Source organism: Rhinolophus hipposideros, assembly GCF_964194185.1.
Source record: "Rhinolophus hipposideros genome assembly, chromosome: 10".
NCBI classification, from domain to species: Eukaryota; Metazoa; Chordata; class Mammalia; order Chiroptera; family Rhinolophidae; genus Rhinolophus; species Rhinolophus hipposideros.
The window spans coordinates 42,806,140-43,093,674 of record NC_138056.1 but is presented as its reverse complement, the minus strand read 5'-3'; the positions used below and the strand labels follow the sequence as shown (position 1 = coordinate 43,093,674).

The window sequence follows — 287,535 nt, the reverse complement described above, 5'->3', positions numbered from 1 at the left end:
CAGTTCTCTGGTCCTAAGCCTAACAGAAAGATATACCTACACCTCTTAAGAACATGGAACTTACCACTGCATTTGCCATCTGCCCAAATATGTTTTGCCCAGAGCTGAGGTGATTGATTGATTCTGTTAGGCACGGCTGGAGGACTGAGTCATGGGAGACCAAAATTGGTCTATTAGAATGTATTTCGCGTGTTTGAGCTGCCGGAGGTCAGGCTAGAAAAGACCATAACCTCTCCGAGTAAGAGGGGTGTGGAGTTTGTTAGGGGAGGTAAACGAGGCTGTTCCTCTTCAATGCTTCAGGGGGTTCTTGTTGCATTGTTTTTTATTTTTTAATTTTTTTATTAGTTTCAGTTGTACAAAACAATGTAATCGTTAGACATTTATCATTTATATCCCTCACACAGTGATAACCCCCTCCCCCATCCACTACCCCTCTGACATCGCACACAGACATTACAATTCCACTGTCTCTCTTCCTAATGCTGTACTCCGCTTCTATTAACTATATGTGTATATATAAAATTGTAGTTGACATTCATTGTTGTTCAGCTTCAGCTTCAGGTGTACAGTGCAGTGATCAGGCATCTACATCATCCCTGAGGTGGTCTCCCTGATGAGACAAATGTCCATCGTTGCATTGTTTATTGTAATGGAGGGTTTCGAGGTGTGGCCATGTCCTCTTGCTACATATCCTGGGTCCCATGCCATCGTCCAGGAATGTTCAGGTCTGTTGATCACAGGCTTCTGTGAGAAAAATACCAGCCAGCAGGTAGAAGCAAGCTGGGAGCAAGGCGAGATAGCTTCTAAGATAAGATGGTTTCTATTCAATACAGTTTCTATTCAATACATTCCAGGCAGAGGTTTCTCCAGGCCTAAGACAGTTTCTACTCCTAGCCTAACAATTTCCCCCTCTGGGTTTGGCAACTACTCTTAGGAAAAAGGGCGGTGGTCATTCTTAAGAAAAAGGGCGGTGGTCAGTCTTCTGTAACTGCTTCCTGTTGAGCGGAGGCGTCGATCAGGGTCCCTAATTAGACCTTTGGATGAGGGGGCTGTAGTGGTGCTCTTGTAAGAGCATGATGAGAGCTATTTGCCTACTGCTAACTTCGGCTATGGTTTTTTTGTACAAAGTTTATGAGCAGGCCGAGCAAGAAGGGGCCAAAAAGTAAGAGGAAGCAACAAAGTGATTAAGGGGCCTATGGGTGGGAGTAACCAAGAGAGGCTCGGGAGCCAGGAGGTCAAGGAACTAGTCGCTCCTTGACTGTTGTATTTGTGCAGCCTCTCCCTGTTCATAAATATTTTTCATGTTGCTTACAGCTTGTCCTGAATTATTAGTATAAGTACAGCAGGTCTAGTTAATGGCCGCACAAACACCCCCTTGGTCTGTCTGCTAGGAGGTATCCTAGAGCAAGGTGGTTGTTGAAGACAGCTTTGGCTAATGAATCTAACGACTTGGAGAGTCCTGCCAGGGCATCTGCTGTTTCTCGGGAAGTGTCTTCTGTGGACTTCGTGAGCTTCCTTTGAGTGTGTTCATGAGAAGCAAAACCTCCCCAAGGGGCGACGGCTGCAGCAGTAGCAATTGCTCCTGCTATCCTGAATCCGAAGCCCTTCTTCTGTGGGTGACGGAATAGGCTCTGGGTAAGGTTCAGAATGAGAAGGCCCTGTGGGGCCAAGGTGGCCAGGGTGCAGCCTCCCCCATGAATGTGTGATGGCCTCAAGGGGGTCACGTTGGTCAGTTGTTAGGAGCCAGTAGTTAGGAGTTGTGCAGCCACATGAGGCCCAATGGGGAAGAGAGTGGCATTGGTTGGAGGAGTTATAGTTGTTAAGCAGGATATAAGATGGAGGGGAGATACAAGATTTGAAAGGACCTAGCTTGGCAAGTTTGGATGAGTAGGGGAAAGCCAGAGGTGAATTCTGGGGATGATTCAGCTAGTAAATAGAGAAAAATGGTAGCTCAAGAAAGAGTATATAGAGCAACAGTGGAATGAAATTTGGAGAGGACATCCCTCCCTAAAACAGGAGTGGCACAGCAGGGTAGGACTAGGAAGGACTGCCTGCTGGTGCTGTGGCAGTGTTGCCACGCAGCAGCCTACCCGTCCGTCTCCTTGTACCTGCCCCGAAAGAAAGGAGAGTCTGTAAGACGGATCCTTTCAGGGACATTGCTTCACCTTTGTGCCATCTCTGTTTGGCCCCAAAGATGACTGGACTGTCAAAGACGGGTACAACTTTCCACGTGGAAAGCAACCTAAGGCAGCGGCAGTCGAGTGGGGACCCACTGGAGAACTTGCGGGATCGACAGGCGGGCACAGCCCCCCACCTTCCCCAGGCTAAGGAGAGCCTCTGCCTCCGTGGCTGCATTCCTTCCCACAACCTGCAGGGGAAGAGATACAATGATGTGCTCTCCATCTATCCATATGCATAAAGGTTTTGTCCCTTAGGGAGGTACAGACATCCTGACACTTGTGGTTCTGCTGCCTGCAGGCCAGGGTGATTGTCTTGAATCAGTTTCCTATTATAATGTATGGGATTCACAGATCTTGAGATTGACAAGCTTTATCTACTTTACTTCCTCACCTAACGAATAAAAGTTTATGCATAGGCCCGATTCGGGGCTCAGTCCTTGAAGCTGGAGTCCCCTTGGCCCCGCTGGCACACTCTTCTTGGCTACTGTCTTTTCTTAACCCTGCGCTGCCCTCCTTGCTCCCCATAACCCTCGTCACATGGGACGCGACATGGCAGGCGTGGTGTTTGGCTGGGGCCAGGAAGTGGATGCTCCTGAACCTTGAGGGGCTCAAGGACAATCCAATTTCCAGTGGCCACCACAGCCACATAGGTGGCAAGGCTTAGTAGGGGCCTTGTGTTAGGGCAAGCGTGGCTCCAGTGTCCCGGGAGACCACATATGAAGCAGGCACCTGGTTGATGTGGCTTGCAGAGGACTGGGGTCCTGGGCCTTTCTTTTGGGGCTGGCCTGGCTTAACGGCCTGGGAAACTTCTGTGGCTACCAGATGTAAGGCCTGAGTATGAGCCTGTCGTTCTCCTCATTTCGATTGCTGAAGACCTTAAAGACCAGTTCTAAAAGATCCGCTTGCAGGGTGTGAGGACCTTTTGCTAGTTTTTGAAGCTTCCTGCGAGTATCAGAGGCCAACTGGGAGATGAAATGCATAGCTAAGACAGCTCTGCCATCCGGGGACTCAGGGTTAATGTTAGTGTAGGTTTGTAGGGCCTCTGAAAGGTGAGAGAGAAAAACAACTGGGTTCTCATGGTGGTCCTGGTAGATTTCCCTAATTTTTTCATAATTGACAGCCTTTTGAATGGCTGCCTTCATGCCCTGAAAGAGACAATTAATCATATGGTCTTTCTTTAGGTGGTCAAATGGGGTTGGGGGTGAGTCTGTTAATTCCAGTTAGGATTCTGGGTAGGGATGGCCATCTCCCAGGGGAAGGAGGGAGAATTATTTTGGTGATGCGTGGAGTCTGCTATTTCCCTAGCCTTCTGAATGATGCGACCCTTTTCATCAGAGTTAATACATGTGGAGTAAATGATATAGATGTCCCACTAAGTAAGGTCATAGCTAAGAGTGAGGTATTAAAATTCCTTAGTAAAGTGGGAGGGATCAGAAGAAAAGCATCCTGGCTTAGATTCAATCTGACGCAGGTCCGTCATGGAGAAAGGGACCTGGACCCTAACAGGGCCTGCAGTGCCCGCCACTTCCCTGAGAGGCATCTGAGTGGCTGGGGGCGCTTAAGGCTGTCTGGGTCAGGTATGAGCAGGGGAGGAAAGGTCGGGGGCAGGCGGGGCAGCAGAAGAGGAAGAGGGAGTATGGGGTGTTGAGGAGGAAGGAGTAGCTTGTGGAGACATGGAGGCAGCGGGCTGATATGACGAGGGGGTTTGAACTAGCGGAGGTTGGGCAGGACAAGAACAATCAGGGGGGTCAAAAGGATCCAGATCACGATTAGGGGGTGAGGACTCTGGAGCAGAGGGAGCAGAAGAGGCGGAAGCTAAATCCAAGAGGCGTGATTCGCCCTTAGGTGGGAAATGGGACAAGTCCCCACCAGCTCATAGAAAGCCAGGAGGTAGGGAACCTCGCTCCATTTACCCTGCTGGCAGAGGAGGTTGTCGAAATCCTGAAGAGTATCAAGGTCAAGAGTTCTGGGGGACGGCCAGGATTCGCCATTATAAAGCTTATATTGTGGCCAGGCCACACTTGAAAAGGAAATAAAGATTTAGCCTTTAAATTGGGGTAAAGTCCACTCAAAAGGATCCCCAAAGGGGAGTGCTTGGGGTAAGAGGAGGAGCCGGAGCCCATAGTAATGAAGGAGGGGAATGGGGGCAGAAAGGAGGTAAAGTCTAGACCCCCTTAATCACCCGGAGGACAAGGGAAAGTGGCAGGTGTCCCCCTGTCTGTTTCCTCAGGTCCGTGGGGGAGAAGGCTGCAGACCGGAGCAGGCATCCCTGCCCCAAGGCTGACCCAGGGGCCTGGCCCCGGGACACAGTCAGACCTAGCACTGGGTCTTGTGTTGGATGACAAATCTGACTGAGTCAGAGGGTGGGAGAGGGAAGACTTACCTAAGTTGTCCGCTGAAGAGTAGATGAAGGCAGCTCCCCATACAGGCCACCAAATTGTTAGGCACGGCTGGAGGAATGAGTCACGGGAGACCAAAATTGGTCTATTAGAATTTATTTGGTGTGTTTGAGCTGCGGGAGGTCAGGTTAGAAAAGACCATAACCTCTTCAAGTAAAAGAGGTATGGAGTTTGTTATGGGGAGGTAAACAAGGAGCTGTTCCTTTTCGATGCTTCAGGGGCTTTTCTTTGCAATGTTTATGGTAATGGAAGGTTTCAGGGTGTGGCCATGTCCTCTGGCTACATATCCTGGGTCCCATGCCATCGTCCAGGAATGTTTAAGTCCGTTGATCACTAGCTCCTGTGAGAAAAATACCAGCCAGCAAGTACAAGCAAGCTGGGAGCAAGGCGAGATGGCTTCTAAGATAAGATGGTTTCTATTCAATACAGTTTCTATTTAATAGATTCCGGGCAGCGATGTCTCTAGGCCTAAGACGGTTTCTGCTCTTGGCCTAACAGATTCTATTACTTAATGTGAATTGATCAGAAATGGTATTGGTGAACCCATGAACAAGTTTAGCTCCCTGGACTTTATAGCAATTACATGCTTCAGCTGCTAGATGGCAGTGAGGATTTAGCCCAGCTTTTGGTGTAGTTAACCAGATTCCTCCTGGAGCTTTCATTCATTTAGTGCCTAGAGCCTTCTTTCCAGATCCACTTCCACCATCTAAGGTACGCTGTCCCTCTAGCCTCCTCCCGGGAATCCCTGTAACTTCCCAACTCTCTTCTCTATTCATGTAGCACTTTATCCATTCGTGTCTATCTTTTTGTCATATAGAAACACATCAGCACATGGCCTGAACCACACTGATTCAATATGTGTCCTCCTCTTTTGAATTTATTCCTTGGAACTTCAAAACTTCTGCAGTCTCTTCATCTTAATGCGGATCCTGGATCCTGCAGCTTTCTTTAGCTATTGCCCTGTAGCTCTGTTCCCCTAATTCAGACCTCCCTTCTGCGCCTGACCTATATAACCAGCTACCTACTTGGCTGATGCCACACAGGCATCTCAAACTTTCCTCATCCCAAACTGGATTTCACCCAAAAAGTCTTCCCTTCCAGTGTTCCACATCTCAGCAAATGGAACCCCCATCCACTCTCCACTCCAACCAGAAATATGGGTTCACCCTTGACACCTCTCTCTCCTCTGCCCCCTCCCACATACAATTCATTACCAAATCCTGTCGATTTGATTTCTGAAGTATGGGTAGAATCATTCACGCTGCTCCATTTCCACTGCTGCCGCCTAGCCCACGCCACGTCATTCTCGCCAGGCCTATAGCAGTTGCCTCCTCCTTGCCTATTTCTACTCTTGAACCCCTCCCTCCAATTATTCAGCACTCAGAAGGACATTTTAAAAGTACAAATATGTCCATGTCACTATTTTGCTCTATACCTCACTGGCCACCTCTATCGCTAGCTAGTAAGTGAAGTTCAGAGTTCTTATCGTACCTGTAAGACTTTGCATGGTCTGGCTTCTGCCTACCTCGTCTTCTCACTCCTCCCTTTCCCTCTCCAGAATTCTCTCTTTCCTGGACTAACATCAAATTCCTTCATCTTCAGACCTTTAAACGCTCCATTCCTTGTCCTGGACCACTCCAACCTCCACAGTTGGGCCTGGCTAACCTCCTATCAGCCTTTAAGGCTCAGTTTAAATGTCACTTTCCCCGGGAGGCTTTCCCAGTCCTTCCCTGTCCCATTCCTCCCCCTCCAGGTTAGATAAGGCCTTTCTGCTATAAACCCAAGGTATCTTGTGCTTTCCCTTTGTAACAGTTAATACAATTTTAATAATATTTTTATTATGTGTTTGTTTAGTAGTTGTCACTCTCATTAGACTATCTCGCTTATCTTTGTGTTCCTGGGGCCTAGCACTTTAATAATAGTCTCTCTCATTAGACTATCTTGCTGATCGTTGTGTTTCTAGCACCTGACACAATGTCTGTTACACAGAAGTCATTCAATAAATGTTGAATAAAGATTAAATGGCTTTCTTTCTCTTTCTCGAACTAGTCCTTCTCCTTCCCACCAGTGTCTTTGCATAAGCCCTTAGAAAGTCACACCCAGCATACACACACACACACACACACACACACACACACATAATTACATAAGATAACACTCATTCTTCAGTTCTTAATTCCAATATCACACCATTAATACAACCATAATAAAACTAAACTCTGACATTGGCTCTAGAATGGGACCAAAGGGAAGAATCAGGAAGTGTCTTGAGGATAATGCTAACGAAAGTTTGAAGGGCTTCAAGGAGATTATTGATGTCAGGCAAGCAGATAGTGAGGAAATTGATATTGGATGCTGGATGAAAAGGCACCCAGTTGATGTACTAGTTATACATCAAAACTCTCACTTTCTTGGAACAATGTGGAAAATAGAAACATACCAATAAAATGGCAAATCAGAATAAGGAGATTTCCAGGCAGAATATCAGAAGTGCTAACTGGTTTCTTTTAGCTCCATATAATAAAACACCAGGAGTGAAAAATGAACTAGAGACCAAACTGTTTGGCTTTTCAGCAGAATTTAGGGAAAATATAAAGGAGCCAGGACTTGCTAGATTCAAAAATAAAACTTTCTCATTTCCAGACTCTCCCAGCAAACAATTTTAAAGGACAGGAATGATTTTTGGACAAAGATCAAATCTAGGGAGTGGTTGTAAAACCCTTTGTTCACACTTCAGAAAAATTTTAAATGATTTTTAAAAAACTCTGTCTCTGCTTGATCAACAGAATGCTGGAACTGACACTGAACCAGTTTATGGGATCAGGCTTTGAATGACTGGCACCTTCCGAATTATTCTCTCACTCTGGGATGTCTCAGTTTGTGGAGGAAGAGTTGGAAAGGTCTTGTGTATCATGTACCCATTGATGCTTCTTATTACGGATTACTAGGATTTAGGGGAAGTTATTGTAATGAACAAATTATTTACCTGATGCCCCATCAGGAGTCTCCTGGAATAGTAAAGTTATGCCAAATGAAGACAATGAAACAGTGAAACCATGTTCATGTAGACAGTAAGCTGCATGAGGGGTTGATAGTTGGGGTTCTTTCAGTACTCACTCTATGTGGAATTAATATTAAAAGAGCTGTTAAAGTAAGAATTGCACTGGGCAAAGTTAAGCAGGCAAAAGAGACTTTATTCAAGACCTTTGTAATGTGGGAGAGAGATTGACTCAAATTCTGCTGAAACAAAGGGATGGAGAGGTTATCAGAGCTGGAGTGAGGGGGCTGGGCATCATGAGGCACCTGTGTTTGCTAACTGACCCAGAGGAAAAATAAACCTTCTCATATCAATGGCAGGAGGTAGTTTCAAATGAGGCAGAGAAAGAATTTGTACTTACAAATTTTCTAAAGTGCTCTACGAAAAGTGAGGTCAAGGTCAGGGGCCTATAATCAGGAAAAACACCTGTCTGGAGTTTACTCGGGCTGAGGGGAACGTTGAAGGCCTTGTTGGTTAGAGCATTTATGTAATTTAACTTATAGGCATTTTTCTATTTCTGCATCATTTGGGTTATTCTGTGCTGTTGTCCTTATTGCACAAGCTTTTAGTGAACTACGTGGTGTCAGTTTCAGTTGGGAAATAGATGTGAATTTTCAGCCCAATGAAGAAATGTCCTAAGTAATGCCTTCTCTTAATTCTGACCTGTTCCAGAGGTTCTTGGTCTCAAAAAGATATAAAAGTGCAATAATAGATACTGGGAGCATGGCCTCTGGAAAGTAGGGATTACCCAGATACTCTTTAGTTTGTTTATTTGTTTGTTAGTTTAATTAAAGTTTATTGGGGTGAAAGTTGTTACTCAAGTTACATGGATGTCAGGTGTACACTTCTGTAATACATCAGTGGTGATGGACCCAGATACTCTTTTGATATCTTCCCTTCATAGGGACAAGCACACCCTGTTTTACCATAGACTCATCTGTTAAGCCCTCTGAGTTCATGTTGAATAAAAAGCAGGGAAATTTAGAGAAGGACCTTTATTGGTAAGAGTTTATGGGTGTACTTTCCAGGGCACAGCCAAGAGTCTGATTGCAACAGCTGTCTCCTTCTGGATCAGTCAGCTATGAGGGATAGTGGAGGTGAGTAGAGGTTATATAGGTAGCAAAACTCCCTCATGTATGTGTTGGGGCTCTCCCAAAGCAGGGGCAGTGGTAAGACGGGGGGCTATTTCAGTCTTTCTAGAGCAGCAGTGAAGCTACAACTTACGAATTATAGGCACTTCATAACATCAGCATGTATTTGAAGAAACTCTTTCTGTAGGAGAAAAAGAATTGAATTTTCCGATTGAAAGAGCTCACATTGTAAGCAAATTCAGTGAATAGAGATCAAAACCTAGATATATCCTCAAGAGGGAAAGGTAAATAATAAAAATGAAGAAAAGTTACCCTACACTGTGCAAATACATTATTTTAAATTCACAACAAACAGACACCACATCATGTAGTGTACAAGTTAGGGTCATTTAGCTGCAAATAGCATTAAACTCACCCACATTGACTTACACAAAAATAATATAAAATCACATACATGAAACGCTCGAGGTTGATGTACGGGTTCAAATCAGTGCTGATTTTTTAAAAATAAGCAAAGACTGCCCAAATGCCAACAGAGATTGTTTATTCAAAGCTCATTATAGAAAGGGAGTCAGCCGCCCTCACTTGGATTTAGCAGACAGGAGAGTTGGAAAACTTTATAGTGGAAAAAAAGGGGAGACTTCAAGTATGGTCTGTTTGGAGGTTGATGACATGAGAAAGCTGGAGGTGAAGTGGGCGTCGTATGTAATTAGTTTGGGGCTTGTATTTGGCTTTCTCTGGTGTTCCTGAGTTGGAGGGGGAAGTGATAATAAATAGGGAAATGACAGTCACTGACTGAGTTCTGCCTGTTCTGGGCTGATGGTTATAGAGGTTGTGGGTCAGAGCTGTGTTGTCATATCGTTGCGGAACATGGCAAGGACCGAGAAACTCAAGCAGCGCACAGAGATCAGGGAGAACACAGGTTTATTTCGCCGGCAGGCTCCGCGGGATCGTTCCCAAAGACCGAGCACTCCCTGGGGTCGGGCGTTTTGTTACATAGCGTTAGGCCTCCGGGTTTGGGAGGGTTCGCGCCATTGCTATTGCGGCGCTAAGGGATGGGTTACAGCTGGCCGGGGTGCCGGGGAGGTCCGTCCCTAACAGCTGGGATCGCCAGGTACTGCTCCGACGGAAAAGCCCCTGATGGCTGTGCCCGCAGGAAAACTGCTCTAACGAGGTATCAGAGGAGGGAAGGGGACGGGAAAGCCCCTACTGGCTGATACCGCAGGTGACTACTCTAACGTGCTGGGAAACTTCCTAGAGACTATGGTCGCCGGAAACTGCTCTAACAATATGTGGTCTGACCGTTACGTACTCAGTTTCACTGTTTATGTGTCATTAGCAGTCCTAAATCCTGGCGTGCTACCTTCATTCCGCATGTTTTATCCTGGTGGTTAAAAAATGTCTCCAGCAACATTAGGCTTTAGATCCCTTCTCAGCTGAGTTCATCAGAGAACAGAATCTCTTTTCTAGACTTTCTAAGGGGAAAAATTGGCCCTGTGTATTTCATTGGATTTGACTACATTGTGTTCCACACTGGACCTAACCGCCTTGGAGGGCAAGTAGATATCATGAGCTGCAAGCATTTGAGCTGAGTGTGTGTGTGTATTTGGGGGGAAGAGGGGGTATAAATTTCCAAACAAAATTTGTGGCTATTTTTGTTTGAATGTTAGAGTCTTATCTAATAAATATCTATTGTAGAAATAAATGAATGACAGTGAGGCTGGCCTCAGCCTTTTTAACACTCAATATTAGAACAAAATTCCAATATTATTAGACTTTTAAAGAAAACTGATTGTGATTGAAAGCAGTCTCACCAAGACATTGTCATTATGTGTGAATTCTGTTGTGCAATTACTTATAAAAATATTCCTCACGTTTATTCTTCTTAAAAATAATCACTCTGGTCAGCCACTAAAATTGAAAGTGGTGATATTTAATTTTTTAAAAATTCTAGATTCTTCAACAGGACTATCAGTGCTTGTGCTGACCCAGCTCCCAACTCATGGTAAGTATCCGCAGTGGAAATGGTTACTTTAGCAAACCAAACGTCCTTAAAATCCTAAAGTAATGAACCTTCAAGAATGTAAATAGAGTGTTTTAATGTTCATAATGGAATTTATATGAAGCTTAAGACAAATTACTTATTTGCTGATTGTTACCCCTCATTATAAAAATAATCCTATAATTACATAGAAGACATTCCTTTCTTATGTAGAGTTACGAATGATTACAATCATTACGTACGAATGATTACATAGAATCATTCTGGCAGGTACAACCTGGATTGTACAATTCTGATTGTACTCTTTAAATATATGCTTATAGATACCAGTGTATTGTTTGGTTGACTTCGAGGCATGAGGCTTCTACAGATTTTCTTTAATGAACAAGTATTACATCTCAATGAAAGATAAACTTAAATGTCCCTCCAAAATACTCATGTATTAGTTTGCTAGGGCTGCCATAACACGGCACCACGCACTGGGTAACTTACACAACAGAAATCTGTCATTTCACATTTCTGGAGGCTAGAGGTCCAAAATCAAGTTGTCAGCAGGGTTGGTTCCCTCTGAAGACTGTGAGGGAAGGATCAGTTAGTCCCAGGCCTCCTTGGCTTGTAGACGGCCATCTTTTCCCTATGTCTCTTCACATTGTCTTCCCTCACTGCACATATCTTTATCCAAATTTCCACTTTTTATAAGGACACCAGTCATAATGGATGAGGACTCACCCTAATGATCTCACTTTAACTTGGTTATCTCTGTAAAGACCCTATCTCCAAATAAGGTCACACTCTGAGGTCCTGGGGGTTAGACCTTCAACTTGTGAATTGAGGAGGAACACAATTCAACCCAAAGCTGTCCTATTTCACAATAATTGTAGAACTACACAAGACTTTCATGTAATTCAGACTCTAAGATATTAAACAGCCCTAATCAATGACACAGAATTAAGAAACAACAGTCTTGCTATTCCCTCAGGCCTCTGGCATCACAGGGCAGCCTCTGGCACTGGCTCATGCAGGACTTCTGGGAACCGGGCTCTCGCTGTCTCTAGTACTTCACAGCTATTGTGGTTCTCTGCTGCAGGGGAACTTCAGTAGGCTTTGCTGACATCTGTTGATTGGATATATAATGCAGCCTGTCCCCAGAACTCCATCTGGTCTTGTTCTTAGTTGTTTTAGTATTTGTTTGGCAGAATTACGAACACTTGCCATAACCCCATTCACTGACTGAGGGCACAACAGTAATGACCTTATTAGCATATGGAGTCCCTCTGGAGGTCATAAAAAGGAGCCTTGCAGAACCTGCCTCCTTTGGGCTGGCTACTGTGCTTTCCCAAATGGCATGTTAGAGTGGTTGTTTTCCTTTCCTTTCTGTGGAACTAGACACATACTTGTGAAAAAGCTATGGGTGAGCCCTGCACTACCTTAATTAAACAGTGCTGTGCAGTCTTGACATTTCATACACTGAAAAACTGGTCCTGTTTACACCTCAAGGAACTGAAAGGGCCATCCTTATAAGTCAGTCAAGGGATTCCCCCAAGAGAGTCCTTGGAAATCGGCTGAGCTTGGCACAGCCTCAATCTGGATGACATACTAAGTAATGTGACATCTTTGTCTCAGCAGGCTGCTCGTGTGCGTGGTATAGTCAGATAAAGCTGGGCTGCCACAACCATTAGAGACAAAAGAAATTAGCCCAGCAGTTATGTCTCCTTACGTCCTCAGCCTCCACAGTCAGTGTGCATCTTTCTCCCCTTAGGCCTGCGCAAGGTATCTCCAAGAGCCTGTGTAACTCAGCAGAGGAAAGGACAAGCCTGTGACCTGTTGGCAGGGAGCAAATCGAGGGACTTCAGAAACCCCAAATGCTCCTTACATTAAAAAGCTGACTGCAGCATTTGACTCCAGATTTCATGTGTCACAAGCTGTATTAGTTTGCTAAGGGCTGTGTGCAGGTATCCCCCACTTTCCGAAAGTTCACTTTATACCACTTCCCTTTTACAACAGACCTATATTAGTGCTGTCATGGCTTTTTTTCATAAAAGTGAAAATCCTCTTTGGATTTATTTTGATTAGTAAAAACTAGTACAAGTATAGGTCTTTTGTAAAAGCAAAGTGGCATAAAGTGAACTTTCAGGAAGTGGGGGGTACCTGTACCTGTTTCTGCTAGCCAAAAGAAATCTGAAGAGTATTTTTGCTTTTTCACAAAAAGGCAAAAGCAAAAATAGCATTCAGTTCAGCATTTGTTTTGCAACAAACCTCTAAAGCGGAGAGTGGCACCACCAAGCTGCCTTCCTGGGAACCACACTTAGTATCTCAGCATCAAGCTGCCATAGCTTTGCACTATGTCCAAGCGTCTGTGCTTCGTCTCTGTTTATTTTGTGCGTCCATTAGCAAGGTGTGTCCTAAGGTATCAGAAAAGCCTACGAGCTCTTAAGGGTGTTACATTAGGGTAAAACTGGACATAATCAAGCATTTCAGTCCTGGTGAAAGAATTAAAGATAGTTTGCTTGCATCAAATTTTGGATCTGGAAATGCTGAAATTTTTTTTATATAAATTAATGGTAATTGCGTCTTCACCATTTTGGAATACGAAAGGTTTCATAGGAACACTCTACTTTCAGATAGTGGAGGAAACCTGTATTAGTGAAAAACCATAGTTTTCCACCTGTTATTGTTCTTTACTCTCACACTACTACCACATTCACAACACTTCTCTTCTGACACTTCTGGTCACCAATTGTATACCCACACCATGTATGGTCAAAATAACATTTGACAAGAGAGCCAAGAAGACTCAGTCGGGAAAGGACAATCTCTTCAATAAATGGTGTTGGGCAAACTGGATAACCACATGCAGAAAAATAAAATTTATATCCTTGTCTTACACCACTCACAAAAATTAACTCAAAATGGATTAAAGACTTAAACCTACGATTTAATACCATAAAACTCCTAGAAGAAAACATAGGGGAAAATCTCCTTAACATTGGTCTTGGCAGTGATTTTTTTGGACCTGACACCAAAAGCACAGGCTACAAAACAGAAATCAACAACATGAGACTGCATCAAAATAAAATGCTTCTGCACAGTAAAAAAAATAATTTTAAAAATGAAAAGGTACCTTACTGAAGGGGAGAAGATACTTGCAAATGATATATTGGGTAAGAGATTAATATTAAAATATACAAGGAACTCATACAACTTACCACCACAAAAAAACAAACATCTCAATTAAAAAATGGGCAGAAGACCTGAATAGACATTTCTCCAAAGAGGACATACAGATGGCCAACAGATATATGAAAAGATACTCAACATCACTGATCATCAGAGAAATGCAAATCAAAACTATAATGAGATAACAAACCTCACACCTGTTAGAAGGGATATCATCAAGAAGACAAGAGATAACAATTGTTGGCAAGGATATGGGGACAATGGAACTCTTGTGCATTGTTGGTGTAAATATAAAGTGATGCAGCCACTATGGGAAACAGTAAGGAGATTCCCCCAAAAACTAAAAATAGAACTATCATATGATCCAGCAATCCCACTTCTGGGTATATATCCAAAGGAAATGAAAACAGGATTTTGAAGAGCTATCCGCTTTCCCATATTTATTGCAGCATTAGTCACAGTAGCCAAGATATGGAAACAATGTATGAGGTGTGATAAAAAAAAATATGGTGAATATTTAAATAAAAAAAATTATTACAGTAAAAGACATATTGTCATTAATCCCCGTCAGAATACTCCCCCTCGCTTTGAACACACTTATCCCATTTTTCCTGACTCTTACTGAAGAAGTTCTCGAAGTCCTCTTTCATGAGTGTCTTCAGTTGCATTGTCGTGGCTGCCTCAATGTCCTGGATTGACTCAAAATGTTTTTTTTTCATGTTCATTTTGACTTTGGGGAAGAGCCAGAAGTCACATGGTACCAGATCCAGTGAATAAGGTGGATGAGGATGCACTGTACTGTTTTTATTTGACAGAAATTACCTTACCACAAGCAATGTGTGACATGGAGCGTTGTCATGATGTTGGATGAAAATAAAGACACTCACAAAACAGGGCTTCCAGAACTGTTTCAGAAAGTGGCAAGAATGATGAAATAAGCATATTCGAAGTGAAGAGGAGTATTTTGAGGGGGGTTAATGACAATGTGTCTTTTACTGTAATACATTTTTTTTATTTAAACATTCACCTTATCTTTTGACACCTCGTAGATGTCCATCAACAGGAATGGATAAAGAAAATTATATATATATATATATATATATATATATATATATATATATATATATATATATATATGTCGCGTCCAGCACAACACCAGCAGTGAGAATGAGAGAAGGGGTGGCTTTGGGTTAAGTTTTTAAGAAAGAAACATACAGAGACTTAATGCAGTTAAATCTCAGAAGGCCAGGGGTCTCACAGTTCTGGAAGTCTGGAGCCCAGATTTGAGCCGACTGGAGGTTTTTATTGATAAGTATACAAGGGAGTAGCAGTGTTTTTGGCACGGTCTGTGGGACTCACGTATCACGCTATAGAAACAACCCAAACCAATGATGTTGATCTTCAAACGGACGAAGCAGAAAGTCCTTGAGGTGAGATATGCAACTCCTTTAAGGGACATGCATCACATGTCGAAATTGTTTCACAGAGCTGAGCAAGAGAGTTTAATCTTACCACTCTCAAGACTTTTCTCCCAATTAGGTGAGAAGGAAAAGTCAGAGCCAGCAGCAGCTTTTCCTAGGCAGGGGGGAGTGGGGGCAAGGCCCCTTCCCAGATCTTTCTAAGGTAGCTCATCTGGGTCTCCATGGTGTCCGCCTGGCTTGAGTTGTCCACCCTGCCCCCCCTGTGGGGAATCTTACTCGTCATTGGCCGCAAACCCTCTTTTGGAGACTGGATAGAAATATAGAGTCCCAGGGATGCACAGTCTCACAGACTCTTCTTTCCTAAGGAAAGACCTGGGGGTTGGGGACGGTCCGTTAGGCTGCTCTGTGACGACACCTCCCCCTTTCTGTTTTTGAAGCATGAGAAACACAGACCGTGTGGACTCTTCATTTACGGCTCGCCGGAGGGCGGCTTGTCCAGATTTGAGGACTAAATAGAATAAACAAAGAGCAATAAACAGAATAACAATGACACCAGCAAACCCACCACCCAATGTCTTTATCCATTTGACAGGGTTTAAAGCAGAAAGTCCTTCTGTAGCCACGGAAAGTGTCTCTTCTCCAGGGAGGAGCCGAAGCTTGTCTCTGGACATCTGATCAACTTCTTGTTGTAACTGTGTAATGTCCACAGTGAGATTAGGCAGATGTCCCCGAAGATGAGCTCGTACTTCAGACCAAGGGATACAAGTTTGATTATAAGAAAATGGGGTTACACAAAAGGTGGATACATTCCGATCACATTTGGGAGTAATCATCGTACGAAGATTTTCTATTTGATCACCAAGAAACACAACAGTGGTTTCTAAATCAGTTAATCTAACATTAATCTCTTGATCTATCTTAACCTGTTGATTCCAGTTTTTACTAGCATTTTCATGTCATTTTTGTAAAAATTCAGTGTTTTGAACCGTCTGGTGTAAAGCAATACCTGAAACAGCAGCTACAATGGTTATAGCAATTATTCCCATACAGCAGCAATTAGCAAGCCAATCAATCTTTTAGACCTATGTAAAATCTTATGAAGCAGTTGAAGAACAATATGAACAGTGGGAGAGCCCTCCCACACTTGAGGGGCTTGGACAGGAACCCATAGACCCCGACTTTTTCGCAAAATCATGATCTTATCTTGGGTGGAAAATATATATGGAAGGATTTAAGCAAGTGAATAAGTGACACTGAGAACATTCAACTATCTTTAAAGTTGAATCAGTCGTAAATTTGCCAACGAGAAAAACAAAAGGAGTTGTAAGATACACTTGTAAATTGAACATTTGTGTTTTTTCAAACTTAAAAGTATATATTTTTTTTATTATCTTTAGTATAATTTCCATTCCAAAGTTTATTTGGACCTAGACCTAAAGCTATTTTCCATAAGGTCTTTTGCACTGGACCCCGGATAGGAATAATCATTCTTAATTGAGGCGGGGCCAAAGCTTTGTCTATCCAAAAAATAGAAATATTATCTGGGGATTTGATAACTTTAGGGAAATTTTCTTCTAACATTTGTTCTTTTAAGGATTGAGGCTCAGAGCATTTTTTCTGAGAACATGCATGTATAGCCATTCCATAAGGTCCCCAATCAACTGTAGTACCAAGAGAAGTATGGATTAACACTCGATCTAAACTTCCCCTGCGTTCTTCCCAATGAATGCAGGAGGGAGTGTTAACCCATTTATCTTGAGGACACTGTTGGAGAGAAGGAGGAAAAAGATGAGTACTTAACTCTTGGGGCTGGAATCCTTTACTTGAGAGCATAAACAATTTTTTGTGTCATTTCCTTCTCCCTTGGGAATCACCCAAACTTGATCAGAGAGAGTAATATACAGAGGGATAGGACCAAAGCAAAGAGGAGGATACACATAACCTAAGGTTGTATGGCTAGAAAGTATAAATTCTCGGCCTTCTTCATCAGGAAATTCTGGACCTCTCTGATCCTCAGGTCCTGAAAACCAGGAGCTGTCATTTATATAGACTAAAGGAGGATCATCACTCCAAGTCACAGGTGTCAGCAATGGGGGATTGGGAATATAAACCCAATAAGTGAAATTATCAGCATGGACACTCAAAGGAAGACAACTTACAACAGAGAGTATAGCCATCATGGACACCAACATGTTAGTATCCATTTTGGGGAGCTTTTGTTTCATTAAATTTTTCTCAGCCTCGCGGGACAACTTTCTAAGTTGTCTCCAAGTAGGAAGTGCAGTAGCACTTGATTCAGGAGTCTTGGCTGAGGATGACACAGAAGACGCAGGAGCAGGTCGGCCAGAGGCACCACGTCATTCCTCATCAGGTGATGGCAGTGGAAGCGCCACAGGTGGCGGCCGGCAGGGCTCATGTGACATCTGAGGAGGGAGTGGCCAGTAATGAGGCCCCATGAAGCGGTGCAGCCAGTGATATTGATCCCTCGGTGGAGTCATCCAGCGTGTGACGTACACACTGGTGATTGGGGCTGATTTTGTCTGGCGAGTGATTATCACACTGGACTGGGATGCGGGGTCCCTGGTATGGCTTGATGCACTGACTGGGCACCCACAAAGGACGTTCTTTTGGTTCTGGAGAAACACAGGCAAAACCTCATCCCCATGTTAGCAAAGTACCTAACTGCCATTGATTACTCTGAATATTTTTCCACCAATTGGGCACATTCTCCAAGGCCTTAGAGTTATGGAGATGGTTAAAATTTGTCTTTCTGCAGCTGTGCGTGCAAGGTGTGGCTCTATATTACTGCTACAGCCAGAAGAATTTTAAAAATTTAAAGTAAACATAGTTTTGGCTACTTGTACTTATGGAGGATCCTTATTGTCTCCCCCCTTCTGTTTTGGAAGTCGTTTTTTTAAGGGTACAATTAGCACGTTTTACAATATCTTGTCCTTGGGGATTATAAGGAAACCCTGTGGTATGATTGATTTTTCACTGTTCACAACATTTTGTGAACTTATTACTGGTATAAGCAGGGCCATTATCTGTTTTAATGGCTTGAGGAAGGCCCATAATGGAGAAACAGATAAGCAAATGTCTGCGGAATGTCCAGCTGTTTTGTCGCTTTGAACGGTGGCCAAGATGAAACCAGAGGAGGTATCGACAGTGACATGAACAAAAGATCGACAATGACATGAACAAAAGATAAACATCCAAACGGATGGACATGAGTTACATCCATTTGTCAGACAGCATTAGGAACTAGTCCTCAGGGATTAACCCCCTTAGTGCACTCTTGAGAAGCATTGAGAATTTGGCAGGTTGGGCAAGTTTGAACTATATGTCTGGCCTGTTTGTAAATAATAGGAAAACAAGCTCGAAGGCCAGCAGCATTTGTATGGATTAAAGAATGAAACTCAGTTGCCTCAGTAACCATAACATTAGCAATTAATGAATCAGCGACAGCATTGCCGCGTGTCAGTGGTCCCGGTAGGGAGGTGTGAGAACATATATGAGTAATGAAAAATGGATGTTGTTGGTTTCTGACAACCTGTTGGAGTTGATTAAAAAGAAACTGGAGAGATGGGTTTGAGTTGTTAGACAGTAACGCCGTCTCAGTATTTTGTATTGTATGTACAACATAAGCCGAATCAGAAACAATATTTAAAGATTCAGTATAATCTTGTAAGGCAGTAAAACTTCAACTAACTCTGTTCTTTGTGTAGAGGTGTAATCAGTTCGAATGACCTGTTGATTTATTTCACTCACAATCGCTGCTCTGTCGTTACTAGATCTATCAGTAAAAACTGTTACAGCTTTTGAAATTGGAGCTGGACTTAACCTCTCAGGGAGAATCCCACTGTATTTTGAGGGATTGGTCCAGTTATGCCTGTGGGTACACGAAGGGGGGCTTCCCCTGGAAGCAGCAGTATATCTTGAGCTGTATAAACATCAACTGCAGCACTCCCTTCAGTGGCAGGAGTTAATTGTTGAATAGATAGTTTTGAGGAGGAGGCACCGTCTGGTAATTTTGAGGTGCTGCCTGACTCACAGTACGCCCCGGTTATTGTCTTGGCCTGGGGCTGGCCCCGTTTCCCATTTCCCTGAAGCAGGGTTTCATCTTTATGATATTTTGATTTCTATTTTGATTCCCAATGGTGTTTTGTTTTGTTTTTTTACACCGAGGACAAACCCCAGGTTGTTTAGGACCCTGGGGGGGAGAAGGACTTTGTGGCTGGGAACCACTTTTTTTCTTAACTCTACAATTCTTTCAGTATGTCCTGACTTGTCACAATTATAGCAAGTGCCAGAAAACTTGTCTTTTTCCTGAATTGCCCCTGTAATGGCATTAGCTAACATAGCAGCTTTATAGTCTTCTGTCCCTATCTCTTGACACAGCCTAAGATATCCCATATCTTATTACTGGTATAAGCAGGGCCATTATCTGTTTTAATGGCTTGAGGAAGGCTCATAATGGAGAAACAGATAAGCAAATGTATGTGGAATGTCCAGCTGTTTTGTCGCTTTGAACGGTGGCTAAGATGAAACCAGAGGAGGTATCGACAGTGACATGAACAAAAGATAAACATCCAAACAGAGGGACATGAGTTACATCCGTTTGTCAGACAGCATTAGGAACTAGTCCTCAGGGTTTAACCCCTTCAGGGCACTCTTGAGAAGCATTGAGAATTTGGCAGGTTGGGCAAGTTTGAACTATATGTCTTGGCCTGTTTGTAAGTAATAGGAAAACAAGCTCAAAGGCCAGCAGTTTTTCCTTTTTGTGTGCCAATGTCATGTTTAAAATCTTTGTTTGCGTTCTCAAAAGCAATATTTTGTAAAATGATATCTGCAGCAGCAGGATTGGTGATCTGTTATGAATTGCCTCTTGCAAACGGGCAAGAAAATCTGAATAAGGTTCTTGTAGACCTTGTAAGATTTTTTGAAAAGAGGAGGGAGTTTTATCCTCTATCTCAATCTTTTCCCATGCTGTTAGAGAAATTTGTTTTAATTGTCCGACAGCCACTTCTTCCATATCTAGCTGATCACGTGTTTCAGTCAAAGTCTCTTCCCTAATAGCTGGTCAGCAGAAATATCTACATTACAAGTCTGATTTTGTCTCTTCTGTGTTTCTGCACCATCAATCCACCAAGTTTTAAATTGGAGGAACTGAGAAGGAGTCAGATAGGTCTTAGCTAAAGCATGCCAAGCGGGAATCATCCGATTGCCATCAGCAATGCCTTTAACAAGGCCGACGGTATATGGAGAAGTGACTCCAAACTGCAAAACTGCTTGTTTTAATTCTTTCAGCAATTTAAAAGGGAAAGGCTCATAAATCGCCTCATGGACCCCTTCAGGATGATCTGTACTAGGGGTATCAGTCTGTCTAAAGATAACTGAAAAATTGAGTGCATCTATGTCTCCCTCGAGTTTAGCTTGATGTATGCCACGCTCTATAGCTGACAATGAAGAGCGCATATCATTTTTAATTGTTTGAGGAACATTTTCACTGAGAAAGGAATTATTATTTTGTTTAGGATATTCGGAAGGCTCCCACTTTTGTTCTAAGCTAGGGGGCGGTGGAGGTGGCCAATGAGCTGGAGGAGAGGGGCAATCGTCCCTAAAACATTCCTTCAAATCTGAATACAAACTTTTAGGAATGATAGTGGACGCTGTCCCGGAATCTTGACCCTCCTTTGTCTTTTTAAACTGATCTTGATCCTCTTTGTCTCTCTGTTCTTTTGAATCTGTTTGGAGAGGTTCCAAAACGGAAGGAACCAGCTTTAAGTTTTCCCAAATTGAAAAGGAAAGCACGTTCCATTAGCATGTAAATCACGGAGGTCCTGGCCAACTGTCTCCCATTTATCTAAGTCAAGTGTCCCTAGGCTTGGAAACCAGGAACAATGAATCTCAATTACTTTAAGGAGTTTTTCTAATTTCTTTTCTGAGGTTTTATGTTTCCCTTTTTTTAATAAGCTACTTAAGCAGGCAAATATAAGGTCTGTACTTGCTCTCTGTATTACCCATGTTAGTAAAGGAACAGGAAAGGAAAGAGAAGGACTTTCACTCAATCCCCACTCTGATGCTCAGCCAGCCGTGTCTCTCACAAGACCTTAGAACACGTCTTGGCTAAGGTGTAGTCGTATAACCCCCGACCCAGGCTGGAGAGACCCCAGATCACTGTTATGCCGTTTGATGCATTACAGAACCACGGTTACTAGCCCAAGCAAACTCTGTAGCCAAAAAGACTGTGGAGTTGTAAGCATTCACTCACACAATCACACTCTTTCACACGAAAATGTTAGTTGTTTCTTTTAAATTCCTTCGTTACCCTGGTTAAATTCTCCAAGTCCATAAACTACCTCCTTACCCCAGGTAGCTGCTGCAGTGGATGCTTGGAGTCCCTTAGCTGTGTCTGCAGAACCCTAAGACTAAGTCCTCCTTCCCTTCTCGAGCAGCTCCACGATGGGTGCCAGATGTCGCGTCCAGCACAACACGAGCAGTGAGGGTGAGGGCGGCTTTGGGTTAAGTTTTTAAGAAAGAAACATACAGAGAATTAACGCAGTTAAATCTCAGAAGGCCAGGGGTCTCACAGTTCTGAAAGACTGGAGCCCTGAATAAAGCCCACTGAAGGATTTTATGGATAAGTATACAAAGGAGTAGCAATGTTTTTGGCACAGTTTGTGAGACTCACTTATCACGTTATAGAAACAACCCAAACCAATTATGTTGATCTTCAAATGGCCGAAGCAGAAAGTCGAGGTGAGGTATGCAACTCTTAAGGGACATATATCACATGTTGAAATTGTTTCACAGAGCTGAGCAGAGAGAGTTTAATCTTATCACTCTCAAGACTTTTCTCCCAATTAGGTGAGAGGGAAAAGTCAGAGCCAGCAACCGCTTTTCCCAGGCAGGAGGAATGGGAGACAAGGCCCCTCCCCAGATCTGTTTAAGACAGCTCATCAGGGGTCTCCATGGGGTTCCTCCTGGCTTGAGTTGTCCACCACCCCCTGTGGGGAATCTTACTCGTCATTGGCCGCAAACTCTCTTTTGGAGACTGGATAGAGAGAAATATACAGTCCCAGAGATGCACAGTCTCACAGACTATTCTTTCCTTAAGGAAAGACATGGGGGGACAGTCTGCTAGGCTGCTCTGTGACAACATATATATATATATAAAATGTATATATATAATATGTACTATATATATATATACTTGAATATTGTACAGCCATAAAAAAAGAAGGAAATCGAGTGGAGACGAAAAAAAATGGCGGCGTGAGGTGAGCCTCTGTAACGCTCCGCTGGAATTTACAACGAATCGGACAACAATAACTCCACAAAGGACTCCTTGCACAGCAGACAGGCAAGACGAAGAGGCCGACTACTGAATTCACCTCCAGGTGGGTGAATCGCGCGAGCGGGGGAGGAGGGAGAGGAGAAGTGCGGAGACGGAGCCGCGCGGGCGCAGGACACAGACCTAGCTCAGTGCTCGGAGCCCGCTGCGCCCGGATCTCCCGCAGCTGCAGGAGAGGGAAGGACTCGGACTGCTAGGGCTCCGCTTACGGCCCACAGGCTGAGGGGGCAGCATACAAAACCGCTGAACCCAACGCTCGCTCACGGCAGACCTCGGAGCAAAGACTGAGGGAAGAGGGCTGAAATCGGTGGTTTAAGCCCTCACTGCCGAGCGGAGAACGGAAGCCCTAGGCACGGAGACTAGCCGCCCCCTCCCTACCCTCCCAGAGCTCGCCCCGCCCCCACCTGCTCGGTGCTAGAAGCGATAAAGTAGCAGTGTCGGATCAAAGGACAGAATATTTGCTGCTCTGAGAACTGTGGACCGCAGACACAGATTTGCAGCTCAACTAGTTCCGGCAAAGGGGAGGGAGCTGTGGAAGCAGGACTGGCTGTGGTGGTGGTCGCCGCCATTGCTCTGGGCCACCTCTCACAACTCACCCCGCCCCTGGCCCCACCTATCTGGGCGGATCCCTGCAGGAGTAAACAGAACTGCTGAAACAAACGGGCTCTGAATCTGGTGCAGAAAGAGCTTTGGAACTCCAAAAGCTCTTCGCATATCTATCAACCTGTTGCAGAAGACACTCCTGTAGATGTCTAGGAAGAGAAATAGTAAATCAGTGATTGCCATGAATAACCAAGGCAACAAGATAGCTCAGAAAGAAAGTGAAAAGTCTCCAGAAAAGGAACTTAGAGATATGGACCTTTGTGATTTAAATGACAGAGAATTCAAGATCGCAATTCTGAAAAAACTGAACGAGATGCAAGAAAACACAGAAAGGCAGTTTAATGAACTCAGAAACACAATCAAAGAACACCATGAGCATTTTACAAAAGAGATTGAAATCTTGAAAAAGAACCAAATAGAATTTCTGGAGATTAAGAACTCAATAGAAGAAATTAACAATAAAATATCCAGCTTAGGTAGTAGAGTTGACCAGATGGAGGAAAGAATCAGTGACATCGAAGATAGGAACCTGGAATTTACACAGAGGGAAGAAGAAAGAGACTTGAGACTTAAAAGAAATGAAAGAACTCTACAAGAACTTTCTGACTCCATCAGAAAGAGCAATATAAGAATAATGGGCATACCAGAAGGAGAAGAAAGAGGGAAGGGAACAGAGAATATATTCAAACAAATCATTGATGAGAACTTCCCAAACTTGTGGACAGAACTGGATCCTCGAATCCAAGAAGCAAATAGAACACCTAATTACCTCAATCCCAACAGGCCTTCACCAAGGCACATTGTATTGAAGCTGTCTAAAATCAATGATAAAGAAAGAATCCTCAAGGCAGCCAGGGAAAAGAAGACGGTAACTTACAAAGGAAAGCCCATTAGATTATCATCAGATTTTTCAGCAGAAACTCTACAAGCTAGGAGGGAATGGAACCAAATATTCAAACTATTGAAAGAGAGAAATCATGAGCCAAGAATAATATATCCAGCAAAGATCTCCTTTAGATATGAAGGAGGAATAAAGATCTTTCCAGACATCCAGAAGCTGAGGGAATTTTCTAATACACGACCTGCACTACAAGAAATACTAAAGGAGGCTATTAGACCACCATCAACAGGGACAACTTGTGGCAACCGAAACATAAAAAGGGGGAGCGTAAAGGCCTGAACTGGAATATGGGAATAGAGAAAGTAAGCGTACTGAAGAAACTGGAATACTCTAAATATCAAACTTTCTTTTACATAAACTCAAGGGTAACCACTCAAAAAACATCCAAATCTGAAATATATACTGTAATAAAAGAAGAAACAGAGGGAAACATCATAGAATACTACCACACAGAAATAACAGACAACAACAAAAAGGCAAAGAAACAATGGAGACACAGCCTTACCAGAAAACTAAAGACAGAATGACAGGAAATCCTCACATATCAATAATCACCCTAAATGTAAATGGACTGAACTCACCAATAAAGAGAAACAGAGTAGCAGATTGGATCAAAAAACTAAACCCAACCATATGCTGCCTACAAGAGACACATCTCAGCTACAAGGACAAGCATAGACTCAAAGTGAAAGGGTGGAAATTGACACTTCAAGCAAATGGTACCCAGAAGAAATCAGGTGTAGCCATAATGATTTCCGATGAAACAGACTTCAGGGTGAAAAAGATAACAAGAGACAAAGATGGACACTTCATAATGGTAAAGGGGACTATACAACAAGAAGACATAACAGTCATCAATATTTATGCCCCCAATCAGGGAGCACCGAAATATACCAAGCAACTACTAACAGAACTAAAGGGAGAAATTGACCAAAACACAATTATACTAGGGGACTTAAATACATCATTGACAGCTATGGATAGATCATCCAAACAGAAGATAAATAACGAAATCGCAGCCCTAAATGACACATTAGATGAATTGGACATAATTGACATATATAGAGCACTTCATCCTAAAACATCAGACTATACATTCTTTTCTAGTGTACATGGAACATTCTCAAGGATAGACCATATATTGGGACACAAAATCAGCCTCAGCAAATTTAAGAAGATTGAAATCATACCAAGCATATTCTCTGATCACAAAGCTTTGAAATTGGATATCAACTGCAAAAAGAAAGCAGGAAAAAACACAAATACATGGAGATTAAACAACATACTTTTAAAGAACGACTGGGTCAAAGAAGAAATTAGAGGAGAGCTCAAAAGATACATAGAAACAAATGACAATGAAAATACATCCTACCAAAATTTTTGGGATGCCGCGAAAGCAGTTTTAAGAGGGAAATTTATATCATTACAGGCCTATCTCAAGAAACAAGAAAAATCCCAAATAAATAACCTCATGTTACACCTTAAAAAACTAGAAAAAGAAGAACAAGCGAAACCCAAGGTCAGCAGAAGAAAGGAAATAACAAAAATCAGAGCAGAACTAAATGAAATAGAGAACAAAAAGACAATAGAAAAAATTAATGTGACAAAAAGCTGGTTCTTTGAAAAGATTAACAAAATCGACAAACCCTTGGCTAGACTCACTAAGATAAAAAGAGAGAAGACACTAATTAACAAAATCAGAAATGAAAAAGGGGAAGTTATCACGGACACCACAGAAATACAAAGGATTATCCAAGAATACTATGAAGGACTATATGCCACCAAATTTAATAACTTAGAAGAAATGGACAAGTTCTTAGAAACATATAGCCTTCCAAGGCTGAATCATGAAGAACTGGAAAATCTTAACAGGCCGATCACCAGTAAGGAAATTGAATCAGTCATCAAAAACCTTCCCAAAATCAAAAGTCCTGGACCAGATGGCTTCACCAGTGAATTCTACCAAACCTTCAAAGAGGATCTAATACCAATCCTGCTCAAACTCTTCCAAAAAATTGAAGAACAGTCAGTACTCCCTAACTCATTTTATGAGGCCAACATTACCCTGATACCAAAACCTGGTAAGGACAACACAAAAAAAGAAAACTACAGACCTATATCTCTGATGAATACAGATGCTAAAATCCTAAACAAAATTCTAGCAAATCGAATACAACAATGCATTAAAAAGATTATTCATCACGACCAAGTGGGGTTCATCCCCGGGGCACAAGGATGGTTCAACATTCGCAAATCCATCAATGTGATACATCACATAAACAAAATAAAGGACAAAAATCATATGATTCTATCAATTGATGCAGAAAAAGCATTTGATAAGATACAACATCCATTTATGATTAAAACACTTACTAAAATTGGTATAGAAGGAAAATACCTCAACATAATAAAGGCCATATACGACAAGCCCTCAGCTAACCTCATAATTAATGGTGAAAAGCTGAAGCCCTTTGCTCTACGTTCAGGAACACGACAAGGTTGTCCCCTATCACCTCTGCTTTTCAACATAGTGTTGGAAGTCCTCGCCAGAGCTATCAAGCAAGAGAAAGAAATAAAAGGCATCCAAATTGGGAATGAAGAAGTTAAATTGTCACTCTTTGCAGATGACATGATGCTATACATAGAAAACCCTAAAGACTCCACCAAAAAGCTATTAGAAACAATCAATGAATATAGTAAAGTTGCTGGCTACAAAATCAATGTACAAAAGTCCATTGCTTTCCTATATACCAACAATGAAATCTCAGAAAAAGAGATAGAAAAAACAATTCCTTTTGCAATTGCAGCAAAAAGAATAAAATACCTAGGAATAAACTTAACCAAGGATGTGAAGGATTTATATGCTGAAAACTATAAGACATTTTTGAAAGAAATTGAAGAAGACACAAAGAAATGGAAAGACATTCCATGCTCATGGATTGGAAGAATCAACATAGTTAAAATGGCCATATTACCCAAAGCCATATACAGATTTAATGCAATCCCCATTAAAATCCCAATGGCATTTTTTAAAGAAATAGAACAAAAAATCATCAGATTTGTTTGGAACCACAAAAGACCCCGAATAGCCAAAGCAATATTAAAAAAAAAGAACAATACTGGAGGTATCACACTCCCTGATTTTTCCTTGTACTACAGGGCTACAATAATCAAAACAGCTTGGTATTGGCGGAAAAACAGACACATAGACCAATGGAATAGAATTGAGAACCCAGAAATAAAACCACATAAATATGGACAGATAATTTTTGACAAAGAAGCTAAAAACATACAATGGAGGAAAGACAGCCTCTTCAATAAATGGTGCTGGCAGAATTGGATAGCTACATGCAAAAGAATGAAACTGGACTGCTATCTGTCACCATGTACCAAAATTAATTCAAAATGGATCAAAGACTTAAGCATAAGACCTGACACAATAAACTGCATTGAAGAAAACATAGGTACTAAACTTATGGACCTTGGGTTCAAAGAGCATTTTATGAATTTGACTCCAAAGGCAATGGAAGTAAAAACTAAAATAAACAAATGGGATTATATGAAACTGAAAAGCTTCTGCACAGCAAAAGAAACTATTGACAAAATAATGAGGCAACCAACTGAATGGGAGAAGATTTTCGCAAACAGTTCCTCTGATAAGGGGCTAATATCCAAAATATACAAGGAACTCATGAAACTCAACAACAAAAAAACAAACAACCCAATTGAAAAATGGACAGAGGACCTGAAGAGACATTTCTCCAAAGAGGACATACAAATGGCAAATAGACATATGAAAAAATGCTCCACATCGCTAATCATCAGAGAAATGCAAATGAAAACCACAATGAGATATCACCTCACCCCAGTCAGAATGGCTTTCATCAACAAAACAAATAGTAACAAGTGTTGGAGAGGCTGTGGAGAAAAAGGAACTCTCATACACTGTTGGTGGGAATGCAGACTGGTGCAGCCGCTATGGAAGGCAGTGTGGAGGTTCCTCAAGAAATTACGAATAGAATTACCATATGACCCAGCAATCGCTCTCCTGGGTATCTACCCCAAAAATATAAAAGCATTTCTCTATAGAGATACGTGTACGCCAATGTTCATTGCAGCTTTGTTTACGGTGGCCAAGACATGGAAACAACCAAAATGTCCTTCGATAGATGAATGGATAAAGAAGTTGTGGTACATATACACAATGGAATACTATTCGGCGTTAAGGAAAGATGATATAGGAACATTTGTGACAACATGGATGGATCTCGAGAGAATAATGCTAAGTGAAACAAGTCAGACAGAAAAAGCAGAGAACCCTATGATTTCACTGATATGTGGTATATAAACCAAAAAGAACAAGACAAACAAATGAGAAAGAAAAACTCATAGACACAGACAATAATTTAGTGGTTACCAGAGGGTAAGGGGGCGGGGGGTGGGTGATGAGGGTAAAGGGGATCAAATATATGGTGATGGAAGGAGAACTGACTCTGGGTGGTGAACACACAATGGGATTTATAGACGATGTAATACAGAATTGTACACCTGAAATCTATGTAAATTTACTAACAATTGTCACCCCAATAAAATTAATTAAAAAAAAAAAAAAAAAAAAAAAAAAAGAAGGAAATCCTGCCATTTATGACAACATGAATTAACCTGAGGGGCATTATGCTAAGTGAAATGAGCCAGGCAGAGAGACAAATACTCTACGGTATCACTTATATGTGTAATTTTAAATAAATAATTTTAAAAATCTAACTCATAGAAACAACAGTACAATGGTGGTTGCCAGAGGCTGGTGGGTAGGGGAAATAAGGAGATGTTGGTCAAATGGTACAAACTTTCAGTTACAAGGTGAATAAGTTCTGAAGATTTAATGTATAGCATGATGATGATAGTTAAAAATAACGTATGATATATTTGAAATTTGCTGATCTCAAGTGTTTTCAACCAAAAAATCAAAACAGTAACTGTGAGGTAAAGGATATGTGCATTAACTTGATTGTGGTAATTATTTCACAATTATTATGTATATCAAATCATCACATTGTAATTTAAATGTACACAATTTTAATTATCAATTATATCTCAATAAAGCTGGGGGAAAACAAAAATTAAGGTATTAAAAAAGGAAAAATTGGTTTATACAATTAATGAATGAACAAATGAACTAAAGAACAAGCAAGACGAAACTATTTAGCTTCCTTTGCTCGTTTTAGATAATCCTTACTTTATTGGTTCTTTTAAGAGCTAAGAGAAGGAAATTTCAGCATATCAAGGGATGGGATTCAATCAAACTTTTTGCTGATGCTTCTTTGATGACTAACTGAAAATTGTATTATACAACATTTAGATATTACCCACAAAGTTTCAGCAGTCTGTTGATGAAATTTTAAAAAGTAATTTGAGGTCTGGCCCGGTGGCTCAGGTGGTTAGAGCGCCATGCTCCTAACTTTGAAGGCTGCCGGTTTGATTCCCACATGGGCCAGTGGGCTCTCAACCGCAAGGTTGCCAGTTCAATTCCTTGAGTCCCGCAAGGGATGGTGGGCTCCGCCCCCTGCAACTAAGATTGAACATGGCACCTTGAGCTGAGCTGCCTCCCGGATGGCCCAGTTGGTTGGAGCGCGGGCTCTCAACCACAAGGTTGCCAGTTCGATTCTTCGAGTCCCGCAAGGGATGGTGGTGCCTGCCACTAGCAATGGCAACTGGACCTGGAGCTGAGCTGCGCCCTCCACAACTAAGACTGAAAGGACAACAACTTGAAGCTGAATGGCACCCTCCACAACTAAGATTGAAAGGACAACAACTTGACTTGGAAAAAAGGGCTGGAAGTACACACTCTTCCCCAATAAAGTCCTGTTCCCCTTTCCCAATAAAAATCTTTAAAAAAATAAAGTAATTTGATAATATTTATGAAAGTTTGCAAACTCTCAGTTGCTTTAACTCATCAAACTCACATTGGAAAACCTATTCTGCAGAAATTAAAGCATCAATATTTATGAACGTGTAAAACTAGGTTTTTTATTTAGCATTCTCTAAAGGAACAAAAAACTAACAAACACCTGTATGGCCACCAATAAACATTTTTTTGAAGAAACTGTTGTACCCAATATCAAGGAATATAATGAATACATCTTTGAAAAAAATAAAAACACATATTAAATACCCCTAATATATTAGCAAACTGAAAAAGTTAAGCATACTCATATCAAAAAAATGCCAGCTGTTTCCACCACTTAGTGACCAAATGTCACATGGCTTCCCAGCATAGTCAGAATGTCTGTAAATCTACTTTTCTTCGCCATATTTTCATCAAAGCTCTTTTCATCTCACTGTTTCGCAAGCTGTAGATCAGAGGATTCAGCAGAGGTGTAAGAAGTGAGTAAGCCAATGACATCAGTTTCTTGGTTTCAGGGGAGTAGCCAGATTTGGGCTGTAAATAAGTCATGCTGGCTGTGCCATAGAAGAGGGTAACAGACGTGAGATGGGAGGCACAAGTAGAAAAGGCCTTTTGCCTCCCAGTGGTTGATGGCATCGTCAAGATGGCAAAGAGAATTCGAACGTAAGACAAGAGTATCAACAAGAAAGGAACCATGATAATCAAAATGGTACCAGTGACTGCATAGATTTCAAACAAAAAGGTATCGGCACATACAAGCTCTAACACTGCTGGTGTTTCACAAGAGATATGATTAATTTCATCAGGGCCACAAAATGGAAAACTAGACACCCATGATGTTTGCAGAGTACCTACCATGAAACCTAAGGCCCATGAGGACATAACTAATTTCATGAAAACCCTTTTGTTCATGATCATTGGGTAGCTCAGAGGATGGCAGATTGCAGCAAATCGGTCATAAGCCATTGCCCCTAGGAGAAAACATTCAGTCCCACCAAAAAAAAGAATGAAATACATCTGTGCAAAACAACTCACAAAAGTAATTGATGTTTTCTCAGTGGAGAGGACCACCAGCATTTCAGGCATAATGACTGCACTGAAACTCACATCCACCACAGACAAGTTCAAGAGAAACAGGTACATGGGAACATGGAGGCTCTGTTCCAGGGAGATGATGGCTATAATAATGGCATTTCCTATCAGAGTCACCACGTAAATAACCAAGAAAACCCCAAAGAGCTGCTCTTGAAGTTCAGGAAAATCAGAAAAACCCAAGAGGATGAATTCAACCACAGAGCTTTGGTTTTGTCTTTTCATTTTGGTAGTGGAGCATGTTTTGTTTCTATGGATATCGTCGGTTACTTATGAAGTCACCATCCAATAGCTGAGAGTCCGTGTGTGCATTCACCCCAGATATTCTTGGTAGATGATAAATTCACTGTAGCAGTTTTGGAGAATGGCCAATTACTTGGATTAAAGAAACTTTCAAATAAAAAGAGGAAGTGAAGAACGTGTCTCAGAAATCTTATCTGTAAAGTACAAAATATATCAAAATTCTTTTGCAACTTTTACATTATGTAGTTTGAAAATAGTTTTAAAACAAATATAAATGTTTTATAATTTAGGTTCCATTCCCATGACATTGCTACCAGAAGCATTTATTTTTCTCAATTTTAAATAATAGGAAATGTAAGAGTACAACAAGTAAAGTATTAAAAAGTAGACTACACCTGAAACTAATAAAAAAAAGTAGTCAAATGGAAAGATACCCACAAAGTTTTGATAGCAACCTAATAAGTTACAACACAGTTGTTTTATATTTAGTATAAATATTTATTATGTTCAAAATACCTTTATATGACCTGGTTAAATATGAAAACTCTACAGGAACACACAAAGGTGGTTGTATTTTAGATATACCTATCTTAGGTGATCTATAAATAATGTGAATTGACTTCAGGCTTATAGATTTATGCATAGACTGGTTATGGCCAATTATATTAAGATTGGGCTTCATGGGAAGTTTTAAGAGCCAGTTCTCCATGGCTTACACTTGTGACCATGATGGATTTAAGAAAAGTCCAATTTTGGTCATCCTGGAACTGTGATTTAAGTGTTTCTACTCTCTCCCTCTGTATCTTTTTTCTCTCCTCCTATTCACCTTCTCATCAAGAAGTTCATTTAATCATTAATTATTCAACAAATACTAAGTAACTAATATTTTCCAGGCTTAGTAATTTTAGGACACATTTGATCCTACAAGTCAACAGAAAGCTGAAAACACGGCACAGACTAGCATTGCACCCTTACCTCAGTACTCTCTAACTCCTTTCACTATGCCTTGCTCTGTTTTTTTCCATTATCACCAACTGACATTATGTGTATATTATATATATTTACTATGATATAATATTATATATATATATATATACACACACACATATATATATATATATATGTATATATATAAAACTTCCTCACTAAAATATAAACTTCAGGAATCAAAATTTTTTTTGGTCCTTTGCTATATTCACAGTGTCTGCGACAGTCCCTGGTCCATAATAGATGCTAAGCCAAGATTTGATGAATAAGGAATAAAAAAGGAGGAAAATCCACTATACCTTTAAGGAATAGAGTGTTTTTTAAAAAGTGAAACCAGTACACATCACTTCTGAGAAGCAGAAGTAATAACAAGTGCTTTAGACATTTCAATGAGGGAAAGATTACTTCTGAATGAGGGGGAGAGTGAACAGCCACAAATATATGGTGTCATCAGAGGAAGTTCTATAGGTGGAAGGAAAAAGGTGCAATGAGGGATGACTTGCTCAGGCCAAAGGTATTTGATGACACCTTAGCATTACAATGGAGGCCTACTGTCCTTTGTGTGATGTTTAGAGAACCAGCAAATACACTGTGGGAGATGAGATACCCAGGAGACCACAGTAAGGACAGGTGAGCAGAAGACATTTAATACTGTCTGGAGTGGAGATCAGTAGGACATTAGCAGAGAGAAGGCAAGTTGATATATTTATGAGTTTGACCATAAACATTCATTAAAATTTAATGTGTGTATTAACCATAGTAGTTATATTTTGAATTTCAAAAAATCACCTAAAATTAGTAAAATGTAGTCACAGGATCAAACATTTAAAACCCATTTCTAATGGAAAAGAAAGAATCATGTATATTTGTTCAGTTGCAAATATTTAAAAGTCGGTTTTGAAAATTAGAAAATTGAGACTATCATATAAATAAAATAGAAAACTTTTTAGGACTGTAAGCATGTTATGGAACAGAACATCTGTGAGTGGTAAAGAGCAACGGACCACAGATGGTCCACAGTATCTCTGTAACTTAGAGACCCTAATGCTCTCTTGGATAATTCACTGATATAGAATATTTAGGCAAATCACTCCCTTCTCTAGGTTTCATCCTTGCAAATAAAAAAGATAGGAATTAGGCTTATTTACCAAGTTCCCTTCCAGTTGCAAACTTCTAAGATTTGATGATTAGTGAGTGTATGCCAAGTACTTTTACCTCGGTTATTGCCTGAGCTCTTCTCTGAGAAACAAAACAAACAGAAAAACAAATTGACTAGCATCAGAACCACGAGTCTATTGATTCAAATGTTTCGGCTGTGTCTGGTAATTCCTATCGCTTCAACAGCACCTCCAACTCTCAGGGAGGAGAACTGTAAATGGAAATCCCACCAACAGGCCCACCAGCAGATTCTTCACTTTCTTACCTATTGACTCTGTCTCTTTAAATTTCACTTGACTTTATCAGAAGTGTTACCTCTAGTCAAAAGCCACTTTCTCATAAATATAACTCATTGATTCAATGCGCTGTGTCTAGAACATTATATGACATTGACTTATATGCCCTGGAGAATTCCTCCTTGGAGAACGTGGAATCACTTCATAAACACTTTTCCATGTTTTCATATGATAATTGAAGAGGCTTGAACTTGGTCCCTCAGGTGAGAAAGCTCAAGAGCACAAGCCTGGAGCTTCCACTCCTTCATATTCCTGTAGGGAAAAAGCCTTTTCACACACGTGACTCAATTTCACCATGACATCTCCCAGTAGGAGGCAAAGGCAGAAGCTGAAGTAAAGGTTGTAACTGGAGAAAGACAAGAATGGTGGGGTGAGGCTGTGAGCGATGGCAGGTGAGCTACAGGTAGAGGATCTGATTAGATGGGGTGCAGAGCTTCCAACAGTGGTTGGAATCAGGTTACGGCAGCGATTGAAGCCTCTTTGTAAAAAGCCCAGATGCCCTCCCCCATGCAAGAACTTTTGATTATTTCTAGTGGAAATCTAGAATCTCTGAAAATTTTTTGAGGGGAAAAAAAGCCATTACAATTGTTTTCATAGATAGAAATTCTAAACTAGGAGCCAAAAAATCTGGACTAGTTCGTATGATTGGAGCAAATCATTAACTTCTCTAGTTCTAGTCTTTGTAAAATAAGTAAAACATTATGAATCTCATAGACTATCTATGAGAATCAGGGACTCAGGGATCAGTCCAAACTGGCTTGAAGAGTTTATAAGCCATGGGCTCAGTCTCAACAGACTGAAGAGATGAATGATTCTGCTTGGCTTTGTCTAGAACCATGTGATGTGGCCAGAATGCAGGTCACCTGTGTCTACTCGTCACTGTGTTCCTGGAATAGGTTTCATTGTCAAGGAAGTTCACCTCTCTTGGCAGCAATAGGGCCTCCAACAACATGTAGGGATTCGTTCTATCTCGTGTGTGTGCAGCAGAAAATGTACAATTATCCTGAGGAAAAGGGATTTTCATTCACAGACTCCATGCACCGTGGTGGGATTATGCCCCATGCATGAACCAGTCACGTGTGCCGGGTGAGAAATGCTGTCTAGTAAGTACTTTCCGTGATTCCTACCCCATAAAATCCCATGTGGGCATCTACCATCCTGATACATTCTATTTCTTGATGTCAGTGATGATAATGCAGATGATGTGTGTTTTGTGGGAAGGCATCAAGATGGAGAGTCATGATTTTTACACTTTCCTATGTGTATATCAGACTTCAAATGTAAACTGTATAGAACATATCATACACATGCTAAAAGGGAGAAAAAGGAGGCAGTAATATTAATACCAAACTGGAATTCATAGCAGATAGTACTAAACAGATAAAACAAAAATCAAAATGTGGAAACATTAGCACACCTTCCTCAATGATTGACAGACAAAATAGACAACAAAGACATATAAGTAGGAAGATTTCAATAATAAAATTTTGATTTAACAGATAATAATGAGAGCATAAGTATAAGATAGAAACAACACTTCTTAGTCTGCTAACTCTATCTTTTCTTCCCAAAATACTTATGGAATATTTATAAAAATTATGTGTCAGAAAGAAAATATTAATACATCCAAATACTTGGCAGCCATACACATAACATACTTTGCAATAAAACTGCCAAACAACAACCAAATAGAGGAAACGAAAACTGAAGTCTTGAAATTTTTTTAAAGATTCTGAATCTGAAAATAACTTTTATGATAACAGGAAGTCAGAAATGAAATATAGACTTCTAATAAATACATTTCTAAATTAAGCTAAAAATTTTTCATTTATTAATGTGTCCAACTTGAACTCCTGGTCTTCTCCGAAATCCTGCTCCACTCTGCATTCCTTATCAGGTGATAGCAACCTAAAGCTTCAGTTCCACAGTCCAAAACCTAGGAGTCATCCTTGAATCCTTTTTTCCTCCCAAACCATATCAAATCCATAAGCTATGTGTGTCTCTCTCTTCGAAACACAGTGTGTCAAACCTAAACATTCTCACCTCTCCTGAAGCTCACACTGGTCCAAGTGATTTTCTTCTCTCAAATTGATCATTACGATACTCTCTGAACTTCTTTCTTTCTCCCTTTCCTCTGCTCAAAATACTTCAATAGCACCCCATCTCATTCAGTGTGAAAGCCAAACTCATAAATACAGATTAAAGATCTGTGTGTTCCCCTGCTACTTTCTGGGCTCATCTTTAGTACATCCCCTTGTTCACTCCTATCCAGCCATGCAGCTTCCTTGCTATTTCTCATATCCACCAGCTATGTTCCCATCCCACAGCTACTGCCTTCGCTTTTCCCTGAACATGGACTACTGCTCTCAAAAATGCTAACCCCCTTACGTCCCTTTGCCCAAGTGACATCTTCTCCATGAAATCTTGCCAAATCAATTTATTTAAAATTGAACCCCAACTGCAACACTATTAACCTGATTTATTTTTCTCCACGGCACTTCTAGGCATAGATACATCAAAATCATAAGGATATGGAAAGGTTAAAAATAAAAAGATGGAAAACAATATTCCAAAATACTAATAAAAGGAAATTTGTATAATTATATTATGTCTCGTCCAGCACAACACAGGCAGTGAGGGTACGAGAAGGGGCAGCTTTCGGTTTAGTTTTAAGAAAGAAACATACAGAGACTTAATGCAGTTTAAATCTCAGAAGGCCAGCGGTCTCACAGTTCTGAAAGACTGGAGCCCAGATTTGAGCCGACTGGAGGTTTTTATTAATAAATATACAAGGGAGTAGCAGTGTTTTTGGCACAGTCTGTGGGACTCACGTATCACGTTATAGAAACAACCCAAACCAATGATGTTGATCTTCAAACAGCCGAAGCAGAAAGTCCTTGAGGTGAGGTATGCAACTCCTTTAAGGGACATGCATCACATGTCGAAATTGTTCCACAGAGCTGAGCAGAGAGAGTTTAATCTTACCACTCTCAAGACTTTTCTCCCAATTAGGTGAGAGGGAAAAGTCAGAGCCAAGAGCCGCTTTCCCAAGTAGGGGAGAGTGGGGGCAAGGCCCCTTCCCACATCTTTCTAAGGCAGCTCATCTGGGTCTCCATGGGGTTCCTCCTGGCTTGAGTTGTTCCCTCCCCACCCCCGTCATTGGCCGCAAACCCTCTTTTGGAGACTAGATAGAGAGAAATATACAGTCCCAGAGATGCACAGTCTCATAGACTATTCTTTCCTCAAGGAAAAACACGGGGGGTGGGGCAGTCTGCTAGGCTGTTGTGTGACAACAATATTATTATCAGAAAAAGCAGACTTCAGAGCAACAAACATTACTAGAGATAAAGAGAGTCACTTCAGAGGAAGAAAAGGTTCAATTCTCCCAGAAGACAACAATTCTAAATCTGTTCATGGCCAATAGTATGGCTGCAAAATATACCCAGCAATTATTCACAGAATCATAAGGAAATTTAAGAGTGTCATTTGTAGTGAGAGACTGTACTGTAACATGCCTTTTTAATTGATAAAAGAAAGAAATAGATCAATAAGGAGAAAGAAAGTATTCACAACACAACTAGTCTAGTACACATATAGAGAACACTATCAAAAACTGGGAAGAAAGCACATCCTTTTCAATTAGACAGAACATTTTCAAAAATCTGACAATATACGAGGCCACAAAGTTCAGTGATAAAAGGTTTTCAGGAATGGTGACTCGTAATTACATAACTGTGGCAGGAAATATACTGGCCAGTGCAATGATTGAGGCATCAAAATGGAGGGGCTGAGGGTTGATAAATCAAAGGATAATAGAGTTACATAGTTACTGTATTGTGTCGACCGTTGCAGATACATAACCAAAAGCTGACTGCAGTCGAGCCAGAGAGTCCTTCAGTACTTCACAAATATCCTCATCTCTTACAATGTCCAAGCAGAAAAAGCTGAAGATCAAATCCAGGGTTTAATAGCCAGAATGACTGAACTTCAAAGATAGATAATGCCTAATCAAGGAAGGTCTATTATGCCAAATTGAAGCCAGAGTTGGTAAATCTAAGGACTTGACACATATCCAGGATGGGAAATCTGGACAGATGTCTCCAGTGATTTTTACTCCCAAGACATCTCTGAACCTTCCGAAACTGCAGAAGTGGCCAATCCCCCCAGCCCCACCACCACCATTAAGAGAAGGAAAACTATATAAAAGGCATCACATCAAAAACCACTTTCACCTCCACTCCTGGACCCCAGGCCTGTACATAAGGTTAAGTCACAATAAAGCCCAGCTAGGGACACACTGGGCCTGATGAGGAAAAAAGGTGCTATGTCACAAAGCAGCCCAGAGCTCTCAAATATCAACCAGGAAACTGCTGCAAGAAATAAAATTTAAGTAAAGGGCTATGAAGAAAAGACAGGGTGTTCAGAGGGAGAACAATTGGGGAAGGGAAGATGAGGTGTGAGTGGCCAAGAATGGTTGGTAGCCTGAAGGATATGACACTTGAAGGAGGCCTAAGGAAAGAGTAAGTATTAGTCAGGTGAGAAATGGAGTGAAAACCATCTCAGATGGAGAGAAAGGCATGTTTTGACAGCTCCAGGCAAGAATGGAATAGTGATTTCGTAAAACTGAAAGCAGAAATGAGTAGTAGGTGAGTGTATAAATGAATAAGTGGGCAGAAGTGTAGCATAAAATAGTAGGACATACAAGCAGGACCAAATCCAGCAGGGCTCCTTCATAGGCCATGTCAAGGATTTTTTTTATCCTAAATACAGTAAAAACCCATTGAAATATTTTAAGCAAGGTGATACATCACAATATTTACATTTTCAAAGTTCACTTTTTTCCTATCCATGATGATTATAGTTGGAAATCTTGGTGTCAACTTCAAAGACAAGAAAGCACAATTTCAGTGATCAGCCCTACTAGCTGCGAGGATATTAAACCTAACATTGCCAGAATTGCTGCTATTTAGAGGAGACTCATAACAGGGTCCTTTTGGAGTGGCAGTTTTGTCAAAGTTCTTATGTAATATAACTGTGGAGGATCATTGTGACTCTGAACTCATTGCATCTGCAACCAAGCTTTGAACCTTGCCATTCAACTTCTGTTCCTCACCCGGGGTAGAGACATAGGTGTGGCATAATACAGTGTGGCTTCCATGACCTCCCACAGTCAGTGACCTTCCAATAACTTTGAATCCTTCAGGGACAGACACTGTATTTCCCCAGGGACAGTCACATTAACAGTTATCCCTAACAAAAACTTGTTTAGTCGATGAATGAATAAACAAATGAGATAAAGAACAAAAATCGAAAGGAAGCTGTATATTTGGTTTGAGATTTAGGCTTTGGGAAATTCTTTTCCCCTAAATGGCCCTATTTAACTGATCGCCTTGAGAAGGACATTTCAGGACACCAAGAGACAGAATCTGGTGAAGGGATTTCCAAATACCTGTTTAATGCCCCCACTGAAAAGATTATGCAACTTTCAAATATTAATCAAACTGGTTTCAACCATTTGATGACAAAATTTCCTTTTGTGAAAATCCAGTCAGTTTTTCATCTCCACTTCTCATTTTTTGGCAGAGGCAGTAGTGACAATTGAAAGATTGTTTTTCCCACAGTGGAATGACAATGGGAATAGTGTTTTTCCCCTTTATTACCATCCCTGGAACAGAAACTAAGAGCAGTAGGAGCTCACGTGTTCTAGATTCAATGAAGGGGCCCCTCTCGATTTATGAATAGCAACATTAAAATAGGAGGTAAGCATTAAATGTTTGAAATGTTGTAGTAAGATGAGAAATTATTCTGGGGAAGATCACACAGTTAATGATATGACTTGAGAACCATTTAAGATACGCACAAATAGTTAATAGTTTCCCACAATTAAAAAAAATGAATCGTCCTGTGTTTATAAACAAAATGTTGGGGGCATTGGGGAACTACAAAGAGAAATTTAACAGGAGTATCTACAAACAATGGTCTATAAGTGAAAAAGATACTAAAACTTCAGGGATGTTCTCTGGTCACCAACATTCTGATGAATATCTGGAAAAATACCAAGAGAAATCCTGAATAATAATAATCTGTGTGAGTCCAACAAATTGAACTAGTTTGGTCTCCCAAAAAATAACTGTACTTTGTGTAGTCATTCATGGAACAGATTTTAATTGCAGAAATAAAAATCTCATTTATTTGTGGGACTCTTGAAGATTTATCCTGTTAGTACAGCAGAATGGACCTTCAGGTCCATCTGAAAGAGATACAATCATTTTGGAAAATAATTCGACAATATCTATTAAAATTTATAAGCACTTATACTCTTTGTCCCATCTGGCCAACTTTGACGAATCTATTATACAAAAATAAAATATTGGTTTTATATGAACATATGAACATATGAAACTAGGTGTTTATTGAAGCTTCACTTTAATGACAACAATCCAGTATTGACCTGGATGATCATAATAGAGGAACTGATAAATAAATCATGGTATTATATGAAAACTTACATATCTATGAAAATGAATGACAACAGTATACTATCAAAAGGGAGGGAAACCTAATGTATTATTGAACTTGGAAAACTCAAAAAATTAAACATGTTTATACCAAGAAATGCAGAATGTTTGACAATTTATTAAATTTAAATAGAGTTCAGTCGGGCAGTGACCAAATATCACATGGCTTCCCAGCATAGTCAGAATGTGTGTAAATCTACTTTTCTTCGCCATATTTTCATCAAAGCTCTTTTCATCTCACTGTTTCGCAAGCTGTATATCAGAGGATTCAGCAGAGGTGTTAGCAGCGTGTAAGCCAGTGACATCAGTTTCTTGGTTTCAGGGGAGTAGCCAGATTTGGGCTGCAAATAAGTCATGCTGGCTGTGCCATAGAAGAGGGTAACAGACGTGAGATGGGAGGCACAAGTGGAAAAGGCTTTTTGCCTCCCAGTGGTTGATGGCATCGTCAGGATGGCAAAGAGAATTCGAACGTAGGACAAGAGTATCAACAAGAAAGGAACCATGATAATCAAAATGGTGCCAGTGACTGCATAGATTTCAAACAAAAAGGTGTCTGCACATACAAGCTCTAAGACTGGGGGAGTCTCACAGAAGAGGTGATTAATTTCGCCAGGGCCACAAAAGGGAAAACTAAAAACCCACGTGGCCTGCAGCGTAGCTACCATAATCCCTGAGATCCAAGAGAATATTACTAATTTTACAAAAACCCTTTTGTTCATAATCATTGGGTAGCTCAGAGGATGGCAGATTGCAGCAAATCGGTCATAAGCCATTGCCCCCAGGAGAAAACATTCAGTCCCACCAAAAAGAAGTAGGAAATACATCTGTGCAAAACAGCCTGTAAAAGTAATCGACGTTTTCTCAGTGGAGAGGACCACCAGCGTTTCAGGCATAACGACTGCACTGAAACTCACATCCACCACAGACAAGTTCAAGAGAAACAGGTACATGGGAACATGGAGGCTCTGTTCCAGGGAGATGATGGCTATAATAATGGCATTTCCTATCAGAGTCACCACGTAAATAACCAAGAAAACCCCAAAGAGCTGCTCTTGAAGTTCAGGAAAATTAGAAAAACCCAAGAGGATGAATTCAACCACAGAGCTTTGGTTTTGCTTTTTCATTTCAGTAGTGGAGCATGTGTTATTTTTATGGACATTGTATGTTAATTATGAAGTCACCATCCAATAGCTGAGAGTTCGAGTCTGAAATTCTTGGTGGAAGATGAAATGATTAGCTCATTTTGACAGATCTTCGAGTTGGCAGTTTAGAGAATGGTATGGTAAATCTTTGGTATAGTAAATCTTTCAATTACAGATGAAGAAGTGAAGAATTTTGGCCCAGATCTTGTTTTAAAAGTATAAAATAACAGCAGATGTTTTCTGTCAACGTTTTTGCTAGGTTGAAAATTAATCCTATTCTTAAGACATACACAGATATTATATTAGTTAGAATCCATTGTCCATTACATTGATATGTACATTTTTTAAAAATTATATGTTCATATATGAATTTTCAAATAAAAAAATAGCAAAAAAGTCCAGAAAAAATTATAATTTATAATTCAGAATTAAAACAATTTTTGATGAATATTTATTATAAATGCCAAAGTTCAAAATGCATTTATAGTACTTTGTTAAAAATGAAATACGTGACTAGTGTACCCAGAAAAATACAGGAACACTCAAAAGCAGTTGAATTTTAGATGCACTTATCTCAATCAACGTAAGTAAATTGCTTCAAGCATACTGATTTCTGGTTAGAGTGCATCTGACTAATTATTTGAAATTTACCTGAATGAGAAACTTTAGAGGTCAGTTCTCTGTAGTCCATCTTTGTGACCATAAGTGGCTTTCAAGTCTACAGAAAATACCATTTTTGGTTATCCTGACCCTGTGGTTTAAACAGTCTCCCTCTTCTTCCCCCAACCCCTCTCACACACTAGGAAGTTTATTTAACCATTAACCATTCAAGAACACTGGTTGAGCACCTACCAAGTGTGTCCCTGAGGGGACACATGGGAGCCATAAACTCAGCAAAGAGGTCTTCCTTCCCTGGCCACACAGTGTAAAATAGCAACCCTTACTCCCTACCTCTGACTCCCATCTCCCTGGTTTATTTTTGCCATTACACTCATCACCAACTGAAATAATGCTTGTTTATTTGGGTTTTATGCTTATTGTCTAACTCCCCCTTCAGGAATGTAAGCTCCAGGAGGACAGGAACTTTGTTCAGTTCTTTGCTGTAGTCTCAGTGCTTAAAACAGACAAATGACATAACAGATGCCAAACCAACATTTATTGAATAGACAGAGAAATATTAAAATTAGGAAAACTAGACTCTGCCCTTAAGGAATATAGTGTCTGAAGAAAAAAATAAAGCACAAGAGAATCGAGGGCCCCACAATTAATCCATGGCTTTTGTAGAATTTTGAGGCCCCTATGGGATTGGGAATATCATTAGATTGAGGAACCGGGCTCTTCTCCTGACTGCCACTACCTTGAAGAGGAGTGTCTGCCTCTCCCGGCACTTAGGTTCCCCTGCATGGTTGGTAGCAGGAAAATAACCCTGGACGTCTCTTCTGGCTCTTACGTGGGTGCTTCTCTGAGTTGTTCATAGAAAACTGCAAGCTGCCGGGCTTCCCCTCCACTCATGACAGCCAGGCTGAAGGGGGCCTGGGATAGTGGTGGGCAGCCACGTAGGAGGTACACATGCTGTCTGAGTCCTTGGGGCCAGCCAGTCCCAAGCAGAGCTAACCAGCTTCCTCCCAGTCCAGACGCTCGTCCAAAGCCCCTCTCTGGGCAGAACACTTCATTTCTCTCCTCTTTTTCTCCCTAGTCACCCAGACCTACTCTCCCCTGTCCCCAGCATCCTATTCACTGTCAGGCCCATGGATCTTTAAAATCTGGAGTCCCTTTGGCCTCAGAAAGTTCATCTCAACTGACACTGCTCTAGCTCACTACTTCTTTTCCTCCCCTTTAGCCTCCCTCCATCGTTAAATGGTCTCCTGACTGACTTCTCCAATGTATCCCTCATACCTCTGCCCAAATAATATCATCCTCTCTCCCAGAATCTTCAGGGTCTCCTCTTATCTGTGCAATAAAATGCCCACTTCTCAGGCTGGCATTTAGGGAAAACCAGAGTGGGAACAAGTGCTCTAGAAATTTACAGAGGGAAAAATTACTTCTGAATGGAGACGGAGAGTGAACAGCCATAATCACAAGATGTCATGGACAGAAAGGAGGAAGGCTGACTTGCTCAAATTAAAGGTATTCAATGACATCTGAGCACCAGAATGGAGGCCTACTGGTCTTTCTATGATGCTTGAAAACCAGCAGAATTTCCCAGTGGGACATGAAGCCAACATTAGCAGAGAGTAAAAGGCAAGTTGATTTACTGAGTTTGGCCATAGTGATATATTAAAATCAAATGTCTGTATTAACTTTAATAATTATATTTTAGATGTCAAAAAATCTTCTAAAATTAGTAAAGTATAGACTCTGCAGGGAAAAAACATTTAAGTTTCATTTCTAATAGACAAAGTATATATATTAAGTTTCAAGTATATAAAAAATAACTTTTAAAAATACGATAATTTAGAGTATCCTATTAAAAATAGGCTTCAGGGGGCTGATAAAATTATGGAACAAATCTAAATTGCTGACTTCATGAGAAATTTAAAAACAACCACCACTGAACCTGAATGTTCCATCTTTTCCCTTTAACATGCACTACACTGATGCTGACCTAACTCATTGACATGTGCTTCTGGCTAACTCTCTGTGTGATTTCGGGCAAATCACTCCCTCTCTGGGTTTCATCCTTCTACATGATTGGCCTTATTTCTGAACACCTCCCAGCCCCGCTACAAACCTCTAGGAATTGTTGATTAGTGCAAGCAAACTACTTCTAGTTCTAACCGTTACCCAAATGATTGAATATGTGAACATGAAACAGGTAGTTGGCATTCTTACCTGAGCACTGAGCTGTCACTTGATAGGCATCTCCAGTTATCAATAAGAACTATAAATGGAAACCCACTAACAGGTACATAAGCAGAACCTGACCTATTTATTGACTGCCTTTAATTTTCATCCTATTTAATCAGATATTTCACTTCTTCAGTTAAAAAAAATCTCTCCCATAAACCCAATTCAGTGAGTCAATGGACTGATTTTATAACACTATATGGCATTGAATTGTTTGCCTTGGGGGAATCCATCTCTGGAGAACTTACACTTAATTTATGTAGACTTTCCCATGTGGACATAAGAAAGCTCAACTGCACAAACTTGGAGCAACACTTTTTCAGGTTTCTACAGGGAATAAACACTTCTTGTCAAGAGACTCAATTCCACCATGGCCTCCCCCATTAAGAAATGAAAGCAGAGGCTGAGTGAAAGTTAGTAAATAGGCAGAATGAAGAAGGGAGAAAGGGATGAGGGTGTGAGCAAAGGTAGGCTGATCTAGTCTTATTGCATGGGGTAAATAGTCTCTGCAATGATAGGAAACACGTCGAAGCAAGTTGATTGACGTTACTTTGTGGAAAGCCTAGATGTCATTACTAAAATGTTTTATGTTTTCTAGTAGAAATATGGAAACACTGAAAATTTGGTGTGGGGAGGAGTCATTTCATACAGATGATTTTATAGTTGGAGCTTTTTAACTTGAAGTCAAAAACATCTGGACTAGCTCTACGACTAAGCAAATATGTAACTTCTCTGGCTAAAATAAAGATAATGTTATTAATCTCACAGGGATTGTGTAAGAACCAGGCGACTCAGAGTTCCATGTGTACTGAACAATCAATGAGACCACGGGCTCAGCCCCAGCAGAATGCAGGGATGCGTGAGTCTGCAGGCTTGGCTTTATCCAGAACTCAGATGATGTAACCAGGACCTGGGTTCCCTTTCTCTATTTCTCGTTTCTGCTTTCCTACTGCAGGTTCCATTCTCAAGGAAGCTTTCCCCTCCTAAAGGCACCACGGCTGCCAACAACACTTAGGGATACATTCTCTCTAATCTGTGTCTTGTGGAAGCATACCAGTTATCCTGTGGGAAAAAAGGTTCTCATTCACCAAAACCAATCAAAGGACTCCTCCCATATTGTTCACTATAGTAAGATCACATACAAAACCATACACCAGATCCTATGACTGTGACTAGAATGGGAAATGCTGCCTAACGTGCACTTGTCATGGTCCCCACCTCATAATTTGGACTAGCATCTATCTCAGCTATGCATACCTAAAAAGATTTAATCAAAAATATTACTCAGGAACAATGAAGGTATTGTTGGCAGGGGCAGGAGGCATTGAATGAAGGTGAGTCAACACTCAAACATCCCTATACATACGAGAAAACACATTGTCTACATTAAATTATTGTATGAATACAAGGAGAAAGATGAAAGCTTTCAACTAATCAAATTAATTGTTGTGGCAAGACAGGCTGGAAGGACATATAGGGAGCCACTATCCCATTCCTTACATTTCTGGAGGTGTTGATCCTTTCTTACTCAACCTTAGGGGCATGGCAGTGTGACCTAGAAAGTCTGGGCAGGTGGCCTAGGCCGTGAAACTCAGGCCTGGCCAATCAGAGAAGTTCATCTTCCAGACCACAGAGATTATTCAAGACTTGGCACGTACCCAGGATCAGGTCAGAACCCTCCCCCAACTTCCCTGATACAGCTATCAGTAAAGACTCTTTTCTTCCTTTGGAATTATTGACTGTAAGAATGGTTTAAGTTGAAGCCCCTTATGGCCATTTCTCTGATACATAAAGTTCACTTTCTGAAAAAAAGAGCAAAAGGTAACTATAAAAAGAATGCCAGGAACGAGAGTGGAACCCCTGACGACATTGTTAGAAAGAGCCAGACGTACCTAAAACTACAAGTCATTTTTTTTCTTTAAATGAACACAGTAAGTCATTTAATTTTTGCTTAAGTTAGTTTGTATTGAATGTGAATCCTAAGTAAAATGATGTCTAAACCTCCACTGGATGGTAGATCCACTTTTTTTAATAGACCTCCTTGGTCCCATGAAAATCCAGCAATTTGGCTGGACACCTGTTTCATTGTTCCCAAATTCTCTATGATATTCAGGAGTTGGTCTGCTGAAGACATCCAACCTCTTTAGGGGGCAATGCAGCCTAGCTCAGTGGGTACCAACCAGCTTCTTCAGTAATTCAGTACAAATTGCTCTTTAAATAAGTACATGCACACACATACTGTTTCTTACATATTCTATATGTACACGCAATCTTTGTATTCAACATGCTATATATATAATTACCAAATGTACAGCTGCCAAACTTCCTATGAGAAGAAGAGTTACCGATAATTGGTGTAGTGATGTACCAAATTGACCACCCAGGTCTGAATTCCCTTGGATTCAGGTGTCTGGGCACATCCAGCAGATTGCTGGGATTGGTATACATGGAATCAACTTGTGAGGAGCATGACAACAATAAAAATGCATGAGAAGCAAAAAGAGAAGCATCTGTTAACTTTCTGTGGGGCACTGAGGGTCCAAGGCACCACCAGCACCCTCGGCGCCCCGGAGCCAGCAGTAACTGTCGGGGTTGGGCAGGTTTGCGGTGCCTGCACCGAGCCTGAGGGCAGCTACAACTGTGGGCTGAGGGGTGGGAACCCAGCAATGAATGGGGCTCCTGACTGAACTTCAGTTTCTTCATCTATGAAATGAGGGTTGGGCACTGACCACACTTAGGTCTATAATTACTTTTCTTCTTCTTTTTTATACAGAGGGAACCGAGGCAGAAAATGAGACTATGAGTTAGCACTTGGAACTTACTGATCTTTCCAAAAACAAAAGTCAGTTAATGGTACAGCTGGGACAACAGTGGCATGTTATTAGCAAAGAGGTAAGTCAAGTCACAGGAGAGCTTCTAAGACCAAAGGTCTGTGACAAGCCATGGCTCATTTCCAACATGGAAATTCTAGAAGTTTCTAGAAAGATGGTAAGCTACTGTTTATTTAAGCAGCAATTGATCACAAATGTAGAGTCAAAGGGACATTCCATTATACCACAGTACAGTATTTCCTTTAAAAGTTGACATTGATATGGTTCACATTTGCCAATCTTACAGAATGAGCATAATCCACATTTTATTATATTAAGTTTATTTTATAGAAAACAATCAAATGTCAGACATTCACGCCAAATGTGAGGCATTCATGCTTGGTTACTGATACTAACATATAAGAGGAGCTGCTGAAATCAGACTACACTACCGAAAGTTACAAACAGCCTAGGGGTGCTAAATTACTGTACTTGAGCCATTGTCTTCTGATCCTCTATCTGTGTTGCGTCCTGCACAACACAAGCCATGGGAAGGCAAGGGAGGCAGCGAGGGTTAAACTCTCATAAAGAGACAGAGACTCAAATATAGTGAAATCACAGAGGACCAAGGGACTCACAGCCTCAAGGGACTGGAGCCCCGAATCGGTCACCGTGGGTATTTATTGATTTTTCACAATAGAAATCACATGATTAGGGGCAGGGTCTGCGAAACTTTTACACCATACAATAATCCTTCATTCCAAATCCCATAATCGTCCCAAAGCAACCGATGCATACCATCCCCAAATGACCAAGGTGTGGTGCATACAATCCCTGGGGGAACAAGTCTCACAAGATAAGATTATCCCATGAGCCAAACAGGAGGGGCGAGATGCCATTGTTCTAATGGGTCCATTACACCTGAGGGTAAAGGACAACAGTTGAGGCATGCGTCAGCAGCTTCTCAGAAGAGGAGGGGCACAGCTACCTCCTAACTTTACATTAGCTCATGGGGGTCCTAGGGGGGTCCCGTCTGGCTTAGGTTGTTTCTCCCGTGAGAAATCTTACCCGTCTTTGACTGCAGACCCTGCTTACAAGGACCAAACATGGAGACTTAGAGTAGCATAAACTCAACCCCAATAAGGGACAATCCCGCAGGGTCACCTTTCCCTAAGGAAAGATTGGAGGGGACAGACTGCTAGGTTGCTGTGTGACTATACCTCCCCCATTTTGTTTTTGTAGTGTGAGATACACAGACCGTGCCGTTTTTTCATTTAATGCCCTTCGGAGGGAGGCTTGTCCGCATCCGAGGACTAAACAAGATAAACAAAATACAGCAATCAGTGTTACAATAACATCAACAAACCCACCACCCAAATTTTTTATCCATTTAACAGGGTTTAAGGTGGAGAGTCCCTCTGCAGCAGCAGACAGGATATCTTCTTCTGGTAAAAGCTGAAGCTTAGCACTAGACATTTGATCAACTTTCTGTTGTAACTAAACAATATCTATAGAGAGATTAAGCATATGTCCTAAAAGTTGAGCGCGAACTTTATTCCAAGGGGTGTATGTGTAATTATAAGCAAATGGGGTTACACAATAAGTGGAAACATTTCAATCACATTTAAGAGTAATCATAGTACGCAAATCTTCCAATTGATTACCAGTGTCTCTAGTTTGATTTCCATTTTAAATTTGATTTTGACCTAAACCTCGTCGGGAAGGACCAGGAAACTCAGGTGACGGCATCACCAGGCTGGGTGGAGGCGCCGGCACCGGGTACGGGTCGCTCGGCCGCACGCAGCGATGAGTGTCATACACCTGGGCCATCGGTGGTGATCCGGTCCGGCGAGTGATGGTCACATTGGGCGGGGGGCCGGACTCCATGGTATGGCTTGATCCACCGGCTGGGTACCCACAAAGGACGTTCTTTTGGTCCTGGAGAAATACAAGCAAATCCTCGTCCCCATGTTAACAGAGTTCCTAACTGCCATTGATTGGTCTGAATATCCTTCCACCAAATGGGCACATCCTCCAAAGCTTTAGGGCTGTGGAGATTATTAAAATGTCTTTCTGCAGCTGTATGCCCAAGGTGTGGCTCTGTGTTATTACTAGAGCCGGAAAAATTCAAAAAATTTAAAATAAACATAGCTTTGGCTAATTGCACCTGTGGAGGATCCTTGTCTCCTCCCCCTTTTTGTTTTTGTAATTGTTTTTTAAGAGTACAATTAGCACGTTCTACAATGGCTTGTCCTTGGGGATTATAAGGAATCTGGGTGGTATGGCTAATATTCCACTGTTCACAAAACTTTGTGAACTTGTTACTAGTATAAGCAGGGCCATTATCTGTCTTAATGGCCTTAGGAAGTCCCATAATTGAAAAGCAGATAAGCAAATGTCTACAAGAATGTCCAGCCGTTTCGCCTCTCTGAGCGGTGGCTGTGATGAAACCCGAAGATGTGTCAATTGTAACATGAACAAATGACAATCGTCCAAATGAAGGAACTTGGGTTACATCCATCTGCCAAATATGATTTGGAACTAAGCCTCGGGGATTAACCCCTTCTGGGTGTTATCTGAGGAGGTTTCTTTAACTCCTTTCTTATTCTTATTGGTGAATCTCCATTGTCTTCTCTATCTTCCCTCTCTTCTGAATCTGTTTGGAGCAGTTCCAGAACTGATCGGACCTGCTTAAATGTCTCCCAGATTGAGCCAGGGAAAGACGTCCCGTTGGCATGTAGATCACAGAGATCTTGGCCAACTGCATCCCACTTATCTAAATCCAAAGTTCCTAGGCTGGGAAACCAGGAACAATGAGTCTCAATGACTTTAAAAAGTTCTTCTAATTTTTTCTCTGAGGTTTTATTCTTTCCCTTTTTGAGTAACTGCTTAAGCAAACTAATGCAAGGTCTATACTTGCTTTCTGAATTACCCATGTTAGTTTAAGGAACAGGAAAGAAAAGAAAGGACTTTCACTCAATGTCCACTCAGATGAACGGCCGGCCGTTCCACTTGTGGAGGCCGTTCCCCGAGTCGCCGTTATGTCTTATGACGGTGTGACGGAACCGCGGTGACGAGCCCACTCAAGCCCCGTAATGACGAAGATCATGGGACTAGAAGCATTCACACACACACTCACACTCTTTCACACGAATATGTTAGTAATGTCTCTGTTGATTCCTCTGACTTACCTTGGTTTAATTTCTCTAAGTCCATCAAACCACCTCCTTACCAGGTAGTTGCTGTGCAGCAGATACTCAGAGACCCTTCAACCGTATCTGCAGACCCTACAACTCTTAGTCCTTCTTCTCTCCTCGGGCCCCACGTTGGGCGCCAGATGTTGCCTCCTGCACAACACAAGCCATGGGAAGGCGAGGGAGGCGGCGAGGGAGGCGGCGAGGCTTAAACTATCATAAAGAGACAGAGACTCAAATATAGTTAAATCACAGAGGACCAAGGGACTCACAGCCTCAAGGGACTGGAGCCCTGAATCGGTCACCGTGGGTATTTATTGATTTTTCACAATAGAAATCACATGATTAGGGGCAGGGTCTGCGAAACTCTTACACCATACAATAATCCTTCATTCCAAATCCCATAATCGTCCCAAAGCAACCGATGCATACCATCCCCAAATGACCAAGGTGTGGTGCATACAATCCCTGGGGGAACAAGTCTCACAAGATAAGATTATCCCATGAGCCAAACAGGAGGGGCGAGATGCCATTGTTCTAATGGGTCCATTACACCTGAGGGTAAAGGACAACAGTTGAGGCATGCGTCAGCAGCTTCTCAGAAGAGGAGGGGCACAGCTACCTCCTAACTTTACATTAGTTCATGGGGGTCCTAGGGGGGTCCCGTCTGGCGTAGGTTGTTTCTCCCGTGAGAAATCTTACCCGTCTTTGACTGCAGACCCTGCTTACAAGGACCAAACATGGAGACTTAGAATAGCATAAACTCAACCCCAATAAGGGACAATCCCGCAGGGTCACCTTTCCCTAAGGAAAGATTGGAGGGGACAGACTGCTAGGTTGCTGTGTGACTACAATCCACATTTTATTAAGTTTATTTTATAGAAAACAATCAAATGTCAGACATTCACGCCAAATGTGAGGCATTCATGCTTGGTTACTGATACTAACATATAAGAGGAGCTGCTGAAATCAGACTACACTACCGAAAGTTACAAACAGCCTAGGGGTGCTAAATAACTGGACTGGAGCCATTGTCTTCTGATCCTCTATCTGCTTCGTTCCACTCCTAGTGCCCGTTAGTCTAATCTCATATCTCTGCATTCCTTTCTACTCTCTGTCTTCCCCAGTCTCCTGTCCCCCCACCCCACCATCCTCCTTCAGCTCTAGTATCTCCATTTCCATTTGTCTCCCTGCTCTATTACCTTTGTCCGCAATTGGACCTTTTTGCTCCTCTTTCTGACTATTACTCAAGCTGGTTATGACAGAAAATGAGTTCCTGCTGCAGGAGTTGTTTTCATTTGAATGTCCCACCCTCAACTGTACATTACTCATCTGAACACTCCTTACCAGCTTCTTTATTTTAGAGTCATAGAGGGAGAATTCCAAATCCCAGGTCCTGTTATGCTTTATAGAGCTCATCAGTTCTTTGAAATTCTTCAGATCCTGCCTTATCAAAGGGGAAATTTTGAAGCAGAACTTTAGCTCAAAGGTTGAGGAGCTCTCTTTTTTTGATATGTCCAATAAAAACTGCATACTGAGGGTCATCTCTTCACTCCCCGCCTGCTGCTGTTCATCCAGCAGCCTGTGCACTTCTCTGAGGGACTCTTCCCCCAGCTGGCCCTGGTCCTCTTTCACCAGGTAGGACATGGCATGGAAAAATTCCTGGAAGCTAATGTGGCGGAAGCTGTAGAACTTTTTGATGTTAAGTCCCTCTTGGTAATCGATGCTGCTCAGGAAAGCAGCAAGGCTGGGCCCATCTAAATTGTGCTTCCTGAGCTCAGCTTCTTCAAACAGGAACCTCTGGTGTTGGAGCCCCTCAGCTGCCAGGGAGCACAGACCTCTCAGAACCATGCGTCGGGTGAGCTCGGAGCAGCCCTCATTGTCGTTGGGCGGCAGGAAGGTGGAGACGTAGGCCATGAAGATGTCCGTGCTGTTACTGGGAGACTCTGAGAGCACTCCGCCCCTCTCCATCTGCCCCTTCAGCCAGGAGCAGACCACCCAGCAAATGCCTGGAATCTGACATGCTTTGGAGAGAACGTCACTTCCTTGTACAATGTCAGTGGCATTTTTGATTTGCTCCTCGTCTGTGAAATAGGATCTGAAATACTTCTGCCTCTCATTGTCAGAGAAGCCTAGGATGTGGATGTGGCGCGGTTGTTTCAGCAAGGCCTCCAGGTTCCGCAAAGCCAGGGGCCGAGTTGTGATGAGAAGAGAGGATGTGGGAAACACCTCTCTCCTAATTAGACGGTGCAGCACGTCCTCTATGGGAGTGGGCCCTGGCCTCTTCAGCCTCTCCGCAAATGACCGCTGCAGCTCATCGTAGCCGTCCAGGATGAACAGGAGCCTCTCTGGCTGCTGCCTCCGAATCTCTGCGACAGGCGCTTTATTGTCCCCACAGCACCAGATAAGGAGCTGGTCCAGTGTGCTCTCCGGCAGCAGGACCACTTCTCTGCAGCTCACATAAAAGACATAATCAAACTGGCCTGGGTACAGGTTTCCAGTGGCCCAGTCCAGCACCATTCTTCTGGCCAGTGTTGTCTTTCCAGTGCCAGCGGACCCCTGTATCACCACTGTGGGTGGGCCTTGGTCAGGCCCTTCCCTTGGAGCAAATAGATCTTCCACCTTCAGCTCCTGCTCCAGGGTGGGGCTCCCAGGGCTGGGCTTGGCCACCAGGAGCAGCTGGTTGTACCGGTGGTTGACGCCCTCTTCTTGCCTCTCCTCTAGGCAGCGCACATGCTCTCGGTATATTTCTCTGTAATCTGAGCCAGACAGTGGGGTATTAGGTAGTGAAATACGAATAAAACAGAACAAAATGGCCCTTCGAACTCTGAACTCTGCTGTTCATCTTCTGTGCTCTCTAACTTACATCTCCCTGAAGGTTGTAATTCTAGCTTCATGGGGAGGGACCACTGTACATGTGTATGAGTGTGTGCATGTCTGTGTGTGCGCATGCACGCATGTGCATGTGTAATGTTCATGTGCACATCTATATAAGTGTGCAAGGGTACATTTAGCACGTGTGAATATCTGTGGGAAGGGAGTGAATGTTTGTATCCATGCGTGCTTGTGGGATGTCCTTATGGAAGCTTGTGTACTTTTGTGTAGAGAAGGCATGCCAGCGTGCGTCAGCAAGTATGTGTAAGAATATGTGTATGTGCAAAAGTCTCTATGCGAGAATGTCTGAGTATTCACGTAAACTGTCCCCATTTAAACTGGTGATAACGGAGACGACAAAGGAAAGGTGAAACCATAGGAGCCTGTTCTAAGTATAGGTCGAGCCAGATGCTATAAAAATAAACCAGCTTCTGTGTCGGAGCCACAACTCTGAGTCTATGGAACCTCCTATCTCTATGTCGGAGGAGCTGAGGGAGGGAGCACTGGCACCAACAGACCCTCCGTCCACAAGAAGGGACAGGAGGCCACTTAGGCTCCATGCCCACCCTCTAGAGTGCCATCAGTCCACCAGTTCCTCAAGAGAGCAGGATGCAGGAGCAGGCTGTCCTCTCTGAGAAGCTGCCGGAACTGCCTGCCGGCAGAGCAGTGAAGGAAATGTTCCACCCCCACGCCCTGATGCCATGTCTCTGGTTAACAGAACCCCTTCACCAACACCATCCCCAATCTCTAAGCCCGTTTCTTCATACTCTCCCCTTCTCTGGCACTACAGCTGTAGATGGGGGTTGGGCATTATGGCCATAAGATATCCTAATCTTTCCATAAATAAATCCCCACCTGGGCCCAGGCCCTTCACCCCACAGTTGTCAAGAGTGTTTAGCTGGAGACCACAAGGACCCTCAGGCACTGGGGCTCCCAGGCAAGGGCAGAGGACAAGAGTGAAAGAATGCATAAATGACAGGCATGGGAGTTTCTGGAAATGGCATGCGGGAGGGGAAGTCCCAGTGCCACTCTGACCTCCCCTTATCCGCTGCTGTACTCACCATTTAGACAAATGTAACTGAGCTGGTCCACGAGTTCTAGCAGTTTCATGACCGTCAGGATGTTGACCGCCATTTTCACAGCGTCCTGTGCTCCGTACATCAGAATCAGCCGAGAAGCCAGATCCACCCGACTCAGGCCCTCCAGCTCTCCTCGAGCCAGCCCCTGGCCCTTAAGCAGGGTTTTATCCCGTAAGTAGAATTTAAATATCTTGAAGTCATTTTCCTCAAGCTCACACAAGGCCCAGAGCAGTGCCTCCCGTGGGTTGCCAGCCAGAGCCATAGTATTTGGAGTGAAGGGTCAAGTTCAGACCTGTGACCTAGAGAATGAGGGATAAGAGGAAAGGAGAGAAGAGGTTCACTGCTGAGGGAACTACAGCCTGAAGGTACCTCAGTGTGCCCTGCTTTCTGGCTGCTCAGCAAGCTGCTGAGTGCAAGGCAGGGAGTGATTAGATACGTGAAATTTCCAAGGAAGGTAAGTGGATGAGACAGCAGGAAGTATTCCGTCAGTCCCTGCTGTGCCTCTTTTCCAGCAGACGTGTTTTTGTGTGGCAGATAGAAGTAAGGTGTGTGGGTGTGATCTGTATTTATGTTGTCTATCGCCTCCCTTCCTTCCACACAGTGTTTGTCAAGCCTTGTCGGCCTCCTTAGACAGTTTGCGTTAAGAAAAACATATATTGCTGGGGCTGCTGAAGTACGGCAAAAAGGTTAAAAACCTATAGTCATCAGCCCATGGGCCTCATACGTCAGCCTCATGGACTCATTCACACACAGCATTTCAAAGCTGGAAATCTTCTCATTCAGATAAAGAGATAAGTTCAAATCATGAGTAAAAAAAAGCTGATTTTGTGCTGGGGGATTTACATATATTATCCCTTTTGATCATCACAGAAACTGTCTTGGGGATCCCTCCAGATGAGAAATTTGACAGAGAAAACTGGTTTTCCAATATTTTCCAGAGCTAGACCAGTGGGCATAGATTCAGAATTTAAATCCTGGTCAATGACCTGGGTAAACAGAAAGAGATGAAAGGACAAAGACATAGTAGACAGGCAGAGAAATCAGGTCGTTGGGCTAAATGCTACCTGAAACTAGAAAGATTTGTAGAGGATAAAGCAGAAGAGAAAGGAGAGCAGGGTCTTGAGTCGTGTTTAAGATACAGAACTAAAATATTGGCAGAGTGGCCATCCTCAGAAGAAGAAAAGCAACAACTGATTGAAAGCTTTCAGAGTCCAGAATTATACCTGGGATCTAAAAACACTGGGGAACCATCTTGGTAGTAAAATATCTGAGAGTCAGCAAAAGGTGTTTGGGAATGGGGAGAGTTACTGAGATTCAAATATCAGCATTTTGACTGCATACCAAAAGGAGAGAGAAAAAAAAAATAAAAATGTGTTAGTTAAGATACAGAGACTTTGGCTGCAAATTTGTAAACGCAGGCCAGTTGATGCAGGAGCAGTTTACAATACAGCCTCAGGCTGCCCTGCGAGTTTCCCGTAGTGAGAGCTAATTCAGGTAAGAACAAGAAAAGAGAGCACCCGAGCCTGCCAAGAAGATGTGCGGTCAGGCTGTTCAGTCAGGTTAGGCTGGGAAAGCTGGAAGGGAGGCCGAGCCGATGAGCTCCCTGCTGCCCGAGCCCAACAAATAGGTCCTGGGAACTGAACTGAAATGAATCCCTTTTTCTGATCAAACAGCTTCCCAAGCCAGGCCTGGGTCCACTTAACCCAAACCCATAGTTCGCCCTGCTTGGTGATGTTGCTATTAAAAGGCTGGTTGCGACTACCCAGACACTTACCCTCTGATACCCACCGGGCCCTAGTACATGTGGGGCTAGAACAGATGAAGAACCCCCAGAGCAGCAGAGAAACACAAACATTCACACATTCCATCGGACTATCAGTGGATGGACACTGCTCACCAAAGGAGAACTTGACCTCATTCCTCCACATACTGAAGTTGAAAAGCAAGGGAGGAGCTGAAGGGATAAACTCTTCTGTCACCAAGAGAAAAGAGGCCCAGCACACCCTCCATCTCCCTCTCTGAAACGCCAGCCCTTTTCTACAACCTGACTCCAGGCCAAGCTGGGACTATTTGACTCATGAGACAAAGGAATGGGGGCACTGTCACACCACCACATCCTCAACCATGGCCTCTTTTCTTTTAGTTGTTGAAAGGACTAGAGGATATGCTCCACCGAAGTGAAAAAGGAGGAAATCAGAAGCTCCATGAAACAAGGAGCCCAACAGTCCTCGAAGGCCTGGTCAGAGGGCCTGGAGCGCTGACTGCGCAGGAAACCCTGACAGCAGAATGGGGTTCTCAGAAAGGCTGTCTCCAAGGAAAACAAGGATTGACAGATTAGCTGGTGCCACTGGCCTTCAGGAATAGCCTGACAGGCTATTAGATGGTATGGGAAAAACTAACAATACCAAGAAAACTCAACAAATGAAAGTAAAACGAGGAAATTACTAGCTCTAGAAAAAAAACATAACAAAGGACAACCAAAAAGAAAGTCAGAAGTTTACATAATAGTAAACCACAACATTCAGATGTGAATGTTTGCATAGAAATAATAACGTGACCACTGAATATTTACCTAGCTAAAATGTAAAATATAACTACACTGGAAGGATTCAGTAGTAGTAGAAAGAAAGCACTGGTATAGGAAGTCAACAGATAATGTCTACAATGGATGAATCAAAAGGTAGCAGTACACATGCATTTAAAAGTGCAGAGATGTAAGAAGAAACAGTTTAAAATCTAAGGTGGCTACTTGGGGGTAGTGGGGGAAGGGGTGGACCAGAAAACTACTGTATTTGGAGCATAAGCTTTTTAATGCTAATTGACTTTTTAAACTATGAGCATGTGTCACTTGATAAAATAGAAATTAACAATGAAAGGATAGAAGGTAAAGAAATGGAGTCAACACATATTGATGCAAAAAGAAAAAACACATGTATAGACAAATATTTCAAGAAGTTTGGCAACAAAAGGAATTGGTTATTTTGAGGTGATGAGGAATTAAGTCACGGTTTTGTTTGTTTTTAACATGGGAGAGGGTGGCAAATGCTGACCAAAAATATGAAAAATCCAACAGAAAGGCCAAGTTAGAAACGCTAGAGGGAGAGAGAAGTGCTAGAGGAAACGATTGAGAGTGTGGATTAGGATAGAGTTCAAAGCCTTTGGCAGGAGGATGGAGGGAACATCCTCCATTCATGCCCAAGGAAAGTGAGAGACATTGTTTGGCAGAGCAAGGTAGATGTATTGGGTTTGTGGTCAGAAGATGAGGATAATCATGTCTGGCGGTCCCTATATTCTGCACAAAGGATGAGTAAGAGCATCGCTTAAGGGTGGAGGACTGGCTTAGGAGGGCTGTGAGGTGGCTCTCTCCCAGATACCTTTCTTCCCACTCCAGGGCCTCCAGTGCCCATTGTTCAGCAAGTTCTCCCAGAGTCCAGGAAAACAGGCAGGAATGGGAATTGGTCTGTCCCGGAGCCTTAACCAAACTGTGGCTAGAGACAGAAGCAAGACAGCAAAGAACCAAGCCCAAGAGACCAAGATGGGAAAATGGAGTGAGACACAGCTCCGTAGACCATGTGACAAAAGAAAAGAGTAAAGCCACTTACTGTGAAGATTCTCAGGTCTGCCTCCCCTAGAAGGCTCCAGGTCTGGAGATCCCAGGGCCAGAGACTGAGAGTCACACCTAAAGGAAGTAGAAATGATATGCGAAAGAACCAATTTTAATTGGAGGCTAGAGACAGGAAATGAAATGAAGCCTCCCTCCCTGTTAACCCTGGCCTGGCTGTGGGCAGAACTGAGAACTGGTATAACAGTCCCAAAAAGGGAAGAGGTGGAGACAAAAGAAACAGAGACCAAGGACAGAAACAGTCAGCTAAGATACAAAGAGGCACAAGAGAGAAATGAGCGGACGAAACAAAGTCAGAGAGAGAAACAGACAGACAGAGGAAGCTAGCTGATGGATATGGGTCTCTCTCTCTCTGTCACAGACACACACACACACATTCATGCCCTTTATAAATAGGGTTCTGCCTGCCTGGATCCCTCAGCATCCTGGATGTATGAGTATGCATTCCCTTGTCCTGGCCAATCAGCATCCCTAGGAAGACAATACCAATGATCACCCTCCTTCTGCCCCTGAGCTATGTGACTGGAGAAAAATACGAAAGTTGACCAGATCCTTGAGGTCTCCAGGCTCAGCTGGGCTCTCCCATAATTGATCAGTGCCTTTGATGGCTCACTCTTGGTCCTTCTTCCAAATACTGCCCATTGCTCCAAGGCTGAACCCCATCTAGCCATTGCCATTCTCAGTAGATCACTTTGCCTCCACTTCCTTGAGAAAAGATAAACATCATTTGACAAGAGCTCCTGCAACTCCCTTCTCTCTCCAATTCAAAGTGTCTCTGATTCTTCATCCATCCTTTTTTTCCTTTCCTACCAGAGAGAAAGGTCTTTAGACCATCAATATAAAGGCAAAGTTCAGGGTGGTGAAGAGTCCATACCCAACTCAAATCAACATATGAATGGGAAGTTCCAAGGTTGTGCTTGGTTAGGTTGGGACAGCAACACCTCTTCATTGGGGATGGTTCTCTCCTCCGAATTTCTCCCCATGATCTCGGCACTACTCTGGGCTACAGCAGACCCCCATGTGGCACCCATAAGGGAGGCCATATCCCGGAGTCGCTCTCCAACATATCCCTCGTCCTGCCCAAGACCATTTCTCTCATCTAGGCTTCTCCATTTGGGTCCCACTTCCTGCTTTGTTTCATTAGATAGCTTCCCTTGCTCACACGTGTATATTCAATCTTTCTCCCTCCTTGAGATTCTTACTCTTCGTTTAAAATATACTTAAAACTCTTCCAGCCTAAACTGTCCCCCTTTCCACAGCTACTGCCTTAAATGTTTCTTCCCAGCAACTTCCTTGAGAGAGTAGCCAGCACTTACTGCCACCAATTCAAACTGACCATTCTCTCACACCTGAATTCTGGTTTCCAAGCCCACTCCACCCTCAGTTTCACTGACAGTGCTCTACTAGGGTTGCTAAAAATCCAGGTTATCAAATCCAAGAGTCATTTTTCAATCCTCCTTTGATAAGCTGTTCACCTGTGTTTGAGGGAACTAAGAATATGCATGTGTACCCAGAGCACTGATGGGAGTAGGATTACGTGAATTTTAATTATAGAAGGTAGCTCCAAGGAGAAAGCAGTTCTTGGGCATAAGAGTTGGGGCTATGAAGCCCCAAATCCCCCATTCACCTTGACAGCTGGATGGTGAGACTTAACCTAATTAAGGGAGTTGATAGGTTTCCTGACAGGCAGTTGTTATCACCCCCATTAGACCAAGAAGGAAACTGAGACTCAGAAAAAATTATAGATTGCCCAGAGTTACACAGTAAGTTAGGATCAGAGTTCCTTCCATCACATAGTAACAATAATAGCTACCAAATAATGATAATATAATAATAATAATAATAATAATCATCTCAATGGTGATACATCCAAAAATGAACTTGGCATAGAGGAAAAACAGGGTTGCTAGATGGGAGGGGAGGTAGGGATAAAGCGGAAGGTGAGGGGATTAGAGAGCACAGTCGGTAACCACAAGATTACCACGGGGATACGAAAGTCAATTTGGGGAATGTAATCAACAATGTTGTAAAGATTTTGTAGGGTATCCAATGGACACTTGTCTCATTAGGGAGACCACCTCAGGGATGGTGTAGATGCCTGATCACTGCGCTGTACACCTGAAGCTGAAGCTGAACAATAATGAATGTCAACTACAATTATATATATATATATGGTTACAAGAAGCAGAGTACAGCATTAGGAATAGAGACAGTGGAAATGTAACGGCTGTGTGCGATGTCAGTGGGGTAGTGGATGGCGGGATAGGGGTCTATTACATTGTTTTGTGCACATGAAACTAATAAAAAAAAGTTTAAGAAAAAAGTGAACTTGGGATCTTTTCCCAAAAACCTGCTGCACTTGTGGCTTTCACTGTTTCGATAATTGACAACTTCTTCATACTAGTTGCTCAGCACAAAAAATTGGAGTCATCCTTGACTTTCTCTTTCACACTTCACATACAATTTCTCAGAAAATCCTGTTGTCTCTACTTTTAAAATATACCTGTAATCTGCCCACTTCTCACCACTTGCACTACTACTGGTTTGGTACCAACCACCGTCATCTCTCTTAGATTTGGTCATCTCCTACCATGTCTCTCTGCTCTTTCCCTTCTGCCTCTCCCCAGTAACCGAGCCCCCTATTGTATTTTTCTCAAAGCAGCTATAGTGATCCTTTTAAAACTAAGACAAATCATGACCCTCCCCTGCTCAAAACTTGGCAATGGCTCCCCATTTCTTTCAAAGTAAAAATGAAAGTCCTTACCCTTACTGTGCCCTAGGAGGTCTTTAATGATCTCTAATCCCTGGATAGGGGTCCATCTCCCGCTGCTCCAGGCTGATCTTAACTCTCCAGCTGCCAAATATCCTTCCCAAACACAACAGGCCTACTCCTGCCTTCAGGCCTTTGCACTAGCTGTTCCCTCTACCTGGAAGCTCTTTTCTCACACTTCATAATGGCCACCTCATTCACCTTTTTCAAGTCCACTCAAATCTCACATTGTCATTGTGATCCACCCTAACTCCTCTCAACTCCTGATTACCCATTACTCTCTGCTTTTTCCTTTTTCTTAGAACTTCCTACTTTCTAACATATATAATGTACTTATTTGTCTCTCCCCGCTACAATGTAAACTTTTCAAGGACAACTTTCTTTGTGTTGTTCAATGATACATTCCTTTAAAAAGCGTCTGGCACATATTTAATTTAATGAATAAACCACCTTACGCCCCTGTCAAGGACAAAGCCCTTTATAATAAGGCACTTTGACAGCCATTATCCCATTGAAGTCTGAAAACACGACTTGTGACACTTGTGCAGCTTTCTGGCTCCATCTGGCGACAACTATGCAGACTGAGCTGCTTCCCTTCTCGCAGTGCGGTCCCAAGTTTGTGCGGAACTATTTAGCTCGGTCTCACTGAATGCGCGTCGACCTAGATCAAAGAGCACAAACTCGGAGCAGGAAATTGTAGGGCCGTGAGAAGCATCATCGGTAACCAATAGGCACAAAGATCGTGTCCACGTGGTGCATATTCAGCCTATGGTGCTCCTAACGTTTGCAAGCGTACTCTTTTCCGCTCCAGGCTCCTTCTCTCTCGACAAGATGGCCACACCGGCGGTACCGGCGAGTGCTTCTCCCACCACTCCAACCCCAGCCATGGCTGCTGCCCCAGCCTCAGCCCCAGCCCCGGCCCCAACCTCAGCTCCCGCGCCGGCTCCGGCTCCAGTGCCGGTTCCAGCTCCAACCCCAGCTCCATCCTCATCCCCAGACCCGGCAGCAGCAGCGGCTGCGACCGCGGCTCCGGGCCAGACCCAGGCTTCACCGCCAGCAGCAGCGCAGACCCCGGCGCAGTCGCTGGCTAGTCCTGCTCTACCCGGCCCCTTCCCCGGCGGCCGTGTGGTCCGACTGCACCCTGTCATTTTGGCCTCTATCGTGGACAGCTACGAGCGACGCAACGAGGGTGCTGCCCGAGTTATCGGGACCCTGCTGGGTGAGTGAGTGGCCAGAGAAAACGGACGTTTTCTTCTTCCTCCCACCTCTCCTTTATCTCACGTCCGCGTTGATCTCTTACCCGTTTCTCCATTGGACCGTCTTGTTGGGACTCATCTTCCCAAGGACCTTGAACTTTCTTGCCTGATTGCTGTCACTTTGTGCGACGTAATGTATATGAGGAGTGTTTATGTCTTAAGTAAATGTTGTGTACCGAGCCATTTACATTTTAATCTTCCCAGTAGCATTTCACGTCAAGCGTGATTAGCCCCAGTCTACCAAACGTGAGTTCACACGCTGACTAAGGCAAAACCCCTTGGCTCCCCAGTGACCACGTTTTCCCCCCGCTTATCTGCTAAATGTCTTTATGTTCTAGGTGTTTGCAAAGAAGTTTCTAACCAGTTGGCAAAGGGAACATCTGTTAAGAGATATCCCTCTCACCAAGTAAACCGCTTTGGCAGGAACCCACGTAGGACTTCAGTAATAATCTCATTAACTAAGTGTGTAAGCCTGAACCCCTGTCCCTTCCTCTCCCTAATTCGTAGCCCCTGTTCCCCCAGAGCTGTCTCTGATTCTCCATTTGGATACAAACAATTGTATTAATCTGTTCATGATACTGCTTAACCCTCAAATCAAAAATAACCGTTCCCTACCCATGTCCCAAATTTGGGGAAGTAAATATTTTATGTTAAAAGTAATTTGTAAAACCGAGACGCACTAAAGAGGAATTACTGATAATATATCCCTTTTTCTGGGTTCTGCCGGTCCCATCAAATTCATTTTCACTCCATCCGAGTCACAGATTGTAGACACCTTTGTGCACCCACTCCAATTGTATGCATCATTTCTCCTTCTCACTCTTGAACACGTAATAGTCCTTCTACCGTAGAAAACAATAGGTGTATTGCAAAGAGGACACAATTTGTAGGCAGACCATCAAATATATGACTTGTGCCTTGGGACAAATAACCTGAAGTCTAGTTCCTTCAGGGGCTACTTTAGACTTAGTCTTTGTGAAAACTTATCACAGAAAGCATCTAACTGCTCGCACACGTTAGGTACGAAACTGTGGGCACACATTAGGTACGAAATGGCTGTTGGTTGCCAACGTGTACCGTGTCAGGCCTATGCCACCCCTGAAACACACACACACATTCTCTTTTTATTTGAGAAAGTAGCATTTTGCAGAAACTTGAATCGATCCATTATTTTCCAAACATTGCCATGGTTTTTCTCAAGCGTTTGTATTCTCTTTGCCACAAGTGCCTTCCCTGCTCTCACTTGTCCATTCAAGTTCCACTCATCTTCCAGGAAAAGTGTTCAGTATTGATCCTTTGTCCCATACTCTCACCCTCACCCTCATTCTTAACCTCCCAAAGTATGGTAGCATTCTGACTGCCCTGCTTTGAGCTTCTGTAATAAGTGATTTTTGCATCACTGACTTGGCACTCGACAAACACTCTTTCAGCTACAGTGTCAAATTTCCCAAACTCACTGGTGCTATTTAACTAAAGAAACAATTCTCCACCTAAGGTTTGTGCTAAGTGCCCTAAATAGTACAATAACCCTAGTTAGAATAACTGTAATCTAGATCTTCAGATTCTCTTCCAAACGGGTCAGGTGTGACAGAGGCAGTGCTTACTGAAGAATGAAGCATGGATTCTGCTTGCTAGGAACTTAACATTTTCTCAGTTAGACAGTAATTCATGAGAAATATTTCATGTGGTTAAATGAAGTCACTGGTGCTTTACGTACTATAAAACCGTTAGGTACTAGAATTCAAAGTTTGATAAAACGAGCTCTACTCTAACCCTAAATTGAAGACGAAGATACACTCTTGCATGCAAATAATTAGAATATAATATGATAAATGCTCTAATAGAAGGATGTCATAGTGGCATGGAAAATACAGAAGACAACTATTTCAGAAGCTTGAAGTGGTCAAGTCTTTTGGATGCTGATGAGAGGTCAAATAAGATAAAGAATATGTATCCATTGGGTTCAAGGACATAGTTTCAGCAAAGGAGGCAGAAACCATAGTAAGGTGGAACTAGACACTAACGGGTATAGGCACCAGTGTGGTCTGTGGTGAGGAGGGAAGCACTTGAAGCGTGGGGTGGGAGATGTCAGCACATTAGAGAAAAGTAGAGAAGTCAAGGGACTAGCCATCTTAGGTCCAGAAACAAATGTGGGTAGTGGGAATAAAGTTACCAGAACTAGAATAGAAGTTTGTGGTAAAAGACTCACATTGATGAAGTTTCACAGGTGGAGGGTTCCTGGATGATGATACGGTTATGACCATGGGACCCGATGGCTGATGGGAGGTACAGGTGAAGCTCTCTAAACGGTTCTCTGACTAGGCTACTGGAGGAGTGGTCTATGTAGACATAATTAAAATCTTCCAGGTAGCCCTGCAGACTAAATTACAAGGAGAGAGTGCAGAGGCTGGAAAAATGACGGTCACAGTGGAAAGGTCTGGAGCAGACTGATAGCAGGAAGTAACCGGCAAAAGGAGACCTTGTGAAGGGAGAATAGGCCCTTGATGGTTAAAGGAAGGCATTGGCGGTCACTCCAGGGTTTTAGTTCTCTGGAGAATCCTGGTCCCACCGATGCACATGGCTGAACTTGGAGCTAATGAGTTCAGTGTTTTGTTCATTGACTTGGAGGAGACCTGAAAATCTGAAAGCGTTTGGAAAGTGGTCAGAGGCTGCTGGGAGCCTTTGGGTTACATAACACATGGACAATTCTCTCTCCCAGGAACCGTTGACAAGCACTCGGTGGAAGTCACCAATTGCTTTTCAGTGCCACACAATGAATCAGAAGATGAGGTGAGTGGGGATTTGAGCCGCCCTGTGCAGGCTACCTGTTCTTTTGCTGGGCTCCCCGGAGGGCCCTCTCGTAAAGTGTGTTGTGCTCATAACTCGAGCTCCTATAGTTCAGGGAGCTTTGTTCCCTCTATACGTACTTCACGGCCTCTTCTGTCTGTTGGGGTGGCCTGTCATCTTTTTTATCCGTTTTCTGACTTCTAAGCTTTCTCTCCTGCCTCCTTAGGTGGCTGTTGACATGGAATTCGCTAAGAACATGTATGAATTACACAAGAAAGTCTCTCCAAATGAGCTCATCCTGGGCTGGTAAGTTGTGGGGCGGAGGGGTTGGGAGTCTGTGATTGCCGAGGCCTTTTGCCACCAGACTAGGTGTTGTACTCCCTCTTGTGGAGACAGTACTGAAGGTGTATTACCCCCAGGAGCTATGAATTCAGTGTATTTTGCTGGCAGTTCTGATCCTATGAGGCCAAGAATATTTCTTTTGAATTGTAACTTTTACTGAGCAAGTCCTTTTTTTGCCTTGCTGGTGCCTTGGAGTTTTTCAAGAGTTCTAAGTCAGCTTTTGATTTGAGTTGACAGCGTTTTCAGTGTGTTTATTGTTTTGGTATTTGGGGTGTCACTGGGTGTCTATACTGTAGGGCCGCCAGGTACCTAGAGACACCCAGGCCACCATCGTGTTGAGTATCGATGTCACATGTAGACTTGAGGCCACAGCTGTGTTCCACTTTCCAGGTACGCTACAGGCCATGACATCACAGAGCACTCTGTGCTGATCCATGAGTACTACAGCCGGGAAGCCCCCACCCCCATTCACCTCACTGTGGACACGAGCCTTCAGAACGGCCGTATGAGCATCAAGGCCTATATCAGGTGACCAGGGTCTTGGGCCACGAGGGTGTAAAAAGCTACCTAGTTCATACCATGCCCGGGTGACACTTCACCTCCATCCCAAGCAGGTTTCATCCTTCAGTGTATAACTCACTGCGTCCTAAGGAAGCCCATGCCTCACTCTCAACAGTTATCATTAGAACGGTTTTACTCTGAAACAAAATCTGTCCCGGAAATTTCCACTCACTGATTCTAGTTATACCCCGCTTTTCTACTTATTGCTCTTAGACCAGTTTCAAGTGAGGAAGCCATGATGTTGTGTTGTTCGTGTGATTCCTTCTAGAAGCTAAGTCTGCATGGTTCCTACAGCCAATCCTCACTGGTATTCCGGTCATCCTCCTTCACCATGTTCACTGCTTTTTTGAGTTACCCTTTAGTTTATTCTTACCCCGGGACTGAGCACAGGACTCAGAGTAGTGCAGCTTAAAGGATGGCTGGCCTTATTTTGAACATATCTATTAATCCACAATTAAGTCGTTTTGATGACCGTAACATTGCAGTATTGACACAGAGCCCGCAGGCGGTTAAAATGCCAGTTGTTAGGGGATGTTGAAAAAGGCTCTCGTGGCATGCTGACGGGGGCTGCTATGGAGTTGGAAGGATTCTATTTTCTGTTTAGAATGAAGGCATCTGTTAGTTTATATGCTGTTTAACTTTATGTTCTTGCTGTGTCTGACGCTGATGTAACTAGTTAACCATTATGCAGTAAGACAAAGATGGTGCGTTACCAAGTCTTTATGGCCAGTTGGTGTACCACTAAGCTCTAGCCATTGCCTGATTTCTTAGCCTTTCCAGATATTTCAGACTCCTCAAGATTCAGTTGAGAGTGTATAGTTGACATGGGAAAGGCCGTCACCTTTAGTGACAGCACCCAATCTAATCTTGGTGGGCTGGAGTGAGTCTGTTTTTTAGTGCAGAGGAAGGGCTCAGTCCCAGAAAAGACCTGTCCTTTCTCTTCTCTCTGTGGGGGTGGATGTGTAGGCAGCCAGCTCCACAGGGAAGCTCAGTGTCCTGTCCTCTCACTGAAATTGCACAGTGTGTGAAGTCTTCCTCTGAATGGACCAGGCCAGGTCTGAAAGCCGAGGCCCCTCTCCCAGGCCAAGGGTTTGATATGTGGAATGAGCCAAGGGAAGAAAACGACTTGTCCCATGAGACCTCTGGGGTTCAAGCCTTCTTATATCAGAACCTTGGAAGCCATACTCTTGGTATGACGGCTTTCCCAGCCCAGACTAGACGTGGAAACCTTCTCAAGACCATCTGTTTGCCTGGACTTCTCTCTCCCCAGCACTTTAATGGGAGTCCCTGGCAGGACCATGGGGGTGATGTTCACGCCTCTGACAGTGAAATACGCGTATTACGACACTGAGCGCATTGGAGGTGAGTGACCTTTCAGGTCCTCTTCCAAGGTCTTTGGCATTTTTCATGGGAGGGAGTTGCTCTCTAACAAGGATGGAAGGCTTGGGTGGGTTAAACAGGAACCAGTAATCTAAGGTTTGTGATGCCTGGAAATCACAGTCATTCTCCTACATAAATGGAGTTCGAGGAATTATGTGTGAAATTGTTCGAGGTGGGAAATTATCAGCACTAGAGGCTATCTGGCCATGCATATGAGACCAAAACCAGTGATTAGCACACTGGGTGCAGGAGTTGAGCTCTATCAGGAGGAAGAAAAGCTAGTAAGGGCAGAACGGGGGTTTGGGGAAGTTGACTGAGTCCAGAGGGAGGTGGGAGCATTAGATTGGTTAGAGATTATCTCTTTCCTGAGCGGATGACTGAATTTTCTGTGTCTTATTCCCCCAACCCACGCGCACAGTTGACCTGATCATGAAAACCTGTTTTAGCCCCAACCGGGTGATTGGACTCTCCAGTGACTTGCAGCAAGTAGCAGGGTCATCGGCTCGTATCCAGGATGCCCTAAGCACAGTGTTGCAGTATGCAGAAGATGTGCTGGTGAGGAGGGGAGGAAAAGGGGGGCCTAGCTCTCCACTCTGAGATTGCTGCGAGATAGGCTGGTGAAATAACTGTCCTCAGTGGTGAAAATTAACTGCCTTATTCCATCTTTGTTTGGTGCTCAGTCTGGAAAGGTGTCAGCTGACAATACTGTGGGCCGCTTCTTGATGAGTCTGGTTAACCAAGTACCCAAGATCGTTCCTGATGACTTCGAGACCATGCTCAACAGCAACATCAATGTGAGTGCCTTTTCTGGGCTCCCAGGGGGCCAGTGCCTTCACCTACCTCAGCTGGGCATTCCCTCAGATGTGCAGGGCATTGGGGGAGATGGCCTGGAGGGGACAGAGGAGACAGGGCTTTGCCTTCAGCGCCCTTGCTGTCCAGGCTGGGAGGAAGGAAAAGAGAGTACACAAGCTCCGAGATTCTCTTCTTCTTAATCCCATTGGCTCAGGTGTTGCTGATACTGTGACTTGTTATCCAAATTCATGGTCGAGAGAAATGCTTAAATTCAGATGTTAATGAAAATGCAATTTTTTGTTTTCCCCATATGAGTTCACAGACCCCCTAGAATTCTACCCATGGATCTCAACTCAAACTCCCTAGTCTGTAAGTGTATCAGTAGAGATGAGAAGCTGTTCTCAGGCATTTCCTTCCTGTCTTCTACCTTCAGCTCTTACTCAACCTCTCCCAGCCGTCATTTACCCGGGATTGCCCTCATACCCATTGTCCATTGTAGGGCTGGCCAAGACTGGCCTTTCTGCTCCCCTTCCACCTAACTCCTCACTCATCGTGGCTTCTTTCTCTTCCAGGACCTGCTGATGGTGACCTACCTGGCCAATCTCACACAGTCACAGATTGCCCTCAATGAGAAACTTGTAAACCTGTGAAATGGGCCCCAAGCAGCACGCCTGCTATTCTGGGCCCAACCCTAGGACTCAGAATGGCGTGAAGTTGAAATGGCTTCTTGTGGTTTGAGTCACACTGAGTCAGTCAACTGCTTGTGACTCTAAATAAACATAACCTAACTTTTGTAAATGAATTCCACCTCATGTGAGTTTACTGCTGGCTGGAAGGGAGAAAACTGTTCTGGAGCCCATGCAGAAACCAAAAGGGAGTGCTCTGTAGAAGTTGGTTGTGTGTTTGACAGGACTTGTCGTCAGTTGTTGCCCAAGCCACTTGAGCCTCATCTGACCCCAGACTGGATAGCCTTTGCACACTGGTTTACAGGGGCACTTTCTTTTCACTCTTTATTTCTGCTCAGAGCACACTGGACCTCCAAAGAAATGGTTCTTTATCACTCCTCTTTCATAGCATCTTATATGGATGGCAGTATAAAGGGTTGTCTTATCACAGTTTGAAGTACCTGGAGAATGTGCTAGTGAGGGAGAGGAGAGGAGAGGAGAGAAGGGCGTGGATACACATCATTCCTGGGACCCATGAGTTCTGGTAGAAAGACAGCCGTCTCCATGGTGAGAATTAACAGTGCTTTACTGAATTTTTTCTCTTGGTTTATCAGTCTGGAAAGTTGTCCACTGAAAATATTGTGAACCATTTCTTAATGGGTTATGTGTTTTCCACAGGAAATGGAAAGGAGAATCCATGCAGGGAAAAAGCTGTTTGCCACTACGGTTCAGGGAGGCAGAATTAGAATCTCTAGGTTAAGTTTTTCCCCATTTTAGTGGGGGAAACAAAAGACCCAGGCTCACGTGGATGCTATCAGGCCGGCTCAGGAGGACTTGGACACTGGTGAGAGATGGGAGGGGTCCAGAGTGTTGCCTGTTTCTGATAAAGGTGATTGAAGGGATGGTGGATATGGAAACTGGCTACTCCAAAGTGGTGGAAGCTTAGAGGATGCAGAGAGGTGTGACCAGTTTAAGGTTAGAGGAGTAGTGTGGGACCAAATGGTGAAGTGTTAAATGCAACAGAAGAGCTGTGACTTTAGGTACACAGAGGGGCTGTACCACATCTTTTGGGGAAAGGCTGAAGAATTCGAGTTATCCATTTGCTCATGTAAAAGTTACCAAATGCCAAGCAACATGCTAAGCAAAAAGCCATGGTGCGTGCTTAGAATCTACTAGAGGTGTTGGAGGTCTTGGCAGGCATCTAGTTAGGAAGTGAAATCTAAGCTGCATCTGAAAGAGGAAGAGACAGGCTGAAACGGAGGGCAGTAGAGCACTCTAGGCACACAAACTAATGTGCGCAAAGTCCCAGAGAGATGGTCAACCAGGTGGCCCATCAGTGCTGATTCCTGGCTCCGATATTTGTAAGGATGGCAGGATATTATTTTATTTTTGATTCTTTCAGACTTTGCTTATGTGTGCACAGGTTTTTTTTAATGTGAATGTTTTCATACATGGTTATGTAGCTGTGCATATGCTAAAAACATATTAGAATATGTCTGGGTGAGACTTCTGTTGCCTGAGTTCTGACACTGCACACCCCTGGTTTTCTCCAGCCTCCGGAACCAATCCTTTTCAGTGCTTTTTCTTGGTCCTGGGTCCTTTTTACTTTTTCCTCTGCACCCTCTGACTGGAAAATCTCACTGAAGCTCACTCTGACAGTCATTACCTGTGTGTTAAGAATGCCCAATCTCTAGCTCTAGCTCTGGCCCACATTCACAACTGGTTTCCTGATTCCAGCCTTGTTAAATGGACACAAGATACCTTACCTGGATGTCTCAAAAGCCTCTTAAATTCTACTTGTATATTGAACTGATTGTCTCCCTCCCACACAAATCACCTTCTGAATTTCCTTCCTTTGGTGATGACACAACTGTACCTAGTTGTCCAAACCAGAAGCATTGGATGAATGAATCCTTGATTCTCCCCTCCCTGTCCACCATCATGCTTCAACTACTTTATTATAACTCTGCCTTCACTCTTGCCCTCCATGATACGGGGCTGTGATAAGTATATATTGTGGTCTTATCCATGGTTCTGGCATGCAGCTCTTGAAAGCCTTCGGAACTTTCTAAGTGTAAGACCTATAAAGATGTAGAGAGTCCTGTTAAAGATGTACACAAGCCCCTTTCAACAACTTCTGAGTTTGTTAACGAAGTGGTTTTTGGAAGGCCTCTGGGCAACCACAGGAATGGGGGCTGTTTGCCAGGTGAACTGCCCATGTGATTGGATGTTACAACTTTAATCTTGGGGAGGAGACAGGCTGAAGGTTGGCTTAATTACCAATAGCCAGTGATTTAATCAACTTAGCCTACATAATGAAACTTCCATAAAAACCCAGAAGGACAGAGTTTGGAGAGCTGCTGGCTTGATGAATAAGAATGCATTCAGAAACACGGTACATGCCAGGAAAGTGGCACACCCCAAGCTCAGGGGCAGAAGCTCCTGTGTTCTATACCCACCCAGACCTCTCTGTGCCTCTGCATCTGGCTGTTCGTTCATATCCTCTGTAATAAATCAGTAATGGTAAGTAAACTTTCCTTAGCTCTGTGAAGTGCTCTAGCAAATTCAACCCAAGGGGGGGATCAGGGGAAGCCCCAGTTATAGCTGGTCAGTCAGAAGCACGGCTGACAAGCTGGACTTGGCGACTGGCATCTGAAGGGGTTGGGGTGGGAAAGGCAGTCTTGTGGGACTGAGCCCTGCACCTTGGGACCTGACGCTGTCTCCAGGTAGTGACAATGTTGTTCAATTATAGGACACTCAGCTGGTGTCTTGAGAATGGTGGGGCGACCAGCACATCTGGTCGCATAGGTGTTCGATAAGAATAGTAAGTGTAGAGAAAAACAGTTTTTCTGTTCACCCACTTGGGTACACTCTCATAGCAGCCACACTGCTCTGTAAATCTGACCAGGACGTAACCTCAGATGAAATCTTTTTCAGAGGTGTCCCATTGCCCAGGATGAAGTCCACACTTGTTACCCAAATCTGTGGCTCATCAGACCTTGCCTGACTCTCCAGCTTCGAGGTTACACTTCATGTGGGCCCCCCTTGCATCTGCTCTGCCCCCTGCTAGAATCTGTGCCCCTTTAGCTGCCTTACCATTACTCATCCTTCAGGTTTTAGTCTACATGCTGCCTCCTTAGGTGCTCCTGTACCGTGATCCCAGGACATTTTCCTACCTTCGCGTTTATCTCACCATTTGGAACTTGTCTGTCAGAGCACAAGGTCCGTGTGGCCAAGACCATCCTCAGGATCCTTTGCAGGGGCTAGAGGGAGGGAGCACGCCAGACAGCGGGTTGTTTCACTCATTCTACAAATACTTAGTGGTGCTTAGTGTGCATCAAATACAGTGTGGGGCACTGGTGACACAAGTTCATGAACCATGCTCTGCCCTCTGGGTTTCAGTGTTACGGAGGAGATGCACAAAAATAACGAGGAGGAACGATTGCTATAAAAGGTAGGAAGTCTTGGGAAGACTCGGGAACTGCTGAAATCTGCCTGAGGGTCAGAGAAGGGAATTCAGTCTTGAAAGACGTTGGAATTGGCTGGGCACAAAAGAGGAGGAAAAGCTTGGAAGAAATACTACTTAGTTTTATAACGGCCTATACATAGAGTTGTGTTTCCAAGGAGGCAGCAGCTTAGAGGTAAAAATAGGGTTGCAGTAACAGCCACAACAGCGTATTTCTCGTTCTCTGTGGGGATCACCTGCTTCCTCAGATTCTCCTAAAAGTCGTCTGGGGTGTCTCCCAAGTTCTCTGAACCTGGAGTCAATTTTGTATTTTGAAGTTTTAACTAAATTTTCACAAAATTATTTTCTATGCCTCTGTAACACAAGTCCTTACAGGGTTAATGAAATTCCAGTTATCCCTTTTTCCCCAGTGATGTCTCCCAGAAGGGCAAACAGTTGCATTTGGTGCTATAGGCTGTGGTTAGGCATGTTTTTTCTGTGACGGTCTGTGAGCGTCCTGATCTATCTTCTGTCCAATTGGGGTTGCCAGCCCTGTGCTTATGTTTCTGTCCCAGGACGATGGTCCTTAGTCTGCCTCCAAGTGTTGGTCCTTCTGTCCGTGATGATGATGGTCCAGCAGTCCCACAAGCAGCATAGCTCTATGCCCGAGGTTTTCTGAGTCGGCCACTAGAGGGCTCCCTTGTACCACTAAAGGCTGCTGGTTGCCCTTTGGTTCCTTTAGTTCCTGTGCAGTTTTCTACAGGCCGGGTCAGCCTTGTAGAGGCCATGGCAGTGCAGAATGACCACAGCTAGAGCTGCTTCCTTGACCACCTGCTATCATGAGCCATAGTGATGATAACAAAGCACCTTCCTCTATACCCATTCCAAAATCACTCCAAATAAACACGTAATCTATTGGGAAATGTGATTTAGAAATAGTTTGAAGTAAATCTCCTAGGGCCCACGCCCCTTCCAATCAGATTGTAATCTACAAGCCCCTCTACAAAAATCCTGGAGCTGCCACTTCCTAGGAGAAACCCTGGCCTGCGCCCTGAGGACCAAAATGAGATTTCTGGGCTTTCCATCCAGGGAAGGGGTGGTGCCAGAGCTTGTATATAGTCCTGGGGAGCCTATCAAAGAACCTATCCTCTCCACATGGTACTAGAGTTTTTGGTAGGTGAGCGGGGCCCTCACCAAACTGGAGGTTAGAAGAAGTAGATGGTACAAGGCAGGATCACGTCCAATCCCAGGTAAAACCGCTCAGCTGATTGGGGGTGCAAGAGATGGGTTGAGGTAAGGGTTAGCTGAGAAAGGAAGCCCCAAATTTAGACCTAAAAATTCAGCTGGAGTGGGAGCACACTTAGTTGGATCCCTTGAAAGCACGGCATGTGACAGGGACTTGGGGGAACGTAGTTTATGCGTAAGGCTATCTGAATTAGATTCCTAGGGTTGCTATAAAAAGTACCACAACCTTCGCGGTTTAAAACGACAGAAATTTGTCTCCCAGTTCTGGAGACTAGAAGCCTGAAATCAAAGAGTATTCTAAGTATTGGGAACACAGCACTACGTATCAGCTGATAGCTTAATGCGTGGATTACCTCCTGGAGGACAGTGACCCAGTCCAGAGTGTCGTCCCTAATCTGGCTCCTTAGCTGAGCCTTTAGTAGGCCATTCCCACTTTCTACCCTTTGTTTCCAGGTAATGAAGTACATGGTAAGGTTCCCTTGTTTTACAAAACCATCGTCAGACATCCTTTACATAAACTAGACCCTTCAGCTGAGACTTTACTATGTAGGATCTCAGGTTGATCATTACAGTGGATAAGCCTTTGGAAAAGCACTACAAACATAGCAGACAAATCCGTATTCAGAAAAGCTGCCCTATCCAGAATGGAAGGAGTCGGATGTAATCAAATTACCACCAAGTGCTGCTGTGGTTTCCTCAAGGAATGACACTATAAATGAGGGTCTGGCCTCTGCAACTCAGGTGAGCAGACTGAAATGAAGACTTAAGCACAAGTGATTTATTAAGGAAGTGCCTCAGTAGTGTGATAGTAAAGAACAATTGGCTCTCCGGAAAGAAAATGTTAAAAGCCTGATTCATAGCATTTGCCAGTTTCCATGAATACTCCATGGTGAGTTGGCCAAAAAGCTACTGACATGACGTTTCTGAACATGGAATTGGGAAGACATGCTAACAATCGGCTCTCCACACCAGCCAGCTCCAGCACACCACTCGAATCCTGCTATAGGAGACAAGGAAAGGAGCGGATGCAGGAGGACAAGAAATAGGAGGAAGTGAAGCAAGAGTGATCTTAGATGAAGTCCCACACTAGTTAAAGCCAACCTGACCCTACCAGGAGACCCAAGTACAAGTTATACCCAAGGCAAGGACGCTGCATTGTCGTACTCCTGCACCTGCCAGGTGTTAGGCAAGGGCCATCCAGGGTGGAAGTAAATTCCTAGGTTCCTACTGCTCTGGGGTGGGTGAGCAAAGCGGTTCCAGCAGTGTGAAGGCAGTCCTCGGAAGAAAAGGTGCAGGTGTTGGGTTTTAGAAGCACAAGTACATCAAAGCTGTTGGCGAACATGGAAGGTGGCAGGACACACACAAGATCAATAGAAAAGGATCTGAGTTGACGCCTCAGTGTTGTTTACTACGCCTTCTCACGTACTGCAGTCCATCACCATATCCAGGCTTCAGGGGGTGACCACAGCAAGTGTATTATTACACCTGCTCCAGGTGCCTTTTCTAGAGTATTTGATCCTGAGTCACGGCAGGGTGCTCCCAGGTCAATCCACTCTCCCCTATCTAACCTTACAGTCCACTATCCCCAGCCCTCTCCCACCTGAACATCTAAAGATCGGCTTGTTCTCCCTGTTCCAACTACTACATGTATCAGATAGGGTTCAAGCAGAGAAGCAGAACCCTCTCTCCAAAAGAGGACAAAGTCCTTTGTTTATCTTTGGGTGATGTGCATTTCTCTTCTAGCTGAGTCATACTCCCCTTTTGATATCATGTAGCTTAAATACTGAGATGAAAGTTTACTATTTACACATCTTTTATTAGGTGGCAAGGGAGAGGAGAAGGAAAAATATTGCTTAAATATTGCTTAACATTGCTTAACATTCATATCGGGAGGAAAAGCTTTTTCTACTGGCAAAGGAGGCTCAGCATAATTTGGGGGTTCAAGGCCCCCAAGTTCATCAAAATCTGCTCATGTGTCATCCCAATTTTTACAGCTGTTCATAGCGTCCGTGACCTCTGCTCCTCCCGAATGTCTGGGATATAGCTTTCCTACAGCTTTCAGCCCTGGCTCAGAACACCTGGTCTTGAGCTTCTTATTTGTACTCCTAGGGGTGTCAGGATTTGGAGGCGGGGGTCTGGGAGCCCTGTACACCAGTATTGGCTTTTATAGCTATAGAACCTTTGTCTTATACTAACTACTTGGTTCCCTGATGAGGTAGAATGTACTTATTACCTCTGCCTGCAGTGAGCTCTCCAAGGCAGGCTGGAGGGGCCTGGCAACCAGCGCCAGTGTCGGTCTCTAAGATGGCTGGTGCTAAGCTCACATGGGCGGGAGTGGGGTGATGCTGCTGGAGCAGGACCTGTCTTCTTGAGGGAATCCCTTCTTAGGTCCTACTGCCCTTCCATCAGTCCTTCGGAGAAAGGACACCCTTGGAAGCTTGTCTTATATGGATCAGGAGCAGTGGCTTCCGGTTTTGCAGTGTCTGTGGGAGGTGCCACAAATTCCACACATTGTCCAGATAGGGAAATTCACCCCTCACCCCTACCCAAGCAATGAACTAAGGCTTCACACACTCGCAACGAGTTGATTCTAGAGTCCCAATCTATCACTGAGGCCGTGGCCATGCCAAGAGTCTCACCATCAAGATGTGGTTCAGGAACAGGGTTCCGTCTGGGAGTCAGTGCTTGCATGTCAGCCTGTAAGTCCCACACGGGAGTAGCAAGTGTCTGCGTGCTATCTCCAGCATTGCTGAGGACCCGGCCCTTGATTAGTACTAGTTAATGATGCATTTGGGCAGCTCTGAGGGCCATGGAAAACCAGTGATTACAGAGATGACTGTATTCCATCCACATGGTGGCAAACTCCAAAGCTACTAAGACCAGCAAGTTATGTAACTGAGAGAAGCTGTCTGGCTGGGGCCCCAGGCCCGCAGGAGAACACATGCTCCCTGTGAGGAGAGCAGTCCTTCTCTGCTCTATGCCTGCCATGCTGAAGGCGGGCCCAGGGCTGCCAGATTTTCTTAGTTTCCAACGGAGAACAAAAAGACTGGATCTATTAAATCTTCCAATTTTTAAGTGTTGTCAAGTTAGTCAATGAAAAAGAAAAAAAAGAAAAAAAACCTGGGCAGGACAAGCAAAAACCCTGTGGGCTAAATGCAACAAGTGTGCTGCCAGTTGCAAGCCCTGTAACCAAGGGTTAACAGGCAAGTCTACTTTCACAGCAGTTGTCCCTGGTCCTTGGGTAAGTGTAGCCCAATCCCTGTGGCCCTGCTCACCACCTCCAGGGAGCGTAGGCGCCTCCTCTCACCCGAGGTCCCAGCGTCTCACCGCAGCCTCGCCACAACAATTGCACTGAAAGTCCTCCTTAGGCTTCCATGACCCCTGCAAGGAGATTATACCTGTAAATCCCTGCAGCCCGCAGCTCAGGCTGGGGAAAGGGGGAGGGGCAAGAGAGGCTGAGCGGCTAGGTCTCCCCCCCAACTCGCCCCACCCGGCAGACTCGGTTCTCCTTAGCCTTCCCTTGGGTCACCCTCAGCCTGGTGTAGACAGAGAAGACGCTCTCTGCTAGTTGAGCCAACACAACTGGATTTAATGAAGGGAAAGCATAAAGGAAAATAAACAGAAATGAAGGGCCTAGAAATAGGAACGTTTACAGAGCTTGGTCCTGAGAACTCAAGCGGGCAGCAACAAGCTAAAGAGCGGGGCCGAGGGAATCCAGTGGGGAAGGAGAGAGGGAGAAGTGGATTTTCACTCGGGTAATGAGGGGGCTGAGTCCCGACAGTTTTAGGAAAGGGGGACTCCAGTGGTTAAAGGACTTCCATGCTAGGAGGGTGGGGAGAGAGAGGGAAAATCTTGGAAATTCCGGTGATGGGTATTTCCATTCCTGAGAAGGGGGGGCAATTGACAGCGGAAGGTTGGAGGGGTGAATGGTTGAAGAGCCCCCTCACGACGGAAAAGAGGGGGGCATCTCTGCAGAGGGGGCCTGAATACCAGGAGAATCGACCACCTCATAGCAGTCCCTGTCCCGGGGAGGTTTGAAAGCGCGGTACCCTAGTGACGCCGGAAAAGATGGAACGGTTGCCATGGCGACGTGGAGCACACATCGCATGTAAATAAATAAGCAGTCCCGGCTGCAGCAGCCGCGCCCCCGCGGGACTCAGCGCGGGGGAGGGGGCCCCCCGGGCCCGGGTCCCCGCAGCCCGCGCGTCCCAGCCACTGGCAGAGCCGGCGGGGGGTGACCCCCCTGTGGGGGGGGAATGGTACAGTCCTCTGCCCGCGCCCCGGCCGGGCCCGCCGCGAGCTAACGCCGAGCCCAGCGCAGCCTCTGCCGCCGCCCGCGGTGCCCGGAGCGGAGCGCGGAGGCGGCGATGGAGGGAGTCAGCAGCCACCGGACCCTGTCCTACAGCCGCTGGAGCTACGACAGGTAGGGCTGGCGCCTGGGGCATGGGCTCCGCCGGGCCCCTCCGGGTGGCCCTGCGCGGACGCCGGCCGCCGCTCGCACTCCTGCGGAAGAAGCCGGCGGCGCGGGGTTGACCGTGGGCGTGAGCGAGCGTGCAGACCCCGGGGTGGACTCGGATCCCGAGTGCCCGCGACGTCGGTACCCAGAGCCTCGCAATATCCCACATTGGAGCGAAGCGAGGGTGTCCTCACACTTACGGGGCAGCGCTGTCGGAGGGGGGCTGCCCCCCACCCCCACCCCCCACCCCACCCCACCCCCACCCCACCCCACCCCCACCCCCCACCCCACCCCACCCCCACCCGCGGCTCCGCGGCGTCGGTGGGCGCTAGAGCCGCGCGAAAGAGCGCAAGGGGGCTGGGGGCACGTGGGCGAGGAGAGGCTCCCCTCTGCTCCAGGCCCGCTGCCGCCTCGCGGTTCTGTGCCCCGCGGGCCCGGGCGGCCAGGGGTGGGCCCCAGGCGGAGAGCGCCCTGCCGGCCCCGCGGGGATGGAGAGCGGCTGCCCACGCACTGGTCTTGGAGGAAGGAATCATCATCCTTCCTGGTGAAATGAGAAAAAGAAGGACGACCGACTGAGTTGGTCATAAAGCAGAGTAGATTTATTCCGAGATTTTTTCCTTTGCCCCCTTTTTTTTGGTGTGTTCAATGCTATCCCTCTTTTTAAAATGAAACCGTGATAGTAGATTTTTGTCGTCGTTTTTAAAGTTAGCAATCCCCTGTCTATCTCCAGAGTTAAATGTTCTGATCCCTGGTCCTAAACAGTGAAGGCTGGAAGAGAAACTTCAGGAACCCGGCTGCTCTCGCCTCCCTGAAGACCGCCTTCCTGCCACTCTCTTTCCCTTCACTTTGCTAAAAACTGTCCTGCATTTCTGACAACCCTTGTTTTCTGAGATTCAGAGGAACAGGTGTTTCTCCTACCCCAGGCTAATTCCCCTTGCACCCCTCCTTATCCTCCCATTGATCCCATCTCACCTCCCTTCTCCATCATCACCTTCCCCTCTTTACCAGGGATCTCTCCTCAGCCTATAAACCTACTCAAGTTTGTCCTGTTTCCCTCCTCAAGATGGGTGCAACTGGGCCACCTCTTTCTTTGCTTTCATTGCCTGCTTTGTAGAAAAATATCTGATTCAGTTTCCTCATCACTCACAATCCCAGTGACCTTCTCTTTTTCTTTTTCTTTTTATCAGTTTCAGGTGCACAAAACAATGTAATAGTTAGACATTTATCATTTATATCCCTCACACAGTGACAACCTCCCCCCCCTCAAAGCAGTGCTCTCTATGGAGAGGAACTCTAAAATGATTGGAGCATTCAGCTTAAAATAACAAAACCTTCAAGCTTGTATTCTGATCCCAAATCACATTCATTCACTTATTAACAATGTACTGAGTGCAAATGTGCGCTTTGGAGTTAAGGAGATAAAACGACATAATTCCTTCCCCTAGATGAGCTCATAGTCTAGATTCTGTTAGAAATAAGTGGTAGCATATGCCAAAGGTCTAATACATACAGAGGGTGCCAAAAAATATATACACATTTTAAGAAAAGAAAAAACTGTATTAAAATTGTAATAATATATACAAAAGATAGCAAAATTGTAATACTCAATATAAACAAAGATAACAAAAAGATGACAAAAGATGAATACAAGTCACGTTTGACTTCTGCAATCACAAAAGGTGCTCAAAGTGGTTACCATGAGCATAATTTTAATATAGCTTTTTCCTTTCTTAAAATGTGTGTACATTTTTTGACACCCTCTGTATATACCGTGTTTCCCTGAAAATAAGATCAGGTCTTATATTAATTTTTGCTCCAAAAGATGCATTAGGGCGTATTTTCAGGGGATGCCTTATTTTTTCATGTACAACAATCTACATTAATTCAAACATAGTCATGACATCTTCTGGAACATCGTTGTAACGTACTAAATGTGTCTGTTTGGCTGACGATCTTAACTGGGATTTATTTTCGGGGTAGGTCTTATTTTGGGGGAAACACGGTAGGAGGAAATTTTTAAATTGAGATAATTCTATATAGTACCTAAACTTTTTCCCTGTAAAAACAAACAAAGAAAAGCAGCTATTAATAGTTGACCATCACTTTCCAACCCTGTTCTCTGGCTTCTGCCCCCACAACATCTTTGAACCTGGGAAACCTCTCTCTTTTAGGTCCCCATTGAAGTTGACCTCTCTGCCCCTCTTTTCTCAGGGAACCACTGAATTGATTTGGTTGCATTTCATAGAATTTTATGTAGACGGAGTGATTCAGTATGTACTCTTTTTTGGTCTGGCTTCTTTCATGCAGCAAGTTATTTTTTATAGTCTTCCATGTTGTTACATGAATTGGTAGCTCATTTCTTTTTATTGCTGAGTAGTATTTCATTTTATGGAGATACCATGCAACAATTTTATCCATTCATCTTTGTTTCCAGTTTGGGGCTATTACGAATAAAGCTTTGTGACTTTGTGTACAAGTCCTTGCATGGACATATGTTTTTATTTCTCTTGGGTAAATACCTAGGAGTGGACTGGCTGGATTATACTGTAGGTGTACATTTAACTTTTTAAGAAACAGTGTAACTTTTCCAAAGTGGTTGTACCATTTTATATTCCCAAGAGCAATGTAGGAGAGTTCCTATTCCTCAACATCCTTCAGACAACTTGGTATGGTCAGTCTTTTTCATTTCAGCAGTTCTAATAGACATGTAGTGGAATAGCTTTGTGATTTTAAGTTGCCTTCCCCTAATGACTATTGATATTGAGCATCTTTTCATGTGCTTATTTGCTCTCTATCTCTTCTTTGGTAAAGTATCTGTTGAAACCTTTTCCCCATTTTTTATTTTTTATATTGAGTTGTTTCCTTATTCTTGAGTTTTGAGAATTCTTTGTATATTCTGGATACATGTCCTTTATCAGATATATGACTTGTAAATATGGTCTCCAAATCTTTGCCTTTCTTTTAATTCTCTTACATATTTTGAAGAGCAGAAGTTTTTATATTTGATGCAGTCTAATTTATCAATTTGTTCTTATATGGATTGTGCTTCTGGTGTCATATCTAATAAATCATTGCCTAACTCGAAGTGACAAGTTTTCTCCTAGGAACTTTCTAATTTTAGGTTTAACATTTTAGGTCTGTGCTTTTGTAAATGGTATGAGGTTCTTTTTATAAAAAGATATCCAATAGTTCAAGCACCCTTTGTTGAGAGGACTTTACACCTCCTTTTTTTTGCACCTTTATTGAAAATCAGTTGTCCTATACTTTAGTGGTTACTAGAGGGTAAGGGGGGTGGAGGGTGGGAGATGAGGGTAAGGGGGATCAAATATGTGGTGATGGCAGGAGAACTGACTCAGGGTGGTGAACACACAATGGGATTTATAGATGATGTAATACAGAATTGTACACCTGAAATCTATGTAATTTTACTAACAATTGTCACCCAAATAAACTTTAAAAAAAAAAAAGGAAAAAAAATCAGTTGTCTTTTTTTTTTTTATGAACAGTTTTTTTGTTTTGTTTTGTTTTCTTTAGATTTTATTGGGGAAGGGGAACAGAACTTTATTGGGGAACAGTGTGTACTTCCAGGTCTTTTTCCAAGTCAAGTTGTTGTCCTTTCAATCTTAGATGTGGAGGGTGCCCTTCAGCTTCAAGTTGTTGTCCTTTCAGTCTTAGTTGTGGAGGGCGCAGCTCAGCTCCAGGTCCAGTTGCCATTGCTAGTTGCAGGGGGCGCAGCCCACCATCCCTTGTGAGGAATTGAACTGGCAGCCTTGTGGTTGAGAGCCCGCTGGCCCATGTGGGAATCGAACCGGCAGCCTTCGGAGTTAGGAGCATGGAGCTCTAACCGCCTGAGCCACCGGGCCGTCCCCATCAGTTGTCCTTATATGTAATGTGTTTCTAAGCTCGGTGTTCTGCTCCACTGATTTACTTGTCTTTCTTGACACCGGTACCAGACTGTCTTAATTGCTATAGCTTTGTAATAAGTCTTGCTATCAGGTTGTTCAGGACATTCAACTTTTTTTTGTTTTCAAACAAAAATACCCATTTACTACTCTACAGTTGTGAAGATCCCTTTCTACTTATAGTGTTTGTCGCCCTACTGAGGGCTTGTCGTCATCCCAGAATCAAGCTACTAGGCAAGTAAAATCAAAAGGTTGCCTGGTGAGTGTGGAGTCAAAACAAGAGAGAAGGAGTGGTTTAGAGATGTTCTTCTTTTTCAAGGTTTTTTTTTTTTTTTTTTTTTTAGCTATTTGAGGTCCTTTTCAATTTCACATGTATTTTAAATGAGATTTTCCAGTTCTCCCCCCTTTCCCCAAAAAAATAGCCTTCTGGGATTTTGATTAGGATTATGTTGAATCTATAGATTGATTTGAGGAGAGTTGACTATTTATTTATTTATCACATTTTTTATTGGGGAACAGTGTGTTTTTCCAGGATCCATCAGTTCCAAGTCAAGTGGTTGTTTTCAATCTAGTTGTGGAGGGTGCAGTTCACTGACTCATGTGGGAATCGAACCAGCGACCTTGGTGTTACGAGCACTGCGCTCTAACCAACTGAGCCAACTGGCTGCCCCCAGGAAAGTTGACTCTTAATATTAGGCCTTCCAACCCAATTTTGTAGTTTTAAGTATGTAAGTTTTTCACCTCTTTTGTAAGATTTTTCCCTGAGTATTGCATATTTTTCAATAGTATTGTAAATGGTATTTTTAAATATTTCATAGTCCAATTGTTCATAACTAGTGCATAGCAATACAGTTGGGGGAGTTTTGTGGTAAAATGTATATAACATAAACTTAGCTATGTCAATGATTTCTAAGTGTACAATTCAGCGACATCAATTACGTTCACAGTATTGTGTTACCATCACCACTATCTATTTCCAAAACTTTCGTCACCCCAAACAACAACTCTGTACTCATTAAGCAGTAACTACTTATTCATCCTTCTCCCCAGCTCCTTGTGACTTCTAATTTACTTTCTGTCTTTATCATTTCCCTATTCTAGACTCTGCATATAAGTGGAATTCTACAATATTTCTTTCATGTCTGGCTTATTTCACTTAGCATACTGTTTTCAAGGTTGATCCGTGTTGTAGCCTGTATGAGAACTTTATTCATTTTTTGACTGAATAATACTTCATTGTATGTATATACCACATTTTGTTTATTAAGTGTGGGTGATGGACACTTGGGTTTGTTTCTATCTTTTGGCTATTATGAAAATGCTGTAATGAACAATGATGTGCAAATATCTGTTCTAGTCCTTGTTTTCTTTTCTTTTCTTTTTTTTTTTTTTTTTGGTATATACCAAGGAGTGAAATTGCTTGGTCATATGGTAATTCTGTTTAGCATTTTGAGAAGCCACCAAACTGTTTTCCATAGGGACCGCACCATTTTACATTCCCATAGAAATATATGAGAGTTCTCATTTCTCCACATCCTCACCAACACCTGTTATTTTCTGATTCTAAAATACTGTTATTATTATAGCCATCCTAGGATATGTGAAATGGTTTCTCATTGTGGTTTTGATTTGCATTTTCTTAATGACTAATGATGTTGAGCATCTTTTCAGATGCTTATTGGCCATTCAGATATCTTCTTTGGATAAAAGTCTATTCAAATCCTTTGCCCATCTTTTTTGTTTGTTTTTCTAATAAAGTTTCGATTGACGTGTAACCTACATATGAAAAAAATGTTCAAGTAATAAGTGAAGAGCTTGGTGAATCGTCACAAAGTGAATGCACTCTTGCAAGCAGAAGCCCTCCTTGCCACTGCCCCGTGACGTAAGGGTTACCATCATCCTGACTTCCATCAGGCTGACTTCTAATAGCAGAGATTAGTTTTGCTGATATTTAACTTAAGAGTACCAGATGTACTCTTTTGTGTCCTCCTTTTTTAGCTTAATAGTAGATTCATCCGTATTTTCACAGGAAGTGCAGTTTGTTCTCATTGCTGTGTAGTATTCTACTGTAGGAATTTACCACCATCATGTATTCATTCCACTGTGATGAACACTTGGGATGATTCCAGATTTTGGCTATTATTAAGAGTGTATGTCCAATTTAATGTATGTCCTTTCATTGATATTATTATTATTATTGGTTTTCCCCCCCAACTTTATTGAGGTGTAATTGACGCATAGGAATTATATATACAGAGGGTGCCAAAAACATGTGTACACATTTAAAGAAAGGAAGAAACTGTATTAAAATTGTAGTATTCAATATATACCAATAACAAAAGATGAATACAAGTCATTTGACTTCTGCAATTACAAGAGGTGCTCAAAGTAGTTATATCAGTGTCCACACTCTTCTGATTGCGGCGAACTACTGCTTGAGCAACACTGACCAAAGTGTCCACTTGTATCACTGCATGCCGTTACAGTTTCTTCACACAGCACCATGCGTCTCAAACTTACCACAGATGCGTGCAATTGTTAGGCGTGTTGGAGAGTCCGTTGTGTGTTCACACCTCATTGTCATACTTCCACTATGTTCTCGACTTGCAAATACCACTTCAAAATGGTCTTGTGCTCCTGGAACGACAACCGTGCTTCCCCCATTTTCTTTGACTGTCCTGCCTGTCACATGGTGACACTAGCATTCATTTGATCAATGCCATCTCTTGAGCGAACGGCATACTACACAATGCTACCGTCATTCAATTCAACTTCGAAAAGTAATAGATAACATCTCTTAAAATGTGTATACACACATTTTAAAATGTGGTATTTAAGGCATACAATTTGATATTTTCATATACATGTGTGTTATGTGCTAGTGAGTCAGTTCCTTATGCCAGTTCCTCACTGTTTTGATTGCTGCAGCTTTGTAACAAGTTTTGAATAGGAGAAAGGGGCAAGGAAGCAAGACATGACCTGTTATAAATATGTCTAGGGAGGGATGAAACTCCCTATGGACTGGGTCACTGAGATAGCATAAAGGGAGCAGCATGAAGAGCTTGAGCTTTGGTATTAGACAGACCTGGCTTGAATCCCACCTCCACCTCTTACTGCCATGTTTCCCCGAAAATAAGACCTAGCCGGACAGTCAGCTTTAATGCGTCTTTTGGAGCAAAAATGAATATAAGACCCGCTCTGATTTTACTATAATATAAGGCTGGATCTTGTATAATATAATGTAATGTAATATAATATAATATCATATCGGGTCTTACATTAACTTTTGCTCTAAAAGATGCATTAGAGCTGATTGTCCAGCTAGGTCTTATTTTCGGGAAAACAGGGTAGTTGTGTAAATATAGCACAGGAAAGGAAAATCCTTATTGTTTTGGTTGATTATAAAAATAATATTTTTTACTTGTAAAAGAAACGAAGGCCAAATAGTTTGGAAGTGTATCAAGCACTTAATATCCTTTAGCCTTAGTTTCCCCATCTGTAAAATGGGGGTGATAGTTTTCTTATGGTGAAGGGTGAGAATTGAATGAGGTAATATTTGTGTAACCTTTCAGATGAGCTGTGAATTAGCAGAAACATAGCACACACATATCTGCAATAGGATTGGGAAAAGTGAAGTTCCTAATTTAATTGGCCTGAAACTTACTGGAGACGAGGGGACCACGGTGGCCAGGAGTCTCTACAACATATGTTAGTTTAACTTTCTTCTGGTCCCTGAGTTCCCAAACAGGCCACACAATTGCTGGTGATACTTTTTGCACAGGTAGGTTTCTGTCAAGTTGAGAAAGTAGCCAAATTCTTATTGTGAAGGTAGCCCTTTTGTACTAAGGCCTACTTCTCATTCCAAGAGAACCTGACACTAACAAAATATGTGCTTCTATTTTCAAAACTTAGGTTCTCCTGGTTCTTGAACCTAACTTAATGCCAGCAAAGCCACATCCTTGTGGCCGGAGTGGGTCTGGGGTACGAGGAGAAGCCAGAGTGAGTGTCTAGATACTACCGAACAATGGCTCTGGCTTCTGCTTTCTAGTGTTCCAGAAAGTTGTTCCTTATTCCTTTAGCATATTCAAATCACTTGCACAGTACCTGTATGACCTTGGGGAAACTACTGAACTGCTGTGAGCCTCCACTTCTTCATCTTTAAAATGGACATAATAATATAGCTAGCTCGTAGTATTGTTGTGAGGATTAAATGTGTGAATATATGTAAGACTTAATAAATGCAGCATTCTTGGGGGAGTGTCTGGCACATAGTAAGTGCTATTTAATTGTTAGCTGTTGTTATTACCTGGCCCAGAGCAGGGCTCCTCTAGTTAACATCAGGACGTTTCTGTCCTATTGAATCTGAAAGGCCTTTTCTAGGTAGAGAGATAGGTGTGGTGACCCAGCAGGCCCTGCTCCAGGGTACTCAGGAGCACTGTGAGGAGAGTCGGCAGGAAACCAGGGAAGGCCGAGGAGGGTGAGGACTGCACCTAGGGAGGCAATCCAGGGATTGAAGAGGCATAACTAATAAAGACCTGGTGGGAACCAGTTGGGACCAGTTGGGTGAGAGGGCACGGTTACATGACCTCCAGGCCAGGGTCAGATGGGCCCTCTGGAGCTGGGGACTTTAGCCAATGCCTGAAGCACGGGTGACAAGGCTCAGCTTCCCCAAGAGGGACTGGGCCTTTAGCCCTAGTTGAGAATTCCTAAGTAGATCAGGACACCGAAACATAACCCTGGCTTAGGACTTGGACCTGTGCCCCAGTTCTTGAGAGACCACCACAGAGGGGTCTGTAGGAGGAGCCAGCTAACCCCAGTCCCGACTGCTGGAGGATCAGAGTCAGCAGAGAAGCTGGCAGGGCTGGGCAGCAGCAGCACAGGCCGAGCCTGGAGGTAGCCAGGCTGAGTACCGTGGAGGTAGGTTCACTCGCAACTTACTCTGAGATAAGGAGGTGATGTTTTTATTGTCTGTACACTGGGTTTCGTGAAGTAGGAAGATGTATTTGAACGAGCACTGTGAAGGGAGTTAGGAATCCAGGATTTGATTCTGGTTGCCTCATTAATTCCCATTCTGGATGTGGGCAAGTCACTGGCTCTCTGGGCATGTTTCCCCTGAAGTGGAAGGGGCTGACTGGTTAATTGAGCACTCTTGTAGTTCTGGGGTTCTGTGACTGCATGACCCATGGCCTTTATGTGTGTTCTCTGATTGGAGAGGTCAGGGTGAAAAGATGAGACAGGCCAGACTGGAATTGGAGGCTCTGGCCATGGCAGTGCCAGTTTAAGGGTTGCTGGCAGGGGCAGTTGGGTTGACCACGAGAGCTGGGTGATTAGAGGCCCTGCTTTGTTCCAGAGCTTTTAGAGTACAATTACTTTTCTTTGATGGATTTCTAACAGTACAGGACCAAGACAACTAGATTGGGTGGGGCAAATGGGAGTGGTGGTACCTGGGTCAGTGGAGGAATAGTTCTGGAGGAAGTGATGAGTTGGGGCGGGGGGTGTCTGTCTCCGATGCAGCTGGTATGACTGGGGCTCAGGGTGATTAGGGGGTAGGGAGAGGAGTCAGTCATGAAGGTGAGGCACGGACTTCTTCACTCCTATAGGACTTGTCCACACTGAGGTTTGAAATCATCAGGCACTGTGGTTTCCCTGGATGCATTCAAGCAAAAGCAGGAAGACCGTGGGGGCAGGGACGTTACATCTGTGACCCAAGGTAGAAGAAAGGACCAGCTGTACCCGCAGTCTGGAGAGCAATGGCTAAACAGGGGCTCACAGGCACCCATTGATATCTAATTCTTTCATCAAGGAAAATCCAGGTTGTGGGGAGGTCAGCAGGCTTAGGGAACAGCCTGCCCATGCTGTTGCCAGGGGAGGCAGCTTTCTGCCAGGAACGATGCTAGAGAACTGCCAGCCTACAGGAAGCTATTGTCAGAATGAGAGGCACAGTGTTCAGGTCCGGGGGAGGAGAGCCCAGCATGTGGGAGCCTTTGGAGTCAGGGAGGGAGGCCCCACACCAGGGGGAGGAGAACCCAGGATTATCTTCTTAGGAGGCACATTCCTCAGCAAAGACTTAATCCCAACCTGGCTCTGCCTCTCCAGCCCTGCAGACCAAGGGCACTGCCTTTGCACTACACTCCCTCCACAGTCTGGTTTGCCTGGGGTGGGACATTCTGGGTGGTGTTCCCTCTCCATCACCAAGTGTCCGAGAGCAGACTCAGTGATGGGTTGGGTTCCTCTGGGAGAAGACTCCCTTGAGAATGTGTTTCTCTGTGCAACTGAGTGTGTGTACCAGTTAGAGTATATCTGGGGTATGTGCATGTGTGCCAGGGTGTGTACGCACCACTGAGTGAATATTGATGATTTTGTGCACCTTTGCAGGGAGGGTTGTGTGTGCCAAGAATGGCTATTGGCTGTGTGCTGAGTGGTGTGTACTTGAATGGAGATGCATTCAAGTGCTGGAGAGAATTGACTCTGTGTGTGTGTGGGGTGGGGAACTGGCCAGCTCCCTCCCTCCCTCTTTTTCCCCTGCCCCTGGCTGGGGAGGACTGAGAACAGAGTGGGGAGGGGCACACTGCCCCTTCCCCTGGCCCAGTACTAGGCATGATTGAGCAAGGCCTTGAGCGCTGGAGGGGTTGTCCTTAGATGAGGGGGCTGAAAGGTACCTATGTGACCGGGGCAGTGAACTGCAGGCAGACCCTTCCCTGCTGCCAGGCCCATCCCAAAGGAGTTGGGAGCCGGGCCCCTGTGCCCCCATGAGGGGCACTGGGGCAATCCGGGGCCGCATCAATGTTGGATGAACTCGCGCTGCCTCCGCTTGGCCTTGATACCATCTTCCCCGGTCTCACTTTTAGTGTAACTGGAGAGCCCAGGGACAAGCCCGAACCTGCAAATGACAATCTTCTCACGAAGGCACCACCTGCGGGGAGGACCAGAGCTGGGGTGGGGAGGCTGGCGCGGGTTTAGTGGTTTGTCCCGGGACAGGGTGGGGGCCAGCTGGGCCCAACCCTGAGGGGCAGGGGTTCGGTTCCAGCCTGGCCTCTCCTGGGCCCCTGGGTCCCGGTGCTGGGTTACACCTCCTCCCCCATCGGGCCACTTTGTCCTCCCTGGGGTGTCATCTGTCGGGCAGTGTGTCCTTGGGGCAGTTCAGTCCCATCCCCCCTCATGCCTTTGGGGTTTCCTGCTTGGGAAGGGGCTGGAGGGGCATCAGCTGGACGGTGAGAGATACCGGTAGGATCAGAAGGGGAGTTGCTGCCGCTGTGCAGAGCCTCCCACTGCAGGTAAGTGTCTGTGCCCCGAGTGTGTGTGTGTGTGTGGTGGGGGGACAGAGAAAGGGCAGGACTGAGATCTGGGAGCCCCGTTGGCCAAGCTTCTCACCACCCCACCACTTTTACTCCAACCCCTTGTGGCACCACCCCCAACCTCTGTCTAGAAGGCCGCAGTGAAGTGGGCTGGTAGTCCCTGGAGCGTCTGGTACTAGTTGGCAGTCTTTGGGATGAAGTTTTTAATGGGATGTGGCCTGGGTAGTGGAGCATGGACAGCCATTGTGGTGTGCGGTGAGTTTGGATTAAATAGGCAAATTGGGGCCTGGTGCACTGGCAGCCTGTTTTTGTGAATAGTTAAATGGAATACATACATCTATTTATGTATGGTCTATGGCTGCTTGCACACTATTGCCTCAGAGTTGAACGCAGCTCAGAATTCAGGCCTCAAATATTTACTGTCTGGCCCTTTAAGAAGATGTGTGCCCACCCCCTTAGCTATTCTGCAGTGCGTGCTCCCCTTTACGCTGCATGTGTCCATTCTCTTCCTTTCCCCCCACACCTGGGCACATTCCCTTGCTCCTCACTCTGCAGCCCCCCACACACCTGGCTCACCTCAGGCTGCGTGCTCTCTACACCTGGGCACTTTACCTTGGAGACCACTCCCCTCACATTGCCTCACTACTTTCTCCGGCAAGAAAGGAAAATGATTGGGGCAACAGGAATTACAGAATCCAATAGGATATGTGAGAGCTGAGGGCTGAGCCGCTGCAGCTTCCTTGCCCGACCCCAAGATGAAAATAGGTCCCATTCCAGGCCACAGGAGCAGGGTGAGTTAGCTGATTGATGGTGAGCACAGCTTCTCTGGGACCCCCAAATCTATCACAGCACCTGAGAGGCTGAGCGGGCCAGTTCTGGGTATGGGCTTCCTGTAACCTCTCCCTGGGGGTTGGGTCATGAGCAGGTGAGAAAACTGAGATCCCAGTGGAATGGGGGACAGACCCTGCTGAAGGAGCAGATAATTGTGGGGCACCAGTATTCCCTGGAGGGACCTAGGAGCTCCAGAGGCACAGCCCCTACCCTGCCTGCTACCCAGCGGCTTCCAGACCCTGGGGCCCATAGTGCCTCTTTCTTCCAAGCCCCAAGCTTTTGTGAACAAAGCCGAACCCCTTTCCTTGGCTCCCCTTTGCACAGCTAAGTTCAGGGGTCTGTTTCAGGAGAAGGAGAGAAACAGAGGGAGACCCCTGAAGACAGAGCTGCATTCCTGCTGTCACTAGGTGGCACCCTTGAGGTGTCGGCTCCTGCTAGGGAGGGTGCTGAGTGTTGTGACACTTGCCTGCTGTTCACCTGTCCAGTTTCAGCCTAAAAGGCTGTGATCTCATACAATCTGAATCCCACCAGGCCTGACCAGCTCTGTCTGCCCCCAAGGCAGCTCATCAACACCTCCAGACTCTGAGCACTTTTACTTGGGACATGAGAAGGGGCCATCAGGGACTACCTGCAGTTGTAGTGATCTGTCACTACCTACTTATTTACCCTCTTTCCCCACAGGACTCCTTGAGGGCAGGGACTGTCTTATTTCCTGGCATAGTGGAGAGGGCACAAGGTGGTGAATGATCCGCAAACAGGAGGGAGTGTTGCCATCACTGTTTGCCACCGTAATGTGTCTCGTGAATGCTCTTTAGTATCCAGCTACCTCACTGGGAAGCAGGGGGAAGGACCCAGGAACATGTGTACCCTGGGAGGAGACCCAGCTCAGGCCATTCCAGGAACCTCCTAGTCTAACAGGGAACAACTGTGTGTCTGTCCAGGGGACCCAGACAAAGGCTTAGAGCGCCACATTTGTGTGGGGGAAGACAGCCACGCCTCCATCCGCACCATCCTCCCAGCAACTGCTTTTGACAGCTAGGGCCAGTGTCCACAAGGGACTCCCACCCAGCCCTCTGGGGGATGGACAGTGTGAATAATGTCTGAAGTCTGGGTCCAGCTTAGAGGCCCTGGATGATGGGTGGGCATCTCTTCCCGTGGCCATTCCTAGGGAGAAGGGTGGGTGTTTCTGTTGACTGTGTTCCATGGAGTGGGCAGAGGCCACACCAGCTTGGGTTCTTGGGAAGGGGCCCCTTGAGGAATCCTCTCCCTGATGGGCTGACATGAGGTGCCATTTCCCTGCCTCCAGAGAACAGAAGAGAAGAGGCTCCAGAGTAAAACTGGCATTGCTCACCGGTGTAATTACTGGTTTGGGTTCGATTTCCATTCAAAACAGTAATCCCAGCCTGAGCCGGGTGTCAGATCTGAAGGTTGATTATTAGTAACACTTATCAACAGCCTCTCAGCTTCAGGCAATTATAGCTAATCTGCCATTCCTGCTCCCAGTCGTGCAAAACTGCCAGCCTCTTCCCTGCTCGCCCACTCCGTTCCCCTGTCTTCTTCTCCCTTTCCCTCCCCTTAGCAGCCAGCCTGAGGGAGGGCAGGAGATGGAAGCCCCCTTCTGAGTCACTGTCACCCCCGTATGTATGGGGGCTCATGTGCATGCTAGGCACCTGTGATCCCCAATAGCAGTAATCTTTAAGTTGCAAAGTCTTGTGCAATGTGAATCTGATTCTGTCAGAACTGAGAGGAATCCCTGCACTTTGCAGACAGGAATCCATGTCTCCTGGCTCCTTGTCACATGATGTATTTTCACTGCATCAGGGTCCCTCCTGCCCCTGACTCAGTCTGTCTCCCCCTCCAGGCCTGAGACTAGTAAGGCAAGAGAGGCATTTACCTTAGGTACAAATTTTAAGGGACTGTCACACAGCTCAGTAATCCAGAGAAATAATATTTTAATGTAGTAATTTTTTAAAATCAAAATGAATGCAAAAACATCCATAATGAACAAAATCAAAATTTCTTAAAGACAGGATCTAACCCTAGATTGCAGGACTTGGCCTTACTTGCCTCACCTAATTCCAGCCCTGTCTTAATTTAAATTTTTTAAAAAATGTAGGGTATTTTTGCATCCATTTTGATTTGAATATTATTTATCTTGATCACTGAGTTTTTTGGCACCACCTTAAATTTTGCACCCAGGTGAGTGCCTCATTCAACTCACCCTCGTCCTGGCCCTGCTCCCCGACTTCCTGTTGGGCTCTACACCCCTGCCCCCTTCAGTTCTCCCTGCCTACTGTCTCAGGTTGGGGGCTCAGCTTCTGTCTGAGCTGGGGCCCCACCATGGGTTCGCCCGCCTGAATGCCCATCCTCCAGTCCATCCCTCTGGATGTGCTTCATCCTTGGACGCCTCCAAGAGGACTTGCAGGTTGCCATGGTAACTGCTGTGGTAATTTGAGGACAGAACATGTTGGGTTTGCTCCACTCTTACAATCATGTCCTGCCAGGGCTGGATAAGTGCAGGTATGCCTGACAGAGTCCCTGCTGCACGAATCTCAAAGGAAGCTAAAACATTGCTGGATGTGTATGGAGATGGAGAAAATTACATTTACGTGAATCCCTCCCAGGGGAAGGACAGCGTGTGGCTAATGGAAGACTGGTGATGTTTGTGACAGGGAGGCGAAACGCGGAAGTAAACATGGATGCTGGCTAACCAGCCTTCTGCAGAGGGTAGGTCTGATGCCCTGAAGGGTTTTGTTTTGCTGAGCAAGATCTGTAAGCTGAGGCACACCTGTCACCAAAGAATGCCCTCCCCGCCCCTCCCCCGCAACCCTACCTGGTCGTGCTCAGTTTATCTAAAGGTTAAACAAACATTTCAGAAAGATCCTTGTTGAAGGGGTGCCCAGGATGCCAAATCATATGTGGGACTTGAGGCAGTGTCATGTCAAGGTCCAGGCCTATGTCCCTTGGCCACTCAGTGTCCCAGGGCTGGCCATCACAGTGGGGGACCCAAGAGTCTCAGGTGGAATGCATCAGAAGCACTCTGCCCTTGCTGTTCTCCATCTCCCTTCTGAGGCCTCCATAGCACCGCAGAGCTAGCACACTCCGGCCTCCCCGCCTGGCAGTGTCATCCAATGCCTGCTCTGCCACTGACTGGGCCAGTCACTTCCCCTTGAGCCTCAGTTTCCTCTTCTGTTAAATCTGAATAATAATGCCCTCCTTTGAAGGCTGAGCTCACCATTAAAAGAGCTAACATATGTATAAGTTCTGTAAAACTGCAAAGTGCTGTGACAGACCGAAGAGTCATGTTCTGCAGGGCCCTGGAAGACAGAACCAAAACCAAAGGGACGTGTTTGGGCTCGAGGTGAAGAAAAAAATGGCTGATGGCAGAGGTGGAGGCCCACTGGAAAGAGTGAGCACCCTGATGCTGCAGCTTGGGCAAGAAGGGGACCAGGGAGGGAACTGCTTGAGAAAGTGCTGGCCTGAGTATTGGCTTTGAGCTGCCCTTTGATTCGGACTGGAAAGTTCCATTCTGCCCACAGCAGGACAGAAGACATCTGAGAGTTTATGAGAGATGGAGGGATGAGGTCTCCATTTCCAGGTGGGCGCACACATACACTGCCCCATCTGGAAGCTGCTGTGTGCAGTATGTCTGCGCAGGACCCCTCCGTGCGGCCTTCTCACTGCTGGCTTTGGAGCTTTGAGGCTTGTTGCAAAGTGGACAGAACAGCAGACTGAGAATTGGGAGACGTGGCTCTGACCCTTCCTCCCTCTGAGCCTGATTGTCACCATCTGTGTCATGAAGGGTAAGGGATGAGAGGCCCTTCTCAGCTGACAGTCTGGTGTTCTGTTTTCTGGAGGCCATGAGAGCCGACAGAATGGACTCACCTTTGCACTTTCCTCCCCAGCCACTTACAGTCTCCTCACATGTCTTTGTCTGCTTGGGAGACCTAGGGGCTCAGGTCTTCAGCGTCCAGTCAGAGTGGAATGAGCAATGTCTGGTTTTGCATCTGGGCATCATTTTCCCCTCAGAAATTTGAAACTGAATCCCAAAGATTCCTAATTATTATTCTAAGTGTTCATGGACAATCTGGGTACAATTTTTATGAGTGTGGCCAAGGATGGACGGGAAAGGGGAAGAGGTGGGGCGGGAGGTAGGGAAGAGAGAGGTGGGGGTGACATGGCCGGGGAGTTAGGGTGAATGAATACCCCATAGTACGTGAGGCTGGAGCAGCTGTCAGGACTTGGGCAGAGCACAGCAGCTTAGTTTGTCCTGAGGCAGTGGGGAGCTTCTGAAGGTTTAGGCAGGGTTGGGAGACATAATCAGATTTGCATTTAGAAGGCGGCTCACTCTGGTGTCAGTTAGAGGCTGGATTGAGAGGAGCAAGTTGGAGGCAGACGCCATCCTGATGCCAGGTTCTGGGCAACAGACAGGGCAGCCCTCCCGAGGATGTGGGTCAAGGGACGAGGGTGAGTGCAGTTGGGAGATGCTTGGTAAGTGACTTCAGAAGGGCTTGATAGTTGTCTGCAAGGGCAGAGAGGGTTGTCAGGGAAAAGGAGGAAGTTGCAATGGTGCCTGGGGGGCTGGATGTGTCACTCACAAAGACAGAATAAGTGAAATGAATACTCAGACTCACAGAAGTCCCAGGCTGCATACCTCAGTGTGAGGTGCTGTGGGACAGCTAGGGGGGTGTGTCCAGAGAGCAGGTAGATGGAAAGGTCTAGAGGAGGGGTGTCCAAACTTTTTTCAACATTTTTTACCAAGGGCCACATGCGGTAAAATACATAAACAGCCGGGCCACTCACTCAAGGTGAAGTACGTATTGCCTCACCTGGATTATTTAAGTAAACTAAATATATTTTTGGAATTTGCTGCGGGCCAGTTAACAATGGATCATGGGCCGCAGTTTGGACACCCCTGGTCTAGAGTTTAGGAGAGGGGTAGGTCCATGATGCAAGTGTGGGCACTGTATGTAAGAGTTGTGGGAGATGAAGCCCTGTGAGGGGATAAGGCCACTCAGGTGCACTTTTAGGGGGAAGGAGAGGAAGAGACTAAGGACCCAGACAGGGAAACCCTAAATCCCATATCAGTCCCTCCAGGGGACAATGTACATGTCCCCCAGCACAGAGCCTGCTACTGACTCCTAGCACAGGGCCGGTCACAGAGAGCGTCAGTGACTGTGTCCTCTGGCTGTGGTTCCTTCAGATAGGGCCTTTGTCCTCAGTGCACCTGGCTCTGCCTGGGTTGCTGTAGTAACCACAGATGCAGGGATACACAGTTTGTGTTGCTATGGAAACAAGCAGTTGGGCATCCATGAGTGGCATGGCCAGTGAGGCCTTGGGGATTCAGTCTGGTCCTGAAGAGCTTAGCAGGGAGACTATGACCAACAGAGGGGGTTTCCACTGTGCTAATGAATCAGTGATGGTTGTTAGTTCAACTGTTGTGACGGTGATGGAGGAAGATACCCAAGTGGACTCTGCTAGCCTCAGCACTGAGCCAGTGACACAGGAAGTGCACCACACTCCAGGTCTTGTGTGCAGTCCCTCCAGGACCAGCCCCCAAACTCACCCCATCCCTGGCCACCAGGGGGCCCAGGACCTCTTTGCTTTTTTTCTGGATTTGCACGCTTTTGCCAAGACGGGATTTTGTTCCCAGGAGGCACTCCCCGGCCCATGGGATCTCAGCATTCAAAGCAACACAGGAAACTTGGGCCCCTGAAACGGGGCCACCGAAGAGATCGAGATCGGTAAGCACTCAACACCCCTGCCTTCAGCCCACGGACCCCACATCACGTCCACTCCACCCCGTCCCGATGACCTCACCCCTTTGCAGTTCTAAGGCCTCCTCTTCCCCATTGCCACATGGTATCCCACCACCCAGACCTTCCAAAGCCTCGGGCTCTCGACAGGGAAACCAGGAGGCTTTATTCCTCTCCCTGCCCAGGATCTCTGGGGGTTCCTTTGTCTTGCGTGGAGTGAGGCCTCTGCCCTTGGCGGCTCCACACTGCTTCCCTCTGCCTGTTTTGGTGGGCTCCCTCCAGCCTCCTCCCCCGCCCCCCATGTTTCATTCCCACAGCTCTGGTTCTTACCGCCCTCATTCTGGGCTGCCTGCCTGCTGTCCCAGGCCCCACAGAGTGAGCTCCCGACGGAAGTCCCTCCACCCCGATCCCACTTAACTCCCACCTGAGGCGACTGAGACTGAGGCCCTGAAGGAGGCCTTGAGTGACCGCAATCTGGCCAGGCAAGGGGCAGGAATGACGAGGTGAGGCAACGTGGGCGTGGAGTCACCCCTGCTTTTCCTCCTCAGGAGAACAACCAGGAGGAAGTACTGGAAGGAAGGAAGGGACATCGTTCGGTGAGCTGGCAGGGGAGAAGGGAGCACTGCCTGGGAAAGGACCATCCACAGGAGACTATGTGGGGAGGTGGTGGGCAAGACAAGGGTGGATCAGGGGCGGACCCTATTTGTGCTGGGGTGCGTGTGTGTCAGATGGGGTCCAGGGGAGGGTGTGACCCCTAAGCAAACTCTGCACTCGTGGCTGTTATGGCCTTGGTTTGTTCCTCCTGGATCCTCCCGTGGTCCTTTTGCCCCACCAGCCAGGTGGTGCTGAAGACAGTGCCCAGAGTTCTGGGCTCTGCTCCCCAGCCTGTCCTGCGACTCTCAGCCAGGCCCTCCCTGGACCACTGAAGGCATCCCTTCCCACTGTCTGAGTACCCAGACCTGCCCCTCTGGCACCCTCAGGCCTGTCTCCTGCAGTCAGGAGATGTGTCTGTCAGGACTCCTGACCAGGACTTCATTTGTGTCCTACTGATGGCAGGGTCCCTAGGATGTATTTTTTGGCCCAAAGGATGGGCAGAAATAGCCGCCCTGTGAAGGAGGGGGCTCAGCCCTGTGTACAGATGAGAAAGATGATGGGATCCCCTCCCCAGGTGCAGCATGGAAGATTACCCAGTGCCTGAAGAATCTGCTTGCCCTTCCAGGGTCAAGGCCAGAGAACTAGGGGGCATCTGGGGCTCTGTTTTGTCTCCTCATGGGTGTTGGTCTTGTGTTTCTAATGGGGTCTGTGATGATGGGGTCCTAAAAAGAAAGCTCTGTGCAGAGCCATGGGTCTCAGGTATGGCCCCATAACCGGGACCTCCTGTGTTCTCCTTTTCTACACATAGCCTGAAACCAGGTTGACTTTTTAACCTGAAGAAAATCTCATGAAGAGAAATGGGAGGAGTGGTGTATCACTTGAGCAAACCTCAGAGGCTCTTGGGAAAGAGGAGGAGGAGGAGAATGAAGGGTGCAAGTAGTGAAACCCAGGGGGATGACTCTGCTGCATGACTCTAATGAGGCTGGAAGACTTCAGCTCCTCTGTCTTCTGCAGCTGGTGCATTTTGACCTTTGTGAGCTGATGAGTCTCCTTTCTGCACCCACCACCCATACACTGTTAAGTTTGCAAGAGCCTTTGAGATGCCACATCCATCCCCTTGTTTAACAGGCAAAACCGAGGCCTCAGAGCAGGGTCACACTGCAAGTTCATAGCAGAGTCAGGACTAGAAAGCAGGCCTCCTGCTCAAGGCTCTTTCTCTGAACTACAGACCAGGGAGCCAGCCTCGCTCTGTGGGAGTCAAGAGCCTTACTGGAAATGAGTGGTCCTTTGGTTTGACCTGGCTTCCTGTGCACGGAGGCCCTGGGCACATGGTGGTCTATGTATCTGTAGCTGATGGCTGGCTGGCAGGGACTCCAGGCCATACTGGGTTTTGGGGGTGATATCATTTCTGGGATTTGATGCCTCTCTACTTTACTCAGGGCCCCCAACACCACTCTGGTTATTCCATGTTGAAAAGCTCTGCCAGTATCCCTTAAAAACTGCGTTGATTCAAGGTGCTGCCAACAAGTGTGATGTTTCACCCATTGTGGTCAGTCCTGTGTGAGCACACAGGGCTGTCCGTGGATGGAAGCGGGAAATGAGGAGCCAGGGGGACTCAGGGTTGAGAGCTGTGTTATAGGGACACGTCTGTGCAGGTTGGGAATAGTCATAATTAATGGCAAAGTTAGATGATCCAGCCGTGTAGTGACATAGCATTCTTTCTCTCCTCTGTATTTTCATTGGGCCCACTTTCCTGGTTCCTTCTGTTTGTAACCCAGTTAAGAAACAAAACAAAAATACCAAGGTATCTCCTACCCTTTTAATCCCAACCCATTGAACTCAAAGTGAGTGTGTGTTATCTCCACTTCCTCACCGCCTGCTGAGTCCTCAATCCACTGCAACCTGGTTTCTGCCCCCACTTCATCACCGGTGTTTCCCACGGCTCCAGTCATTCTTAACTGTAAATCCGGAAGTCTTTCAATTCCTAGTTGATCTCTCAGCAGCATTGGACATAGCTGAGTGCACTCTGCCTTTTAAAGCATTCTTCCCTTGCATCCTAGGACCCCACACTCTCCTTTTCTACCTGCCATTCTGTTAGCTATTTCTGTTTTCTTCATGAGATTTTCTTCTTTTCACCCTGGAAATAAATGCTGGTGTGTCTCAGGATTCTGTCCTGGCCTTCTTTTCTCCCTTACACTGATCCCATTGATTACCCTGGCTTCAACTTCCATCTAGCTGACGGCTCAAGTTGCTCCCTAGACCTTTCTTCTTCATTTCATTTTTTCTTCTCAGTTCTGTCAGTTTTTGCTTCACGTGTATTGAAGCATTGTTCTTAACTACGTAAACATGTAAGATTGTGTGTCCTCTTAAGAGCTTAACCCCTTCATCAATATGTGTATCTTTATTGCTGGCAGTATTTCTTGTTCTGAAGTCTAGTTGGTCTGTGATTAATATAATTGCTCCAGCTTTCTGTTGATTAGTATTTGTATGGCATATCTTTTTCCATTCTTTTAATCTCTCTGTATTTAAAGTTGGTTTCTTTTAGAAAGCATATTAGGTAATTGCATCGTTTTTATCCAATCTGACATTTTGGCTTTTTAATTGGAGTGTTCAGGTATTTAATTTACATTAAATATCGATATGGTTGAGTTTAAATCTACCATCTTGCCATTAGTATTCTATTTCCCCCATTTGTTCTTTGTCCCCTTTTTATTCTTTTCTTGCTTTTTTTGAGAGTGGGTATTTTTTATGATTTTATTTAGTCTCCATTCTTAGCTTGTTAGTTGAAATTCTTTTTTGATTATGTTTGTTTTTCTTAGTGATTACTCTAGGGTTTACCATATACATCTTCAACTTATCACAGTCTACCTTAATATAATGTTATACCACTTCGTGTATATTACAAAAACCTTACACGAGTATACTTCCATTTCTTCTCCTTGTCTTTTGAGCTGTTATTGTTACACATTTTGCATTTACCTATGATATAAACCCAACAATACATTGTTATTGTTTTACTTTAAATAGTCAGTTATCTCTTAAAAAAACTTTATTGGGATATAATTCGTATACCATATAATTTACCTATTTATAAAGTACAATCCAATGGATTTTTAATTGTGCAACCATCACCATAATCAATTTTAGAATATTTTCATTTACTCCCCTACAAAAAACCCATCACCATTAGCAGTCACTCCCCTTTCTTCTACCCACTCCCAGCCCTACACAACTGCTAATTTACTGTCTGTCTTTGTAGATTTGCCTATTGTGAACATTTCATATAAATGGAATCATATAATATGTCATCTTTTGTGACTGGCTTCTTTCCTTAGCATAATGGTTTCAAGATTCATCCATGTTGTAGCATGTCTCAATACTTCATTTTTTTCATTGCCAAATAATGTTCTACTGTGTGGACATACCACATTTTGTGAGTTGTTTCCACTTTTTATCTGTTATAAGTGACGCTGCTATGAACATTTGCGGACATGTTTCATTTCTCTTGGGTATATACCTAGGAGTAGAACTTCTGGGAAACTCTGTTCAACCTTTTGAGAAACCGCCAGACTGTTTTCCAAAGGGAATGGGAACCACCAGACTGTTTTCCCATTCCCACCAGCAGTATATGAGGCTTCCAATTCATTTACATCCTTGCCATTACATATTCTATCTGTGATTTTGATTATAGCCGTCTTGGTGAGTGTGAAATAGTATCTCATTGTGGTTTTGACTTATATTTACCTGATGAAAAATAATGACTAATGATGTGCCTATAGCCATTTGTATATCTTCTTTGGAAAAAATGTTTATTCAAATCTTTTGCCCAGTTTTTACATGGGTTGTTTGTCTTTTTATTATTGAGTTATAAACATTCTTTATATATTCTAGATACAAGTCTATCAAACAATCATTTGCAAATATTTTATACCATTCTGTGGGTTGTCTTTTCACTTTCATGATAGTGAAACACAAAAGTTTTAAGTTTTACCACACAAAAGTTTTAAATTTTGATTAAATATATCTATTTTTTTTTCTTTTGTTGCTTGTACTTTTGGTGTCGTATCTAAGAAATCATTGCTTAATCCAAGGTTACAAAGATTTATGCCTATGTTTTCTTAGAGTTTTATAGTTTTAGCTCTTACATTTAGGTCTCTGATTAATTCTGAGTTAATTTTTGTATACCTGTGGTGTGAGGTAGAGGATCCCAAGTCATTCTCATTTTGGCTATTTCTTTGTCCCAGTACCATTTCCTGAAAAAAACTATTATTCCTCTATAAAGTAGTCTTGGCATCCTTGCCAAAAATCAGTTGACTGTAAATGGGAGTTTATTACTAGACTCTCAATTCTACTGTGTTGATTTGTGTGCCTTATACTAATACTTCACTGTCTTGATTATTGTAGCTTTACCATACATTGTGAAGTCAGGAAGTGTGAGCTTTCCAAATTTATACTTTTTCAAGATTGTTTTGGCTATGCTGGGTCCCTTAACTTTGCATACAAGTATGAATTTTAGGAACAGCTTGTCAATTTCTGCAAAGAAACCAGCTGGTATTCTGATGGGGATTGCGTGAATCTGTATATCAATTTGGGAGTATTGCCATTTTAACAATATTTAATCTTGTGACCCACAAACACAGGATACCTTTTTATTGATTTAGATCTTATTTTATATTTTTCAAAGTAACTTCCAATTAATAGTCTTACATTATTTTTTAAATTCAGTTCTCAGTGTTTTATAATTGTTGATGCTCTTGTAAATTGAATTGTTTTCTTCATTTCATTTTTGGATTGTTCACGGCAAGTGTGTAGAAATATAACTGATTTTATATATTGTTCTTGTATCCTGCAAGCTTGCTGAACTTGTTTATTAGTTATAATAGTTTTTTAGTGAATGCCTTAGGGTTTTTTTATACAAAATCATGTCATCTCGGAAGAGACAGTTTTACTTCTTCCTTTCTAATTTGGATGCTTTTTATTTCATTTTTACCCCTAATTGCCTTGGTTAGAACTTTCCATGCAATGTTGAATAGATTTGTCAAGAGTGAGTATCCTTGTTTTGATCTCAGGGGTGATGCCTTCAATCTTGCACTTTTTGTTTTGTTTTGTTTTCTTTTATTATTTATTTATTTATTTATTTATTTATTTATTTATTTATTTTTATTAGTTTCAGGTGCACAAGACAAAGTAGTACTTAGACGTTTATCATTTATATCCCTCACACTGTGTGGACCACCCTCCCCCCATCCACTATCAATCTTGCATTTTTAAGTATGATCTTAGTGTTTGCCTTTTTGTAGATGTTCCTTATCGGGGTGAGAAAATCCCCTCCTAATTCTAGTTTTTGAATGATTTTATCATGAAGGGGTGTCAAATTTTTTCTGTATCTACTGAGATGATTAAATGGTTTTGTCCTTTATTCTATTGATATTGTGTATTTTATTAATTGATTTAATAAATTAATAAAGATAAGACAACTTTGCATCCTTGGGATAAATCCTCCTTGGTCAAGTATATAATCCTTTTTATACTTTGCTGCATTTAGTTTGTTAGTTTGTTTGATTTTAATGAGAAAAAAATTATTTCACATGAACCTGCATATTTACCATTTCCAATGCTCTTCATAGTATACATATTCAAACTGGCATCTAGTCTCCTTTTCCTTTTCCCTGAATGACTTATTTTGACATTTTGTGTAGTGCTGATGGGTGATGCGTTCTCTTAGAATTTATTTGTATGAAACAGCTTTTATTTTGCTTTCATCTTTGAAAGGTACTTTGTCCCAAAATAAAAATTGACAGGGTTTTTTTTTTTCTTTCTTTCAGTATCTTAAAGATGTTGCTCTACTGTCTTCTGGTTTGCAATGTTTCTGATGAGAAGTGTGCTGCTTTTTTCCCTTTGTTCCTGTTTGTAGTGTCAGCCCCTCTCCCGCACCCTTTTCTGGCTGCTTGTTAAGATTTTCTCTTTATCACTGGTTTTCAAAATTTGATTATAAGGTATTTGGTGTAGTTTTCTTAATATTTCTTCTGCTTGAGGTCTTTTGAGATTGTTGGATTTTTTTGTTTATAGTTTTTATCAAATTTGAAAAAAATTTGAGTATTATTTCCTGAGATATTTTTTTCTACCTCTTCCTTTTTTTCCTGCCTCCCCCTCCCTTTTGTTTTTCTGTAACTAATTACATGTATGTTAGACTGCTTGATATTGTTCCACAATTCACTGATACTTTGGGTTTTCTTTTTTTAAGTATTTTTTCACATTGAGTTTTATTTTGGAATATTTCTATTTCTATATCTTTGAATTCACTGGTCTTTTCTTCTGTGGTGTCTAATTCTGTGCCGGGCCACACTGAAGCTGGAGTTATTTTTCCAAAGCTGATATAATTATTTCATCACCCCCTTAATGTTTTTCAGTAGCTTCTTTAAATGTTTAGCATAAAGCCCAATTCTTAGTGGAGACAAAGGCTCTTTCCTGTTTGGTTCCAGTTATGCTCTCAGGCAATCTTCTCATCTCCTGCCTTTCCTTCCACCATCAGCACCAGTCTCACAAACTTACATGCTGTCTTCCATTTCAGGGGTTTACCTGTGGTCCCTTTGCTATCTTCACCTGATAAAACTTCTCATCATTCTTTAGGACTTGATATCACCTTCTCCAGGAAGCCTATTCAGATGTTCTCAGTTACACACCATGCTAAACTCTATAAGTCTTAGTCAACTTTAATCATGGGTTATATTTGAATCTGCTGCTGGGCTGTGACCTCTCTGAGGATAAGGTCCTGTCTTGCTTGGTTCTATACTCTTAGTGGAGGGCCAGAGTGCATGCTCAGTAGAAGTGCACTGAATGAATGAAAGCTGACTATGGAGGCATGGCTGGCTGAAACAAGGAGACCCAAGACCAGCTGCCCTTCAGTGGTCTGGATGTCCTCAGGGCTTTCAGGCCCAGAGCAGAAGGACTCAGTGCACCAGCCTCCCTCTCAGAGCTGGGTAGTACTAGGCTTGTGGGTTGGTGCTGTCTCCCTGCTCTACTCCATAGGGGCTAGACCTCCTGTGGCTGCATTTATGACTGCTTCAGAGGGAGCCCTGCTGTATCACCCCAGCCTGCATGGGCCTGAGTCCTGGGAAAGGTCTTGGGGTGGCTGGACTTTAGGCTCCACAATAAAGCCGTCTCTTGTGTAAGGAAAGTGTGCCACAGAAAGCCTGATGTGTCACAGGGAATTCTTTTTGAAAAGAGATTTTAGAATAGGATGTGCTAAAGGGCTTTGATGACTGGGACATGCCACCATACAATCTAACTCTGCTGGGAAAGGTCTCATTTGCTCATCCATTTTAAAAATTACATACTTTACTATCATTTGATTATAAGCTCCATGAAGGCAGGGACCATGTCTGTCTTTTTCATTATTATGTCCTCAGCCTCCAGTGCATGTACACAGTAAGCACTCAAATAATTATTGAATGGATAATAATAGCCACAATTTCCTGAGGATTTATAGTATATCACACAAGGTTCTATGCCATTTACACATATTAACTCATGTAACAGTCACAACCACCATATGTTCTCGTTCTCATTTTGCTGCTGAGGAAACTGGGACACAGAATGGTTAAGTAAATTGTCCAAGGTCATATTGTCACATAAGTGGTGAGAAAAGTTTTCAAAAACTTGGATTCTTAATCTCTGTTGAATGAATGAATGAATGAATAAATGGATGAATGAATGTCCTGATTTATAGTATCTACAAAAGGGGACCATAATAGATAAAAGTGTACTTCCTAAAACAAGCATCAGAACATCAGACTTCCCATAATTTGGACTATCCCTACTCAATATCAATTAATATAGCTCTCTGTATTATGTATATATAGTGTTGTATAGTTACCATGTTTCCCCAACAATAAGACTTTGCCGGACAATCAGCTCTAATGCGTCTTTTGGAGCAAAAATTAATGTAAGACCCAGTATTATATTATATTATATTATATTATATTATATTATATTATATTATATTATATTATACCTAGTCTTATAGTAAAATAAAACCAGGTATTATATTATATTATATTATACTCGATCTTATATTATAGTAAAATAAGACTGGGTCTTATATTAATTTTTGCTCCAAAAGCATTAGAGCTGATTGTCCGGCTAGGTCTTATTTTTGGAGAAACACAGTATATATAATATGCAACTAAAAATAGAAGTACTATAAGTATTAAGTAATATTTACACATAGTATTTATCATTACTGTTAACACTGTGATCTTATTGCATGCCAGGCTTCGTATTAAGTGTTTTATATACAGTGTTTCGTTTAACATTTGTAATTATGTGAAATAGGCGTTAGCATCCCTGTGAATTGTTATGACGTAGGTAAGGCTAAGGGAGGCTAAGCCCAAGGTCACAGAGCTTATTACAGAGCAGAGTTTGGGTCCACATCTCTTTGACTCTACATCTGTGCTCCTAAGGGCTTTGCCGTACTCCCTATCCCGTAGTCCAGCTAAAGCCTGGCCATCTGGGGCTTTCTAAGCTCTTTCTCTCCCAGGAAGCTTCCAAATCCTAGGGCATGGTCCTTACTTTACAATCCTACCCAAGGTGGACTGTCAGTGCCTGGGCAGGTTTTCTCAGGTCCTGTCCAATAGGGAAAGCTGAAGCTTGGACAGTTCAGACACTCGTTGGTAGTCCCAGTACGAACTTAAGGGGTGCCATATTGGAGCCCACCCTAGATTAACAGAATCAGAATCTCTTGGAGTGTGGCCCAAGAATCTGAATTTTTAAATAGCTGCCCAAGTAACTAATTGGGGACAGATTTGGGAACCACTGGCAGCCCAGGCTCAGGAAAGGGGAATTAGACACTCAAGAAAAGAAGTGGTGGCCTCTTGCCCAGGCCAACTTTACAACACCTGTTAGCATCATGGTGGCATCATGTGTTGTGAACATATATTGTAAATTAACATTAAAAAAATTTTAAACCATATGTTCACTGTAGTAAATTTGGAATACATGAAATAATATAAAGAAGAAAAATAAGATTACCTCTAATCCCAACACTCAGAGGTAACTCCTGTTAATATTTTGATTTATTTCGATTTTTAAACTTTTTTGAAGTAAATATAGTATGCATAACAAGGCACAAATTTTAAGTGCACAGCTAATGAATTTTCACAGCTGACCACAGTCATGTTAAGAAAACACAGACTGAAAAGCAGACATTGCCAGCACCCCAGACATTCTCTTTGAGCCCCTTGCTGGTAACTGCTCCCTCCTAAAGAAGTTCTCCTGACTCCTAACATCACACATTAATTTTCCCTTTGTTTGACTTTTATATAAATGGAATAATTCATTATCTACTCTTTGCGTTTGGTTTATTTTGCTCAATATTGTATTTGTGAGATTCGTCTGTGTTAGGCATACAATCCTCGGGTAGTTAGTTCATTGCTGCTGTATAGTATTTAACTGTGTGACCGTAGCACAATTTATATGTCCATTCTACTGATGATGGGCATTTGGGCAGTTGAAAGCATTTGGCAATTGTGACTAGTGCTGCTATGAATATTCTTGGACCTGTGTCCTGGTGCACGCGTATATACATTTCTGCAGAGGGTGTACCTAGGAGCAGAGTTGCTGAGTTTTATGTTCATCCTTGTAGATTCTGCCAGTTTTCCAAAATGGTTCTACCAATACACTTAATCAGCTGTATGTGAGTCCTGGTTGCTCCATAGCCTCACCAAAACTTAGTCTTCTCTGTCTTTTTGTTTTAGCCATTCTGGTGAGTGTGTAGTGTATGGTATTGCGGTTTTACTTTGCATTTCCCTGGGGAGTGATGAAGTTGAGCATCTTTTCCTGCATGCATTTCTTTTTAATCTTTTACTTATGTACCCACCCCTGGTAATCCTTAGTTCATTTTAAAAAAGAAAGAAAATGAAAAAGAATAAGGCCAAACCATAAAGCAAATGTGTGTATGTGTGTGTGTGTGTATGTGTATGTGTGTGTGTATTTTGAGTAAAGTACTATGTTATCTTTCCCTTCAGTGAAGTATGTCATCTTAAAAACAAGTTCTAACTGTAAGACCTTGAAGAAAATACATGCTCTGCCGTTGTTCTGTCTTTTAGCTCTTTCTTCTTTGCTGTTCTCAATCATTTAATTTTAGTGGCTGCACCAACAGCATTTGTATCCATTTGGGGATGCATTTTTATAAACTTTGCACTAATATTCTTTAAAGAAACACTATTGTGACAAAGGAAAGCTTCCGCTCAGGGTAAGGAAGGAAGCCTTGGGGGCGCTAATGCCCAGAACTGTTACCATTGTTGTTCCTCTGGGAGCTTCCAGTAGGGAGCTTTGCTGAGTAGAATGGACTGGAGTGGTGAGCATTGCAGAGTAGATTATAAAAATAAGGTTGTTTTGTTTTGTGTTGTTACTACAGAAAAGTTTTTCTTAATTGAAAAAAAAAAGGTTTAAATTCTCTTTAGGTGTTATTTTGGGAAAAAATCTATTTGGGTGCTATCTGAAAAAAATATGCAGCATGAGTGTGTTCACAAGTAGGAGTTGCATATGTGTGTGCATGTGCACATATCCTTCTAACAAAGTTGTGCAGAATATTTTGTCATTTAAATTTTCACGCAACATATTTTCCCATATTATTAAATGTAATTAGAAAAACATTGTTTTCGGTGGCTGTTGAATCGTTCTTTTTATGGACTTACTGAAATGTATTTAACCATTCTCCTGTTTTACTTCAATTTCTAATTCTCAATGACGAACATCTTTGTATGTACATCTCCGTGCTCATTTGATTACTTTCTTAGAATAGCTTCAGAGAATTGAAAGTAATGACTCAAAAAGAATGACTATCTGAAAGATATTCATGAAAGTTCTTTGATACACTGACGTGGCCACATTTCCTTCCAGAAAAACTACCAGTCTGCACCCTCCCCAGTACACGAAATGCCTCGCTCAGTGCAACTCTGCCAACTTTGCATTTACTTCAATTGCAGTGTCTCTTGCCATGTAGGAGACTGTCGTTTTTAACCTAATAAAATATGTATGGTTTCTGGATTTAGGACCATGCTTAGAAAAGCTCCCCTACTCTCTACACATGATTAGAAAAAAACTATTCTCTAACATTTTCTATGTGTAGTTTTCTCTTTTTCCTAATAAATCTTTGATCCATCTGTAATTTTTTTTCGTATATGAAATGAGGAAGGGCTAACTAACCCCCACCCCACCCCCGCCAATGGATAGCAAGTTGATCTCTAAACCGTTTAGTAAATAGTGCAACATTCTTCAGTGTCTTGCAAGGCCATCTTTATCAGACACCAGTTTCCTCTGCAGACCTGGATCTGTTTCCACATTGCATTAGTCTGTGTAGTCATTCTCTAATCAGTACAGTTGTTTTTTGGTTATTTCAGATTCATATCACGGTTTGATAGCTGGTGTGCTAGTGCTTCCTTATTCTTTTTCTTTTACAAGATTTTCTTGGCTGTCTTGGAAAGTTGGCTTATTTTTCCAGATGAATCTTGGAATAAATTCATCCAGTTAAAAAGAAAAAGTTCTACTGCACTTGTGATTAGAATGGCATCAAATCTATAAATTCATTTGACAAAATTACAACGCCATCCAGGAATAGAGGATGCGTCTCCTTTTATTAAGGGTGTTTGTATAGTTTGTATAGTTTGCATTCTGAGAGTTTTAGTGTGTTTTCATGTATCTGAGACATAGCTTATGAAGTGTTCCTAGATATGTTATTGTTTTCTGTTGCTTTGGTTAATAAGGTCCTTGTTATTATATTTTTAACTAGGTGTTTCTGCTACGTAGGAAAGTTATTTAGAGTTGGTGTGTCAGAGCTGAAGTCAGTATGTCAGAGCTAAAAGGGTTAGGGTGTTGTGTCACCCTCACTGAGCCCTGGGAACACTGAGGCCAGAGGGTTGGAGATTTGCCCCAAGCTGCAAGGTGAGTCATGGCCAGTTTGAGTCTGGAGCCCAGCCTCTGTCCACTGGAAACCCTCCAAACTAGACAAAGAGAAGAACTTGTTGTAACTCATTAGTCAGGAAGCCAACTGCTATTGCCATAGAAACCTGAAGGCAGCATCTTCTGGGAGGACCAGGATGCAGAATTCAGAGAGAACAAGCTGCACTAGGGTAGAGCCAGTCTCGGAGGGCCCATCTCTGGGCGTGTGTGTGTGCGTGTGTGTGTGCGTGTGTGTGTGTGTGTGTGTGTGTGTGTGTGTGACACTTTCTAAAGAGGGAGGTGGCCGCCTCACCTTTAGTGCTCAAAGGACTGGTCCATTACTCTGGATTATTGCAGGGTGGTGCTGTAAGAAAGGGTGAGGTACATTGAGATGGCTTCCCTGTGACCATCAGGGCCCAGTCCAAAGCTGTTCCTAGAGCTGGACAGAAGTGCTCTGGGCAGAAGTGTTGACATCTGCCCATCATGAGCCCTGGAACCCAGCTGGCATCTGCTGGACACTGACTTCTCCTCCATCAGATGATGGGCGAGCCACACATACATTGGGGTGATAGGAGCAGAGACAGCCCTTTACCCCAGGACTCACTCTGCTGCTGATGGGCCAGAGGGCAAGGACAACGCAGAAGTAGAGGATGATGGTCCGGGGACTGGACGGGCTGACCTGCAGGTGGAGCTGAGCATTGGGACCACCAAGGACAGAGTGTGTCTCTGCCACAGCCTCAGTCTGGCATGACACAGGCAGGGGTCACCCCAAGGAGTCCCACGAGCACCTGTGGAGTTTGTGGCTGAGCCCTGACTTCCCTGTTCACCTTCCCGCCGGCTCCTCCCACCACAATCCTATGCCTCTAGTCCTCTGGTCCCTCCCTGTGAGCCCAGGAGAGACTGAGCTCGGCATTCATTGCAGCCTGAGAAACGCCTGTGTGTTCTTATGGAGGCCTGCTCAGGCTGGGCAGGCACGGGAGAAGCTTCCTGAAGCAGGTAGGCATCTTAATTTGGGGTTGGGGTGCTGCGGAGAACAGGAAGGAGATGGAGCCACCTGTGGTACCTAAGATTAGATCTGAAGGAAACAAAGGTATTTAGCTAGCAGACCTTATCCCATCCCTTCCCAAACCTTGGTTGGCCTCCCTGTGCCTCAGGCCAGGGCCTGACCTCCAGGGAAGTGAGCTGTCACCCCAGGGAAGCTCACCCCATCTTTCCTGCCTGGTGCTGTCAGGATCCCCATTATGTTCCTGATCCAGGAAGTGGGCTTAGGGGGCTGGTGTAGGGATTGTCTGCTGTCTGGAACATGGAGGTGATATGGGAATACCTGGAGTGTGTGAGCTCTGTGTATAAGATGGGCATGTTGGAGCGCCTGTGATACGTGAGCGTGGGGAGAAATAGAGGTAAGTGATCGTATATATGCGTGCATGGTGTGTGCATGCATGTGTGGGTAGGGGAGGAAGCATGTGTGTTACGTCTGGAGTGTGGGTATGTGGTAATCTGGATGGGGGTGTGCGGTGCGTAGGCTGAGCTATCCACTGATGTGTGAAATGCCTTGAGTGAGGATAATTGGTATTTGGTGGAGGGTATGCATGTATGAAGTATATGAAGGGGTTTCAGGTATATATGCATGTATGAGTATTGTGGTTTAGGTATGTGGATAATGCGTGTGTATGAGATATAACTGGAGGTAAAATATGTATGTGAAGTACCTGAGGTGAGGTATACACGTAAGCTTGTTTACGTATAGTATAGGAGGGGCTGACGTTATTATATGTGGTGTGGTGTGGGAGCGGGAGGGTTGTGTGTGGGTCCAAAATATGCGCATGGTTTGTCTGAGGTAATGGCTATGTTGGGGAGTGATGAAAATGAACCAACGCATGAATGTGCAGAGTGTATGTGCAGAAGGGGTAAGTGGGCGTATAATCCTCCCCACACTTAGGAGTTGGTGGGCGTGATTTCCCCCTCCAAATTGAGGAACCTGAAGCTCCATGGGGAAACAAGCACGGTCCAATCTCTGGCAGCTCACAACCTAGACTCTAGAGGGTTCGGGGAGGGAGCTGGCCTCTCTGGTGGACCAGTGGGTTTTGGTGGGTCATGTTCAGTTCTTCAGGATTACTGTACTGGAGCTGGCTCTCATTGGCTCACGAGAATCAATTGCACAATAAAGAAACATTTTTGTAAGCCAGTTGTTAAACATAGCTGTTATTAAATTATTGTTTTGTTGTTTGTCTAGACTTAAAACATGATGGAAAAAATGTTACTAACACAGATTAAATTTTGAAGCTTGTCATGTCTATAGCTGCTTCATGTGACTAGCACAAAATATTAAAGAAATATTCTTTCAGTGTTCAAAAACTATTAACCAGTATAGCACAGAAGCCACTCTAATCACTGATGAACAACTGAAGTTCTGACATGTCTTCGTTGTTTCACTTTAATCTTACTTGTTAAATGAAAATATCAACCAACATTCAAGTTGGTACTACACTCATTTGTCATTGCAGCCATAGGTTGGCTCCAGATAAAAAGTAAGGCAAAAATCAATGAATGCATTGATTTCTCAGACAATCATCTGGCTATGTGGAATTTTTGTTTGCAAATTGTGTGCTATCCATCCTTTATAGCATCAAAATGTATAATAAACTTATGTATACATACATGCCAACATTTCTGGGAAAGCTGGGTATTAAGCATCATGTTTAAAGCTCCCGAGTAAGCGCTATGTTACTTACAGTCCTCACATGTTGCCTTCATTGTACATGGACTGAGGTGAGGGGGGTAGATGTAACCTGCAGAGGCACTGGGAGCAGCTTCTCAGATTTCCAGACAAGCTGTGGCTTGTCACTAGCTTAGCTGTGACCTCCTCCTGGGCATTGGGGCTCACCCAGAGGGCCCATTCATTCAGCACTCACGGTCTCAGCCCCTTGTCTGTGCCAGGTGCCAGGGATTTACAGGGAAGGGGAAGACATGATCCCTGCCTGCATGGAGCTCCCAGCCCAAAGCAGGAAACACCCAGGCACGGACAGTTACTCCCTGGAAAGCATGGAGTAAAAAGGAGGCAACTCGCCCAGCTGGAGAAGGAGGGAGGTGGGGTCAAGGGGAGTTGGCTTGATATTGGTATTCCACCTAGAACAGTGTTTCTCAGCATTTAGTGCACAGCACCCATGGGAACTCTGCTGAAAATGCAGAGTCTCTTTTGGTGGGTCTGGGCAGGGCAGTGACCAGGAGTCTGCAGTATGCCAAGGGATGGTGAAGCAGGTGAGCCTCAGGCCACACTTGGAGAAACATTGATCTGGGGAGAGAAGAGGGTGTGTGCAGAGGCAGAGAGCTGAGAAAGAGCAGTTCTGTTGGGAGATCTGCAAGGAGACTTTCAAGGTAGCAAAGCAGAGGCGGGCCAGGCTGGGAGGGCAGAGAGAAGCAGGAGACAGAGCGGGGCAGCTCCCGCAGCCTTGTAAGCCTCATGAAGGGGTTTGAGTTCTGTCTTGTGGAAGGAGGAGCCCTGGGAGGATCCTTGTTTGCAGACGAGTTCTCTGCTCAGATTGGCTGAAACGTGTGATGTTTGTGGAGCATGCAGAATGGGAGGTGGGGATTGGAAGGAGGCTGGAGATATGGGAGGCCTAAACCCAGACAGAGAAAGCACAGGGGGCTGATAGGAGGACCTCTAGGGCCACATGAAGGAGAGAGGAGTTCGAGTAGCGTCTAGGTTTCTGGGGTGATTGAGTAAATGGGAGGGCCATTCCTGTTGTCAGAAAACACAGGAGGAAGAGCAGGTCTGGAGTGAGATAATTTCGGTTTTGGAGCTAGAGACTTAGGAATGCTTCTGCAGGGACTCAGGAGAGCCTTTAGGATAGTGGGGGAGCCATGGGAGTGGAGAGGTCACCTGGGACAACACAGAATGAGAAGAGTGTCAGAATAGGTGCCCGGGTCCAGTCCTGAAGGGCCGGGAATGTGGTGCCTGTCTTGGCGTCATTTCTGGGAGGGGTGGCCCACCAGTCACCAGGTCTCTCCACGCCCGAGAGCCAGAGTGGGCGAGAGGTCGGAGGAGTTCAGAACTATGGTCAGGGTGGCTGGTGCCTTCGGCAAGGAGCTGGTGGTCACAGTGGTTAGGAGTCATGGGGCCTCAGTTCTAGCGCAAGTCCTGGCTCTGCTACCAAGTTGCCGTGTGACCTTTGGCAAATTACTACCCACTCTGGGCCTCAGCTTCTTCATCTGCAAATGCGAAGGTTGGATCAGACCAGTGACTTTCAAATGACATTTGGAGCCCCAAAGTCACCCAGAAGTATCTCCAGGGAACCCCTGGGAAGAAGGGAAGAGGCTGAGGGTGTGGCTTTCTAGCCCCCATTCTACCCCCAGCTTCATCCAGAACCACTTGCTTTTATGTCTCCTATGCTGGCTGCCAGCTGGGTCAGAGGATCCCAGGTCTGTGAAGCCTTGTCAACACAGACACTGATGGAGCCTGAAGAGTAATAAAACATGATGAGAAAGGCAAATAGTCTCCTAGAGATACTGTGTGAGTCTCAATGCCCATTTCCCACGTAGCACAGCTGCCCTTATGCTCGCGGTTATATCGGACTCGGCTCTGCCTAGTTGTGGGCAATTTCATCAGTTCATGCAGCTCAGCTCGCTCCCCCTTCCTGGCAGGGGGGCCACCAGCCTCAGCCATCAGTGTGCCCTGAGTGGGGTCCATGTAACATTGCCCTTCCCCACAGCTTCCAAGGACAATGTGGAGTGAGGCTGAAGCTCCAGGGGACCCTCCCTGCCCCTTACCATTCTCTGTCCATTGTTTCTACAAAGACAGAGCAAGGATTCTCTAAACAGGACACAAACACTTGGGTTCTTTCCAAAGCCTGGCCCCAGGGACAGTGCCCCCCATGTACTGGAGGCCTCAGTGGGTAGTACCCTGTTTCCCCCGACCCCACACACCTTCCCCCAAATACCCCTGACAGCTGGGTGCTATCAGTCAAGTGGAGGTGAGGCTGGACCCTAGGCCAGGGGAGGACAGTGAGAGGAAAGGCCCTAAAAGGGGACAGAAATGTCCTTCCAGGGCTCCCACAGGGAAAATGAGGACCTTTCAAGTTTATACGGCCTCATATCCCTGTGAAGCCCATGCCTGGCTCCTCTCCGTCAAGGCAGGGCCTCTGAGCTGCCCACACCCTTGCTCTGGGACCCTGTGGTGATGGAGTCTGCTCAGAGGGGCCAGAGGTCACCCTTATTTGTCCTGTGCCCCTTCAAGCCCAAGCTCATGTCCCAGCATGCACTTCCTTCCCATTGGTGGGATGGTTGTCCTTCCTATGTCCCACCCTCTAAGGCATCTAGACCCCCAGATCAGGCCACACTGGGCCCAAGGACTCCAGGCTTGAAGACAGTGCCTTTGTGGAGCTCCAGGGTCCCCCAGGTCTCTACTACCTCGGGAACAATTTGGAGGAGATTTCAGCGGAAGTGGCCTCCTCCCTGTTACCTCAGTGCACTAGCTAGGGTTCAGGAAGCTGCTCCAGGGCCATTGGGAAAAGCCTCCCTAGTCCCCCCTTTTCCCTGGAGCGCCTCCCTGATCCTCCCCTTGCTCTCTTGGTTCCTCAGGACCATGGAGGCCACTTCAACCAGTTCTCACTTTGCAGGGTGGTTGGATTGGGGCAGGGGTGACGACTCTCGGTGTTTCCTGATAACAGGCTGGGGGACTCAAGCACCAATGTGAAGCTGAAGAGAGTCGTGGAGACAGGGGGCGGTGAGACGGAGTCTGCCCAGGCCATGCCCGTGGCCAGGGTGTGGCCCTGGGCCTGGGGAGGGTCGCTGTTTGAGAGGAGGACGCAGCTTTATAAAATGACTCCGTAAGTATGGCCTGGGCAGGCGGGTCCACAGGCCCCACTGCCCTACCTGGGACATGGGTGTGGACCAGGAGGCCCCTGTAATAGGTGACTCTGCAGCATGCACTGGGGAACCCAGAGAGCTGGGAGGCCACCAGTGTCAGGGAAGTGCACGTGCTGGGGCCAGGGCAGAGGCTGGCTGGGCTTCTGGGCAATCAGGGAGCCCAGGTGCTCTCAGCAGCCCATGGAGGGTCCGCCCCGATGTTCTAGGCCCCTGGGCTTGAGGCCTTCCCTTGAAAGGCGCACGTGTGTGTGTGGGTGTGTGTACATGTGAGGGGCTGCAGTCTCTGCCATGACTGCTGAGTGTAACCTGGCCTTTGGCCCAAAATAAGAGCCCTGTGAACTCAGGAATCCAGGAAGGCAGGCCCATGATTTCTTTGTCAGGCATCAAAGCTCCAGAATGGTGATTTGCCTCATAGGAACCTCTGGGAGAGTTTTGAAAAATACACATTCCCAGACCCCACCCCCATAGATTCTAGGATGGGACCCAGGAATCTCTAATTTTTAAAGCCCTCCGGGTGTTTTTTTGTTGTTGTTTTTTAAATTTTTTATTGGAGAACAGTGTGTTTCTCCAGGGCTTATCAGCTCCAAATAGTTGGCCTTCAATCTAGGTGTGGAGGACGCAGCTCAGCTCCAAGTCCAGTTACTGTTTTCAATCTGTAGTCGCAGGGAGCGCAGCCCACCATCCCATGCAGGAGTTGAACCGGCAACCTTGTTATTAAGAGCTCGCGCTCTAACCAACTGAGCCATCCGGCTACCAGCCCGCCCCCCCCCAGGTGTTTTGATGGACAGCTGTAGCTGGGTGAGGAAACCATCGCTCTAGGGGGACACTGACCCTGGGCCAGTCTTACTGTAGGCGTGTGGAAGCCCAGTCCTCTGCCTGCAGTGCCACCATTTAGACACGCATACGTGGACTCTTGAAGATGTTCTGGTCATCCAGAATCTCAAGGGGGAGGAAGACCCAACGTGTTCTCAATAACCTCTTCCTGCAGCACAGAGGACAAAGAATGGCGCAGAGGCAGGCCCTTGAGGGACAAAGACTCAAGAAGGAGAAGTGTGAAGCCTAAGGAGAAAGGATTCCTGCATCCCAGGGTCCGGGGCCTCATGTGCAGTTCTCTGGCTCTCAGAGCCCAGGGCACTTGGGTCCACACCAGCCCCAACACAGCCCCCATCCAGTCCCGTGGGCAAGCCTGGTTCTTTTTGTACAGACACAAGGAAAAGAGAAGAGAGGTTAAAGAGAGGAATTCTTGGAAGGTGAGCATGCTCAAGGGTAGTTATGAAATTTCATCAACGGAGTTCCTTTTTAACATTTTTAATGTTTTAAAAAAAGAACCCACTTAATTTAAAATGACCTCTAAAGCCCTCCTAATTAACGTGAAGGTTACTGACTTAGCTGAATCAACATGAAGTAACCAACTGAACATTTACATGGTGAAGCTGGAGTCTGAGTTGGCCTGAGTGGTTCATTGCCCGTCTGGCCTGCCCAGGGACACATGCTCATTTCTCCCGACACTACACACGTCCACACCTCCTAGCTGTAGTGCGTCCTAGGTGCTCACTCGACCCAATTTGCTTAGTCAATCCCCAAGTGCTGAACCCTTGGGCTCTTTCCAATTTCTTGCTGTTATAAATATCACTGCTATGAATATCTCTGTACAAATTACTTCCTTAGTATTTTACTGGGAAGCATTCCCCAAGTGGAATTACTAGGTTAAAGGGCATGAGCAATTTTATAGTTCTTGTCACATATTACTAGATAGTCTTGTGGAAATGTTGAATCCCTTGACCACGGCATCAATTATGTATAGTTGACCTCACAGCTGTCCCATATTAAGGTTCATTGTTTTTATTTATTTGGAGCTGTGTTATTTTGTTTTGATATTCCCCTTTTGGCCATATTGTTAAGGAGTGGTGCTGTACATTTGTTTTCAGTGTGTATTACTGTCATGATTGGTAGAGTGAGGCATTCTCTGAAGGACCCTGAGGACCTGATGGTCATTATTGGTCCTGCAGGGGTTATGGTGGGACCAGTCCTGAGTTGGAGAGTTGGACCGGGGCTGGGAAATGGGAAGTTTTGAGTTTCTAGACTTACTCAGTCCTCAGCACCCAGCAGTAGGGCAGCAGGCATACCAGAGCCACAGTTCAGATGTCCTAAGGCAGAGCAATGAGTGTGCTTTGAAAGCAGCAGGACTTGTCCCGAGTGTAGGAGACTGAGATAACAGAGAGAGGAAAAAACCATGGCCCGGTGCTCATCCCCGACCTGATGGGCTCTGCCGGGGGTCGGCACAGCCACCTGCTCTAGCTGTGGTCTTCTCGTGCGCAGATTATCATGTTGTGCTTGTGGCTGTGGCCATGGGGATAAATCACATTTGGGGCTTTGTACTACACTTGCTTATTGTCGTGATCCTGATGACCATTGGGGAACTACACCAAGAGTTTGTCCACTACCTGTCAAACCAGGGCTTTGATGGTGGCCAGAGAGGCCAGCTGGGTAAGGCTAGGAGGTCTGGGCCATCGTATCTTGGTTGAAATCCAACCATGGGGAGTTTGGGACAAGGAGTATGTTAGGGAACATTGACCCGAGTCAGGGTCCAAGACAGTGGCCTGCACGTAATGTCAGGAGGGCTCATCAGTGATATCAGGGACTTAAGACAGAGACAGTGAGGTTAAGGGGCATGAAACCTGGTGATAGAAACTAGGGGGTCGTGGCTGTTGTGGTCAGGGCCATGGGGCATCCTGGGAGCTCAGAAGAGATATGCCAGATAAGGGAGGAGAGCAAGTCCAGGCACATGTGGCTGATGGGCAGCTGAAGTCAGTGTCAAAGGACTCAGAAAACTTGAGAACAAAGAGTGAGATATGGACACTCAAGGCATTCTGGGTAGGATGGAGCAGTATGGCAGTTTTTGCAACCAAAGGGGTCTTGGCGTCCCCGTACCAAGGGCCTATCCATGTTAAAGCAGACACTGGGGCAGGGGAAGACACAGGGTCAGAATAAGATACAGACAATAGGGCCCCACCTCTTGGAGGGGAATTCTCATGGGAAACTGGCCAGGGTATCAACATTCCAGCCTAGCACCTGGATTTGGGGCAGGACTCCTGCAGAGGGCAGGGACATCGGGCTGAGGGTGAAGCATGAATGTTGCTGGGGTAGCAGGGAGCTGTCCTGAGATCACCAAGATCCTACAGGCTTTGGGCAGGAAGCAGACCTCCTTTCCCTTTCATTCTTGGCCTGCTGTTCATGGCGCCAGGGCTTGAGTGGGGCTGGGGCAGGTGGTAATGGACAGAGGAGACATGGCAGGGCCAGGACCACTCAAATGGCAGCTAGAAAAGTGGTTTGGTGCTGCAGAAGTGTGGGGTTTAGATTTAGATAAGCTGGTCTGATCCTGGCACTATACATTACTGGGTGACCTCAGTTTAACATCTCTGAGCCTCAGCTTCCTCTTCTGTAAAATGGGGATATTCATTGTACGGTGGTTGAAATGATTAAAACAGAAAAGAATACATGAAAGTGCTCAGCACAGATAGTTGTTTCTCAGCAAATGCCAGTTTCCTTCCTTTTGCCTCCTCTAGTACCTAGAGCAGGGTCGAGTGGCTCTGTAGGACCAGGCAGGCTTACACCCTAGACCTTGGACTGGGGAGTGAGGAAGCTGGGGGACGTAGAGAGGGGACAGCATGCTCTCCAGTAAGTCCAGGAGCAGGAATAGAACTGCAGCTTCTGGTTAATCTGACCTGGGGGTCATGGTGAATTTAGCCACGTGGACATACAACATGGGAAACAGCAAGTGGATGGGTAATCCTTGCAAGTTTATGAGCCTTGGTTTCCTTATCGAAAAATGGGTAGTTTTTTTTGGAAGAGTCTTTTTTTTTTTTAAGATTTTATTTTATTATTATTATTTTTTAAAGATTTTATTGGGGAGGGGGAACAGGACTTTATTGGGGGAACAGTGTGTACTTCCAGGCCTTTTTTTTTTTTTCCAAGTCAGGTTGTTGTCTTTTCGATCTTAGTTGTGGAGGGTGATGTTCAGCTTCAAGTTGTTGTCCTTTCAGTCTTAGTTGCAGGGGGCAGAGCCCACCATCCCTTGCAGGACTCCAGGAGTCCAGCCGGCAACCTTGTAGTTGAGAGCCCACTGGCTTATGTGGGAATCGAACTGGCAGCCTTCGGAGTTAGGAGCATGGAGCTCTAACCGCCTGAGCCTCTGGCCCGGCCCCGAAAAATGGGTATTTTAATACCTTGCTTCCAGAATCGTGTGAAGACTAGCGATAATGCATGGAAAGCACTAGCACTGCTCATGCACATAATAGGAGGCCCATATGCGTGTATATATATGTGATACTGTGGTTTCTGTGGCTGCTGACACCTCTATGAACCTCAGAATCATGTGAGGGGTTTCTCTCTCCCAGCTTGGGGTTTTACAGACATGGAACAGGGCATATGCATGGGGATTGTGCTCTGGCTGGTTCTGTGGCTAATCGTGTCATCCTAGTGTTGGCTGAGGGGGGTGGGGGCTTCCCGAGATCTCTGGGACCTTTGGGGGTTCTGGGGATACTGCCAGGGGGCAGAATGGGCACATACAAGTTCTTTTCTGAGAGTGGCAAGTGCCAGCAAGTCTACTCAGGCACTGGGCTGAGGTCTCACTTGGCACACGGTGGGGCAGCCTTTTCCCCTGTAGGAGCGTTACCAGAGGCAGGCAGCATGGAGATGGAGGGAATCAGGAGGGGTGCAGCACCGTCAAGCGCGGGTGAGGATGGAGGTGGCAAGCATGTCTTTGCAATCCAGAGGGAGCTGGGCCTGGGTTTGGCTCCTGGACCCGTCAGCTACTTGTTCCCCGGTCCTGATCCCAGGCCACCTCTGTTAATGTGCACCGAGGACTGGGTCATGGACCTCACTCTTCTCTGGGGGCAGAAGGACCATGCAGAGGGTTCAGACAGCGGGGGAGAGTCACGCTGAAGCTGCTTCAGACTTCCCCCATGGGTCACCCTAATGGGTACCACAGCTCTGGGGCAAGAGGATTCTGGGGTTCTGAATCCTAGTCTATCACCTGCAAGTGGGAGACCTGGGGCAAGTCTAGTGTATCTGATTTGTAGTGTCCCTTCCCAGAAAATGCCTTCATGGGTCAGTCATTGTGCTTGTGTTAGACACGCAGCGTGGGGCAGAATCAGACCTGGTCCCTGGGCCACTGAGCTCATGGTCTAGGAACTAGATTAGTTATTACATCAGTCATAGCTGCTGGTGTTTAGGGACTTCAGCAGTGGTTACAAAAGCACTCTGCGGGGTTGGGAAGCCACGTGTATCTGCCAGGTGTATAGCCCGTGCACTTTGCAAATAGCTTGCAGTCCCCATCCCCTCTGGATCTGTCTGGACCTGCCAGGATCTTCTGGGAAACCTGTGCAGCCCTCTCCCCAGTATGTGCGTACACACACACACACACACACACACACACACACACGCATACACACACAGCCATCACCGTGTAAAGATGGGGCTCCACCCTCTCACTCTGTCTCTGACCTCCATTCTGAACTGCTCACTCCAGCTGTCTCTACTCCTGCTTCCTGATTGGTTCCCTATTCTTCCAGTATTTGTCCATCACAAGTTACTAGTTTGTCAGTGGCCTCAGCCCATAATTCTGACACTAACTAGGTCCTGCTTTTCCAGCTTCAGTCTGGGTCCCCTTTCCTGCAACAAAGTGTAGTAACAGCCACTCTTTATTGAGCATTTAGGAGCTAGTGCAATGGGATTGTTGAGGAGCTGTTTTTTCTCCCAGTTTACTCTCTTATCCAGCAGGGTCAAGGAGAGCACCTACGCGAGTCACATAGCCCTGGGTTTGCTCCCTGCCTCTGCTCCTTATTAGTTCTGTGAACTTGGGCAAGTTGCTTTACCTTCTGAAATCTGTTTCCTGATCTGTAAAATGGGAATAATAATAGTGCCTTCTCTACAGGGCTGCCATAGAGCTTAAATGAGGCCCGGTATGTGAAGCTTTTAGCACAGCGCCCATCACATAGTACGTGTTTAATAAATGTTAGCCTCTGTTACTATTTTGTGCCTAAGAAAATATTTAGAGTAATATGGAGGAAGAATCATCCTCATTTATACTCTTGCACTCAGCAACTATTTACTGATCTTCTTCTTTGTCCTAGGGACTGGAGATACAGCAGGGAGCAAAACAGGAAAATCCCTGCTTTGGGAGCTTATCGCCTCCTAGTTTCCACAGCCACAGACTCAAGCCTCTGCTGTCAGCCCTGTCCTCTCCGCTGAGGCAGTCTTCCCTGCCCTGTCTCCTTCCGCCACAGTCCCCGCCCACCCTCAGGACTCCCTGAATTTCACCTCCTGACCCCTCCTCTCACCAAGCTGGGCTTTTCCACTCACCTGGACTGCGGTGTCCTACAGACACTCAAACCGAGCTCATCCAAACTGGAACTCACCACATCCAACCCCCTCTCAAACCCACTCCTCCCCTGTATTCCCTGAGGGGGTCCCTGTCCCCTCCTGCCCCACCTCAAACATGCAGCTGTCCCATCATCTTCATCGTCATCCCCACTTAGAGAGCAGTTACTTAGGCACTCTTTCATTCATTACATTATTGAATCTCTTGGTATGTTTAAGAAGTAGTTCTAGTTGTTTGAAGATGAGAAAACTGAGGCCAGAATGGTGGAAATATTAGGTTGGTGCAAAAGTAATTGCAGTTTGTGCAATTGTTTTTAACCTATTAAACCACAATTATATTTGCACTACCTCATAAATACCCAAGGTCACACAGCGAGTCGGTGGCTGAGCCAGGATTAGGAGCTCCGACAGTCTGGCCTCAGAAGCTGCCCCCAGAGGCTGAGCCTTTCCGACCGCTGTGCAGCCCTGCCTGAGTCCTGTGGGCTCCCCTCAGCTGGACCACTTACCCCAGACCCCTGCTCGGCCATAGGCCAGGCCACGCTGGCCTGGGATATTGATGAGCCCACTCGTTGGTATCCCTGCTTCGCCACGGACCCTGCCCCAAGGGCTGCCTGTGGTCTCCCCCCCACAGGTGGGACAGAGTCATTTTTCCCATGGCAATACCCCTGTGATTTTTGTTCTCTAGAAATTCAAGACCAAACATTCAGCCTGGACCCAAATAACTACCCCAGACCCTACCTATTCCCTGCTTGACACCACCCACCCCAACACTCTCCTGCCTCTGGTGTCTCCCTTACCCACTGTACTTTTATTAAACATATATTCAGCCTCAAATGCTATGTCCTCAAATGCTGCAGAGTCCTGCTGACCCCGTGGCCAGACTCCATTGCCCTCTGGCCCCACGACTCTGCACCATCACCACTTTGCTGGGCTGATTCACTCTGGGCTTATCGTTTGTTGTGTCTACATCTGCCTGTGTCCTCCACTGCCCTGCGATCTTTACAGGCCGGTACCATGTCTTATTCATCTCTGGCTCCCAGGGACTAACAGGGTTAGGGACAGAGCACGTCTTGCCACTGAAATGAGCCAGTGTCCCTAGGACACTGTCACTTGGCAATTTGGGATAGGAAAGGTCTGAGTGTCTTTCTTTCTCCCATCTAGTGCTACTGTAGAAACCAGAAACTGGGACTGATTCCCAGATTGTTGCATCCCAGAATGAATGAACTAGGAAGGCCAGTCGAGGTCATCTGTGTTAATCCTTTATCTTTGAAATGCTGGGCTGAGGCCCAGAAGGGGAAAGACCTAGCCCAGATCACTCAGCAGGGAGAAGTCATGACTAGAATTCAGACCCCTGGCTTCTAGCCCAGGGTACTTTCTGCTTTGCTGAACTGTTCTATGTTTTCTTTGCTATTTCTCCACATCAACCACCTACTGTGGTAACCACGGTTACTTAAACTGAAAATCAACCACAATCTCATAGCTCTGGAATGTTTTCTTTTCCCATTCCAGGTAACCACATTCACACATTTGTCATCACAACTTTATACTTTCATTTTCTTACTTAGTATTTTTTGTAACATTTAAATTAAGTTCTTATAGAGAATGGAGTATGTTTCTGGGTTGTTTTTATCCATTGACGTTCATGTGAGATTCGTGTCTGTTACCACATTGTTTTAGTTTTGGTCACTTTATAATCTATTTTAATAGGAACTGATCCTCCTCTCATTAACCATAATGATGAGAATTTTCTTTGCTTCTCTTACCTACGTTTTTTTTTCTTCCAGATAATCTTTACCTGGATTATGTAGAGGAATTAAGGGCAGGGAAATCGTTTATCCCAGGCTGACCTAATTTGGGCATTGACACAGGTCAATTGGACACTCTTAACTCACAGCTCTGAAAATGGAAAAGGGGAAATTGACTGGGTGAAATAGGCAAAAAAGGAAGCAGTCGCTCCAACTCCCTGTCTACCCATCTCCCCACTGCTGCTGTGCTGGGACATAGGGCAAGATTCCCTCAGCGCGCACACATGCTCCCTAGGAATGCATGCAGCTGGGTGCCGGTCATGGCTCAGCGATTGTGCTTGCCCTGAGACTGGGAACCCCCGGTCAGCTTCCTGTGTAGGATGGGGAATCTGGGGAGCAGGCCCTGCTGTTGTGTCCTGTGACCATGCACCCCCGTGCTCTGCAGCATTCCCAGCTCCCCAGCGGGATTCCTGTGGAGTCTGTCTCCACCCCTAGATCTTTTTCCTTTGGTGTAAGAGTCTGCTTCTCACTGCCCGCTCTCCCAAAGTTGTTATCTCAAAAACACCACCTTGCCTCTTCCTAGCCTATTTACTCCTAAGAACACTCACTTGAGATACAAAGTGGACACGTAATTAATATCACTAACCCAACTGCTTTGTGTGAGACAAAATTTAGCAACAGTATCGGTGGACACTAGCCAACAAATGAAGGTAGTCACTTTGACTTTCTAATTATAGAACCTGCACTCACAGATGGTGTTGGAGCTTGCCCTCCGTTCCTTAGATCATCACCAAAGGGAACCACAAGAAATCCCTGTACATTATCAGGTTTCTGAATCCCCTTGGAATTTGGCTTTGAACTAAATGAACTCTAATTTAGGAAGAATTACTATCTAAAAAATAATCATATCATGTAGGAATATAGTAGGAATCTCCATTTATTCAAGTTCTTTTTATAAATCTCAATTCTATTTTATAATTTTCTTCCTGTAGATCACAAATAAGTCTCATTAATATTATTTTAAAACATTTCATGCATAATCTTGTCATTGTAGATGAGATATCTTTCTCATTTTCATTCTGTAAATGGTTATTATTTTATAACAGTAATAGAAATGTTACTGACTATTTCCTTTTTATCGGGTGACTTTATTGAACTTTCTGAATCAATTCTATCATTGATTCTTTTTAGTTTTCTCGGGATCCCAGTACAGAGCGTCACTTGCTAGAATATAAATTATGACTCCTCCTTTCTACTATAGTAGACTAATGACTGTTCATCACTGTCACCCTCAGGAACTTCAAAAAAAATACTGGTAGTTGGCCTGGCTCCATTCCCATTGAACCACAACTTTGGGTTCAGCAATAGGGCCTGGGACCCCCGGGGGCCGAGGGGTAGATTCCAGATTGAGGAGACAAAATCTGCAGTGATGAGAGAGCGTGAGCTTGGCTTGTCTGAAAGCAGACCAGTATGGTTGGAGAACAGAAGCTGAATCAGCTGTGTAGACTTAAAATTTTTGGTCTGTGAACAAAGGATGTCAGTGAAGGATTTTAAGCAGCGGGGCCATGGTAGATTTACATTATGAAAAGATCACTCTCGCTGCCACGTGAGAGCAGGATTCAGGGAGGCCAGAGGGAAAGGGGGTGTAGATCATTATATAACAACTAACTCATACATCTCCTTACTACGTGCCAGGTGCTACGTGAAGTGGTTTACATGTATTAACTCTTAAGAAGTCCCCAGGTACACAGGGACTTCCTGGCAGTGCCTGGTTTGAAACCGCAGATCTGGCTCCAGAGTTTGCACTCTGAAGCATCCTAGCTTTTCACAGATGAAGTAGTTTGGATGAGGATGGTGGCCTTGGAGGCGGTGAGAAGAGGACCGATTAAAAAGATACTTAGGATTTAATATCAACTGGACCTGGTGGTGGATTGGATATTGGAGGGAGGGGAAAATCAAAGTGCCAGTTTTCCCCCACACCTGTGGCCATTTGGAGTTTCTCTGGGACTTGTCCGTTCACATTCCCATTGGATTGTTCATATGTGCTTGTCACCTCTATTCTTTTTCATGGGAAGGGAGGGAAGGAATTCAAACCCACTTTCCAGGGTACATTCTGCACCTCCCATCTGTCTTCTGGGTATCTGACTGGTAAGAGATGAGTCCCTGTTCATCACACCTTTTGTTTGGGGGTGTGAGAGCGAGCTGAGCCCGGTGTGAGTGTTCTTTACTCAGCTGTAAAGAACTGAGCTGTAAAAACACTTCCCAGGGAAGTGTGTAGTGGAATGTGAGACACGGGTGTCCTTTTCATGTAAATTGTCAGGCAGGGCCCTAGATAATGGAATGTTAGTGATACTGGGGGCCTTTGACATTAATCCAACCCCCTCACCTTATGGATTGATGCACTAAGGCCAAGAAAACCGGGAAGAGATTTGTCTGTGGTCATGTGGGAGGCCAGGGACTTGGGCCTAAGTCTCAGATTTCCCAACACCGAAGACACGAAAAGCATCTTCAGATCAAGTGCTGATGTTAGCCAGCGACATCGGCAAGTGTCTGGTCATGTGCCTTTGTGGGGTCAGGGATGGATGCCACTTTGTGTCAGAGCCAAGAGGTGGGCTGGGGCAAAGTTAAGAATATGCTCCATTGAGCCGGAGAAATGGCTACTGATAGCTCATGAAAACCAGATGGGCTGAGATGAGAGGATAAAGAGCTGGGGCCCAATATAGATAGATCCCTAGGGCACTTTGGAACGGGTAGCCAAGAAGCTGGGGTACAGGGGAGGGTGACCTGTGCTAGAGGAATACCTCCCTGGGCCCTGCCCACTGGGTAATGGAGGCCTCAGAAATCCATTCTGAGGACCAGCCCAGCTTGCCTGTCTCCAGGAAGACCCCAGAAGTCCCAGTGTGAGGGCCATGACAGGGCCATCTGGCTGGCAATACTCAGATCAGAATGCGGGGGCTCGTCTCACTGAGAGGAGCCCCTGTCCCCAGGGCACCCACTCCCTGCTAGCCTCAGGGTGGCAGGATCAGGAAGGATCAGGGTGAGTGGTGCCTGCAGAGGAGACATGGGGGAAAGGTGGGCAATGATGAGGACCGGGAATGAGGGAGAGACATCTGAAGCAGCCTGGAGTCAGAGGTAGATACTGCCCCCCAGCCCACCAGCCCTGGGTGTGATCTCACCCAAAGAAGTCTAAAAAGGGGGCTGCAAGTGGCCTCCTCCCCATGCCAGAGTGGAGAAGCTGAGGGTGCCCCCTCCTCCCTCCTAGAGCCCAGGCAGGGCAGCTGCTGGGACTGCCTGTTCTCATCCTCATCTGAGATGGGCCCCCGGGCCCTGGGCTGAGGCTGAGTAAATCCTTGCTGTTGTGACCACCCACAGTGCTTATGCTTCCCTTTGTATAATAATAGCTTCTCAGGTTGGCTGTGAACAATCAATGAGATAATACATGTAATGCTTCGCACAGTGCCAGCCCTACTCGAAGGCTTAATAAGTAGAGCTCTAATTACTAAATGTTGTCACATCTCCGCAGTGCTTTGGACTTTCGACACAGCGGTCACAGGTTCACGTTCCTTCTCTCACTTCAGCCTCACACACCCTGTGCTGTAGACAACATATGCATTGTTCCCACTTAACAGATGAGGAAACTGAGGCAAGCCCACTGAGAGGTCCCTGGCCACCCAGTGAGTTAGCATCACAGAGAGGACAAGAATTCAGCTCTCCTAAGTCTAGCATGTTTTCACTGCTGTGTGATTCTTCTCGAAAATACAAAACTTTTATCCTTGTTTCAGGTTTGCACAAACTATAATCATCATCTTTTGTCTTCTAACAGCCCTGCTATCGGAGAAATTTTTTAGTGCTGGAAGGTAGCCTTTGAGATCGGCTCACCTGCTGATTTTCATGGGGCACAGAGAGGCTACAAAGCAAGGTCACACAGCACATTAGCAACAGAGTCAGGACTGGAATCTGGATGTTCTTTCCTCTATACCTGCTGCTTCTATAAGTCTTGGAATTTTTATCCCCATTTCAGAGATGGGAAAACCAAGCCAGAGAGATAAAACAACTTGACTAATCCCATAGCACCTCCTTTCAGGACGTTGCTTCTTCAGTGACCTGGTGGCCCTCGAGTCTGATATTTATGAACCATTAGCAGCAAAAGAGAAGGGCCATGGAGCAGAAAGATGATGTCCGGGGGTCATAAACTTTGCCAACAGTTTAAATTGCATTTCTGGGTCTGATTCCTCTTGTTAGAGAGATTAGTTTTGAATTCAGAGTAGGGTTGTTTAAAACGCATTTCACATTTTAAATAACCATGGCTTTCTTAGATGAGGGGAAAAACACCAGGTCAAAAATGCAAACTCACAGGCTTTTCTGAAAGGTTACAAAATAAAATGTTCTTTGCTGGAGGATGTAAAGGCAGAGCCTCTGTTTGACAAAGGATAGGGCTCTGCCAGATAAATCCTGCATTATGAACAAATGAGAGCTCTCTCTGTCTCTTCCTGATCAGCTTAATTCCTGTAGCTTATCTGCAAATCCAATAATGCTGGTAAAACAAACCCCTCCTGCATGCTGAGACAGGGCCTGGGGCTCCTAAAAGCTTTTCCTATTTATAACCTTAGCCCATTCTCCTTGAAGAGCTGGGCTTAGAAGCCCTGTGAGGACATGGGCAGAAGAATTTGACTGGGAATGGTGGAAGCTTCCCCAGGACTAGGTTGCTGTGTGTCACCTGTGGGTCTCCCAGCCCCCAGCCTGGGGCCCTCTGAGCAGGAAACACTCTGCAGACCCTCAATGGAGCTGGCAAAGTGGGGGAGGAGCAGATATTAAGGTTCAGCTCCCTTCTCCCACTTCTCCTGCACTCCTCCAAGGTAAAGAACCTGGCTCAAAATTTCAGGCGGTTTTTTATGCCCACATGCATTAGACTGTGGCCACTTGGGTGTCCTCTTGGTAATACTACACTTAACTAAGGATATTTCAACTACACGGCTATTAAAACAGTATTTATTTGTTTGTTTGTTTACCACACCCACTGTGCACCGATAGTGTTTACTGTCTATCTCCCCAACCATGGTGGTTGGGGTGTTGTCGGTACTGTTTAGGGGTCACTAGGAGATCTCAAGAGCCAAAAGCTGGCATTAAGAGGTAGCCCGAGCACCGTTTAGGGGTCACTAGGAGATCTCAAGAGCCAAAAGCTGGCATTAAGAGGTAGCCCGAGCACCTGGAAGGAGCAGCCACGTGGAAAGCAAGATGTGGTCCCTAGGATGGACTAGCTGGTAACACTCATCTGTCTTTCTCACCCTGGGCAACCAGTGCGTGCCAGAGCGTGGAGCTTTTTTTTTTATAGGACTTGATACTTCCCTACAATATTGTATACCATCTCATAAACCTGTTCGTCTGTCATTAAATTACCTGGAAAGAATGCTTAGTGATCAATCCTGTGAACATAGAATTGGTTACTTAAACCACGTCCCAAGTGATAGACATCGTGTAGCCCCCACTTCTGCCAATTTCCCCCATGAGAAATGCAGCTGTGATGACTCTCTCTGTACATAAACTTTTGACTCTGTCGCATATTTCCCTTGGCTAGTTTTCTAGAACAGGAATTACTGAGTCAAAGGGCTAAGGCTGTGTCATGTGGCTTTCTCTAGAGGACAGCAGTTAAGCCTGTGGGCTCCAGAACACTCTGCTGCCTGAGTTTGAATTTGAACTTTTCCACTTATTATCAGTGTGACTTTGAGGAGGTTATGTAACCTGTTCTTTATCTGTAAAATGGGGATAATAATAGTACCTACTTCACAGTGTTGTTGTAAGGATTAAATGAGAGAAGCCATGTGTAACTGTTAGCTTGGAGAGGCATGACTCATGCGATGTAATCATAAAGCAAACCTTATTTTTGTCTCCTGTGGTATCTTTAATTTTATTCTATGGGGCTGGCCCCCACTACCCCCGCAAACCTAGATGAAGTTGAGGGTAAGGCAGCCCCATGGCTTTTCTGGTCATTTGCAGGTAATCAAAAGTCATTCTGTCAGTAGGTCATATGTCCTGTCTATTATAATTTTAAAAATCTTTCAACTTCAGTGACAAACTCCTCTTGCCCATCACGGTTTGCTGCAGGCCAGTCCTACGGGAGAGGGTCCAGCTTGCAATTCTGACCCTTTCCAGAGTCTAAGGTGAAGTTAGGGTGTAGGGAGAGGGGAGGAAACAGGCAAGGAGGGGAGGGGCAAGAAATTTCTTTCCTGACTGATACTCTGATGAGACAGTGTCACACTCTCTGGGCCTCTCACTGGGGTGCTTCTGTGGGTTCTTAGAGACCATTCCATCACTAGGGTGTCCCCCTATGTACAGCTCCCTTGATGAAGCCATAGCACCCTTCATAGCTCTCTCCCCATAACTTCATATACCTCTGTGGCTCCTGTCTCAGGTGCTGGGAAACCTGGTCTTATTCATTCCCCTGGTGTCACCTCCCCCCACAAAAGGGCCCTCTTTGACCAGCATCAATGACAATCACTTCTGGCCTTCATGTTGAAACCCCCATTGGATCACAGGAAATGCTTAAGTATCCTTTGCCCCACAGACCTGGGTGCTACAGTTGACCCTGAAGCAGCAGCACCCTCTTGGCCATCAGGGCAGCCAGCCGCCACCCGTCCTTTGGATCTGCCAGGCGTGAATCAGTGGCCCATGTGTTGTGGCCTCAACACTATGTGGTCACACATTAAGCTCTCTTAAGAAATCTCCTTCAAGCCCTACTCTCTGGATTTGAGGTGAAAGCCATAGCACCCTTCACCATTCCTACTTTAGAGGTCACTGGACCCTGATGGCTCTCTTCAAAATTCCTCTTAAACCTCCAACAACTTTCTTCAGCCTCTCACTTTTTTTTTTATGTACTAGGGATGGATGCAGACCCAGGTTTTTTCACGGCCTTTTTTCCAAGTCTCATTTGGTGTTATCTCACCTCACTTTGGAATGTGATACCTATTAGCTCAGAGCCTCCGTTGGAGAGCTCCATGTCATCATCCTATGCCCGTATTTTTATGGAACATGTAAAGGAGTGCCTGGCATGGAGCATGTACTCAACAAAAGACAGTCATGAATGATTCAATCTCACAGCCTCTGCATTTGCATTCACTTCATCACCATTACATTTGCTTTTATCCCTATTACCTTGTTTTATGCTTTACAAGTTTTATGTTTCCTTTAAACTATGCTTGTGGTTTCTTTCCTTTTTCTTTTTTTTCTTGGTGTGGAGATTTTTAGTTGCTATTATCTTTTGCAGTGATTTGGAAAATAGACATTGTTTTTAATTCTACTAGTGGTTGCCCTACATTTTTCAAAGACATCAGTAAGCCTATGTTATCTCACTTTAGTCATGTGTGACGGGACAATGGTCTTTGTATATTCTGCAATTATTTAAATGGGAATTTCAGAGGGTACTATCTGGCTGCCCACAGTTATGCTACCATCTTGGCATGATGTCTGCTTTGAAAAGGCACTGGGCTCTGGTTTAGGGCCTGCTTGTCTCTGTCTAGGCTTTCCCAATAGCCAACTAGCAGTTTCCTGTACCTCTGGCCTTTTCTCCCTTTATCCTCCATTTTGCTCTCAATTGTTGTCTTTCTAAAAGGCACGCCTGGTCAGGTTACACTTGGCTTATAACCCGTTAGTGATTCTCGTTGGCTATAGAATGAAATCCAAACTCCCCAGCCTGGTTGGTGTTCAGGGTGCCATGTGATCTGGCCCTTCCTTAACTTTCTAGGCCCATCTCTTGCCACACTGAACCATTTACTTATCTGCCAACACAGTGGTTTTCAAGTGCATTGGTCACACACTCTCACATCCCCATGCCTTTGCTCACATCATCCTCTCTGTCTGGAATGCCCTTTTGCCAAAAAGTGTAGCACAGCTCCTAGCCAGTCAGAGAATCTTGGTAACTGTTAAGCTTCCGTCTATCTTTCTTATCAGTCTATCAAAATTCTACTCGTCCTTCAAGGCCCAACTGTCATTCTTTTTAATTCTCAGGAATTAATTTAATTCTCAGGAAGGGCTTGTCCTGACCTGACTTCCCTCCCACTGGTTCCATTGACTGCCCTCCCTCTGTGCCCCCTTTCCCAGCACTGTGTCCACCTGTATTATAATACCAGCACCTTGGTGCTTCCCATCTCTCCTGCCAGACTGACAGCTCCTTGAGAGCAGGACTGAGCCTGATGACTGCCAAAGCCCTCATGGACCTTTGAACCTGGTTTGGGTCTAGTTAATGTTTGATTGATTTGAATTACCTTCTGCAGACTGCAAATATACATCACCAAACTACTACGCAGGGCATCTTGGGACTTGGTGCCCAATCTGAATAGATATTCATTTATTATTCATATCCTTTTGCTTCCAAAGTTGACTAGAGGTGGCCCAGACTCAATAAAAATGTTAAATTAGAAGTAGAAAATTTAAGACTCCAGATGGAAATAGCAAGTTGCCAAAATGCTAACTTTTTTCCTTGGGTGGACTAGTCTTGCTGAGGCGAGCTTGCCCAGGGGTGCAAGATGGGGAGCGAGGGTGGCAGATGTGACGGTCTCCTTTAGGCTGCTTCAGTCCCCATGCATTCCTTCACTCACCCGCACAAACCATGGCCATGTTTGAAAATGCCTACGATGCAACGAGGATAATTTAAATTCACAGCAAATATCTCATCCTTGCACGATTTGGGTAGGTGATGAGGAGGGTGTGTTGGTCCTGCTGTGTGGCAGTGTTTCAGAAGAGATAACCTTGTTTCTAGGGCTAAATTTTTTCTTGGCTTTGTCCCTTCTTCAAGGGTCACTGTATTATAGCACAGTTGTTTTTGAACCATGGCCTAGTACAGTAGTTTTCACATGGTTTTTGATGGAAGACAAGGGCATACACTTAAAATGTCAACCCGGGAAGCTATTTGAGCAGGAAAACTCATCACCAATTCTGAGTTGAGTGTGAACACTCACACACCCCTTGGAACTCACAGAAGCACGCACTTCGACCCTCCCCATGCACACACATTAACGTGCCATCCAAAAAATACTCTTTTGCAGAGCCATTCAAACTGCAGGGCCACCTCACACACACACGCACACTCACACACACACACACTCATGCATACTCACGCACACTCATGCATACACTAGCGTACTGTCCCACTAGTTTCCACATACCCCATGTCCACACACACACAGCTTCTGCAGGAAGAAGGACATGGAGATCCGTCTTATTTCTGCACCTCACTCTGCTTCCAGAGTTTGCTCCCTTAGGACAGAACCTAAAGTGTCTCTTTAATAGATTCAATTACTTCGGGCTCCTGAGACCTTCCAACTTGATTCTGATTGCTTTAAGGTGTCAGATAATTTGGGAATAAAGGGGAAAAGCAGCCTTAAATTCTTGAAGGGGAAGTCTTCCAGGCTCTAGTCAGCTGCTGATTGCAGCTTTGGGAGGGGCAGTCTGGAGGGCGGGGCTGCCTCTTGTTTCTCTGCAGGGCTCTGTCCACGGGGCTTAGATCCTGCAGGACGGGGACCTCAGGTAGTGCTTTTCCATGCTGCCTTGGGTTGTAAGGCAGGGATCAGTCCCTTTCCTGGGAGCCTGACCAGTGAAAACAGACACCTAGGTCAAGTGTCCCAGCAGGCAAGCAACGGCCCAACTTTCTGCTCCTGCACCCCACTCCAGGGTGATTATTTTGTCTGCTCTCTGTCCTCAGAGACAGTGATAGCTTGTAGAGGTTGAAATAGTCAGAAGCCACAGACTTCAGAGTGTCGATGCTGTACCAGACAGAAATGGATCTGATGGATGTGTCCTGCCCTCTGGAAGCCTGGACAGACAGGCGGGGTGTTTGTGCGTGCATGTGTACTGCATGAACTGTGATAGGCAGGAAAGAAGCTAAGGGCAACATCTCTGGACCCAGACGGCTTGTGTGTGAATCCTAGCTTCACTACTGTCCAGCTTTGTGGCTTTGGCCAAGAACTTTGCCTTCTATGTGCCTCACTTTCTTCTGCTGTAAAATGGGTATAATAATAGCACCTACATCCTAGGGTGGTTGTGAGGATGAAATGAGTTACCGTATATAGACACACCTAACACCACGCCTGACTGATGCTTAGCAAATGCTCCAAATATCTTGGTTATTGTTTTTATAGTTAAAGGCAAGGCTAAAAGGCTGGGAGAGTCCTGAGTGGAGTCCTGGCTGTGAACCCAGGGCAGCAGGATGTGGCTCTCCCTCAGGCCAGCTGGCTGTTCTCACACTTTCTCCCACCCAGTCATAATGGCCTTTTTAGCATCAGAGGAACCCAACATGAACACTCTTTTGGCATGGTTGGATGGTGGTGGGGTGCGCATGAGGACGCCTACATGTAATGTGCAGACTACATGGCAGCAGACCCCTCCCTGATCACCTGACTTCTTCGTGCTTCCACACCCTAACTCCCCCTCCCCCACCCCCTTGTGGATTCCCTGCCCTACACCTCAACAGCCCATGCCTTGCTTTAACGTTTAAAAGTTGGTGCTGGTCACCAACAGGACCTCCTCAGCACTTGGAGACTTTGTTGAGAGGTCTTTGCTTCTTTTAATTGTGGCCCCTAAAAAGGGCTTTGGAGGACAGAGACTCTGGTTCCATTTTAGCTCCATCAGCTTCCTAGCTGGCTATGTCCTTAGGCATCTTAGCATTGCTAAGGCTTTATTCTATGGGAACTAAAGATAAGTACTTGCCTCTCAAGGCTATTGTGGAGATTAAATAATATAACTTTATAAGGGCTGGGAATGTAGTAGACAGTAAATGTTATCCTTCTCTTGACTGCTACAGCTTAGACACGGGAAGGACTCCTCCGCCTTGAGGAAACACCTCCTTTACTAAAACTGAAGGTTCCCTGGGGGGAAGTGAGAACCTGGGGGTGAGAAGCGACTGAGAGGAGGGAAGGCCAGCTTCCATGCTGATGTCCTGAAGGTTCCCCGGGGCCCCCCCTTTTGGTGTCTGCTGGCATCGTCTCCTTTCCGCACAACCGGATCCCACGCCCCACTTCTCCCCCTTTCCCCCCCTCAATATGAGCGGCGGTTTCCCACCCCTTCCTGGAGATAGGTAGGTAGGTAGGTGTTAGAATCATCCCTGTTTCACAGAGGAAGGAACTGAGGCTCGGAGGTTGGGGGAGCTGCCCCCCATTGGCAAGGTGGGCACTGGCGCGAGGGCCGGCGCAGTCACGTGGAACTGTGGAGTCTGGATCGGGAGGTTTCGGGAAGGGGGCTGGAGCGTTTGGGACACCGAGTCGCCTTGGGGGTGGGGTCTCCTGTGGGGCGGGGCGAGGGCAGAGGGGCGGGCGCCGCAGCCAAGCTGCGCTCCGGTCCGCGGCGCTGGCTGAACCCCTTTAGCGGCGCAGGGCGGCGGGGCCCACCTCTCCCGCCTCCGCGCGCGCCGCCCTCCCGCCCCCGGCGGACAGGCGCTCTCCAGCGCTTCTCCCGTCGTACGGCGCCGGCAGCCGCTGGCCGAGCAGGCGGCGGGGCCCTGGCGTGCCGCGCGGGCCTTGGTGGGGCCCAGCGCCCCGGCCCGGGAGGATGCGGCCCTCGGCGGCCCGGGAGCTGAGCAGGGCCCCCGCGCCGGCCCCCGCGGGCCCCGGCCTCCGGAGCCGCAGCCACCGCCCCGCCCCTGAGAGACATGACTTCCAAGCCGCATTCCGACTGGATTCCCTACAGGTACGCGGGCGCCGGCCCCCCTTCTCTTCAACTCGGGGGCGCGGCCCACCACCCTTCAACGCTGGGGACGTGGGGTAGGGTGCAGAGCACCAGGCCGGGGGCTGGCAGGAAACCCCGGGCCGGGGCACCTATGCCCTCCTCTTCTAGCCCAACACCGGGGGCGCGGGTTGGAGGCTCTGGTCCTTCCCACCCCAACTTTGGGGGCCGGGGAGGATTACTCCGCTCTCCCCGCTGTCTCTCTCAACCCCGGGGTTGCTGGAAGGGGCCAGTGCTCTCGGCTTGCGTGGGCTTTAAAACTGGGTCTGGCAGCTTCGTGTGGCCGCCTGGGGCCGGAGCGTACCTGCTGTGCGCCCCCTCCTAGGCCCAGTACCCTGGGTCACATGGCAGTATAGCCAGTACAGCTGTGCGCACACGCATGGTCTGCAGGCATGCACCCACAGGACGTCCGCGCTGGGCCAAAGACGCTCCTGCTGGTCGCTTCACACGCTCAGACCGAGAATTCCTGGAGACAGTTATTCTGAACGAGGAGCACAAGCGTCTCATATATGCATGCACCATGTATCCCCCCCCACACACACGCTCACACAGATGCAATGCTACATATCTGTGCACGGACACATCATGTGTTTGGAGAATACCTGACACCTACTACACATTCACAGGTACTACTCACATCTTCCAGAGACTCAGAAATCCACTTGCTAACAGATCTCTATACCTGGACACACACCAACTCACAATACCTAGAACTGCTTTTCCATGTGCTAGAGCACTCAAGAACCCCAAGAGCCCAGGCCAGGCACACTAAGGGAAGCCATCCTGTGTTCCCAGATGTTGTCATCTGTCCCAAGGAGAGCTGGGCTTTCCCACCTATGTGGAGGTCAGGTGGGAGAGGGGTCTCTGGGGCTTCACATTGGTGCAGGCCTTTCCCCATCCACTCTACCCCATTCTCTCCATTACCTCTGGAAAGGAGCTCATTGCCATGGCAGCACCAATTCTTGGCCACCATTGGCTCCTTGGTTGCCATGGGCTACAGGACTGTCTCTAGGTCTCCCAGACAAGCATGTGTATAAAAAGGGTCCCAGATTTCTAGGGTCCACTATGTTCTTGCCCACCCAGGTATACATGCCTGTGGGTGGTAGGAACAGACCTTCAGGATCCATTTTGTAACACAGTCTGCATTCGAGAAAGGAACTGATTCCAGTCACTGATAGAAAATTATTCTGACAGAGCTCTTCTGTGAGTCTGTCCAGGCATCCAGAATGGAAACCAGCTGAAACTGCCTGAGGCTCATTAAAGTTGATCTTTCTACAAACAAGTACCTGTCACTGGCCTGGGGATTCAGGGTTTCTCTTGAGAAATGTCTCTAATCTTGGCTCCTTTGGGGGCATCAGAGCTTCCCACGTTAGAATTTGTGGGTGCCCTTCCCGTCAACACACACACACACACACACACACACACACACCCCATACATGCACACACACAAGTCACCCATAGGGTTTCCTGCGGACGTATGCAGTCACATCTGAGTCTCACATAGACCAGGGAGATACTCCCATCAGGACTGGAGCTGGGCTGACTCGAAAGAGCTGTCACCCTGCACAGGGCATCTAGGCTGGGGGCACAGCTAGTTTCTGGAGCATCCCGGCTTTCCTGACACATATGAGCTGACCTTCTAGAAGACAGTGCAGCCCCACAAAGTACCGCTGACTTTTCCTTGCCACCCAGCAGAGGTGCCTGGATAGCGTCTGTGGGCTAAGTGGCCTCTGGTGCTGTGGAAGTACTTGTATGGGGTGCATGTGCAGGGTGGTGGCCACAGACCCACTTCGGAGGGAGGGACGGGCAGCACTTGTGGCTGTGGAGATGATGGCGTGTTTAGCATTTGGCAGACTGGGGGCCAGGCCGGCTCATGGTTCAAGAAACCCTCTTCCAGGAGCCAAGGACCAAAGCAAGTAGTAGAGTGATTGCACGAGTCTTAGAAAAAGTCTGCCTCAGATTGGGGAGGACCTAGGGAGATAGAGTGATCTCTGGGAAATGGCACTGTCCTCCAGTGGGTGCCTGGGGTACTGCACTGTGCAAGGTGTGATTTGACACTTGCTAGCCCAGGCCCACCTCCCGACCCCCACCTCCACACCCATTCCTTTCTTGGGCTCCACCTGGAGTACAGGATCCTGCCACCCTGGAAGCCTAGCCCTGTGGCCCTGCCCTGCTTACTGTCCCATTGCTCTGTCACCCTGCCTTCTTTGTGGCAGGGAGGGTAGGTGAATAGCTGGGAACAGGCTGTAGTCAGAAGTTACCAGAATCTCTCCTGCCTCACTGGGTTCTTTCTGAATATGCACTGAATATGCTTTCTGAATAAGCACCGCACTTGGGGTGTCGGCTTCCAGAATGGGGAGGTCTGGGCTGAGAGGAGGAGAAGCACAATGCCTCTTGCATTCACTGGACTGCTAATTGCAGTCACAACCACATGCCTGTGGATCACAGAGAAAACTGGGGCAGAAGGCGGACAAGGCAGTTTTCTTGCAGATGAGGGGGATGGGCACGTGTGCACGTGCTTTGGTGTGAAGTTTCCCTAATGTGTCATTTGGTTTGGGGGCAAGAAGTGCATGGATTTCTTGTTAGCTCTGGCTGTTGGGGGTTCTTCCTCTGTGATGGTTATACCTTCATTCCCTCGGCCTGGCTCATTTTCTTTGAAACAGTGACAGGTGTTGATAATCTTCTTAAGGGTAATTGTAGCTCAGTTTATAATGATCATGTATTAATCTCACGTTCTGACTTAGAAGGGAGCCATTTCGTTTATAAAGTTTAACAATTGCAATGATTTTTGCCTTTTATTTTTTTCTATTATTACAACTAATTCCATTTCTGCCGTATTCTCTTCACTTCTGTTCTTGAGGAGTGTTAAATGCCCCTAGTTCATGACCTTACAGCCTTATATGAGTTGTTGGTGGAGCACGGAGCAAGGAGGGCCATGCTGGGTGGGAATGATGGCTCGCCCTGTCCTCAGCGCTGTCTGCATGGCCCTGTCGCCATTGCCTGGTGTCTCCCTCACCAGGCCATGAACTCCTGGAGCTCAGGGACCTCATCGGGTGCTTGGCTGTGTGCCTGCATGACCCAGCGTAGACCAGATGCCCACTGCTTTGGATCAAAGTGGCATCCCCGGGCAGCCGTTAGGACTGCTGGCTTGCCTGGCCCTGTACCAGGTTCTCAACACACCTGAGCATGTCCTCTCCCTAAACAGTGGGGCTTCCCTGAGTCTCTAGGTCACAGAATGAGGCTCTCAGGCTGGAAGGGCCTTTACAGGCCCTGGAGTCCTGCGGGAGTGCTCCCTGAGCATCCCTGCAAACAGCCCTCCGTCAGGCCCTGGCTGTGACCATTAGACATGTCTTCCTGGGGATGAGCCTACGCATGTCCCTGGTTCCCCTCCTCTTGACCCTTGTTAGGATCTTCCTGTCATTTCCTTACTGGCTTTCTGCGGGAGTAAAATGACTACCGATTAAGCAAGACTGCTGACTCTTGCATTTCTGCCTCTGGGGGAACCTCAGAGGTTCCCCAGACGCTGTGGCCCTGGCGACAGGGAGGAGGAGCAGAGCCTCTGCTACTAGATCCACAGGGACTCTCTCCACTCCTTCCCTAAGCCCCTCGGGCTGTCTTCTTGCTGTGGCCTGGGGTGAAGAGCACAGGAAACACTATGTCGATACAGATAATTTAGGGCCAGAGACCCTGTGGACGCCCTCAGACTGGTCTCTCCCCTCCTCTAGGATGGGTCCTGGAGCCGCATGCAGTGTCCCGGGTGTGGCCTGTCCAGTAGCAAGCAGAGCAAGCTTGCTGTTGCCTCGCTCTGGACCCCAGTTCCTGTTGCAGCCCTTCAGCCCTCCCCATCCCATGGGGTGGCTTGGACTCACTGACCAGTCACCTCGAGGCCTCTAAACAAAACCTCGACGTCTTTCCTCAGGTTGATGTCAGGCCCTGCCTCCATCCTGCCTGTGTCATGCAGGGTGACAGGCGGGGTCTCTTCTGGGGTCTCTAGTCCCGCTCCCCACGTAAGAAAGCAGGATATGGTGAGAGCAAAAAGGAACATCCACAGAGCCGTAGATAGGGGAGTCATGCTACCATAGTCTCGCTGGCGGCTGGGTTGGAGACACAGGAAGCAGGAGCCACACTATCCACAACCTGCCGTCCACTTCTCTCTGCCAACGCACCTCACTTGCTAGCTGCAGTCCGCCGTGCTAACTGCAATCCGCGCTTGCTACCTCAGCCACCATCTTCTTGCTGGCCCCCATTTTCTGCTAGCGTAGCCACGGCAGTTATATTAGTGGCCAATGGCTCACTGGTTACAGCTGACGGCCAACTAGCCACAGCTGATGGCCGTCCAATCACAGTTGATTTACTACCCGAGCCAGCACCTTTCCACGTGAGGCCGAGAGCCTGGAAACTGCACTCCTGGCTGTGTCCCCACACTCTGTGTGTTGGGACCCAAATATGAGACTTGACCTTCTCCTGTTAGGTTTCCTCTTTGCTAGCTTTTCAAGGTCTTCTGAATTCTACTGTCTTAGTGACCCGTTTCGTGTCTCTTCTACTTTGCATTACTGTGGGCCTGCTGAGAGGCCTGCCTTGTCTTTGGGTCACTGATAAACATGCTAACCAAGAGAAGCACGATGCTGAAAACCTTTGACTGTGGCGTGACCCATTGTTGCAGAAACCTTGGAGTGTTTGTCTAATTGGACTAGCATGCCACTTATGAGTACGTTGCCTCATCTTGCCCACAAGTTATCGTCGCTGGTCCCTGCAGTTCCATGTGGAAGCCTGGCTGTACTGTCCTGCCGAGATTTCTGAGAAGCCTGAGGACATGTGCCCTGACTTGCTGGGAACTTGGGCTTGCTCCTAGTGGTCGCATAACCTCCCCCCCACCCCCCAGCTATTCAGTGAACCCCTTCCACAGTCTTACCTGGGGCTTATGTTGACTCACTGATCGGCAGACTATAATTTCTTGCCCCATCTGAACATAAGGCTGTATTTGCATACTTCCAGCCTTATGGCAACCCCCCTACTTCTTTTGTTCCTCAGAGATCCCCAGCTTTGGCTCATGATCCGATGGCCGAGCATTGGAATGACGTGTCACTTGCTTTAAAAGAGAGCGTGAGGTGGGGAGTGGACTCTGGTGTCTCACCCAACAATTCTGAATTACCAAGTCAGGGCTGAGTGCCCCTGAGCAGTGTCAATGCACCGGGTCAGTTTGGGAGCCAGTGGCTGGGATGGAGATGCCTCATTGTGGAAGGCTGGAACCCGGGAGCGGCATGGTCCTCTCCCTCACGGAGCTGCGCCCCCCTTCCCACGCCACTGTGTTTCCATAATGTTCCAAGCTGCTCTTGGCAATGGAAGCCTGGATGTGCTGAGGGAAGTCTCTGGCACTGGGCACAGGGGCTGCAGCCAGGCACCCTGGGTGGTCTTTCCTCCCCTGACAGCCCACTTCCCTGATTTTCTGGATCCAGTAGGGGCAGCTTCCACTCTGACTGGTGTGTGTGGCGGGGGAGAATGAGGGCAGGAACAGGGAGGGTGAAATGGGTATGGAGAGTGGGTGTGTCCCTAGATTGGCCTGGCCCCCAGAGTTCTGGCCAGCTCAGATGGATTAGCTGGAACATGTAAGGTGAGTCTGGAAAGGGGAGGGACCAGCTTCCTCACCATGTTGGCTGTGTTAGGCCTTTTCAGCCACTTGAGAAGTGCCCCTGCCCTCATTTATTGTCAAGCATGGCTCACTCCTCAGATAGCTGTCTGTTCCCCAGGGAAACAAGGGGATGCGGAGGGGCTGTTTCCCTGGAAGGTGAAGGGGCCACCCCGTTGGCCCTGGGCAGAGTGAATGGATCGGGGGACACAGCAGACTGGGTTTCTCTGACCCTCATGAGCCCGTGGCCGGGGCTTTCCTGGGCCTCCCTGGCCTGGCCCCCAGCAGGAGGTGTCTGATGAAGGAGACCCCAGGGTCAGCTGGAAGACCCATCCGTCAGTGCCCTGTCTCCTGTCCGAGTCTCCTGGCGGGGCTGCAGCTGGCAGCCTGGGCTTGGCAGTGATTCCATAATTGGAGCCCAAGTCATTAAAAAGCCATTACTGTTTCCTCTCATGGTTATCGTTTAAAGCTGCCTAGAACAGTGCCCGTCAGAAAGAGGCAGGCTGGGCGTGTTGGTGAGAAAGACAGATGCCGAGGAAAGGTGCTGGAGTGGGAGCCGAGGAGGCAGGGCCATCTGGTGGGAAGAACGAGCGGGGTGGGGGGAGCCTGCTGAGGAGGTGAGAGGAGCTTCAGTTCTGCTCTCCCTGGAGACAGCTGTCATTGTCATTGCTCTCCACACCATGCAGCTGTTTGCAGGCGATTGTATTCACCAGGGACAGATGCTGTGTGCTGCAGACGGGAGCACCCACCCGCTACAAGCTCGCCCTGCTGGGTGACTGTGGGCCACCTCACACCTTTGCTTTCCTAAACAGCCTCCTGTACCAGGAATCGGCTTCACCGCTGTGCCTGCTCTTGGCGCTGCGCATTTGGGTGTATTTCTGCCAGCCTCCTGGGTGGTCTCGCTCCCCCAGGGCACACATTGCTTCTCCCCAGCTGCCGCCCCAGCCGTGCGTGCCCTTCCCCCCACTGCTCCCCCATGCTTGCTGGTGAGCGAGGTGGTGGGCAGCTCTCTGGGCACTTCCAGGGTTTCTGGATTTCTGGGATTCTTTAGAAGCCAGCCCTTGTATTCGTCCACCTTTCTCCGAAGGCCAGTGGCTAAGTCTGTTCTGACTATAATCTTACCTGGGGATCAGTGTTATTAGAGCCTGTGGCTCTTTATCATTATCCCCCATCCGGGAATGGAGGTGGGGACAGAGGGAGAGGAAGTCATGTTTTCATGGACAGCAGCCTCCTTCCCCAGGCGTAACTGTGTGGAAAGTCCATGGCCGTGGCCTGTGGTAGGGAAATGCTCCCCCCACCCCCCACCATGCAGGGATAAGGACATTAGGGGAGCACTGAGCAGTGAGACCACCATGGCTGGAACCACCTTTCATCAGTCGAGCAGCCACTGTGACCCAGCAGTTCTGGAGGTGACTTTGCTAGCGTGAGCTTATCTCTCAGCTGGATGTCCCCTTTCGTAAATGACGCATGCACCATGGAAGTCATCTTTTTCCTGCTCAGCCAAGCCCAGTGCCAAGGGTGACCCAGGTGACTGCCCCCGGCCCTACCCTGTGAGAGTGCTTGTATCATCCCAGTAAGCCATGAAACAGCTGCTTCTACTAGCAGGAAGGGGAGCCACCCTGTCTTGCGGAGGTGACATGGGCTCCTGTGGCCAGGCCACCAGCAAATGGCTGAGATCACAGGCTGCCGTCTGCATGCCCAGGCACAGAGCAGAGCACCGTTGGATCTCAGGCCACACGGCTCCGGCCAGCCAGATGTCACACAGAGCTCCGAAATCCTGAAGGAGGGTGCACTGCTCACACAGCGGACCTCGGTGGACAGTGGTGTTGGGGACGGAACCTTCGAAGGCAGTGTGTGAGCAGATGCCCTGCCCTTGTGTTACTCAGGCAGGCGTTGACGTCAGGTGGAGAGACACGTGGAAGAGCTGCAGCCTCTCAGAGCTGGCAGGGCCCCGGGGCATCCTGCTCACTCTAGTACCTTCCCCCTCAGAAGTCCTGCCACTGTCCTCTGGGTGCTGTGTGCCTTCCATGATGGGACACGCACCGTCCCAGCCAGCTTGTTTTTCAGAGCTGGTTCCCTGTCCTCTGATCCTGGCAATGCCTTCAGGGAATCCCAAAGCCGCTGTGCGCTCTTAGGCAGGTGGGCAATTTTAGGAAGACTGAGGTCTGACTTAGAAGTATGTCTGTTGAGTCGTGGTTTTTCCTGTGCTCTGGCAGCTGACGGTTTGGTGAATGAGGCTGTTCTGTGTACGGCCCCAGATCACAATCAGGGCGACTGAGTGCAGAGCAGCCTCTGGGTATCAGGAAAGGCTTTCCCAGACGGCAAGTAGTTATGACAGCTGCCAGTTACAAATACACAGAATCCTCATTGGTTGCGGCAGGGAGGTAGGCTGTGATCCGTGGACTTCCTGCCACTATCTGACTGGGTCCCCCCAGCACACAGAGACACAAGTAATTTGCATGAGCTGAAGGGACATTTCAAGTCAATGATTGTTCCAGCGAGAAGAGCTCCAGCTGCTGTCAGGAGGAAGTAGAAATGGCTCCACATTGGCCTTGGGGTGATTTGACCTCATGTTTCCCCCTTCCATGCACGTTGACTTACCTGCACGTGAGCATGCCCACCTCTTACACAGGTGTTTGCACATATGTATACCCCGTTATGTGCTTGCACAGGTAGATGCACTCACACATTTGGACACCTGATACGTGCTTGTGCACAAGACATACTTACAGACTCTCGCACAGACCTCATGTACTCGGATATGTCAGTGCCGGGACCCACACACAGGTCTGGTTCAGGGCAGGCTCCAGCATACCTGGGCCAGGGTGGCCTGGGGGTTCCCAGAGCTCAGGTCCTCAGGCTCCAACCTCACCTCATGCAGCTGCCCTGACCTTGGGTCTCACAGAATTTTGAGCCTAGGTCTCATGCATAGGTCTTAGACTAGAAAGAAAGCTGAGCAACTCCCTACTTTCCTCTGCCTCCCTGGGAGGCAGAGGCGGTGTGAGATGCTGCTGCCTGAGGGTCTCAAGCATTTGATGCCCTGGTGCTGTGTGGCGCCATGTCTGTGGCCAGGGAAGGGCCCAGTGGCTGGGTGCTTGACCGTGTGTTGATGTGCTGTGTCCGCTCTGCAGACATCCCCACTCAGCCCTAGCCCTGCCCTGAGGGAACGTTTGGTCTCTTAGCCTCACTCTCCCAAATGAGGGGACACTCAGCCTCAGGGAGCAGCGTCAGCAACTCCACTCTGCCACCTGGAGAGTCAGGAGTTTGCTTTGAACTGATGGGGAGAGGGTCTGCCCCAGAGGACCCGGCTTCCTTCAGAAAGGATGGAAAGATGAGGGGAAGAGCTGCTGAGATCTGAGAGGCAGCCGCAGGGGACAGTTCCCTGGTCTGAAGTCTGGTCTTGGGCCTGGCTTGTGCCCATTGCTTTTGGACAGGTTCCCCTGGAACTGAATCAGGCCCTGCTCACGGGCCCAAGGGGAAAGTCTCCTATACTTACTGGGGCCAGGCTGACTGGGAAGTCCTTGCGGCTGCCGGGATCCTAGCAGAAGATAAGCTCCCAGAGTGGCAGAAACAGGGCTCAAGCCTTTTCGTCTCAAGCAGATAGTAGCCTCCCAGATAGTAGCCTTCCCTTTCCTCCCTCTCCCATGTGCGCAGCAGCCGTGACGTGAGGGGTTTAAAGAACCCAGACGTGCTGGGTGGGGTCTGGGCTCTATCCTGGCACCTCACGGGCAGGCCCTGAATACCCCTCTCTCCCTCCGCAGTGTCTTAGATGATGAGGGCAGCAACCTGAGGCAGCAGAAGCTTGACCGGCAGGTAAGTGAGGCTGGGGCCACGGGAAGGGTAGTTAGCACTTGCCATCCTTGCCAGAGTCTGGGCTGGTATCTCCAAGGGGAAAGAGCCACAGGGTTGCCCCCTTACTGGCCTCATCCTGACTGGTGGGGAGAGGGGACCCTCCAGAAGCAGTTCTCTCCTTTACCAGCTAAGCATTAGCTCTGTGTAGTACATGGGGCTTCTGCCAAGTAGACAGCTGGGCTGGCTGCCCTTAGAGGGCTGGATGTGCTGTGATCCTGCCAGAGTACGAGTTTTGCCTTCTTTTCCTGGACCCCAAGTCTGGGGGCACCAAGGACGTGAGGCCTTGGTCCTGAGTGGGCTTTGGACCCCTTTGCGGCTTCTAGAAGGGAGCTGAGCAAGCAGGGCCTTCTCTCCACTCCCAGTGTGGGAGCCCTCTTGTGGTTGGAGGCAGTGGGCTGCCCTCTGCAGCGCGCTGACCTCTGTGCCTGTCCGGTGCCCTCTGTAGCGGGCCCTGCTGGAGCAAAAGCAGAAGAAGAAGCGCCAGGAGCCCCTGATGGTGCAGGCCAATGCCGATGGGCGGCCCCGAAGCCGGCGGGCCCAGCATTCGGAGGAGCAGGCCCCCCTGGTGGAGTCCTACCTCAGCAGCAGTGGCAGCACCAGCTACCAAGGTACACCCTGCCCTTCGGAAAACATGGGACAGCCAGCCTGGGGAGGATCCTGTGTGGTGGCTCCACACCCCTCAGGGACTTCCTGCTGCCCTGGGCAGGCGAGGGGTCATCTGTCAGGATGTGCCCAGGCTGAGTGTGGCTCCCAGCTCAGGCGGACAGCTCAGTGGGGCGGGCGGAGCGAGGGTGGGAACTGGAGCCTTGGGCCCCTGCATACAGTCAGGATGTCGGCTCCTGGACCAGGGTCCGGGACCAGAAGCTAAAACTATGGATCTGGGAGTTCAAAAGTCTAGGTTCCTGGAGCGTTTCACTGAGAGCAGGAGGCAGCTGCTAGGAGCAGAACGGTCTGTTCCCCACCGGTGTTCTGCCTCCTGAGAGGAGTCCAGCTCAACATCTCACACCAGCCAGTGTCTCCTGTGATGGACACCTATTGCCCCCTTTCTCTGGGCTCCCCGCCTCCTCGGTCTGCCTGGCTTCGGACCTGCAGGTCCCTGCACAGAGCCTAGGGAGCAGCAGCCTCCAGCTCCCCCAGCTTTGCACACTGCTTCTCAGCAGAGCCCACTTGGCAGGGAATTGTCGGTAGCTCATCCTGGGGGTATATGACAGGATGGAGTGGCTCCATTGCCTCCCTGAGCCCAGGACCCTCCGTCCTGCTTAGGTTGGGTTAAGAGTGTCCCAGCCCAGACAGAAGATTGGTCTCTCTGATCCCAGAGGGGTACTGAGACTCAGTCCCCAATGCCCTCTGCTGGTGCAGGTCGTCCCTGTGGTTCCTCTTTCAGGTGGTGACTCTAAGACGCTGGCAGGCGTCTGGCTTTTGCAGTTGGAAGGAACGTTAGCAACCGTGGTACTCCCTTCCTTTTGGGCTTCCTCAGGGCCTGCAGCTTCCAGCCACTTCCAGCTACTGGTGTTTGTCTCCCCTCAGGGCTGACTGCCGGGCCTGCCCACACCCCTGACCACAGTAGTTCAGGCTCCACTCACCAGCCCGTAGCTCACAGGGTCCTCTCGTCTGTGCCTTGGAGGGCAAACTGAGTGCCCGGTTTTGGCACAGCACACTGGACAAGCTGGGTGCCCTCTGTGTGCCCTCGTCCCACTGAAAACCCATTGATGTCTAATAACAAAGCCTCTCCGTGGGCATTTGCCAGTGGCTGAGCATGGACCTATGGCAGGTGCCCCCTGCGTCATGTCACTTACTCCTCACAGTAACTCATTATCCCCGGGTGACTGATAAGGAGGTGGGCTCTGAGGGCGTCACCGACTTCCCGTGGTGAACGGCTAGTGAGCATCTGGGCGAGGCTTTAAAGCCTGGCCTTTTGGACTCCAAATGGCCTTTCCTCCTGTTAGGTCACCTCCCTAACAGGAGGCTCCATCATGGGGAGTAATTCCCGTGTGGGCTTCAGTTCAGTATCCAGGGCCACAGCTGGTATGTCTGTACTCGACCCGAGAGCCCTTCCGACGAGGGGACAGCGCTCCGCCCAGCACTGCCGTCCTGGACAGGCAGGCCCAGCTGCTCCACACAGAACTGGCCCCGGCCCCTCACATTTCCTCTGTGAGCACCATCCCAAACATGGGGGCGGTGCCCTGCAGGACGGCCCTTCTACTCTCGGGGGTTCTGTGGAGCCTGGCCTGCTGCCGTGTGGGCATCACAGCGCCTGCTCTGCCAAGCCTGGCACCTGACTGTTGGACGCTACATGTGGGCTGGGAGCCTGACCCTAGGACTTTGGGCCCTGCCAGTTTGGACCAGAGGCCAACATCGTGAGACTTTGAGAGAGTTTTGCAAGTCACCGATGTGCGGTCATTTTGGCAGGTGTTGCTTGAGTACTGAACTATGTGCCAGGGCAGTGCCAGGCCTGCAGAAACAGCCAGAGTCAGAGAAAGAGTTTCTGGTCAGGCCACTAGCAGTCACCTGCTCACTTGTAACTGTGAGCAAATCACTTCCACTCTCTGGGTCTGTTTCCTCCTCTGTGAGGAAAACCCTCTGTCTCAGGGCTTTGAATATTGAAGTAGCCATGTTGTGTTCCAAGGGCCAGTCACCTGCGTGCTATTCCCTGGTGAGACTCCAGAGCAGGCTGCATCGTGCTGCTTCTCTGGGGAGCCAGCCTTGCCCAGCTCCGAGAGGTGGGCAGTCCTGAGGGGGCTGCTGTGCCCGTGGCTGGCTGACCCCGTATTCGTGTTACCCAGAGCACGCCCCCGCCCCCACCTGCAGCATTAGCTGCCTCCTGCTCTGCCCTCTGCCAAGGGGATCATTCCCAGAGGAAGATAAGGGAGTTTGACAAAGATCAGAACTGATGGTTTATCCTGGTAAACAGATTTTGACCCACCGGCCATGCTCGTTTATGTTACGTATTCATCTGGTTCTTGAATATTTATTGAGGGCCTACTTTGTGTCAGCTTCTGGATTAGAGGCTGGGGGTCCAGGGCGAGCACAGGTGGGTGTGGTCACAGTTCTCTTGTGGACCTCATGGGCTAAAAGGGGGGAGAGTTAACACAGATTGTCACAGGTGTGCCCTGAGGGAAGATGCCAGGCTCTGTGCATGGATTGCAGAGTGTCTGCTCCCAGACTAGGCATCAGGGCAGGCTGCCGGAGGAGCTGGGATCTGCGGAGTGAGCGGCCTTAGGGGGAGGAGTCAGCAGTCATGAGGGCCATCAGGCAGTGAGACAGCTACAGCACGGCCCTGTGCAAGAGGGAGCGCAGTATGTCCAAAAGCACTGAAAGAGAACGGGGGTGCGGGGGGCGGCGAGATGAGGGGTGTGCAGTTAGACCAAGGCCAAGGGGAGGGAGACAGAGGAGCTATGGCAGGAAAATGTCGGTCTTCATCTTAAGAGAAACCATTCTAGGACTTGGAGCAGATTGGGCTTTGGAGCAAATTGGGCTTCTGACGTGGAGAATTCAGAAGCCACCCAGCTGAGACCTCTCTGTTAGTGTGTGCAGCTGCTTGTGTCCCAGAATGAGTCTCCTGCCTCAGGGTGCTCAGGCACCCCAGGCTCCCATGGGCTGATCCCACGAGGGGCAGTGCAGGCTCCCTGGAGTGCTTGCCCTAGCTCTCCCAAGAGATGCAGTCTTTTCTGTCTTCTCCCACCATCTTTGATGACCCACATTCCCCCAGACACTCTCCCTCCCCATGCCCAGGCTCATGTGGTCGGCTGGCCCAGAGCTTGGCCTTCTCTGCTTCTTAGTGGATCATGGTGGGGCCAGGGGTGGGGTGGAGGTGCTGCTTCCTTCCAGCTCAGCCTGCTCTGGGCACCTTTACATGGTAGATATGGGTGGTACAGGGGCCCTGGTGGGACGTGGGTGCTGGTGAGGGACCTGGGAAATGTGCTGGGAAGTGTGTTGGAGCTCTGGTCTCACCTAGTGCCCTTCTCACTTTCTCTCTCTCCTTCTCCCTCTCTCCCTCCCTCTCCTTCTCTCTCACTGTCTCTCTCACTCTTGCTCTCTGGCTCTCTCCTAAGCAGTTCAAGAGGCTGACTCACTTGCCAGTGTGCAGCTGGGATCTGCCCGCCCAACAGCCCCAGCCTCAGCCAAGAGAACCAAGGCAACGGCCGCAGCAGGGGGCCAGGGCAGGGCCTCTAGGAAGGAGAAGAAAGGGAAGCACAAAGGTTGGCTTGCCTTCCCTACAGCCCTCCTCAGGAGGCTTGGCCCCCACTAGAGGGTAGGGGGAGGCTTATCCTCCAGACTTGGAGGTCAGGGACAGGGAAGGAGGCCACAGTGAAGGCACAAAATGGCACCCAGGACCCCACGTACGGGGTCACGGGCCTCCTAGCTCATGGGGTACCTGGGCTGGCCTGTGGGTGTGGGCAGGCCCTCCATACTGCCAGGAAGTGAAGTCTAGCTTCCTTCCTGCCCAGCCTGAGCACTCTCTCCTTCCATCCTCACTAAGGACACACCCTCCCTGGGTCTCACTGTGTGTCATCCTTGTACAGACTCCCAGCCATCATGTGGGCGTCTGCAACTCTCTAGGCCCAGTTCTATCCTGTGGACCCACGGACTGGTCTGTTTCCTCTGCTGCTCTCTCCAGAAAAGACACCCACCCCCCAAATCAAGCACAGTTATGGTGGCCCCTACCCCGTGTCCTGTTTCTGCTGGCTAGACACGCTGTTTCCTCACCCCTGTCTCATGGGCAGTGACTTCCAGGCTTCTGGTCATGCTTGGACGGGGGGGTGTCAGGGCCCATAGGCTTTTGGAGCTGCCAGCTGCATTTTGGGCATAGCCCAGCCTGGCAGAGTGGCTGCCACCTGTGTGGACTAGGCCTTGTTTCTGTTACTGAAGGTGTGGCAACTTAGGCAGGAAGGTTGACGTAGGATCGGAGGTCCTCCATTTGGGAAGGCAAGGGTATGGCAAGCTCAGTCTTTTTCAGGGAGCCGTCTGTTTTGAGTGATGTGTGTGCTTTACTGCGTGTGTTCGTCTATGAGAGCGAGCGAATACCAGCACTGACGGCTTGTCGCTGGCAGCGTTTGTGAGTGAGTGCTGACCTCGGCTGTGGGTTGGTTGGATCCTTGCCCCCCGTCTTGTCTTTTTTTAATTGTGCAGTTGGTTTTGTAGGTGGCTGCCGTCTGCCTAGGGATTTGAGGCATTTCAAACCAACCCTCAGCAACTAATGTGGGGGAACAGCAGAAGAAAAGAGCCCACGTCCCTTCATAGTTTATCAATCATTAAGGGGCTGATAGCAATCATTAGTTTTTGAAAAGTCAGTTTTGCAAATAAAGTTTTGCAAATGGTCCCCGCGCCCCCCGACTCATCCCTCACCCACTTCACGGAAGTCTGAGGCTCCAGCTCTCCCCTCCCCCCCCCCCCAGGCGGGACTCAGGCGTGTCCATGGCCTGCAGGCACCAGCGGGCCAGCAGCTCTGGCAGAAGACAAGTCTGAGGCCCGAGGCCCAGTGCAGATCCTGACTGTGGGCCAGTCGGACCACGCCCAGGACGCAGGGGAGACGGCAGCTGGTGGGGGCGCACAGCCCAGCGTGCAGGACCTCCGTGCCACGCTGCAGAGGAAGGGTGAGCCCCGTGGGGGTCCAGTGACACCCCCAAAGCTCAGTCCCAGGTTCTCAGATGCACCCTTCTTGGGGAGCATGGCCCTCCGGTGTCTGTTCCAGGCCCTCATGGGGGGCGCACTTGGAGACCAGTGAGAAACTTGGGCAGGGGCCCCTGATTAGGCCAAGTTAAGGGAAAGAAGTGTGAACTAGGGTAACCAGCCAGCCCACAGCCCAGCCCTGTCTCCCCAACCTATATCACCTGCCCCCAGGGAGGCCCAGGTTTGCTGACAGATTTCCTTTCCCTTTGGTTCCTCTGGGAAAAAAGCTCATTTTGTAAAATGTTCTCCGAGAGCTAGGGGGAGCAGGACGAGGATGCCGAGAGGCAGGGCAGATCCTCCCAGGAAACCTGCTGCCCGGATAGTCTCCCCACCTTGAGCCCTGCCCCAGGCAGCTCCTGGTGCGGGGTGGCAGTGGCAGAGGGAAGCCCTGCAGTGCCACACATTCTGAGGAATTGGATCAGGGCCAGCTTCCTGGAGAAATGGCTACTGGGGCAGTCTGAGGCTGAGGATGGCATTCCGGGTGGGCAGAGCACACAGACAGAGGAGCGCAGGCGGGCTGGGGAGAGGAGCCGTCGGTGGGCCCTGCGTCTCAAGCTGAGTAAGGAGCTGGGCCTTTCCTGGGCAGAGTCCATGGCCTGTGCTAGCCAAGGCCTCGAGTAGGCCTGAGGCCAGAAATGGAGGCTCCCACAGCAGGGTCAGCTCAACTGAGGCCTCGCTACACATGAGACTAGCACTGCAAGTGCTAGAGAGGAGGGGCTCTGATGAGGGACTGAGCTGAAGCTGGGGGTGGGGGGTGCACGCCCCAGGATCGTGACCGTCCCAGCATGCACCCGAGTGTGTCCTTGTGTATACATGGATATGTGTGTGGGAGAGCGTGTGCGTGCACGTGTGCACATACGGCTGTGTGTGTGTGTGTAAGCAGGTACGGGTGACTCAGTGCCTGTGAACGGTGTTTATCTAGGTGTGTATACACGACCACTCATGCCTTCCCGCTCCTCTGCCCGGCCTAGGCGTCTCCAGCAGCATGAGCTTTGATGAGGAAGAGGATGAGGACGAGAACAGCTCCAGCTCCTCCCAGCTAAACAGCAACACCCGCCCCAGCTCCGCAACTAGCAAGAAGTCCATCAGGGTGAGTGAGGGAGCTTCCAGGCCCAGTGGGATGGTGGCTGGCGGTGTTCCTAGGGCTGGTCGTCCAGGTTGGAGAGTCAGTGAGGATGGAGAAATGATGATGAGTGGCTTTCCTGGGCCAGGAGCTGGGCCCACATCTCTGGCCTGAGCCCTTCCGTCGTCCTTCCCTGCCTCCCCTTCTCTTCAGCCCGGCCAGGAGGGTGGGGGGAGCTGGGGTTGGCCAGGATGACCTCTGAGAACCTGCCCGATGCTCTGTCTCCATCCCCAGGGACTCCTGAGGTAGGGGAGGGGCTGGGGAGCTAGTTGCTGACCCTCAGGCCAGGCTGGCCAGGCCCACATCCCGGGACTGGGCCCTGCCTCCCAGCACCACCAGCACAGCAGGGGGCGACTCTGGATCCAGACACCCACTTTCAGCTGCTTAGGGCCCCCAGGCTCAGATTCCTCCCTGTTCCCCGCCCGGTAGGAGGCAGCCTCAGCCCCCAGCCCGGCAGCCCCAGAGCCTTCCGTGGAAGTGGAGGTCCAGGATCTCGAGGAATTTGCACTGAGGCCGGCCCCCCAGGGCATCACCATCAAGGGCCGCATCACGCGGGACAAGAAGGGGATGGACAGGGGCATGTACCCCACCTACTTCCTGCACCTGGACCGCGAGGATGGGAAGAAGGTGAGCTTGGCCTGGACTTGCAGCTTCACCTGGGCCGGCCTGAGGTCCTGGGGGCTGGAATGTGACTGGAAGCCTCAGACCCAACACTGGCCTTTCAGTTCCCCCAGAGACAAGCCCCACGCCTGGTCGGTGCATGCGTGTTTGTCAGTGCACACGTGTGTGCAGATCATGTTCAGGAGCTGAAGCGTGGCTGTGTGAGTGGCACCCATGATTGTGTGTGGACCAGAGGCTGGACCTGGAATGTGACCCTACTCTACTCCCCAAGGTGTTCCTCCTGGCGGGAAGGAAGAGAAAGAAGAGTAAAACTTCCAATTACCTCATCTCTGTGGACCCAACAGACTTGTCTCGAGGAGGGGACAGCTACATCGGGAAACTGCGGTACCAGCACTCCCCCAGGAAGGGGGGACAGGCTCTCTAGAGGGCATCTCTTGTCCCTGAAGGACTTCTAGGCAAGGGGGTTCAGCTCTCCCAGGATCCTCTTTGTCCATCAGGTCTAACCTCAGGCTCAGATCTGCGCCAGCCGAGAGCCAGACTTGGATATGGGCCTCACACTTTCTACCCTAAGCTGCTCTCGGTCAGGTGGGCATAGGCCACCAAGAGGGATAGGTCAGACCCCAGGATGTCACCGATGATGCAGGCCACCACAGAAGAGCTGTCCTGGCACCATGGTCAGTGCCAAGGGCAGGGCTATGAGTGAGTCCTTGAGGGAAGAGAGAGCGACCTGGGGGTGCGGGGAAGGCTCTGAGCTAGCCTTGGGGAGAGGAGGGTTTGCTGAGGAGCAGAGTGCCGGATTTGGGGACTATAAACCAAGCCTGAGGTAAGGAGCCACAGCTGGAGGTGGGGCTGGACCAAGACTCACAGGCTGGGTAGGACAGAGGAAATCATCTCTTCCAGTCTTTAGGGGGTACCAGGGCTCAGTGCTAAGTCCCCTCTGCAGTCTTGCCACATGCCATTCTGTTTGCTCACTTCCCACATGGGAGCACTCCTGTTCCTCCAGGGAAATTTCTGTGGGACCCAGATTTACCTCCCCGAACTTCCCTCACTGAACCTAGATGATCTTTGATTCAACTGAAAGCAAGTCCATGCCTTTTGCCCCCAATGATAGGGATTCAATGAGCAGTGTGCCCCCAGGTCTGCAGCTAGCCCAGCCCAGAGTGCTTTGCAGGCTCCTCACAGAACACATGGCGCTGTTTGCTGCGCTGGGGCACAGGGTGCATGACCCTCTACTGATTTTGCCCGTTCTTCAGGTCCAACCTCATGGGCACTAAGTTCACCGTTTATAACAATGGAGTCAACCCTCAGAAGGCATCGTCTACTTTGGAAGGTGGAACCTTGCGTCAGGAGCTGGCAGCTGTGTGCTATGTGAGTCCTGGGTCCCTTGGTCTCTGGTCTCCCAAGGTAGACATGACACTCAGGACTTACTGCCCGACCTGTGGGCTATCCCATCTATCTGGGTAGACAAGACTACGTAGAGGTGGGCCGTCCTCTGTGGAGTGGCCTCTGCCTGGGACAGCAGCCCTGGCCCTCTCTTCAGAGCTCCAGGAACCGGGCCTGGCTCTGTGCAACCCAGCCCAGGAGCCTCCTGGGAAGGAGGTGGCAGGAGGTCTGGGTTCTTGTCCATGCAGCTCGTCCATCCTCCCTCCTGCATCCTGCGTGGACCTCAAGGCCCTTTGCATAATCATAATCATCTCACTGAATGCTTAGCCTCAGAGCTCGGTCCTGTTTTCTTTATTATATACATGAGGAAACTGAAGCCAAGAGTTTTGGTCACTTTCCAGTGCCACGCAATTCCTAAATGACCAAACTGGAATCTAAGTACAGGGTATTTCACCTAATTTTAAAATGAGGGACTGGGAGGTTACCACCTGGGCATAGGCACCTCACAGACTAACTGGAAGCCATAGCTGTTTAGTGTGATCCTGTGGTGCCACCTGCTGGTCAGCTCTGGGGAGGCAGCCCGAATCTCCCAATACTGAACCCCAACTGCGTTCCAAGTACTGGCGGAGACACTAATAATGAGGATATAATAATGAACAGTGGAGACAAATGTATACCCTTATGGGACTTAAACCCTTAGTGGGGAGACAAGCTATAAAACAGACACATAAGCAAAAGAAACGTGTTCTGGATAAGTGCTAAGAGGGAAAAAAGGCAGGGAAGAGGAATATGAAGTGTCCAGGTCTGTGAGCTTTTAGGAAGGATGGCAGGGAGGGCCTCACTGAGGTGGCACTTGGGTAAAACCAAGAAGGAAGTGGGAGGCAGCTGTGCAGGTGTTGGGGAGAACACAGTAAGTGCAAACGTACTGATGCCAATCACCGGTGAGGAGTGTAATGGGGCTGTATCACGTGAGGCCATGCAGCTTGGGATAAGACCTTCAGCTTTTTCTCCGAATCAACCAGGGAGGAAAAGATCTGACTCAATAGGACTAACTGCTGTGTGCAGAAATGCCAGGGAGGGGTGAGGGGGCCAAGATAGAAACAGGGAGTCCACGTAAGTCTGTCACTGTGATCTCAGTGAGAGGCGGTGACAGTGAAAGGGGGATGGATTCTGGATGTAACGTGAAGGGAGAGCTGCCAGCATTTGCTGATGGCGTGAGACCAGGCAAGGAGGACCCCAAGTTGTTTGCCTGAGCAAGGGAAGAATTGAGCTATTAACTGAAGCAAGGATGACAGTAATAGGAGCTGGCCTGGGCAGAGATTCATTCAGGAGCTCACTTTCGGACACATGTATAGAGACACCTGTTAGACATTCAAGTGGAGATGGTGAGAACTAGCTCATCATCTTTGTTCCCTTCCTCCCAGGTTCTCCAGTAAAAAGTAGAGGCCTCAGACGGCCACTGTTGAGTTCTCTGTCTGTGTTTTCCAGGAGACAAACGTCTTAGGTTTTAAGGGGCCACGGAAGATGAGTGTGATTGTCCCAGGCATGAACATGGTTCACGAGAGAGTCTGTATCCGGCCCCGCAACGTGAGTCTGTACCCCACCCAGCCCTTCCCATCATCCAGTCTCTGCATGAGCTTCTGAAGGCAGAACTCCAGCTGGAGTGTCTGTGTAAGAGGCTCAGAGTGAGAAGCCCTGGGGATCTAGGGACATCTAAGGACACCCACCCTGGGGCAGATTCCGTTTTTGGGTGGTCATGATGTCAGTCTGGGCCTGGCTCAGGTGAGGCTGCTTTCCCAGGAGCACGAGACGCTGCTAGCACGCTGGCAGAATAAGAACACAGAGAGTATCATTGAGCTGCAAAACAAGACGCCTGTCTGGAACGACGACACGCAGTCCTACGTACTCAATTTCCATGGGCGTGTCACGCAGGCCTCTGTGAAGAACTTCCAGATCATCCATGGCAATGACCGTGAGTGTTTCTGCCTTTCCTCATTGCTATCACGTGATAGCTGGGGCCCTTAGCTCAGGGCTCAGCTCCTGAGCCCCACCCACGTAGGCCAGAGCTTAAGGACACGGGTTATATGGCTTAGGTTTGATGTGAAGAACTTTCTAACCATAAAGACTGGGGGGCCCTGATCCGAGATTCTGTACACTCAGCGGAGTCTCGGGTGGGACTGCCCTGGGAATGGACTCTCTCTCCTTCCCGTCTCCTGGTATCTGTACGCAACTTTCTTTCTCCGTTGCCATCTGCTCCCTGTCCTGTCCTCCTCCCAATGTCTGTCTTCCCTCCTTTGGGATGCCCTTGGTGTCTGCTTCTCGCTCCCTCTCCCTTGTGACTTGGGTGTGTGTCCTTCCCCATCCCCACTGTCCTTACTCTGCCTCTCTGTCCCACCCGGCCGGGCTCTAGCGGACTACATTGTGATGCAGTTTGGCCGTGTAGCGGAAGATGTGTTTACCATGGATTACAACTACCCGCTGTGTGCGCTGCAGGCTTTTGCCATCGCCCTGTCCAGCTTCGACAGCAAGCTGGCCTGCGAATAGAGGCCTCCGCGTGCCCTGCGGGGTCGCCCAGCCGGAGTGGAGCCGCCTGCCTGCGGAGACAGCCCTGCCTCCCCTGTGTACATAGGCCTCCTGCCAGATGGACCCTGGGCTCTCACTGGGTTCCCGGCCTGGCCTGCTGGGAACGTCCTCTGCCTGCTGTGCGGAGGCAAAGGAGCACGGTGTGCGTGAGGGGACCAGAGTGCAATCCTTCTGTGCCCCTAGAGCAACACACACCCCCACTCTTGGGTTAGCATTGTGCTGCAGTCACGTTTGCCAAGCTGGGCGGCCTCTTCAGCTGGGAAGGTAGGAAGGGGTGTAGAAGGAGAGGAGCACAATGCAGGGCTGCTGTGGCCCAGCCATCCACTCAGCCCAGGAGTCAGGTGACAGGAAGGGGCACAGGGAGCGTATGTGTCGGGCATCAGCTTCACACAGCAAAGGGCTTGGTAGCCGAGCATGGCCCTTACGACGGCAGAAAGTCCCGATTTCAGAAGGCCTCATCCAGGCCCGGCAGAGCTGCAGGGCTTGGGCAGGACCTTGTCAAGATTGCCAGGGACCTGGCTCTGGGAATGGGCTGGTAGCCTGGGTTCTAGCTCATCTGATTTCTCTAGATTTTCTCTGTGTGCAGAGGCACTAGGAGGCCGGCCCTCAAGGCCAGATGTGTTAAGAGGTTGGGGCCTGCAGGACACAGGCTAAGAACAGGAGGTGCATGGAACAGGCTCCCTGGATCAGGGCTGTCCTGAGAGCCCTATCAACTGCCCCAGGAAACAAGGGTGGGGCCCTGGGCCACCAGCCCCCTGCGACACACACAGGTAGGCGGCCTGAGGCTCTTTCTGGTAAGCTCAGGTGCTTGCGCCTGTGCTTCAGCTCCCACTGCAGTCAGCTTAGCTCGTGGCTGCTGAGGGCTTCGTGTGGTTCTTTGTGGGTAGAAATGGGACAGGGTGAGGAGAGCAGGGAATATTTCAGAACCATAATAGATGAGAGGGGGCAGGATCCTTAGAGATCAACTAGTACAACTCTGTCACTGTAAGCAAATCACTCAGAAAATGGTACTTGCCCTGCGTCGCTGGCTAGCTAGTGGCAGAGTTCAGAACTTCGGCTCACAGGATTTATTTGATCCCACCATCCCCTAAGAAACCGCTCTCTCCAGCCTTCCTGGGGTCCATTCCACATGCCCTCACCCTTTTGTCTGACTCCAGAGACTTAGTCAAGTCAGAGTTGATATGTGAAATGTAAATCATTTCAGGAGATTGGGCAGTTCCCTGCTGAAAGCAGTCATGTCAGACTGATCAGGACTGGCTCCCGCAGAGCAGGCCTAGTGAGGCCGCTGCCCGGTTCTGTGTCTGGGTGACAGGTGGGGTGTTCGTGTTCGGGGCGGGGCCTGATTGCCCCTTCACTGCCACGCTTCTCCTTGGACTGCACCGTCTGCCCTGATGGCTTGGGAACTCTCGTCTCCTGCCTTTTTGTCATTGACCCTGGCAGAAGCTACTTGCCCAGATGGAGATCAGAAATCAGTGCTTAGCAAGAGGGAGTCATTCCTCACTTCAAAGTAGATGTGCTTGGAAAGGCTACGTAGAAATAGATTTTTAAAAAATAAAGCCACACTTGAAGCATGTTAGTGAGGCTCTGTAGTGAGGTTAAGGAGTTGTGACGTAAGTGGAAGTAACATGCTCTCGTTTCCTCGTGATCTACGTCTTCCGAGTAGCGTGCTTATTAAAGCAAGGCATACCTGTTCTAGCACGGCTCTGCCCACACCTTGGCCATAGGTCTCTGACCCCTCCAATGACCTAGTTTTTGTCAGCACCGTCTGGTTCTAGACAGCGCTTTACTTGGGGCCATTCTGAGGGCACCGGGACTCTGTACTGGGCTGGGCCGCTTCCCCGGGAAACTCTGTGGTGCCACCCTCCTTTCCGTAGTCCCCGTTTAGCAATTCCTTTTCTGACTTTGAGAAGAGACCTGCTGACATTTGGGATGACAGAAATGAGATGATCTCTAAAGCCTGGTCAAGCTGTTTCTCTGCCTGTGATTTTAAGGTGGAACAGGCTGGTTTCGGATGCCCGTGCGAGTGCAGGTCCTGGTGGCAGAGTGGACAAATCAGAAGCACAATGGAAAACTCCTGTCCTCTGCTTTCTCCTCTAGTACACGACGGGGGGTGGGCTGGGTATTTTGGTAGGGTCGGGAATGTGGGCTGAGTGTTCCAGCCTGGCTGTGGAGAAGGGTAGCTCAGCAACAAAACTGTGTTGGGCACTGAGTGACAAGAGCAGTTGAGTCACCTGCTCGAGACCCAGCTTCACAAGATGTGTTCTTGTGACCCCATTCCTGGTGATGCTGGTTTTCCTTGACCACTGGCCTCAGTCATGGGCCCAAAGATTCAAAGCTGCCAGGCCTCTGGAGACCACCTGGGTCTTGCCCTTTACACCCTCTATCCAGATGGCCCTTGGTTGGAGAGGGAGCTCGATGATGGAATGAACAGTTCCTAAGGGTGTTGAGCAGCTGAGACCTTAGGCAGCTCTTCTGCAACTGCTCCTGGCTCTGTAACTCCTCCTGGGGCCACACCCCAAAACTACACTCTCTGCCCCAAAACAGTTCTTCTGCAGAGTGGTGAAGTTCATGTCCCCAATTTTTCTTTCCTTTTGGCTCCAAGGTGCTCTGTGTCTGTCTGTGTCTCCATGTCTGTGTGTATTTGGGGAAAAGGGCAATCTGCAAATAATCAACTGAGGTTTCTTATGCCATTTCTAAGAATGAACAGGAAATGAATAAGGATGTAGTGTACCTGGGGATTTTGTTCAATTCTCTTTGATAAGAAGTGTACCTGGGAAATGACCAGCTCTTTCTCCCAAAGTTCTGATGGGGAGAACACCATTTAAGAAAGTCATTTTTCAGTTGCCGTTCTGCATTACCTGAAGAAATCAGAGTATTGCATGTATTGCTTTGGGATAAATTTGAACGTATTCTAGTGAATGTGCCTTAAACATCACGACACTAGTGCAGATGGAGCATAGCATGTAAGGTACAGACCCACGCCAAGGGCAGGTATTGGAAGCCAGGGAGCGCAATAATCACAGGCTAGAAGAGAACCTTTGGAGCCCACCGCCTTCAGTGACAAGAAGGGCAAGAAAATTGTAGAAACAAGTTTTTCTTGGCTTTGTAAATAGCAGGGCATTTACCTCTAACTAAAGTTGCCTTTTATTCAGAGGCAGTTCTAAATTTAACAAGCAACAGTGATGATACCAAACTAAGAGTTCCATGCTTTCCTCCCAGTGGGTGTGCAGTGAGGGGAGATACGGGGCTGGCCATGGCCACGGCTCTGTTATGCAAGCACAATTCCACCTCCTAGATGGAGTCCCTGGTTTTCTCTTATTGCAGCCACACTGGCCATGCCCTCTCTCGAATTCCTCGCCCCAGTTGATAGCCGTGACCTCAGGCTGCCAGGTGGCCCTCAGCACACACTTCTGGACAGCTGAGTGAGTCTGCTCTCCTGCTGTGCCCTGCCCTCGGGGCCTCTGACTTTGAACTGTAGCAGCACTTAGGAATAGGCCAAGGGATGGACTCCTGAGTTTATCGGTTACCTGTCCTTTTGTACCTCCAGTTTGCAGTCTTCTGTCATCCCAGGATAGCAGGGAGAGGCAGAGCTGAAGTACTGGGACAGGCTTGGTTTTTTAATTTTCCAACCAAGTTGAGAAGCATATTGGTCGTATAGAAGGCATTCCTGTACTTAGTAATCATGTGACTCGGAGCAAACCATGTAATTTTTCTAGGTCTGTTTTCTCATCTACAAAATGAGGAGCTCGGACTGACTGGCAAAGCTCACAGTAGCAGTCAGAGTGAATGAAAGTTGATCTTTGCTTTCATCACTACCTTTTCTAGCTCATCACTGTGCCTTTTTTCTTTCCTAAGAAAGATGTCACACCCCTTCCTGTTCTGTTCTACTGTCCCCCCCCCCCCCCCATCAAGGTCCAGGCAGAGCTGGAGATTAATCCAGAGTTTCCTAAAGAGTAATTTAGAGTGACTCAGAAAGGGAAGCCTGACTCTGGCCTCTTTAATCCTGTATTTGGTGACAAAGGGGACTTGGTTAGTATGGGTGACATGTTTCTTGCTGGGAACATACATTTAGCCAGTTCTCATAATGCTTAGAATGTGTATGTCTATTTGCACAAGACTGTCTCTTCCTATTTTGGAGTGGTCAGACATTTTATTTTGTTTAAAATTATCTGGAGTTTTAGATGAACTTGTAAAACTGCTTTTATTAAGTGACTTTTTCAATAAACTCTTTGGTATTCTGGAGCAAATGTATTTATTTATTGGTATGTGCAATGACAAAGTTGGTATTTTCCCATGTTGACCTTATGTATGTTGTAGAACTTAAGTGTTTGTCTAAATACAGACTATATATCAACAAATTAAACTTGAACTGTTTCAACACTACTGTGTCCTTTTTTTCCCTATAAAAGGAGAAAAAACATGTTTCTTACCTAAAAGTTTTTTTCCTACACCATTCATTCCTTCTGTCCTAAGAGCCTCAGGAGTGAGGAGGAGGATGGTGGTAACAGGGGATCATGGCCTGTTTGGAAACAATGACAGGCGGGTCAAAACAGACCTCCCTCGGGCCTGCGCTCTTCAAGTTGAAGGAAGGTCAGGACAGCACGCAGAGGCCGGGAAGGCCAGGAAGACTGGTAAGGCCAGGCCCACGGGGATACTGACGAACCACAACCCATTCTTTCAGTTGCCATAGCCCACCCTGCAGAGGACTGACTGCTCTAACCGAAAGAATGGGCTGTTGGTTCATCAGTATCCCCGCGGGCCTGGCCCTTAGGAACCAACACAGGCCCATAGAGCTGGAAAAGGGGGCAAGGCCCAGGGTAGAAATAACAGAAAGACCCAGCTCCTTGATTCCTGGGGCCCTACCCAGAGCCTAACCTACTTAACAGGACTTGGACATGCTTGGGGATTTTCTTTTCAGCCTGTGGCAGCTCTGACATCAGATGCTAGAGCAGCTCTGACATCAAAGACTAGGGAGCTGTAGCTGTGGCTGGAAGCAGACATGACAGCTAACAGTCTGACCCTGAGGGAGGGGGTCAGAACTCAGGTTACCCAGAGACTGCAGAACCCCGTGTGCTGGGCCACTGCCGGTGGTCAGGGTAACCTCGGAGGGTGGCACAGTGACAGTGCTGTCACATGCTAAACCCTGGGACAGATACCTTATAAACTGTTTCGTGTAACCCTAACAGCCTTGCAAGGTGGCTATTATTCCAAATTCATCAATGGAGAAATTGGTGCTCAGAGAAGGAATGACCTAAGAAAAAGGAGAAATTTGTCCTATTTTCTTTGTATAAAAAAATGGGAAAGAAAAAAATGAGGAAAGGTTAGGTACATTTTAGAAAGATCTGTATAAAAATGGTCAAGGAAAAGTCAGATACTTCCATATTTCTCTCTCAATACTGCTGGATAGCTGAAGTACTAGATATTTCTTTGGAATATAAATAGTCTGGACTTAAGTGTGTGGTAATAAGTAGGGTTGGTTATTTGTTCCCCCAGATTTGGCACTTCTATGTGGCCAAGAGTAGTTTATGTCCATCATGATTCTGGCACAATTATTACCAGTTTGGGCCATCAATTGTCTGATCGCTCAAGCCATAGAAGGTTCAGAGAGTAGGGGCCTCCTCGGCCACCTTTCCTGGAGGCCAAAGGCGCCCCCGACCTTCCCTGCCTCCCTGGGCACTAGTCCCGGAGTTAAGGAGGTGCTTTCCTTGAGCCTCTTGTTATAACCAGGAAAGAGATCTCCTGGCTAGGTCACCAGCCTGATTACCAAGCCTGGTCCCAGGCCAACTATCTGCCCCCAGAAGGATGAATGCTCTGCCACAGGGACCCAAGGCTGCTGCAGACCTGGTGCCAGGGGACCAATCCAGTCCCCAGCCCACCCCAGTGCTAAGACATGAAGAGCACGAGGAGAGCGACATCAGGCATGATAATAAAAACCAATGCCATGATTTTGGTCATCCTGAGTTGTATATTCACATACAATTGTCACTTCTGGAGGATAAAATAATTCTAGACAATGCAAAAAGGACTGTCTACTCTGAAATTATTGAAAAGTACAACAACATGTCTGAAACATAAATATATTTCTGCCATATAAATCAACGAAGAGCTCAGGCAGCAAGAGCCATGAGGTCTCACTACTTCCGGAGTGAACTATTTTCATAAGCCCCTCCCCCAAAAAATTAACATTCAACATAGTCACTTATGCAACACCTTACATAGCAACCTCATCAAACTATGTGAACATCCATGCACTGTCACACCCCACTGCTTTCTCCAACACCACTCTTTCTGCTAAGAATCTCTTCTCTTCCTTGCCCACATGGGGAATTTCTTATCATGCCTCAAGACCCAGTTCCTCTGGAAGGTTTCTTGGAAGTACTTGGCAAAAATGATTTCTCTCTGTGCTCCTATAGATTTGGGTCCATACCTGAATTACAACATAAAACTGTATAAAAGTAAATCAGCTACCACCTACTGAGTGGCTACCATGAGATAGGACCAGTGCTGCTTTACAGGCACTGATGCTTTCATTTAATCCTCATAACCACCCCGTGAGACCTGTACTTTTACTCCCTACTCTAGAGGTGAGAAAGCCAAGGCTCAGAAGAGTTAAGGAGTCGACGAGATTCTACTGCTAGAATAGGGAGGGATGGAATCATGACCGACATTTCTCTGCCTGCAGAATTCACAATCTTGAGCCCTCTTCAAGTTTACACTTCATTAAAAAAATAAACTGGACAAGGGTCTCACATTAAACCTAGATTTTTAAAGGTAGGAATGGAGCCTTCTATTCTCACTGCCCAGCTCTGAGCAGTATCTGCTGAATGAATGAATGAATGAATGAATGAATGAATGAGCTAAAAGGAAACATGTATCTCTAATAAGGGAATCTATCCTAAGGCAGAAAAGAAATTTAAAACAGCGATCCAGGACTCTCCTCGTAAAGCAGCCCCTAGTGGTGAATGAAGGGAAATAACAGAAACCCATTCCTTGGAACAGTGAAGAGCACCTATAATAACTTTTTACCTTTACCATTACGCTACATCTAGATTATTTTCAGTGCATTTTAAACTGCATTTGTTAAAAGTGAATCAAATGTTCTACACAACATAGATGCAATCTCCCTTCTACAAACTCAGTCTTGGACTTTTCTCTGTAATTCATTAACTATCAAGAAATGCCTAGTAGTAGCTGACACATCTTACTACGATCCCACACTTTGATAGCAGTCTGTAGGCTTATATGTGGGATTTAAACTGCACTCCTCTCACCTTACTCATGCCAGGAACAATGGAGTTCTACAAGCCGTATCTAGCTACATAATTTCTTAAATTTCAAGTCTTCCACGTTTCATGACTGGGAATGCCCTCAAGAATGTGTCCTCTTTAAACTCAGGTCTTACGTGTAAACTGAATTCACTCATCCTTACTAGGTAGAATGTATGGTGCCATCTTGTCTCAAGACAGGTGCTACCGGAGAGACTAAGCCTGTAGTTTGGTCAAACTCCTCCCAGTCCTAAGCTACCGCCTCCTCCTCTGCCCCGCACTCTCTCAGAAGCCCCAGATATCTGAATGTGGGAAAATAAATGTCTCTTCCCCTGGGCACTGCTACTTTGGTTCTCTGCCACACAGTGCAACTTCCCTGTTAGGTTGGCACTTTGTCTGCAAGCTCAGGCCTCATTTCTGTTTCAATTCAGTGTGGTTGTGAAAATAAACTTCCCAGAGGGCACAGCATTCAGAAACAGCTCCCAGGCCAGGACTGTCCATAAGAGACTGGATTCTCTCCCCGTCCTGGCTCCCTGGGTTTCTGATCACCTCGTGGCAGAACCACCACCCTTGGGCAGGCTTTCCTGAGTCTTAGCAACCTCAAGCCTTGGCTCTACAGGGAAAGGACTAAAGTCTCTACCTAACTCTTCTTCCGGCCATTGAAGACCAGAGGCACACAGGTGCTTCTGGGTTTGGCAGTTCTGTGGAGCAGAACAGGGACAAAGGAAGCTAGAGATCCAGGCCAACATCAGAGCAAAGCAGTCAGTTCCCCAACAGGTCTCCGAGCTGATTTTCAGGTCCGTGGGAATCTTCTCCTCCTCTGCAGAAAAGCGGATCTGAGGCACCAGCACTCCTAACACGGCCCTCACTGAGGAAAGGCCTTCAGCTCAGACAGCAGAGTCCTACCCTGCTCTGGCGCCATCATCCCCACAAAAGTGTTCTCTTTGTGAACCTAGGGGACCACTGACCTGCTGCAGGCCCAGAGAATAAGGCAGCTTGGACTCTGAAATCTTCTCTTGCAACCTTAAGTCCTCATCATACGTAAGCTGATGTTCGTTCACAGGTAACCTTCCGTTACTCCTAGCAGAGTCGGACCTCTGCCCTGAGTGGTCCCACCTGGAGTTACGACAGATCAAACAATTACTAACTCTCATGGAGGAAAGTCAGGAGGAAAAAGAGTGAAGCTACCTTGTATTCCTACTAATCTCTATGATGTTTTACAAGATGACAGGTATGTGAGCACCGGGAAGAATACATGATACCCACGGTCATGACCTGACTGGCTATGATATTTAAACACAGGGAACGAAGTGCAGGGTACAGGACCAAGGATAGAAATCTGACAGGAGACAAAGGTCACCTTGGGACCAGAGTAACGGATACGTCACCAAACTGGATGTTCTCACTCTAAGCCCTGTGGGTTCCGCCTCCTCAGTGTGTCATTTGTATCTGCTTTGCCAGCGCTGGTGCCCTGCCCCTCATCTCTGAAGTCCTGGGGCCACACTCTGGTGGTTTCCTCCTGCTCCCTGTAACTGTCAGCACTGAATCCAGCATTCTCTGCCAAGACAGCAGGATCCTCTTCTTCATGAAGACAGCAGGAACATGTTCCTGGCTCTGGGTCACGTGAGGTAACAGAATGATCTTCATGGGCTCCGGGGTCACTGGGCATTTCCCAACCCAAATGGTCAGATTCTTCTTCTTCTAGCACTCCCATTCGTTCAGCTATTTCTTCAGCAGAGGGCTCTTTTGGGTCCGGGTAATCCACCAGGATTGTTTCTTGCCTACGCTTGATGCAATCTGAAAGGTCATAAATTGGATAAGTCTCTTCAGGGTAACCTAGAGAGAAAAGGAGCACAAAGTCTTACAAAGAACGTCTCTTCCAAATAAAGTGTCAGGCTCAAAGAAGCTTCTCAGGCAGCAGCCATCTCATCCCAACAAATCCATTCAAGAAATCTCTCAGATGACTAACAGTTCTGAAGTTTCACTTGAGTAAATTTGGAGAGGTCTGGCTAACTACCCCAGTGCTCTTTGAAATACAAAGCAATTCAGTTGAAAATCCCTTAAGTGCAGGGTGCTTGGGGCCGAGTGTAAGTCTCACACTCCTGCTTCTGCAGTAGTGATGCAGATTAAACAGACATGAGCCTTCAGTTAAAAAAAGAAAAAGAAAAAAAAGGAGTACCCAACACCAGATGGAGAGAGCATAGCTCAAGGCTAATGTTTGTAATTTCTATGTGGAACCATTTCCAAATCTTCAGGGGTCAGGGATGGGTGTGGGGAGAAGAAAGCTAAGCTCTTTGAAAAATACACCACAAAGCTGTCTACTAATCAAAACAGTTGAAATGGCTTGTAAGTATCAGAAACATCTCGCTTTAGCAAGACCTGCCGAAGACCCCCAAGGACAAGCACTGCATTTTCAGAGACAGAATTTCCATTGTTGGCTTCTTCATCTTCATAAAATGGGACAAAAGAAAACAATACACTGGTAAACAACGTGAGTAATACTGGTACTGAATTCCAGCTATGATAAGAGAAAACGCTGCCAAATTAAAGAACGAAATGAAATAAATCTGTGTCAGCCACGCCTCGCCTGCGCAGCAGATGGCTGCGTGGAGCTCATATGCCAGTGTTGGCAACCGTAGCCGCGCTCACTGCACAGTGTGGAAAGCCGGAGAATTCCAAATCCATTTGCACATTATGATAATCGGCAAATTCAACTCTTAACGTAAACCACTTTTTGCCTACAAATTCTGAAAAGCTGTGGTCTTTTTTGGTGCAGTAGAGAATATGGAGACATATTTTTACATTTACTGTTTTTTTTCCTAATTATAAAAGTCATGCAGTCTCATTGTAGAAAATTTGAAAAATACAAGTTTTAAAAAGCAAACAAATCATCTTAAGATCCCTTTCTATCATATATCATATATAAATATGATATATAATATCTATCATATATAAATATGTATTTCTCTTTTTTAATAAAGGAGGCTTGTACTGCATATAAAATGTTGTACCCTGACTTTCTTCACTCAACGTTATATATCATGAGTATTTCTTAATGTCATAAGGCATTTTAAAGTTGGTTGTAAAATAAATATCCCTAATTACACAGCTACATAATTTATATGATTTACCATGCCTCTTCCGTAAGATATTCTTTACAATTTTCCCTTATTGTAAGTAACAAAGCAGTTAAGATCTTTGAATATAAATCCATGTCTACTTTCCTATTTCTTTAAGATACACTTCTAGAAATATGAAAAACAGACCAAAGGAAATGCACATTTTAGAAGCCCTGTCACCCCAATAAACTTTCATTTAAAAAAAGCCCTTTTTTTTAAAAAAAAAAAAATTCTACCAAATTACTTTCCAAAAGAATGGTGTAAATTTTCAGTCCTACTAGTGATGCAAAAAATTGTCCATCTTATCATATCGTCACCATCACTGACAGCAGTACGGTAAGAATCTTGGCCAAAGCAGTCTTGATTTCCGGCCTTACCTTACTGCGGACAGAATGCTAGGTAACGAACGTGCAGCTTAGCTACCTAAGGTCCTTACCGCCTCCTTCGTCAACAGCAGGGGCTGCGGAAGCCTACTTGCTACTTAGCTTCCAGCCACTGAACACGTAAGTCCATTTTCCGGCATGTTCCTGCCTTCTTCCCACACCAAGAACAAAGCTTACCTTTAGACTTCCATGCCTATCTGCTTTGGCTTAAGATGGAGAGGCTTGCTGAGGAAAATTAAATAGTGACTCACACAACTGCTGAGGTAGTCCTTATCAGCTAATATTACTGGTTACTCAAGAGCTTCATGAAAAATATGAGCAAGCAAAAAAACCTCAGTGGTCCTATGAGGAAATCAGCAGTTTAAAACAGGGGAATCAATCTAAGCAAACTATGTAAAGAGCCCCTAACAAACCGTCAATGCAGGAAACAAGAGCTAATGTCAGTCAACTTAAAATGGATATTACCAGTAATATTCAGAAGGATATTGTACCAATAAAATCAATCAGGCTTCAATATAAAAAAATGGAGCAAACAGCAAACAAGAAAGAGCTATTAGAAAGTCATAATTACAAAATACATTTAAGCTTAATAGAGGAAGAAAACAGCAGATAGAAATGGACATGGCTGAAAAACAAATTACTGTATAAGAGTCCAAGTTGAGGAATTCTCCTAGGACAAAGATAAACATGACCAAGAAATATAACAGAAATTATGAGAAAAAAGATAAGCTGCATAGAAGACTGATCCAGGATATCCAATCTTAGAATTACTGGAATTCTAGAGTAAGAAGGCAGATTAAGTTAAATGGAAGCAACAACCAAAGAAATTATAAAAGAACATACCCTTGAGCTAAAGACTTCAGATGCTAAAGACTCACTAAATGCTAGGTAAAAACACTATGAAAAAAATCCATGCAATCATACATACTCAGACATATGTCAATGAACCTGCCCAAATTCAAATTTTAAGTATTAAAAAGAATACGAATTTCCAAACAGAAAACAAACTAGCTAACTAAAAACAAGTTGCCTATCAAGAATCAGACTGGGATAAAATTTCTCATTTTCAACACCAAATGAAAGTAGAGAATGAAGTAATGTTTTCAGACTTAAAAATCATATGATCATATAATTTTATATCCAGCCAAACGATTATTTGCATAAAGATAAAAAAATGACATAGAAATTCAAGTACTCTATATGGGGGGGAGGTAATTAAGGAAGTAGTCTGACAAACACAAAAGTTAATCAAATATTTAAAGTCATGAAAGACACTGTATACAAGAAAGTGGTGAGCCATAAGTAAGAATTATCAATGTGAAATAAGTAATTATTGATAATGTGGTTAGAAATTTAATGCCATTGTTAAACACTTAAATCAGAAAAGGCTAATATCTTTAAAAGTTATTATCACTTGTAGCTAAAATTCCACAACACCTAAGAGGTAGGCAGAAAATAAATGTGGTAAGGATTTTACCGTATTTGGGAACAAGGTTATATAATGAACATTTACAATTTGGAGGAAAAATGGAATTCCAATTTTCATCTTGATTACCAGTGACATTGAAATACTTCATATATTTTGTAGCCAGCTGCATTTTTTTTCTTTTGTGCACTGCTTAAACAGAAGATAATCACTTTTCTAAATTAGTTATAGAATTTTTCATACATTAAAGATAACTTTTCAGTCATATTTGTTACAAATATTTTTCCAATATAGTGTTGGCTTTTAAACTTTGTGATATTCTCTGATCTACACAAGGTAAAACTTTTGTGTATTCAAGCTATATTATCTTTTCCCTTATAGTTTTCTGAGTTGCTTTAAAAAATTATTTTTTATTTTGAAATAATTGTAGTTGTACGAAATAATACAGAAATCCTCTGTAACCTTTACCCAGTTTCTCCCAATGGTGACATCTTGCAAAACTCTACCACAATATCACGCCCAGGGTACCAGGTCTGACAATTAAGTTTGCGAACAATGTTGCTAATCTTTTTTGATGTCAGAGGGATTATTCATTATGAATTTGTACCAAGTGGACAAACAGTTAACCAAGTTTACTATTTGGAAGTGCTGAAAATGCTGTGTGAAAAAGTTAGATGACCTAAACTTTTTGCCAACAATTCATGGTTCTTGCATCACACAATGCACCCACTCACACAGCATTGTCTGTGAGGGAGTTTTTAGCCAGTAAACAAATAGCCGTATTGGAACACCCTCCCTACTCACCTGATCTGGCCGCCAGTGACTACTTTCTTTACCCAAAGATAAAGGAAATACTGAAAGGAGGACATTTTGATGACATTCAGGACATCAAGGATAATTCGACAACAGCTCTGATGGCCATTCCAGAAAAGAGTTCCAAAATTGCTTTGAAGGGTGGACTAGGTGCTGGCGTCTCGGTGCATAGCTTCCCAAGGGAAGTACTTCGAAGTTGACCATAGTAAAATTCAGCAATGAGGTATGTAGCGCTTTTTCTAGGATGAGTTCGCGAATGTAATTGTCAGACCTTCATTACATATTCATAGAGTCAATATACAGAATATTTCTATCACCACAAGGATCCCTTATGTTGCCCTTTTATAACTACACCTACACCTTCCTGCCCCCATTCCCTCCTTAACCTTTGGCAACTATTCCGTTCACCGTTTCTGTAATTTTACTATTTCAAGAATGTTACATAAATAGAATCATACAGTATGTAACCTTTTGTAATTAGTTTCTTTTTTCACTCAGCATAATTATCTGGAAATCCATCCAGGTTACTGAATGTATCAACAGTCCATGCTGTTTATTGATAATCGATGCACCAGTTTAACCATTCACGTGCTAAGGATGTCTGGGTTGTTTCCAGTTTTGGGCTACTACAAATAAAGCTGCTATAAACATTCAGGTATAACTTTTATGTGAACACATGTCTTCATTTTTCTGGGATAAATGCCCAGGAGTGCAACTGCTAGGTTGTATAGTAGTTGCATGTTGTTTTTCAGGAAACTACCAAAATGTTTTCCAGAGTGGGTGTACTAAATATTTTACATACAACAAGTAATGTGTGAGTGAATATAGCTTCTCCACATCCTTGTCAGCATTTGGTGTTATTATTCTTTATTTTAGCCATTCGATAGGTGTGTTGTGGTACCTCCTTGTGATTTTAATTTGCATTTCCTTAGTGGTTAATGATGTTGAACATCATTTCATGTGCTTACTTGCCTTCTCTATATCCTCTTTGGTGAAATGTATGTTTATATATTTTTCCCATTTCCTAACTGAATTGTTTATTTTTTACTGTTTGTGAGAGTTACTTATACATTCTAACATAAGTCTTTTGTCGGATATATGGTTTGAAAATAGTTTCTCCCACTGTGCAGCTTGTCTTTTCATTATCTTAACAGGATCTTTTGCAGAGTAAAAGTTTTTAATTTTGGTAAGTCCAGTTTATCAATTTGTCCTTATATGAATTGTGCTTCTGATGCCAAGTCAAAGGAACTCTTTGCTTAATCCTAGATCCCAAAGATTTTTCTAAAAGGTTTATAGCTTTATAATTTGCATTTATGTCTGTGATCCATTTTTAATTTTTGTGTAACATGTCAAACTTAGGTTGAGGTTTATTTATTTGCTATGGATATCCAATTGCTCTGGCACCATATATTAAAAAGGCTATCTTCCCTCCAATGAATTGCTTTTGCACCTCTGTAAAAAATCAGTTGTGCATATTTGTGTGGGTCTACTTCTGGGTTCCCTGTTCTGTTTCTTTTATGTATGTGTCTATTCCTGTACCAATGTCACATGGTCTTGATTACCTTAGCTATAGAATCAGGTAGATTGATTCCTCCCACTTTTTCTTTTCTAAAATTATTTAGCTATTCTATTTTCTGTCTCGCCATAAACATTTTAGCAATCTTATCTGTATCTACAAAAAGTCTTGCCGAGATTATGACAGGGATTGTATTAAACCTGTTTGTCAATTTGGGAAGTGCTGACATTTGTACCAACTTGAGTCTTCCAACCTATGGACATAATATGTTTTCTCATTTAGTTAGGCCTTCTTTCATTTCTTTCATCAGTATTGTATAGTTTTCAGCCCAGAAGTCCAGCACGTGTTCTGTTAAATTTACAGCTAAATCTTTTTTTTTGAATGACAAAAAATTAATTTTGATGTCAAATTTTTAATTTGATGTCAATGTATTCATTGCTAAGATACAGAAATACAATTGATTTTTTTTTTAAAGATTTTATTGGGGAAGGGAAAACAGGACTTTATTGGGGAACAGTGTGTACTTCCAGGACTTTTTTCCAAGTCAAGTTGTCCTTTCAATCTTAGTTGTGTAGGGTACCGTTCAGCTTCAAGTTGTCCTTTCAGTCTTAGTTGTGGAGGGCGCAGCTCAGCTCCAAGTCCAGTTGCCGTCGTTAGTTGCAGGGGGCAGAGCCCAGCATCCCTTGCGAGAGTCGAACCGGCAACCTTGTGGTTGAGAGCCCACTGGCCCATGTGGGAATCGAACCGGCAGCCTTTGGAGTTAGGAGCCTGGAGCTCTAACCACCTAAGCCACCGGGCCGGCCCTACAATTGATTTTTGTATGTTTATCTTGTACCCTACAACCCTGCTGAACTCACTTGTTAGTTCTAGGAGTTTTTAAAATAGATTCCTCAGGGTTTTCTACGTATGCAATCATGGAATCTGTAAATAGGGGCAGTATTATTCCTTTCTTTTTAATCTGTATGCTTCTTCCCCTCCTTTATTTGCCTTACTGTACTACCTCGAACTATGCTGAATAAGAGAAGTCATCCTTGCCTGTTCTCAACCTTAGGGGAAAAGCATTCATCTTTCACCATTAAGTGTAATGTTAGCTAGAGGTTTCTATAGATTCTTTTTTGTCAAGTTAAGGAAATTCCTACTTTTCTGAGAGTTTTTATTATGAATGGATTTTGCATTGCTTTTATGCTCAAAAAGTCCCATCCTGCTAAAGAGCCAGTACATATTTGCAACAATTTTTTCTAGTTTTGAAGGTTCTTCTCCTCCATCCTTAACTATTTAGTGTATCTGGAATCATGCTGTTAAATGTGCAGGCTCATACTTCTGCTCTGGCAATAATGGAAGCATGAAAGACTTCTTCCATTAAACAACTAGAAAAACAAACAAAGAATATGAAGCACCAATTTTCAAACATTACATAATAGGTAGTGTAGCATGATCCCTGAGAAAAGGTAAACAGAGGCCAGTGGTCTCACTGAGTTGGGAAGACAGATGAGAGTTGAGGGAGGCCAGGGCAGCTAGAATTTATGGGGAAGAATACTAGAAAGAAAGAAGCTTCATAGAGATAGAGCTCCAGAGACCTTCGGAGGGAACTCTTCATGTTTTTAGCTGAGCTCTCATCTGTGCATATATGGGAAAGAACTATCCAAGGCCGAGAAAATAACTACTGAAAGCATTAGACCTAAAAATTACTGGAGCTCACACATAGCTGAGAACAGCTCACGTCCCCAGTAGCCAGGTTGGAAAGACCTTGTGGGGAATTAGACAGATTCCTGAGAAGGGTACTGCCTTACTTGGGGAGCTAAATTAGCCACAGAGTAAAGGCTGCTCTGGACTCACCTTAACAAATTTTGGAAACAAGCCTTTAAGGGAACCAACTGATTTCTGGTAACTTAACTGTGTGACAGAAAGAAGTCCAACACTTTTTAAAGCACTAAAGCAAAAGCCAGCATCCAACAATGTAAAATTTGCAACACCCATCATCCAATCAAAATTGACCAGGCATGCAAAAAGCACAGGAAATTAGGACTCATAACAAGGGAAAATAATGATCACCAGAAACACACCAAAAAATGACACAGATGATAAGAGCAGCAGCCGAGATTATTAAGAAGCTGTTATAAATATGCCTCATATGTTTAAGAATGTAGAAGAAAATACGAATATATGAGAGAAATAAGATATAAAAAAGATGTGGTGAAGGAAGGAGACTAGGCTTTAGGTGGTGAGCACACAGTGAAGTACACAAATACCATATTATAAAGCTGTATACTTGAAATTTACATAATGTTAATAACCAATGTTACCCCAATAAACTGAACTATAAATGGCAAAAAAATTGAAAATGAAAAAATACAGAGCAGAAGATTAATAAATTTGGTTTCATTCAGTAACTGATAGATGTGAATAGGAAAAAATAACAGCCATGACTACTTTACTGCAATCTATTTTATCTTACACATTTTCTCCAATGAGCATATATAATTTTTAATAAAATGTTAAATTATTTATTGAATGTATAGAAACTAGATCTAAATTAAGATCTTATGACAGAACATATTAAATAAAACTTATGCTGTAAGTAAGTAAACAAATAAATAAATCTGAAGACAGCAAGAAAATAAATTCAAAGACAGAGCAAGAAAAATTACGCAAAATTAAGCATGGCATGAAAAAGACTGGAAAAAAGAATAGACTGTACATGGCACGTGGGGCAATATCAAAGGTTTAACATATGCACAACTGGAGAAAAAGGAGGACAGAAAGAGATTATGCCCAAATATAATGAAATAATGGCCAAACAAACCAGATTGAGAATCTAAGTGTCCATCTTGAGAAACTAAGGGGAAAAAAATGGCAAATTAAATCCAAAGTAAGCAAAAGGAAGGAAATAGTAAAGAACAGAAATCAATGAAATAGGAAACAAAAGTAAACAATGAAACCAAAATATTGTTCTTTAAAAAGATCAACAAAGTTGATACACCTCTGGCCAGTCTGATTAGAGAAAAAATTTAGAGAAAGAACAAATTACCAGTCAGTATCAGGAATAGAACAGGGTTCATCCTTACAGATCTTATACACATTAAATAGATAATAAGAGAATATTATGAACTTTATATTAATAATAAATTTGGATGAAATATGTAAATTCCTTGAAATATACAACTATCAAAGCTCAGTAAAAAAGAAACAGATAACTTGAATAGCACTATATCTGCTAAAGGAATTCAATTCATAGTTATGTACGTCTTCCAACAAAGAAAACTGCAGGGCCACCTGGTGTCACTGGAGAATTCCATCTAACATTTAAGGAAGAAACAATAGCAATTTTATACAAATTTTTCCAGAAAACAGAAGAAGAAACACATCCCAATGCATTCTATGAGGCCAGCATTACCTTGAAATCAAAACCAAAGAGATTACAGGAAAGGAGAATCACAGATTAATATCCTTATAAACACAGAAATAAAAAATCCTTACCAAGTTGAATCTAGTCATATATAACATCATGACAAAGTATACATTAAAAAATCAGTGTAATTCACTATATTAACAAAGTGAGACAGCAAAATTATACGATCTCAGTTGATCAACAAAAATTCGGGGCTGGCCTAGTGGCTCAGGTGGTTGGAGCGCCGGGCTCCTAATGCCGAGGTTGCCAGTTCGATTCCCACATGGGCCAGTGAGCTGCACCCTCTACAGCTAAGATTGTGAACAACAGCTCTCCCTGGAACTGGGCTGCTGTGAGCCGCTGCAGGCTGTTGTGCTGCTGTGCTGCCGTGGTCTACCAAGCGCCATGAGCGGCCGGTGGCCAGCATGAGTGGCTGGCAGCCAGCAAGAGCTGCCGTGAGCTGCTGTGAGCTGACGACTGGTGACCGACAGCCTCAGCGGGGGGGAGTGCAAGGCTCATAACACCAGCAAGGGCCAGGGAGCTGTGTCCTACACAACTAGACTGAGAAACAACGGCTTGAACCAGAGTGGGGTGGGGGGAAGCAGAAGGGGAAAAAAAAGTCAATACCCCTTCATGATTAAAAACTCTCAGCAAAGTAAGACTAGAAGGAAGCTTCTTCAACCTGAAAAAGAACATCCATAAAAACCCAATAGCTCACATCACACTAATGGAGAATATGTGCTTTCCCCCTAATATCAGGAAAGCAAGGATGTCTGCTCTCACCACTTCTATTCAGCCTTGTGCTAGAATTTCTCATTGGTGCAATAAGGCAAGAAAAATAAACAAAAGATATATACATTGGAAAGGAAGACATAAAACTGTATTCATAATTTAATTGTCTATGTAGAAAATTCTATGAAATTTAATCCTAAGAAAATTGTTTTTAAAAAGCTACCAGAACTAACTGTGTTTAGGAAAGTTGCAGGATGCAAGGTCAGAACACAAAAATAAGTTGTATTTCTATTTAGTAGCAATAAGCAATTAAAAATTTTGAAGTATCACGATATTATCAAAAGTATAAACTAATAAGGATAAATTTACAAAACATATGCAAGACCTACACATTGAAAACTACGAAACACTGCTGAGAAACTAAAGATCCAAATAAGTGGTGGGATATAAAAGGTTCATGGATTGGAAGATTCAATATTGTTATGATGCCAATTCTTCAAAATTGATCTAAAGAGTCAATGTAATGGCAATCAATTCTCTCTGGCTTTTTTGTAGGAACTGATACACTGATTCTAAATTTATATAAAAACCTGAAGGGCCTAGAATAAGCAAAATAATTTTGAAATAAAAGGAAAAAAACCAAAGTTGAAGAACTTGTGCTACCCTGATTTCAAGACTTAATATGAAGACACTGTGATATTGGCGTAAGTATAGACACATAGATCAATGAAACAGAACAGAAAATCCAGAATACACCCATACATTCATGGTCAGTTGATTTAAAATCAACATGCCAAGGTAATTAAATGTGACAAAATAAGCTGGAACAATTAAATATCAATATGAAACAAAAGTTAATCTCTGCCCTGACACCTCACACCATACGTAAAAACTAATCAAAATGGATCATAAGCCTAAATGTAAGAGCTAAAACCATAACATTATCTGGAAGAAAACACAGGCAGTTAGACAAACCTTGGGTTAGGCAAAGATTTCTTAAACACACAAAAGTGTGAATCGTGAGAAGAAAAGAATAAACTGAACTTTATCAAAATAAAAAAAAAAACTTCTGTTCTTTGAAAGATGCTGCTAAGAAAAAGGCAAGCCACAGACTAGGAGAAAATATTTGCAAAATACATAACTTATAAAGAACTTATATCCAGAATATATAAATAACTCCTACAGCTCAATAAGAACGCAACGAACCCAATTAAAAATTTGGCAAAGAATGTGAACAGACACTTCACCAAAGATATACAGATGGCAAATAAACACATGAAAAAATGTTCAACATTATTAGTCATTGGGGAAATGCAAATTAGAGTAACAATTGAGATACTACTACTACTATATACTCACTAGAATGGCTAAAGTTAGAAAGCCTGATACTACCTAATGTTACCAAGCATATGGAATAACTACAATTCCCATACATTGCTGGCGGGAAGACAAAATGGTGGAGCCACTTTGGGAAGCCAGTTGACGGTTTCTAATACAGTTGAACATACATTTACCGTAAAACCCAGAAATCTCATTCCTAGGTCTATACCTCCCCCAAATACAAATATATATATCCAAAGACTTATATGCAAAAGTTCATAGTAGCTTGATTCATAATAGCTCAAAGCTGAAAACAACCCAAATGTTCCTAAATTGGCAAATGGAAAAAAAAGTCATGGTATATCCACACTATAGAATATGACTCAGCAGTAAAAAAAATAAAGTGCTGATATACTCAACACCTGAAACTCAAAAGCATTATATTAACTCAAAGAAACCAGAAACAAAAAAGCATGTGCAGTATGATCTACTTATATAGAAAAGGTAAAATGACAGGGACAGACAGCAGTTCAGTAGTTGCCATGGGCAGAAGGAGGGAATTAGCTGCAAAGGGGGAGGGAACGTTCTGAGATGATGGAAATCTTCTATATCACGATGGTGGTGTAATTATACAACTCTATACATCTGTCAAAACTCATCCATTTATACACTGAAAATTGGTGAATTTTACTGTATATACATTACACTTCAGTAATAAAGTTGATTTTGATTTTTTAAAAATCTGCAAGATCGCTTTTCGGGACAGAGAGCTGATGAATGACTGAGAAGACACTGCTTACCTTCCCAGTCCTCCATGTAAGGGGTCTCCTCAGCTTCTTTCTCTGGACTGGGTCTGTCAAGGAATTTTCCTTCTTTCATGACTCTGGTGATTTCTCGGAGCTGATGCAGCAACTGTTTTTCTTGGTCAGAAGTCACAGTCTGTGCTCTGCTTAGAAATACCAGACAATCCATCCATTTAGTGGTAAATACTCCTAGGCAATGAACATGAACATCACTATGATCTGTCTGGATTCTGGAATAGAAGTTCAATGGCAGCAGCAAATTGCTCTAGGAATTGAACATGGAACAGCACAGTTGGTAACTAGACATGTTAATTCAATGTTCTGATTTTATAAATGGGAAAACTAAGGCCCAGAATAGGTCACATGATTGCGATTGCCTAAAGGTCCCACAATGAGTTAATGTCAATACTCCGACCAATCCCGCAGATCTCAGCTTTCACTCAGTTCAGTGTTCTTTCAGTATACCTCACTGCTCTGATTCAGTAATCTCCAAGCAATTTCACTGTTACTTAATATTACTCCATTTACTACAAGCTGCTTTTCTCTGAAGCAAGGTCACCAAAAGAAAATATGCTGGGCCATTAGCTTCAACTAGCCAAAAATATACTACTAGGCCACCCCTAGAATCACAGGACGCATATACTTGTGCAGAAATAAAGATACAACCTAAAATTTCAGAGCTGGATAATACTGACAAACTATTCAACTAGAACAGAGAAACTGTGGAAACTGAGGAGAAATTACACATTTATTCCTATTGCTAGCTAATGTGAGCACTTTAGCTAAAACTAGAGTCCCTCCTGACTTCTGAAGGCATTGAGCAGAGCCTCCTAGCAGCCCAATGCTCAAATTCCACAATTTAGAAAACCTGGGTTTGAGTCCCAACTTAGCTAGGAGGCTCTGCGCAAATGTCTGCAAAAATAAGGAGACTCAGGGATAATGGTAGATTATTTCTTTTGAGAGGGGAGCACTGCATCACACTCACAGACAGACGAGGCCCTACTCGGAAAACCAAGAGTTGTCTGCTTTGGGACCAGTTTATCCAATGGCAGCATTTAACAGAGACTCTTTACTTTCCCTTTAAAAATCCAAAGCATCTGAAGTTCAGTTTAACACTCACAAGGAAAAATGATACATTCTGGATCAGCCTCCCAAGGAGGTGCCATCTATTTTTCTCATTAGCCAGTCCTTAGCCTGCGTTCCTTTTTATGCTTAGCCAAACAAACTTGAGCCTTAATGACCAACAGGGAAAAAGAAAACAGTGTTTCTCCCTATAACATTAAGATGGGAACTGAGGAAAGTACAGCTGCACCATTTCCACAGCCCTCAGTGGGAAGAAAACACAAGCACCACGAGCTTCACTACTTCCACACTAAGCGGCCTCAAAGCCAGGAACTGAAGAAGCCTGTTCCACATTTATGTAAAATCTTACATTTCCTGGGCCTCTGATAGCTCTACTCTTTCCATTAGTACAAGAGTCCTGACTTGCTGTAACTGCTCCTCTTCTCTACGTAACCCCTAATTCTTACAACCCACTTTGTGGGGGGCTCCTGGGACAGCTAGGTCACCCCTAGCTAAAAGAGCCTATGTGCTTATCACAAAGCTCTTGCCCTTGGACTGCCCACGTTATTTCTCCTGCCTACTCAGTGTTCTCTGATTTTTACTGAATGAAACAGTCTGGATTCTCTGTTTCTTAACTTATGGGAAATCAGAACCTCAATTAAAAAGAAGGATGGCTAGGAGAAGCAGAAACAAACAAGAGAAACTTTCTCAGAGAATTCCACACCAAAGCATCCTCTCTTATCTCTGACCATGTGTACTCATACTGTCCATGTCATGCGTTAGGCAACCAATCACAGCCCAGCCTATGATATCTCCTGAATTTATCGCAATGAACATTTTCCTAGATTCTGTATGGTCTCAACTCGGTTTGATACTCCTGGAGCGCAGTGATAAACATATCATGACTGTATCGGCAGAGTGCCATGAACACTGTAAGTGCTCAATAAATGTGTTAGTTTGATTCGTCCCCATTTCCTCACCATCGATTTTCTCCCACCTCCCTGAAATTAGGCTTCCACTCCATCATTTTACCAAAACTTGTGAAAATAATATATGACCACTTTACTCACAACTTCAAAAGTCTTTTCCTCACATTCTTCATGACTTCTCTGAACTGTAGACCATCCTCTCCTTGAAATGTCCTCCTTCTTAGCTACTGAGACATTTGCATTCCTCCCTCTTCTTTACCCATTCCTCTCATCTCTGATCAAGGCTCACTTTCCTCCTCCCACCTCTTGAAACAAGGTTTTCCTGAAGGCTCAATCCTAGGACTCTTATTTCTCCGATCTTACAGTCATGTCCTCAGGAAGTTGACGCAGTATCACAAATGAAACCAATCACCTCTACAAAGATGAAAAAGTCTACCTCTACTCTTTTGACTTTTTACACAAAGCCAGTCTCATTATTCCAGTTATTGCCTGCGCATTTCCACTTGGAGGCTTTGCCACTACACTGAAATTAACCTTAAATTCACCCTTCAAAACTAGGTCCTAGCTGGGCCCAGAATCGTGAGCAGCTGCATGAGCAGGCAGGCTAGGACAAGTTGGGTATGGCACATTGCAAAAAGCTAGAAAAATAAAAGAAGTTGGGAGATAACCTCATCAGATTTTTGAATGCTACAAATCCAGACAAATCATCAAGTTCTGAATCCAAGAGTTAAACACAGAGAGAATGAAACAGTGTCTAACCACACCATTCATGGTGAGAATAGAATTCAGACAAGCATTAGACTGAAGGCTACTGCCACACAGTACAACGTGCCTCAAGGGTTGGGTGATCTCGTCTTTCCCCATGGCCCTTACCTCATAAGCCCAGCCAAATGACCTCCAAAACTGAGTCCTTGATTCTGACCTCAATACCCACATTTCCTATTGCTGTTGTACATTAGACATGGATGTTCTGTGGGCACCTCAACCATATTCAAAGGTGAATTCAAGATCCCAATTCCAAGCCTTATCATCTTTCTCTTCTTTTTTGTGTCTTTATCTTGGTTGATGCCATAATTTTCTTTCCAGTTTGGTCTGTAAATCTCCAACTCATCTTCATCTCTTCTTTCCTCTTCATTGTTCTTATCTAGTTAGCTTTCTCCTTTAGGGAACCAACCCCTCTTCCATTCACAGTACAAAGGTTAGGGTAAAGCTATCCATCCCCTCACCTCTCTTTCAAGGGTGGCCATGGGACCCATGGGCAATCATCACTTCACCACTTTGGCTGACTGATCGGTTCAGTGATATACACGTATATACAAGACCCAAGGTGGGCCAAGTGTACTGTCTTCTAAAACTGGATCCGGAATCCAGCAAAGCCTGATCTGAAAACTTTTCATATTAACTCTTCCTGTTGGCTCTTCCTGAAGAGACTGTCCATTTGTTCCTGTCCCTAAATCCCTAGAGCTGCTCTAGTTCCCACTCGTCCTGAAACCTGAATCTTTATTGTGAGCTTTGGTATTGTGAGCTATCCTGCATTCTTCCAATAAACTCTGCCATCCCTTCCAAATATTTGCTACCCAGATTGGCTGCTTGCAACCAAGGATAACAGCCTGGGTTTTTTTCCCCTCTACGAAGTCCCCTAAATTTAGCTCTTTTCCACTCTCACTGGCATATTTGTTACCCTTTGCTAGAAGTTTTTCAATAAACTTCTAGCATGTAGCCACTCTACATATCACTGTAAGAGTTTTTTTTTTCTAAAGCACAGCAGATCATGACACTTCTCAAAAGCCTAATTTAGTGGCACCCACTATACAAACAACGAATTCCAACCCTCTCAGCCTGCCATTCAGGGCTTTCCGGTCTGGCCCATTTATTTTTCTGTTTTTTTTCTTTTTTCTCCTTTTACCTACCTCTATCATTTACCCCACCCCTGGACTACTCCACTGTAGCTGCCTAAGACTACTTGCTGTTCCAAAAACACGCCTTGACTCGCTCACCTTGGTGCTGCTTGTGCTGCCTTTCCCTTTGAAACATTCTTTCCCCAAATTCTGCCTGAGGAAACCCTTCTACCCTGTAAGGTTTAATTAGGTTCCCCCTTTTCCATAAGACCTTCTGTGGTAGGCAGACTAATAGTCCCCACCCCCCAAAGATCCTAAGCCCTGGAATTTATAATTACGTTACCCTATGTATCAGGAGATTTAAGATTGCAGATAGAATTAAGGTTGTTAATCAGACAGACTTAAAATAGATTATCCTGGATTATCTGGGAGGGCACAATGTAATTACAAAAGTCCTTAAGGGGGAAAAGGTTAGAGTAATATGATGTGAGATAGTTTTAACTCACTATTGCTGCTTTGAACATGAAGGAAAGGGTCCATGAGCCAAGGAATGTGTGCAGCTTCTAAAATCTGTAAAAGGGAAGGAAACAGATTCTCTACCAGAGCCTCCAGAAGGGAATGCAATCCTGCCAACACCTTGTTTTAGCCCAGCGGAGGACATCTAACATACAGAACTGTAAGACAATAAAAATGTGTGCTGTTTTAAGCCATTAAGCGTGTGGTAAATCATTACAGCAGCCACAGAAAACTAATACACGTTCCTAAAGCACACTTTCTCTGAGATGCAATTCCTTATAGAGAAATAACACCTCTATTGACAACCACATAGGGCTGCACAGGGCAAATCAAAACAAGTACCAAGGAAGATATCATTATTGCTAAAAAATCCTGCTTTAAAGTACTTTCTTTAGAACTACCTCATTCATTCTTTTTTTTTTTTTTTTAAAAAAAAGATTTTATTGGGGAAGGGGAACAGGACTTTATTGGGGAACAGTGTGTACTTCCAGGACTTTTGTTTTCCAAGTCAAGTTGTTGTCCTTTCAATCTTAGTTGTGGAGGGTGCCGTTCAGCTTCAAGTTGTTTTTCTTTCAGTCTTAGTTGTGGAGGGCGCAGCTCAGCTCCAGGTCCAGTTGCCGTTGCTAGTTGCAGGGGGCACAGCCCACCATCCCTTGCGGGAGTCAAACTGGCAACCTTGTGGTTGAGAGGATGCACTCCAACCAACTGAGCCATCCAGGAGCTCAGCGGCAGCTCAGCTCAAGGTGCCGTGTTCAATCTTAGTTGCAGGGGGCGGAGCCCACCATCACTTGCGGGACTCGAGGAATTGAACTGGCAACGTTGTGGTTGAGAGCCCACTGGCCCATGTGGGAATCGAACCGGCAGCCTTCGGAGTTAGGAGCATGGAGCTCCAACTGCCTGAGCCACCGGGCCGGACCTCATTCTTTCAACATATACTGATATTGTCAATATGCCAGCACTAGGAATACAAGTTGAACGATGAAAAGTCCCTATCTTCATGAAGGTTACAGGACATTAAGGAAGACAGAAAAGTTAACAGAAGATGAGAAAGTAATATAATGCTTGTAATATCCAGCAAACCTAGGTAGTGTGGGAGCACAAGTTTTGGGCTGAGGGAAGGGCTCTCAGAGAAAAAGTTCAGACCTATGTGACAAGCAAGAGTTAAAATAAATGTGCGTGAATTGGGTTGCGTGGGGACACCCAAGCAAAGGAGAATAGTATATTCGAAGTCTTACGAGCAAAAGTGCGTAGGTATTTTAGAGGAACAACCAGTAGTCAGTGTGGCTGGACCACAGAGAGAGTGATGGAGAAACACAAAGCAATAGCAGGCTGCAGGGCCACGTCACCCAGGACCGCGTAAGCCATGGTGAAGATCCTGCACTTTATCAAGAGCAACAGGGACTTGTTGAAGGGTTAAAACAAAAAATATAATCCACCTGTTTGAAAAGCAGAAAGTGAATTGAAAGGAGGCAAAATTAGAGAAAAAGAAACCACATGAGACAGTTCTGACCTACATCAAGAGTAAAAGCATTCATTCACTCACTCACTCTTTCTTTTATTTCAATTAATACTCATTTTAGAGCCTACTACGGGCCTGTGCTAGACTCTGGGAATAATCCCTTACTAGGAGAGCTTAGAGTCCTTTGCAGGGACTTATTAATTAAGAAGAAATGACAAGACATGGTGATTGATGAGATACAGGAAGTGAAGGAAAAGGTAAATCTAATGATGTCTAATTTCTGCCTTGGGCAACAGTAGACGGTGGAGCCAACTATTGAGATGAGAAACAATAGAGGTAGAGTAGATTCAGCTGGGAGTAGATCATGAATTCCATTTTGGACATTCATTCATTCAAGAGACATTTTTTATTTGATGGGGGTAAGGATAAGGATCTATGAGACATATCCAGTAGGCCCCGGAATATAGAGGTAAGCATATGAAGAGAAGAATCTCAATAAGTAATGGCCATGATTTACTCTTCCACCATGATCCTATATAGACAAACGCTTGTATCAAAAGTGAATGTCTATTCTTTTTCAACTGTGTTTATTTAGTACCTACTATGTGAACACAGTGAACAAAACTGTCTAAGCCTGTCCTCAAAGAGTTTATATCCCAGAGACGGATGTTAGAAATCTACAGTCCCATCGCTTCTCCGTCTTTTGGCTAAGGTCACGTGTCGAAATCTACAGTCCCACACACATACTCAACATGCTACCAAGTCTGTCTGCTGCCAAAGGTTGCCCTCTCACTTCTCCCCTCAGGCCACGCCATGCTTCTGGGAGGAGAGTAACTGCACATGGACATGCTGCTCTAGGAATGAAACTTTGCTGATCATAAGGACATAAATGAAGACACTTCGATTCTGATTCCTAGATCCTTCCCTTAATCTTAGTGTCCTTGAGCTGGATATTGTGCTTAATATCAGATATAACATGGTACATTATTAACCTTTCAAGAAGCTTCATCATTTAAACACATGTTCAGATATATAATGCCCACAGGTGAAAGCTGTCTGAAAAGTTTTACTGGGTAACATTAAAACCTTTAGCTATTTTTATTTTTACAAAAGCATTAGTATGAAATTTCAGAAACGGAGTATTTCTGAAATTTTAAGCAAAATCTTGTAGTTATGGAGTACATATTATATAAAAGGACTTAGATGGCTATACATGAACACTTATTCTTTGTCTTAAATGCTCTCCTTGATCCCAGAAGCATGGAGACGTGATAAAAGTTTGATCTGACAGAAAAAATACTTGGGTATTTTGGGCTCTTCCAATAATCATAAAAGCACAGACTTGTAGAACAAATGCCACAAAAACCGAGGGTAAAGGATATAAGTATAAAAAGGAAACAATGTAAAAACATGGCACTACCTAGCCCTGGCAGCTTTCAGGGTTGAAGTGCCATAGGGCTCATCCATAAGGATAAAAAGTGCTGGATTAAGGAGTGTCAGACAGAAAGTCACATCTTTATGTCTGGAAAATGAGAGGTATGGGAAAGAAAACCACAAGCTGTGCTCTCTTCAGGGGAAAAGGAACTGCTCCCCAGTTCCTGAGAGGGGCTGTAGAAAATGTTTTACACAACCGTCGCCATGCAGCAAGCTGGAAAGGGTCCATCCACACTGCGGCATCCTATGAGGAATAAACGTTTTGAGCTAGGACCTGTGGCCCAGAAACAATGAGATGGCACAACTCCAGCTGCAGGTGGGACAACTCCTCTGCCTTTGCACATAACCAAGGAGAAGTAACCCTGGCACAAAGAGGACAGACAGTAGTTAGAGGTCACAGTACTGTGTTCCTGGCTGGGGCAATGGACAGATGGTGGACGTGAGTTGGATGGTGGGGTTCTTTGATTTGAGCTAAAGGAGTCTGAATAGGAGTGAGTAATAGTGAGAAACATATCCTCATGTGCTTTCTTATTCCAAGGCCCAGGATTGGGTCTCCCAGGTGGAAGACCCTGCCCACAGGTATTCATTCATCTATGGCTTTCTCGACCCTTAAGTGTGGCCTGGGGCTTCAAAGAGATCAAGGCCAGAGTACACATTTTTTTTTGAGGCATGAGGGTCAATAAAAGTCTGGCAGTTCCTCACCCAGACTGTGGGTAGTACAGAGTAAGGGCAGAAAAGTGTAGCTGCACAAATTGGTTTAGTCACACTTATACAAATTCTCACACATTAGATAACGTGTAAAAAGCATTTTCCTCAGTAAGTGCTCAATAAATATCAAATATTATTATACACTCACACAGATATACTCATGTATTGATAAGCACACATATCTATACCACTTTGGGGAACATTCTAGATAGTCACTCTGCTTTCTGGACCAAAAGAAGGTCAAGGCTCTTGGGCCCAAATAGACAAGGTTCATCCTCAAATGTCTTTTCAGCAGCACTGTAGACATTGTAGGGAAAGCCAAGACAAGAGGCTGCAATTTGACGATGTTCATTCTTCTCCTATCCAGGCAAAGATGGACAAGGCTGGGGCAGGGAGCAGAGAAAGGGGCATGGGGCACTAGTACTACCAAGGAAGAACCTCTTAACATATTATTCCCCTGCAGGAGATTTTGCCCCTCGCCTCCCCGTTCTTCCTCCATTCTTGTCAGAGGCCTTGCTTAACGGAATCCCTCTTTGTTTTCAATCTCACATTCTGGTTTTTCCTTCCTGGCCTTCCTACATCCATGTTTTTTTAGTTGTTGCCCACTTCCATCAATCTCCTAAAGTTACCTTTTGAGACACACGGCCAGCCCTGTACCAAGAGGCATGAGTCTTCCCTGTAGGGCATCCTAAGGGGCTAGGTTGGCTCTTGACACCAACTTCACATGTCTAATTCTGTTCTGGCATAGTCAACACGAACTACAAATACCTAATCTGATCGTACTTGCTCTATTCTCTCATCTTGTCTCAAATAGAAAGCACAATATTTAATAATCTGGTTCTACTTAAATTATGTCTTTTTTAGAGAGCCAGGAAATTTAAAAAATATGTATTTTAAAAACTAGTTATTTTACTCTGAAGGATTTGCTCACAAATTTACTCACAATACTGTGCATAACACTGAGCATATGCTCTTGCAAACTGAGATTGCTTGATAGCATAAAAATGGAAATGTTACATGAGAAACAATATGCAAATGACAAATAAGGTGACGGCTATATAAAAATGAAAGTAAGTGGCCCAGAAATCAAAGAAAAGCAAATTTTTGAATTGATTCTCTAAATGGGACATAGTCTGAGTCCTAAAACCTACCTTTCACCATTAGGTCCCACTCTGTTGATTAATTTTTCCATGGCTTCCTCTGTCTCCTTCAGTTTTTCTTGCAATTGAATGAGTTCAAAATTGGCTGAAAAACAAGCATCAATCTAAGAACCATCATACACAACTCCCTAAGCTCTTCTCTGAAACATGGCTGGCTGTGACACTCTACAGTAATCCAGGCTAGTCCCGAGACTCAGAGAAGAGCCTGAGTCTCTCGCTAATCCAGTGAGGATACCAAGAGGAACTGTGGTCTGGGCACCAAGATCTAAAGGATACACGTTTAGTGAGTGATGAACAAATCACTCTCTTATACACAGAAATACAGCAGGACAAGCTAAGAAAATAGCTAGGAATGAAAGCGTACCTCTACACAGTCACCCAAGAAGAAATGAAGAAGATAAACATACCCAAATACAATTAATAATCAATGTTATATTCATTTCATATATACAACATAGTCATTCAACATTAATATACCTAACGAAGTGATTACCACTTTTTGTTTAGTAACATTCTGTCATTATACAAGATTATGATATTGTTGACTATATTCCTTATGTTGTACATTATATCCCAGTGACTTATTTATTTTATAACTGGAAATCTGTACCTCTTCTTTACCTTCATCTATTTTGCCCTTCCCCTCCGACAACCACCAGTTTGTTCTGTGTCTATGAAACTGTTTCTGCTTTGTTCTGTTTTTTTGGTTTACTTTTTAGATTCCATATATAAGTGAAATCATACAGTATTTGTCTTTCTCTGACTTATTTCACTTAGTATACAAGTAATACCCTCTAGGTCCATCTATGTTGTCGCAAGTAGCAAGATTGCATTCTTTTTTATGGCTGAGTAATATTCCACTGCATATATGTACCACATCTTCTTTATCTATTCATCTATTGATGGACACTAAAGTTACTTTCAGACTTGGTTATTCTAATCCAAATAATGCTCAGGTGTAAAGTACCAAACCTATAAGGTACTTTAGAAAAGGAGTTAAGACCCTGAAATGAGCAATATTTCACCTACACCTAAGGCTGAAAACATACCTGGAAGGTAATAGCTTAAATGCTATGTTTCTTCAATAGAGGAAGTTTTGAACTAGGGCTGACACCTCCCTGTCCAAGGTTTTCTGCCCAAGTCATGTGGAGTGACGTGATGTAACATGCCTCCTAGAAGTAGTCTCCTCAACAAGGGTCAGTGCAGAGCACATCTATCTACTGCAACTAACATTAAGGCCTTAAAATGAGAACAGAAAAAATAAATCCCTAAATCCGAACATGAAATGAACTTTAAAGCAGTAGGAAAGTAAAATGGGGTTCATTATGTAGGTGATTTCGTTCTTCTGTTTCATGCCCAGCTACCATTCTACCCAGATATATATAAAGGATCCTTGTAAATGTGGTATTTCAAAGGCCTTTTACTACTTCTGGAATAAATTTGTATTCACGCAGGTAACATCTGCAACGTGTCTAGGGGACTGTGCCACATAAATGTTTCAGTTATTTTTATTTTCTGCATGATTCAGAATTGAAGGAGAAGACGCGGATATAACTGCTACTACATGATAAAACAGCTGCTCTTAGGAATTCATTTTATTTACTGCTTTCTGTTTTAAATGCATTATGTGACAGGACACAGAATTTGCTACTCTTTAGAGAGTCCACAAATCTTTTAAAAATTATTTTACTGATGCATTTACCATCACTGTTAGGCACTATCTCCACTAAGAACACAGCAGCTTTCTCAAAGAATTCCCTGAATAGGATTTCCAAAAAGGATGCAGAATGGGACTGGAATACCTATTTCCACAGAGAATCCGGAATAAATCCAAAAAGCAATTAAGGCCAAGGGCAGATGCTCCTGTGGTCCAGCCTCACTTCATTTTGCTGATTTTCTTTTTTTTTTTAAAAGAAGCCTCTGATGAGGCTTCATTATCCACAGGATAAAGCAGTTTGTCCTCCAAAGCCTTCAGCAACGTGGCTTAACCTACCTCCTCTTCAGGCCTTCTTTCCCACAGCTGCCCTATGTCAGCCTGTGTCTCACTCAGTCCATCCCATCTATCTGATCAGGCCACCTTCACAGACACCCAGCTAGAAGTGATTTCCCATAGGCTTTCATCAAGTCCCTTCTCTCTAGGTAGTACACTTTTCACAAGTTATTTTTCCTCACATCCATCTTAGACTATAAATTCTTAGAGGGAAGAGCCATGCCATATATATTTCATTTCCCCAGAGAGCACAGAATATTCTAGTTGGTTAGTAAATATTTGATGATCATGTTTCAAGAGCCAGAGTGTTAAACTCTGTCCCTAGATCTAATAACTGACTTTGGCAATGACTTCAACTTTCTGCTTCACTTTTCCTCCCTATGAAATAAAGATATTAGCTACCAATATTCTGAAGTCTGAAAATGAGAAGCAACCCATTCCAAATGTGAAATGTTAATTTGCTAACATATAAAAAAGTAAACCAGCAGTTTTGCACTTTTTGTGACTATTTTTCCCTTAAAAGCCCAACATCAATATAGACACTTTTCAGAACTCCCAGAGCTAAGGTTAAAAATGACATTAGATTAACTTGGGGCAAGTTTTGAGAAACGCTTTTAAGACATATCCACAGATCGTCCCTCTGGCTGTATTATAGCTGTCTGACACAATAAAACTTGTGACTAAACGGAAAAGGGCACTTACTAATTTTCCTGTGGGTGTTTCCAGGGGTAGTGGGAGAGCATTTCCGATCCTCTGCAGTTTTCCCCTTTGAAAGCTGAGAATTGAAGGAGGTACAGCACATCAACAGCAGCTCAGAACCTCAAAGTCACGGAATCCCTCATATTAAATGAAAAAAATAAATAAAAAGAAAGAAAAAGAAGGTTGGGAGACAAAAATTAAGTCAGAAATCTAATCAAATAGCAACATTAGAGAAACATCTCAAAAAAAAAAAAAAAGCCAACAGAAGGTTTCTAGGTAAAAAAATTACCAAGGCACAAGGAAAAAGAAATCTCTCTATAGGTCATTTGCCTCGCCTGAGCTCAGTCTGCCTTGCACGTGCTCATCAAAGACTCAGCTTGGGCTGCCTGCAGAATTCGTGGACAAGAAGAACTTGCCTCACTCTAGTTAGAAGGGCAAAGTGAAGTTCCTGCCTCCACTGCACAGGCTGAAACCCATGGCCTGGCAAAGCCTGCCTGAAGGTGGAACTTAATTAGGAGTCTGCTTATAAAAGACCCAAACCACGTCTCCCTGGAGGTAGGAAATATTAGGCTTAGGATGTTGCAATTCTGTTTCAGGAGAATTATTGGACATGATGTTAAAAACAGCACCTCATACTCCTGCAGGGAAAAGGGCAAAGTGATGTTGATACCAGTCATTCATTATCTGGTCTCACCGTGGCTACCTGGAAATCACGTGCCAATCCTAATAATAAAGCTCTTCTTGGAGCAGCTTTATGCCTTTTCAGTTTGCAAAGATGCCTAGTCAAAAGAAAAGGGAAGGGGAAGGGCTTTGAACTTTATTGCTAACTGGATTAGGGACTAGAAGATCCAGGGTCAAGCCCTGGTTCTGCAGTTTAAGTTGTGAATTCTGGGGCAGATCATTGAAGCTCCAAGTGACGACTCATCTGTAAAACTGAGATAACAGCTATCCTACACACTTTATGAAGAAGAGGCAAGGTTTAAAGGGATGGTAGATTTAAAAAAGGGTTATGAACTGTGAAGGGTTTTAATACTGAAAATGATTTGTACTACAATGATATTAGACTGTCATTGATGTAACATGACAAGATGATTCCACTTACCTTAAATAGAATGTACAGTATATACAAAAAAATCCCAAAACCATAGATTGGAATAATCTGCCCCATCAGGCCTCTCCCACTACTTCCTCGTCCTCCAGTGCCTCCGCCTGATCCTTTGGCCTTCGCAAAGGCCTCTGCAAGGTGAGACCTCTGGAAATGAGCCCCAGGGGGCTGGCCATCTGAGGGAGCCTGGTGACGATGCATCATAGGTGGAAATCGACCCAACTTGCCTGAGAAAATAAATTAATCCGAGTTTATTTATTCTACTCTTTTAAACATGACTATTATGAAAACACCTCCTGCACTGATGTACAAATAACAAAGTCAAGTCAAAGAAGTTTAAGAAAAAACAGGAACTTGATTATAAGAATACAGAGGTATCACACAGATAATATGATGTGGCAATTTCTAGCTGTTCACCAAACCCATTTTTTCTCTTCCTTTTGCGTTCACAGCTAGACAACATTTTCCAGCTTCCCATCCAGTTAAATGTGGCCATGTGACTGAGTTCCAACCAGAGGAATGTCGGGGAAATATGCTAGTTCAAGGCCTGGCCTATAAAACTTCCCACGTATTAAACTCCATGTTCATTTCCTGTCTGCAGGCTGGGTGCTGACACCTAGGAAGACCCTGAAAATCAAGCGATGAAAATGGCAGAGCCTCCGGAACCTGGGTTCCGGAATAACTGTGTGGCACAGAGCCCTCTACTGCTGCCACCCCACCAACTCAGAACCATCTGGATGTGTTTATGTGAGGAGAAATAAACTTCTATTGTGTTAGGGCCATTATACACTTTGGAGTCTGTTATAGCAGGTAGCCACCCCTAACTAATACAGACAAGGAAATGCAATTGGGTCTCAGTGGAGACTAGAGCTGGAAACTGGAAAGCCATCAGAATCCAGGACAGCTACTCACATTCTACCTCATCTTTCTCCCTCTCTATGGAGCCATAAGGCTTTTTTCTCTGTTTCTCTGTGAGTATCTTTTTCATTCTCCTTTCTCTGCAGACCACTTCTTTAGTTTCTTTGCGAAATGGGAGAAGATGGTCATCCCCAAACTCCTTCTTTGCATGTCCTCCAAGAGGTCAGCAGAGACTGGTCATAATTTCAAATTCCTTGCAGGAAGAGTTTACATCCTCAGCTTACGTAGCTGTAGCTGAGCAGACAGGATTTACATAGTACAAACAGGGTCACAGGGACCCTCCCTGTGAGTGAAGGGCAGGACTTAGAGAAAGGAAAGTGCATGGGTTTTCTTGCATTTTTTTCCCTCCATCAGAAGCAGCCAAACATTAACACCAACTGCCAAGCCTACTGAGAGCCAGAGGTGAGAAAGAAAGGAAAAACATCTCTTCAAAAGGCCGTGTAAACAGGCTTGTGTGGAAAAACCACAGGGAAATAAACTTATAGAGCAGAAAACACTATCGAGAGAAAGCCTTCACAAACCAGACTCAACAAATACAAAATATACAGTGAAAACCTGCTGGATTTGACTTCATCAAAATTACAGATTTCTGTTCAATAAAGAATACCACGAACACAGTTAAGACAGATGACAAACAAAAAACAGCTTTTGTAACATCTAAAATTGACAAGGGATTAAATACCTAGAACGGATAAGAAATTCCTACAAATGATATGAACATCACAGGAAACCCTACAGAAACATGGTCAAAAGATATGAGTAGGGAACTCCAAGAAAGAAAAGCGTAGAAGATTTTTTAAAAAAGTACATAAAGAGATGGATCAAATTCAAAGTAAAACCAATGAGTAAAATATAAATTAAAACAATGAAATAGCACTTACACCTCTCAGAAGAGGAAACGAGAATGGCGGATAACAGCAAAGATTGCTTTCCGTAACTGGGAAGACGTGGGAGGCGAGAACCCACATGCACTGCGGGTAAGTATGAACGGATACAGCCATCCTGCTAAGTCGTGTGTCTGCACTTAGCGACACTAAGTGTGCCTATGCCTTGTGGTCCAGTGATACGCTCAGGTGAATAAATTCCAAAGAAATTCCAAAGAAATTTGCCTGTACCCAAATTGAATTATAGACTTTATAGACCCATGAGAGTGTCTGCTGCAGTGATGAAATGGCAGGGAGCTTGAAGAAACTTTGCTTTCCATAACTGGATGAATGCAAAATCAGTCTGGAGTAGATACAGACATGGCATTCCATAGAGCTTTTAGAAGTCACACTTTAGATGTACCTATAGCAACATGAGTACATCTTAAAAAGAACAGCATTGAGTAAGAAAATAAGCAAATACCATCATGCAAGCGGAAGACACCCACAATTATACTACATATATTTTTAAGCAAATATGTAGAGGTGTAAGGTCATAAAACAAACACATTAGAGTGGGTGCATATGAATGAGGAAGGGAATGGGCATGTGAAGACAAAGGGTTAAAAAGTAAAGACCAAGACAAGAAAGGAAGCTTGTACTGATGAGGTTAACAAAGCCGGCGCTATGAACTAAGGACTGTCTTTAAGCCAAGGCTGCTCCTGAGGTAAGGAGGGCAGTGGATGGGCAGGTGACACAGCTCGCCACTGACCTGGGCCACTGACCCGGGAGCGCCTGCGGCCTTCGATCCTCTCAGTCAAGCACCACTCCCCTTTGTTCCCGATGCTGACTTTGGGTGACACAGAAGTTACGGGAAGAAATGCTTCTTTTTAAGAAAAGGTCATCAACCTGTAGAAGTCTTCCTACAGCCTCAGACAGAAGAAGACCAGATCACCACTCCGTATTTTGGGCACCATAGTCAATGGTGAGTACTGAGTTGTACTGTACCTTCAAAAAAACATCTAGCCAGCATCCAAGCAGCTAAACTTTCTCTCGAAAGAAAGCAGATATATTGGGTGGCCAGTGTTCAATAAACTAGATCTAACATTTGTAGTAATAAGTTGAACTTCATTTTACTGTACTGAGAACGCTGTCTTCAAAACTTGGCATAAAACAAAAAATTTAAAACCTGGTAATGGCACAAAAAGCATTATTTTGCATTTCTAAAATTAAAAAATGATGATGATACTAAACATTACACATCTCGCCCCAACACTTTTATAGATCTGTCAGCCAGGAAGATTTATTGGGCAGTTATTATGTTCAGGACACTGTGCTATAAGTATGAAAGGAGGAAAGCCATAAATGAAATAGAAACAATAGTTCCCACATGGAACGGTGCTTTTAAAAAGTAGTATATTCAAAACAAACAACAAAAAGGGCTGGGTATTCCTAAAAGATCATGTTCCAATCTATTTAATAGATAATTTTTTTTAAATAAGCTAATTTTTAAAAAAGGTAGGGTATCATGGACCTTATTACTAGACAAACTAAGTAAGTATTTAAAGAATGCAAAAAGGAAAAAAAAGAGGAGAGGAGTCAAATGAGGTAATGAGACTCAGAATAGCAGAGAAGCAAAGGCACACCAGGAGGAAAGAAAAGTGTGTGCAATGAGGAAGAGAGGAGAACAAACAAAGAATAAATAAGGCTAACTACCAAATTAGTTTGGCTCCATTTAGGGAAGTAATAAGAGATAAAGGAGGGAAGGAGGTGGGGTACTTAAATGCTAACTTGTGGTGTATAAATTTGATACTGTGGGTCTAGGATCAGGGAAATGACTTAATGAGAAACGGGTTTGAGGGGGTTAATCTAGTAGTTGAGCACAGGGCCTGCCTAAATGGAAAGAAATTAGGGTTTGGGAAATTAACGACAAAGCAGCAATTCAGTTGAGACACAAGGGCGGGAGGCTGTGGCGGTAGCTATAAAGAGGAAAGCACAGGTCCAAGGGCTCTCACACGTGCGCAATGATCAGCAGCATTTAATACTGACCAGAATACAGAGCTAACGGGAGAGGGCGTCAGAGAGGGGGACAGAAGACTCCAAGGTCAGGAGTTTAAGATACTAGCAGAGGACAATGAGGAAACTGGGAGGGCTCAGGATCGGGGAAAGACGGGGTACACATTTATACATGTTAAATTCCAGGTGTTGGTGGCACATTCAGAAGAAATTGTTATTAGACTGTAATAACAATTTGAGAAGAGATAGAATAACAACTTGAGAAGAGACTCCAAGCTACGTAAATGACAAAGCTAATTAAAATTAGCTGAGTGAACGGCTCCCATACCAAAAAGGCTGGAGGGATACGTGTATTTATGTGCAAAAAGAGGAAGAAAAGAAAACTGAGTTGGTCAAAGAGGACCAGAAACAAACAGTATCATAAAAGTCAAAGGAAGATAGACTTGAAAGCAATTGAGAAATCTGGAGGAAAAGACTAATGGCAATCCCTGTTTTTAGACAAAAGGAGGGTGCAACACAGTGGCCCAGGCGGGGATCGAACCAACAACCTTGGTGTTACCAGCACCACGCTCTAACCAACTGAGCTAACGGGCCACCCCTAGACACAATGTATTCTTGAGAAAAGGGTGGCCAACACATGAAACCCTGAATGCCTACCTGTTTAGACAATAACTGAAACAAGTGTACTACAAAGCATTATATAATAGAATCTTCAGAGTTAAAGGAGCTTTAAAAGTCACTCAGTCTTTCAACAAATGGTATGGGAACAACTAGATACATCAAAAGGATGAAGTACACCTCATATTAAATTTAAAAACTCAAACTAGATTAAAGACCTAAATGTAAGAGGTAAAACTATAAAACTCTTAGAGGAAAACATAGACATAAATCTTCATGACTTTAAATTAGGCAATGGTTTCCTAGATGTAACACCAAAAGCAGAAGCAACCAAAGAAAAAAAATAGGTGAATCGAACTTCAAATTTTAAGACTTGTGCTGCAAAGGACACCATCAAGAAAGTGAAGACAACTCACTGAATAAGAGAAAATATTTGCAAATCATATATCCGATAAGTGTCTAATGCCCAAAAAGTATAAAGAACTCTCACCACTCAACAACAAAACAACCCAATTAAAAATGGTCAAAGGCTCAACATGGATGGATCTCGAGAGAATAATGCTAAGTGAAATAAGTCAGACAGAAAAAGCAGAGAACCCTATGATTTCACTGATATGTGGTATATAAACCAAAAAGAACAAGACAAACAAATGAGAAACAAAAACTCATAGACACAGACAATAATTTAGTGGTTACCAGAGGGTAAGGGGGTGGGGGTGGGAGATGAGGGTAAGGGGGATCAAATATATGGTGATGGAAGGAGAACTGACTCTGGGTGGTGAACACACAATGGGATTTATAGACGATGTAAGACAGAATTGTACACCTGAAATCTATGTAAATTTACTAACAATTGTCACCCCAATAAAATTAATTAATTAAAAAAAAATAATAAAAGAAAGAAAAGTAAAAAAAAAAATGGTCAAAGGCTCAACAGAGATTTCTCCCAAGTATATAAATGACCAATAAACACATGAAAAAATGTCCAACACCACCAGCTATCAAAGAAATGCAAATTAAATCCACAATGAGATACCAATTTATATCTATTAGGGTGCCATAATCAAAAATATATAATAAAAAGTGTTGATGAGGATTTGGAGAAAATGGAACTCTCATACTCTGAGGGTGGGAATGTAAAATAGTGCAGCCACTTTGAAAACCAGTTTGGGGGTTCCTCAAAAGAGTAAACAAAGTTTCCATATGACCCAGCAATTCTACTCTTTCGTATATTCCCAGGAAGAATATCAAATGAGATAACACATACAAAGCACCCAGCATACACAGTAGGTCTTTAACAAATTCTGATTTCCCCTCCCTACATAATTCCTAAATAACTGAATTCCATAATCTAGTCCAAAAGTACCTCTTCATACTTTTTTCCCATCACATTCTCCTGATTCAGCCTACCTAGACTTCTCACCATGCTTCGAGCCTACCCTGTGACTTTTTTTTTAAAAAGATGGCGCAGCTCACAGTGGCCCATGCAAGGATAGAACAACCTTGGTGTTATTAGAACAGCGCTCTAACCAACTGAGCTAACTGGCTATCCCTGCCCTGTGATTTCTTTCCTCTAAGCCTTCGTACTCTAGGAGTTTTGCTTTTCTCTCCAACTCCACATCATCTAAATCCAGCCTATCTTTCAAGGCCAAGGCCAAATATTGCCCTCACCCCAAAGCATTTTCTCATGTCACCCCATGTACTTAGAACACACTCCTCAAACCTCTTTAATTGCACTTATACCTGGCTTTATTCAAGAGTTACATTTGTGTCCCACAGCCTCTATGGGAATGGACTGGGAAACAGAAATAGGTAACATGCCAGACCCAGGGTGCGCTCTGGCTCTTGCACGCTACACACTTGGCTGAACTGATTGCATGACTAACACTGTGCCTGTTGGCCTTTAATGGAATCTCAAGACTCAGCCCAATCACTGTCAAGGCTAAAAATCGTTTTGTACTTCACTATCCTGAGTGTTTTCAATTTCACAGTTTTGAGAATACAAAATGGCAGTCCAGGTAACTGATCAAGGTACTACCCACAGATCACACTCCCTCACCTCTAAGTTTCTGAACTTGAAAAAGCGCCTAATTTACATGCATTCACAGGCTCTCAAATTGTCCCTTCTCTTCTTTGGACACTTTCAGGGTAAATATCTCATGTTTTATTAGGAAAGAAGAAAAAGTTAAGGGACCAATTCAACACATTTGTCCTTGGCACTTACATACCAACATATAAAGAGCTAATTTAAGATAAAGAATTACGTATGTGTGTGTGTGTTATACTCGTATATATGTATATACATGTGTATGTACACAGATGTGTGTGTTTGTATTTTATCTCAGAGAGCTCAAGACTCAGCGGGCTTGACTCCCTTGAGGAGAACATGGTGACAAAAGAGTCTGAGCTATTTCAGAGGAACAGGGCTACCGGGAAGGGACTGGGAAGGAACCCTATTTATAAGCAAGCAAAGGGAGACACTCACTGGAAAACACAGGCCAGCAGGCTCAGCAGGAGATGCCAGAAATGACATTACTGTGGGAGCCTCAACTGGCCTAGCCAAGTGGAGGTGGTGCGTTGAACCCCACCCCTCACCCCTTCCCCTGAAGCCAATTCTAGCGCAGAAGCAGCATACTGTTATCTGGGAGGGCTTCAGCTACCGCGGCACCTATTCCAGGTCTCAGTCAGCTAACACTAGAACAACTGACAAGCTCCTGACCTGGTATGCTGACATTTTCAGGTTCCACATAAGATAAAAGTAGGGGAACTGCTACTCTGGCCAAGAATACATTGGTTGGTGAAATGAAAGGAGAACTACAGGAGAAAGAGTCCATGCCAACTTAGTATTTGTGAGAATAAAGAAGGTACTTTGTGTGGCACAGGCTCTAAGACAGAATTAAGAAGTTTTGAAAACATAGTTCCAAGGCATGAGTTCATGTATGTCTAAGAGGAAAACTCTTAAAATGTATTTGTTTGGGTATTTCAAAAATTCTCAAGCAGGTAGGAAAGGCAGAGGGGAAAAAGTAGATGTACAGGGAACTCTTCTAAAAGAACAGAGAAAAAGATGAACAGAAAGACACATAAGCAATCAGCACGAAAGAGTGGCAAGACTTGGAAGAACCATACAAAGAGGCCAACGTCCAAAATAAATTAGGATTTACAAAAAGGATAGCAAAAACGCAATTTGTCTGATGATAAAATGTTATGCTAGTAGAACTTCTCAACCTCGATTTTGCTTCCACATTCTCTATGAAAGGGAATGCATTTTGGAATAAATGTAAGATAATTAACAATCCTAAGGAAAAAAATAAAATAAAAATCCCAGAAGGGTGAAGAGGATAAATTCAAGTCTATTCACTAAATAACTTCTACCAAGAAGATTGGGAACATTTGCAAATAACATCATTGAACATAAGAAATTATGTTGATAAAAAGAGAAATCTTTTTTTTTTATGTTTCTATTCCATTTATTTTGTTTAAATACCAGCTATTATTAGCTGAGACCAATGTTGTTATGTGGGCAAGCATACTGTCGATTTCAATTATAATAACTTAATTATTATAATTTCTGTTTACGTGGGTTATGTTCCTTCAGGACCTTGTGCAACTTTGTTGTTGTCGTCATTTTTGTTTTTGTCACAAGCTCTTACTAAAACCATTTTATATTTCTATATAAATTTTTGTTGCTTCTTTTTTTTTTTTTTTTTTTTTTTGTAAAAGAGAAATCTTGAAAGAATGGAGGTAGTAGATAACTATTGCTCCAGTATGCAAAAAGTAGAAGATGGATGGTGGAATTCTCAACTACAGGAAAGTGAGTAAGTTGTAGCAATTAGGCTAGATTCTAAACAGGATCCCCCCCCCACCCCCCCGCCGCCTTTTTTTTTGATGGAGTGAATGTGAAAAGGAACATTATTTTTTTTCCTTATTATAAAAGAAATACATACCTATGGAAAATTGAGAAAATACAGAAAAGTGTAAAGAATAACAACCACCCATAATTCATCCAGATAAACCACTGTTAAAATGTTGGCCTATTTCTTTCTAAATATATAGTGAGTACATCTTTATTTTTCACGCATAGTATATAATTCTCCCATGCCATTTTTAAAACTCTTCATGAATATAATTTACTGGATTCAAAATAGTCCATCACATCTATGCATAATAATTTATATAACAATAAAGAACACAATAAGGTAAAAGCTCACAAATGCTAATAGAAGAAGCCAGAGTCTGTAGGAGCCAGCATTCATTAAATCACTCAATTTACTCATTCTTTCACTCATTAATATTTGTTGTCTATTATGTGCAGGCTTAGTCTAAAACTGGAGCTAGAGCAGTAAACAACAAAAATCCCTGCCTTTGTGGAACCTCATTTATAAGTGGAAAAAGAGACAATAAACAAGATAATGATCAATACTAAGGAGAAAAAATAAAGCAAGCAAAGGGGATCAACCATGTTGGAGGGAAGTTAAGCTTTTAGCTGGAGTGGCCAGAGAAAGCTCAAGAGATGTCATTCAAGTGAAGACCTTAAGATGAAGGAAAGGCGCATGGATATTCAAAACGAGCATTTCAGGCAGAGAGAACAGCGAATGCAAAGGCCCTGCGATGGGAGTTATCCCTGAAATGCTCAAGGGACAGCCAGGAGAGGCCAGTACCGTCAAAGCAAAGTAAGGAGGCAGGAAAAGTACAAGGAAATGGGCAAGAGCATTAAGTGGGGCCTTTTAGGTCAGTACAGACTTCGTCTTTTCATCTGGGTGAGCCAGGAAGGCAATGAAGGGTTTTGTGGAGAGGAGAAACTTAGGTCTGTCAGGATCAACTCGGCTGCTGTGTTGAGAACAGACTGAAGAGAAAAGGGAGGAAGCCGGCACACCACATTCTAAGACAGAATAGGATGGAGTAAAGTAATCAAATGGCCGACTGGTTGAATGACTTTACACAAAACGTTTTAGTGAATTGACTGGTACAATCCTAAGAGCAGTTTCAAATGACTGATACATTTTAACAAATAATTTGAATGATCTATCAAGAAGACATGCTGATCATAAGGGTGAAATTGTGGGGGGGAAAAATCACGAGGCAGTGAGAGAAATTTGAACACCGACTGGATATAAATGACAAGAAGGATTTTTTTACATGTGATAATGGTATTGTGGCTATGTTTTAAGAAGAATTCTTATTTTTTAGAGATGCATACTAAAGTATTTAAGGATAAAATGATCCAATGTCTGGGATTTGCTTCAAAATAATCAAGTGTGTGTGTGGCAGGAGGGGGAGTAAGTGGAGATACATAACCGTGATGAAAGATGATGGTTGTTGAAGCAGGGTGATAATGGATTCATTTTACTACTCTCTCCACTTTTGTTTAGGTTTGAAAACGCCCTTAACAAAAGTTTGTGTGTGTGTGTGCTTTTTGTTTTTTAAATCAAAGAAGGCATACAGCTGAGAGAGATGGTAAATAAATGCGCTGAATGGAAAAATTTCAAATGGCTAGAATTCTAGACCACATTTAAACAGATAAAATGCAGTAAGACTATAAAGTGCTATATGTGGTTCCAAAATATCAAGTAAACAGTACAAGACAGACAAAACCTATTTTTTAAAGAAAAGCTTAGGATTCTTTTTTTTTTTATTAAATTTATTGGGGTGACAATTGTTAGTAAATTTACATAGATTTCAGGTGTACAATTCTGTATTACATCATCTATAAATCCCATTGTGTGTTCACCACCCAGAGTCAGTTCTCCTTCCATCACCATATATTTGATCCCCCTTATATACAATGAGGTCAGCAAGTAAAATGCCAAAAACCCAAAGCTATCCTCAGGGTGCATTAAGTATGGAATTTTAAAGAGGAGTGTGGGGACAGGCAATAGGCTGCTCTTCCACGAGTGAATTAGCTTACACTTGCTGTTATTTGCCTTCCAAGAGGGGTGCTTAGAGATACTTCCCACTATGTCAAATATGTCAGATGAGGAATGCATGAGGGAGCTAGAGATGGCAACGTAGGAAAAAAGACTGAAGAATGTGACATGATACTAGTCTTCAAATTCCTCAACTCACCATTTTCCCCTTAAATATACTTTTCCTCCATCCTGTTTTGGTGAAGAGCATCACCATCTATCTGTTCACCTAAGCCAATGACCTGAGAATAATCCAAGACGCCTCCCTCTCCCTTACCTTCCACTTCTATTTAAAAATGTCTCTTAAAATTGTCCTCCTACCCAATGTCGACTATCTCCCCTGCTCTATTTACTCCTCTTCCTCCAGTATCCCTATCTCCCTTTGGGAATCACTCTCAACTTCAGGGCAATCAGCATATTCCTTCTACCAACAGCACTGCAAGTAACTTAAGTCAAGCCATTAATATGGGTGGATATTAGCTGGAACTATTGGGAAAGAATGGGGGGCGGTAAGAGTGAGGTGGGAGTGAGGGAAGAGTTTAACAGAAAAGACACCATTTCTCTGGACAACAGAATGTTGAGAAGGTGATGTCTGGAACTGTTGCACCCACTGCTGCTATCCTGAGAGAGCAGAGGATATAGAGCCAACTTGAGAAGGAACTCAGGAGAGAAAGGGACAAATATCAGAGCTGCAGCCCTGATGAGATTGTGAATCTCTGGACCAAGCAACACTAGAGGCCAGTTTCTTTTATACAAGACAATACATTCTCTTTCTTTATTAAGACAGTTCAAGTTGAATTTTCTGTCACTTGTCATGAGTGCCTAACTGATGAGACACTGGCTTAATGATGCTCATGATGGCTCAGCTGGGTCACTGTACCAGTTTTCTCCCTAAAGAAATCCTCACCATGCAGCCTCTATACTGCTGCCAGGGTGTCTTTTCTAAAACCAGAGTGGATGTCCCTCTTCTATTTACAAACTTACAATGGCCTCCTCTACCTTTAAAATAAAATCCAAATTTCTTAAGTATGGCAGAAATAAATCTTCAGTTTGGCCCCTGCCAATTTCTTTGGTCTCACCTCTTACAACTCTAAAGCTATTTTAAGGCTCTATTTTGTTTTTTGTTTTGTTTTTTTTTACTTTTCCCCCCTCTGTGTTCCCTTTGCTTGGGATGACCTTCTTAATCTGGCTGAAAAAAGTGCTTTGTTTAAGTTACTGCCTCAATTTAGCCAAGGAATGCAAGGTTAGTTTAGTATCCAAAAATCAATTACATTATAAACTATATCAATAGGATAAAGGACAAAAACCCCATGAACATCTCAATAGACATAGAAAAAACATCTGACATAATTCGACATCCCTTCTTAATAAAAACACTCAACAAACTAGGAATAGAGGGAACTTCCTCAACCTGATAGAGGGCATCTACAAAAAACGCGCAGCTAACATCATACTTAATGGTACGAAAGCTTTCTTCTTTAGATAAGGAGAAAGACAAGAATGTTCACTCTCACTACTTCTATATTCAACATTGTCCTAGAGGTTCTAGCCCAGACAGGCAAGAAAAACAAAAGGCACGCAGATTGGAAAGAAAGAAGCAAAACTGTCTCTGTTTGCAGATGACATGATCATGTGTTAGAGTTAATAAACAATTCAGCAAGGATGCAGGATACAATAGTAATACACAGAAATTAACTGCATTTCTATACACTAGTAATAAGCAATATGAAAATAAAGTTAATAATTCAAATTATAACATCAAAAATAATAAAATACTTGGAGATATATTTAACAAAAGAAGACTTGTACACTGAAAACTACAAACTTCTTTGAAAACAATTAAAGACCTAAATTAAAAGAAATCCTGTGTTCATAGATTGAAAGACCTAATAGGGTTAAGATTGCAATATCCCCCAAATTGATCTACAGATTCAACACAATCTATCTTCAACACAATATTAAAATCCCAGATGGCTTTTTTTCTTTCAGAAATTAGCAAGCTAATTCTAAAATTTATATGGACATGCTAGGTCATAGGACTCAAAAAACAATCTTGAAAAAGAACAAAGCAGGAGGACTCACACTTCATGACCTCAAAACTTACTATAGTAATCAAGACTGCGGTACTGGCATGCATGTATATAACATATATGTACATATATATCAATGGAACAGATGTGAGAGTCCAGAAGTAAACTCTCACATTTATAGTCAATTGAATTTCAACAAGGTTATCAAAACAATTCAATGTAAAAAGAATAGTCTTTTCAACAAATGGTGTTGGGACAACTACATATCCAATTGAAACTAGACCTAACACTATATATAAAAATTAACTGAAAGTGGATTAATGACTTAACTGTAAGAGCAAATACTATAAAACTTGAAAACATAGGCATAAATCTTTATGACCTTGGATTTGGCAATGATTTTTTATTTTATTTTATTTTTATTTATTTATTTATTTATTAGTTTCAGGTGTACAAGACAAGGTAATACTTAGACGTTCATCATTTATATCCCTCACACTGTGAACCCCCCTCCCCCCATCCACTATCCCTCCAACCTCACACTGAGCCATCACATTATATATATAAAATTATAGTTGGCATTCATTAATGTTTAGCTTCTGGTGTACAATGCCATGATCAGGTATCCACAGTATCCCTGAGGTGGTCTCCCAAATAGGACGCCTGTCCATCGGATACCCAACAAAATCTTTACAACATTATTGAATACCTTCCCCAAATTAATTTTCAAAAAAACCCTGAGGCCATCTTGTGGTTACCAGCTGCTTCCAAATCCCTTCACCTTTCCCCTTATCCCCAACCCCCCCCACACACCCATCTAACAACTCTCAGTTTTTTCTTTGTGTCCCCAAAACTGTTTCTGATTAGTTCATTCACATAGTCTTTTCTTTAGATTCCATATATAAGTGAGATCATATGGTACTTGTCTTTCTCTTTCTGACTTATTTCACTTAACATAATGTTTTCTAGATCCATCCATGTTGCTGCAAATGATAAGATTTCTTTCTTCTTTATGGCTGCGTAATACTCCATTGTATAAATGTACCACAGCTTCTTAATCCAGTCATCTACCGATGGGCATTTCGGTTGTTTCCATATCTTGGCTATGGCAATGATTTTTTAGATACAACAAAAGCAGAAGCAACAAAAGAAAAAACAGATAAACTGGACTTCATCAAAATAAAAGTTTCTAATTGAAAGGACACCAACAAGAAAGTGAAGACAACCACTGAATGGAAGAAAATATTTGCAAATCATATACCTGATTTGTATCTATAATGGATTGTATCTAAAATATATAAAGAACTCTTAAAACTCAACAATAAAAAGTAAGCCAATTTAAAAATGGGCAAAAGATCTGTGTAGACATTTCTCCAAAGATATACAAATAGCCAATAATAAACACATGTAAAGATGCTCAATGTTATTAGTCATCAAGGAAACGCAAATAAATCCACGAGATAATACTTCACACTCACTAGGATGACTATACTCAAAAAGGCAAACAATAACAAATATGGGCAAGATGCAGAGAAACCGGAACCCTCATACACTGCTGGTGGGAATGTAAAATGGTGCAGCTGCTTTGGAAAATAGTCTAGCAGTTCCTCGAAAGGTTAAACATCGAGCAATCAATCATATGACCCTGAAATTCCACTATTAGTTCTAGCCAGACTAAAATGCTCACATTTTCCAAATGTATATACCCAAGAGAAATGAAAACATATGTCTACACAAAGGTTAATAGCAGCATAATTCATAATAATCAAAATATAAACAACCCAAATAGCCATTAACTGATGAGCATATAAATAAAATGTGGTATGTCCACACAATGGAATATTATTTGGCCATAAAAAGTAATGAAGTACTTCTTATACATTACCTAAAGAATATTAAAATGCTTCAATCCTGGGTAAGGAGAGGAAGTAATGAAGTACTGATACATGCTACAACATGGATAAATCATGAAAACACTGCTAAGTGAAAGAAGACAGTCACAAAAGATCACATGTTGTATTATTCCATTTATATGAAATGTCCAAAATAACAATAGAGAAAGTAGATTAGGGGTTGCCTAGGGCTGAAGGGGCCGGGAGGATGTTGGAGGGTGATGGCTAAAGAGTATGGGTTTTTTGTGGGGGATGATAAATGTCTAAAATTGATTGTGGTGATGTTCACACAATTCTGAATATATTAAAAACCACTGAATTGTATGCTTTAAATGGGTGAATTGTATGGTATGTGAATTAAGTCTCAGGGAAAAAAGTACATACTCTCCTCCTCTGACACCTTTCTTGCCCCCAATAAAATTGACAGTTTTAACCACGTGTCTCCACCATTCCCAGCAAGGACTTGAATGCCTGCAACTGACAGTTTTTTGCACTTGTTTATTTTCCTCTACTAAGCTGTGGGTTCCTCAGCAGAGATTTGGCTCATTTTTTCTTAGAATCCACAATATCTGTCACTGTGTGCATTCTACGTGAAAGGGTACATCATAAATATTTGTCAAAAGACAATCTTAATGGTTATCATGCGGAAAAGGGACTGTGCTTGTTTCAGGTACTCCAAAGGGCAGAAATAAGAAGCTACAATGAAACAAATTTTAAGAATTTTCAAATAATTGGGGCTGTCCCATTTCTTCAAAGCAGGGGTTTCTGGGTTCTGTGAATTCTCTGAATTGATACTTAAATTCTGAATGTGTATATATATATATATATATATATATATATATATATATATATATGTAAAGTATGTGCATTTTTCTAAGGAGAAAATCCATAACTTTCATCAGATTCTCAAAGGGGTATATAACCCAAAAATAACTAGGAGTCACTGTTTTTAAAATGTTATTGTACCAAAGGCAGGGATTTTAGTTAGCAAATTTCTGTTACCGGAATATGTCATTCAAGATAAGTTTTTGTTTTGATTATACTTCTTCAATAACTAATGCAAAAAGAAAATTCACAATATAGTAGCTTCATAATCTTAAATTATTCATTGAAAAGTATTTAATGGCTGCCATTTCAGCCAGGTGGTAAAACAAGACAAAGTCCCTGCCCTTGTGGAACTTACATTCTATTCTAGAAGATGGAAACCAAACAAACGACTACACAAAGAAAATTACCTATCATATAGTCATCCATGCAATAAAGAAAATAAAACAACATGATGGAATAGGAAGTGGAAGGAGCGTTATTTTAGTTAAGGTCCTTAAGGAAAGTCTCTCTGAGGAGGTTACATTTGAGCTGAAACTTGAATGATAAGGAAGTTGAAGGGAGAACACTTCAGGAATAAAGAGAACAGAACATGCAAAGATTCTAAGATGAGAACACTGAATACCAGCACTTGAGTTCTTAAGGAAAAGAGCCATGTCTGAGGTCTACTCTCATGAAAACACAACATTCAGAAGAGTGTCTCACAATCAACAGAACTTATTCAAGATAATTCAGCATAATGGGAATACAGTTCAGTAAAACATTGTTTGAGAACAATCTTTACTGTTCAAGATCATCATGAATTTATTTTTCTTCAAGACAGACAATATGATTAGAGAAGTGAGTAAAACCATTAGGTTTTGTAATAAGACATTAAAAGTAAGAACAAACATATAAAGATTTTTTTAGAAGTCTCTTCCAGGTAGACTATTTTACAAGCATAAAGATCATCAAGCAAATTCTATCAACAGAATTCTGGATTCAATCGGGCCTCCACCCGTAAAGTTTAGTTCTCTGCATCTAGAGTGTTTATAATCTATTATGTGCAAGAGGGTGGAGCTACAGCCGGTGTGCACAAACTAAACTGGATTTCAGTTTAAAAGGAGCTGTCCAATAATCAACAGGTTGAACATTAGGGAAGTGTTTGGAGACTATAATACCATGTCTCAAGGATGTTAGAGATAATTTGTAGGAGATAATTGGAGTAGAACTTCATGACCTATGTATAGATAATTGTTCTAGTTCCCTCTCCCAACCTTTGGCATCCACCTCTGCACTCATTCTACACTCTGGCAGGCCCCAGAACCCAACCAACAGGGTGGATTTTTAAACACCCTGATATATATATATATATATATATATATATATATATATATATATATATATATATATATATATATATATATATATATCATGCCACTAACAAAGGATTAACAAATAAATTCTTAAATAAGATTACTGTAGTGATCTGTTCATCTCCATATTTGATACTTGGATTATTAAAATCTTCAAGATACAGGCATACCTCGTTTGATTGTGCTTTGCTTTACTGTGCTTTCACTAGTGTTGCTTTTTTTGTTTTTTAAACAAACTGAAGGCAAGATCCTCCACCACCAAAAGAGTACACCTCGCTATAGTGCCACACTCGCTTTTTTAGGGTGATCCGGAACCAAACCCCCAATATCTCCAAGGTCTGCTTGTGTATTACAAAAGGCACAAAAAGAGCCCGAAGCAGTGAGCACCCAACAACATCAAACTGAAACTGCACGAATGAAGGTTAACAATGCCACTGGCTTCACTTTCACAAAGGAGCACGACGGAAAGCACACGGAAACCGGAAAGAGGGAACCCAAGTGGGAGCCCTCCTGACGCGAAGCACCCGAACGAATTGGGTTCAGCCAGTGGGTGGAGGGGGCGCCGACCAACGGGTGTGTGTGAGCCCCGCAGAGGGTGCCCAGGCCCGGAGGCGCGTATTCCGGGCCCTGAACGTCAGTCTGCAGGGGGCCGCGCCAGCGGGGGGGCCGGGCTGATGCCCTGGATGCTAAGGGACCCGCGGGGCGTGGCACCCACCACACGCCGCGTCCGCCTTCTCCCGTTTGCGGATACCTAGCTGGGGACCGGGCACTCCCGGCGTCAGCCCTCCCGCGAGCAGCGTTCTCCCTCCTCCTAGCGGGGCTGCCAGGCGGCTCAGGGGGCGCCGGCCTGCGCTTACCTTCCGGCGCCGGGGGCGGCTCCTGTCGCTTCCCACGGGACAGGAAGGCCTTGGGCAGCAGCAGTGACACAGCCAGCACGAGGCCCGAGGCCAGGGCCAACCTCTGCACCGTAGAGTACGCCATGGCTGCGGGCCCTCGCCCTCGCCTCCGCCGCAGGTGCAGACGCGCACCGGAACCGGAACCGGAACCGCCACCGCCACCGCAGCGCCCGCGGCCTCCTCCGAGCAAACCGCGGGCTGCGCCGACGGCGAGCGCGAGGGACAGGCGCGCGGGGCGCCGGCGCCGCCCACCCCGCGAGGCGCTGCGGGGCTGAGCCGCTCCTCCCGCGAGGTTTTCCTGTGAATGGTCCCCGCGCCCTCCCATTGCTACCCACTGTACCCTCCTTCCGCCCCTCACTGCCCGCCTGCTGCTGCGCACTGTACCGCCTCAACAAGCGGCACGCGTGCCCTCGCCATCCCCGCTGACCACCGTTGCGCACGACCCACCCCAGCCCACACCATCAATTTCCTCCTTATCCCGACGAACTCATAGTCTTCCAGTTTCCACCCATGCCCCTCGCGTCTATTCTCTATCTGCAGCCAAAGGGGAGAGTGCTGAAACGCGGGTGCAATGACCGCTCTCCCCAGCGTAAAACCTTTCAACAACTCCTCTTTATCCTCAGAACATCTGTCAAACTCCTGACCTCAAGGCTGGCCACGGGCTGGTCTTACCAATTCTCCACCCAAACTAGGTCATTTGCTATTTCCCCAGCACATTCCTTGCTTTCGGGGTAGCTTTGCTTGTCCTCTTCCCTCCACATGGAACATTCCTAAAGCCATCTCCGCCTGTTAAAAACTTTCTGAAGCACAACTGAAAAATACTACCCTTGTGAAACTTTTCAGTCAGCCTCTCCTTCCTCTGTTTTCCCCACAGCTCTTCCTCCCTGTCTTTCTTCATTCATTTAGTAAACATTCTTTTAGTTCTTCCTGTGTATCAAAGCCTGAAATGGCACTACAGGATCTGATGAGTAAGATGGGTTCCCTTTTGAAGCAGATAGATATTTCAAGAAAATGTAGGAAATATTCTGGACTCTTGAGCAGTCAGCTCAACTGGAAGGAGGAGGAGTCAGGAAAAGCTCCTGAGAATAGGTGAAATTTGAGATTTTTGAAGGTTATTACTAGGCAGACACGTGGGACAACATTATGAAGTAAGCAACATTATTATATACCCATTTTACAGATGAGAAAACCAAGGAACAGAAAACAAGTACCTCGCCAACAATTATGCAATATTAATTGAAAGCTATTATTTGAATTCAGGTGTGCTTACTCCATGGCTTGTCCTCTTAACTACGTACCAGTTTTACTCTCTGGAACCAGAGAAGCTCTGGACTCATGAACAACAGGTGCAGCTTAGGGAGGTGGTGACTATGGTATATGACTTCTAAGGTGCAGAGAAATCTGGGGTGACCCCTAAATTCCGGCTTGGGTTACCAGTTAGACATTGATTCCATATAATAAGATTTTGAGAACAGAAGAATCAGGTTTGTGAGAAAGATAATGAGTTCAGAGTTTGACTAGTTGAGTTTGAAGTTCCATGAAATATCCATGTAGGGCTATCCAGTTGGATGTCTGGATATATAGCTCAGAAGAGATGTTTGGGCTGGAAATAAATATGGAAATGATCTGCCATCAATAGTAATGAAGTCTATGAGAAGATAATATTAAGAAGATTGCTCAAGAAAAGTGATAAGAGGCCACAGTGGAAACCTGGGTTACACCATTATAGTGAAGTTCCCAACAGAACTTGGGGCAGAAGAACTGTGAAGACAGAAATGGGGCAGAAAAGGTAGTGACTAGGTGTTAAACTATTGAATGAATGAGGAGTTACTGGAAGATTGGAAGGTGACAGGAACGGGGTGGAATGAGCATCCAGATGACATGCTCTTCTAAGGAGTTGTCGTTTGTTTTAAGAGCAATCGGAGCAGTGGTTCATAAGCACACTTTTAGGTACTTTACATACAAAAATGCATTGATGATGATACAAAACTTTCCAAATAAATGCCAGCTCTTACTAGTAACCACTTGATTTAATACTGTTTTTTTCTTGTTCTACACTCAGAACACACCTGTTTTCCTCTCACCTGTAATTCCACTGTCATGGAACTTGTAAATTGCTCCCTAGTAGCTCTTGCCTATGTTTCTAGTGTTTTTATCCTCAGGCCAAACACCTTCCCAACATTCCTGATCTACCTCCTTTCCGCTTTCTTGACATCCAACTTCAAGACAGACACAAACTGCTCATGGGCTGCAAGGCGCAGGGAGGAGAACCTTTTTTTCTCTGGTGTGCAGTAGAAGGCAGAGAGGGGACCTCCCAACCTTTGGCCCCCTGTTTGCCTCCTTCTCCTTGGAATCTATTTCTACTCTGCCTTGTAATGACCAGCAGGGCTCCCTGATATAAGGCCCTTGAGGCCCTACAGCTAGTCCTGCTTAACTGCAGCTGCTGCCAACTGTGCTTGGCTGGGGGCCCTGAACTGTTCTTCCCTGAGGGCCATCAAAAGTCACTCATTGTGAAGTTGGCATATACGTAGTCATTGATCATAGTCTGACCTTTAGCCCGCTCTCAAATAGGCTATTGACTTACTTCTGTGACTTACATTAGTGATTCTCAAACTTGATTTTTTTCTGATGACAGATCTTGAGTCCAGAAAGCACAATAAACAGAAGGTTTGGGAAGTCAGAGAATGGTAGGAATTGGAGTCAGAGTAAAACATGTACTGAGCAGTATGGGTATTGGAAGACGGATGGTCAGGGAGGCTTGGACTTTGGATGGTGGCCAAAGTGGATGGGCAGGGATCATGATCACATTAGTCCTGAAAGTGGCCTGGAGCAAGGTGGAAACAAGTTATAGTCCAGAGTATTTAGCTGAAGCCATATTCATTGTTGCCAAGTGGGGTGGGGGTCTGGAGGAGACAGGGGCCTCCTCTGGGGGACAGAGCTGTTAGGCAGCTCATGGGGCTGGGGAAGCTGGGGTGCTGCAGCCTGAGACGGCTGCCCTCTGGTGGCTGGTGGCACTGTGGAGCAGGAATGCATTGTGTATGATTCAAGACTTCTTGAAAAACTCACGTCTTACCCCCGAAGTGAGAGCTCAGTTTATCCAATAAAATATCGGTGGAAAACTGAGATCAGAAAGCTGGTGGCTACCTGCTAAAGAAGGAATGCATGACAAGGAAGTCGAGGTGGCAAGTACAGCCCACACTGTATGGAGCGTGCAAGGAAAGAAAAGATAAAAAGTACAGTGATAACTGGAGGGTGTCTGACGTTTGAGGGAAGGTTGTTATTTTCTAAACAAAGAAGAGGCTTGAATATGTTTATATAATTTGGGGGAATATATTAGAAAAGGGAAGATGGAGAATATAGGAGCGGAGACACCAGAGATGTAAGCGCACAGAGGAAAGGGCATGTGAGGACATGGTGAGAAGACAGCCATCCTCAAGAGAGAAGCCTCGCGAGAAACCAAACTACCAACACCTGGATCTTGTACTTCTAGCCTCCGGAATGTGAGAAAATGCATTTCTGTTGTTTAAGCCAAAAGAAGAAGGAGGAGGAGGAGGAGGAGGAGGAGGAGAAGGAGGAGGAGGAGGAGAAGGAGGAAAGAGAGAGAGAGAGAGAGAGAGAGAGAGAGAGAGAGAGAGAGAGAGAGAGAGAGAGAGAAAGGAAGAAAGGGAGAAAATATAGGAGTAGGGGGACCAGTATTGGAACAAAGCCCAGATCCTGGAGCAGACATGAAAAACAGACGTTAAGAACCCAGCAGAAGAGATCAGCTTAGTGCAAAGGAAGTGGGAATGAGCTGATGCACGCATAAAAGAAGTGGCGCAGGGACAGCAAACCCAGGGGTTTCATTTCTCATTGCCTCAGGTCTTCCTGGTAAAAGATATGGTCGGACCATTATCTGAGAACGAGCAGGGTGGGAAAGGACTTGAATGTGTTGAAGGTTTGGCAATCGGGTAAGAGGTGCTCAGAAGCCACTCCAGCTTAGCAAAGCGGTTCCCACTGAAGCTTAAAAACAGCGAGGGAGTTCATGTTCTCTCTCTCTGGAGATGAAGAGCATCTCCCAAGCAGCACATTCTGAACAGGACCTGGCATCTCAAAGTGTCTCCTGAGACTGGCAGCCTCCCAGGGATCCTTGCTAGAAGAACGAAGGCAGCGGGGAGGGGAGACTGGAGAGGCCCTCAGAGATCAGTCAGCTAAACTGTCTTGTTATTGGACCAAAGGAAGAACTGAGATCTGCCAAGCAGAAGGGATTTGCTGTGGGTCACCCTAATGGTCAGTGGCTGCACCAGGACTGAAACCCAGGTCTCCCAATTCCCAGACGAGACTTCTCTCGGCACGTCACACGATTCCTGCAAGTCTGCCAGTTCTTTGGTGCAGTAATGAAGTAATGAAACGTCTTCAAAAGTAACAGGTAGACCCTTCATTTACTGAATTTAAGAAATCCATTGCCTAAATATATATGACTCTCAAACAAATTTGAGCCTCTCCCAGGAAGCTCTCCTGGACACTCCAGCCCATGCTGACTCTTCTTTTTACTGAATTCCTATGCATACTGTTTCTCATGGATTTTGGGGCCGTTTCACCTAGGCAGGAACCCCCCGAAGACAGGGTTGCTTTTCCCCATGGCACAGTTGAGCACAGAACCCTTCAGAGTAGGTGCTTACTAAAGTAGGAGGCTGCTGGTCTCACAAACACGCACAGATTCTGCCACTGCTCTAAACAACTAGACATTTTCCGAGGAATCGACAGTCAGAATTTCCTTGAAAAGTCATCCCCAAAGGTACAAATTTCCAGTTATAAAATAAATAAGGCCTGGAGATGTAATGTACAGCATGGTGACTGCAGTTAACAATACTATACCGTATAATTAAAAGTTGCTAAGAAAGTAGCTCTTAGAAGTTCTCAAAAAAAATGTGTAACTATGTGTGGTGATGGGTGTTAGCTAAACTTATTGTGGTGATCATTTCACAATATACACAAATATTGAATCATTATGTTGTACACCTGAAACTCAATGTAACATTACATGTCATTTATATCTCAATAAAAACAGACATGGTTAAAAAAAAAAAGTCACCCCAAAGAGTCTCATTTCAAAAAGTGCCTGATTTTGCCCACTCCACCTTCTCCACCAAATTTTCCCCTTAGTGACTGTGATGCTTAATTTTATGTGTCAACTTGGCTGGGCCACAGTGAAAAAATATGTGGTCATGCATTATTCTGAATATTGCTGTGAATGTGTTCTGAATGAGATTAACATTTAAATTGGTGGACTTTGAGTAAAGACGATTACCTTCCATAATGTGGGAGGGCCTCACCCAGCCAGTTAAAGATCCGAATAGAACAAAAGACTGATCTCTCTTGAGGGAGAGAGAATTTTTCAGTGGAAGATGGTGCTTCCTGGGTCTCTAGCCTGTCAGCCCACCCTGAAGACTTTGGACTTGTCCAGCGTCTACCAATTTCTTAAAATCTCTCTCTCTCTCTCTCTCTCTCTCTCTCTCTCTCCCCACATGCACACACACACACACACACACACACACGCAATTGGTTCTGTTCTCTGAAGAACTCTACTACAATGATTTTGGCTATTTCCAAAAATGTAATTACGCTTGTAATTGAAGTTTTTCTATCCCAAAGGAGATATCAGGATGTACCTTTGTCTCTGAAAACAATTTAAAGACGAGCCCATAAGGATCCACAGCAGCCTCATTATAGAGCGTCATGGACCCTTACTATAGTCAGGAAATTGGGGTGGTTAGCATGGTAATGAGACCCAAGTACCCAGCACACTGAGCAGAAGGGAGCGAGGCCTGTACCACCAAAGCCCAGAACAAACAGGCTAAAGAAGGCAGGCAGGAGAGGGATAGGGTGCACACAAGAGGGTACAGGCCCAAGGCCTGGGCCTTGAAAGATAGAATTATTCCCGTCAGGGATAAGGGGACCTGTCTATTGTGGATGTCCAAAAATCTTTGAATATCTTTTCATTATCTGATGTTCTTCACACTGAGACCCTCACGTTTTCCATGTAGAATCCAACAAACTAGTGTCATGGAGCCTGGAAGGCAGTCATGTGTGAGACTAAAACAGCACCAGTAGTGGCAGCTTAAAGGCAGGTGGGAAGGAAGAAAATTCAAATCAGAAAAGGGAAGACAATGTCAGAGGAAAACCTGTAGGGAGGAAGCCTCTAGGAAGCCCATATTCTTTATGTTTTCCATAACACTGTACTGATTTCCCCTTGCTATTAGGGTGCAGATACAGAACGCTGTGTTTCCATCAGACATACCCATGCCTGACTTGGGTTTGGAGGTTGTCTCTGAGAGGACACAGCAATGCCTGGACTGCCTATTTTGACAGGCGTAGGTGGCAGCAGAGGAGGGATATATCCCTGTGATTGTTGGTGGCCACAATCAGCTTCCTGACAGGCAGAGTGGAGGCCACATAGGTCTGGGGTCAGAGACAGGAGAGCTTCCTTACGAGGCCAGTTCTGTGGAGTGGTTCTTGGAGTTGTTCCGAGCTGTGGAGCCCCAGTGGACTCATCTGTGAAATGGAGACTGTGCTGCTTTTCTCCCCTGAGGTAGCGAGTGTGATGGAGCCTGGAAAGCAGTCGTGTGTGAGACCGAAACAGCAGCAGTAGCTGCAGCTCAAAGGCAAGTGGGAAGGAAGCAAATTGGAATCCGAAAATGGAAGACAATTTCAGAGGAAAATCTATAGGGAGCAAGCCTCTAGGAGGCCCATTTCCTCACCCTAAATAAAGCTTTATCCAACTGGAACTGGGTAGGTAAAGTCAAGATATGAGGACCCAGGCTTCCTGGACGTGAGTGGTCAAGGTGAGAAGGTCCTCACTGCTTTCCTGTCAACAGCCCTCAGTGGTCCCTGCCCCTGGTGGAGGCAGAGCAGAGAGAAGTCACAGTTGGATACCTTGGCCCTTTCTGCCTTGAATGAGAAGAAATAGTCTTTGGCTTCAATTAATTAAGCAAACTGATAGAAATTTCCCTCTTAAGTCACACTTTGCATATCCATAATCTCTGCACTACATTTTCTGTATACTTTACCCCTGGGTAAAAATTGGTGAGCATTTAAATGCTTCCTCACATAATCTTGCTAAAGCACACTCTTGCCTATAAATATTCATGTCACTGCCAAAACATTTGCAAGCTTTCCCCAAAGGTGAAATGTGTGTAATGTACTTTGTCTTCTGGGTATAAATATTATCCAATACATTTTGGTTAATATGAATACACTAATTATTCCTGTAACCCTTTTAAAAAGGGTCATCTTCATGATGTGAATTTTTAAAAAATGTAATTACAGTAATTGGATACTTAATCTAATTAAAATTTGCTTTATCTTTAATGGGAATTTTTCTAAAGAGGGAGAATGACAATCGGCTTTTTGATAATGACTGTTTTCTTTCTGCAGGAGGATCAAATTGGTACAAACTGGAGAGCCAGACAGTTTTGTGTCTGTCGTTGCCTTTCTCCTTACAACTCAGTACTTCCGGAGTGAATATGGGTTTTAGTTGCTGAAGAGGGTGGAGGAAAGGACTAGGGGAACCTTTTCTATTCTAACAGACAAAACTGCCCCCCTTCCTAGGAAGCAGCCTTCTAATCAATCCCCTGGACCTGTGATTGGTCAGGCTTGCTGGAGCTGGAAGAGAAGCTGCTCCATGCTGCTTGGGGGGACCTGGTGCTGGAAGGAGCTGTAGTGGATGTTATAGGTGTGCCAGCCATATCTCATTGGTCCACCCTTGAGCTCACCTGCAGGCAGTTCCTGTACACCAGTTGGGTTCTATGTCTCTCTGCGTAATAAGGCCGTTCTCTGGCTTGGGGAGCAAGGTAGGCCTGCTGGAGAGCTATCACCCCCAGAAAAACTCTCAAATGATGAGAGAGGGGAGCTGGTATGCAAATACCTCAACTTCCTTGTTCTTCAGGCATGCAAACTGCAGGGTTCTCTCCACATTCTTTCTGAGGCATCCCATGGGAATAAGCTCTAGTTGCTCCAGCCATAACCTGCTTACTTCATATACCCATTTGGGGTTTCCTCTCCTTTCTTTCTCACTTCCCCACTCCTTCATCGTGTTTCTTGAGATCATCCCTCAAATAGAGTAGTACACCCAAACTCTTACCTCAGAGTCTGTTTTGGGGGAGCCCAAACAAAGACAGATGCAAAGTTGGGGTGTCCAGGCAACTATTTTCTCCACCATGTGGAAAAGGTCTATGTGAAGGAGGAGAAGATGAAGCCAGCAGAAACAAGAAGAAACGAAGTGTGTGGAGAGCAAGCCTGGTGGTTTTGAATCTTGGTTCCACCCCCAAGACTCTCCTGTTCTTCCTTTGATTTTGTGAGCTGCTCTCAACACCTTCCCAGCCATGTGAGCCAGTTACATTCCTCCCCCCCCCCTTTCTTGTATGTGTTAAGCTTGCTTGAGTTGGATTTCTATCTCTTGCAACTGAAAGTATCATGACTCTTGCAAAGAATAAGCGAGTTTGCATGCAAAGCACTTAGAATAGAGCTTGCCTCAGATTAAATACTATCATCACTACTACTATTATTATTAAGTGCTTATTGTTATGATTCAACGTCTGACCTGCTTCCCGAAGGGAATATGGATCAAGGACCTAGAGCCTAGAAAAGAGTCACAGAAGAAGTCAGTTTAATTATAATTTCCTCTCTTTTGTCTTTTTTCATAACTTAATTGGGTTGCCGCCCACTTTCTTTCTCACTGGGAGACATTTCTGCAATCAATAACTATAGCTTTATTGACTTCTTATTGATCACTCACGATGAGCCATTATAATAAATATCATTCTATTTTGCGTAAGGGTCCCATGATTTTGCTATAATTTTGTGACCAACGCTGAGTGGCGTAGATGAATTGCTCCGTGAGAATGCCCCAGTCAGGGTCAAATCATGGCAAGCCCTGCCTGGCCTCACACGGACTGTCGCTGGCCCTGGGTTCTGCGTGGATGGCCCATCCTCCAGAAAACATAGTTAAACTTATATCTTATGACTATAGTAGTATAAAAACAAACATGTTAGTATTACCTGTTAAGACATTTTATACCTCAGAATTCATTTTGTCTTTCTAATTTTAAGAGAAATAAAAACAGTTTAGTCATGTAGTTCCTGCTTTACATTTTCCATAACACATAATAGTTTTTAATTGTATCAAGCATCATAAAGGTAAACAGTTGCCATTTTTAGAAAAGTTGCAGACAGATGTTTCTGTATGTGAGGGGGGGCGGAAGTCTTGATCTCGGCCGAGGGAAAGTGCTTCCGTGAATCTGGTTGGGCAAATGTGAGGCCCAGAGGGTCATCTGGTCTGAGGAGGAGGTGAGCCAGTGAGGACTAAGGGGCTTTCCAGAATAAATTCATGTTTTCCTTCAATGAGAGGTCGTCACATTGTAAACTTTGGGACTTCGTCTGGTGGCCCAGAGAGAGAGGAATTTGACAACCTAAGGACTGAGGAAGAGAGGGCAGGGTTTCACGGCCTGTGGTTTATGGAGGAACTGAGCCTAACAAAGAGTCAGCCAGGAAAGAGCTGCCTGTGATGGGCAATTCCCCAGCGGGCTATGGTTGTAGTAAGGTCATATCCAGGTTTTCCTCCTGCACTGTGCTCCTCTTACGGTTTCTGCAAGCCTTTAGAAAAGTCTATGACAAACAGTGGGCCGTGTCATTGGTGCTAGGGAAGAAGGGAGGGGACTGGTGCCTGTTTGTGGTAAGAGACTCTCACCTTATAAAGCCAGGGTGGAGGTAGCAGCATTGACTCCACAAAGAATGCTAATCCCGACAGCCAAGGTGACTAGAAACAACGTGAGGCGAGGGCTGTGGGGCAGCCAGGTTAAACCAGAGAAGCAGGCTGTAGCGTGTCTGGCCAAGAATGCATTTGAGACAAAGGCTGTTTCTCCCAAATGCAATGGAAGAGAGTGATCCTTGAAGGAAAAGGGGCAGAGAAAGGACTGGATCCAGCTATTATATAGTTAGGGTCTGCAAGCAGCCAGAGTTTGCGCACACCCTCGCCTCTCTGAGCACATCTCCTTGATGTCTCTTGGCTTCCAGTTCCAGCCACAGAGACCTCCTTGCTCTTACTCACACAGGCCTGGGCAGCACCTGCATGAGCCCTTGCAATTGTGCTCGCTGCCTGGGATGCTCTTGCCCCAAACATCTGCTGGCTTGACCCCTCACCTCCTTCAAGTCTTTCCTCAAATACCATCTTTCTCGGTGAGACCTTCCTTGGCCAATCTATTTAAGGTAAAACACTCCTTACCCTCCTGTTCTGTTTCATTTTCCTCCACAGCACTGTCTTAGCCAATTCAGGTTTCTGTAACAAAGTGCCATAGACTGGGGGGGCTTATAAACACCAGAACTTTCTTTCTCACAGAGCTGAAGGCTGTCAGTGTGAGATCTGGGTGCCGGTAGATCTGATGTCTGGTGATAGAGCCTGCTTCCTGGACCATGGATGGCTGTCTTCTCCCTGTGTCCTCACAGGGTGGAAGAGGCAACAGTACCCTGCGGGTCTCTTTTAGAAGCTAATCCTACACACAAGGCTCATCACCCTCATGACTTAATCACCTCCCAGAGGCTCCACCTCCAAATATCATCACATTGGGGATTAGGCTTCAACATACGAATTTTGGGGGAACACACACACTTGCAGTCTATAGCAGTAGTTATCACCTTTTACAGCTTGTTATTTTTGTTTCTCTCCTGTCTCTCTCCGGTAGAGTATAAGCTGCATGAGAGAGAGTTTGGTGATTCTGCTCACTTCGGCTTCCCCAGTGTCTAAAACAGTGCCTGGCCCATGGGGAAATTCAATAAATATTCTTTGGATGGTCAATGAAGATGACAGCTTCAAGATTCTACAGATAAAGTGCTCTGAAACAGTTCCTAAATAGCACCTAAGTTTCCATGCATATTACATAGCAGCTGAAAAACAGTCAGGTAACTGAAGTGGAAACAGGTTTACACTAATCACCGATCGCCTCCATTCTCAGTTTGGCTTAGATCAGGGGTGTCCAAACTGCAGCCCACGGGCCAACTGTGGCCCGCAATCCACTTTTAATTGGCTCACAGCAAATTCCAAAAATGTATTTGGTTTACTTAAATAAACCAGGTGAGGCAATACGTACTTCACCTCGAGCGAGTGGCCCGGCTGTTTGTATATTTTAACGCATATGGCCCTTGGTGAAAAAAACGTTGAAAAAAGTTTGGACACCCCTGGCTTAGATGATGTTTATCATGTGGGAGCTGGGCAGTCTTTAAATGGTGCTCTGTAGAGACTCAGGGCTACAGGACTTCCTTCATGGTTTGTTCTTAATTTTATTTTCAAATATATTTTTAACTATTTTGAGAATAAAACAAATAGTTGAATGCGTTAAGTCATTTGCTTTAATGGTTTCTTGTCTAATGTTTAATGCGTGGCTGAGACAGTACTCATTGGATACATATGTGCTATTCCCCTACATGGCACAGCATCCCTTGAAGTTTGGTTTTAGCCACATAACTAGTTCTAGTCACTGGAACTAGACTGAGAGAAGTGATGTAAGTTTTGTGTGGGCTAAGACAGTTAAGAACTTGTAAGTGTTCTCCATCCTCTTCCTTCTGCTTTTACCAGTCTTGTAGTCCATGTGTTTTAGATGGCCCAGCTCCAAGGCAGAAGATCCTCTATCAATCTACACCCCTAAGTGACTGTTTGAAACAGGCATGTAGCATGAACAAGAAATAACCTCTATTGTGTTAAGCCACTACAATTTGGGGGTTTGTCTGTTGTGCTATTAGTTACTTATCTTGTCTAACAATGTATTTGAGGCTATGACTCTTCCTCTGAGTATAGCTTTAGACACATACCCAAAGGTTTTGATATGCAATTAAAACAATGATTCATTTTTTCCTGCTCAGAGATATTTTTACCATTTCCCCTTTGGTCAGTCTCACAGCTTCAGGATACATCTACTCAGCCCAGTTCTTCAAATTCCAATCTGACTAGAACTCCAGGTCTTTCCACTCTATTTAAGTCAATCTATAAATGCAAACTGTGATTGCCTGCCAGGCCCCTCCTGGTCTGCTGCATCTGCTCCTGACTCACTTCTGTTCAAATGCCAAACCCCACTGGGTTACCAGTTCTTGGCTCCTTCTCTCCTTCACAAAGCCGCTTCTCCTCCTTTGGTCTTGGCATTTACAATCCATCTGTCTGGTGGCTGGAGGCTTTTCTATAGACTAGCTTGGATTTGGCTCACTCCCTTCGGATGGCTTCAGGCAGCTAGTGCCCCAACCACCTGGCCAGCTCAGGAAGGAGGTGTGGAGAAAATTCCATCCTCTGGTTTCTCTACAGACCCCACCATCTCTCATTTCTCCTCCTTCTCATGCTCCCTCTATTGAGGGTGAGATGCACGTGCTGCACTGAGTGGGTGCTTGGGGAGGTGGAGGTAGTCTCAGCCCTCAGCTTGGCATAAGAAGGGCTTTCTGCAGCTCTACTAGGAGGTCCAAGGGGGGATGGTGACACAGTGCCACCGCCACCATTGTCAGACCTTTGCAACAGTCTGTATTCTTGGGCCTTTTGCCTAAGAGGGAGTGTGAGAATACATATGATTTATAATGTAAACTATATACACTGACAGGATGTGCATGAATAAAAGATGAAAAAATAAAAGTGCAGAAATAAATAAGCCTCCTACCTTGGCCTTGCTTTGAGCAGTGAGGGAAATGGCAGAAACACCACACAGCAGGGCAGGGCAATTGGTGCCTTCTGCCTCAGAGTTCTTCCTCATCAGAAGGCTGGTCAGCCTCCCTGCCTGCTCCATCCCCTGGAGCCCCCCTTTTTTCAAGTAGATCCTACATTAGGAGCTGACCTCTTCAAAGTGGGGCTGTTTGGTGCACAGAAAACTCTACTAACTAGCATCGTAACCTCAAGCAAGTCAGCATCCCCTCCTCCTGTGACCCTCCAGGCCTTGCTTTCTCCATCTCTATAAGTGAAAGGATTAGACTAGATGTCCTCTGAGTCCTTCAAGAATGAACTTTCATAGTCTCTCTTATCAGGAGAGTTGGTATGATGCACCTTATTTCTAGGCCTCAGTTTTCTCATCCATAAAATGGGCGTTCTGATGAGCGGTCTCAGAGGTTCCATCCCTCTCTGGTGCTCTACTAGATGGCTCTGACTCCCTTGGCTTCTTCTCAGAGTTCAAAGTAGGGTCACTCCCTGATCCACCCCTCCTGGCTTCAGTGCAGCCAGCTCTGGGATGGGCCTGGTTTTCTGGGCTGGCAGTCCTTAGGCAGACTAAAGCAGCACAGTCATGTAGCCTCCCCTCCACACCTATAACAGGCCCCATGGCTACCTAGCCCCTCCCTGGTCTTATTCAGCATGACAGAGGGGACAGACATCATCTCCTGTCTGAGGGGCCACATGCCCCAAGGCCCCTGCTCTGTGTCTATACCTCTGTGCTTGGGACCAAATCCATTCTCAGGAAGCAAGTACCTAAGGTGAGGAGTTGGGGACAGAAACCCAAGATAAAGAGGGTGCCAGAGGAAGCAGGCAGGGAGTCAGGGAGGGAGGTGGGAGACCTTCCAGCTGGAGAGAGGGGCTTCCCTAGGAAAGAATTCCTGGCTTGGGCCCAAATGCAAAGCATCCTCTGGGTCACTCCTTCATCCTTCCAGCAGATGGCAGTGTGTGTATGGCAACCAAAGCGACAGCTCCCGTGATCACCAGCGAATGATTTTGCAGGCTAGAGAGCAGGAAGAGGACCACTGCCCCTCTTGTCAAAGAGCTGGATGACCAGATAAGGGGATAAGGCACCCTCTGGCCTGATGAAGAGTCACCAACTGCCCTAGTGAGCTGTGAAGGGGGGTGCTTATCCAGGAGTGTCGGACTCAATAGTGGTGGGTCCCTTCTCTCTCTCAAGGGTCAGAGCCACCCTGCCCTTCCCAGTGCTTAGGCTCCTGGGGGCCTGGGTGGGGTCAGGATTGGTCACGGGAGCTCAGGGCATCCCTGCGCAGCCAGCTCTGTGGCTGCAGCTTGTCCCCAGCTTTCAGGTTAAAGCTGCTTCTGGGTAGCTTCCCTCCATCCATCTGTTCCATCCTGTCTCCTGGGCCCTGCAGCATGGCTGGGTCATGTGGGCCTGAGCCTGTTCTCAGTGGCCCCTACAGCTCAGCCTCAACTGACCTGGCCCCTTACCCAGATACAACTCTGTATGTCCCCTATAGTGCCCTGAAGAACGGGGCCAGGAGAAGCAGACAGCTGGCTCTTGTCTCGCCCCCAGATCCCCAAGCTGGTTCCTCAGCCCAGACTGTAGAGAAGAAGGTTAACAGATGGGCAGTGATGGGGTTCGCCTGACTTTGGATCTGTGAAGCCTCTTTTGTTTTAGTCGGGGGAAGGGGGTGGGAGGTGGTGTACAAGGAGCCCCAAGTCAGGGAGGCAAATAAACAGGGAATCCGAGGACAGGAACCCAAGGACAGGACCGTAATGGTGCGGGGTGTCAAGAGTCTGTACTGGAAGCTGGTCCCAGATCCCTGACAGCTGGAAGACCTCAGTGGCAGCTCTTCACATTGCTTGCTGTTGTGCCCTGTCACTAACCCAACTAAGCCATTCCCTGTGTGTCCGCTTCTCCTGTTCCACGTACCATCCGTGTGTCTTCTGAACTTCCAGCTCCTTTTTACTCCTAATTTCTCCATTTTAGCTCCCCATAACCTTCCATGGTGCTTCAGGACACATGGCCCCATATACTCAATTGCAAGGCCTTCCCGGATGTGTCTTTTTTTACCTTCTACTCCTATGACTAACTGGTTTTCTCTACATTTTGTGATCCAGATTCCAAAAGCAAGAATCTGATTTGCCATCTCCAGATCAGATACCAAATTCTTGTCCAATGGGTTCTGTAGGGGGATTGCACAGTACAACGCTTGCTGCTTAGAGAGGGCAATTTCACACACTGTGATGTCATGTATGAAGGCCAGTTACAATTGGACAAGTGGTACCCTGCACGAGGGTGCCTGGCTGAGGGGGAAGCGGAAGTCGTGGTTCCGTCTGCACTGTTTGGCAAGCCATGCCGCTCTGTGTGGGACGGCATCAGCACAGAGGAAAGGAGAAGGGGCGCGTTTGTCAGAAGAGAAGTGGCCCTGTGCTGTGTTAGATACTATGATTAGCACATAATCTTTTCATTACTTAGGAAAATGTGTCTCTTATTTCTTCTTTATGCTGCCCTGTATCAGCTAGCATTTGCCACATAACAAACCAACCCTCGCTTGTTTGGACTGAATGTTTGCATCCCCTCCAAATTCATATGCTGAAGCCCAGTGTGTCCAATGTAATAGTATTTGGAGGGGGGACCTTTGGGAGACAATTAGGTCATGATAGTGGAGTCCTCTTGAATGAAATTAGTGCCCTAATAAGAAGAGTCACAAGACAGACCTGTGATTCTTTCTCTCCTGCATGTGAGGTTACAATGAGAAGGCAGCCATCTACAAACCAGAAAGAGAATTGTCGTCAGGATTCAAATCAGCCAGCACCTTGATCATGGACTTCCCACTTTCCAGAACACTGTGGGAAATAAGTGTTTGCTGTTTAAGCCACCCGGCCTATGGTACTTTGTTAAAGAAACTCAAACAGACTAAGGCACCCCTCCAAATAAGTGACTTTAAAAAACAACCACTTATTATTTCTCATGAGTCCACAGGCTGGATGGGTGGTTCTGCTGACTTGACCCTGGTTTCATTGGTCTAGGCTAAGCTTCTTCATGTGTCTGCCCTTGGCTGGAGGCTCAGCTAGGGTTTGGATGACCCAGGATGGCATCACTCATGTGACTGACAGTTCTGCTTTTGGAAGCTGGCTGGCTGTCAATTGGGGAAACAAGGGCAATGGGGCTACATGTCTCTCATCAACTAGCAAGGTAGTCTAGACTGGTTCACAGCTCAAGGTTCAAAGAAAGCAAGCGGAAGCATGCACTGTCTCTTTTGGCTCAGGCTCAGAATTTGTGCAATGTTTCTTCCACCATATTCTTTTGACCAACAAATCATAAAACCACCCGATTCCAGGGGTAGGAAAAAGACTCTTGTTTCAAGATGCTGCAAGTCACACTTCAAAAGGGTGAAAAGAGGAAGAAGAATTTGCAGCCATTTCTGCAACCTACCCCATACCACCTCCTCTGACCATGAGGTTCCATTGCAAGCAGGGAAATGGGGACTAGAGAGGTGACCTGAGCGTAGCCCAAAGGAGCTCTTGTGAGCAGAAACACACAGGACTGCTCCTAAGCCTTGTATACAGATGTGCAGATCTCATGTTCTTAGATACAGGCTTAAATGGGTGTTGGTGGGGGAAGAAAACCATGGACATTCTTTTTCACTAAGTGCCCTGTCTTTGATCTCACAATTCATATAAAATGAAATTCTCATAGTTGTCAATGGCGTCCTGAAACTTATGCCCTCTAGAACACACTCTTAGCCATCACTGGGCAGTGGGTGAGAGCCTCTGACATCTATGGGCAGGTTCACTCATACCCTGAGAGCTCAGCGTCTCAGCCTTTCTCCATCCACACGTGGCTCCATCCTCCTCTTCACACCACTTTAGCAACCCTTGCCCAGAGACACACTCTTGGCCCTGCCCTTCCACAAACTTCTTTACAGTTGAAGCTGAATACTCTAGAATTCCCCTGTGACTACAACCTCATAGTTTTTGCATGTTCACACTTCCTTGCCCCTCCTTCTACTATTTTGGTCCTTATTGTGGCCGGCAGCTCTTCAGGTCCTTATTTTCCTAGAAATATTTTAGTCATCTCCTGGCTTTAGCTCCTCTTGATTCTTCCATTGATCCACCACTTTTACCACTGTCTTGTCAACACACTCAATTTAATTGACCTTTGTTTTCCCACTGCCGTTCTTAGCAAACTCCTAATCCTGGGTTAATCCAAGCCTTCATCTTTTCTTCTCTGCATCCAGGGAGCTGAGTGCTGCTGTGGACAATCACCCATCACAAGGACCAGAATCCTACAAACTATGGGTTCCTTTCTGCCAGGTTCTCTACACTGCCTATCATTCCCTCTGCTGGTCATGAGTATCACTATCACCTGCTTTCCTCAGAAACTATTTCAGAATTTACTCCCTTTCCTTTAATTTCCCTCTACATCACTTATAGAAGAAAACCCTAGGGATAAAAACCTTCATATGACACCTTTTTTGATGGCCTTCTCTACCAATAACAAATTGCAACCTCTCCCGGTCTATTGGGTCTGGTTTAACTAGTTCTCAAATTCCAGATTTTCCTTCCTCTCCTAATGAGCCACTTTGAAGATATGCCCATACTGATCTTCTGCTTAGGTTTAGCCTACAGGGGACACAGCCATGTGGCTGATGTGAGGGTCTGGGTGCCATGTAGGGGCTCCCATCCAACACAAGACCTCAATAAGACCTCATTTTAGGAAAAATCAAATTTCATGCACTAGAAACACCCAGAACAAACTCAAAGTCCAAAAGGATCATGGCAGGAACAGAGTTTGGGTTATAGAACAAGAGTTCAGAGTCTCATGAGATGGTGTCACAAGGAAAAGCAGATGAGGAAGGAACAAGGAAGAATGGATCTGAATGATTTCTCTGAGTAGCCTTGGAACATCCAGATAATCTTTCTTGGTCTTTGGGTGCCATATGCCAAAGGGATGCAGGTATAGATTGACTTAAATGTGCGGGAGAAATAGAATGAGACCAGGTTTCCCTGGTCTCAAAGAAAAGGAGGATGTTCCCGAGAAGAGAGTTGGGGGCTGGGCCTTCTGCCTTCCTTCCTGGCCTGTCCCTCGTTGACAAATGCACTGAGTTGTCCATGGTACCATCTTTCTGGGTTGTAATAGTCAGACTGAGGGCAGAAGAAGGGAGATGGCAGTTTGGGGATTGTGACAGGATGTCTTCCACATCCAGGATGTCCTGTAGGATAGTGTATGGCACTGTAGGATCTCAGACAATACTTATTGAATGACCCATTACACTCATATAGGAGTGGGCATGTCTGGAAGATGATTTGTCCATTTGTTGCCTTCTTTCATCCAGATGAGGCTATTTGCACCCTGGCTTCATGAAGACTCATGCTCTCTGTGTGGGTCCCAAAGGCAGGGTAAGTTCTACCCTGTTCATACCACACCAGCTCAATCCTAGCAGAGCACCACCCCTTCCCAGGAAGTAGTGTGCTTCTGTGGGAGGAGTTATGGACTCAGAATTAAACATTGGTGTCATGGTTCTTTCATCATCACTGACTTGTTGAGTGAGCTTGGAAAGGTCACCTACTCTTGGGGCCTCAGTTTCCCCTGGGAATAATGATCTCTGCCCTTATAGAGTCATTGCAAAATTAAATGATCTAATGAACTGAAAGAGCTTTACAGATCATAAAACATGGTGCCTGGGGGTAGGACTATGATGGAAATGACACCTAACGTGGCACCCAAGACAAAATAAGGTCTTAGCCAGGCAAAATATGCAAGCTCTTTGAGTGCAGAATGTTGGGTGATTCTTCTGTGTATTCCCCCAGGACACAGTCAGAGCAGTATATAGATGCCGAGTAAGTCTTTGAAGGGAACTGAATTTCTTTCTTCAGAAGACCCTTAGTAGTGATCCACGTCTGGAGGTGTTAGGCCCAACGAAGGCAAGACTCTTCAACACCTGCTATTCCCCAGGGATTATCTGTTCTTCCTTTGGCTCCTATCAACCCATCCCTCTGGGCCTCAAGGAAATAGCCTGGAGTCTGAAGCCTCCATCCTCTGACCCCTGTAACTGTGAACAGCTATTGTCATTACTGTTCAGTGTGGTTCGCTACCCACAGGGAAGCCAACCTCATTGGCCTAGCATTAGCACTTGCTAATCAATCACCCTCTGGTGCAAACACTACTCAACGCAAAACCAAAAGCAACAATTACACTATATTCATCTCTTGTTATTGGAAGCTATCCACTAGGGTAGCTATAATTATCGTGCAGCTATGCGTCATTTCAGTTTTTGATTTCTTAGTTATATTTGACCGGAAATGGATAAATACATAAATTATAGTCCAACTCACTGATTCATACTATGCATGGGACCATGGAGCGCCCTCTGGAGCTGCCATACCAGTGCCCCCATGCCTTTCCCTCCCTCTCCAGTTGGTCACTGAGGATGCCCAACCTCAGCCCCTGGCCATTGTCATGGGACAACATCAAGAGAAGAAGCTGAGGTTTGGGTGGCTGTGCAAGGGCAGATTTGACCCGAGCCCAGAGATAGGCCTGGGACTCAGAGAGCAAGGAGTCCAAGTGCTCCAGAAGAAGATGTGGTACAAGGACTGTCTGATATTAGTGGACATTTTATAGCCTGTCTGCAGCTGGTCCGGATGGGGGAATCCAGATACAGGGAGGCTCTAGTCACGGTGGCTCATGGCATGATGGTTCTGCTCACCCTCTTCTCCATTCCTCTGTTCTTCCAAAATAACCCCCTGTCCTAGGGCTCTGCCTTGACAGCCATGTACCTCTGGGTCTACCTCCTCCCCCCATCCTGCTCCAGCCATGTCTGGCCTCATATTTGAGAATGAACTTGGTAGTGGTGGGGGGATGAGATTGGGAGAAGAGAACGTGAGGATCTCAGCCAAGTGTTCAATGGCTCAGCAGTATCTGGCCAGCCATTCCTGTACACCATTCTGATATTAGAGCCTCAGGCATCTGTGTAATCAGTTCTTTACTCTTATGTTTACTTAATAAACATTCATTGAGCACACAGTGTGTACCAGGTTCAGTTTAACAACATTTGTTGATTGAAACATATGAAATGCTACGGGAACATTTTGGTGATGAGTAAAATGTGAGGGCTAGATGCCTACGGAGTCAGAGCTCTTGGTTTTCCAAAGATAGTACCTGGCCCTACTCACTTGCTCTGCATTTGAATAAATTATTTCATTTCTCTGTGCCTTGTCTTCCTAATGTGTAATATGGAAAGAGTAGTATCAATGGTAAGGGTATGGTAAGAATTAAATGAGATATTAGGTTGAACCATACAAAATTTCCACCAGTTGGCTACTTTTGAACTACAAAAATACTAATTTCCTGTGGTTTAACCTAATAAAGTGCTTAGCACAGGGCTTGGTACAGAACAGCTGTGCAGTATGTGGTACCTTTGCTTGTTATTATCCAGATGGTACAGGCTTAACAGTGAGTTCTCTCACCTCCACTGTTTGTCTAGGGCTAACATTTAGAGATGGAGCTCTTTCTAGCACCACCAGGAAGGTTTTGACTCAAGGTTTATATACTCAGTGGATTTGTTTTACTCAAAGCTTGGGACAATCTTGTTAGAGCAGACAGTGATTGATGGCAAAGACTAGCCAAGGAACCACCTAATGGCATCTAGGAGTATCTTTGGGTATTGTTTAAAGTGGTACACATCAGTTAAACGTAAAGTTAACTATTAATGCTAATTAATACTCTCTCACTTATTTTAACAGAGTTTTATTTCTAGGAAATCATAATGGAATGGGAATTGTCTCTCTACTTAATCACAGATAATGTGTCCATTAATCACAAATACATTATTTTAAGTGCCAGGAAGAGGGAGAAGCAGGAGCATGTTGACCACAAGCTGGGAAGAGTGCAGTCCTCAGTCCTAGAGAGGCAAGAAAGGGAGTGGGAGGGGTGCTGAAAGACTATTTTGCTGAAAGTTTGAATCCAGGAGGAACACAGAAACTGGAAACCAGGCCCCTGGACAGTGCTCTCATTTCTCTGCAGCTTTTTCTCTTGAGTGACCTACTCAGGCAGCCCTGCCACTGGAAACATTAAAGATGCCACCCTGCCGGAAACCAGGCCACCTAACCTTGTGTGCAGAGCTTCTCCCATGGCAGTGCTGGTCTCTGCTCTGAGAGACCATCCAGCACCTGTCAGCTTTTCCATGAGCACCTGTGTGCAAGGCGGCTTTCTCAGGCCTTCAGAGAATTTCTCAATGTCCCTAGGGCTCTCCTTGCATTCCCTCCAGCCAGGACCCAATTCCTATTTTTCAAGGAGGCAAGGCTGCTAGCTCTGGAATCTCCTGGGGCTTTCTGGCTTGGCAGAGCAAAACCGTACCAATGCCTGCTGCAGCTGCAAGCCCCTTCCTCCTTTTCCTCATCTCTCTCCTCCAGCATGTTTCCAGTCCTGAGAAAGAGTATGATGGGGACCTTGAATTTCCTTTAGCTATTAAGAAAGAGGCTGTACTTTCATTTACAGAGTCAACAAGCTGAGTGGCAAAGAGAAAGCAGAGGTACACTGGGGTTTGCCAGTGACTGCTTAGAGCAGGAAAGTCTCACCCTACGTGTTGCACGAGGCAACAGAGGCTCAGAGAAGGGGAGGGGCTCAGCCAAGGTCACACAGAGAATATCTTTTCCTCGCTCTAATAAGCTTTTCTTTCCACAATTTTGTGTTAAGTGCCAAACTGTAGGCCACCCCCAGAGAAGAAGAAGAGCAAGAGAACCAATCTCAAAGTCTGCATCTCAGCCATAGAACCCCCTGTGTTACGAGGCCCTAGGGAAATGCAACCCCACAAGTTTGAAGTGAGGAGGCCCCCTCTTGAAAAACCAGTTAAAATGCCCTCCTTTATGCATATGCCAACTTTGACTTCAAAAAGACTTTATTCCCAAGGATAAACAACCCCATGTTTGTGTAATATAATTAAGTGAAGGCATCTTTAAATGTCATAGTAGCTTGTGCCCATTTCAAATTGTTATGCATCAACAGAACTTAACGAGATAGCCAAGCCTTCTCCGTGCTGTGAGACTGAGATAAGCCACAGCACTGTGGGCCCTTTAATAGATTGCCAAAATAAAGCATTTTCTATGCAAATTATTCATGCAGTGGGACAGTTAATCGCTTGCCAAGAGCCCGCCCACTGCCTCTCTGCAATTAGTCCTGAAGTTGAAGGAGCTCCAAACTCCACAGGCACACTCAGGGCCTCCTACTCCTGGTTTTCAGGTGAGCGGAGACTTTGTTTCCCTGGTGGTGGGTCCTGGACTCCCCCGCAATGGAGACAGGTGAGAGGAGTGCGGGGGGTGGGCAGCAGGTAGATAGCAAAAGGTGAAAGTGGAGGGCTGTTCCTGGAGTGTCGCCCTGACTCGATATGCATGGTGTGTACTTGGGCAGCCTCAGTTTCCTTTTCTAGTTGGGGTGGATACTGGTCTGAGACTCCCAATAGTCTGGGAATTTTGGGACAGATGGCAAATGAAATTGGGAGCAAGCTCAGCTCTTCCCCTGCTCACCCACTTTTGGCTCACAGGAAACCAGAGATTCAAGACCAGAACAGGGATTTGGTTTCAGGAAAACCTGCAGGGTCCCAGCCTGTCACCATTTCTGTCCTGGCAACTGTCATCATAGACACAGAAAGTCTCTGAGGCAGCCAAAGGAAAGTCCCAGATAATTTAACCAGTGACTAGAACTCCCCGTCACTGTCACATAAAATCACCCATTCTCCCAAGTCTGTCTCTGAGTCTCTCTGCCCATGTCTCTGTTCTGTCACTGCCTCTCACTCTCTTTCTCTTTGTCCCACCAACAGTTGGCGTAGGAGCCTCTCCTGGGGGTGGGAGATGGGGGCAGCATTGAGTCACCTTCTGAAACATAACCAGAACAGATTTAATCTGGGAAAAGAACATTGAGGTGTCTTGCTCTTGGACTGACTTGTGCCGTCCTGGTAATTCAGGGACAGGTGGCAAAGGACATTGGGAGCAAGCTCAGCTCTTGGACTGACTTGCACCCTGGACCTGGAATCACATGTTCACTCCCCAAGAGGATGGAGCCAAGACTCTAGCCAACCTTTGGCCTCCAATCCCAAGATTTGGTGACATGGGCCAAACTCAGGTTGTCCCAAGGAGCAGACTTGCTCAGTGAAGGACCAAGAAGCCCTATAAGGGTAAAAATCATGGGTATGCACACAGGTGGGAGAAGGAATGGACTGTTTTGGGATTCTGGGCAGCTTTAGAGGCTCATGACTCAGTTGGTGGGTTAGGACCTAGGCAAATCCCTGGGTTCTCAAGTCGATGCTTTGCTTACTTAACACAAGGTGATTTTTCTCATTAGGGTTTGTTAATACATCAAAATGGCAGTCATTTAACTGAGCAGAGTGAAGGATGATGGATACTTGCTTTGATATTCTCCGACAGCCTTTTGATGCACCGAGAGCCCCAGGGAGGGTGCAAATGAAAGATCATTTGATTGGGACCCTGAGCATCAGCTATGGTACTTCCCACGCTGAGTACTGGTGACTCTGACAGTCAAGCTGAGCAGAGCAGGTGGTTAAGCTCCCACGGCCAGGCCAGCTCCAGAAACACCTAACACCTGTCTACTCCTCAAAACCAAAACGACTTGAGATATGCATGGTGTGTACTTGGGCAGCCTCAGTTTCCTTTTCTAGTTGGGGTGGATACTGGTTGAGAGGAGCAGCTCATTGAGCCCTAGCCGCTGAGTCACATTAGAGACAAACAAACTGCTCAGGTTCGCCAGTTGCTGCTTCCTTGGGCTTCCTTCTTTTCTCTCTCATCGGCCACCAAACCCCACCTGTGGCCTCAGTGTGGACCAGGAGGTGTCACTCTGGTTTCACTCAGTAATCACATCTGGTCTTTGCCTTGGACTCCAGGGCTAATCACTTCATCCTAAGTTTTTATGGGGCTCAAGCCCCACTGGGTCACCTGCTCAGGATGCCATGTTCCTAAGCTTAGAGCTGCTCTTTGCTCAGACCAGCTTTGCCCCACCAGCCCCACCCCTAGCTCCTGTGGCCGGGGCCCTACCACCTGCTGTTGCCCAGCCCTCCTTGCACCTGGCCTTGCTTCTCAGAGGAGCACAGCCCTGACTTCCTATTGCTAAGCACAGCGATCTGCAGATTCCTCCCCCATTGCGTGGGATCAGGGGCACTGAGCCCATGCTGGGGTATGCCTGGTGTTTGCCCCTACCTATGGCCTCCTGCTTCCTGCTGCATGACTCTCAGGCAGCATCTGAGAGCAGGTGGGGTGTGATCAAGGTGGGGATTCTCCCTACTTTCTCATCCTGGGCTGGCTCCAGATCCAGACCCCCTAAAGTTCTTCTCCCTCAGTGACTCAAGCTTGCTTTTCACATGTAGAGACACCACCAAGCTGCCCCTTGTGTGCTTGTGACTCTGAACATGTTGGTCTAGACTGGGGGAAGGCAGGGAGAAGGCAGAGCTATGGGACTCTGAGCCCAACATGGAAGGGCAGGCCTGAGAGACTGCAACGATAGAGGATAGTCCAGAGAGTGAAGAGAGAAGACGAGGCAGGACGGGAATGCGGGACACTGAGGAAACTTTGCCCACTCAGAAAGCAGCCAAGGCATGACGCTGTGTTGTCAGCTTTGGAAAGAGAATAGGTAAGTTCCCCTTCCATCCTCCTCTTCCCTTCCCCATCCTATGGCCCTTCTTACAAAGGAGCTGGACTGAGGTAGCTCTGTTATGGGTCTCACAGCATCTAGAGGCTAGCCTCGGGACCCATCCTCCCACATGGACATTGTTGCTGTAGAAATGTATTCTGAACACCTAATGGCTCCCAAATGGGTTTCTGGAGCCTAAAACCTGTGTAGCCAGAGCTTGTCTACACTGCTGGACATGTGCAGGTTTGTTCCACACTGGATAAGACCCCTGATGGACCATGATCATGGCAGCCTATTTCCCTGCCTCTCTGCTGGCAAGTCCTAGTGTTCCCAGAGTGCCCACCAGAGCTCAGGGCACACACCTCAACGGGTAAGAGAAAAGTGACTTTATACCCGCCCCCCTTCCCACGACCCAGGAATCTGTATATTTAATTCCATCCCTCCCAGGTGATTCTAAAACACTGCCAGGTGTGCGAACTCTGATCTTGTCAACTGCTTCTTAAAATTTAGTGTGCATCAGAATCATCTAGAGAGATTGATGAAGCATAGATTCCTGGGCCCCACTTCTCGAGATTCAGATTCTGAGGCTGCACCCAAGTAGTTGAGTTTCTAACAAGCTCCAAGGTGATGGATGCTGCAGGTCCACGGACCACTCTTACAGTAGCAAGAGGCTGATCCAACCTCTCAGCAAAGCAAGACGGGAATGCTGGCCACCCCCGTAAATGCCCAAGTTGATGAGGGCTTGGGTTCCCACTTGAGGAGCGCAACAAAACTCAAGTCAAACCCAAGCGGGCCATGTTACCACGTGCCATGCCCCGAGCCTGGCCCAGACGGCTGGGGCATCCATTAAGACTGAGAGCTGCTGCCATTGGCTGGTCCCTCATTGACAGATTGTCACTGTCGGCAGAAGCTTGGCCAATGGCAATCAATCAGCAGGCCAGTACTGCCTTAAATACCAGCAGAGCAAACAGCCTCAGACAAAGCTGCGCCATATATCAATTACCAAGAGGCTGCGTGCTCCTCTGGGCGGAGGGAGCCAGAGCAAGCGGCCAGGGCTGCTGCCCCAGCTGATAAGGGCCCGCATTGTTCAGGGACAGCTGGCGCCCCGATAAGGGCCTGTTTGCTGGAGATAATGGCAGTGGGCAGGCGCCTTGCGGCAGTTTAGAATTTCTTGGGTCTCCAAGAAAGGTTCTATTAAGCCCACTGACCCCAATTGAATATTAATTAGCTAATTAACGGATTTATTGTTCCACGCCATTTCTGGAGAGGCCATTTTTTTCGAGTGCCATTATTTTTGTAAATGATTTTTCGCATTGTGCATAATTGAATCTTTGCAGCTGCCAGCATCTTCTGCATGATTTGGCAAAAAAAAGGCAGCAGAAGCACTTAGGGTTCCCCCCCTCTCTCTGAACAAATGTTTTCAGCCCCTCCTGCTAATGCTGAAGCGAGGGGGAAGAAGGGGGGCTGGCCCTGTTTCACAGGTTTATTTTTTAAGCTGAACTGCAAAGTCCGCACTCCTTTTCCTTTCCTTTTGTAGGCAGCTGAGGGCTGAGGCACTCCGGGCGGTCCCACATTAGGCTTTTGTCTGGCTGCCTTCAAACTGGCCATACTTAGCTTTTCTCAGCCCAAACTCCGTAAAGCATTGTGCTTTATATTAGGGGGTAGGTAGAGGGAATAAGGCCTGAGCTTGTCCCACCAGAAGCTCCCGATGGAGGGCGGCCAGCTCTGATCAGCAGGGCAGCATGTTCTGTGGGCCCTGCCTCCGATCCTGCCCTTACCTACTCTAGCCGAGCTTTCCCCTCGCAGGAGCCTCCCCTGGGTTTGGTTGCTCTGGGGGAACAGAACCTCATCCCAGCACCTCTCTGCTGCTCTTTAATAAGTCTTTGCTCCAAATTCCACGCCAGAGCTGCTTGATTCCCTGGAGCTGGCAACTGCCCATAATAAGTTGACCCGGACGGTCCCACAGGCAAATGGCTGATTGAATCAAACCCATTCCTTAGCAGAGGGTTTGGAATGGGGGTGGGGGGGGGTTCATGTGCTGGGATGGGGCTGGTGTGGGCAGCTCAGCAATATTGTCAGGCAGCATTGGGGAGCCCCCTCGGACCTCTCAGCCCCTTCAGCATCATTAATGAAGCCGGGGGCAGGTGCAGGCTCCAGGAATATTAGTCAGGGCCCCCCAATGGGTGGATCTAAGGAAGGCTTGTGCCCGGGACCTACCCTGACTGCCAGGAGCTGCAGAGCTTTATTGGGATTTTTTATTAAGACACCTCTACCTGCCCTCATCCCTGTCCCCATTCTGCTGCTTGTGCTCAAAAAGAGGAATTCCGAGGGCTTGTTTGAGCAGCGAGATGAAACAAGAAGGAGTTCTCACAACCTCCTCTGCAGACACTGGCCAGGACCACTCCATCTGCCCATTTCCTTTACTCTGGACTGAAATAAATGCCCATTGGACAGACTGACTGCCTGTCATGGGCGAAAGTGGAAGGGACCCCAAAAGTCTGGCTAAGAACTGGAGGTGGCCCTTAGAGTTGGGGAGGGGGTCTTTCAGTCTGTTTGAATACCTCTGGGCTGGGAAGCTCGCAAGCACTGAGGCAGTTTAATAATGAGAAGGGTTGTCCTTCTATGGAGTCTGCAGCTCTTTCCTAGAACCACCCCAGAGTCTCGTTCTCCTCATGACAGCCATTCAGCTAATAACTAATCATCATAATAGTATCTGATACTAATTGAGGAACTACTATATGCCACACAGAATGGTAGGTGCCTGTCATGCATCACCCCATTTAGCTTAATATCCCTGTGAGGTGATGGGATACTGAGGCACAGACATGTGACATAACTTAGGCAAGATCAGAGATGAAAGCAACAGCACCTGACACCAAACCTCACTTTGCCAGAACCAAACCCCTACTTCTGACCACTCTCCTCCACAGCCAGGAAAACCATGGCCCTGAGCTGCTCTCTGCAGGGTAAATAAGCCCAGTTGCTGCAGATGCTCCTCAGTACCAAGGTCTCCCTTTTCTCTGCCATCCTGGACCTTCTCCCTGAAGTTCAAAGTCCACAGGTGGTCTGGCCAGGAGAGAGCAGAGTAAGTCTATCACCTTCCACATTTTATACACTGTACTCTGGTAAGGTAGCCTGGTTGGCCAGAAGGTTCTTAGCAAGGGGTCATGCCCCTCTACAACACCTCCTACCCTCCAAGGTTCAGACTCATTGTTTTGAAATGGAGCCAAAAAGATTAGACTTGAAGAACAAAGACATCAGAAATAGGGCAGGTCCCGAGTGCCTACTACCAGCAGCTTAATGAAACCATAGGTGTTTCTGTCCCTTCATTCTGCTTTCTTGAGTGTCAGCTTCATTCTAAGGTTTCTTTCCTTTGTGTTTGTCATGCAGGGTCTCTGGTCCCTCTCCCCACACCAGAACGCAGGATATGGTGAGGCCAAAAAGGAACACCCATGGAACCATGGATGGGGCTTCATACCACTATATTCTCGCTGGTGGCCGGGTTGGAGACCCAGGAAGCAGGAGCCACACGATCTTCAGCCCGCCATCCGCTTCTCTGCCAACCAACCAACCCCTCGCTAACTGCAATCCTAGAGCTTGCTAGCTCAGCCACGGCAGTTATATCAGTGGCAATGGCTAACTGGTTACAGCTGATGGCCAATAGTCACAGCTGATGACCATCTACTACCCGAGCCAGCACCTTTCCACGTGAGGCCGACAGCCTGGAACCTGCTTTCTGGGACGCTGTCCCCACAGTATTCATAAGGTGATTCCAGTGGTAAATAGGGCTACCTGTTTCCTTATTTACACACAAAAAGAAATACAGAAAACCTCTCTTCCAGTCATAGAATACACTCATAAGGCCTTCGTCTGCTCAGGACGACTTGAATACCTGGGCCAATAATAGATACCAGCCACACACGTTTGATTTAGACTGACCACCTGTGGAATGGAGGTTGGGAGTCAAGCAAATGTCCACCACAGAGGGGTCTCGGGTAGATGGTCCCTGGTGAGAGGAAGACGTTCATGCTTTGGCTCTAGTTCAGTCTCTCAACCAGACGTGCATTGCTTCCTCCTCAATTTACCAAAGAGAAATTCACCACTGCAGCTAAGCTGATTCTCACCAGAGGACTGCACATTCCTCCTCGTATACCAATTTATATTTCTCTCCAATAAATATGACCTAGAATTATTGTGCTAAGGAAGTGTTTGACTCATTTCTGATCCTGGTTTCACAGAGTCCTCCATTCGCAGAAAATGCCCCCACCTGAGTCATCTGGGATATTGGCACCATTCTCTATTCATTTCTCCACAGGCCCCAAATGTCTTCCTTGGTAATGGGGGGCAGAGGAGGTGGCCACAGTTTATCTCAACGCATAGAAATTGTTTGCCCGATGTGAAAACCTTTCCTTCGGCCATTTAATTCTCTAATGGAGATGCCCTAAGAGCAGGGCATAGATAAAAGTCTTTGGGAGGAGATGTGAGAGGCTGGATTTTCTGAAAAGGGAAAAAGCAGGGCTTGTAAGCTGTGGCAGGGGGAGCATTTCCCCGCTGCATCCCCAGGAGGGTTTCAGTATACTTTTTTTTTTTTTGAATGGATATAAAAATAAAATTGCCCAGCAGGGGCTCATGAAGAGCAAGCCATGCAAAACTCATTTCTCACCTGGGCAATTGAAACCGCAGGTGTCCCCACCCCTGGTGTTGGCTCCCTGGGATTCACACTGTATATCACTCCAGAATGAGCTTTCAGAGTGCAGATCTGATCATGTCCTTATTCCACTTACAAAGCCCTGACATTTCCTTGTTGCCTCAAGGATAAAGGGCCATCTCCCCAGTCCAGCATGAGAACCCCTGCCAGCAGCCGTGCCACTCTCCTCCAGCGCCTCTGCATTCTGTGTTGCAAGCACGCCAAGCTGTGGGCCGCCCTCACCCACGCCCCACTCTGCCCCACTTCTGCGACTTGACCCACTGTCTGCCATGCTCATCCTCCCTTTTATGATAGTTCAACGGTCCTTTCCTCAGAAACTTTTCCTGTGTCCCAGGCTGAGTCAGTCACCTTTTCTCCCTTCTTTCTGATGCTCTGTCGTGACACTGATCACACTGAGTTATGGCTCCTGACTCCCCATCTTTCTGTGAGAGGTTTGGAGGGCAGGGACTGTGTGTAGTTTCATTTGTATTGCCCTTGCTTTAGATACTCAACACACATTAGGTGGATATAAAGGTAGATAAAAATGGAAGGAAGATGTGGGGATGAATGAAACCAGTCTCACTTGTTTTCGGCCTAGGCCAGTAGACGTCCATCAGGGATGCTTTGTAATGTCTGAACTTTTCACCAAATAATGGTAGCCTGATAGCCAGTGACTAGTGACCAGCCACAGGGCTCTGCCCTAGGCCATGTCATGCTCAACTTGTAGCTAAGAGTGTGGCTACTTTTAATCATCATTATTATTCCTTGGCAGAGGTGGCATTTCAAAATGTCACTCATTGTGCTGAACTCTGCCACCTGCTGAAACCTTCTGGTCTATCAGCATTGGAGTCCTCCCCAGTAAAGGGCACCCCCTGACCCCAATCATGTGCCTTGTGTTACAAGACAGAGACCATCTAGTATCTCCATGAATGGCACCCCTTTCCTTGTAGCCCCCTTCCCTACTTCTGGCAGGTCCCTCCCCGCCAGCACACCTGGCCACCTGCTCTTCCAGGAGCTCCCCAAGCACAGTCCCACTGTTAGGCCTTTGCGCTTGCTTTTGTCTCAGCCTGAAGTTTCTTCTCTCATGTCTCCACCCAGATAAATCCTGGACCAGCTCAGATAACCCCATTCTGCTTCCTGGGCTCCAACCTGACCCACCAAAAGCCTTCTTCGTTGGTACTCTTGCTCCACTGCAAGCTGTCGCTCTGCTTGCATAGGTAGAGCTCAGACTAGAGATGCCCAGTGAGCTTCTCTGTGTGCCTGCCGGAAAGCCAACATCGAAAGTGTCCGTGAGACTCATGGCTTGGAAAACACGGGACTTGTGCACTTTGTCTTGCTGGAACCTGTGACAAGTCTCTTATTGCCTTGTACGTAGAGGCTTAAGCTCTTCTGCTCAGCTTCCAATTTCCTGTTCCCACCTCAGCACCAATCCCATTCCACATCCCAATGTCCCCTCATCTGTTTCAACCAGTCAAGACTCCAGACATCCCCCCTGTACCGGTAAGGCCGCCCCTCATATCTCTAGCTTTCCTCTGCAAGAAGCAACTCATATCTGCTCCTCTCTTATATTTTGTGTCATATGGGCCACCTCCTCTTCAGAGTCCTGACAACATGACACTCTTCCACTCATTCTGACCACGACTGGCTTATACTGATGATGTATACCTGAGATCCCACAGAGCAGGTACCCTGTCCCAAAATGTGGAACATCTGACTTCTATGTTCTCCTCTGTATCGTCTAGCTACATTACAATGGGTTTTATTTCCTCGCCTGTATAGTGGAGATATTAGCCTGTACATTCCCAGGGAGGTTGTAAGACACTATATAACAATGAAGGTGATAGGCTTTAATAAGCAGAAACATTTCTATTAAGGGAGTTGTCATTGGCCCTGTTGCGTGGTAAGTTCCCAGAGGGTTCATACCTGTGACCTCAGGCTACTGTTATTTGGCGAAAAGTTCAAACATCACAAAGCATCCCTGATGGACGTCTATTGGCCTAGGCAGAAAATAAGTGGGACTGGTTTCATTCATTCCCGCACGTTTCTTCCATTTCTCTTTTCATCTACCTGTCTATCCACCTAACGTGTGCCTAAGGCAAGGGCAATACAAATGAAACTACACACAGTCCCTGCCCTCCAAACCTCTCACAGAAAGGTGGGGAGTCAGGAGCCATAACTCAATGTGATCAGTGTCACGATAGAGCATCAGAAAGAAGGGAGAAAAGCAAAGCCTGGGAGATAGGAACGTTTCTGAGGAAAGGACCATTGAACTATCATAAAAGGGAGGATGAGCATGGTAGACAGTGGGTCAAGTCGCAGAAGTGGGACAGAGTGGGGTTTGGGTGAGGGCGGCCACAGCGTGGCGAGCTTGCAACACAGAACGCAGAAGTGCTGGACTACGTAGAGGGAACAAGGGGCCCTTGATATACTTGTGCCCTCTAAAGTCTCTTCAGGCCTAAGGGCATTATTTTGCTGGACATCGGGGCTATGATGAGCAGTGAGGGTAAGTGGAAATGTGAGCATTTCCCTAGAAAATAAAGGTAACCAGAAGTTTAATGGGGATCACCACCCAGATGGGTTCAGCAGCCTGGAACCTACATATACCGTGGGACTCTGGAATCTGTGCCCCATCCTCTGTATGGTGTTTTTATTCTTGCTTGGTTCCCTGTAAAAATCAGAAGACAGAACTTGGAGGTATACAGAACTTGGAGAATGCAGGAAGGGGAGATAGGAATATGATGTCTCACCCTGCAAAGCACTGCTAGTGGTGAGGGTCACCAGGAACAAAGCCAGTATAGTGGAAGGTAGAGTCTGACCTGTGGTTGGCTGGATGAGGGTCCAGGGCTTACACTCCGGTGGCGTTGGTGTCACCAACAGGACAGATCATGTCACTTTTCCCCCCCTTATGTTCTCACTTTAATGGGGCGTGATTATGGGCTAAATGTTGGTACACATGTATTGCTGGTGGGGCTGGGAAGAGAGCATGCAATTACAGCCAACCATCCCATGTCCCTTGGGAGGGGACTCAAGGGCTCCCATAATGTAGGAGGGGGAGGGACTTCATGGATTCTGTAGTAAAACCTCTCAATGAATGCAGGGAAGCAGAGGCAGATGGAGTCAGGAGCCCTAAGTTAAAGAAAAATATTTTACAGCATCTCTTCTGTGATTTAAAATAAATATCAAAGTGCAAAATAAAATTGTAGTTTTGAAATGAAACAAACTTACATACTTGCTGAAATTAAGATTGCCCCTTTTCAGATAGTCTGATGTTGTGGTTTGGTTTTTCCACCTTGCAGGTCCCAGGCGGGCAGATGGGAAGGATCACAGTGAGGAGCAGGTTTGACATTATTTCCTGGAGTCCGAGGGCCTGAGCGGCCTCCCTTTGTAGGATCAAGCTGCTTCTGGAGGTAGTGAGCTCTTGTTTCTCAGGCAAAGGCCACGTCATAATACTTGCAGGTGCTTTCCACTACCCTTTCTACTCTGTGCAACCTGCTCATGAGCCAAGGGGCTGGGCCTAGAAAACTCCAGGACCACGGAGAGCTCCAAAGCGCTCTGCAGCCCTGATCTAATTCTCCTTCCTACAAGGTGTGTTGAAACCTTGGGTTTGGGCAGGGATGTTTTGCAGCACTGAGGCCCCAGAGGGGCTGCAGACACCAGTCAGGACTGGTTTTCCCTTTCTGCCTCTTCCTCAACACCTATTCTTCGTCTTACCCTGCCAGCCTTCCTGAACTCACTGGGGCATCCAACTGGAGGGAGAAGAGCCTGTGATGCTTCCACTGCCTCCCTTCCCAGCAGCCTGGAAAGGCTTCTATGAGGAGCCACCGCCTGCAGTAGGGCGGGTCGGAGGGCAAGGAGCAGGGTCCTTCTTTAGATGGGAAGTTGTAGTAATTAGCCTTAACGGATAGGGAAGGGTAGCCCATTCCATTGCAGGGAAACGGGATTTTTAAATCATTTTAAGGGCTGTGTCAGCTTTCAAATGGCCTGCAGTGTGCCTTCGGGCTTGTAATTAGCTCTCTTGTCTCTAATGGAAGCAGAGGGGCAGGAGGGGCGCTCGCTTAATGAACATGGGGATTACTTTCCGGTGGGCCCTAAGTAAGTACGCAGGCGCAGGGGAGGGGTGAGGACAGGGCCTGGCCACCTGGGCCTCAGGCTGAGGGGCAGCCAGCCTGTGAACTTGGAGAAGGGGGTCCAGGGTCCACCTAGAACCAAGGCCCACCTCAACCCTACTATGTGCAAAGTCCTTTTCACTCCTTCACTGTGAGAGGCCAGGGGTGAATGACGGCCTCCCCAGTCTAGGAGTGAGGGGCTCTACTGTTGGCCAGACCCTGGAAATCCGTAGCCCTGCACGAAAGCCCAGGATGAAACATGGAGGGGTGTCACGGAAGCCAGACAAAACAGCCCTTCCTCGAAGGGGTGCCTACAGGGCATGTTGTTGGCAGCAGACGGGAGCCCCCACACTTCAGCCCAGTGATGCACAGCTGAGCCCCCCCCTCTGGACCCCGGGAGCCAGGAAGGTCTGTTAGGAGCCCTGAGGCTGAGCCTCCACCCAGAGCTCCTCCCCGCTTAGAACAGACCAGCGGGGCTGAGGGCGGTGAGGTCCAGAAAGGAAGAAAAGGAGGGCTGGTCATGTCAGCCCCATCGCCCATGGCCCTCTGGGCATTGCCAATTTCTGCTTTTGGAGCGAATCCTCTTTTTCCCTGGAAACCTGGTCATGCGGTGTCTGCAGAGAAACCTACTTTCTGGCTGCATCCTCTGTGAAGAGCAGTAATTCCAAGTGTTCAGAACAATCAAGCTAGAACCCCCAGAAGCTGTGGATCCAGCCAATGTGTACCAAATTAGTGGCATGATGGGGCAGGGAGACTGGTGATGGCAGCCAAGAACCCAAGCCTGATTTTATGGTATTTTAAGAAATAATATTTATTAACCTGGAAAACAAAAAAGAGAAGAACTGAGCAGGCATCAGTGCTGAGCAACGCTTCCTCTCTTCCATGCACTGTGTGCTTGCGCAGGATCCTTGCTTGGAATAAAATTCTAGGATGCAGGAGACAGAGCCCTGGGCTAGGCTGAGGGCCAGAAGGCCAGGCTCCCAACACAGGCTGGCTCCAGTGTGTCCTCACTTCTCTCTGGGTCTCAGTTTCCCCCAAGTGAGCCTATTGGATAAGATGATTTCTACAAGTGGGCAAGAAAAGGTCGTTCCTTTCCACTGTCCAGAGTAGGCCTCCCTCCAGCCACTCACCACCACTCAGCACTATCTGTAGCCTGTTATTGCTCTATGTGTTTGTTTTTCGTCAGTCTCCCCCTCTAGGCTGTAAACTCCACATGGAGAAGGACCTTGTCTGCCTTCTCCACTGGCTCTCCATTCCTCAGCACCCAGCATCAGCCTGGCATGTACCAGGCATTGATTCACGTTGTCTTGACTGACTGACAGGCTGGCTTCCTAACTGAATGAATGATAATGCATTGGGGCCTGTGTACTGAGAAACTTCCAGACCAGGGTTTGGATGGGCTGCCTGGGGTTGGACCACTGCTCTGCTGGCACGGCCTGTCACTACGTCATCTATAATCGCTTATCCAATTCAGCGCCCAGCATAGGCCAGGTCCAGGAACAGGCTCAGTTTGGATGTGCAATGAGGGACAGAAGTGCCCAGGGGCCCTCCTTACCCCAGGACCAAGACCTCACTGGGGGATGGCTTAGTCATAGGTAAAATCTACCTGTGCACTCCCAGATCCTTCCAGTGTGGAATTGCCTTTTTGAGTCAGTTTCACTTGGGAATTACCTGCATGGAATCTGGAGTTGGACTAGGCCAGAGTTCAAATTCTATTACTTACTAGAACAGCTCTTTGAGCCTCAGTTTCTTCAACAGCAAAACAGGGATGATGATAGTAGCCCCATAGCAACAGGGATGATAAAAACAGTACCTCTCTAGTAGAGTTTTGGAGAAGCTTAAACAGCTGAGCCATATTTTCATGAAAGCCCACTTAGTTTGTCACCCACTGGTCCCAAGGCACAGTGCCCTTCCTGGAGAGCGTACACCGATGCCCAGGGACAGCCGGTGGGTGAGGCAAGAGGGTGCTGTGGGGAGCCCAGGCCTCCTGTGGGAGGGCAGGCCTCGTGCTGGTTGTACAAAGTGAATGTTGCAGCAGAAACTACGTGTTCTGTGTTTACCATGAGCTAGAGCATTTGTGAATAAGTGCTGTCCATGTGAGGAGTCAGCCGAGGCGCAGGGCAGCCCTGAGAAGTGGGTACTATCAGTATCCCCCCTGTAAAGATGAGGACACTCTTCATCTGTAAGATGAGAGCTAAGTAAGCCGCCCACGGCTGTGCAGTTGCCAAATGGAGGAGCCATGGTCTGAACCCATGTAATTTAGCTCCTGGGCCACATACCAGCACCGTGCCTCACTGCTGCCCTTTGCTACCATGGCTGCCCTCACCCCTCACCTTCCCTACAGTTAGAAGAATCTTCCCAGACCCTTTCCCCATTCTCTTCTCTCTTCTCTCCTCCTTTCTTCTTCCCCTTTCTCCTCCTCCTCCTCCTCCTCCTCCTCCTCCTCCTCCTCCTTCTTGTGTGTGTGTCTCTCTCTCTCTCTCTCTCCTGCCCTCTGTCTCATCTCTTTCCACCTGTCTCTCTCTCCCTATCCCTACCCCTTCTCTCCCATTTCCTCTCCCTCTCCTTTCCTCCCCTCCTTCCTCCTCTCTTTCTCTCATCTCTCCCCCTCTCTCTGTCTCAGGTAAGTGTGCTGTCTCTGGTCCCTGATCTGTGCTGGCAGATGAGGAAGGAGGCAGAATGGGAGCTTGGGTCATTCCGAGGATCCCACGGAACCCTGTGGGGGAAGCCCTGACAGTCCTTGGGTGCAGCAGGGAGACCCGTTAGAACAGCAGGTGTGGCCCGAGAACTGCCTCAGTCCCTTACCACCTTCAGACTCTGGAGGACAAGACTGTTCTTGCCAGAACTGTAGGAAACCCCAGCCCCAGCAAGGCTCACAGAGCAGACCTAGGAGGTGAGGGTCTATAAATCCGGCCCCAGGTGGAGCCCCTGCACCAGCTCCTCTCTGGAATCTGGTTGTGCCTCCAGAGAAGGCAAGGGATCGAGGGAGTACAGATCCCAACCCAGGTGACAGAGGCAGCCAAAGGGCTTCTGAGCCCCCGAGGGCTCACTCTTTCCCTGCAAAGTCCACAAGCTCTGAAAAACCCAGTGCTAGTGGGATAATCTGGGGACCAGGCTATTTATTTTGTGCTCAGAGCATGTGAGCTCAGAGAATCGGGGCCTACACAGCACCCACAGCAGTTTCATACTAAAGTACCTCTTGCCTCTGCCCTGCTTTGTAGCGCACGACCGTGTGTGTGTGTGTGTGTGTGTGTGTGTGTGTGTGTGTGTGTGTGTGTGTGTGTGTGTGTGTGTGTGTCTGAGTCATCTGATCATTTTCTCATGATAAACCAGACCTGACCAAGTATTTGTCTTTTTCTGGACCCACTCATCTTTATATCATTTTTAGGCAATTATAGTTTTAGAGGTAACATGTAGCTAAATATCAACTTACAGACTGACAGCATTCTCTCACTGGACTTTCCACCACAGCAACAAAGCATCTTTCCTCAACCTACCCTCACTTGGTGGCAGTATTCCCACATGGGTGGTGCTGGGAATTATTCAGCATCAGATTTAGTTAGTCTGGCCATTAACTATCTCTTTAAGGGAAAGAACAATGACCTCCATGTAGAGATGAGTTTCCCAGGCTGGAGTGTCACGTGGATTCTGCCCATTGTCGCTGCCTGTCGTAAGATGTGGAGCAGTGTCTGGGACCAGGCCCAGGAGAAGAGCAGACCCATGTGGGAGTTCACGCTGGGCCCTGCAGCAGTGTCAAGATTAGAATCAAACTTCGTTCCAAACACAGACTATGTGGTCCAGCTTCAGACCAAGTGGTGGGGGCATAAGCAGCTGCCATATTCCATGGGTCTCAGGCCTCTTGTTAGGGTATCGCTAATACCAGGCCACCAAGGAAGGAGGGGAGATGGGATCCCCAGGCTGGTTGAGGAAAAGGGGACTTGTACATACTTACAGTATAAGTCCTCTCCACCCACACACTCCAAGATGAGGATGGAGCTGTGGCAGCCGCTAATGGTTCATGCTCAGCCCTGGCTCGCGTGTACCCCAACCCTCTGTGGTACTGCAGCCCTAAGGAGGACCAGGCGAGGATCATTCATGCTCTGTACTTAACCAGGTTTCTCATATGGGGTGGGGGACAGTCCAGCTTTTCCTGGGTTCCCCTGGGGGTTGCAAATTCTCTCCAGGTACACAGTCCCTGGCCTCCAGAGGCTACAGAGCCCTCTCAGCCCCACCACAGCTGCTCTGCTACACAGAACTTGGCTCCCTCTCTGCTCTCTCCCCTCCCTGTTACTGGTTCCACACCTGTCAAGGCAAGGTCTGTGCGGGCCCTTCTTGGGGGCAGTTCTGGGCTGCTCTGAGACTTCCTGGGTGAAGGGTCTCCTACTCAGAACCTCATGATGTCCAGAACGGCGACGCCAACTCACGGAAGCACAACAGGTCGGTGGAGATCTGAGCCTCACGGCTGCCCTGGGAAATAGACCATTCCCATTTCCTGGAGGAGAATGGTGAGACAGTAATAAGGGGAGGCATGATGCTGGACCTGGTATGCCCCATGCCATGTTGAGCTGAGGAAGACCCCTGGCAAGGTCTGAGGTGGGCTGAGTGGGGCTGGGGTCCTCTTCGAAGGTCAGCGCTGCTCTTGGGGGCTTTCAAAGTCTGGCTGCCTGACTTTGAGTCTATCTCATTGTGAGTGAATTAATTGTGGTGCAACCTAGAGCAGTGAGACAAGTTAATTACATAATTACTGCAAAATGACATGTTATTTCATGGCTACAATATGGTAACTCTGTTGGAAACAATTGTAATTGCCCAGAAACTGCATTCGCGTGGCTCCGTTATCTCTCGATAAGCATGTAATTAACTTGGGTTACAACTTTTTCTGCAGCAAACTCTGAAGTCAGGAGTTGGGGACCTTGGGGTAGACACAGCCATCTGAGACCTAAGGGCCCAGGTAGGGTCTGGCATTGGACAGCTCTGCTATAATCCAGGAAAATAATTTGCTTTTCCATGTTAAGTAAGGAAAATTCCTCATTACAGACTGCAGGCCTCAAATTCGCGCGCTCAAACTCATTCACAATCTCACATAATCACGTACCGACAGCTCCCCAAGTTGATGTCACACAAAAGTACCCACAGCAGCCGGGCGAACTGGCTCTCTGCCTCTCTTTTCTCTCTCACACACGGGTGCAGTTCCTTGACAGGAGGTGGCCCCAAAGTTGAGAACTCCAACCCCAAGATCTTTCGCCCTAGCAATCCTCCCCACAGACTGGGCCACTGGCCCCAGAACCACAACGTGGAGATGTGGCCTTCTCCAAGTGCCCACAAAAGTGCAGCCATCCTCCCACTTCACTCAAAGTGGAGGAGCAGGCCTGGGGGCAGGGTGACATGAGGTCTGAGCCCTGTCTCTCCCTGGCAGCCAATCCCCTGCTCAGGAGCAGGCAGAAGTTGGCTCTGGTCCATGGCCAGGATGAAAACAGTCCTGGGTGAAGGAGAAGCAAGGGGCCTGATTTGGGAAGAGCCTGTTCATACAGCCTTCCCTGTCTAGGTTTGGACTCAAGGAGCCCTTTCAAAATACTGTTCAGTGATATCTTTTCAGTTCCAGTCTCTGTTCTTGGCACTGTGGCTTGTAGCCAACACAAGACAGAACGCCTGCTACCCTGCCTCAGCCAGTAGACAGAAAACGCTCTGGGTATCTGTCTGTCTGGCTATCTTCTGGTCTGAGTTGAGTGCCTGCCAGCTTGCCTGTCTGTCCCTGCCTATCTCTGCCTACACATCCGTCTATTTATTTATCCATCTCCCCTGCCAGCCAGCACATGTACCTGACTGTGTATACACTGGCTTGTCTGCCTCTGCCTCTCCAGAGTCAGCAAAAGTGGTCCTGTGTCTGTTGGAGGGAACTGGCCCGTCCCAGGTCTCCCTACAGTGTTTGTCCTCCCGGTGGTTGCTCTGTTTGTTTTCCTGGCTTTCTCCCTCCTCCTCAAGGGCACGGACTGTGTCTGAGTCATGATTCATCGTCAGGTCTGGTGCTTGCAGCACAGGCCTGAGACACAGTGGATGAAGGTTTGCAGGTTGGGCCCAAACTGCTGGGAGGAGACAGCAACCGCTGCCCATCACCCTGAAAGTAAAGACAGGTTTCAGGAAGGTACTCATGGGAGGGGGCTCAGGATTTGGGGTCCTGTCAAGGTCAGAACTGGGTCACTGGGCAGTCGGGGTGGGGGGTGTGTCTCAGTGGGGGATATAACACAGGAACTTAGGGAAGGGAGGGTTTCATCTTGCCTCTCTTTATCTTGGGGGCCTGCTCTGCCAGGGGAAGGGAAGGACACCCCAGTTCCCACCTCTGGTTGTGGGGTGCTTGGGGTTGTCCCCTTCCCTCCAGCTTCTTCTCTCGAAAGCCCACTTGGACAGCCCCTGCGCTGTCCCATGACCCCCGTCCCAAGGACCAAGGGGAGGGCCCTGCCCACTCCCAAGCAGAGGGGAGGGGCCCCAGGTCTATGTCAGTGATCAATGCAGAGTAACCTCCCCGGAAACATTCATAAGTTTAATCCACGCCAGTAATAAAATCGCATTACATTTCTCATAAAATAAATGTTCCCATTTATATACAGAAGACAGACTGTACAGGCCCCGCCCGGCCCCAGGAGGGGTCACACACAGACGGGCAGCGCGGAGGAGGGCTGTCCCTCCCATCGAGGATGGAGGCGATCTAATCGGCTGGAGAGCGGCTGGCCGGCCAGGTGGGGGGGCGGGCGGGCGGGCAGACGGACAGACGGGCCTGGAGGCCAGGCGCCGGGCGTTACTGAACCTGCGAGTCAAAGGTGCCATTGAGCTGCCCCTCCTCATAGTCCATCTGACACAAGATCATGTTGTTCTTCAGGAAGAATTTGTCTCCCACACAAAATCTGGAAAATCCAAGCAGGAGAGAGAGGCCATGGAGGGGTCCCAGCGGGTGGTAGGGGCTCCAGACAGGACCCAACCCAGCAGGGAGGTAGACATGTGGGAAGTGAGGTCCTGAGGAGCTTGCTCCTTGATCTTTTCAGAGGGGTTCCCCAAAAGTCCCTGGGTCAGCCCAGACCTTGGCCAGGCCCTGCAGCCCAGAATATAGAGCAGACAGACAAGCCTGGGCCACAGGACTTCCACAGTCAGGTCCCTCATGGAGGGGTGGGGTTGATGGGAAGGGGCTGATAACCTACCCCAGTTCCAGAGAGGGAAAGAGAGAAAGAAGGAAAAACAAATAGGAAAAGGCGCAGAGGGGAGAGAGGTAGAGACGGGAAGGAGGAAAGGATAAAATGGTTGATTTTTCTATCCCTCTGTTTCCCTCCCCAATTTAAGAGAATGGCTCAGGGAAGGGTACTATTTCTCTAAACAGAATCTGTGGATTTCCTGGAGCATCCTTCCAGAAGGAAATGACCTTGTTCCATCATCTTCCCCCTGCCCAAAGAAGGCTCTGCTTTGACCCCCCCCCCCTTGAGTCCCCCAGTCCTCCTCAAGTATTAGAAGCTCTTCGCTAAAAGCTGTCCCCAGGGTGGCAGAGACCTTTAGTGGTACCCCAGGGTCACAAGCCTGGTCCCAGCAGATCCCAGTCACACCACCAGGTGGCGATGCAACTTCACCGAGCCCTCCTAGCAGTGGGTTTTGCCAGAGCCTCCGCCAGACTCTGCAGGTTCCTTTAGACCTCGCCCTCTGGGAATACTTGTATGAGCTCCTTCCTGAACTGGGGGCTCCTGAGAAAAGGGCCTGCCTTCTGGCCCTAGGCCCCCAGCCAGGAGAGCTCTGGCTCCACAGGTCCCTGGGGCCTCCCACAGGGCTGGGGCACTGAGCAGGGGCCAAAAGATAAGAAAGGAGGCTGGGCTGGAAACAGAATCCCAAGACAGGGGTCAGCAGTGAGGGGCTATTCCCTGAAGGGAATTCACCTTCCAGGTCTGTGAACCCTGCTCACTAGAACATACATGCATGCACATGCACATGGCACACACACAAGGGCACAGGGCGCGTGTACAGAACCCGTTTACATGCACATTTAAAACGTGTGCACATGCATACTCATCATGCACACCAAGCACACACATACCTCCATGTACATGGAAATTTAGAAACTCACATGCACCTTCATATTAATTCCATCATATACACATGCCCATGTGGACACGGACATTTAAAAACACAAACATGCACATGACACTCACCCTGCATACACAGTAAGTTCATGCAAGCCCCTGTCCATTGCATTCACACAGAACCATGTCCCACAAACATGCACACACAGCCCTGGAGCACGCACACTGAACGACAGGGCTTAGGCGTGCATAGACTGCACATATGCACATGCGTGCTCAGGACAGCATGCACGTGCAGCCATGCGCACACACAGAACCCACATTGGCATGCAGACCTCCACAGTGATTCTGGCCTGTCCCAGCAGGAGTCAGCTGGGGTCTGGTGGGTATGCTGGGTCTGCTACGGGCCCAGCACTCACTCACCTCTGGTTGCAGAGCTGGCAGGCAAAGCAGTCAAGGTGATACACATTATCCCGGGCCCGCATCACCATCTCAAAGGCTGGGATCAGCTTGCTGCAGGCGGCACAGTTTCCAGTCGTGCCAAAAAGCCTGCAGAAGGAAGGGGGCAGAGGGCTCAGGAGCCTGCTAGGGAGCTTAGGGTGGGGGTGGGGGGATTTGCCTCCACCCATGGCCTCACCTGTTTCCCAGTCCTGTGGGCCTAGAATGTGGGCCTGGGCAAGGGGATAGTAGCACAGATAGCAGCATCTGAATTCTACTATGAAATCAGGCTTTAGAGAAAGGGGCATATCCATCCAGGGAGGGGATGTAGGGGCTCCGGGGTCAGCTGACACTGCCTACCCAGGGCTGGGCTGACTAGGCCCCCTGCTATGTTCCCACTGGGGTTTCTCAAGCAGCTGGGATCACCAGGAGAATACTCGGTTGGGTTGTGAGCAGGATTCCAGATTCACACAAGCCAGATTTTAGAGACAGTCTGCCATTCACGGGCTGTGTGTCCTCAGGCAAGACATCAAGTCTCTCTGAGCCTCACTTATTTTAACTATAAAACTGGACTGAAATACAACCTTCACAGGCTTGTTGTGAAAACTTTGGTAAACTCTCAGTCAGAACTCATGTAGTAAACACCTATACAGTGTTTACTATGTACCAGGCACTGTTCTGAGGGCTTTAAAAAGATCAACTCATTGAATCCTGACAACCCTATGAAGAGGTCTTTTTCAGTTACTAAGTCACTGTGTGACTTGCCCTAAGTCCCTTTTTCCTTTCCCTGGACCTCAGTTTATCCTTCTTTACAATGTGGATGCTGGACTAGAGGATCCTATTCAAAGATGCTTCAAAATCAGGATTGATGTCAAAAGAAAGTTCTAAGGACTACTGGCACAATGCCTCTTGGAGGCAGACAACCCTTCTCTTAACTGCTGGTTGCAAAGCTCTAGGAACAGGGAGCTTACTCCCCCCCCTGCAGGCCAGTCTTGGCTGGCTATTCCAATGGTCTGAGCCAGCAAGTGTGCGCATCACTCACAGTCCTAGCTTCTTTTCTACATGCTGGCCGAGCAAGCCCCAAGTGAGGCAAGGGGGCTGTGAGGCAAGCGGGAAGCCCTTCTAATCCCTGATTTGTCCAGCTCAAGCTCAGGCGTCTGCAGACAAGCTTGACTCCATTATTCATCAGTCCGAGCTGCCTAGTGGCTCAGATTAAGGCAGACAAAGGCTGGGCCACAGCATCTGCCTGCCAAGAGGGGCCTCTCTTGCCACCAGTCCAACGAGCAGGCTGCAGAGGGGACAAGCTCTGTACAGAAATTCTCTGGGGCTGAGCTGCTCAAGGAAGTCCCTCCCCCACCCTGGCCCACTGGCCTACCTGGCCCCACAGTCATTCTTTGGCCTCTGCCAGAGCCCAGGACAATACCTTCAGGCTGTAGTAGCTGGCAGGGCCCAGAATGCCTATGGGAGCTTCAGCTCTGCTGACCAGCCCATCCTGCACTATGGCCTTCCCTCTCCACATCCTGTGGACTCATCAGGTGGTCTGCCACTTCCCCCAACCTGGTAGGTTCAGCCTCCAGGTGATGACCGAAACCTCCAGACTGGGAGGCCCTTTCCAGGTCATGGAGGGCCGAGTCCGCAGGAGCACCCCTGCCTTAACCCCTCCTCCAGCCCCAGCCAGGAGCACTGAGTCACAGAGCCTGGCTTATTGTACTACTTAAAAAACAACTCCTGTCAAGGCAGAAATTAAAAGAGAAGGTGCAGGCAGGTAAATCTTAGGCTCTTCAGAGAAGCAGGGGAGCCTCTGCTGATAACCCCACCCCCCAACATGCCCACACCTGGGCAGAGGGTGACCCAAGAAGCCCTTGCCTGACCTATTAATTAATGCGATGGGCCTTTCTTCTCCACAAGGCCCAGCCACCACCCGGCAGCCTGCGTGAAAGCCAAATGCAGGTGCTGGGTCTCAGCCAAGGCCCCTGCTCTGTGGCTTCCTTCCAGCCTTGCTGATGTCATAGGTGGCCTAAGGGAGGGTTAATTGGGGGAGGCAGCCCCAGGGAATAGGATCCAGGCTGAGGGGAGGGTGGGTTAGAGCTCTGAGGAATGCAAGGTCGGAAGCCTTATTCTTTTCACAACTTCACAGAGGAGTAAACTGAGGCTCGGTGAAGGTTAGAAGCCACAATGCTCAGAGCTAGTTCAAACCCAGGTCTTTCAGTCCAACAGCAGTCCTTTGGCCCGGGTTGGGTTCCCCAGGCGTTGCGGTATCTAATCCCAGGGCCCTCCTGGAAAGGTGGGGCAGCTGGGTACTGGGGAGAGGTAGGAAGGAGGGCCCAGGGCAATCAAGCTTCCCCACCTGCTCCTGGAAGCCCCTCTGAGGCGTCCCCTCCCAGATTCCAGGGACAGAGTGGCTCAGGAGCACCTGACAAAGGCAGGAGCAGGGCCACGCTGGTGCCCCAGGGAAACTCATCTCAGGACCTGTGCTGGCCACTGAGGCCCAGGAGTTAAGGGCGTGGCTGGGGTAGACGGAAGGCCAGGGGCAGGACAGTCGGGGAGGAGTGCACACACAGGCCACACATGTGGGGTGGTGGGTCTCGGGCGGGGTGGGCCATGCTGGGCGCTGGAGGATGGGGCCCTCTGAGCGGAGCGGCGGGAGGCCCACCTCAGGTAGTCGCGGCGGCACAGGATGAGGTTGGCCTTGGTGTAGAGGGTGGAGCCCACCTCGCCCAGGCGGCAGTCGCAGCAGGCACACTTGAGGCAGTCCTCATGCCAGTACTTGTCCAGCGCCTTCAGCAGGTAGCGGTCCTTGATCTTACGGTTGCAACCCGCGCAGCCCTTCTGCTTCCCTTTGGGCTGGACGGACAGCATCGGCACACCTTCGGATGGACAGACAAGAGACAGATGGGCACAGGTAGGCCTTGCAGCTCTGGGCCCTCTGGGAATGGGAACCCACTGCTTCTCCCTACTGTCCCCACCAGGGTTGGGGTTCCTAGGAGCCCTTGCTCTCTCCCCAGCTACCTACCTCCTCCCTGGGCTTAGGTCCTGTCCTCTGGGCTGCAGGGCACAGCTTGTTCCCCCACCCCGTGAAGGTCCCTGTAAAAGCTGCAGGCAGCACTGGGGAACACCGCATCTGCTCTGCTGCAGGGCACACACACACAGCCCCAAGGCCTACCCCCGAGTTGTTTCACCTCATGCAGCCATGACCCCCTCTGTGGTCTGATCTACAGGAGGCCTGAAGCCCTCCTCATGCAGCCACCATCCTACTGGCTCTTTCTGCAACCCTAAGAATGAAATCTCATTAATGGGCTTGGGGTCCACTAGAACTCCCAGATCTTTTTGGCACTTCAAGACTTTCTCACGCTGCTTGTGCATTTATGGATTTTAGTTCCGAAAGTCAGGCTACAGCCTCTTAGTCTATTCATGTAGAACCGTGGAGATGTCAAGAAGAAAGTAAGATGCCCCTGTGACACTCCCAGGAGGCAGCGGGAACTCGAGCTCCTGGCAGGTGCCTGCAGGAGGAAGCTGGGCCTCGCGTAGTTGGCGCTCTCCTCATAAATGCTTCCAGCTAGATTTAAACTTGCTACCTGCCCTGGCCTGAGGGAGTGGATGTTCCCAGTCTCTGGATCGTTGCTCCTTCCTCCAGGATAAGAATGTCTGAGCCACTGGCTCCTCCCAGGGCCCATGTGAGCTTCTCAACATACAAGAAAGTGCCAAGTACAAGGGGCTGAACTATCAGCCTGGCATTCACCTGAGAGAGGGGCAGACCTCCCAGCAGGCAAACATGTTCATCACTCAAACCCATGCATGCAGGTACAGAGTGCAGGCGTATGCAAGCATGTGCACAGAAGCATAGGCTCCTAGCCCCTGACCCTGGGGCCACAAGCAGTGACCACAGGGAGGGTCAGTGAGGAGATGTGGACAGATGTCAGGTGTCATGTGGGAGCCTGGACATCCCTGTAGAGCCCTGAGGCATGAGTGTAGGCTTGGAGGAGAGTGCAGGGAGTCTCAGAGCCCCAACCTGGATGGGTGATGGGGAGAAGAGGGACCTGTGAGCCTCTCATGAAGGTGGTTGGGATGGAGGTGTTCCTTCCCTCACCAAGGCTCCAGTGGACGGATGGGTTGACTCTGGAGGGAACATCCCACCCCTTCCTGCTTCCCAACTTTCCAACAAGCCCCTGAAGTCTGCCCTCCTCCTGGCCCCATCCTTTCCAAGGGATCCCCGTACTCTCCAGGGCTTTGCGTTCAGCTCCTAACCACCCCACACTGCCCCAGGTCAGAATTTCAGCTGCTTCCTTTCCCTTCCTAATTCCAGGTACGACCCTTCCTCAGGCTTCAGAGGAGAACCACAGCCTCCAAGAGGCCTCAGTCTCAAAATCTCAGTTGTCAGTTCAGATGGGCCCTCAGAGTTCTTCCAGGCAAATGGTCTCATTCTACAGAGGGGGAAACTGAGGCTCAGACAGTCCAAGGGGCTAGTGTAGGCCACTAAAGAAGCTGGTACCAAGGGGCCCTTCCCCTTCCTGTGCTCTTTCTCAGCCTCATTGCCTCCTCAGAGTTCTCCTGGAGAGGGGGTGGCCCCTGGACTCAGGGGGGCCGCCCAAGCCCAGGAGCATCAGGACAGGTGAGGGTAGGGAGGACACACTGCAGGCTGCTGTGGGCTCTCTGTCTCCCTCCTCCAGGCCCCGCAGGGCTGTCTGTTAGCTGGGAAGTTTGCTGCCTAATTTCCTTAATGCAGCTCTAAAGGCTAATTGGTCTAAGAGAGTGATGGGGCTCAGGATGAGTCTGTGCTCAGGCCTACCTATGTCTCCTCTGGCGGGGTCCAGCCTGGTCACAGCTCTGAGGAGCCTGTGGAGGCCAGCTGGGGTCTAGGAACCCCTGAGAGCTAAGGGGAGCCTGAGGGGCTCCTTCCAAGGCCTAGCCTACAGGGAGGAACTAGGTGTGGGCAAATGGGGAAGGGGTTAAGAGAGCTGGATGTGGGAAGGTCTGGGAGTCCCAGGGTGGGGCTATTGTCTCTGGGGCCTGTGGAGGGAGCACCCTGCCAGCATATCTACCAACTCGGAAAATCTCAGGCCAGCCTTCTAGTATAGCCCTCCATGCTGATTTCCCTTTGCTCACCTGGACTGGCAGCAGGGCTGGCTCCCTCCCAGCAGTTGGTCTCTATCCTTGTGTTCTCACTGGGTGGGGTGGTGAATGGATGGAACATCCATACTCAGGGGGTACGCTAGGCCTACTATGTTTTACCCCCAAATGACGGGGGATCTCAGCACTAGAAGCATCTACCCTGCTCCATCTTCCTTGACTTGGATCCTGGACAGACTGGCCTTCTAAGCTCGGGCCCCGGAATGCCTGGCTGCTGAGCCTGCAGGGCTATGAGCCACAGCACCAGCCGGCAATTCCATTACTAGTGGGACCGGGCCCCTAGAGGACCCAAGGAAGTCATGAGGAGCAAAGCCACAAGCTAGCGGCCCCAGGGCCCCACCCCCACGTGTGCCAAGGCTGGGTGTCTGTAAGGCCTGGGCACCCTGCTGCGGGTTGCTGAACTCTGCTTCCTGGGCCCTGGAGAACTCATAAGAAGCCACGTGGCATCTGCCAGCGTCTGATGTCCACCGAGTCACAGAATACCCGGGCCAGCCGGGCTTAGGTCTCAGAGCATCTGGGGACCTTGAGCTTTCTCTGCCTGGAAAAGGTTGAGGTCCTGGGAGAAGTCTCACTCCTCCCCACACTGTGTTTGCTCTCCCGGGGCTAGTCCAGGAAACTTGAAAACACTCCTGGAAAGGTAAGGGGGCTCCCTGGGTGCACGCACAGGCTCCTGCTCCCCAGAGGGTCTGGGCTCTCCCTCCTGCCCTCCCTCTCCAGCCCCCCACCAGCCCGCCCGCCGGCCCTGCAGACACCTCTTCCCTGGCCCCCTCCCCTGCCTGGCTCTGGGAGCTGAGCCTCCGGCCATGCACTTTCCATTAAGGAGATAGCATCCCTCCGCTGACGTCCATTTGGGATCCATTTTAGTGTTATCTAAAAATCAAATCTACATGGTAATCCTTTTAATGTACTCCTGACTTTAGAAAAAAACAGCTTTGCGCTCCTTCAGGAAAGGTTTTAAAGCATTACCCAGTAATTACTACTCACCCATGAAAACACTGATATTTTACAATGGATGATGTTTGCGACTGCCCGCACGCACTGACGCACACTCAGACATACACAGGGGACCCGGCAAAATAAACCATTTCCCTCGGCTCCTGTGTTCCCCTCAAATCTCAGGGTGTGGAGGGGACATCTGAGGGGAGACAGGCCAAATCCCTACCCTGCCTCTGCCCTGGGCGGGCTGACAGTGGAAGGAGGCAGCCTGCCCGTCTGACTCATCTGGCTGCCAGACACTTACCTTCAGCTCTTTAATCTGGGGAAAAGCCAGACAGTCCGGGTGACTGGGAGGGACTGCCAGAGGTCATTCAGCTCTCCCTGCATCCGGGAGAGAAGCCCTCCTCTTCACACGGACCCCCCAGGAGGTCTGCTAGCCACACCCAAGTCCACAGCGATTCCTATCCCACCTATCTCAAGCCAGGTGGCCTTTCAGAGCTGGCAGGTGGACTTTTCCAAACTGCCAAGCCCCCAGCTCCTGGTCCCACTGATGCCTTCAGCTCAGCCGACAGGCTGAGCCTGGCTCTGGAGCACTCCCACCATCTCCCAGAGAGCTCCTCCTCTAAGGCCAGTCCTCTGCCCCCTAATGCCCACCCTACCCAGCCCCAGGTTACTCCAGGCATCCAAGCCCGTGGCTCCCCTGCTGGCAGCCATTGTGGCTACCATTGCAACACTACCTAGCTTTGGAGGCCCCCTCCCTCCTGCCAGCATGTCCTGCTTGGCACTGCAGGCTCTGCTGCCTGCAGAAACCTGGAATAATACCCCTTTCCATCCAGCAATGGATCTTGTCTGTTTCTGTCCCAGGGCCCTCACTCCACCGCTGCTCCAGGAAGTAGTCTTGTCCTGCCCATCCCACTCTTCCCTGAATTTCAGAGTTAACAGTGGGGTTGAGGCAAAGAGCACAGAACGTGAACTCAGAGAATCTACTTTCTAGTCCGGGAACTGTCCTAAGTGGCTGGAGAGCCTAGAGCAAACGCCATCACCTTTCTGACTTGCATCTGTGAAGTGGGGGTCATAAGAATCTCTTTCCACACAGACTGCAGGGAGGATAGAATGGGTTTCCCATATGAAGCCACAGCACAATCTGGCCGCCAGAGGGGACTGACAAACGGGAACTGGCAGTTTCACATGCACTCCAGGTCACCTGCCTTCCCTGCTATGACACCTGTTTTCTTTCTCCTTTAACTTTTTATCTTGACATAATCTCAAATGTTGAGAAAAGTTGCAGGAATAAAAAGAATTCCTGTACACCCTTCACCGAGATTCCCTAAATATGAACATTTTATCATTTTTACTTTATATCTATCTAGCTAGCTAGCTATCAACCTACCTATAATATTTTTCCTGACTCATTTCAGAGTTGGTTTTAGAGATGAAGCCCTTATACCCTTAAATACTTTGGTATGTATTTCCCAAAAGCAAGGACATTGTCGCACACAAGCATAGCACAATTATCAAAACCAGGAAATTATCATTCATATAATACTATTTTCTAATTTACAAACCTCATTCAGATTTCACCAGTGCCCCCAAATAATATCTTTTACAGCAAGATAAAATTCTGGATCATGTATTGCATTCAGTTGTCATTTAGTCTACTTAAATCTGGAAGAATTCTGAAGCCTTTCTTTGTGCTTCATGACACGGGCATTTTTTAAAAGAACAGGCCAGTTAGTTTATGAAATATCTTTCAATTTGGGCTTGTCTGACACCTTTGACTGTATGACTTTAACTCCTCTGCGCCTCCGTTTTCTTTGTTATAAAATAAGTGTGAAATAGTACTCATCTTGTAGGGTTACCATGAGGAATAGAGGAGTTAATATATGTGAAGTGTTTGGGACTAACTTGACCTGGCAGTCAAAAGCTGGCTCTGGGGGCGGCCCGATGGCTCAGTTTGTTAGAGCCCGAGCTCTCAGCAACAAGGTTGCCGGTTCAATTCCCGCATGGGATGGTGGGCTGCTCCCCCTGCAACTGAAGACTGAAAACCGCAACTGGACTTGGAGCTGAGCTGCGCCCTCCTCAAGTAGATTGGAGGACGATGACTTGGAGCTGATGGGCCCTGGAAAAAATACACTGTCCCCCAATATTCCCCAATAAAATTAAGAACAAACACTAGCTCTGATTAGTGTCATTTCATTCAGCACAAGGGAAAGGACGACCTCAGTCACAGCTCCATCTCAGGCCCCTAAAGTAGTGATGGACACTTATTTTGAGGAGAATAAACTGCTACGAATGTGCCACCATAGTTAAAGTCCCATAGGCACTGGCTAGAGCCCAGCACCACCCAAAGGACAGTCTAGTGGTCACTGCAGAAGGAAATCAGCCCCATCTATCTGATAGGCTGCCTCAGTGTCCAGTCAAGTGGGAAAGGGTTGCTGTGGCACCCCGGGGCGTGACAGCTCAGGGCAGGTCCCTCCGGCTGCTCTGAAGCAAACCTGAGGGCGCAGGCAGGTCTGGCCTCAGTACTTCCCATAATCTCTCCTCGTGCCTCAGTACTGGTTTCAAACCTGTACCCACAGAGCTCAGCACAGTTGCCCAGTACAGTTCTGGGGCTTCCCTTTCTCACCGTGGGTGCCCTCCCCTCCTCTGGGGCAGGCAAGGAGCCGGGCTGGGCTTTCCCAGGGCTAAGGGTAATCTGTAGGGAGATGACACTGAGGGAACAATTAGCAATGCTCAACTTGCAAGCACTTGGCTCACAACTGCTTTATGAAATAGGTTATTATTCCCATTTTAACAATGGGGAAACTGAGGCACGAGAAAAATTATGATTTGTCATGGGTGACATGGTTGGTATGGGACTGAGCTGGGATGTGAACCCTGGCAGTCTGTGTTTAGGGCCCAAGCACTGGACTCATCTGCTATGCTGCCAGCCTGTGTGCTGCTAACTTCTGAGGTGCCACAGACCCAGGAGGGAAGCATTACAGAGATTAGGAAACATGGAAGGTACACAGCTGCAGGACGCATGTGCAAATACATGCAGTAGTACACAAGTACAAGCACACATAATCACACATGTGTACACTGGGTCCACAAGAGGCGGGGCTGTGTCTGTGTATTCTCCTCACAGCAATTTTATCCCAGCACCCAGCAAAGTGCTAGATATAGTAGCTGCTCAGTAAGTTGCATGAAAATACACACACAGGCATCCAAGCCCCCACATACGTGCATGAGCTGTGCAATATACACACACGGGCATGAGCAGTCACATGCACCTTTACTGCCTTTTGAAAAACTTCATTTCCAAAAATGTGGATCGTAGCTCAAAATCACGCTCTAAGTTAAACAAAACCCACCAGTAAGAGGCCTGGTGCTCTGTTCTCAATACTACTTTCCCAAGAAAATGGAAGCGCGGAAGCTCCCTAGGCTTCACCCACATGGACCCATGTGGAGGGGCAAAAGTCACCCAGAACGTTCCACAATCATCACACCCAGTTCAGCTGCTGGAAAGGTGAGCTCTGCGGCCTTCAGGAAGCTGGGTCCCTACCACCTGCATGGTGCTTGCACCCACCTGGGCCCCATGCCCCTGCCTGGAAGTGCAGAGTAGAATCCTGAACGGAGCCAGCCAGGGCCCCTCCTTGGCATCAATCCCATTTAATAAGGAAATTTGAAAGTGTAATCTAATTCTGCAGAATCTCTTTAAATCTCGTTTTCTCAGAAGTAACTTCATTTCGCACGGACACATCCAGCCTTGTGAGAAGGCCTCCATTTCACACCAGTTTTATCTCCACAATTTCTCGTCTCACTGCACTCCTATCCCAGGGCCTTGCCATGCGGCGGGCGAGGCCTGAACTAATAGCATTTCCTACTCATTTGGAATCAAAAGCCAACGAGAACAACTGTTGAAACGTGTGGCTACAGCCACCCAGAGCATGCTCATTGCCGCCCCTCTGCGCAACCACTTGCAGGTGGCATGCTTATTGGACTAGATGAGGGACAGAAGCAGAGTCTGTGGTCTCTAACTCCCCACTGGGGCGAGGGAGGGAGGCTGGTCAGCTCAGTGGAGGGACTGGCCCCTTTCACTCTGGGACTGCCCCTGAAGGGAGTCTGAGAAGAGGGCCAGGCATTGTTTCTGCTAGGACTATGGGGCCTGCAGACAGATGGCCTCAGCTTGAATTCTGGCTCCACTACTTCCTAGCTCTGCCTCAGTCTACTCACCTGCTAAATGAGGACAGTCTACTTTAAGGAATTATTGTGAGGATGAGATAACTTACATGAAGTACTGACAACAATGTTTGACACGGTAGTGTTAAAAAATCAGCTCAGCAAACTTATGTACATCTCATGAACCAGCCATTCTATTCCTAGTTATACGCCCACTAGAAAGGAGAGCTCATGTCCCTCAAAGGAAATATGCAAGGATGTTCATAGCAATTTTCTTCATCATAACCCCAAATGAAAACAACACAAATGTCCATCAACAGTAAAATGGATAATAAATTATGGTATACTCATACAATAAATAAAATAGTCCCCAGCAATGAAAAAGAATGAATCACTGATACAACAATAGGGATGAATCAGACAGCATAATGTTGAATGAAAGAAGCCAGAAACAAAAAGGCACATATTATATAATTCCATTTATACATAATTCCCAAACAGGCAAAACCGATCTATGGTGATAGATGTCAGAATAAAAGGGTTGTTATTACCTGGCAGGAGGCGTGAGGAACCCTGCTGAGGTGCTGGAAATGTCCTCTATCTTGATCTGGGCAGTGTTTAAACGAGTGCATACATATGTAAAAATTCACTGGATTGAACATTTGAGACTTGTGCAATTTACTGCACATATGTTGTACCTCAATTAAAATAAAAAGAACGGAGATAGAGACCGCTTAGTCAGGACTAGGTGTGCCTCTTCAGAAAGCCCACCATTTCCTCAGCACGTGCCACACCTGTCATCTCAGTGAATCCTCATATTGACTGTGAGGTACGAAATGATTACCCCCATTCAACAGATGAGAGAACAGAAGCCCAGGGAGGTTCAGGCCCTTACCCAAGGTCACGCAGCTGGAAGAGTGCAGGACAGAGTCTGGAGCCCCAGCCCGCCAGACTGCAGAGCTCAGGTTCTCCTCCAGCACATGCCCCATGGCCTCTCCGCACAGCCTGGGTGAGGAAGGCTCCCGGGGGCTGCATCCAGGGCTCCTGTGCAGCCTGGATGCCAGGTGATGCTGGGGCAGGGGGCTGTGGGGGGGGCGGGGGGCATGCTTAGAGCAGGGCCTAGGCTAAGACCAGGAAGAACAATGGCCCAGGCAGGGCACTCTCTCCATGCTCTGGTGGGTCACAGGCTGTTTCTGCTCCCTGTCGGTCCTTTAGCAGCTGTGACTGCTGTGGGATCTTAGAGGGCATCTGGGTGGGGCCAGAAACTAAGGACAAAGAGGGGATAGGAGCTGGAAAGGGAGCAGGATAGGGGCTGGGAAGGGAAGCAAACCTGAGATGTTTGCACTGTAGCCTTGAGAGGGACAAAGAAGCCTCGAGATGGCACATGTCCTCAGGAGAGCAGTCTGAGGGTCCGAGCTGTGAGGGGAGCTCCAGACCTTGAGGCACAATAGTGGGGGGAGCCTCAACCAGGGGCTTGTGTGTGAATGAGGAGGTGGGGGAGGGAGGGGTCCTGGAGAGGGGCTGGCTCAGGGTAAGACATCTCAGGAGGTCCAGTAACGCCAGCTTGCTCTACAATGCCCATTTCCTTCTGGTCTCCACAGTCCACCTCAGTAGGGAAAGCCAAAGGAAAGCACTGCCCAGTCATATCCCCAAACACCTGCAGCCACTGCAGTCATGGTCAACCACATGATAATACCCCTTACTGAATGCCTACTATGTGCCAAGTGCTTTACACTCACTAACTCTTATCCTCATCGCGACCCTGAGGTCAGTGACATCACACAACCTATCCAAGGACAAGCCTGCGAGAGGCTAAGCGGGGCTTCAGACCCAGGCCGCTGGGCCCAGCCCCTCCCTGCTCTATCTCAGGGCCAGAGGCAGCATCTACATCATCTTCTTCCTAAGCAATGGGGACAATAAACTTCTGCTTGGACCCAATCTGGACCCTGCCAGAAGAAGAAGGCTCTAAAGCCCCCTTGCAGTGACACATCAGCTAGGCAGGGCCTCTGATCCCCAGTGTGCCCAGAGGAGCCATTCCTGTGCAGGAGTACGAAGCGCCAGGCATTTTTCAGTGCGTTTTGGTGGAGGCAAATCTTTTTAGGAAAGTGGTGTCCAGTGTCTGGTGATGAAGGGGCCGAGGAGCTTCCACATACACCTCATTGCTGAGGGAAGCCAAACCCAACACAGCACTGTGTCAGGCAACAGCTTTAGGGGACCCAGTCGGGAACTTGCCCGGGGCCTGGGCCATGCACTGAAAGATCCTGGAATAGGTGCGAACAAATATGGTCTCATACCGCACACAGGGCTCTGCGTTCTTTAGTGAGGGGAACTTACAGACATCAGAAGCTGCACATGCTCTTTGGAGTTTGTCATGGGGAATGATGCTTTAGTTAACTGCATCAGGCATTGTCTTCCAACTTTCTAGTGGTCTCTATAAAGTTTCAAATGTATCTTGAAAGCAATAGGTCCAAAATAGGACTCTAGTGCTCCTCCCCAAAACCTGGCCTCTTACCCCAGGCTTCCCTTCACCATAAACACCATCACCCACTGAGATGCTCAAAGTCATCTTCAGATCTTCCATCATCCTCATCCCTCCTCCCCTGCTGACTCCTGCTCCCCAGCCTACTTGCTTCTTTCCACTTGCAGAGTCACCACCATCGTTCACCACACCATCAGCATAGCGCCCCACCACACACTTGTGTCTAGTATCTACAATCCATTCTGCACACAGCAACTGGGGAAATCTTTCAAAACAAAGGTCATGTCACTGCTCAGCTTGAAACCCTTCCATAACTTCCAGTGGCCTGGAATAAACTCTGCACTCCTCATCAACCTATGATATCCTCATGTGGTCTGGCCCCTACCTCCCCTTCCCATACTACGCTCCAGTCACATTCTCTCTTCTGCCTCAGGGCCTTTGAACATGCTATTTCCCCCTTCCCAGAATACCCTTCTGCCTCTTTATGTGGCTGGCTCCTTCTCATCTTTGGGCTTCAGCTTAAATGACATCTCCTCAGAAAGGCCTTCCTTGACCTCATTTCCTTATTTAAATGAATCCCTGCTCATTTCCTTCTGAGTTTCTATCACAATTTGTAATTGTTCTACTTTTCTGTGATTTTACTTAAGAAGAACTATTGGTCTTTCTCATAAGAATGTAAGCCCCACGAAGGCCTATTTTGGGGACCCTGTCTAGTTTGTTCACCAGTGTGTGCCTAGAGTTGAGCCCCATAGCAGTCACTTTTTAACCATCAGTTCAGTTAATGAATGAAGAGACTGAGTGTAATCTATCCAGATGTTACTGGCAAGAGTCTGCTGGCCAGAGTGGGCGGATGCAGATAGGCAGGCTCCTCAGAAATGGGAGTCTTGATCAGGCTGTCGCTGCCCCATGCCACACACCCCTAGGCACCTGTAGCTTTGTGGCCCTAACAAAGCAGATCCAGCTGTGGCAGTACATGGGTCCTGCCTGCCACAATCTGGAGTTTTGAGCGGTCCACCCAGGGCCCCAGCTGAGAAATGACAGCTCTTGTGCAAATATAAACCTTGGAGCCCTTAGATAAAGGGGGAGTAATCCTGTCCTTCAGCCCCTACAGACCCATGAAGCAGGAAGCCCCCTTCATACCATTCCCCTTGCCTATAACTACTTCATCCCAACTCCCTGGGGAGTGGGGCTGGAGCCCCAGCGCTCAGGCATCTGTGTAACCGCAGCAGCTCAGTCTTTCCCTTTGCATGTGTGGTCTGGGCCCCCTTCTCCCCTGGCACAGACCTATCCTACCCAACTCTCACCTGAGGATCCTTGGCTTACAGATGTGACCACTCTTCCACTCTAGTCTGAGCCTTTGGGGCCAGTGGGAGTAAAAAAATCCTGAAGTTTGCTACAGAAAAACTCCAGGCCCCTTGACAGGAGGCTCCTTGGAGCCGCATAGCTGTGGGGACCAGCGGGGAAGCATCTGTAAGCTGCATTCCCCAGACGGCAACTCAGCTGCTCCCTGGGCACCCGAAAAGCCTGTGTCACCCATCGAATGAAATAGGGCTCCCAAGGGGCCTGCAATCTCTGCAGAGAAGGAGGAGGGCACAGACTCTCAAACGAGTCTCAATTTCACAGCATCAGGGACGTGAGCACCAAGGCGCTGAACCAGAAAACGAGAGTCTGGCAGGAGCAGCAGACACACCGTGAGCGCCAGGGGATCGGAGATTAGGGCCCTTCAAAATCAATTTTGAATTCAAACTTTTAAATGTGTTCTCCAGACTCAAAGAGGGGACCCTCCAGGCAGACTCGCCCCAGCCAGCTGCTGGGTCCTGCTTCCTCCTTGAAGCAGTCAAAGCCCATCTGCTAGCCACTGGGCTGGACGAGGAGAGGAAAGCAAGCAGGCTAGGGGGGAGACTCCGGACCCTGTCACCAGGAGAGGCAGGGACAGGAGCCCCTTAGATTCTCGCTGACATAGCACTGCCTCTGGGGTATCCACCTGAGGTGCAGTTCCAGGGTTTTCTCGTGAGGCCTTGGGGGCTCCTCCACCCTCCTTTGCAGACCTGGATGAGAGGAGCTTGAGGGCAAGGCCCATGTGGACCAGCTCCCCTTCAGCCCGCAACTTGGCTGAGGAAGCTCATGGGGACCAGTGGCTGAAACCATTTAGAATGCAAGCTTTGGAGTCAGACAGGCAGGGATTTGTATCCTACACCAGCTTGGGCTCCCAGGGAGAAGATTCTGGTTCAGAAGTAACTTTCCCTTCTGGAAAGCTGGCGGGAGAAAGCCTGCTGTGAGTGTCTTAGAGCGCAGGCCCTGTGCAGTGAGAGCAGTCTGAGTCCCCACTGCAAAAGGAGAGAAAGTGTCATCTGGGAGCCAGGCAGCCTGGCTACTGGGATGATGATGTGGCCGCAGGCTGCGTTCCCCAAGGCATGGTGACTGCAGACAGGGAGCTGACAAGCATGCTGTCGTCTGTCACCTGTCAGACCACGTGTGGGGTACTGAGCCCTGTTCCAGGATCGGCATTTTGAGGTGGACAGGGAGACACAGGGCAGCAGGCCTCATGAAGAAGCTGAGTAGAACAGGCTGCTCCAGACAAATCTTGGAGGAAGCTGCAGGGCCCGGAGTAGAGGGCCTTGGGAGGCTTGGGCTGGAAGAGGATGGTCCTGGCAGCGCCAGCTGTGGCCCCCTGCTCCTGCCTACATACCCGCTCAGCCATATTTCTTCCTCCAAGAGTACAATCGGCTCACCACTGAGGCCTTCCCTATCTCAGGGGGAGGGGAGGGGAGGAGGATGTGGTCCATGATACACCTCTTTGATCCCAATGACCTCACAGCCCCTACCTGCCAGTTCTCCGAATCTGAGACTAAACCCCAACTTTAAGCCACACTCCTGAGACATAAACACGAACCACCGTGAGCCACTCTTCTGCTGAGAAGCAACAGAAAGGGTAGCCAAGCCCTTGGGCCTTCAGAGACCTCACAGGAAGCCTCTTCTGGAATGAGGAGCATTGGGAAGGGGCTGGAGTCACCAGACCACATATGGGAGAGGAGGCAGGGACTCCCTAACCCCTCCCGCCCCTGGCTTGGGAGTGGGCTGCAGACTCTGCAAGGAAATTACAACACAGGCCTGGGTAATGCTCCTTTTAGTTACAGCATAAACTGCAGCAATAAAGCGTACCTGGGGAATGTTTAGAGAAAGCACTAATGATTTCTTCCCCAGTGGTTAATAAATTCACTTCCAGATCAATTTGTTCGCGATAGAGCCTGGCGAGCGGAACCTGCGCGGCGGGCACAGCCGAGTGTGTCTCTTTCAGTATAAATGATTTATTACGATGATTAGCGGCACATAAACAATTTAAAATACAACGCTAATTAGTTTGGGGAAGAAAGGAGGGGAAAAGCCACCCTGCCTCTCTCCCCATTATGTTCTACTTCCCTAAGTGTGTACTTTTTAATTAAATCCAAATGTCACAATAAATTTAAAGTGTTTTATTACCACTCAGGCTAACTAAGGCAGTCATGCAAGCCCCCTTCTCAGGCATCTGGGCTGGGCCCGGGGTGAGGATTGGGGGTACCAGCAGGGTCTGTCCACAAACTCTTGAGACAGGAGGTTTTTGTGAGACCCCTAAAAACTCCTGATTTCTGGCAGCCCCAGACTGAAGAACGCTGGGACCGCCCACTTTCTCTCACCTTCCTGGCCAGTCCAAGTGATAGTTCCTCCTTAACACTGGCCCTGACCAGCCCCAAAGCCAGCCGCCTCTCCTCAATGGTCCCATAGTACTCTGCATCCTCTTCAAGTCCTTCTTGGGTGCTCCATAACTGTATACCTAACACCTTCTATGTGCCTGGCATCAGGCGTGGCATTTCCTATGCGACATCTTATCATGTTCTTGTTCAGTGCTATGAGTAGCAATTATTGTTTCAATTTTATGGATGGGGCAATTGAGGCTCAGAGAGGTGGAGCAACTTATCCAAAGTCACACAGCAACTTATCCAAAGTCCACAGCTAAAAAGCGGACTTTTGCAAAGTCCTTATTCCCATAGCACCGTTCTGCTTCAGCACCCACATCTCACCATGTCTGGGCACTGGTTTCTGAGTACTCAGCATGGAGAACAGAATATGGTGACTGCTCAGGCAGGGCTTTCCTGAGTATAGAGTCCTGCCTTTCCCAGAGACACACTTGAAGCAGGCGTTCAGGCCAGGGACCTGGAGTCTGATGAGTCTGGGTTCAAGTTCAGGCTCTGCCATTGCCCCAAATGTAAACCCAATCAAGGCCATTAGCCTCTCTTAGCTTTACCTTCCCCATCAGCAGAGTAATAACACCTAACTCATGAGGGAAAAAAACACACACAAACCACCCAAAGCAGCTAAAACAAGCAGAGTGCTTTGCAGTCCTTGACATACTATATAAGTAGCCATTACTACCAAAAATCCTTGAGGTGAGCCGGGATCTGTAAGCACCCCATTTCACTGATCAGAAAACTGAAGCCAGCAAAGGAAAGGACTTATGCGAGGATCCACTAACCCTTAGGAGCCCAGGGGATCACACTGCAGGCAGTCTCCCTTCCCAAAGGTCAGACAGCCGAGGAGGGTTTCTCTCCTAAACATTCTTGCATGGTTTATTTGAAATTAAAAACAAATGACCCTAAACACAGAGTTACCATATGACCTAGCGATTCTACTCCTAAATATGAGGTGTGATCAAACAATATGGTGAATGTTTAAATTAAAAAGAAAAAATTATTACAGTAAAAGACACATTGCCGGGCCAGTCCGGTGGCTCAAGTGGTTGGAGCACCATGCTCCTAGCGCTGAGGTCGCCAGTTCAATTCCCGCATGGGCCAGTGAGCTGCACCCTCTACAGTTAAGACTGTGAACAGCTCTCCCTGGAGCTGGGCTGCTGTGAGCAGCCAGAGGTCAATGTGAGCTGCCATGGGCTGCTGTGTGTTGCCAGGAGCGGTCAGTGTGAGTGGCCAGCAGCCAGCATGAGTGGCCAGCAGACATCGTGAGTGGCCGCGGTCTACTGTGTGCTGCCGTGGGCTGCCGTGAGCTGCTGTGAGTGGCCGACCGACAACCGGCGACAGACTGCCTCAGCCGGGGGAGCGCAAGGCTCATAACACCAGCATGGGCCAGGGAGCTGTGTCCTACACAACTAGACTGAGAAACAACGGCTTGAACCAGAGTGGGTGGGGGAGGAGGCAGAAGAAGTGGGGGGAAAAGACACATTGCCATTATCCCCCTGAAAATTCTCCCTCATTTCAAACACACTTATCCCATCATTCTTGCCACTTTCTGAAGCAGTTCTGAAAGTCCTCTTTCATGAATGTCTTTAGTTGTGCTGTCGTGGCTGCCTTGATGTCCTGAATTGATTCAAAATGTTTACCTTTCATGGTCATCTTGACTTTGGGGAAGAGCCAGAAGTCACACCATGTCAGATCCAGTGAATAGGGGGATGAGGACACAACGTAATGTTTTCATTTGACAGAAATTGCCATACCAGAAGCAGTGTGTGACATGAAGCCTTTCCATTGTGATCACAAAATACGGTGAAGGCTATTGCCGAGAGCCATCCAATGGAAAGACAGGGATCGTCAATACAGGAAATGGGCATCGTCTGTGACAAGTTTCAACTTGTTTGGTTCAGTCAGTTGGTGTAATACAGTTGAGAAAAGGTGAGTTTTAAAATGTGCCATAAATCATGGGTCACAAACAGCACATTAACATGGAAGGGCAAACAGTTTCATCCTCCATCATGACAACACATTGCTTCTGGTACAGCAATTTTTGTCAAATAAAAACATTACGGGGGCTACAGGGTGGCTCGCTTGTTTAGAGCACGAGCTCTGAGCAGCAGGGTTGCCGGTTCAATTCCCACATGGCCGGTGGGCTGTGCCCTCCACAACTAGATTGAAGACAATGAGCTGCTGCTGAGCTTCCGGAGGGGGAGGGGCGGCCCGATGGCTCAGTCGGTTAGAGCGCGAGCTCTCAACAAGGTTGCTGGTTCAATTCCCGCATGGGATGGTGGGCTGTGCCCCCTGCAACTAAAGATTGAAAATGGCGACTGGACTTGGAGCTGAGCTGCGCCCTCCACAACTAGATTGAAGGACAACGACTTGGAGCTGATGGGCCCTGGAGAAACACACTGTTCCCCAATAAAAAAACACAACACAACACAAAACAAAAACACCACATTACGGTGTATCCTCATCTACCTTATTTATTGGATCTGGCACTGTGTGACTTCTGGCTCTTCCCCAGAGTCAAAATGACCATGAAAGGTAAACATTTTGAACTGGCTCAGGACATCAAGGCAGCCACGACAGTATAACTAAAGACACTCACGAAAGAGGACTTCTGGAACTGCTTCAGAAAGTGTCAAGAACGATAAGCGTGTTTAAAGGGAGGGGGGAGTATTTTGAGGAGGACTAATGGCAATGTGTCTTTTACTATAATATATTTTTTTAATTTAAACATTCAGCGTATTTTTTGATCATACCTCATACATACCCAAGAAAACTGAAAACAGATGTCTATACAAAAACTTGTATATGAATGTTCATAGCAGCATTATTCATAATAGCTAAAAAGCAGACACAACCCAAACGTCCAACTGATGAAGAGATAAATAAAATGTGATGTATACATATAATGAAATATTATTTGCCCATAAAAAGGAAGTACATGCTACAACGTTGAGATGAACCTTGAAAACATTATGCTAGGAAAGAAGTCAGCCACAAAAACCACACCTTGCATGATTCCATTTATATGAAATGTCCAGAACAGGCAAATCCATAGAGACAGAAAGTAAATTAGTGGTCACCAGGAAGGAGGAGAATGGGGAGTGACTGCTAATGGGTAGGAGTTTCTTTTTAGGGTGATGAAAATGTTCCTGAATTAGATGATGATGATAGTTGCACAATTCTGTACGTATACTAAAAACCACTGAACTGTACATTTTAAAAATGTTGATATTGCAGCATGCAAATTATATCTCAATAAAGTTGTTATAAATAAAAACAGAACAAAATTCCTTTGAGAACAGGAGAAATCAGTTCATAAAATATTAAGTCCTAGGGTCAGGAGAGGGAATCCTAGGAGATCCAGCAGCCAGCCCTCACAGACAGGCCAGGCCCTGGTCAGCCCATCTCCCATCAGCTGCTCCACAGGGAGGAAAGGGCTCCAGAGCACCCCCGAGCCTCCCTCCCCAGTCTCCTCCATCCAGAAATCTGACCGTACCCACTTTTTCAGCTCTGCCTTCCAGGAAACTCAGACCCAACTGGATCCATCACTCTTCTCTGACCCATTTGCTTCTGCCACTGTATTTATTTTGTTTTCCCAGGTCTCTCTTTGTTGAAATTTCTGTATCCTCTGAGGCCTGTGCCCGACTTGCAATGCCCTAACTGCAAACCAGGCATGCCCATGGGGAAAGGTCCCGCTTTCAGACCTTAAATGTCCACAAATTATATGAATAGGATCGTAGTGAGGCTCTCCAGGGCCAGCTGAGGTACCGTAAGCAGTGCCCTCTCCCAGGGCCTGTGAGCCCCACCCCAGACAGAGGTGTACAAGTTCAGATCCAGGCCATGGGATCATCCTTCCTTCTGCCTTAGGGTCCAATGAAAACTGCTGGAGGGAGAGCACAGTGTCCAGGCCACAGAGAGAGAGTACCCTTTGTGGCTTATCTGAGGGTGATTCAAGATGAAGTATCTTGGCCAGCAGGGGAGCCAGGCCCACTCTGTGGCAGGGTATGCCAGGCTGTCCGAGTCTGGGGGAGAGGACCAAGGTTAGGATAAGGGCTATGGTACCTCAGGCCTCATCTCAGCAGGGAGACCAACCTCCAACTCTTTCAAATGTGGGAAGAACCCCCAAGGAGGATACAGGACACCTCTGGTCACTTAAGAGGGACATCTGGGCCTTGGGCCAAATGCCCATTTTCTAGGCATGAGGCTGGCTCCATGAATCTTCCTAGTTTAATTAAAGGACGCTGTCTCAGGAAACCGCCTCTGGGGAAACTATTCCCAGGGCTCCCAACTTGTCTTCCAAAGTCCTATGGGGCCTGGAGGTGAGAGGACCTCTCGGGGGTAAAGGGTGGCAGGAGGAGGGGTTCAGGCACCCTTCACTTTATGCAGCCACTGCATTGTCACCAGATGGGCACAAGAGCTGTCTCGCTGGCCAACACATGAAGACATTTTCTCCCATTTGAGTTCTCTGCAAGAGACAGGGAGGTTGCTTTGGGCCCTGATTTATGTCTGAAGAAACTGAAGTTCAGAGAGGCGATGGTTTACTAGGGGTCACACAACAGTGGGTGGTAGAGCAATACTTGCCTGAGATCTCACTGTCAGAAGATGGCAGAGCAGGCCTGGAATCCAAAGCCCATGCTTATTCCTTCTCCCAACAGTCAAAAGAAAGCTAGTTCTGCAGTAAATTGTCACACCCTAATGCAGCTGAGGTTTCTTTTGAAGAATTTTAAAGATTTCAAATCCGCATGTGTCTGGCTAGAGCTACAGGGATTTCTCTCTTCTTGGGGTACGGAATACAAAACCTTTACCCTGGAAGGAAAGGCAGAGCTCCTGGTAATGTGGGCCCCGGGGGACAGTGTGTAGCCCTGAGACAGGATGGAGTGGGCCAGCTAGGTGTCCAGGCCTGCACAGCCAGGCAGGCGTGGTCATACACGGATGCCGCTGAGGGTCAGCTCACAGCAGAGGCCAGGCCCCTGAAGTGGGGGCAGTCTGGTGGGACTGAGCCCTTAACCTGCGGAACCTGATGTTAACTCCAGGTAGATAGTGTCAGAATTCGGTTAAACTGTAGGACGCCCAGTCGGTGACCTCTGAGTCAGCTTGGTGGTGTTGGAAAATGCTCCAGAGTAGCCCAATGATCTTAATAAAATGTACATCTGTCCTCTCTCTGGGATGAAAGAAATCCTTATGATTCTCTCTGCTCCTCTCTTGGACTCCTTCAACTGGTAATTCATTCATTCATTCACTATTCACTCAACAAGTATTTACTAAGCATCTACTACGAGGGGCTAGCCCCTGACACCTATATTTTGATAAAAATTATACCAACACTGATGATTTTTCATCGAGAAAGTAGTTCTTAATAGCTACATTAAATCAGTTTGATTCCTTGATCAATTTCCTATTCACTAGTGTTAAACCATTTCTTTCCTTCCCCATTTTTATTTTATTGCAATCATTTTCATTGGTATCAATTATTTTTAAATTTTAACCGATGATTTGGTTCACGATCAGTTTTTCGCTCACAATAAATCTTACAAATCAGAGCTTTTGCCACTGTTGAGATTTCTTTTGTGGCAATTATTTCTACCAGAAAATATTTCCTGAGCCACTTTCTGCAGATCTAAATTTTATCAGGAAGATTGGATTCTTCTGTCAATTTTTAGTCAATAACATATTTTACCAGGTGCAGCCTTAGCTGTTGCCAGTTTTGCTTTGTGTTAATTATGACAACCAATTTTAATTTTTTCCAGGATCTTTTTTTTTTGGCATTTTAAATAATACTAATGAGCTGTTAGTCTCATGTATAAAGCATATTTTAGCACTGATCTGATAAAGCATTCTGAGGATCAAAGAGTAGTGTGAAAACATCACTGGAGCAAAAAGGCAGGTCAAAACATCACACTCTGCACTTAGGCTGAGTACCAGGTCAGAACCGGGTACCTAAGGGAGCCCTGCCCACTGCTGCCCCAGGGGGCTAGCCCCTGCCAACATGCCTTCGCAGATGGGGAACAGCTTCTGGCTGAGGTGGGAGCAGCTGCCTACAAGAGACAGCCTCTGAGTGACTGGGACGCAGCCCTGACATTCCACAGCAAGCTGCATGCAGCCTCTGTTGGGCCCAGACTTTTCTACTCAAAGTAGCTCAGAAACACTCAGCTGAGAGGGGAAGTGTTTCTTGGTGCCTTAGTTTCCCCACCATAAAAGGAGGTAATTGACCAGGATCCTCTCAGGCATGAGGCTGTGACTCCTGCTCACTGGCTTCCAGGCTTTGGGCCTGCTCCAGGGGTCCCCTCTGCCTCCTAGGTCAGGCTCTGCCTGGACACAGCCAGGGATGGGGCCATCCACCTAGATTCAAATGTGGCAAAACCACATATAGAGGGCCAGTGCCCAAAAATGCTCTCAGCTGGGATCTGTACTTCTGTTGACCCCCGGAAATCAAGGAAAGACAAAACAACTCATCAGGTGGTTTCTTTCTTCTGGCCTTGGCCTCACCACACCCATATCCCCAGCAACAGTCATGCCTCCATACACAGTACCCTGTATGAGGCATCAGCAGCCAGCAGCCCTTGAAATGTAAGGGTAAACCTAGATCCAAGAGGGGAAGGGGCCTGCCCAGGGACACACTGTGAGCTGGTGGCAGAGCCAGGCGGTGGCTCAAGGAGTTCTGGCTCCCAGCCCTGTGTTTCAGCCCACTGGAGAGCCTCCTTAAACCCCGCTCCTGTGCAAGGAACTGCTGAAGTGGCCTCTGCTCAGGCTCCACCATACCTGGCAACTGTCAGTGAGGGGTTGAGGCCCTCAGTCCAACAGCTGCAGGGAGGCTGGCTCAGGAAGGGGCCACCTTCACCTCCTCTAAGGGTATGGCCACCGAGTGAGAAGGGAGCCTGGGGTAACAGACAGCTGCTTTGCAAGCTCCTAATGTCCTCAGCAAACTTATTATCGGTGAAAAAAAGGAATCCAGCATCGTCCACCCCAGCCCTGGTCCCTGTGTGTATGTGTTTACAACCAGTGACATCTCCTCTCACCACCAGGGCCAGGGAGGACCTGGGAGTGTCTTCATGACCACCTCCCCAAGTTTGTGGGAGGCAGAGGCCTGGTTCTCATCTGAAGTCTGCTACATACCAACTTGCTGGGCTATTCCAGGCAAGTATCTTTCCCTCTCTGGGCACAACCTACTCCTCTGTAAAATGGGGCCTCGTATTTGATCTCCCAGCATATCATGAGTGCTATGAAGATTAAATGACAGGCTCTGGCATCCCTGGCATGAGGTGACATAGGAAGCAGAGGCACTGGGCCTCCCAGGGATGGGGCTAGTGATTCAGGCTCTCTGGGAACAGCTAAACTGTTGGACACCTGGGTTCTGAGATGCTATTCCAGAGGCTGACCTCTCGATTTTTAAGATGGTCCCCAAAGATCCTCTGTTTCCTGGTATTCATGCCCCATGCAATCCCCCTCCTCCACTTACTTGAATGTGAGCTGGACCTAGTGACTTGCTCCCAAGAAAGAAAATACAACAAAAGTGATGGAATGTCATATCTGTGATTAGATATGTCACAGCTCATAAAAGGCTGTGACTTCTTGCTTGCTAGCAGACACTCTCTTAATGGCTTTAAGGAAGCAAGCTGCTATGTTGGAGACGCCCACGCGGCATGGAACGGAGGCAGTTTCCTATCCACAGTCAGCAACAAACGGAGGCCTCCGTCCATGAGTGCACGAGGAACCAAATCCTGCCAACAACCAAATGAGTGAGCTTGAGAGCTCAATTCCCAGATACATCTTAAGATGAGACCGCAGCCCAGGCCAGCACCTTAATTGTGGTCTGAGAGACCCTGAGCAGGACCGAGCTAAGCTGTTCCCAGACTCCTGACCCACGGAAACTCTGAGATAATAAACGGGTGTTGTTTTAAGCTGTTAAGTTGTGATTTGTTATAGAGCAACTGATGACTAATACACCGCCTCACAGGCATACATCCACAGGACAAGAGGGACTTTCCTCAGGTCAGAGAGAAGGGGCTGGGCCGGCAGATCTCTGCCCTGCCACCCGTGTGGTTGTGAGCTTCCCTCTGGAGCCCAGTCTTTGCTAAACTGTTGGACAGCTGGGGGCTGAGATGCTGTTCCTACTGTGGAGTGTTGTGAGGAGAGGAGCCCAGTGGCAGAGCCTGCTCTCCAGCCTGCCCTAGCTAGGCGCTCTGCTCTCCACTGGGCAGACCAGGAAAGTGGGCAGAGCTGACCTACCTCTTCTTGACACCACACCCCTGGAACCTTTTCACAGAGCAACTCTCCCAGGGCTCTGAACCCCAGGCACATCGGGGGCAGAGCAAGCATTCCACAGCACACCCACTTCCATTTTCTCCCCTGCTCCTCACCAAAAGCCTAGGAAGATTAGGGAAACTGCACCAATCACCTACGAGAACATCAAGGGCTTTGCTGATTGAAGGATCAACAGACCTAGAAGGTGGTCACGATCACACCCATTCGACTAGTTAGAATTACCATTACAATTTACTATTAAGAATTATGATGTGGCAGAGGTGGGATTTGAACCAAGTCTGTCTGACTCACACAGTCCATGCTAGTTCCACTTGTTTTACACATAGGAAAACTGAGAAACGGAGAGTTCACGCATTCTGATAGTACCCATAGGTAGCCCCCTTCCTGGACAATCTGTGACCAGGGGTCAGGAATTAGAGTTTTCAAAGATTTGGAGGGGGAGGAAAGACAGGCTGGAGTCGGTGCTGGCTATGGGCCCTAGCCGCACAAGCCAGAGCTGCTCCCACTTATCTGGGAAGAGTGGGTCTCCCTCCCCCTCTCTATCAAGTCATTGTGCCAACCGGCAAAGTTGAATTATTAAAACTCCTTCTGGGGTACCACTCGGATTTTTCTCCACTGAGAATCAGAGCGGAGGGGCGGCTGCTCCCGCCACACAATATTAAAATGTCAGGAGTTTAAGGCCTGTGTTGGTTGAGTCATAAGTTATCAGCACCCAGTGAGGGCCGACAGAACGCTTCCCTTAAATTATTAAGCAGAAAGCGTCAGACTGTAATATTTTGCTAAACCAAAGTACAGACACAGACAAAGATGTCATTTCAATATTTGAAACCAGCAAGTTTAATTTAAAATAAGAGCAAACCAATAAGCTCAGAACATAGCAGCGTATGAGAGGAAAATTATACTGTGAGAGGAAAAAAAGTGGAAGGACTTAAGAAATTTATAAAAGTAATCTCCAAGTGGAAATTAGAAATCAAGGCCTAGAAACAGAATAACACAAAAGAAATATTACTGTCCACTTTCTAAATCAATATAACACTGCTCCATGCCGGAATTACCATGGTAACTCAAGTAAAAAGAATCAAGCAATTCTTATTATTTCAAAATAAAATCACAGCCTGAAGCCTGGGTTTTATTACAACCACTGATAGATCGCTGGCTTGTATTTATCTGAAATATTGCTTTTCAATCAGCTGGTTTATGAATGTACACAGGCCTCTCACCAGCCCACTTACCACCCCATTTTGAGGCGAGGGGCTAACCAATGAACTGAGTCCTGCCTGCCTGCATCTGCATATACACCCAGCTTTAAGTCAGCTCTGGTAACCACAGAGTTTCACACCCCTGCCAACTGCCCAGTGGCCTTACCAGGACAGAGAGGAAAAGCCAGAGAAGGCAGTGGGGGCTGACCTTCTTGTGGCCCCCCCTCTGCTTACCCATGGAGGAAAGGGCCAGGTCTCTGATGGCAGCCCCTGACAAACCCAACGGCAAGCGTCCGCCACCATCCACCCATCATCCTCTTGCGGACTCTACCCTCTGTCCTGTGAATTCTTCCTGAGTGTCCTTCTCCCCCATCCCCAAGTCTAAACAAGGAGCCAGCAGGGTGCAGAAGAGAGCACACTCTATAGTCAGATGGCATAGGTTCACAGCCCAACTCTGGATTTGCGAGCTGTGGGACCTGAGACCAATTACACAGCCCTTTAGACAGCAGTTTTCTCATTTGTAAAATAAAGATCATAATAGTAGCTTTTTCCTAAGGTGGTTAAGGGTATTAAGTGAGACCACACATGAAAGATGCTTTGGTAAATTGAGTACAGAAATGGCCCCAATTCTCTACCCTTTGTAATGCAACTTTTCACCTCCCCCCTTCAAGGGTAGAATCTGTTTCTCCATCCCTTAAACTGAGGTTGGCCTTGTGATTTTTTTTCTTTCTTTCTTTCTTTCTTTCTTTCTTTCTTTCTTTCTTTCTTTCTTTCTTCTCTCTCTCTCTCTCTCTCTCTCTCTCTCTCTCTCTCTCTCTCTCTCTCTCTCTCTTTCTTTCTTTTTTTTTTTTTTTTGCCAAAAGAATGTGGCAAAAGCGACATCCCAGAGCCAAACCTAGGCCTCAAGAAGCCTCGTGCATGTTCACTCTCTCTCCCTAGACCTGTCTCCACCATGTGAATAAACTAGAAGAGACTGCTGGGTGATTAGGGACATGCAATCTTGTCACCCCCTGTATGCAGTTGATCAGCCATCTGCCAGGCATGACACCCAAAACACTACTTGGCCAAGTTCACCCTAAATCACTGACACACAGATTCAAGAGCTAAATAGATGCTTGTTGTCTGAGTCTCTGAGTTTTGGGTGGCCGGTTACGCATCAATACCTAACTGATAAACCTGCATAGCACAATACCTCACTTTTAAGTAAGGGCTCAATAAAACGAGAGCTATTGTTTTTTATGATCCCTGAAGACTGAGAGCCAAAGATATCAAACCGTAACTGTGCAGAGACGCAACGTCACTTCACACAGGCATGAGGCTTCCTGGCTTATCAAGGGTGTACATGGACACTGGGTGCCAGTCAGGGGTAGCTCCCATTGTGGAGATGTGAAAACCGAGGCCCAGTACGTTGTCTGATGTCACACAGCAGTCAGCTGGGACTACAATCCAGGGCTCCTGAATCATGCCAGCAGGCTACACCTGAAGACAGGAGGCCACTCAAGGAAGCCCAGTTAGGAAATGGCAAGAAGTAGGAGCTGGGGACCTAATCTGCCCCCGGCTGCCTGGACGAGCCTGCTTACTCCCCTCACACCATCTGCTTTTAATTTGCCCCAGTGTGCCAGCTACTATGGGCTCTCACTTTGGACAGAACGCAAAAAGACATACTCCAACCAATGAGAGATGAGCTTGTTGCTCATTTGGGTGGATATGACTCGGAGTATGGGCTAGACTGGTCTATATGAGACTTTGGCCACCTGTAGACTCCTGCAAAGCCAACCAAAGAGGAAAGGGCACCAGGCAAGGTGTGTGTGTGTGGGGGGGGGTGGGGGCAGGACACAAGCAAGGCTACAGAGGTAAAGGCTGGATCTGCATGGATCACAAAACCAGAGTGGACATATTAGACCTGCACAGCTTAGCATGGCAGCAGGTTTGAGGCAGAATGCCAGGGTAGCAGAAGTTGGGTCATCTGGTTGCAATGAGCACCACGAGAAAGACGGTAGGTGTGACAGGAGAATGGTGGTGACCGAGCAGAAAGAGGTGCGTCCAGAGTCCCAGATGAACGCAATCCAGGGGTGCGCTGGTAAATACCTAACAACTTGCTCTCCGGGAAAACAGCCTTAATTTGTGGTATCTGCCAGTTTCCATGGTGTTAACACTCCCATCACGGCTGATTTTAAGCTACCAACGTGATGTCACTGAACTCAGAGTTGGAAGAAATTGCAAACTCAGCCCTTATGAGCCGGTACAAGTTGACTCCCCTGGTGTCCTATCTTGAGTACAGGCCTGCCAGGAAAACTCACTGTAGCAACACCACAGAGGGAAGCCTGAGGGTAGAAGAATGTCCTGTATGCGTCAATGCCCTTCAACTCCAGGCAGGGTGGGCAGGCAGGATAGACTACATGCCATAAGCACCTCTGGGGCTTCTCCAGCCCATGAAGGCCCAAGCCAGGTTAGTATTCATCAACATGCGCCGTGAGGACAGAACCACAACCACTGGGCTGCAAGCAGGCTGGTTGGGACCACGACTGGGACACCCAGGCACATGCCACCAGTCCAGCTGATGTTCCCGCTCATCAGAGCTTTCTATCAGCCGTCATGCCTCAGAGCCAGGGGAGAGGGCATGGAAGCTGGGCAGAGAAGCCAGAAAGATGCCGAAGCTCTGTACTCCCTACATAACTCTGGGCAACTCGCTTGCCTCCTTTGTGCCTCCACGGTTCCCCTATAAACGGGGGGGCTTGCAAAGAGTAATGTTGGAGGCTTCTTCCCACAATGCTAACCACCGTGGAAATCTGCACAGTGGTGAGTACTGAAACCAGCCTGCCTCCTGGACAGCAGTGATTGGAGGCCGTGATAGATAAACCAACTGCACGGTGGAGGGTGCTGGTCCAGTGCCCAGAAGTGAACAAGGCACCAAACTGGACACAGGACGACTACAGATCACACTGTAGCTGTGCGGAGAGCAATGTCCCCTCACACAGGCATGAGACTTCCTGGTTTATCAAGTGTGTACGTGGGCATTATCTCATTTAATCCTGATAACAATCCAGCTAGTTAGGTGTGGTAGTTCTCATTGTAGAGATGAGAAAGTATAGCAGCAAAGCAACCTCAACATTGGGTGGGCATGGAACACAAATTTTTGGACATACTGGACCTGCATAGTTTAGCAGGATGGTAGAGGTGGCAGCTAGTCCAATGGTACGTGGCACACTGGGGTACCCATGCCCCTTTCTCTACTTTCTCCCCTAACTCCTTCCAATCTTAACACCCCCGAACAGGAGTTCCTGGGAGGCCCGCTGGCCCCTAGAGATGGATCTGAGAAACATCCTTGGTCTTCTGGCTACTTGGGGGCAGCTCTGCCCTGGATGGGACGCAGCTCTAAAGGGGTCCACATCTGCTACGGACCCCAGCATGGCTTGGGTCACTCCCCCATCAGCCTCCCCTAGCTGCACCACCACAGCTCTGCCTTCTGCTCAAAGAAGGCCCAGCCCGTCCACCCACGGCCACTTCCCAACCCCACAGCCTTGAGCCAGCAGCTCAGCTGCACCAAGCCTGAACCTCATGTCTCCTTTACCCATGACCACAGAGGGTCGACCGCCAATGCTGGCTGGAAATCATCCATCTGGTCCAAAGGAGAGAGACCAAAATAGACCTTCTCTTGGTCCGGCTCACACATCAGGCCTGCTGAGAGGCTCCTTAAATGGAAGCAGGTGGGGCAGCCGCCTGGTGTGACTCTGGGACATACAGTGGAGTGGGGAATCCATTCTCTGGAGGAATGAGAAACAGGTTCTGGCTCCAGGAAAATGCACATTTCCACGTGCTAAAAGCATCTTTGTGGGACATGTGCAGAGGGAAAGACAACAAAAGAGAAAGGCAGCTCTCGCAGCCACAGAGGCCGAGTGAGTGGCCAAGCCAGCACCGAGCCCAACCGGCATGCAAAGGGTGAAGCTTTTAGGCAAACGGAGGCCAGTGATCTCAGCTTCCCCCAGTCCTAATGCTCCTGAAAGGCTCTCTCCCACTCCCTGTAATTGGGCATCAGTAGTTAATGCAGTATTGACTGCATTACACGCTCCCGTGCCTCCCCTCGCTAATGCCAATTGCATCACCTTGTACAGTCACTGGCTTGCTTAGCCAATAGCCGTTAAAAGCAATCCAAATCATGAATCATATGGGAAACTTTTAGCAAGACACCGCCATCCAAGGAGACAATTTACAGTTGAGTTAATCTGGGTACATTAGTGAGACATAGATTCCGGACGACAAACCAATTTATGTTGTTTCCCTGTCCCGCTTAGTGATGCATGTGGGCAAATGAATGACAGGACAGGGAACAGAGAGAAGCACCTGCTTCTTAACCCAAGGCTCCATGAGGGGCTAGAGGAGACCCATATTTACAGACTCTCTGCCTAGCTGAGTTTGGGCAGGAAGGGGAAGCGCTGTCCCCAGCAGCGAAGAGGTGGCTGCCGCTGGGGTTGGCATTGTCCATGCAGATGGAGACCCTCCTCTTCTAAGCACAGGATGAGTGCCAGGCCTGGTCCCCACTCTGCCAGCCTCACAAGGCCTTTCCCAGACCTCAGCAGGCAGTAGTGCCCTCTAGGCTCTACCTTCCTGTCGACGGGCTGGGGTCTCTGCCATAGAACAGCGTCAGGGCCCACTCCTTGCTTCTACTCTGAGACTAGCAAGGTCCTGGCCAGTCTGCCAGGCAAGGCCCCCTGGACCCGCTGTGGTCCAGAGCATGATGGGATGCCCCAGGAGCTCCTGCTGCTCAGCACCCAAGCGTTGCCAAGAGCCTGCCCTGGAGGATCAACCGAGTCAGCTGTGGAGGCCCTGCTCATAGAGGTCATTAACAATTGAAGACTCTCTGTCTGGTCCTCCTCAGGCCAGCTCCACTCTCCTTAGGCATTTTTACTTATTAAAAATGCTCTAGGAAATCATGTCTGGTGTTTAGTTCCACAACCAGCCTGCTGCTCCCTGTGGCCACCCCAGTCTTCCTGCTGGGCCTATGCAGAGGCAGCTTATACCCAGAACCACCCTTCTCTAGCATGTACCTGGGGACCCCAGCATCCCAAGGGGGTATACTTAGCATCCTCCCTGTTCAGTCCCCCGCAATCCAAGGCTCTCACTATTCTTGGGGTCACTTGGACCCTCTGCTTTCGCCCCCTACTCAAAGACCTCTTATCCAATAGCTTGAGGGCTAACTTGGCTCTCTTTGTTCCCCTGGGACTGCAAGCCTCCCCAGAAAGGCCAGCTTGGTGCCAGTCCAAGTGCAGGTGCCAGAGGAAGAAGGGCTGTTTCTCCGGGAAAGTTGGAGCTGGGCTCCCTTTGCTGACAGGCAGGCCCGATGGCATTTAGAAAGCCCAAAGCCTGAGTTCCAGTAAAGTAGAAATGGCTAGGCTAAGAGTAAGCATCCAAATGAAAGCAATTAATCTTAAAACGTGAAGTTTAACCATTTGCAAAACAGATCTTTCCTCTCTGTGGTGGCCCTTCACTGCTCGACCTAATGGATTACTTTATTAATAATGCACTGTGCTTAAAAGCAAAAAAAAAAAAATTTTTTTTCTGACGATTCAATACTTCAGAAAGTCTCTTAAACCCGTTGCTACGGCAAAGCGATTGATATTTTATTATCTTTCAGAAGTGCAACATAAAAGCCCAGCAGCCCAGCAGAGCAAGAGCTTTGGTCCGTGGCAGCTGGCAGACCCAACTTCAACCAGAGGAGCCCCGGCCTTTTCCAACAAGATGCTGTCAGGTGGGGAAAAGGCATTGAGGGTGGTTAATAAGATCCCTAAGTCCCTGTTGTAGCCAGACAAAGGGTGCAAGGCTTCAGGCCCTTGGAACACACTCCTTGGGGGCCCTAGGGACCAATGCTGCCACCCAGCCCAGATGGCCACCTGCTGAGAGGGTTTATGTGCTGGGAAGAAATTTGGCAGCGGGTTTAGAGGGGCAGGTGAGTGGATCCAGAGCCTTTCTCCCTCCCCCAATTAAAGGTGCCAACTTCAAGGTTTCCTGGAACCAGGAGAAGCCAGGCTCTAACGGGGAGTGGAGGATGGATTTATGAGCAGAAAGGTTACTTTTGGAGGACAGCTCTGGCCACAAGAATCCAGTGGCTCCCAGGGCTCCAGTTGTCTGCCTTCCTTGTGCTGTAATGGGCCCCAGAGCCCAGAAGTATCAACCAGAGTGGGCACCATACTGTTTAGATTGCACAAGGTGGGTGACTGAGGGGCATCATGTGCTCTCTGCCATAAGTCTGGTGGAGATTCGGGGAAACACGCATGCCTGGGGTGGCTGAGGTGCACTGGGGCTGGAGGCAGGAGACTGGCTAAAATGACCTCCAGAGAGCCCTTCCGCTCAGGACTCATCTGAAAACCTTTAGTATCTGAGAGCTGAAGGCACTCTGGGGTGCTGGGACAGAGCTCCAAGACCTAGGGTTGAGGTGGTGGGGTCATCTTGTTGGCATAAGACCAATCTCCCTGCCTGAGGCCTCCCATGTATGGGCCTGGGTCTTTTGGATTTCTGACTTGGGCCAAATAACTGCAGCTAAAGACATACCCTAATTTCCACAGGCTCCCCATAGTAAGAGTGGCCCCAGATACCAAGGCAGGACCCTCTGCACTGGATTCTCCAAGCCCCTCATTTTACCAAGAGGGAAAGTGAAGTCTAGAGATGTACATGACTGGTCTGAGATAACACAGGGAGTTAGTGATGAAAGGAGCTAAATCAAGACCTCCTTCCTCCCTATCTGGCCTGAGCCAAGACCCCTTCTTTTCCTTTTCATTCTATACACAACTGCACTAGCCCAGACTTCTGATGGCCCACACAGGGCTCCAGGGGAAGGGTCCCTGAAAAGAGAAGGGTATATTGAAGATGGATGTCACACCCCAACTAGACCCTGGCAAGTGGATTCTTTTGGCCAGAAGCATTTAGTTTCTCTCCCTCTCTTACTATACACATATGGAGAAACTGCCTTCATGGGTTTACCAGCCACAGGGGTCCCCCACACACTACCCTCAGGCCAGACACTTTAAATGCCCTTCCCGGCTGGAGGTTTCAGAAGGTCATGGGGAGACCAGGGACATCAGCACATGGTACCAGCAAAGTGACCATCCGGTGTGACCTTGAGCAAGTCACTTAATCTCAAATTTTCACCCAATGACCATGTAAATAGCATGGCTGCCCTGGTGGGCACAGGGCCCAAGCCCAGCAGAGACTCATTAGAAGGACAGAGGATGGCCACCACAATCACTGTAAGAGGATTACCACTGACACAGAAAGCCCACCTTCTCAGTTCCTTACTAGTAGAAGGCAGGTGGCAGCATGGGCACCGACAATTACATACACATCTCCCTCCACTAACAAACAGAACAACTCTCACTTACAAGGCAGGAGAGCCAGGGAACCACCATTCTCCTGACCCTGGGGGTGTGCTTGGGTCACTGGGCACCACTTGGTTTTACTTTCAAGGCGGCTGGGTTCTCCACCTCTCCTGTGCACACCCGGGCACTTATTGCAGGGCATTCCCAATCAGGAAGGCTTTGGGTACGTGGCACCACCTGCTAGTGGCCTCCAGCAAATGGGCCCCTCGGTTCTGACCTTTAAGGTGCCCTGAGGCTCCTCACCACGGCAGATCCATGCTACTCTCCTGGGCCGCTCCTGCATGAGTGCTACTGGCCCGTGGCGGGACACTTTTTCCTCTGGGCCAAACTCCTGCCTCCGCTCTCAGGAGACAGAAAGATAGTGGGCCAGCGCAGAAGGTAGCTCTCGTTGTCACCGAGTCATATTCGCGGGCGGCTGTCTCCCCGAGCGTCCAGCCGGCCTTTCCTTTGCCGGCCGGGCACCGCAGGGCGGGCGCCGTCTTCCCGCGCGCAGCTCGCCGCAAAGCCCTGGAGTCCGATTCTCCCGAAGCCACCGATTTGCCCCGGCGCTCGGCGCCTCTCGGGTTACGCGGCGGCGCGAGGGTGATGGCTGCGGTGAGAGGAGCGGCCGCAAAGCCGAAAGGCTCTGCGCGAACGGCCGTTGCGCGGAGATGGGAGGGGGGCCGAGCCTCCCTGCGGCCCGCAGAGCACCACCCGGGCGTGTAGCGCGCCTGCCCGCCTCCGGGGCCCGGGGTGCACGCAGCCCGGGACTCACTCACCTCCCTCCTCCAAGCTCCGCGGACCCGTCCCTCGGCCCCAGCCCCCCAGCCTGCCTGCCTCCCTCCTGGCAATCCCAGCCCAGCCCAGCAGGTGCGCGCCCGTGTCCCCGCGTGTTTCCGCGCACCGTGGCGAGGGGCCCCGGGGTGCAGGGCGTCGGGACCCCCGCCCGCCACCTACCGTCCTCCTTGTCCAGCACCATCATCTCGGGCGCTCCGTGTCCAGCGGAGCTCGGCTCGGCCGGGAGAAGGGAGCCGAATCCGGGCGCGCTTCGGTGGGGCTGCCGGTCCTCCGGCAGCAAGCGGGCTCTAATTACCCGCTTGTCCAGCTCTTAACCTAGATTGCACTCAGCTAGAATTACATTCAGGAGTGAAGCACTTCGCAGATACAAAAGCAGTCTCACCTACTTTTGTGCCTCAGAATTGCAAGGAACTATGAACTGCAATTTAGAGAGAGAGGAGGAGAGAGGGAGAGAAGGGGAAAGAGAGGATCAGAGCCGTTTCTTTGATTCTCACCTTCTAAATGGCTCAATTTGCCCAGTATAATCTGTCTTAATGTAATTGCGTTTGATAGCTCATAACCCTGGCTCTGGCAACGACACAGCTTTCAGCCTCATAAAGTGTTTTCACCTCGGATTTAATCTGAATCTCAATCTAAAATTATATTCAAAGAGATGGGGGAATCTCGGCGGCCGTCTCCCGCTGCCTTTCTCCCTCAACGTATGAGGTTTGCACTCCTGCTACTGAATAAATGCACACATTTCCCAAGGCCCCCCTCCTTCCCGGGTTAATGGGGAGTGGAGACGCGCGGTGGCCCGGCTCCGCAGCGCCACCTGGAGGCCGCTCGGCCCCAGCTCGGCGCAGGGCTCCGCTCAGGACCCAGGGTCTTCATCTCTGAGATTTGAAGGGTGCACCACCAGTGTTGTCACTCCCAGCCTCCCAGCCTGGATTTCTGCTCCCCTCCCACCCAAGCATTCTTTCTCTGACCTCCTACCCTTCCTTCCTACCTGCTGTGCCCCTGGGGTTTCTGGTTGTTTCCTGGATTGTTAGGCAAAGTTAACCTTCTGCAGGAAACAAACTCTCTCAACATCTGAGTCTCACAGGACCACCTTTACCCTAGCAGTCCCCACAAAGCACCCTGATCCCATGGAGAGCAAGATCCTGTCTCAACTTCTCCCTGGGTAAACACAGCTTGGCCTTCTCATTCCTCAACCCACAAGTATTTATTGAGCATGTATTATGCTCCAAGCACTTATTCTAAGGCACTGGGGATACAGCAGTGAATAAAGCGAAGGTTCTTGCTATTACAGAATTGACAATTCTTGGTCTGTTACTCAGGAGGCAGGAAGGGAGACAGTGTCCAGCTCCTCTCCTCCTGAACCCTACTTCTCCCCAGAACCCTGGAGCTGTTGCCCAGGGTGCCTACTCCAGGAAGGCCACTCTTAATAATCAAGAGCTTTTTTTCTTTCTTTCTTGGAAGTACAGAGCTCCAGGATGGCATGGAAATCTTAATAGCTTTTCTCCAGCCCAAGGAGGGCTCCAGACAGATGTGTCGGAAGCTCAATTCCAGCAGTCACTTCTGAGGACTGGATCCAGGCAAGAAGGACACGAGTCCCTGGAGGGCAAAGGGCCGCCAGTTTGGTATTTCATTGTCTCTGCCTATTGCTAAGGCGGACCTTAGCAAGTCATTTTCTCTCTCTGGGCCTCAGCTTCCCTGTTGGTAAAGTGGGACACCTGCTCTTTTATCTCCAAGTTTGCTATGGGGATCAGATGAGATAATGTATGTGAATGTGCTTTGTAAACTGTGGCACCCTGGACAATGAGGGGGTTTATTGGGTACAAAGGAGACCTGGAGGCCAGGCCATGCCCCGTAAGCCCTGAGAGGCCCAATGCAGAGTACTTGACAGTGGTGGAGAGTGGGGGAGCTGGAGCAGTGCTGCAGTCCATCTTCCTCTATTCTAGGCAGGGAAGTCTGGCTTTGAGAAAACAGGAGAGAGGCTGCTTCTAATGAGATGCCTCGACTGCAGCTCAGAGGGTTTCGCTTTCCCCTTCATCTTGAATACTTAATCCTAATAGTCCTTGAGTATATTTGATGTTAAATATATCATTTTGCTCAGCCTGACCGTCCCTTAGGACTGTGAGCTTGATCTCTCCCCTGCCACTGCAACCAGAGCTGTACCTTGAGGGTGTAAGGGAGGCTTTGGCACTGCTGCCACTGGCCCATTTAGTGTCAGCCCCTCACCCCAGCCTGAGCTGGGGGCCAGTGTAACAAGCAATGGGCCTGACAGCCTAGCAAAGGGCAGCTTCTTGCCGTAGACACCTCTGCAACCAGGAGACATTCACTCCACAAGAGCTGCAGCTTTACTCCTGACCTCCCGGGCTGCTTCTCCTCACTGTCAGGATCTGGCCCTGACCCACAAACCAGGGGCCACTAGCTGGGGCCACTTTCCCACTCTCTTGTCCATGTGCTGTGCTTGGGACTCTGTCCCAACACCAGCTCCCCCAGCTGCCAAAGTACCCAATTGGCAGCCACACAGCCAGCATCCCTTTGGGAAGTCAGGAGCCCTGTGTCCCAACCCAGGGACTGGAGTAGGCCTGGGGCGCTGAGCAACGGGCTATGGCAGCAGGCTGGGTATGTCAGCAGGGGATTGGTACTGAGTGTGAAGGGCTGCTTGTGCCCACAGGTGGCTCTCTCCGCACTCCCAATTGTGAGCATTGAGCTCCCATGCTGATCTAAAGAGCCTCCACAGAGGTCTTCTGGTTTACAGAGCTAAGTCTTAGAGGGCTTGGGTGACCGGAACTCCCAGCCAGGAAGGGTCCTGCTGGGTTGGCAGAGCCAGATGTGAACCTCACTCATCCAGTGGCCTCCCTCTCAGTTCATGGGTAACTGCTGAGCAGGCAGGTAACTCCCATGCTCACGCTCACCCCCACCCAAGCACCTCCAGGTCCAGGGCCACGCCCACAACACCAGGATGGAATGCTCAGATCCCTGGGGCTTGGGGGAGATAGCTTGCACCTGACACATTCCACAGGTAAAGAGCACGTACTCTCACTTCACACTGCCAAAAGTGCTCCAAAATGCCCTTGAAATGCCTCTGGGGACAGCAGAGGCAGGCCACTTGATCAGCCCCCAAGGTTATGGTGAGGAGAAAGAGGGAGCTACTGGCTGCCTTACAAAGTTTGGGGCAGGTCCTAGCAGTTTGTCACTGCACCTGGAAGGAAAGTCCTGAGGAAGGGTTCCTGCATTGGGTTTGGGAAGGGGGCGGGGGAGACTTGGTGCCTGAGGGCCTGGGCAGACCAGATATTCCAGAACTCTTCAGTGGAGGCTGTCAGAAGTGCCTCTGCCTGAGGGCCCTGCTCCCAACACTGTGCAGCTGTCTCCAAGATGGGGTTACAAGCTGGTCTCACAGGTCCTGCTCGCAGAGGTATTCAAAGTGACAAGGGCCCCTTCCCTGTGGCCTCCAGAGTTGACAGGACAGAGTGAACCTACAGACTTTGCACTACCATCAGAATGCTTGCTGGCCAAATTCAGATGCCCTGCCCTGCCCCCTACTCACACAAAAGCAGCCCATGCACAGGAATTTGCAACCAGCTAGAGTGGAGAAATGCAGTCGGCATACTTTTCCTCCTTTGGTTTCTGGAAGCCATGGACAGGCCTCCTAGGAATTGCAGTTATAGTACATTAGGCCTTGTGGAGGCCTAGGCCGAACCCACACCCTAGAAAACAAGTCTCCCCCACCCTCCTTGTTGAAGGCCAAGCCACCCCTAAACAACAGGTCTGAGAAGGTTGTGGATGAAAACTGGACCGACTGTCTCAGTTTGCCCCGAAATGAACAGTTTCCCAGGATGCAAGGCTTTCAGTGCTAAAACCAGGACCGTCCTGAGCAAACCAGAACAGTAGATCACCACAGAGGGACATGGTAGCGTCGGACAAGGGACTAGTGGAGCCAGAGAGAAAGACCAGGCAGTTAGACCTTGCCCTACAGCCTGGCAGCTATCTCCCAACCCCAAATTTCCCAGCCTTCCTCAGGCTTCCTCTCCCAGGCAGTAAGGAACTGCTCTTGCCCCTGAGGATGGTTTATGGACCAGCAGGGCTGTGAGGTCGCCTGAGAGACTGGTAGTTAGAATGGGAAGGGTGTGAGTTGGGCCCAGGGCTGGATCCAATTTACTTATTCAATTTGGGGTGGGGGCTCTTTAAGAAAAGTAACACAGGGTTACCACTGAAGGACTGAAGATTAAACTTCATTAGCTTCAAGGTAAATCCGCCCCCGATTTGGATGTATGGCCCACCTTATCTACCCTAGCCAGCGGGGCACTTCCAGACCCGCTAGGCTGGGGGAACTGATGGTGAGCGCCCTCCCCAGCCCTGCCAGGGTGAAGCAGTGTCACCCATCCCGCAGCTATTAAGTTCCAGACCTGAGGGACCCCAGGACTGTGCTGGTTTGACTGCACTCTCACCCCCAGGTTCTCTGGGCATCCCCCTGGGGGAGCCATTTCCCAGTCGGGTGCAGAGGGGAGGCGGGCGTGCAGACACCCAGGAGCACGGTGGAGGGGGCGGCTCAGAGGGGGAGGGTAGTCAGCACTGCGGTGAAGCCCGCGGCGCGGGTCGGAGGGGCACTCCCCATGCCTGCAAGGCAGCAAGAGCCAGTGAGAAAGTTCCTGGCTGGAGCGTCCGGGGCTAGCGGGCTCCAGGTGGCCCGTGGGACTTCCTAACCCCCCTGAGGACCCTCGGGGGCTGAGCCTGGCACCCCCGCCACAGACACTCGCGCGCACATCCCGCCGCCGCTTCCGGGAAGCAGCTCAGCGGCTCACCCGCCGGAGGCGCCGGGGCCCGCGCAGGGGGCGCTGCCGCCGCGAGCGGGGTGGCCTCGGCTGGGCCCGCGCCGCCGCTGCCCCTCCCTGCGCCCCACGCCCCGCACGTTCCCGGGCACCTACCGTCCTCCTGGTCCAACACCATGGTCCCCCGGCGGCTCCAGCCCGGCACCCGCCGAGGACAAGGAGGACGCGCGGGTCGGACTCCGGCGCCGCCCGCTTGCGCTGCTTGTGCCGGCCCCGCGCGGGCTCCGCGCCCCGCGAGCGGCGGATGGGGGCGGGCGGACAGGCGCCGCGAGCTCAGCCCGCGGGCAGGGAGGGCAGGAGGGCGGGGGCGCGTCGGCCGGGCGGGTACCGCGGGAGCGGCGCGAGAGCCGCTGCCCGAGCGGGCCGAGACCGAGCTCACGCCCGTCCTCTCTCCACGCCCGCCGCGCTCTCCGCAGCCGAGGGAAGCCAGCGTTTCCCAGGGCCCCTCAGATTCCCCTGTTAATTAAATCAATTCATTATGCTCAGATCTGATTAGCGGCCCTTCCCCCCTTTGAATCAATTATTCAATACACAAACATAATTGCTTGGGCCAGAGGTGCCCGCCATTAGCTTATTTAACTCCAAGGACACTAATTACCCGCAGGGCACGGGAACTTTTCTCATTAATTCTGACAAAACACAAAAGCACAGCCAGAGTGTGTGCGTGCGTGTGTGTGTGTGTGTGTGTGTGTGTGTGTGTGTGTCCGCATGCCAGAGTTAGGGCTGTGTATGTGAGCTGAAGAAGAGACAGGGGGTGGCGGAATGTGTGCCATTGCGGGTGGGAGTTTGGGGGTGTCGTTCTGAACCTGTGACCCTGTCGTTGTGAGTGTGGTACTCCGTGCGTGTGACCGTGAGGGGGAGACTATGTGTGCATCGGGTTGGGTGTGGCTCTGGGGCTCGGGGTGTGGGCCAGAGTTTGAGACCCAGCACAGGAATGTATGAGATTGTGTGAGGGCTTCTGTGTGTGACTTTGTGAATGTGACTTCTGGGCTACTCTGGCAGGCGCCCCCACCCTCCTTCTTTCTTCATGATTGCCCTGCCATTGCCGGCTGAACGCTCAAACCACGGGGGAAAGTGCAGACTATAGAAGAGAAACCCAGGAGGACCAAGAGGAGGTGGGTGGGTGATGCTGGAACCAGGCACAGGGTCTTCCTTTCGCCCTCACTCGTGTGGGCGCTGGCCGGGCTGTGCTCCTTCTCCCCCAGTTATAAACCCCAGGTTCCCATTACCCCCTTCCTTGGCCCTCTCACTGCCCATCCAAATATTTTTTCCACTCCACTTTTATCCCAAATCCTTGCATCTCAGCCCCCACCCACATTTCCACAAGTGCAGGACACTCAGTCACACCCCAGCCCAATTCCATCCATCCTGTACCTAGTTCTGCGCGTCCTTGTCTGCAAGGCTGAACAGAGGGTGTGCCTATGGTTGACCAACTTCTCCACATTTTACCTCCCAGGAAATCTCTATTGAGAGAGAGGAGTGAGAGAGCCCACAGAAGCAGGGACACAGAGGGTAATTGATTCCCCCAAATTAGGTTTCTGCTTTCTAAAGACCAGCATTGTTCCTGTTCTCAATGTGCACAGAGGTATTGAAGA

At 46.6% G+C, this 287,535-nt stretch overlaps 7 protein-coding genes across 20 annotated transcripts; 2 read left to right on the top strand and 5 right to left on the bottom strand.

Moving 5' to 3' along the window:
* Nucleotides 1–30,442: 30,442 nt before the first annotated feature.
* Nucleotides 30,443–31,390, bottom strand: LOC308502972 (olfactory receptor 10A3-like; the record flags this gene model as incomplete). Its single annotated transcript, XM_081061600.1, has 1 exon — nucleotides 30,443–31,390. Exon 1 carries the CDS (start codon nucleotides 31,385–31,387, stop codon nucleotides 30,443–30,445), a length of 945 nt encoding a protein of 314 aa, XP_080917726.1. The 5' UTR covers nucleotides 31,388–31,390.
* Nucleotides 31,391–40,543: 9,153 nt separating this feature from the next.
* Nucleotides 40,544–41,566, bottom strand: LOC308503224 (olfactory receptor 10A3; the record flags this gene model as incomplete). The annotated part of the gene is made up of 1 exon (XM_081062363.1): nucleotides 40,544–41,566. The coding sequence occupies exon 1, from the start codon at nucleotides 41,486–41,488 to the stop codon at nucleotides 40,544–40,546; it is 945 nt and encodes a 314-aa protein (XP_080918489.1). The 5' UTR covers nucleotides 41,489–41,566.
* A 9,037-nt stretch (nucleotides 41,567–50,603) lies between these two features.
* Nucleotides 50,604–54,572, bottom strand: NLRP10 (NLR family pyrin domain containing 10; the record flags this gene model as incomplete). The annotated part of the gene is made up of 2 exons (XM_081064273.1): nucleotides 50,604–53,116; nucleotides 54,293–54,572. 2 exons carry the CDS (start codon nucleotides 54,570–54,572, stop codon nucleotides 51,465–51,467), a joined length of 1,932 nt encoding a protein of 643 aa, XP_080920399.1. The 3' UTR covers nucleotides 50,604–51,464.
* A 6,908-nt stretch (nucleotides 54,573–61,480) lies between these two features.
* On the top strand, nucleotides 61,481–70,947 carry EIF3F (eukaryotic translation initiation factor 3 subunit F). Its single transcript, XM_081062601.1, has 8 exons — nucleotides 61,481–61,921; nucleotides 64,678–64,748; nucleotides 64,972–65,051; nucleotides 65,478–65,615; nucleotides 66,919–67,010; nucleotides 67,447–67,583; nucleotides 67,709–67,822; nucleotides 68,393–70,947. Exons 1-8 carry the CDS (start codon nucleotides 61,534–61,536, stop codon nucleotides 68,468–68,470), a joined length of 1,098 nt encoding a protein of 365 aa, XP_080918727.1. The 5' UTR covers nucleotides 61,481–61,533; the 3' UTR covers nucleotides 68,471–70,947.
* Nucleotides 70,948–77,406: 6,459 nt separating this feature from the next.
* Nucleotides 77,407–158,887, top strand: TUB (TUB bipartite transcription factor). Of its 9 annotated transcripts, none has more exons than XM_081062911.1 (14): nucleotides 92,986–93,068; nucleotides 95,313–95,403; nucleotides 95,964–96,011; nucleotides 143,037–143,088; nucleotides 143,573–143,735; nucleotides 147,180–147,326; nucleotides 148,524–148,721; nucleotides 149,769–149,887; nucleotides 150,350–150,547; nucleotides 150,813–150,925; nucleotides 151,795–151,909; nucleotides 153,413–153,511; nucleotides 153,725–153,896; nucleotides 154,335–158,887. In XM_081062911.1, exons 2-14 carry the CDS (start codon nucleotides 95,330–95,332, stop codon nucleotides 154,466–154,468), a joined length of 1,632 nt encoding a protein of 543 aa, XP_080919037.1. In that variant the 5' UTR covers nucleotides 92,986–93,068; nucleotides 95,313–95,329; the 3' UTR covers nucleotides 154,469–158,887. The 9 variants fall into 9 exon arrangements, with proteins under 9 accessions (XP_080919038.1, XP_080919037.1, XP_080919043.1 ...); XM_081062919.1 differs by having other exon boundaries at nucleotides 92,995–93,068; nucleotides 147,183–147,326; XM_081062917.1 differs by lacking the exon at nucleotides 148,524–148,721 and having other exon boundaries at nucleotides 92,988–93,068.
* On the bottom strand, nucleotides 158,401–205,691 carry RIC3 (RIC3 acetylcholine receptor chaperone). 5 transcript variants are annotated; one of them, XR_013994206.1, is made up of 7 exons: nucleotides 205,450–205,685; nucleotides 188,170–188,399; nucleotides 187,071–187,143; nucleotides 184,370–184,463; nucleotides 175,270–175,415; nucleotides 162,741–163,608; nucleotides 158,401–159,026 (listed from the first exon to the last, which is right to left on the bottom strand). XR_013994206.1 is itself a non-coding variant. In XM_081062923.1 (6 exons), exons 1-6 carry the CDS (start codon nucleotides 205,571–205,573, stop codon nucleotides 163,175–163,177), a joined length of 1,065 nt encoding a protein of 354 aa, XP_080919049.1. In that variant the 5' UTR covers nucleotides 205,574–205,691; the 3' UTR covers nucleotides 160,569–163,174. The 5 variants fall into 5 exon arrangements, 4 of the variants coding, with proteins under 4 accessions (XP_080919049.1, XP_080919047.1, XP_080919048.1 ...); XM_081062923.1 differs by lacking the exon at nucleotides 158,401–159,026 and having other exon boundaries at nucleotides 160,569–163,569; nucleotides 175,270–175,418; nucleotides 205,450–205,691; XM_081062921.1 differs by lacking the exon at nucleotides 158,401–159,026 and having other exon boundaries at nucleotides 160,569–163,608; nucleotides 175,270–175,418; nucleotides 205,450–205,687.
* Nucleotides 205,692–245,111: 39,420 nt separating this feature from the next.
* Nucleotides 245,112–286,532, bottom strand: LMO1 (LIM domain only 1). Of its 2 annotated transcripts, XM_081063374.1 has the most exons (5): nucleotides 286,037–286,529; nucleotides 281,283–281,541; nucleotides 249,738–249,951; nucleotides 247,070–247,195; nucleotides 245,112–245,491 (listed from the first exon to the last, which is right to left on the bottom strand). In XM_081063374.1, exons 2-5 carry the CDS (start codon nucleotides 281,305–281,307, stop codon nucleotides 245,386–245,388), a joined length of 471 nt encoding a protein of 156 aa, XP_080919500.1. In that variant the 5' UTR covers nucleotides 281,308–281,541; nucleotides 286,037–286,529; the 3' UTR covers nucleotides 245,112–245,385. The 2 variants fall into 2 exon arrangements, with proteins under 2 accessions (XP_080919500.1, XP_080919501.1); XM_081063375.1 differs by lacking the exon at nucleotides 281,283–281,541 and having other exon boundaries at nucleotides 286,037–286,532.
* Between the last annotated feature and the right edge of the window lie 1,003 nt (nucleotides 286,533–287,535).

Excerpts from the sequence above, each read along its gene's own strand:
- TUB (XM_081062911.1), top strand. The coding sequence starts at position 95,330 with ATGGGATCTCAGCATTCAAAGCAACACAGGAAACTTGGGCCCCTGAAA. Across the intron at positions 143,736-147,179 it reads TGGCAGCACCAGCTACCAAG|CAGTTCAAGAGGCTGACTCA; the intron begins GTACACCCTGCC and ends CTCTCTCCTAAG. Across the intron at positions 150,548-150,812 it reads ACCGCGAGGATGGGAAGAAG|GTGTTCCTCCTGGCGGGAAG; the intron begins GTGAGCTTGGCC and ends CTACTCCCCAAG.
- LMO1 (XM_081063374.1), bottom strand. The coding sequence starts at position 281,307 with ATGATGGTGCTGGACAAGGAGGACG. Across the intron at positions 247,196-249,737 it reads TGCCGCCGCGACTACCTGAG|GCTTTTTGGCACGACTGGAA; the intron begins GTGGGCCTCCCG and ends TTCCTTCTGCAG. Across the intron at positions 245,492-247,069 it reads TGCCAGCTCTGCAACCAGAG|ATTTTGTGTGGGAGACAAAT; the intron begins GTGAGTGAGTGC and ends TGGATTTTCCAG.
- EIF3F (XM_081062601.1), top strand. The coding sequence starts at position 61,534 with ATGGCCACACCGGCGGTACCGGCGAGTGCTTCTCCCACCACTCCAACC. Across the intron at positions 65,052-65,477 it reads AATGAGCTCATCCTGGGCTG|GTACGCTACAGGCCATGACA; the intron begins GTAAGTTGTGGG and ends TCCACTTTCCAG. Across the intron at positions 67,011-67,446 it reads CGACACTGAGCGCATTGGAG|TTGACCTGATCATGAAAACC; the intron begins GTGAGTGACCTT and ends CCACGCGCACAG.
- RIC3 (XM_081062921.1), bottom strand. The coding sequence starts at position 205,573 with ATGGCGTACTCTACGGTGCAGAGGTTGGCCCTGGCCTCGGGCCTCGTG. Across the intron at positions 188,400-205,449 it reads GCCGCCCCCGGCGCCGGAAG|GCAAGTTGGGTCGATTTCCA; the intron begins GTAAGCGCAGGC and ends TTATTTTCTCAG. Across the intron at positions 175,419-184,369 it reads GTGGGACCTAATGGTGAAAG|CAGAGCACAGACTGTGACTT; the intron begins GTAGGTTTTAGG and ends GGTATTTCTAAG.